The sequence below is a fragment of the Oppia nitens genome, unplaced genomic scaffold, assembly GCF_028296485.1.
Source record: "Oppia nitens isolate AA-2021 unplaced genomic scaffold, nextdenovo-longstitch-racon4-pilon3 scaffold22_pilon_pilon_pilon, whole genome shotgun sequence".
In the NCBI taxonomy this organism is placed as follows: Eukaryota; Metazoa; Arthropoda; class Arachnida; order Sarcoptiformes; family Oppiidae; genus Oppia; species Oppia nitens.
In genome coordinates, this window is record NW_026533202.1 from 1,315,001 (window position 1) to 1,578,558 (window position 263,558).

The 263,558-nt window shown below is 26.9% G+C and overlaps 27 protein-coding genes across 27 annotated transcripts; 14 read left to right on the forward strand and 13 right to left on the reverse strand.

The window, feature by feature from the left end:
* The first annotated feature begins 2,916 nt into the window (after positions 1–2,916).
* On the forward strand, positions 2,917–6,429 carry LOC128953490 (wings apart-like protein homolog). Its single transcript, XM_054298972.1, has 8 exons — positions 2,917–3,202; positions 3,238–4,429; positions 4,530–4,869; positions 4,969–5,157; positions 5,246–5,432; positions 5,569–5,895; positions 5,986–6,170; positions 6,246–6,429. The coding sequence occupies exons 1-8, from the start codon at positions 2,917–2,919 to the stop codon at positions 6,309–6,311; spliced, it is 2,772 nt and encodes a 923-aa protein (XP_054154947.1). The 3' UTR covers positions 6,312–6,429.
* A 3,422-nt stretch (positions 6,430–9,851) lies between these two features.
* On the forward strand, positions 9,852–13,206 carry LOC128953574 (formin-2-like). Its single transcript, XM_054299065.1, has 4 exons — positions 9,852–9,899; positions 10,084–12,340; positions 12,415–12,564; positions 12,699–13,206. Exons 2-4 carry the CDS (start codon positions 10,398–10,400, stop codon positions 12,841–12,843), a joined length of 2,238 nt encoding a protein of 745 aa, XP_054155040.1. The 5' UTR covers positions 9,852–9,899; positions 10,084–10,397; the 3' UTR covers positions 12,844–13,206.
* Positions 13,207–15,521: 2,315 nt separating this feature from the next.
* On the forward strand, positions 15,522–18,659 carry LOC128953491 (uncharacterized). The gene is made up of 6 exons (XM_054298973.1): positions 15,522–15,695; positions 15,916–16,027; positions 16,600–16,619; positions 16,901–17,012; positions 17,715–17,898; positions 18,075–18,659. The coding sequence occupies exons 1-6, from the start codon at positions 15,522–15,524 to the stop codon at positions 18,634–18,636; spliced, it is 1,164 nt and encodes a 387-aa protein (XP_054154948.1). The 3' UTR covers positions 18,637–18,659.
* Positions 18,660–19,142: 483 nt separating this feature from the next.
* Positions 19,143–20,366, reverse strand: LOC128953538 (probable protein phosphatase CG10417). Its single transcript, XM_054299026.1, has one exon. The coding sequence runs from the start codon at positions 20,357–20,359 to the stop codon at positions 19,292–19,294; it is 1,068 nt and encodes a 355-aa protein (XP_054155001.1). The 5' UTR covers positions 20,360–20,366; the 3' UTR covers positions 19,143–19,291.
* Positions 20,367–35,102: 14,736 nt separating this feature from the next.
* On the forward strand, positions 35,103–41,179 carry LOC128953492 (ATP-binding cassette sub-family C member 2-like). Its single transcript, XM_054298975.1, has 13 exons — positions 35,103–35,252; positions 35,887–36,020; positions 36,473–36,604; positions 36,702–36,943; positions 37,069–37,344; positions 37,532–38,153; positions 38,211–38,465; positions 38,526–38,668; positions 38,793–39,175; positions 39,489–39,603; positions 39,725–39,759; positions 39,828–40,365; positions 40,547–41,179. Exons 1-13 carry the CDS (start codon positions 35,170–35,172, stop codon positions 41,177–41,179), a joined length of 3,591 nt encoding a protein of 1,196 aa, XP_054154950.1. The 5' UTR covers positions 35,103–35,169.
* Positions 41,180–42,673: 1,494 nt separating this feature from the next.
* On the forward strand, positions 42,674–43,726 carry LOC128953493 (multidrug resistance-associated protein 1-like). Its single transcript, XM_054298976.1, has 3 exons — positions 42,674–42,729; positions 42,907–43,639; positions 43,707–43,726. Exons 1-3 carry the CDS (start codon positions 42,697–42,699, stop codon positions 43,724–43,726), a joined length of 786 nt encoding a protein of 261 aa, XP_054154951.1. The 5' UTR covers positions 42,674–42,696.
* Positions 43,727–43,794: 68 nt separating this feature from the next.
* On the forward strand, positions 43,795–50,401 carry LOC128953495 (ATP-binding cassette sub-family C member 2-like). The gene is made up of 13 exons (XM_054298977.1): positions 43,795–43,937; positions 44,249–44,382; positions 44,978–45,109; positions 45,196–45,437; positions 46,168–46,443; positions 46,520–47,153; positions 47,223–47,477; positions 47,538–47,680; positions 47,754–48,136; positions 48,791–48,872; positions 48,978–49,012; positions 49,071–49,608; positions 49,769–50,401. Exons 1-13 carry the CDS (start codon positions 43,840–43,842, stop codon positions 50,399–50,401), a joined length of 3,585 nt encoding a protein of 1,194 aa, XP_054154952.1. The 5' UTR covers positions 43,795–43,839.
* A 1,169-nt stretch (positions 50,402–51,570) lies between these two features.
* On the forward strand, positions 51,571–58,740 carry LOC128953569 (multidrug resistance-associated protein 1-like). Its single transcript, XM_054299058.1, has 12 exons — positions 51,571–52,547; positions 53,054–53,187; positions 53,737–53,868; positions 53,967–54,208; positions 54,282–54,557; positions 54,646–55,261; positions 55,319–55,755; positions 55,874–56,256; positions 57,011–57,125; positions 57,212–57,246; positions 57,311–57,848; positions 58,108–58,740. Exons 1-12 carry the CDS (start codon positions 51,592–51,594, stop codon positions 58,738–58,740), a joined length of 4,497 nt encoding a protein of 1,498 aa, XP_054155033.1. The 5' UTR covers positions 51,571–51,591.
* A 1,124-nt stretch (positions 58,741–59,864) lies between these two features.
* Positions 59,865–63,827, forward strand: LOC128953496 (multidrug resistance-associated protein 1-like). The gene is made up of 6 exons (XM_054298978.1): positions 59,865–60,546; positions 60,766–60,820; positions 61,168–61,301; positions 63,487–63,618; positions 63,714–63,769; positions 63,813–63,827. Exons 1-6 carry the CDS (start codon positions 59,865–59,867, stop codon positions 63,825–63,827), a joined length of 1,074 nt encoding a protein of 357 aa, XP_054154953.1.
* Positions 63,828–63,834: 7 nt separating this feature from the next.
* On the forward strand, positions 63,835–68,742 carry LOC128953497 (ATP-binding cassette sub-family C member 2-like). The gene is made up of 9 exons (XM_054298979.1): positions 63,835–63,955; positions 64,290–64,565; positions 64,680–65,307; positions 65,365–65,792; positions 66,189–66,574; positions 67,081–67,195; positions 67,275–67,309; positions 67,366–67,903; positions 68,110–68,742. The coding sequence occupies exons 1-9, from the start codon at positions 63,920–63,922 to the stop codon at positions 68,740–68,742; spliced, it is 3,075 nt and encodes a 1,024-aa protein (XP_054154954.1). The 5' UTR covers positions 63,835–63,919.
* Positions 68,743–69,142: 400 nt separating this feature from the next.
* Positions 69,143–71,157, reverse strand: LOC128953498 (cytochrome P450 3A31-like). The gene is made up of 2 exons (XM_054298981.1): positions 71,042–71,157; positions 69,143–70,499 (listed from the first exon to the last, which is right to left on the reverse strand). The coding sequence occupies exon 2, from the start codon at positions 70,436–70,438 to the stop codon at positions 69,143–69,145; it is 1,296 nt and encodes a 431-aa protein (XP_054154956.1). The 5' UTR covers positions 70,439–70,499; positions 71,042–71,157.
* Positions 71,158–72,910: 1,753 nt separating this feature from the next.
* On the reverse strand, positions 72,911–75,655 carry LOC128953499 (cytochrome P450 3A21-like). The gene is made up of 3 exons (XM_054298982.1): positions 75,618–75,655; positions 75,297–75,446; positions 72,911–74,336 (listed from the first exon to the last, which is right to left on the reverse strand). The coding sequence occupies exon 3, from the start codon at positions 74,216–74,218 to the stop codon at positions 72,911–72,913; it is 1,308 nt and encodes a 435-aa protein (XP_054154957.1). The 5' UTR covers positions 74,219–74,336; positions 75,297–75,446; positions 75,618–75,655.
* Positions 75,656–80,055: 4,400 nt separating this feature from the next.
* On the reverse strand, positions 80,056–83,393 carry LOC128953500 (3-oxoacyl-[acyl-carrier-protein] reductase FabG-like). Its single transcript, XM_054298983.1, has 4 exons — positions 83,063–83,393; positions 80,957–81,450; positions 80,430–80,536; positions 80,056–80,284 (listed from the first exon to the last, which is right to left on the reverse strand). Exons 1-4 carry the CDS (start codon positions 83,391–83,393, stop codon positions 80,056–80,058), a joined length of 1,161 nt encoding a protein of 386 aa, XP_054154958.1.
* Positions 83,394–85,485: 2,092 nt separating this feature from the next.
* On the reverse strand, positions 85,486–86,977 carry LOC128953551 (uncharacterized). Its single transcript, XM_054299040.1, has 4 exons — positions 86,911–86,977; positions 86,302–86,720; positions 85,810–85,916; positions 85,486–85,699 (listed from the first exon to the last, which is right to left on the reverse strand). Exons 1-4 carry the CDS (start codon positions 86,945–86,947, stop codon positions 85,489–85,491), a joined length of 774 nt encoding a protein of 257 aa, XP_054155015.1. The 5' UTR covers positions 86,948–86,977; the 3' UTR covers positions 85,486–85,488.
* A 714-nt stretch (positions 86,978–87,691) lies between these two features.
* LOC128953501 (uncharacterized) lies at positions 87,692–88,498 on the reverse strand. Its single transcript, XM_054298984.1, has 2 exons — positions 88,185–88,498; positions 87,692–88,057 (listed from the first exon to the last, which is right to left on the reverse strand). The coding sequence occupies exons 1-2, from the start codon at positions 88,473–88,475 to the stop codon at positions 87,692–87,694; spliced, it is 657 nt and encodes a 218-aa protein (XP_054154959.1). The 5' UTR covers positions 88,476–88,498.
* An 8,056-nt stretch (positions 88,499–96,554) lies between these two features.
* On the forward strand, positions 96,555–98,251 carry LOC128953502 (uncharacterized oxidoreductase SERP2049-like). The gene is made up of 4 exons (XM_054298985.1): positions 96,555–96,591; positions 96,717–97,192; positions 97,415–97,521; positions 98,029–98,251. Exons 1-4 carry the CDS (start codon positions 96,555–96,557, stop codon positions 98,249–98,251), a joined length of 843 nt encoding a protein of 280 aa, XP_054154960.1.
* A 699-nt stretch (positions 98,252–98,950) lies between these two features.
* Positions 98,951–100,485, forward strand: LOC128953503 (17-beta-hydroxysteroid dehydrogenase 14-like). Its single transcript, XM_054298986.1, has 3 exons — positions 98,951–99,376; positions 99,898–100,004; positions 100,263–100,485. The coding sequence occupies exons 1-3, from the start codon at positions 98,951–98,953 to the stop codon at positions 100,483–100,485; spliced, it is 756 nt and encodes a 251-aa protein (XP_054154961.1).
* A 1,807-nt stretch (positions 100,486–102,292) lies between these two features.
* LOC128953518 (protein NDNF-like) lies at positions 102,293–109,744 on the reverse strand. The gene is made up of 4 exons (XM_054299003.1): positions 109,225–109,744; positions 105,871–105,986; positions 105,237–105,398; positions 102,293–103,887 (listed from the first exon to the last, which is right to left on the reverse strand). The coding sequence occupies exons 1-4, from the start codon at positions 109,659–109,661 to the stop codon at positions 102,314–102,316; spliced, it is 2,289 nt and encodes a 762-aa protein (XP_054154978.1). The 5' UTR covers positions 109,662–109,744; the 3' UTR covers positions 102,293–102,313.
* A 14,258-nt stretch (positions 109,745–124,002) lies between these two features.
* LOC128953504 (oxygen-dependent choline dehydrogenase-like) lies at positions 124,003–125,914 on the reverse strand. Its single transcript, XM_054298987.1, has 2 exons — positions 124,996–125,914; positions 124,003–124,932 (listed from the first exon to the last, which is right to left on the reverse strand). The coding sequence occupies exons 1-2, from the start codon at positions 125,912–125,914 to the stop codon at positions 124,007–124,009; spliced, it is 1,845 nt and encodes a 614-aa protein (XP_054154962.1). The 3' UTR covers positions 124,003–124,006.
* Positions 125,915–128,726: 2,812 nt separating this feature from the next.
* LOC128953535 (glucose dehydrogenase [FAD, quinone]-like) lies at positions 128,727–130,671 on the forward strand. The gene is made up of 2 exons (XM_054299021.1): positions 128,727–129,627; positions 129,726–130,671. Exons 1-2 carry the CDS (start codon positions 128,736–128,738, stop codon positions 130,658–130,660), a joined length of 1,827 nt encoding a protein of 608 aa, XP_054154996.1. The 5' UTR covers positions 128,727–128,735; the 3' UTR covers positions 130,661–130,671.
* A 2,725-nt stretch (positions 130,672–133,396) lies between these two features.
* Positions 133,397–135,886, forward strand: LOC128953506 (oxygen-dependent choline dehydrogenase 1-like). Its single transcript, XM_054298988.1, has 2 exons — positions 133,397–134,300; positions 134,949–135,886. Exons 1-2 carry the CDS (start codon positions 133,397–133,399, stop codon positions 135,884–135,886), a joined length of 1,842 nt encoding a protein of 613 aa, XP_054154963.1.
* A 21,732-nt stretch (positions 135,887–157,618) lies between these two features.
* On the reverse strand, positions 157,619–161,463 carry LOC128953541 (uncharacterized). The gene has a single exon (XM_054299029.1). It carries the CDS (start codon positions 161,283–161,285, stop codon positions 157,698–157,700), a length of 3,588 nt encoding a protein of 1,195 aa, XP_054155004.1. The 5' UTR covers positions 161,286–161,463; the 3' UTR covers positions 157,619–157,697.
* Positions 161,464–161,643: 180 nt separating this feature from the next.
* On the reverse strand, positions 161,644–162,138 carry LOC128953507 (uncharacterized). Its single transcript, XM_054298990.1, has one exon. The coding sequence runs from the start codon at positions 162,136–162,138 to the stop codon at positions 161,644–161,646; it is 495 nt and encodes a 164-aa protein (XP_054154965.1).
* Positions 162,139–173,040: 10,902 nt separating this feature from the next.
* LOC128953508 (serine-aspartate repeat-containing protein F-like) lies at positions 173,041–184,021 on the reverse strand. Its single transcript, XM_054298991.1, has 4 exons — positions 183,990–184,021; positions 180,278–181,317; positions 173,569–173,782; positions 173,041–173,233 (listed from the first exon to the last, which is right to left on the reverse strand). The coding sequence occupies exons 2-4, from the start codon at positions 181,257–181,259 to the stop codon at positions 173,041–173,043; spliced, it is 1,389 nt and encodes a 462-aa protein (XP_054154966.1). The 5' UTR covers positions 181,260–181,317; positions 183,990–184,021.
* A 27-nt stretch (positions 184,022–184,048) lies between these two features.
* On the reverse strand, positions 184,049–219,722 carry LOC128953542 (probable serine/threonine-protein kinase DDB_G0282963; the record flags this gene model as incomplete). Its single annotated transcript, XM_054299030.1, has 4 exons — positions 219,603–219,722; positions 192,461–192,702; positions 190,824–191,356; positions 184,049–184,419 (listed from the first exon to the last, which is right to left on the reverse strand). Coding segments are annotated over exons 1-4 (1,266 nt in total), but the record flags the coding sequence as incomplete, so codon positions are not given.
* A 14,132-nt stretch (positions 219,723–233,854) lies between these two features.
* On the reverse strand, positions 233,855–234,253 carry LOC128953509 (uncharacterized). Its single transcript, XM_054298992.1, has one exon. It carries the CDS (start codon positions 234,251–234,253, stop codon positions 233,855–233,857), a length of 399 nt encoding a protein of 132 aa, XP_054154967.1.
* A 9,765-nt stretch (positions 234,254–244,018) lies between these two features.
* LOC128953510 (probable maltase-glucoamylase 2) lies at positions 244,019–247,355 on the forward strand. The gene is made up of 3 exons (XM_054298993.1): positions 244,019–244,027; positions 245,684–246,049; positions 246,756–247,355. Exons 1-3 carry the CDS (start codon positions 244,019–244,021, stop codon positions 247,353–247,355), a joined length of 975 nt encoding a protein of 324 aa, XP_054154968.1.
* Positions 247,356–263,558: the final 16,203 nt, after the last annotated feature.

The window sequence follows — 263,558 nt, forward strand, 5'->3', positions numbered from 1 at the left end:
CGACGACGAGGAAAAAGTGTATATATATTATATATATATAAGTGTTTAGTGTCAAAGCAATTGACATTTTTATTTGAGAACTAGACTTAAGTTTATGTTATATAATGTTGTTTATACTGTATGTCTATTGTCGAGATATATACAGTATTGTATATATACTGTAAGTTATATAAATGTATGTATGATATAATATATTGACATCCCGTTCCTCTATATGTCAACCTCCCCCTAATCAACCTCCATATCCTCTCTCTCTCTCTCTCTCTCTCTCTCTCTCTCTCTCTCTCTCTCTCTCTCTCTCACTCTGTTAGCTACTGTGGTCTACAATTTTTTATGCAGAGAGAGAGAGAGAGAGAGAGACTCTGATATAAATGACATACCATCTCAACACACACTCAACACAATGAACACGACATTTGCATTGATTTGTGTATGACATAAGAATACTATTATATATATATAGGAAGGACAGGGAGATTGAGAGTACAGTACAGTATAGTGAAAGCACTTAAAAACCAAAAGGAAAAACCAGTTTTTTTCCGGTGATGAATATAATCAGACAATGAGTACCGTATTTGTCAACCAAAAGATATATATGATATATATAAAAAAAATTCAAATCAAATGCACGGTTCGGTAAAATACTATATATATACTGACAATAGTTGACAACACAATACCCGGGCCTTTAGTGTCACAAATTATATAGTCTTCATATAATATCATATATATATATTTTACGCTATATTTTTATGCTTAGCTCATGTAGTTTTTTTTGTACAGTATCTTGAAATTATTATTAGTATCAATATGCTTGTCCTTATTATCATCACATATGGCCAATGGTATTGTATTGTATAACTAAAAAAATTGATTGACAGCTATATATACAGCTATCTATATATATATATAGCTGTCAATCATTTTTTAGTTATAATATATATATAATGTGTATATATGTATATACAATATGTTTAAAGTGTTACCAAAACAGTCACACAATTATTATGGCAATTGTTAAACAATTTTTTTATATAAAAAATTATTTTTAATTATTTAATAGATACAATTTTTTAAGTTTTTTATTATTTTTAAATTTTAGATAATTATTGGAAATGATATTAAATTAATACATATAAAAATATTTAAATTATAAACTGTAATAATTTTATTTTAATTAACAATATTTACCAAGTTTATATTTGACATTTTATTTTTTTATATATATAAAAACAATTATAACTATTAATAGTAATAATAATTATTAGTTATTAAAAATTGTGTATATAATTTTAATTAATTAATTATAATAATAATCGTTAAAATTAAAACACACAATCAATAATCAATCGATTTAAAAAATAAAATAAAAATTATATAAATTTAAATCATCTAATATTAAGTTTTATAAATTTAACAAAAATAAATTCTACAATAAAATAGCAAAAAAAATAAATAAAAATATATTTATTGAATCTAAGGTTGCCATCTATCAATTTATATAGATACAGACAAAATTATACTAAACGGATAACATTTAGAAAATTAAATTTTAAAAAATTTAAAAATAAGTTAAATTAGCAAACAATAAATAAATTAATAACAAAAAAACATAAATTAAAAAAATTGTTATTATATTAAATCAATTTATTATTTAAAAAAAAAAATCATTATCATTAAAATAATTTTATTTTTATTATTTATCTTAATTTTTTTAAAAAAATATAATGATCAAGCTACTTTTAAAATAGATTAAATAGGGTGGGTTAAATTTAATTAAAATGGGGGGGGGGCTGGCTGACTAAAAATTAATTAATTATTAATTATTTTTTACTAAATGTAAACCGTCAATTTTTTTTTAAAAAAAAAACTTTATTTTTTGTTTATAGAATCTAGTTTGCCATCTATCGATTGAGCTAGACACTTTTAAAATATACAAACACACATTGTACATTTTTAAAAAAATAAATAAATAAATGTATCTAGTTTAATTTATTAATACAAATTTACCATATAAAAATGCTAACATTTTTTTTTTAAAAAATAGAATAACTAAATAATTCTAATTATAACATTTTTAAAAAATAATAAAGTTAAAATTTCTAAATAATTTCTAAAAAACTAAACCGTGTCGACTACTATATGTACTAATAAAATGTGCAACTGTCAATGTAAATTTTTATCAATGATAACAATAATAAAACAGAGTAGTGTAGAGGTGTTTACTACATTTTTATAAATATCTCATTTTCAAACATCACCACTTTATCAAGTCCATAAATGACATCCAAATGAAAACGTTTGCCCCCCAAAAATACACACACACACACTTACGCACACACACACACACACACATACAATCATACATACACACACACACATATACACACACATACACACACATACACACACATACACACACATACACACACATACACATACATACACACACATACACACACATACACACACATACACACACATACACACACATACACACACATACACACACATACACACACATACACACACATACACATACATACACACACTTACACAAACAAATATATATATATATACACTCATACACACACACTCACATACATACACACACATTGACTATATGTTCCACTAAACCAAACTCGTGCCCATAATTTATGTATACAATWATTGTGATACAGTATACTAAACATACAATTACTACTCTATTATAAAATTATTATATATTTTTGTTGACTTTATTAATACATTTATATATCAGATATAATAATAACATAACGTATCTATCATTTAAACTCTTCATCCGTTGAAATGGTAGACAAACTCTGACTCGACTGAAGAAGAAGAAGACGAAGACAACGAAGACTCCGCTCATTCATTCACAAACACAGTCAGTGATTATCAATCGGCGCTTCGATGGCGGCCAACGAGTCATCGGCAGTACCGCCGCCTCCACCGCAACAACAGAAGAAACGTTTCTTCAGTTCGCAGACCAAACAACAGCGACAGGTGTTCAATATGAAGAACTTCTGGTCGGACGCACCGTCTAATCGACGATCGATGACAACAGCTGCGACTGCATCGGTAAAGACAAAAACAATGTCAAACAAATCGTCGTCATCATCGACGGCGGCCAATATATTTGATGTACAGTATCGGTGGCGACCGAAAACCACTATCGATACTAACGATAATAATAACGGCGATACCGATAATTGCCGTCAACARCAACAACAGCCACCGTTGCTGCCCAACGAGTGGTAACGGTATCCGCTGTTACCGCTGCAACCGCTGCTGTCAATAATACTCGACGACAACGACGACAACCAAAACAACAACAGTTGTCGCCAACAATACCCGACTCGACTGGATATACTGTTCACTCATCCGTGTCGTCGTCCTCTTCCGCGGCCTCATTGTCGCCCAACAACGGCAATACCAACAACAACAACAACTCGCATGAGATCTATTTGGCCAGTACTCCGTCGGCCACCAATGCCTCACAGTTGACTACACGTACTAAAACATACAATAGACAAACACGATTGGCTACGGCAGCCGGACATACGGTACAGGAGAAAACTGTTACGACAAAGACTATTAGTGTGGTTACCAATGATATTGTGGTGTCGTCGGAGGCTATGGATGCCGCCGCAGCCGCCGACCACAACAGTAATGTGTCGTCCGATGATTGTTTGGACACCGGAAGAAACAGTGTTGACATTGATTCGATGGACATCACAGCGTTGACCACAACAGAAACGACAGCATCGACAACAACAACAACAACGGCCAGTAGTGTCCAAGCAATCACAACACCCGATGATATTGTCGACGACGACGACATGATGTTACCTACGACAGAGTTGTTGTCTTCAAACACCACCGACACCGTCACCACCACAACAACTACAACATCAGACACAACGATAGCCGCATCTCCTCCGTCATCCATGTCATCAATGATCACAACCACAACAACAATAGCTGATACCTCAACCGCCGCCAGCGATCAAGTGATAGCCGCCGCCGCCAAACCAAAGCGTAAAATCTTTTCGTCGTTACACAAGAAGAACCGGACGGCTGTATTCAATACGAAAAACTTTTGGACATCCGGTACGATGGACTTTACCGACGACGACGGCAATCCGATTGGCTCGGAATCGATGACAGCCACCAGTGCTTCCAGTGGTGGCAGTACGGGTGCCGCCAGTGCCTCAGGCGCGACCACAACGACTGCGGCCGGCGCGGCCAACAAAAACAAGTTGTCCGACGAGTTTGACAAAGAGGACGACTATGTGGTACTGCATCGGGTGAAGAAGGCTCACCAATGCCACGATTTGGGCGAAACGGAACAGTTTGACGACGATATTAAATATCATTTAAGTGGTATCGATGTGTCCAACTCGTCGGCCATGAGATGTCTCAGGTATATACCATAGACCGTCATATTATTCTTCAACATTAGTTACCGATAGTCTAATGTCTTATCTATCACTCTCTTTCAATCTGTCGCTCAACGGGAACAGTATCTTAGGTCTCACCCAACAGGCGATGCGACCCGAGTTTCGTATGCATTTGCGGGCACACGACGACATGCCGCGCATTATCAGTGCCTTAATGGACGCTCCGACCGACGCCAATCTGGCTTTATGTACGGCTTGTCTGATGTTTGTCTACAGTCAGGATCGGCTGACAATGGACATCGATCCCAATGCACTGGCGCTGATGCTTCAGTTGCTTGAAACTCGGAGCGATGAGTGCAACGGTGTGGACAGTCGTCATCGGGACAAAGTAAAAGAAATGTGCGAACAGATGAAGAATAAGGGCATACATGTGGCCAAGTATCTGAAACTGACGGAAATTACTGTATGTTTTAACAACTGATCAATTGATTCTAGTTATCGGTAACCTATTATTTTTGTTTGTTTGTTTGTGTCCACCACTACCGCCCCCCCCCCCCGATAGGCCGGTAATCTAGCAATGGAAACACTATTGGGACTGACATCGAAACGAGCTGGCGATTGGTTTAAGGAAGAGTTGCGTCGAATCAAAGGCATCGACTTTATATTGGATACTGTCCTCCGGTGTGCCGAACAACACGAAGATGAAGGACTGATGATCAAAATCGACCGGTGTATGCATGTCCTCGAAAATGTATGTCCCATTGCTAACGATAACGATTGATTGATAACTAATTTATATGGATCTGCTGTCTGTCTCCCCCTCCCTTTACTAATAAAAGGTTACCTTAAATAACACCGAAAATCAAGTCTATCTACTCGAATACAAGAACGGCCTACTTATCAGCACCTGTATCCGATTACTTCATTCATGCAAATATCGGATACTGGCGTCCAATGACTCGAAAGTGTTTTTATCGGCCTTTTTCTCGATTCTTCGAGTCTTAACTCATCTAACATCGGAAAGTGGTATGTAATCTATGAATGAATGAATGAATGAAGTGGTCATAACCATCGATGATGATGATGATCACTATTACCACTGTTGATAATTGTTTAATCATTTGCTTCTATCCCTCTCCCCCACCCAACCCAACCCAACCAGTTGACGGCTGTTCGACAATCGGTTCGTACGACGGTATCATTGATTTGCTACTCGAATCGATCATCGAATTGCCATCGTTTATCATGTCTGACCAGCGATTCGATCTAATGGTCATACTATTGTGCCTATGCATCAATTTGGTTGAATTTTGTCCACAAATGCGCGACTTGGTTATCAATAATCGTTTGAAGCTCCGGGATATCATCGATCTATTGTTTCGTCGTATACAAGAAGCACAACGAACCGAACAGCAAACCGATGAACTGTTGGAATCGCATGAAAAAGTCCAGATGACCGAAGCCATGCGCGATTCACTGTTGCACACAAGTATGCAATTAACTAACTAACTAACTGTCCACTCAATTTAAATCATTTAATAATCTGTTTTTATTGTTTTGTATTGTTATATATAACCAGTGCTGTCCCAATCGGGTAACCATATGGAGCACAGCATAATCGCTGCCTGTATATCCCTACTGCTAGGCTGTACCATACAGGACAACATGAGATATACCAATGCAGTCCGGGATACTCTACCTAACGGTTCGTTTGATCCGTTAGTCGAAGTATTGCAAAAGCTCCGGGATTTTGCATATCTAGCTGTTAGTAGAAAATAAATAAATAAATTGTTTGTTTGTTTGGTTTTATAATATGTTTTTTTTTTGTATTTTTTTAAGGATATAATGACCAAAAAAGGCAAAGAAAGAGTCGACCGAATCATTCAAGTTTTCAAAGCGTCCTAACAATGAATTATTAGTGATTAGTAATTGGTTTTCAAAAAAAAAATAATTATATCATTAATTATACACTAATAATAACACACACACACACACATAAAAATCATATGACAATACTATTTGACCCAAATATATATATATATATATATATACAGTATATATGTTTATATTAATTTATACCTTTTTTTTATTAAAAGAAAAAAATTAATTGTAATTATTTTAGACTCACTAATTGAAACAAAACAAAAATAATTTTTACCGGTAATGATAATAATTTTATTTATATATATACAGTATATTTATTATATAAATAGTAATTGTGTTATAAAAATCACACATATATTTTTTTTTATAGACAAACAAATCAATTGTTTTCAGATTACAAATTCAAAAATTATTGCACATATTGTATATTTTATCTTAATTATAATTATTATTATTATTTTTTTTAGATTTTAGTTTAATCATCCCTTATCTAATTAATTAATTAATTAATTAATAATTTTAAATTTGTGCACAATTTTTATTTTAACAAAAATAACAACCAAACAACAACAAAATCAATTTATTTTTAGTTTTAATTTATAAATTATAATCAATAATATACTCATAACTGGTTACCGTATGTGTGAAACAAAAATGATGATATATTTTTTTGCTAATTTTTTTTAGTATCATAATTATTATTATTATTATTAGATTGACTGTTTATTCAATTTTATTATTGTTAATTAATTAGTTTTAATTTTTTTCAAAAAAAATTTATAGATAGTGTGTGTGTGTGTGTGTTTATGGAGATTTATTTTATATCTATTTGACATTATTATTATTATTACCAACAAAACAATTATTAACATTATTATTTCCTCTCTCTCTCTCTCTCTCTCTCTCTCTCTCATTAAAATGAAATATTAATTTTATCGGTTATTTTTATATACAATATATATATATATATATTTATCTATAAATAATAATTTTAATTATTGTAATTATTACCACTATTCATTAATTCATAAAAAATAATACTATTATAATAAAAATAATAATTATTATTATTGTTTCTTAATTATAATTATTATTATTGAACTCAAACCTCAAAATAAATGATAAAATTTATTAGAGATTTTTTTTTAAAGAAAAATAAAAAACAAACCGCAACTAAAAAAACAAAATTTGTTTAATGATTTCATATTTATTATTATTATTATAATTATAGTTTTATTTTTTATTAAAAATTTTATGGTCTATCAAAAATATAATAAGCTATTATAATAATGATTTAAAATAAAAATATATTATATAATAACAAACAAAAAGTTTAGTTTCCGGTTATATATAATTTCTATTCAAACAAACAAACAAACAAAAAATGGCATAAAATTTTAATAATTTGTATAAAAATTTTGTTATAAACATAGAAACTACAAAAAACAAAATGTTTTTTTAAAAAAAAAGTTTTATTTGCAAACATTTTTTTTAAAAAAAAAACATAATATAACATATTTTTAAAATAATAATAATAAAACAAATTATTTTTTGTTATTAATAATATAATTATTGAATAATAAAATAACTAAATAATGAAAAAAACATATATTAATAATTATATACATATTATTGAATAATAATAATAACTAAATAATTTTCAATACCGTATGCATCACACAATGCATCGCTGCATTCAATGTCATTAAACTTTTTTGTTTTTTACCCCTAAAAAAATATTTTTGAAGTAAAAACTTCATAATAATTATAACAATTATATTATTTTTGTATTACATTTGTATATTTAAAAAAACTAAAATTATTATACATATTTAAAATACTATTGTATTTTAGTAAAAAAAAACTATAGACTAAAAAACAAGTTATTATTTTATTTTTACTTTTTTTTTGGGAAAAAAATTCATCAATGCTATTGTACTGTATAGTAGTAATAATAATAATAATAATTTATATTTCAAACATATATGGGTATGTTATTCAATGTTGTGTAGTGTTATCAGTGTTGGCAAAGACAAAATCTTTGTATAATACAAAGCGTATATTATACAATGTATAATACAATTTATAATACTATGTAAAATACATGACCAATTTGGTTTACAAAAAAAAAATTTTTTTTAGAGCCACCTATTGCTAAAAGCATTGATATAAGCAAAATAAATTAATGTTTTATAATAAATATATAGATTTAATATTATTATATTTTTATTATTATTGAATTTATTTTATTTTTTATTTTAAATTATTTGATTTTTTAGATAACTTATTATATTAATAATAATGCATTGATTTTCTAGAAATTATATATTTTTACTAAATATTTTAAAGTAATTTGTTTTTTTAAACATACAGTAATATACAGTATATTAGTTTTTAAAAATTTGTATAATACATTGTATTAGTATATTGTATTTTACTGTATGATACAAAATCAAAATTTTAAAAACCTTGTATTTTTCCAACCCTGCTGTATATACAGTACACATATATAATATACAGTATAATTATTATTGACAGTACCGTATGACTCATTTTTTAGTTAAATATTTTTTAATATGAGTCACTATACAGTATATATATGTGTGTTTGTTTGATGGGGAGGGGGCTATACATTGGATGTATGGCTATATACAGTGTATACATACGGTATATACTAGTGTTTAGGTTTAAAACTACATATAATATACAGTATATATGTTTTGTTATGTTTTTTTTGCGTAATTGTAATTTTGTTTGCACTTAATTGACTGTACTGTATGTGTAATACATTGTGTGTAACACACTGTGTATGTTATGTAGACATTCATTCAATTAATATTTTATATAATACAATGTTATCGTAAAAAATATAATGTTATTTAGTGTATAACAACTACAACAACATTGCTGTTAAATATATTATACAAGCAATTGGTTAATAAATTTTCATTAAAATTTATTAATAAATTTAATTATTTTTTTGTTGTGTGTAATATTATCACCAAATAATAATAATAATAATAATATCATAATATTTTTTGTTTGTTAAATAAGTCTCACTAAATAAAAACAATACTCAAAAAAAATAAATAAAATGTTTTATGAAATTAATTATTATATTTAATTGTCTAATTGAATATTGAAATCAAAATTTTTTTTGTTATAATTATTTAAATATTTAATTTAAATAAAAACATGTTATCATATAATTTATATACCAATGACTGATAATAGTAAGTAATAATAATAATAATAACTATTAAAAAATAAATAAAATATAATCTCATATTAAATATCTATTAACTGATTGATTGATTAATAATATAAACTATAATATATATCATATATATTACTATTACATAATAATTAATACACTAAAAAAAATTTGTGTCAATTAATTATTATTAAAGGAAAAAACAAAAAATTTAATTTAATTTAATATTTTGTTTTTTTAAATGTCAATATTGTATAAATTATGTGATTATATATCAATAATATATAAGTGATAATTAGTTTTATTATTTTTTTGTGATTTAATTGTGAAATATATTATAAATAAAATTAAATTTTTATTGAAGACACCCATAAAACTAAACTAAGTTATCAAAAGTAATTACAATTTTTTTATTAAAAAAAATTAAATATGATTTATAATATTTTTGTGTTAAAAATATATATTTTAATTATCATATCATTTAATCGCTTAATTTATAATTATTATTATTATTATTTTAAATAATTATTTTTATTTGAATATTTTATTTAATTTTTTGTTTAAATTTTGTTTTTTTAGTTTTTTTGTTATCAAAAAATAAAAATCCATTGAATGAATGCATGTATTATCCGATTCAATCAATAGTGTAAAAGTGTCGGTCAATCACTACCTCCCCTACCTATCAGTTACCCGATTCTGTGACCTCCGATACCCGATACCATACCCGATACCCATACCATACCTTTCCACACACTTATGAATGGGTTTACTGATGATAATCACCAACTGTTTGTTGTTGTCATCCATCACCAGTTGGTCTAATACTCGACAAACTATTTACTTATATATCGGTACCGATTGTCGTCTACGCTGTCCTTCGTATCTACCAATCGATGACACCGACGACGACGTCCACCAATACTACCGACGGAGGACAAGAACAACAAAAACTAATGGCAGCTCCCGATAAACTTGACGACACGGGCGACGGCGGTGGTGGTTGTGATGGCGGTTCACTTACAGAAGCGACGGCACAGTTAGAACAGTCAGATGCTAAAGATTGTTCTTCTTCGGTCACATTACAGTCACCTCCTCGACCACCACCGCCGCCACCCTTACCAGGGATGACAGTTGCACCGCATCCTACATCGCTAAGTCAAACATCAATACCTCCACCACCACCACTTCCAGGCGCTGGTAATATTCCTCCGCCGCCACCGCTTCCCGGAGCGGGAATACCGCCTCCACCGCCACTTCCTGGTCAAGCAGCAGGCATTCCGCCACCACCTCCAATGCCAGGTATGATGTCTGGTATTCCGCCGCCGCCACCACTTCCCGGATCGGGTATACCGCCTCCACCACCACTTCCCGGAGCGGGAATACCGCCTCCACCACCACTTCCCGGTCTGATGTCGGGACCGCCACCTCCTCCACCATTACCAGGTAGCGGACCACCACCGCCGCCACCATTGCCCGGTGCTAAAGGTTTTGGTCCACCGCCACCGCCTCCACCATTCGGTGGTCCACTACCGCCGCCACCTTTTCCTTCGTCACACTCATCTGGTCCGATGGCAATGCCGGCGCCGCCTGTTGGCGGCTGGAGTCAAATCTACTCACAGGCTCGCAAAGATCCGGTAAACCCGGCGGCACCGATGCGACCGCTATTCTGGAGTCGCATACAAATTCCGGTCACAAATCCAGTCACTACTACTACTACTACTATCGTAACTCCAGTCAACAACAATACACCAATTGCTTCGCCGATTACCAGTCCCGATGATTCAGCCGACAGTAATGTCGATTCGGATGATTCGCAAAGTCATAGTCGGCCGCCGAAACCGAAATACTTGTGGGACAACATCGACGAATCCAAGCATTTCATTGACGACGAATTTGTCGACCTATTCTCCCGTCAAGTAATCGAAAAGAAGTCAAAATCAAAGGACGGATCGGCTAAAGAAGGCGATTCGGCGGCAAAAAAACCGAAAGCCAAAGTTGCCGCCAATATTATCGACTCGAAACGGGCCCACAATGTCGGCATTCTGGTCCGATCGTTGCACTTGAATATCGAAGACATCGAAAATTCGGTCTACAATTTCGACAATTCGGTAATCGATTCGGAAACGTTGGAACAGATTTTCGAAGTTATGGCCACCAAAGAGGAACTGGAATTGATTGACAAACATTTGAAAACAAAACCCGACATTCAGTTGGCCAAAGCCGAAGAATTTCTCTATAGTTTGTCACAAATACACGCTTTTGCCGACAGAGTCCAGGCTATTGTCTACGAGATTAAGTTCGCCGATCATTTGTCGACCATCGAGAGCCGTTTGAACACATTTAAGATACTCTGCGAATCGTTGACTACGATGGCGTCCATCAAAGAGATTTTCGCTATAATACTGACTTTAGGCAACTATATGAACGGCGGTAACCGTGATCGGGGACAAGCGGACGGGTTCGGGCTGGAAATATTGCCCAAATTACGGGACGTTAAGGGCAAAAACAATGCCGTCAGTCTATTGGAGTTTGTTGTACGCAAATATATTGGCCAAACCTATCCGGACATACTGTCCATCGACGAGATCCGATTTCCGTTACCCGAACCATCCGATCTGGAACGAGCTTCGCTGATTGTCTTCGAAGATATCGCTGCCGACATCAAGTCGCTGGAGTCGGAGATGATTGGCTGCGAACGACGAGTGGATAAAGTATTGAAATCGTCGGCCGATAGTCAACACTTGGAACCGTTTCAGTCGCGTATGCGATCGTTCCTCGAGTCGGCCAACAGTCATATCAAAGAGCTTCGCGACAATTGCGACGAATGCAACAAAATGTATGTTTCAATGTTGTTGTCGTAGTTGTTGTTGTTGAAGATAATTATCGGTTATTATTGTTTTGTTTTATTAGTTTCCCGGACACTATGGACTTCTTCCTATACAAACCAAAGAGTAAATCACAGAACGAGTGGCCGAAAGAGTTTTTCGCCCATTGGATGCCATTTTGTCGCGATTTTAAGGATATATTCAAACGTGAGATTCAGCGAACAATTAAACAAAAGTTTGTTTTAGTTTTTTAATTAGTTTTTCAAAACTAATTTTATTAAATCTGTGAATTGATTGATAATTTGTTTGTTTGTTTGTTATTGTCTTCATATCCATCGATGACAACGACGACAATGACTACAACAACAGCATTGAAAAGTCAAAGCAAAAGATCAAAGAGATTACTGAAAACAAACGACTGGAACAACAGAAGACTAAGAGAAGGATAACTACCGGTGGACTCAAAGAGAGATTATTGAAGAAAAACGAGACAACGTCTACAACAAAGACATGAGTTTTTTTTAAAATTTTTAAAACAAAAAATAGTGATTAAATTAAAACAAAACAAAACATAAAGTCATTAGAAATTGTTATTAATTATTATAATTAATACCAAAAAAAATCAATTAGTTTTTTTTGAGTCCCCTCTCACACACACTCATACATAAACTAATCATTTTTTGTACAGTAACTAATAATAATAGGGTGGGGGCACCCCATCCCCCTTACTGCTTAATGGGGCACAGCTAATGATTGGGTGGAGGGGGGTATGAGTGGTTAACCAAGTTTACACTAATCAACTATTTTGTTTGTTTTGTATAAATTAACACTTTATTTAATTTTTTATTAATTTAATTAATTACCTAATTAATAATCATAAATTTTGTTATTTATTTAATATTAACATTATTATTATTTTTTTTTACTTTTAATTTACCCATTGAAATATATTCAAAAAATTTATATTATCTAATAATAATAATATTATTATTATTATTATTAGTAAATATTATCAATATATATACCAATAATTTTTTGATTTCACTAATTTATATCTTATTTATTTATACTTAATATATCTAATTTATCTATCTATCTATAATATTATTTATTACATATTTATGTTTATTAAATAATTATTTATATATATATATAAGTTATGTTAATTTTGTTATTAATTGATTAATTGATTGATGATTATTATATATGTTATTTAATATTGTAATATGAAATTCAAAAAATTGTGATTTAATTATTTAAATATTTTTGTTGTTTTTTTTTGTTATGAAATTACATACCAATTAATTTTTGTGATATTAATTTTTTTTTATATTTTAATAATTTTTACTATAAATTTACATATATTATTGAGAAAATTTTTTTCTGTTATATAAGTCCAATAATTATAATTATACAATATAATTTACCAAGATAATCTAATCATAATGTTTTTTTTTAAAAATTAATTTAAAAATTCTTATAAATTGTTAATTTTAATAACTATATATTAATAATATTAATTTTTTTCGTTTTGTATATTATATTAAATAATAAATTGATTTAATCAAAGTATCTCGGTAATATTTTTTTATTTTATTTTGTAATTTATATTTTTTAATTAAAAGTATTTATCATTATAAAAATTATAATTTTTTATCAGATTTTAGCAAAATTTAAACAATTTGTTAATTTTATACAATTTAAAATATTTGTCATATTATGTAATTAAAAATTAAATATTAGCTAGATGATAATTATTATTTTAATCATGTTCATATTCAAGTTGTAATAATATTATATATATAAATAATTTTTGTTTAGATTTTTTAAAATTTAAGTACTATATTGTAAATAAATTAAATAAAATTTATTGATGATATTAAAAAAAATTGTAGTTAAATATTTTTATGTTAATAAATACAGTTGATATGACATATTTATTAAATTATTATTATTATTTATGAAAATTAGCATTAATTTTATTGTTTAGATATTTTAAAATAAAAATTATTTTCAATAATATTTACTTAAGCTTAACACTTGTTATTATAAATATATTAAATAAATAATAAAAATAATAACAGGTAATATAAAATTATTATTTTTGAAAAATATGTGACAATACAAACACATACACAAACAATATGAATAAATTAAATTTTTAAAAAATTGTTTTTACAAAATATATACAGTATAATATTTAATATATAATTTTATTATAATTTTTTTTATCACATTTAGTACAGTAAAATATTAATAAAATAAAAAAAAATTGAATACTAATTTATAATAACTAAATATTTAGTACTGTATAATACATATACAGTGACTTAATATAATATAATTTTATTATTAGTTACTATAAATAGATAGTAAATAAGGAAATAAATTTAATTTAATCTATTGCTAGTTGTGGTCAATCAAATAAATTTAGAGAGAGAGAGAGAGAGAGAGAGAGAGTAAAAATAAATGTTTTATCAGAAACATACAGATATTCAACAAAATTATATTTATAAAAATAAAAATAAAAGTTTATTATTATTTGTGTGGAAAATTTTGGTTGTTTATTTTTACTATAAATATTTTATATATACTTAAATAATAAACATTAATAACATTAATAGTATTACTAATAAAAATGTTATTTTAAATTAAATATATGTGTTTATCTGGCAATTATTTAATACATTACTGTATAGTATTATGTATACCGATCTACATTATAAATGTGTGTCTCTGTCTATAACTTTAATTAATAGACCATTTATTAAAAAATATATATAAATAATATTATTACTAAATGAAATTTTATTTTTATTTTTTATTTTTTTTGTATAAATATTAAAATAAACAACATTTTAATAAAAAATGTCTAGACTTTAGAATATTCCTGAAAAACAAGTTTTTTATATATATATATATATATTTGACAAAAATATTTATCAAATAATGAAATTTAATATAAAACTTTGACTTTTAATGCATAAATTAATAATTTAAATAAAAAACAAAAGTTGTTATATTGTAAATAATATTGATATAACTGACTAAATAATAAACTATATATATAGATATGATATATTTATAATAAAGTTAAAGTGCATTAATATTTTTTTTTAATTAAAAATTTATAGTCATAATGTTATTGGGTATTATGTATTAATTAATTAATTAATTAATTTTCATATAAAAATGAGTAAATCTAATGGCATTAATAATTGTTGTAATAATGATAATAATAACATCAATAACAGCTGTATTAATGGTATCGCTAACGGGTTGGCCACCAAAAAATCGGTGGACACGACTATTAGACTGAGAGCGGCCACCTATTTGGCGCCCACTATACCGGTCGGCTATTTTGAGGTAAAAACACTTATTTAATAATAATATTAAAACTAATACACTAACCCCCCCAACCAAAAAAACATAATAAACTAATAAAACAAAAAATTTTATTTCTAATTAATACAAAATAATTTTACATATTTTATTATTATTATAACATATTATATTAAATTATTTTTTATTACATAATATTTAATAAAATTAAAATTATTATTATTATTACTAAAAAAATTTTCAGATAATATTGGAGTATTTGAAGCTAAAGATTGGTTATATTGATACCAGTTTGCGGTACGAATCAAATGTCGATAATTTAAATAAGATATTTGCCAACAACGAGATCGATATGGGTTTGAAATTTAATTGATTAATATATTAATTACATAATACATGTGTCAGAAAACACATACATACGGTATATACACATACATACATATATACACATATATACACATACATACACATACATACATATATACACATATATACACATACATACACATACATACATATATACACATACATACATATATACACATATATACACATACATACACATACATACATATATACACATATATACACATACATACACATACATACATATATACACATACATACATATATACACATATATACACATATATACACATATATACACATATATACACATATATACACATATATACACATATATACACATATATACACATATATACACATATATACACATATATACACATATATACACATATATACACATATATACACATACATACATATATACACATACATATATATATATATATATATATATATATATATATATATATATATATATATATACACTGTACAGTAACTGTAGTTTCTTAGAGAGGGGAAGGGCGGAGGAATGTTAGATATTAAAAAAAACAACTACAAGTGCAGGGATTATATCTGACTGTTTCGCAAAAATTATTATTATTGAATACTGGCGCCCACTATACCGGTCGGCTATTTTGAGGTAAAAACACTTATTTAATAATAATATTAAAACTAATACACTAACCCCCCCAACCAAAAAAACATAATAAACTAATAAAACAAAAAATTTTATTTCTAATTAATACAAAATAATTTTACATATTTTATTATTATTATAACATATTATATTAAATTATTTTTTATTACATAATATTTAATAAAATTAAAATTATTATTATTATTACTAAAAAAATTTTCAGATAATATTGGAGTATTTGAAGCTAAAGATTGGTTATATTGATACCAGTTTGCGGTACGAATCAAATGTCGATAATTTAAATAAGATATTTGCCAACAACGAGATCGATATGGGTTTGAAATTTAATTGATTAATATATTAATTACATAATACATGTGTCAGAAAACACATACATACGGTATATACACATACATACATATATACACATATATACACATACATACACATACATACATATATACACATATATACACATACATACACATACATACATATATACACATACATACATATATACACATATATACACATACATACACATACATACATATATACACATATATACACATACATACACATACATACATATATACACATATATACACATATATACACATATATACACATATATACACATATATACACATATATACACATATATACACATATATACACATATATACACATATATACACATATATACACATATATACACATATATACACATATATACACATATATACACATATATACACATATATACACATACATACATATATACACATACATATATATATATATATATATATATATATATATATATATATATATATATATATATATACACTGTACAGTAACTGTAGTTTCTTAGAGAGGGGAAGGGCGGAGGAATGTTAGATATTAAAAAAAACAACTACAAGTGCAGGGATTATATCTGACTGTTTCGCAAAAATTATTATTATTGAATAATAACTACAGTATATAACTATACATACTAAATACACAGTAAATAAGTTGTTTAATACATTAAATAGCCTGGATTAGTGACGCAAATCATCTGAATCTGTTACGTACGGGACAGGTAGCACTGTTGCCGGTAGCCACAGTGCACAGTCATCCAAAATTGCAGCGCAGTCCCGATGACGGCAATGGTAACGATGATGGCAACATTAATACACCCGGATACTATTATGACGTGGTTATACATAAATCGCTCAGGTATGTTAAAAAAAACTATCGATAGAGAGAGAGAGAGAGAGAGAGAGAGAGAGAGAGAGATAACGGTGCAAAATAACTGTAGATATAATATTAATAACTGTATTAAAATTTTTAAGTTAAGCCTATTTTATTGAAATGGACTAATAATAGGATTAATATGTGTTGTTGTTGTTTAGGCCGCGCGTCAGCTGTTTCGGTGACCTCCGCGGCTGCCGCTGGACCTACAATGTTAACCAACCGACCGCTGCCCATCTGCTAACAGTTAATGAACTGAAAAAATTGGGCGTAAATGGCCACTTTTTCGGACACCAACAACAGTCCGGGTCGGATCTACAATCAATACATATGATATTGAATGGCCAGTCGGACGCTACGGCCGTCGATAGTAATTGTTTGCAAATATTTCTCGACCGAAACCCGCAACTTAAGCCCGAACTGTTGGTATTGGTATCAGTTGGTCCATTGGCACCCTATCCGATAGTTGTCAACAATTTGATGCCCCAGAAGCTCCGGGATGAAATTTGCGATGCACTGATTGGTATGCATCGGGACCCGTATTTTGGCAAACGATTGGCCAAATATATGGTCAAACGGTTTGTCCGGATCAGCAAACAAGATATTATTGGCGACGATAATAGCATTACTACTACTAATACTAGTAATAATAATGTTAGTGATTATAATGAACAGTCGTCTAAAGCTAACGGCGCCGAGTTTTATAATGTTAGATATTATTAGTGAGATAATGGGGGTATGGGATGGGGGGCACGGCCTCTATGATAGACTAATTAACTAACCGATTGATAGCTATCAAGTAGTTTAATGGCTAATTAATTACACAAAAAATAATAAATTTCATTACTTATATTATCATTTTTTTTGTAACTTTTTATTACTATAAAATTTATCAAAATATTTAATTTATATAAAAAACAACAAAAATATTTATTATTTCAATTTGATTGCATATGATAAATACAGTACAATAATTTTTGTTTGATAAAATGATAATTATTATTATTATCATAAAAAATATATATACACAAATTAATAAATTATTTTACAATTTCAATGATAAGTTAAAAAATAAAATTAAATGTGATATCATATGGACAACACATGGCTTATACTACAGTACAATATGTATATATAATTTACAATATTATTATTATCATAAATAAAATGATAAAATGAAATTTAGTTTTAATCAGTTTTAAGGACACTTTTTAAAAAAGTTAAAAAATAAATTAGTTTTTTTTACGAGTTTTGTGTGTTAGCTATAAAAAATAAATATACAGTACAGTTAGGTTACAAATATACAGTTGGGTATCAGTTATGGGTAGCCATAAAAAAAACTAACTGCCACACCTCCAATCTACTACTGAGACTACATCTACCTGTCCATTGATGACAATGATAACGATACTGATGGTGACGGTGATGATGATGGCTGTCCATCAAATCTGACAATAATACAGGTCATATTATCGCCGCCAATACCGTGAATCGGTAGCACTGGTGACATACATCGGTAGGTTAATTGTTGGCATATATCGGTTAATTGGTGGCGACCCGATTTCAGACGTTTGTCGACAAATTTGGCCACCTTATTGGTCGATAGTGTATTCCAGATACCGTCGCAGGCAATGACCAGAAAGTCGCCCGATTTTGGTTTGAATTGTTTGACTTTGATCTCTGGCCACGATGTGACCATTTGTTCTTCGGCCAGCAGCAGGCGATTACGTTTGTATTGATGATCGCCGAAAGCACGGGATAGGTTGAGACCGCCATTGATACGGCCGTCGATAATGTGTCCGCCGGCCCGCTCTATACGCTTGCGTTCCGGTCGATCCTCGGGTTTATGATCGGTCGACATTGGCGTAACTTTACCGCTACGCGACAGTACACATCTGGAATCGCCAATGTTGGCCACGTATACGGTATCGGTTTCCCGATTGATCAGCACTACCAGTGCTGTACAGCCGCTACTTACGCCCGGTTTGTCGTTGGGCGACATATTTTCGTTGCCCAGCGCCGACCGTCTCAGTTCAAACAGCTGGTTATGGGCGGTACGGGTCAACAGTAGGGCATCGAAGGCCATGAATACCTGTTCGAGTGACCGATCGATTTCGCCGGCGATAAAACATTTGTTGTCTCTAAGCATTTGGGGCAACCGTTGTCGGGCCAGTAGAGCCACTTCGGGACCATTGTGACCGTCAAATACGGCAAACAGTGACCATTGATCGTCAAAGTCCAGGGCGGCCACATGGGCGTCCTCTTGATAGCGGCGCCAGCCCTGTACCGAACATAGCCCATAGGTTAGACAATTGCCGGCACCGGTAGCCAATTCCGGCTGAGTTATCGCCGATTTTAGATAGATTTTTGATAGCATTTCTTCAATGCGATTATTATTGTAAGCATTTTGCAGGGATTGACTGAATATACGGTTTGAATGAAACATAACTTTTTTTTTTAAATAAAATAAAATATTTTTTCTTCAATGATAAGTATTATTATTATTATTATTAGTAATATTGACTTTTATGTGTAAATTATTAATAATTATTAATGTAGTCGTAGTATATATTATAGTATTTATAAATCACACCATAAAAATTTATGTCAAAATTTTTTTTTTTTTTAAAAGTATTATTTAATTAATCAATCAATATATGGAGTTATTTATGACACAAAAAAATTTATAATAATAATAATTATTATTATTATATTTTTATAGATTGAATGATAATATAAATATTTTTTAAAAAAATATCTATATATATATATGGTTATTAAAATAGTTTTCGATTTTAATTAGGATATTATTATTATTATTATTATTATTAATAAATAATTATTATTATTATAACGACAACAAAATAATTAGGATATTTAATATCAAATATATGTCTATATTGTAGTACAATAGTACACTAAATTGTACTATAAATTGAACTAAATTTTATATTAAATAAAAAAAATATATAGTTATAGTTATAAATATATATATATGATTATTAATGTGACATTTATTTTATTTTTTTTCAATAAAATAATGCCAACAATGCAATTGTGAATAATATGATAATAACTGATAATAACTTATTAATATATAAATATATATTTTTTTTTATTCAGACAAGTGTTTCATTGCTAATATACTGTACTAAATAAATAAAATTAAAACAAAATACAGTATACAAACAGTATATCACTTTTAGAAATCAATGTTAAGATTTTTAGTGCAAACAATAAAACATAAAATATGTTGAGTTTGTTTTACACTATATATATATATCATATATATATCATATATTTGATGTCAAAATTGAGATATAAAAAACTTTTTAACACTTGAATTATATCAAATAATATTATTGAATATTACAATTGAATTGTGAAAACGTTGTGTTATTACTGTATTTATATACCCTTTAATTTTTGTTGTTGTTGTACAGTACAGTTTAATATATTAATGAGTATTAAAATATTTTTTATCGCAACAATAAAATTTATATACTGTATATATATATATAGTTGATATATACAGTAAATTATATGTTAATAATATACTGTATGTAACTTTAGTATGTGATGTTTTTAGCATTTAAAATATTTATGATTGTTTTTTTAAGCAGTGATAGTAATCATTGACAATAGTTATAGAGTTAGAGAGAGAGAGAGAGAGAGAGAGAGAGAGAGAGAGAGAGAGAGAGAGAGAGAGAGAGAGAGAGAGAGAGAGAGAGAGATATGATATAATATAATAAAAAATATTATTATCATATATTACTTCATAGATATGTAGACTTTTTTTTATATATAAATTTATATATTTAACTATTAATTTGTTATCTCACATTGATATGCATTATAATTAATTAATTAAATTTTTTTTATTAAAAAATGTTAACTGCAAAATATGTACCTATTATAAGTTAAAAAGTTAATAACTTTTTTTTATATAAATATTTAATTATTATTATTATTATCAATTATTAATAAATGTTTGATTACAACATTTACAACAATAAAATATAATACAAATGTTTATTTTTATCAAATAATGTTTATTTAAATGGGATGGAAAATAACTCATAAAATGCAATATAAATTTTATATTATATATAAATATATATATACAGTATAGTATAAAATTCATACCCCATTTGATATCCAATAAGAGAGAAAGAGAGTAATAAATTTTAGTGGGTTTGTACTCATAGTGGGTATGGTATGTACGGTATAGATAGACATTTGATAGACCTAATTGAAAGCACAGGTAGTATTTTACTGTATATTTAAAAAACTGTACTTAAATTATTATACATTATATACAGTATAATATTTTTTTTTTGAAATTATTGCGATAGTTATAAAATTTATATATTTATATGTATTTTTTTGGCAAATAAATATTATTTGGCAATGCTAGCTTGAGTACAAATGATAATAATTATTACAATATTTTTTTAATAATTACATACAGAGTTAGGCATATATGCCGCAAAATAGAATAACGCTATATCTCTGTCATTTTCATATTTATTTTTATCAATTATGTATATATTTTTATAAAAATAATTTAAAATTTTTATGATAGTGTTTTTATTTTAATATACCCTCTGTGGAAAAACTGACTACAATATTAGTAAAACTAAGATTATCATGTAAATCTTTAACAAAAATCAACTTAAGTTTATGTTGAATTACAGCAAGCACAAGTCAAATTTTACTAATTAAGTTAATTTTAATTAATTATAATTTTTTAAAAAAATATGAAGATTTATAACGGATAAAAAAATTTAAAATTTTAAAAACTACTCTATTTTTATTTTTACGATTATAAATATTTAATTTTCGATTGAATATTATTCAATACAATTAAAAGAACATAAATTAAAACTTTGGACTAATTAAAAATATTTTAAAGTTATAGAAAATAGGAATTAAATTTAAAATAAATATTAGTTTAAATCAAATATTTGACTAGCAAATTAAATGAAAATTTCAAAAAAAATTCTTTTTAGTATTCTAAATAATATTTTAAATAATAATTATTAAAAAAATAATATAAAGATAAAATAAATTTAAATAATAAAAAAACCATTTTCACAAATAACACAAGTTTATTAATTTGTGTTTTAAAATTTGAAAAATAATCTATTTAAATTATATTTAATGTCATATGTTTATAAAAGTGATTTTTAATAAAATAAATAAAAATTAGATTTTTATGAAACTTAAAAACATATAAAACCATGAATAATGTAAAATGTAAGTTTACAATAATTTAATGAATTTTTTAAAATTTTAAAAATTTATATTATTAAATTAGGTCTGAGAAATTAAGATTTTATTGAAAAAATATTGAAAATTTGATATTTTCATTATTTAATATATAGATGAAAATATGCATATCTTTAAAAATATAAATTTGTACTTTATATTATTTTATTAATTTTTAAAATTATTTTTAACCAAAACTTTAGTCTTTTTCTCACATTATAAAATTTATTTCAGATTTTTAATTCATGTAGTTTTTTTATAATGAATTTTTATATTTTTGCGCCTTATATGCCTAACCCTGTATATATATATCAATATATATAAACTGTATATTTGTTATCTGTTCACGTGTTGAGCACACAATATTTAATATATATATATAATATTACATAAAAAATTATAAATGTTTTTTTTTGCAAACATTACATTTTTTTAATATAAAAAAACATGTAATTGTATTGTAATAGTAATTATGTTAACATAATGTTAGTTAGTTTTTTATTTTTATCAAACATGTAGTACACAAATGTCAAACAACAATTTAATGCCAACTATTTATCACTGATTTATTATTCAATGTATGATAAAATAAAAATAAAATAAAAATTGCAACAAAATATTTAAAATACTATATAATAAATTGTTTTTAATAAAATTCAGTACTAATAATAAGTTTAAAAGTAATTTATGATAATAATAATAATAATAATAATTCTACTATTTTTTAATTTTAATTATTATTTTTAAAAAAAAAAGATTTATATTTAATATGAATTTATAATTTATTAGTTATTTACTGATATTTTCATTAAATGTTTCTGTAAACAGTATTATTAATACTATTATTATTATTATTACTATTACTAATAATATTATTCATGTATTATAAAAATATAATAAATGTTAATAAATTATTTTCACACAAGTTTGCAAATATAATGTTATAATATTTAAATTATACAATATATAAATTTTTATAAATAAAATAATTTTATATGAGTTATAAATTTTATTTTTTTTTCAAATAATATACAAAATTAAATCACAATAATATGTTTGTCTGAATGTAATTGCAATGATAATTACAGTACAGTATATTTATTTTATTTAAAAAAAATTAATTATATTAAATATATAAATTTAATTTACTGAATAGTATTATTGTACAGTAATTATTAATTTACCTAGAACAATTTTGCAATTGTATTTATTTCTACAATTATATTCAATACAAATTATAGGTGGTATACCTGGGATATCTAATAATTATTTTAATCCAAAGTAATTAACAAACAAATAAAATATATAATAATAATAATAATAATAAAATCTAAATTTAGCTGCACTGTTGTTGGGGGGGAAAGGGAGTGAGGGAGGGTAGCTTAAATAAAATATAAATAAATATACATTATATATATACAGTATATATGAATTATTAATATCTGGGAAACAATTTTTCAATAACCGGGAGGTGTTAAATATTTTAATAAAATATTATTAGATTAAGACAATGTTAGATAATGTAATTTTGTATAATAATAATAATAGTAATAATAATAATATTTAATATATATTATATAATAAGTATATATAATTGCAATGTGATGTATATATTATATAATAAGTACAGTATATATATATATATATAGTATAATAGCATAGATTATTAAACTTGTAATAAACTTATAATTTAATTGCACTAACTGTTATTAACATTAATAATTATTTACACAAAAAAATGTTAGACATAATATTAAATAAACATGATTATAAAAACAAAAAAATTATTAAAAAAAAATTGCTAATTTTGTTAATAACCTAAAAATAAATAGATTACAAAAAATGAAATGTTTTAAGTAAATACTGATAACAACAACAAAAAATATTAATAAAAAAAATTTATAAAAATAATTTATGATAATTTTTTTTAATAGAAATTTTTTTTTTTGAATAGTAAACAAAATATAATTTATACACAAAATTATATATAATTAAAAGTAACCAGTTTATTGATTAATTATAGTTAGACTAATAATTAATTAATTAATTAGTAGTAGTAATAATAATAATAATAATAATAATAATAATAAAAAATTAAATTATTTTCACATGTTTGCAATAAAACATTTTGATAGCAGTGATTGAGATAAATAATTTATAGTATTTTTTTCTATACATTGAATTAAATACATTGAGAAAAAAAATACTGTAAATGTCACTACAATGACAGTTATTTTATTCATAAATATTAATAAATATTTTTTTTAGGGTAATTAATATTATAATTATATTATTATTATTATTATTATTATTATATTACTTACTGTATGCTACATTGATATTGTACTATTGATTGAATAAAATTTAATAAATATATGAGGTAGTAGTATTATGGTAATAATTATAAGCTAGCTAAATTAAAAAAAAATTTAAATAAATAACAATAATTAATTGAAATATGTTAATTTTTATTTATTAAAAATTTTAACTAATAATTGTTTTTAATATTATCGAAAAATTAATTTCTAATTTTTAAATATAATTAATAGTCTATTTATTTTATTAATTAATAACTATGACTATAAAACTTTTTGAAATTTAAATTATGTGAAAAATGTCATATAATAAAAATATTTTTTTTCTCTAAATAATAAAATTGCAAATATTTATGTTATTTATTACTGTGTGTATATAATTAAGTAGAAAAATGAATTTTTAAAATTATAATTAATTAATTAATTTTGTTTGTAAATAATTTTGCAGTATATACTGCAATACTCTAATAATAATAATAATATTTAAAAATTATATTAAGTATATATATATATATATATATTACTAATACTGTATAAACAAAAACTAATAATTTAATTCAAGGTGCCATTGTCTGGGCTCAGGTAGTAGTCTAAAAAAAAAGGTTATAAATATTTATTATTAAACAACTAAATACATGTATAATACAGATATAATAAATAAAATTTAAATACAATATTACCGCTAAATTAGTTATACTTGTAGTAGTGGTATAACAAATAATAATCATTATATACCTGTATTATATACAGGTATATTAATTGACAATAATGTATAGGTATAATAATAAAATGAGTTTTAATTTTTTTTTTAAAAATGGTACCGTAAAATCTATTGTATAAGTCGCGACTTATACAACAAAAAAAGTGATCTAGGTTAAAAATATAGACCTGCGACTTATACATGAGGTGCGACTTATATATAAAAAAATCAAAATTAATTTCTATTTATTTAATCAATTTTTTATGACTAAAATCCTTCAAAATCAGAATCAGAGTCAGTATTGAATGCATTCAAAAAATCCAATTCATTTGAAACTCTTTCATTAGTATTGTCATCAGATTCGATGTCTGTCACCTCTTGAGTAACGTCTTGATTGTAATCACAAATACCGGCCTTTTTGAAACCATTTTTGATACAATCAACAGACACTTCGTCCCAACACTTCTTAATCCAACGACAGATCTCACAATAAGAAGCTCTTCTCATTGAACCACTTTTAGTGAATGTATGATAGCCTTCAATCATCCACTTCTCACACTCTTTTCTCAATTTTGATTTGAATGACCGGTTGATAGTTAAGTCTAATGGCTGTAACATTTTAGTTAATCCTTTCGGTATGACCGCCAAAGTCGACAACATATTAGCCTCCGATTTCGAATTTTCGGTGATATGAGCTGTCATTGAGTCAAAAATAAGAATCGATTTTTTATTAAAAAATGAGTTTTTTCTTCGTTTCCAAACTAATGACAACCACTCAATGAATACTTCTTCAGTCATCCAACCGCTTGGGTTTGCTTTCACTATTATTCCTTTAGGAAAATCTTCTTTGGGTATCGTTTTACGTTTAAATATTACCATAGGATCACATTTTCCGCCATCGGCAGTGACACACAACACAACTGTGAAAAAGCTTTTCTCGTTTCCGGTTGATTTTATTTTAACTTCTTTTGCACCAACTGAATCAACTGTGAAATTGCCAATAATATCGAAACTAACCGGTACTTCATCCATATTACCGATGTGTTGGTATTGAACACCATCTCTATTGTTATTCATATAAGCCATAAACTCAGCCATTTTTAGCTCCCAATTTTGTGGTAATTTCTGACCAATACTGGACACAGCTCTGACCGATAACTTGTTTCTCCGCATAAAACTGTTACACCAGCAGTCACTGGCTTTGAAACCCGTAATCGACTTATTGATAGCAATCTCTTTGGCCTTTAACTTAATGTTGACTAATGTTACACGAAATCCTTGTTTTCTTTGATCTAAGACCCAGGTCTTGATTTCTCTCTCGATTTCGGGCCAAAAACACTGCTTTCCTCTTCGGTTTCTTTTGTTTGGATTCATTGCCATAAGTATTGGTTTAATTTTACGCCAATCTCTGATTAATTTCTCATTTATACCGAAATGTCTTTCAGCCCCTCTATTCCCGTCATCGTTCGTCTCCGCAAAAGCAATCACTTCCAACTTCTTCGCTGTTGTGTAAGAATGTCTTACCATTTTGTTTAATGATATCAAACAATAGCTACAATTCAACACACTTTTGATGCATACAAACAATTGACTACATATGACATGAGTTACAGTTTATTAAAAATTTGTGCGACTTATACATGAGGTGCGACTTATACAACAAAATTATTATTTTTTTATCAATAAATTACCTGCGACCTATACACCAGATCGACTTATAATTAAGATTTTACGGTAATAGAAATGGTATTTAATTTTTTTATAAAATGTAATTATTTTGTATCTAAAAATAATAACTATTATTATTATTAAATTATCAATATATAATTTATAAAAAACCAGTTAAGAATGCTAGAAAGCATTTTTAGAAAAAAAACTTGAATAGCACTGAAACCATTAGTTTGTATAATTATAGCGGCTATATAGTAACATATAAAAATTTAAAAGCTGGTCAAATATACATAATTTAAATATTGTTTTATAGTGTATCAAATGACTCGGTATGACAAAATAAATTCAACTTTAGTCATGTAGGGTATAAAATGATTCAGTATGACAAAATAAACAACTACTCATGTGTGGTATCAAATGATTTACTATAACAAACTAAACAACTATAATCATTTTTTGCCGCCATTTTTTGAAAAAATAAAATTATAATTTTGATCTATTATATCTTATTTTTTATGCTCTATACAATTTTAAACGTTAAAAATTTTTACCTAAATTTTTTTACTTTGGCCGCCATTTTCTCTGTTCCCGAAGAGATATTAAAATTTTAATACATATTTTTTATGCCTGTTTTTGATACTTTATTCAAATCTATACTTAAAAAATTTTACCTAAAATTTTTTTATCTTTGGCCGCCATTTTCTCTATGTTCCAGAAGAGATATTAAAATTTTAATACATATTTTTTATGCCTGTTTTTGATACTTTATTCAAATCTATACTTAAAAAATTTTACCTAAAATTTTTTTATCTTTGGCCGCCATTTTCTCTATGTTCCAGAAGAGATATTAAAATTTTAATACATATTTTTTATGCCTGTTTTTGATACTTTATTCAAATCTATACTTAAAAAATTTTACCTAAAATTTTTTTATCTTTGGCCGCCATTTTCTCTATGTTCCAGAAGAGATATTAAAATTTTAATGAAACTTTTCAATACATTATTAGTAGTCCTCTAACTGAATCTGAAGTCAGAATTTCAAAATTCGCAAAAAAATATGCGACACACACACACACAGACTCAAAAAGCCATTATAGATTTCAGTAAATAAAACTTTTCAAGTTTTTTTTGAAAATTGTTTGAATGCATGCTTAGTATGTTTTACAGTTAAAAATTAATTATAATTGAAAATATCATATAAATATCAGTTTTAAAAACATTTTATTTGATATATAATAAATAGTTTTCATATGTTTTCAATAAAAGGCTATTTAAACTTAAAAATAAAACTAAATTTATATTCATATATATATATATATATAATAATAATAATAATAATATATATATACCTATTATATTGTTAGATTAGGGTAAGTTAACTATAAATATTATATGAATATTATATTGTGGGAGTTAATTGATTTTTATTTTTTAAAAAAATGTTTCAATTAGACAAATAACTTATATTTATTATTTAATCAAATAGTATATCAATTATAACATAAATGATAATTATTATACAAAAAAACAATTAATTATCATATAATAAATTGTAATAAATGTGTGCCCGAATATGTAGATTAAATATAGTAGTATAATTAAAAACATGATTATTAAAAAATTATATATTTTTTTAATAACTAAATAAATAGATTATAAAATAAAATTTTTTAGTAAATACTGATTAAAAATATATATATATAATAAAAATAATAAAGTTTATGATAATTTTTTTTAAAAGAAAAAATATACACAAAATTATAATGAAAGTAAAAGTTTATTGATTAATTAAAGTTACACTAATAATTAATTAGTAATAGTAATAATAATAATAATAATAAAAACTAAATTATTTCCACATGTTTGCAATAAAACATTATAACATATCAGTGTAATGTCATAAATAATTTATAGTATTTTTTTCTATACATTGAATTAAATACATTGAATTAAATACATTGAATAAAAATATAAATGTCACTACAATGACAGCTTATTTTATTCATAAATATTAATAAATATTTTTAGTGTACTTAATATTATATTATTATTTTACTTACTGTATACTACATTGATATTACTATTGTTAATAAAATTTAATTAATATCTGAGTAGTAGTAGTAGTAGTAGTAGTAGTAGTAGTAGTAGTATTGTAGTAATAATTATAAGCTAGTTAAATTTAACAATTAGAATAAATAATAGTAATTAATTGAAATATGTTAAGTTTTATTTATTTATTTTTTTTGAAAATATTTATAATTATTTTTATATATTAAAAATTATCTAAAAAATTGTTTATAATATTATCAAACATTTAATTTCTAAATACATTATGTTTTAAAATAATTTCAATTGAAAAAAATAAATAATTTTTAATATAATTATAGTCTATTTATTTTATTAATTCAAAAAATATAAACTATAAAACTTTTTGAAATTTTAATTATGTAGAAAATGCCATATAATAAAAATATATTTTTTTGTTTTTTAAATCATAAAATTGCAAATATTTATGTTATTTATTACTGTGTATATATATAATTAAGTAGAAAAACTAATTTGTAAAATACTAATAATTAATTACATAATTTCCACCTATGTTTACAATAAAACAGTGATAATATCAGTGATTATGATAAATAATTTATAGTATTTCTAAAATATATATATATTTTTATTATCTAATAAAATCTTATAAATATGAGATAATTTGTTTAATCTATATTATTTTTTATTATAATTATTATTTATAGTTTAATTTTATTATTATAAATAGATATCTGAATAAATAGGTAAGATTTTTATTAAATATATAGATTTATATCTAAAAATTTTTAATAAATATTGTTTATAATAATAATAATAATATCATTTGATTACATTACAGTTAATTTTAATTATATTTAAGTGCATATAATTTTTTTTTAATGTTTACAAAATTTTCAAACAGTTTAATTATTTTATTAATAAATAAATAGGACTATAAAATAAAATAATAATAATTAAATTATGTAGAAAATATAGCTAATAAAATAATAACTTTAATAATAATATAATAAAATTTCAAATATTTTAAGAATTTATCATATTTATAATTAAGTAGAAAATTAAAAATTATAGCAATAATTTTTTATGTTTATWAGTTATTAATAATATATTGTAATAATATTATTAATAATAATAATGACATAAATTTATGGTTAGATATATAAACAACACTATAATAGTTGGTTAGTAGCCATTGTATGGGCTCAGGTAGTAGTCAAGGTAAGGGTCAACTAAACAATTAATATAATCACTAAATATGTTAATTAATTAATTTGTTAATTAATTAATTAATCAAATTAGATATTCATTGATATTAATTTATCAACAAAAAAAAATTATTATAAAATAATAATAATTAACATAACTATTTCTCTGATTGCATTGTTATTAATAGTTAACATTTTGTCACAACATTATACATATATATATATATATATATTAATATATAAATAATATACAGTATATACTAAAATTATTTTTGAATATTATTTGGTTTTTTTTAATAAACAATTTGTTTTTAAAATAATTAATTTTAATATTTTTTTTATCAATAATTTATTGGAATTTTACATTATGTGTACAATTTGTAAAATATTTTTGAAATAACAAATAATTAAATTATAGTATTTATATGATATAAAAAATTGTTTTTAATATATTAATAGTTTTAAAAAAACATTTGTTTTGTTATTATTGTTGTTGTTTGGTTGTCATGATTGTTAGATTTATTATAATGTATTATACATGTATTACATATACATTAAATTAATATAATATTTTAAATTTTTAAAAAATACATATACTCAATAAATATTTTTTATAATTTTAAATTTTTTTATGTATATGTGTATAATATATGATAAAATATGTTTAGACTAAAATAATTTATAACTAAAAAAAATAACATCATATAAACATTTAGTTTAAGTAAAATACAATGTGATTTGAAATAATTCAAATAATTCAAAAATAATAATAATAATAAAACATTTTATAAATTAATTTTTGTTTGTTTGTTTGTTTGATTACCTTTTTTTAAAAAAAAAATAATTGTTATTATTATCTATGATTAATAATTAATATTAGTGTGCTTTTACATTGAAAATTTAAACATTTTATAAATTTTATAAAAAATAATAAATATGTGAAAAATAAAACAATAATTAATTAATTAATTATTCATTGGGTGTACAATATGTGCGTTTATGTTAGATTATATATGTATGATGTTATAAACATAATATTATAATTAATTAATTAATATAAATAAAATAATTAAATAAACATAAAAATATTGATAAAATAATAATTACAATTAAAAATTGTTAACTTAAAACATCATCAAAAATGATATAAATATAAATATGAAAAATACGTATAACATTATGTGAACTTCATTTATCATTTTGTATAAATAGTAATCATAACTGAAACCAGCGATAAATATAGAGGTGGCCAACAATAAAATGCTTAAAACTGTATATAAATATATTAATTAATTAATTAATTAATTAGTTGAATATTAAACACAAACAAACAAACAAAAATAAATTAATTTTAATACATACTTATTGCTGTTTTCATTATATTTGATAATTAATTATTATTAGTAATTGTTGTGAATGTATAGATATATCAACAAATTAGTTTTGAACTAAATTAGAGTTAAATAATATTTTTTTTATATAAAAATTATTTAGTATTTATAGATATAAATAGTATATGTATTTAGTATTCAGAGTATATATATATATATTCATTAAATGTATTATTATTAGAGAGAATATTCTTGAACTAAAATAGAAAATTCTAACCTAAAAAAATGATTAAATGAAATCTAACTATATATCTATATAATATATATATATATATATATATATATATATATATATATATATATATATATATATATTAATATATCATAAAAATGTTTTGTATATAAACTATATGTTTTGTTAGAAATGTTATTTTTTCCCCTATTTATCAATAAATATGTTTGGTTGTTATGATTATGATTATTATTATTATTAATGTATTGTATTATTATTTTGAATAGTATACAGGTGTACTGTTTATACACAGTAAAAAATATATACACAAATAAATTGTTGCATAGTGCTTAATATTTTGTTGTTTATAAATATATCATTATATATATATATATATATATATATATATATATATATATATATATAAATATTAATATGCACTATTAAAATTGTTATTGATTTTTTTTGTAGTTATTTTATTCAATCTACTTTATTATCTATTTGATATAAAAAACATAATAAAATTGATTAATATGAAAATACTATTTGAAATATATATATAATTTATTATAATATTAAATAATACTTGCTATGTGTGTGTATATATACTGTATATGTGTGTGTATGTGTGTATGTGTGTGTGTGTATGTGTGTGTATGTGTGTGTGTATGTGTGTGTATGTGTGTGTATGTGTGTGTATGTGTGTGTATGTATGTGTGTGTGTGTGTGTGTGTGTGTGTGTGTGTGTGTGTGTGTGTGTGTGTGTGTGTGTGATTATGTGATTGTGTATTTTTAAAAAAATTTAGTAACTATCATATATTATTGAATTTAATTAATCTTTAATAATTTTTTTTATAAATTAAGTATTTTAATAATTTATTGAATTTTATTATTTAGATATTGAATATATTTTCTTAATAAAAAATATTTTATTATTATATTAATTTTAATAAATAATTTATAAAAATTTCTGTATTTTATTTGTAATTGTTATTTTGCAATAAATATTTTGTTGATTATAAATTATTTACTTGTCATTAAACTTTGTTGATTTATTTATTTATTTTATGTAAACTATTTGAAAAATCATTATACAAAATAATATATGTAAAAAATAAATAAACTAAAATTATGATTAGTTTTTTTTGCAGTTTTCATTTAAAGATATGTCAAGATTGTAATTATTTTATTAAGTTTTTTAATTATAATAATTTTTATATATATATATTGAATTTATATATATATATTTAAATATTGAATATTATATGTTTAATAATAATAATAATAATATTTTTTAATTCAATTGTATTAAGTGTTTAAGTAATAGTTTTTATTGTTTTTTTTAATTAATAAATTAAATTTCTAGCTATGCTTGAAAATATTTGTACAACAAAATTATGGGTAAATACTAATATATTTTTAAAAAATACTTTATATATTAGTATAATGATATATTACTAAATATATCAATAAATAATATACTAAATTATCATATCGTTATTGACTACAGGATAGTCACCAAACATGGTATACACCCGATCCTCATCTGAGCTCATGTATGATCGAGACGTGGTTTGCATGGATTCCCTGTATATTCCTATGGCTTACTATTCCATACATTATATATAATTGTTTTAAATCATCGGACAAACCATCAATTGATTGGAATTTATATAACACAAGTCGTTTAGGTCTGACTATTGTCGGCACAATTGTCCTATTTTTTGAACTAATATTCAGTTTGGTTCGCAAATATCAATGGTTGGACAGTCCGAGTACGGCCTATATTATTATGACAGCCTTACAAACAGCTACCAGACTAGCCCTGTGTATCATTTTTTATGCCCAACACCGCTGTGGTATTCATCGAAGCGGTTGTGTTTGGCTATACCTATTGATTGATACATTTTCGAGTACACTATCCATTGTTACATACACTACAGCACCGGATGATAAGCTCAGATACTATGAATTTGTATTGAGATGTCTGTCCTATTCATTGACTGGACTTTTGTTAATCGTAACAACATTTGGCGATAAACTGCCGATAATAGAAATGGATGGCCAGTTAGCACACACTTACAGTCATCATCAACACCAACAACAACCTAAAGTGTGTCCAAGAGAGAGGGCATCATTTATATCAAAGATAACCTACCATTGGATAGATATGCTGTTTATAAACGGTTGGCGAAAATCTCTAGAATTACAAGATCTATGGCCATTGCGTTCAGTGGATAGTAGTCTAAAAAATTACAAAATGTTTGAAAAATATTGGTTTATAAATAATAACTATAATAATAATATTATTAGTAGTAGTAGTAATTCAACAACAAATTACATTGATGGAAATAAATTCAATTTACTAGAAAAATCTAGAGGCAATAGTATTTTACATATAAATCCAACCACCAAGCACAAATATAATCCTAATAATCATCATCAGCATCATCATACTAGCTTGTTCAGGGTCATATTCAAAATGTATGGCCTGGATATTGTCGGTCCAATAATATTGCTAATGTCTGCCTATGTTTTACAAACCCTACAGCCACTTATTGTCAAGTAGGTACAGGTATAGGGTTATGGAGGGGTGTGGGTGTGTGGGAGAGGAGGGGGTGTATGTATGTAGTAGACTACTAACACCAAACAAACATACATGAGCTGCACATTGCGCTAAGTGTTTTGTTAGTTATAGCATTTAATATTGTTTGTTTATATATACTATTGAAACTAAATAATTTTATTTTATTTAATATAAATTAATTATAGTATCTATAGATAATATAGTTAGTGTTGTTAAAAATTAAGTGTTTAGTATATTATTGAAAAATTGTCAACAACAAAAAATTTTTGTCATAAAATTTTTTTACTATAACTTAAAAACTAGTTGTTTATATTGTTATTAGTAATGTTATATTTAATAGCTATTTATTTCAAACATATTTTCGTGAATTTTAAAAAAAATAACTATTTGTGTTAATATCTATAATCATAATATTATAACTTATATAAAGTCTATTAAATTTAATTAATAATTATTTTATTTTAGTATTATTATTTACTATAGTAGACAAACTGTAATAAATTTTACCTAATAAATTAAAACTTATACTGTAAATAATTATGATAATTATAGTAAACAAATATATATGCTACTTAAAAAATCTAATTTTAATAATTTTTATTTATTTTTTAGATTATTAATTGATTTTGTTGGTGACAATTATGAATATAAATGGCACGGATATATCTATACAGTACTGTTAGTTTTAACTAATGTTATCTACTCTTTTTGTAATGCATATTCATATGAAATATTCAATACAATGGGTATGTATTGATTGTGTGTGTGTGTGTATGTATGTATGTATGTGTAAGTGTGTGTATATGTGTGTATGTGTGTGCATGTGTATGCATGTGTATGTATGTGTGTGCACGTGTATTTATGTGTGCGTAAGTGTGTATGTGTGTATGTGTGTATGTGTGTGTATGTGTGTGTATGTGTGTGTATGTGTGTGTATGTGTGTGTATGTGTGTGCACGTATATTTATGTGTGCGTAAGTGTGTGTGTGTGTGTGTGTGTGTGTGTATGTGTATGTGTGTGTATGTGTATGTGTATGTATGTGTGTGCACGTGTATTTATGTGTGCGTAAGTGTGTGTATGTGTTTGCATGTGTATGTGTGTGCATTACATTAGTATTAAAAATCTAATTTATAAATTAGACTAAAAAATGTTATTATTATTATTATTTAATTTTTGGTTATTAATTATAATTATAAAGGAATAAGAGTTAAATCGTGTCTAACATCAGCCATATATCGCAAAGCACTGGTATTAAGCAATGATAGCAAACGGCTCACACCTAATGGAGAAATTGTTAATATGATGACAGTTGACTGTCAACGTATTATAGGTACAGTACTTACTATACATACCAATAATAATAATAATAATATATTTAATATAATTGATTTATTTATTTTTAATTAACTAAATAAAAACGAAACTAGACTATCTTCTATACCCGCCATTGCTATTTACAATACCCATACAAATTGGTTTGGCTGTATTTTTTATCTGGCAGCAGCTTGGTGTGGCCGCTTTTGTAGGCCTGGGTATGATGATTGCCATTATACCGATCAGTTTCGTACTAACCGTATTCAATGGTCTGTCCAAACAAAAACAATATGAATTGAAAGACAATCGGATTAACTTAATTAGCGAAATACTAAATGGTATGAAAATATTGAAAGTAAGTTAATTAGTAGTTTTAACAATATTTATATAATTATTTTATATTGATTATAATTTCATTAAAAAAAATTAACTAAATTAATAATTAATTAATTAATTAATTAATTAATTAATTAATTCAAGCTATACGCCTGGGAAGTACCCTATATGGCAATGGTTAACAATATACGTAACCGTGAACTAAGACATATGCTGTGCGCCGGCATCTGGTTTACGATTACACTGGCGCTGACCAATGCGTTGCCAATGTTGGCACAGTTGGCCACTTTCGGTACGTTTACCGCTTTGCAAGGGGGCGACAAAATCAATGCCCAACGTATATTTGTATCCGTATCGTTGTTTAACTTACTTAACATAAGTATTGTTATATTGCCGTTTGCATTAAATTCATTTAGTTTGGTAATTATTATTATTATTATTTATTATATATACAATATATATATATATATATATATATATATATATATATTGATAAAATATTTTTCCATAAATATAACAGATTTATTAAATTTTATTATTATTATTTTCATATATAATATTTTATATGAAAATTTTATAATTATTTTTTTTTTTGGTTAAATTATAGATTTATGTATCACTGAAACGTATCGACGATTTTCTTAAATTACCCGAACATTACAATTATGTTACAAACAATTATAACAAACAATATGCTGTTAGCGTTAATATGGCAACACTTTCATGGATTGGTAGCCAAAATGATTTACAAACAACAACAACAACAACAAACATCAACACAACTACAACCAACAACACCAACGATAATGCATTGACTGACATAAATCTTGATATCGGTAAGGGTATGTTTGTGGCAGTGGTCGGCGGTGTCGGCTCTGGCAAGAGTTCACTGATGTCAGCACTGATCGGTGATATGGAACTGATTGGCGGTTCAATCAATATAGCACAGGGCCATAGTCTGGCATATGTTCCCCAACAGGCATGGATACAGAATGCAACCCTCAAAGACAATATACTGTTTGGCAAACCATACGATCCGATTAAATACAGACAAGTACTGAGAGCCTGTGCTCTCGAACCAGATCTCCATCAACTGGTTGGCGGCGATGAAACAGAAATCGGCGAAAAGGGTATCAATTTGAGCGGCGGTCAGAAACAGAGAGTCAGCTTATGTCGGGCCGTCTATTCCGATGCCGACATCTATTTGTTTGACGACCCGTTATCCGCAGGTTTTTAAACAAACTTTATTTTAGACAAATATTTATTTATGAATTTATTACTTTCAGTGGACAGTCATGTGGGCAAACATATTATGACCGAAGTATTTGATTCGCGAACCGGTCTATTGAAAAACAAGACCCGTATTTTGTCTACCAATCAGCTGTTTGTATTGCCCGATGTCGACCGTATTGTCGTATTGAAAGACGGCTCAGTGTCCGCTATCGGTACCTATGAACAGCTGTTGTCAGATAATCGAGAGTTTGCCGATTTGGTCGCACAATACTCGGCCATCAGTAGTCAAGAACAACAACAACAAGATTGTAATGATTTAAAAAAAAACGATGACATATCTGATATTATTATTATTATTATTATTATAGATAACCACAATAAAGACAACAACAACAGCCCATCAACAGCACCTACCGATGGTAATGACCAACAATTGGTGACCACAACAAACATTACGGAAACACAGCTTATCGATGAAGAGAGCGTAGAGTCCGGACATATTAAGCTTAGTGTAAGTTATTATTAATTAATTTTAATTAATTGATAATTTATTTATTACAAGTGTTTTATTACAATTATTTTTTGTGTGTTAATTATTTTATATAATTTAATTCAATTCAACAACAAAAAAACAGGTATACCTTAAATATATACGTTCATCAACCGTACCATTGTTTTTGACATTTATAATTGGCTTAATGGGAACCATTGGCTGCTTAATGGGTACATTCAATTGGCTATCGAAATGGACATCGGATATCGGCAACGGCTCCAAAACATCATACTATATGGGTATATACGGCGCACTGATTGCCGCCTATATGCTATTGACAATGGTAGCACTGACCGGTTTGATTAGCGGCGCCCGACGGGCTGCCCATCAATTGCACGGTCAGATACTTACAAGTGTAATGCATGCGCCCATGTCGTTTTTCGATACAACACCATTGGGTCGTTTAATGAACCGATTCAGTAGAGATCTCGATGTTTTGGACGGACAGATATATGAATATCTTTAGTATGTATTGCTCTCTTTCTTTCTCTCTTTCTTTCACTCTTTCTCTCTCTTTCTTTCTCTCTTTCTCTCTCTCTCTCTCTCTCTCTCTCTCTCTCTCTCTCTCTCTCTCTCTCTTTCTTTCTCTCTTTGTTTCTCTCTCTTTGTTTCTCTTTGTTTCTCTCTCTTTGTTTCTCTTTGTTTCTCTCTCTTTCTCTCTTTGTTTCTCTCTTTCTCTCTCTATTTCTTTCTCTCTTTCTTTCACTCTTTCTCTCTATAAATAATAATAATGTTTGATTTTCTAATATATATAAATTATTATTATTATTATTATTAGTCTATATTTCTATGAGTTATTGACACTAATTGCCGGACTAATCAACATATCTGTATTGACGCCACTATTTTTGATCCCACTCGCTGTTGCTATCGTTATATTTTTGTTATTTCAGGTAAGTTTTTATTTTATAGCTAACACCCACCCACCCAAACACACACACACACATACAAACACACCAAATAACAATTATTGTAGTATTGTTTGATAAATTAATTTTTTTTTTTAAATATTAGGTTTTTTACATTAACACATCGCGTCAATTAAAAAGGTATTTTCAATTTTCAACTTATTTTTTAGTTTTAAAAATATTAAAAATTATTTGTTATGTAAATACAGATTAGAGTCGACTACTCGATCGAAAATCATATCGCATTTTGAAGAGTCGGTCAACGGTCTGTCCAGTGTACGGGCCTATCAATGTTCCGAAAGGTTTATACGGGAAATTGAGTACCGATTGGACGCCAACCAGAAGTGTCTGTTTCCCAATGTTTTGGCCACCAGTTGGCTACAGATACGGATGGCAATCATTAGTAATCTATTGATATTTTTTGCCGCACTGTTTGCCGTACTGTCAAAGGGTGGCCTAACTGGCGGTTCGATAGGTGTTAGTCTATCGTTGGCCATAACACTGATGCCGTCGTTCGAGAATCTGATCAAATCGTATATATTGATTGAAAACTGTATCGTTTCAGTGGAACGGGTGGATGAATATACAAAAATAAAACCCGAAGCCGACTGGCAATCGACAGTTGAACTGCCAGCTAATTGGCCGCCAAACGGTTCGGTTAGGTTTGATGGCTACGGTACCCGATATCGTCCCGGTTTGGATCTGGTTCTACGCGGTATTGATGTATCTATTAAACCCCGTGAAAAGGTATAGTAAATAAAATAAAATAATTAATTAATTAATTAATTATTATTAACTTTATTGTTATACAGCTTTACTTTTTTAAGTTTAAATTAAATAGTTTGTAATAACGATATTAAAATATAGTAAAAAAATTTATCTAATAGTAGATTATAAATACAATTATTTTGCTATTGTATTTATACAGATAGGTATTGTTGGCCGTACAGGTGCTGGAAAGTCATCGTTAACATTGGCACTGTTTCGTATCATTGAGCCGGCAATGGGTAACATTGTTATCGACGACATCGACATCAGCCGATTGGGTCTCCAGGAGTTAAGGTCACGGTTGACAATCATACCACAGGAACCGGTACTATATTCGGGTACTATTCGTTCAAATTTGGATCCGTTTGACAGTTATACCGATAGTGACTTGTGGTCAGTATTAGAACAGTCACATCTCAAACAGTATGTCCAGTCGTTGGACTCTAAGCTGGACTCACCGGTTAGCGAATCGGGTAATAATTTTAGTGTTGGTCAACGACAACTTGTATGTCTGGCTCGGGCTCTACTAAGACATACATCAGTACTGATCCTCGACGAGGCCACGGCTGCCGTCGATGTGGAAACCGATGCACTTATTCAGCGAACCATTCGCCAGGAGTTCAGTTCGTGTACTGTACTGACAATTGCCCACCGAATCAATACGATTATGGACTCGGATCGGGTCCTAGTGTTCAACGATGGACGGGTAGCCGAGTTTGCCGAACCCGATGTTTTGTTGGCCAACAAGTCGTCTATATTTTATTCACTGGCCAGAGATGCCGGAATTATTTAAATAAATAGATTTAAATAAAAATATTATTTTTATATAAATTTATCTATATCCATTTAAAAAAATTTTTATAATATATTTACTTTTATTTAATATTATTTATTATTATTATATAGATAACATTACTTAATTTATTTAAAAAAAAAATTAAAAATCTATGAATTTATAATTTTATTATTTAACTATAATTATACTGTATATGATTATTGACAAAAAATATTTATAGTTATTTAGTAAAGTTTTTTGAAAACAAAATATTGATTATTATTTTATAATAAATTTATATGTATTTTGTTAATCATTATTATTAAATGTTATTATTTTTTTATTAATTAAATATTGTTTTTAAACCTGAAATATAAATATTTATTTGTTTTTCACTAACTCTTATTTTTATTAATAAAATTTATGATTAAATTTTAGTTTTAATTTTAATTGCTTTTAATATTTATTAGTAGTTTATTTTTTATTAATTAATCCAATGTTAGATTTGTTATCTCAGATATGTTTATTATATGAAAATATTTATGCAACAAAATTATGGGTAAATATTAATATATTTTAATAATATAAATAATAACCTAAATATATAATTAAAACAAATATATACAGTATATTATATTATTATTATTATTATTTATTTAACAAATAAATAGATATGTCTATTGAGTTGACATATAAATTTATATATATATATATTAATATTAATATGATTATAAATATTTAATTTATCATAAATTTTGTTATTTTTTTTTAATTAGAAATTTTCAAAATCTAATTAATCGTTTACTGATTATAAAACAAAACAAACAAAAAATGACTGAAATTTGAAATGTGATTAAACTGATCGCAAGTTGACTGAAATTTTCAAGATATACTTATCGATGACAAACAGATTTTAATTTATATTTTATTTTTATGATAAAAAAAATATTTAAAATAACTTATAGTCAAGACATATATAAAAAAAATTCAATGAACCTGATTGTATGCTTAATGTATGAAAATAGTTTAGTATAGAATGGTGGGGTAGGGGTAGGGATGGGGATGGGGGGGTATACTAATATTAGTGATATTAGTTATAATTTATCATGATCATTGTGACATTATATTTAATTATTAATATATATTATAATATAATAATAAGTAAGTTATTTATTTCACAATATTAATTAACAGCAGCTATAGGTCATTAACTATTATTATTATTATTATTATTAATATTTTTTATAGTTTATGTAATTAAAACTTAATAAATATTATTATTATTATTATTTTATAGTTTTTTTTTAAATAAATACCTAGACTAATTACATTAGAAATGTTTATTTTTATGACTATATACTATTTTTTTTGCTATTTGTCAAATCATTGAATAAAAATTAATTAATTAATTTAAAAAACAATTTTCGATTAGATTTTAGTTTTATACAATAATATTAAAATTGAAATATTGTTTTAACACATTTATGTTTATACAATACATTTAAAATATTAATTAGTTATAATATAAGCAAAATATGTTTGAAAATATTTGTACAACAAAATTATGGGTAAATATTATTATTATTATATATTAAATAATAATAAAAGTATAACTTTTTAATATTTAATATATCATAATATTATTTATTAAATAAATATATCCAGTAGTTATATATTAATATTATATATTAATATAAAATTTATAATTAATTTATAATAAATTAATTTAACATAACATAATACAGGATAGTCATCAAACATGGTATACACCCGATCCTCATCTGAGCTCATGTATGATCGAGACGTGGTTTGCATGGATTCCCTGTATATTCCTATGGCTTACTATTCCATACATTATCTATAATTGTTTTAAATCATCGGACAAACCATCAATTGATTGGAATTTATATAACACAAGTCGTTTAGGTCTGACTATTGTCGGCACAATTGTCCTATTTTTTGAACTAATATTCAGTTTGGTTCGCAAATATCAATGGTTGGACAGTCCGAGTACGGCCTATATTATTATGACAGCCTTACAAACAGCTACCAGACTAGCCCTGTGTATCATTTTTTATGCCCAACGCCGCTGTGGTGTCCATCGAAGCGGTTGTGTTTGGCTATACCTATTGATTGATACATTTTCGAGTACACTATCCATTGTTACATACACTACAGCACCGGATGATAAGCTCAGATACTATGAATTTGTATTGAGATGTCTGTCATATTCATTGACTGGACTGTTGCTTATTTTAACAACATTTGCCGATAAACTGCCGATAATAAAAATGGATGGCCAGTTAGCACACACTTATAGTCATAACCATCAGCAACAACAACAACGTAAAGTGTGTCCAAAAGAGAGGGCATCCTTTATATCAAAGATAACCTACCATTGGATAGATATGCTGTTTATAAACGGTTGGCGAAAATCTCTAGAATTACAAGATCTATGGCCATTGCGTTCAGTGGACAGTAGTCTAACTAATTATAAAATATTTGCAAAACATTGGTTTCTAAATAATAATAACAATAATAATAGTAAAACATTCAATGCCATAGAAAAAATTAGGGGTAAAACTATTTTACATATAAATCCAACCAACACCACCACCACTACCAACATCACCAATCAACATTATGATTCAAATAATCAACATCATACTAGTGTGTTCATGGTCATATTCAAAATGTTTGGCCTGGATATTATCGGTCCAATTATATTGGTTATGGCCGCCTATACTATACAAACTGTAGAGCCACTTATTATCAAGTAGGTATATAAATATTATAGAATGGGGTTGGATTAGGAGGTTAGTAGTGGACAGGGAGAAAGGGTATGTCGACATATACTCTACATTTTCACATACATGAGCCGAATATTATTAATTTTAATATATGATAGTATGTTGTTATAGTCTAAATAAGTAGTAACTATATTATGATTATATAAACTACTACTACTACTAATAATAATAATAATACCTGTAATAATAATAATTTTAATAATACACTGTTTAATAATTACATATATAATCTATTATTAAAATAATTAATTGTTTTTTTTCTGTGTGTGTGGTTTAGATTATTAATTGATTTTGTTGGTGACAATTATGAATATAAATGGCACGGATATATCTATACAGTACTGTTAGTTGTAACCAATGTTGTCTACTCTTTTTTTAACGCATATTCATTTGAAATAATCAATACAGTGGGTATGTACTGTATGTATTTGGTGTGTGTGTGTGTGTGTGTGTGTGTGTGTGTGTGTGTGTGTGTGTGTGTATGTAAATGTGTGCATGTGTATGTATATATATGTGTGTGTAAGTGTGTGCATTTGTGTGTATGTGTGTGTAAATGTGTGAATGTGTATGTATATATGTGTGTGTGCATTTGTGTGTATGTGTGTGTAAATGTGTGAATGTGTATGTATATATGTGTGTGTGTAAGTGTGTGCATTTGTGTGTATGTTTGTGTGAATGTGTATGTATATATATGTGTGTGTGTAAGTGTGTGCATTTGTGTGTATGTGTGTGTAAATGTGTGAATGTGTATGTATATATGTGTGTGTGTAAGTGTGTGCATTTGTGTGTATGTTTGTGTGAATGTGTATGTATATATGTGTGTGTGTAAGTGTGGGCATTTGTATGTATGTGTGTGTAAATGTGTGTATGTATGTGTGTATGTGTTTATGTATGTGTGTGTGTGCATTACATTAGTAATAAAAACTAAAGTAGTCTAAAATCAAATTTTGTTATTTATTATATATTTAAAAAAAATTATTGTCATTAATAAACATTAATTATAAAGGAATAAGAGTTAAATCGTGTCTAACATCAGCCATATATCGCAAAGCACTGGTATTAAGCAATGATAGCAAACGGCTCACACCTAATGGAGAAATTGTTAATTTAATGACAGTTGACTGTCAACGTATTGTCGGTACGGTATCTACTTATCTATCTATTTACAGTATATAATACATAATAATAAAAATTTTTATTTTATTTACTAAAAAATAAATCTAGACTATCTTCAATATCCGCAATTGCTATTTACAATACCCATACAAATTGGTTTGGCCATCTATCTGATCTACAATCAAGTAGGTGTGGCCGCTTTTGTAGGACTGGGCATATTGATTGGCATTATACCAATCAGTCTATTGCTAACCATATTCAATGGTTCGGCTAAACAAAAACAGTTTGAATTCAAGGATCGTCGGCTAAATTTGATGAACGAAATACTAAATGGTATGAAAATATTGAAAGTAAGTTAATTATAATAAATAAATAAATTTTATTAATAAACAAAATATATATTAAACAACATTTTTTGTATATACAGTATATAATTTATTTAATACATGAATAAATTTTTGTTTTGTTTTTTCAATTAAATTGTTTTACAATTACTATGATTAAGTTATTTTTTAAAATTACTATTAATATGATTGATTATTTTAATATCAAAAATAAATAAATAAATAATTTAATTCTCATTAAACTTTTTAAACATTTAATTAATATTAAACAACATTTAATTAATATTAAACAACATTTAATTAATATTAAACAACATTTAATTAATATTAAACAACATTTAATTAATATTAAACAACATTTAATTAATATTAAACAACATTTAATTAATATTAAACAACATTTAATTAATATTAAACAACATTTAATTAATATTAAAAAACATTTAATTAATATTAAACAACATTTAATTAATATTAAACAACAATTAATTATTAAATGCTGGTTATTATTAATTAAATGTTTAAAAAGTTTAATCAGAATTAAATTATTTATTTTTGATATTAAAATAATCAATCATATTAATAGTAATTTAAAAAATAAATTAATCATAGTAATTGAAAAAACATTTTAATTGAAAAAAACAAAACAAAAATTTATTTATATTTAAAATAATTAAAAATCTATACTTATTTAAATTATTAAGTTTATATTTTTATAATTATTATACGCCAACAGTTATACGCCTGGGAAGTACCCTATATGTCAATGGTTAACAAAATACGTAACCGTGAACTAAGGCATATGCTGTGCGCCGGCTTATGGCTTGCATTGACACTCGCACTGACCTATTCGGCGCCAATGTTGGCACAGTTGGCCACTTTCGGTACGTTTACCGTTTTGCAAGGGGGCGACAAAATTAATGCCCAACGTATATTTGTATCCGTATCGCTATTTAACATACTTAATTTAAGCATTATACTATTGCCCTATGCATTTAATTCGATCAGCATGGTAAATTTTATTATTATTATTTTAATTATTATTACTATTTTATAATATTTTATATTTTTTTCGATTTAAATTATAGATATATGTATCACTGAAACGTATCGACGATTTTCTTAAATTACCCGAACATTACAATTATGTTACAAACAATGATTGCAAACAATATGCTGTTAGCGTTAATATGGCAACACTTTCATGGTTTGGTAGTCAAAATGATTTACAAACAACAACAACAACAACGACTAACATCAAGTCAACTACAGCTACAACCACCACCACCACCAACGATAATGCATTGACTGACATAAATCTTGATATCGGTAACGGTATGTTTGTGGCAGTGGTCGGCGGTGTCGGCTCTGGCAAGAGTTCGCTGATGTCGGCACTGATCGGTGATATGGAACTGATTGGCGGTTCAGTCAACATAGCACAGGACCATAGTCTGGCATATGTTCCCCAACAGGCATGGATACAGAATGCAACCCTCAAAGACAATATACTGTTTGGCAAACCATACGATCCGATTAAATACAGACAAGTACTGAGAGCCTGTGCTCTCGAACCAGATCTTCGGCAACTGTCCGGCGGAGATGAGACCGAAATCGGCGAAAAGGGTATCAATTTGAGCGGCGGTCAGAAACAGAGAGTCAGCTTATGTCGGGCCGTCTATTCCGATGCCGACATCTATTTGTTTGACGACCCGTTATCAGCAGGTTTTTAAAAAAATATTTTTGACAAATAGTTTTTTTAAATATTTATTTATGAATCTATTTATCATTCAGTGGACAGTCATGTGGGCAAACATATTATGACCGAAGTATTTGATTCGCGAACCGGTTTATTGAAGAACAAGACCCGTATTTTGTCAACCAATCAGCTGTTTGTATTGCCCGATGTCGACCGTATTGTCGTATTGAAAGACGGCTCAGTGGCCGCTATCGGTACTTATGATCAACTGTTGGCAGATAATCAAGAGTTTGCCGATTTGGTCGCACAATACTCGGCCAACAGTAGCCAAGAACAACAACAAGAAGATTGTATTGATTTTAAAAAAACAATAACATAACTGATTATTATTATTATTATTATTATTATAGATAACCACAATAAAGACAACAACAACAGCACATCAATAGCACCTACCGATGGTAATGACCAACAATTGATGACAACACCAACCATTACGGAGACACAGCTTATCGATGAAGAGCGGGTAGAGTCCGGACATATTAAGTTCAATGTATTATTATTTAATTGATTTTAATTTAATTGATAATTAATTAATTTTGTAATTTATTAATTAAATTAATAAGGTATACATTAAATATATACGTTCAACAACCGTACTAATGTTTTGTACATTTATAATCGGCCTAATGGGAAACGTTGGCTGTCTAATGGGTATATTTAATTGGCTATCGAAATGGGCATCGGATATCCATAACGGTGCCAATACACGTTACTATATGTCGGTATACGGCGGACTGATTGGCGCCTATATGCTATTGGCAATGCTGTCACTGTCCGCATTGATTATCGGCAGCCGACGGGCTGCCCATCAATTGCACGGTCAGATACTATCAAGTGTAATGCATGCGCCCATGTCGTTTTTCGATACAACACCATTGGGTCGTATAATGAACCGATTCAGTAGAGATCTCGATGTTTTGGACGGACAGATATATGAATATCTTTTGTACGTTCTCTCTCTCACTCTCTTTCTCTCTTTCTCTCTTTCTCTCTTTCTCTCTTTCTCTCTTTCTCTCTTTCTCTCTTTCTCTCTTTCTCTCTTTCTCTCTCTCTCTCTCTCTCTCTCTCTCTCTCTCTCTCTCTCTTGTTTGTATCTATTGTGTGTGTGTGTTAGTATGTTTTTGTATATGTGTGTGTATGTGGATTTGTGGGTGTGTATGTGGGTGTGATTGTGGGTGTATATGTTTGTGTATGTGTGTGTGATTGTGGGTGTATATGTTTGTGTATGTGTGTGTGATTGTGGGTGTGTATGTGTGTGCATGTGTGTGTCTGTGTGTGGATGTATGTGGGTGTCTATATCTCTATGCGTGAAATACAAAAACTATTTTTTCAAAAAAAAAAATCTATTAAATAGTGTTATCATATATTATACGGAATATATAATGCATTATATTATATTGTAGATACAGTATTAATACAATATAAATAGTCAGTCAATTAATCTTGCGTCTCCCGTAATTATAAGATTAATTGACCGACTATTTTATAATTAATTTATAGAAATTTATTAATTTAAAATAATTATTTTATCTATATTTTATCTAATTTAATATTTATTTGTTTATTTATTTATTTATTTTTTGTATAACAAAAATTATAGTTTGTTTTTCTACGAATTTTTATTACTAATCGGCGGACTAATCAATATTTCAATAGTGACGCCACTATTTTTGGCCCCACTTGTTGTTGTTATCATATTATATATATTATTTCAGGTAATTATTTTCATACCAAACAACAAATGTATTATAAGTTTATTTTTATTTTTTTTAAATAAATATTTTTAGATATTTTACATCAACACATCGCGTCAATTAAAAAGGTATACAAAAAAAATATTTTTATATTAAAATTATAATAAAATATTAAATGTAATACAGATTAGAGTCGACTACTCGATCGCGAATCATATCGCACTTTGAAGAGTCGGTCAACGGTCTGTCCAGTGTACGGGCCTATCAATGTTCCGAAAGGTTTATACGGGAAATAGAGTCCCGATTGGACGCCAATCAGAAGTGTTTGTTTCCCAATGTTTTGGCCACCAGTTGGCTACAGATACGGATGGCAGTCCTAAGCAATCTATTGATATTTTTTGCCGCACTGTTTGCCGTACTGGCCAAAGATCGGCTAACTGGCGGTTCAATTGGCGTAAGCCTATCGCTGGCCATAGCTTTGATGCCGTCGTTTGAGAGTCTAATTCGTGGATTTATTTTGATTGAAAACTGTATCGTTTCAGTGGAACGGGTGGATGAATATACTAAACTAAAACCCGAAGCCGACTGGCAGTCGACAGTTGAATTGCCAACTGATTGGCCGTCTAGCGGTTCGGTTAGGTTTGATGGTTACGGTACCCGATATCGTCCCGGTTTGGATCTGGTGTTACGCGGTATTGATGTTTGCATTAAACCCCGTGAAAAGGTATGGTTGACTAACAAACAAACAAAATTATTTTTATTCATTATTATACTGTATTTAATTACTAGTATAGTAAAGTATATTATAATTATTATATAATTATTATAATTATAATAATACAGTATTTGATTTGCTTTGTGTGTGTGTGTGTGTATGCAAACAGATAGGCATAGTTGGTCGCACAGGTGCTGGAAAGTCATCGCTAACATTGGCACTGTTTCGTATAATTGAGCCGGCAATGGGTAACATTGTTATCGACGACATCGACATCAGCCAATTAGGTCTCCAGGAGTTAAGATCGCGGTTGACAATCATACCACAGGAACCGGTACTCTATTCGGGTACTATTCGTTCAAATTTGGATCCGTTTGACAGTTATACCGATAGTGACTTGTGGTCGGTATTAGAACAGTCACATCTCAAACTGTTTGTCCAGTCGTTGGACTCTAAGCTGGACTCACCGGTTAGCGAATCGGGCGATAATCTTAGTGTTGGTCAACGACAACTTGTATGTCTGGCTCGGGCTCTACTACGACATACATCAGTACTGATCCTCGACGAGGCCACGGCTGCCGTCGATGTGGAAACCGATGCACTTATTCAGCGAACCATTCGCCAGGAATTCAGTACGTGTACTGTACTGACAATTGCCCACCGAATCAATACTATTATGGACTCGGATCGGGTCCTAGTGTTCAACGATGGACGGGTAGCTGAGTTTGCCGAACCCGACGTTTTGTTGGCTAACAAATCGACAATTTTCTATACACTGGCCAAAGATGCCGGAATTATTTAATTGCAGATTTAAATATAATAATATAATAATATTATATATTATTAATAATAATTATTTAACAAACAAATAGATAACTCTATTGAGTAGTTGAATATATATAATATTAATAATAAAATGACTATAAATATTTAATTTAATATAAATTAAAAAAAAATAAAACTAATTAATTCACATATTACGTTCGCACTTGAGGGGGGGGGTCGGCCAAAGCGAACTTTTGCGAACGAGGGGGAGGGGGGGTAAAGTCTATAAGAACGTTCGCATTTAAATAATGAATGAATTTAAGGGATTAATTTTGATTAAACTTAATCCTTTGATAAACGGTTTAATAACTAATTTTGAATAAATATATGACTTTTGAATAATATTAATTTATTTGATTATTTGATTATTTTAAAGGTGAAAATAATTTTATAAAATATTTATTTAAATGGTGGGGGGGGGGTTAAGGACATGCGAACGTAATTTTTAAATATCATTACATGCGAACAATTGCGAACATAGGGGGGGGGTCTAGATTTTTTAAAAACTGCGAACGTAATATGTGAACAACGCCTTATGACAAACGTCTTTCAATAGGATTTATATATTTTTGTTTATAAAAAGAATAATTAAAATAATTAAAGTAATTAATAGAAATATTTAAAATTCAAATTATCTGAATATATACTAAATGTATGAAAATATAAATAGTTAAACTAATAAATAACTGTTTTTTTTATATAAATAATAACTTTATTATACTGTTTAACATATAAATATTAATTTTTATGACTAAACTATTTTTTTTTGTTATTTGTCAAATCATTGCTTTTTTGTTGTTTGATTAGATTTTAGTTTTATATGATACTAGAGTATAAAAATTTAATACAATACAATAAATATTAATATTACTTATTAATTTTAAGTGTATTAATTATTTACAATATATGAAAATATGTTTGAATATATTTGTACAACAAAATTATGGGTAAATATTATTATTATTATTATTATATATTAATTCAATAAAATAATATTACTATATAATTAAAATATAACTTTTTTATAACATTGTTTATTAAAAAAAAATCTATCTACTAGTTAAATATATTAATAAAAAAATTTATACTTAATTTAAAATTAACATACACATAATACAGGATAGTCACCAAACATGGTATACACCCGATCCTCATCTGAGCTCATGTATGATCCAGACGTGGTTTGCATGGATTCCCTGTATATTCCTATGGCTTAGCATTCCATACATTATCTATAATTGTTTTAAATCATCGGACAAACCATCAATTGATTGGAATTTATATAACACAAGTCGTTTAGGTCTGACAATTGTCGGCACAATTGTCCTATTTTTTGAACTAATATTCAGTTTGGTTCGCAAATATCAATGGTTGGACAGTCCGAGTACGGCCTATATTATTATGACAGCCATACAAACAGCTACCAGACTAGCCCTGTGTATCATTTTTTATGCCCAACGCCGCTGTGGTGTCCATCGAAGCGGTTGTGTTTGGCTATACCTATTGATTGATACACTTTTGAGTATACTATCCATTGTTACATACAGTACAGCACCGGACGATAGGCTCAGATACTATGAGTTTATATTGAGATGTATATCATTTTCATTGACTGGACTGTTGTTAATCTTAACAACATTTGCCGATAAACTACCGATAATAGATATGGATGGCCAGTTAGCAGACACTTATAGCAATCGCCATCACCAACAACAACGTAAAGTGTGTCCAAGAGAGAGGGTATCCTTTATATCAAAGATAACCTACCATTGGATAGATATGCTGTTTATAAACGGTTGGCGAAAATCTCTAGAATTACAAGATCTATGGCCATTGCGTTCAGTGGACAGTAGTCTAACTAATTATAAAATGTTTGCAAAACATTGGTTTCTAAATAATAATAAAAAATTCAATGTAGAAAAAATTAGTGACAAAACTATTTTACAAATAAATCCAACCAACACCACCACCAACATAACCAATCAACATTATGATACAAATAATCAACATCATACTAGTGTGTTCATGGTCATATTCAAAATGTTTGGCCTGGATATTATCGGTCCAATTATATTGGTTATGGCCGCCTATACTATACAAACTGTACAGCCACTTATTATCAAGTAGGTAAAAATAATGGTTGCCAAAGGGGTGGGGTAGGGTATGGTAAAACATCTCACCCCCCCCCCCCCACCATGAGATCGTATCTTACCGCCTGGTCTAAATTGAAAAAGTTAGGTAGGCTCCTACCAATTTTCGGCGCCAAAATATATTTTGACTATTGATAAATTAATTTGGAAATATTTTTATTACTTAATTTATTGAGAATTTAACGAAGATTTATAGGGAATTTAATTGGAATTAAGTTGGAATTTAGAGGGAAGCTGTTGGGAATTTAATGGGAATTTATTGGGAATTTGGCAAAAAAATGCAATAAAAAAATGTATGAAAAATACTATACATTCCCATAGAATTTTACATATTGATAGTACCAATAATGTTGTCTATAAATAATTATAATAAGATTAAAACACTTGATTTAATTGTTTTGTTTTAAATAACTAAAATCATTCAACTGTTATATATATATATAATCTATTATTAATTTTATTTTTTGTGTGTGGTTTAGATTATTAATTGATTTTGTTGGTGACAATTATGAATATAAATGGCACGGATATATCTATACAGTACTGTTAGTTGTAACCAATGTTGTCTACTCTTTTTTTAACGCATATTCATTTGAAATAATCAATACAATGGGTATGTATTGATTGTGTGTGTGTGTGTGTGTATGTATGTATGTGTAAGTGTGTGTATATGTGTGTATGTGTTTGCATGTGTATGCATGTGTATGCATGTGTATGTAAGTGTGTGCACGTGTATTTATGTGTGTGTGTATGTGTATGTGTATGTGTGTGTATGTGTATGTGTATGTGTATGTGTATGTGTATGTGTATGTGTGTGTATGTGTGTGTATGTGTGTGTATGTGTGTGTATATGTGTGTGCACGTGTATTTATGTGTGCGTAAGTGTGTGTGTGTATGTGTGTATGTGTCTTTGTGTACATATGTTTGTTTGTATGTGTGTGTATGTTTGGTAGTGTGTGTGTGTGTTTTTGTGTGAATATATATGTGTGTGTGTGTGCATATGTTTGTTTGTATGTGTGTATGTGTGTGTGTGTGTGTGTGTGTGTTGGCATATCACTAATAGTAAAAAATAAAGTAGTTTAAAATCTAATTTTATTATTTATTATATATATATATATTCTTTTTGTTATTTAATTTTCATTAATTAACACATTATATAAAGGATTAAGAGTTAAATCGTGTCTAACATCAGCCATATATCGCAAAGCACTGGTATTAAGCAATGATAGCAAACGGCTCACACCTAATGGAGAAATTGTTAATTTGATGACAGTTGACTGTCAACGTATTTTAGGTACGGTATCGATTGTACTTATCTATCTATTTACAGTATTAGCACAATACTAATACTAATAAAAATATTAAATTTTATTTATTAAAAAATAAATCTAGACTATCTTCAATATCCGCAATTGATATTTACAATACCCATACAGATCGGTTTGGCCGTCTATCTGATCTATCGTCAAGTAGGTGTGGCCGCTTTTGTAGGACTGGGCTTATTGATTGCCGTTATACCAATCAGTCTATTTCTAACCGTATTCAATGGTTCGGCTAAACAAAAACAGTTTGAATTCAAGGATCGTCGGCTAAATTTGATGAACGAAATACTGAATGGTATGAAAATATTGAAAGTAAGTTAATTAAAATAAATAAATTAATTAACAAATTATAACAATATTTTTAATATGTCTTTTATACGTGCAGTTATATGCCTGGGAAGTACCCTATATGTCAATGGTTAACAAAATACGTAACCGTGAACTAAGACATATGCTATCCGCCGGCTTATGGCTTGCATTGACACTCGCACTGACCTATTCGGCGCCAATGTTGGCACAGTTGGCCACTTTCGGTACGTTTACCGCATTGCAAGGGGGCGACCAAATCAATGCCCAACGTATATTTGTATCCGTATCGCTATTTAACATACTTAATTTAAGCATTATACTATTGCCCTATGCATTTAATTCGATCAGCATGGTAAATTTTATTATTATTATTTTAATATATAATATTTTATATGAAATTTTTTTTAATATTTTATTTTATTTTTTTGGTTAAATTATAGATTTATGTATCACTGAAACGTATCGACGATTTTCTTAAATTACCCGAACATTACAATTATGTTACAAACAATTATAACAAACAATTTGTTGTAACCATAGATAAGGCATCACTTTCATGGATTGGTAGCCAAAATGATTTGCAAACAACAACAACAATAAAAAGCATAACAACGACCACAACTGACAATAACATTACATTGAATAACATAAATCTTGACATCAGTAACGGTATGTTTGTGGCAGTGGTCGGCGGTGTCGGCTCTGGCAAGAGTTCACTGATGTCGGCACTGATCGGTGATATGGAACTGATTGGCGGTTCAGTCAATATAGCACAGGGCCATAGTATGGCATATGTTCCCCAACAGGCATGGATACAGAATGCAACCCTCAAAGACAACATACTGTTTGGCAAACCATACGATCCGATTAGATACAGGCAAGTACTGAGTGCCTGTGCTCTCGAACAGGATCTTCGTCAACTGTCCGGCGGAGATGAGACCGAAATCGGCGAAAAGGGTATCAATTTGAGTGGCGGTCAGAAACAGAGAGTCAGCTTATGTCGGGCCGTCTATTCCGATGCCGACATCTATTTGTTTGACGACCCGTTATCCGCAGGTTTTTAAACAAACTTTATTTTAGACAAATATTTATTTATGAATTTATTACTTTCAGTGGACAGTCATGTGGGCAAACATATTATGACCGAAGTATTTGATTCACGAACCGGTTTATTGAAAAACAAGACCCGTATTTTGGCCACCAATCAGCTGTTTGTATTGCCCGATGTCGACCGTATTGTCGTATTGAAAGACGGCTCAGTAGCCGCTATCGGTACCTATGAACAACTGTTGGCCGATAATCGTGAGTTTGCCGATTTGGTCGCACAATACTCGACAAATAATAACGAAAAACAACAACAACAAGATTTTGATGATAATGTTAGAGATGTTAGCGATTATATGACGGATAATATTATAATAGATAACAACAACAGCATATCAATAGCACCTACCGTTTGCAATGACCAACAATTGATGACTACACCAACCATTACGGAGACACAGCTTATCGATGAAGAACGGGTAGAGTCCGGACGTATTAAGTTTAGTGTAAGTTATTATTGGGATTATTATTATTATTTAATTTTTTTTTTTAACAAATTTAATATATAATTAATTAATTTGTTTTATATTTATTATTGATTAATTTAATTCAATTCAAAAAAAGGTATACATAAAATATATACGTTCAACAACTATACTATTATTTTGTACATTTATGATAAGCCTAATGGGAACCATTGGCTGCTTAATGGGAACGTTTAATTGGCTATCGAAATGGACATCGGATATCCATAGCGGAGCCAATGCCGGTTACTATCTATCGATATACGGCGGACTGATTGCCGGCTTTATGGTATTGTCAATGATGTCATTGACTGGTTTGATTGCCGGCGCCCGACGGGCTGCCCATCAATTGCACGGTCAGATACTATCAAGTGTAATGCATGCGCCCATGTCGTTTTTCGATACAACACCATTGGGTCGTATAATGAACCGATTTGGTAGAGATCTCGATGTTTTGGACGGACAGATATTTGAATATCTTTTGTACGTTTCGCTCTCTCTCTCTCTCTCTCTCTCTCTCTCTCTCTCTCTCTCTCTCTCTCTCTCTGTATGTGTGTTGTGTGTGTGTGTGTGTGTGTGTGTGTGTGTGAGTAAGTATGTATGTGTGTGTGTTTGCGTGTGTTTGTAGTTGTGTGAATGTGTGTGTGTGTGTGTGTGTGTGTGTGTGTGTGTGTGTGTGAGTAAGTATGTATGTGTGTGTGTTTGCGTGTGTTTGTAGTTGTGTGACTGTGTGTGTGTGTGTGTGTGTGTTTGCGTGTGTTTGTAGTTGTGTGACTGTGTGTGACTGTGTGTGTGTGTGTGTGTGTGTGTGTGTGTGTGAGTAAGTATGTATGTGTGTGTGTTTGCGTGTGTTTGTAGTTGTGTGACTGTGTGTGTGTGTGTGTGTGTTTGCGTGTGTTTGTAGTTGTGTGACTGTGTGTGTGTGTGTGTGTGTGTGTGTGTGAGAGAGTAAGTATGTATGTGTGTGTGTTTGCGTGTGTTTGTAGTTGTGTGACTGTGTGTGTGTGTGTGTGTGTGTGTGTGTGTGTGTGTGTGTGTGTGTGTGTGTGTGTGTGTGTGTGTGTGTGTGTGTGTGTGTGTGTGTGTGTGTATGATGTATGTATGTATGTATGTTATTTGGTGCAAATAAAACTACTAAATAGATAATTTATTAAATAGTCTTATCATATAATATCTTATAAACTTATTTTACATTTTTATATTTTTGTTTTATATTTTTTGTATAAAAAATTTATAGTTTTTTCTTCTACCAATTTCTATTACTAATTGCCGGACTAATAAACATTTGTGTAGTGACGCCACTATTTTTGGCCCCACTTGTCGTTGTTATCATAATTTATGTGTTATTTCAGGTAATTATTTTCATAACAATCACAACACACATATCAAACACATACTAAATAACAAATGTATTATAAATTTAATCAAAATTTTTTAGATATTTTACATCAACACATCGCGTCAATTAAAAAGGTATACGAAAAAAAACTTAATAATAAAATTATAAAATATTAAATTATTTTTGTATGTTTTACAGATTAGAGTCGACTACTCGATCGCGAATCATATCGCACTTTGAAGAGTCGGTCAACGGTCTGTCCAGTGTACGGGCCTATCAATGTTCCGAAAGGTTTATACGGGAAATAGAGTACCGATTGGACGCCAATCAGAAGTGTCTGTTTCCCAATATTTTGTCCACCAGTTGGCTACAGATACGGATGGCTGTTCTAAGCAATCTATTGATATTTTTTGCCGCATTGTTTGCCGTACTGGCCAAAGATCGGCTAACTGGCGGTTCGATTGGCGTAAGCCTATCGCTGGCCATAGCTTTGATGCCGTCGTTTGAGAGTCTAATTCGTGGATTTATTCAGATTGAAAACTGTATCGTTTCAGTGGAACGGGTGGATGAATATACTAAACTAAAACCCGAAGCCGACTGGCATTCGACAGTTGAATTGCCAACTGATTGGCCGTCTAGCGGTTCGGTTAGGTTTGATGGCTACGGTACCCGATATCGTCCCGGTTTGGATCTGGTGTTACGCGGTATTGATGTATGCATTAAACCCAGTGAAAAGGTATGGTTGACTAACAAACAAACAAAAATACTATTAAAAAAATAAAATTATTTTTATACATTATTATACTGTATTTAATTACTAGTATAGTAAAGTATATTATAATTATGTATAATAATAATAGTAATACCGTATTTGGTTTGCTTTTTGTGTGTGTGTGTGTGTGTAATATTAAATATATAATAATATTAAAATATAGTAAAAAACTTATCTAATAGTAGATTATAAATACAATTATTTTGCTATTGTATTTATACAGATAGGTATTGTTGGCCGTACAGGTGCTGGAAAGTCATCGTTAACATTGGCACTGTTTCGTATCATTGAGCCGGCAATGGGTAACATTGTTATCGACGACATCGACATCAGCCGATTAGGTCTCCAGGAGTTAAGATCACGGTTGACAATCATACCACAGGAACCGGTACTATATTCGGGTACTATTCGTTCAAATTTGGATCCGTTTGACAGTTATACCGATAGTGACTTGTGGTCAGTATTAGAACAGTCACATCTCAAACTATTTGTCCAATCGTTGGACTCTAAGCTGGACTCACCGGTTAGCGAATCGGGCGATAATCTTAGTGTTGGTCAACGACAACTTGTATGTCTGGCTCGGGCTCTACTACGACATACATCAGTACTGATCCTCGACGAGGCCACGGCTGCCGTCGATGTGGAAACCGATGCACTTATTCAGCGAACCATTCGCCAGGAATTCAGTACGTGTACTGTACTGACAATTGCCCACCGAATCAATACTATTATGGACTCGGATCGGGTCCTAGTGTTCAACGATGGACGGGTAGCTGAGTTTGCCGAACCCGACGTTTTGTTGGCTAACAAATCGACAATTTTCTATACACTGGCCAGAGATGCCGGAATTATTTAATTGTAGATTTAAATAAAAAAAATAACTTTTATATTAATTAATTTATATCATTCTAAATAATAGCTTAATATTTTTTAATTGTTTTTTATAATTTATATTTTATTAGAGATAGAGATATTTTAAAAATTATTATTAACGTTATTATATAAATTTAGATTTAAATTTAGAAAAATTTAATATCGTATAAAAAATATTTTAACTATTTATACAAAAATTAATATTTAAAACCATAAAATCTATGATTTTAGTATTATTATTTAATAAATAATATATTAATATATATACAGTTGTTTGAAATTTAAATAAATATTGTATTTATATTTATTTAGAATACAATACATTAAAACTTAAATTATAATAATATTAATTCCTATATATACAGTATATATATATTTATATTATTATTTTTGTATATATAAATTAGTTATAATATTTTTGTGGACAACAAAATTATGGGTAATTAGTTATGAGGATAATTTATTGGATAATGGTGACATTATATATTTATGTATATACGTACGTATATACGTAAAATATATTATACATAAAAACATTTTGTTTAAAAAATTTTTAGTATAGTTAACAGTAGCTAGGTTATATTAATATTATTTTAATTATTTTTTTCAATGACTATTTTCTATTATACTATTTAATTTTTTTGTAATTAAACTATTTGTCAAATCATTATATTATAATTTAAAAAAAAATACTTTTAAAACAAAAACTTATTCTTAGATTATATATATAATTTAAATAATTGTTTTCTAATACAATACATTAGAAAAAAAATATATTTGAATATTAATTCCTATATATATTTTTTATATTGTTATTTTTAAAATGTATTAATTAGTTATAATATACGAAAATACAAGATAATATGTTTGAAAATATTTGTACAACAAAATTATGGGTAAATATTATTATAATATTAAATCTATAAAAATAATAATAACAAATTAATTAAAATATAACCTTAATATATCATAACATTATTTATTAAATAAATCTATCTAATAGTTATATATTAATATAAAATTTATACTTTAATTTATAATAACCATAACATACCACAGGATAGTCACCAGACATGGTATACACCCGATCCTCATCTGAGCTCATGTATGATCGAGACTTGGTTTGCATGGATTCCCTGTATATTCCTATGGCTTACCATTCCATACATTATCTATAATTGTTTTAAATCATCGGACAAACCATCAATTGATTGGAATTTATATAACACAAGTCGTTTAGGTCTGACTATTGTCGGCACAATTGTCCTATTTTTTGAACTAATATTCAGTTTGGTTCGCAAATATCAATGGTTGGACAGTCCGAGTACGGCCTATATTATTATGACAGCCTTACAAACAGCTACCAGACTAGCCCTGTGTATCATTTTTTATGCCCAACGCCGCTGTGGTATTCATCGAAGCGGTTGTGTTTGGCTATACCTATTGATTGATACATTTTCGAGTACACTATCCATTGTTACATACAGTACAGCACCGGATGATAAACTCAGATACTATGAGTTTATATTGAGATGTCTATCATATTCATTGACTGGACTGTTGTTTATTTTAACAACATTTGCCGATAAACTGCCGATAATAGATGGCCAGTTAGCACACACTTACAGTCATCATCAACACCACCAACAACAACAACCTAAAGTGTGTCCAAAAGAGAGGGCATCCTTTATATCAAAGATAACCTACCATTGGATAGATATGCTGTTTATAAACGGTTGGCGAAAATCTCTAGAATTACAAGATCTATGGCCATTGCGTTCAGTGGATAGTAGTCTAAAAAATTACAAAATGTTTTCAAAACATTGGTTTCTAAATAATAATAATAATAAAAAATTCAATGTCATAGAAAAAATTAGGGGCAAAACTATTTTACATATAAATCCAACCAACACCATCACCAAGCAACATTATAATTCAAATAATAAGGATCATACTAGTGTGTTCATGGTCATATTCAAAATGTTTGGCCTGGATATTATTGGTCCAGTTATATTGCTTATGACTGCTAGTACTATACAAACTGTACAGCCATTGATTATCAAGTAGGTATAGGGACTAGTAGGTGACGGGAGGGGTGGGTATGTCATAAAAACAGGATTTTGATTTCAGGGTGGTATAGGAGGGGTGGGGGTAAACAATTTTTACTAAATTTAAGTAAACATGTTTATATACATGAGCATAAAAAATAATTATAATAAAAACAAACATTAATTTATTTAAAAATTTTATTTTTTATGTTTATTATACATACATGTATATTTGTCAACAACAAAAATTATCCCATTTTTTTACTAAAATAACTAAAATATTTTTATATAATCTATTATTAAATATAATTATTTATATATATATTTCTAAATAAAATAATTGTTTTTTGTGTGTGGTTTAGATTATTAATTGATTTTGTTGGTGACAATTATGAATATCAATGGCACGGATATATCTATACAGTACTGTTTGTTATAACCAATGTTGTCTACTCTTTTTTTAACGCATATTCATATGAAATAATTAATACAATGGGTATGTATTGATTGTGTATGTGTATGTGTATGTGTATGTGTATGTGTATGTGTATGTGTATGTGTATGTGTATGTGTATGTGTATGTGTATGTGTATGTGTATGTGTATGTGTATGTGTATGTGTATGTGTATGTGTATGTGTATGTGTATGTGTATGTGTATGTGTATGTGTATGTGTATGTGTATGTGTATGTGTATGTGTATGTGTATGTGTATGTGTATGTGTATGTGTATGTGTATGTGTATGTGTATGTGTATGTGTATGTGTATGTGTATGTGTATGTGTATGTGTATGTGTATGTGTATGTGTATGTGTATGTGTATGTGTATGTGTATGTGTATGTGTATGTGTATGTGTATGTGTATGTGTATGTGTATGTGTATGTGTATGTGTATGTGTATGTGTATGTGTATGTGTATGTGTATGTGTATGTGTATGTGTATGTGTATGTGTATGTGTATGTGTATGTGTATGTGTATGTGTATGTGTATGTGTATGTGTATGTGTATGTGTATGTGTATGTGTATGTGTATGTGTATGTGTATGTGTATGTGTATGTGTATGTGTATGTGTATGTGTATGTGTATGTGTATGTGTATGTGTATGTGTATGTGTATGTGTATGTGTATGTGTATGTGTATGTGTATGTGTATGTGTATGTGTATGTGTATGTGTATGTGTATGTGTATGTGTATGTGTATGTGTATGTGTATGTGTATGTGTATGTGTATGTGTATGTGTATGTGTATGTGTATGTGTATGTGTATGTGTATGTGTATGTGTATGTGTATGTGTATGTGTATGTGTATGTGTATGTGTATGTGTATGTGTATGTGTATGTGTATGTGTATGTGTATGTGTATGTGTATGTGTATGTGTATGTGTATGTGTATGTGTATGTGTATGTGTATGTGTATGTGTATGTGTATGTGTATGTGTATGTGTATGTGTATGTGTATGTGTATGTGTATGTGTATGTGTATGTGTATGTGTATGTGTATGTGTATGTGTATGTGTATGTGTGTATGTGTATGTGTATGTGTATGTGTATGTGTATGTGTATGTGTATGTGTATGTGTATGTGTATGTGTATGTGTATGTGTATGTGTATGTGTATGTGTATGTGTATGTGTATGTGTATGTGTATGTGTATGTGTATGTGTATGTGTATGTGTATGTGTATGTGTGTGTATGTGTATGTGTATGTGTATGTGTATGTGTATGTGTATGTGTATGTGTATGTGTATGTGTATGTGTATGTGTATGTGTATGTGTATGTGTATGTGTATGTGTATGTGTATGTGTATGTGTATGTGTATGTGTATGTGTATGTGTATGTGTATGTGTATGTGTATGTGTATGTGTATGTGTATGTGTATGTGTATGTGTATGTGTATGTGTATGTGTATGTGTATGTGTATGTGTATGTGTATGTGTATGTGTATGTGTATGTGTATGTGTATGTGTATGTGTATGTGTATGTGTATGTGTATGTGTATGTGTATGTGTATGTGTATGTGTATGTGTATGTGTATGTGTATGTGTATGTGTATGTGTATGTGTATGTGTATGTGTATGTGTATGTGTATGTGTATGTGTATGTGTATGTGTATGTGTATGTGTATGTGTATGTGTATGTGTATGTGTATGTGTATGTGTATGTGTATGTGTATGTGTATGTGTATGTGTATGTGTATGTGTATGTGTATGTGTATGTGTATGTGTATGTGTATGTGTATGTGTATGTGTATGTGTATGTGTATGTGTATGTGTATGTGTATGTGTATGTGTATGTGTATGTGTATGTGTATGTGTATGTGTATGTGTATGTGTATGTGTATGTGTATGTGTATGTGTATGTGTATGTGTATGTGTATGTGTATGTGTATGTGTATGTGTATGTGTATGTGTATGTGTATGTGTATGTGTATGTGTATGTGTATGTGTATGTGTATGTGTATGTGTATGTGTATGTGTATGTGTATGTGTATGTGTATGTGTATGTGTATGTGTATGTGTATGTGTATGTGTATGTGTATGTATTTGTTTGTGTGTGTGAGTGTATGTTTACTGCATGTATGTGTGTGTGTGCATTGCACTAGTAGTAAAAAAACTAATTTATAAATTTGACTAAAATATGATATTATTTTTGTTGGTTATTATTAATAATTATAATTATAAAGGAATAAGAGTTAAATCGTGTCTAACATCAGCCATATATCGCAAAGCACTGGTATTAAGCAATGATAGCAAACGGCTCACACCTAATGGAGAAATAGTCAATTTGATGACAGTTGACTGTCAACGTATTATAGGTATGTCTATATTATATATATATATATCTAACTAACCATCTATTCAATTATAATTTATTTAATTAACTCAAAAACAACAACAACAAAAAAACTAGACTATCTTCAATGGCCGCCATACTTAATTACAATGCCCATACAGATCGGTTTGGCCGTCTATCTGATCTATTGTCAAGTAGGTGTGGCCGCTTTTGTAGGTCTGGGCATATTGATAGCTATGATACCAATCAGTCTATTGCTAACCGTATTCATTGGTTCGGCTAAACAAAAACAGTATGAATTGAAAGACAATCGGATAAACTTAATGAACGAAATACTAAATGGTATGAAAATATTGAAAGTAAGTTAATTAATATAAATTAATTAATTAATTAATTATAAAATATATCTTACATACATCATATATATATAATCATATTAATAGTAAACTTTTTTTTATATAATTTATTTAATTATAGTATTTACTATTTTTAACTTATATCTTATATTTATATATTGAAAGTAAGTTAATTAATAATATTAACATTATTGTATTTATTGTATTTATATAATATTCATATATAGTGCAACAATTATTATTATTATTAAGTATTATTATTATTATTATTATTATTATTATTATTATTATTATTATTATTATTATTATTATTATTATTATTATTATACGCCAACAGTTATACGCCTGGGAACTACCCTATATGGCAATGGTTAACAAAATACGTAACCGCGAGCTAAAACATATGCTATGCGGTGGGCTATGGCTTGCCGTTACACTGGTAGTGACATTTGCATCGCCAATATTGGCACAGTTGGCCACATTTGGTACGTTTATATCATTGAATGGCAGCAACAATATCAATGCACAGCTTATATTTGTATCCGTATCCTTGTTTAACATACTAAGCACTAGTATTGTTGTATTGCCCTATGCTTTCAATTCAGTTTGTTTGGTAAGTTATTAGTAATTAATTAATTATTTAATTAATTAATATTATTGTTTGAATATATATATATATATATATATATTTAATTAAAATAATAATATTATTATTACTGTATAATAGATTTATGTATCATTGAAACGTATCGACCATTTTCTTAAATTATCCGAACATTACAATTATGTTACAAACAATGATTGCAAACAATTTGCTGTTAGAGTTAAAAAGGCAACACTTTCATGGATTGGTAGTCAAAATGATTTACAAACAACAACAACAACGACAAACAGCACCACAACCACTACCACCACCAGCGACGACAACAACAATATGTTGAAAGACATAGATCTTGCTATCAGTGACGGTATGTTTGTGGCAGTGGTCGGCGGTGTCGGCTCTGGTAAGAGTTCACTGATGTCGGCACTGATCGGTGATATGGAACTGATTGGCGGTTCAATCAATATAGCACAGGGACATAGTATGGCATATGTTCCCCAACAGGCATGGATACAGAATGCAACCCTCAAAGACAACATACTGTTTGGCAAACCATACGATCAGATTAGATACAGTCAAGTACTGAGTGCCTGTGCTCTCGAACCAGATCTTCGGCAACTGTCCGGCGGAGATGAGACCGAAATCGGCGAAAAGGGTATCAATTTGAGCGGCGGTCAGAAACAGAGAGTCAGCTTATGTCGGGCCGTCTATTCCGATGCCGACATCTATTTGTTTGACGACCCGTTATCCGCAGGTTTTTAAACAAACTTTATTTTAGACAAATATTTATTTATGAATTTATTACTTTCAGTGGACAGTCATGTGGGCAAACATATTATGACCGAAGTGTTTGATTCGCGAACCGGTTTATTGAAGAACAAGACCCGTATTTTGGCTACCAATCAGCTGTTTGTATTGCCCGATGTCGACCGTATTGTCGTATTGAAAGACGGCTCAGTGACCGCTGTCGGTACCTATGAACAGCTGTTGGCAAACAATCGCGAGTTTGCCGATTTGGTCGCACAATACTCGGCTAACAGTAAACAACAACAAGAAGAAGATAATGAAGATTATACTGATGGTCACCAAATCACGGATAGTATTAACAAAAACAATACATCAACAGCAATACCTGTACCTACCGATGATAATGACCAACAATTGATGACAACACCAAACATTACGGAGACACAGCTTATCGATGAAGAGAGCGTAGAGTCCGGACATATTAAGCTTAGTGTAAGTTATTATGTGATTATTATTATTAATTAATTAATTAATATATTAGTCAATTAATTAATTAATATATTAGTCAATTAATTAATTAATATATTAGTCAATTAATTAATTAATATATTAGTCAATTAATTAATTAATATATTAGTCAATTAATTAATTAATATATTAGTCAATTAATTAATTAATATATTAGTCAATTAATTAATTAATATATTAGTCAATTAATTAATTAATATATTAGTCAATTAATTAATTAATATATTAGTCAATTAATTAATTAATATATTAGTCAATTAATTAATTAATATATTAGTCAATTAATTAATTAATATATTAGTCAATTAATTAATTAATATATTAGTTAATTAATTAATTTGTTTGTATTTTATAATTTAGGTATATATTAAATACGTCCGTTCACTGACCATACTATCATTTTGCATATTTGCTATCAGTATAATCGGAGGCGCCGCCTGCCTAATGGCTGTATTTAATTGGCTGTCCAAATGGACAACGGATATCGGCAACGGTGGTAACAATACGGCTTACTATATGGGTGTATACGGCGCACTGATTGCCGCTTATTTGCTATTGACAATGCTATCGCTGACCGCTTTTATTATCGGCAGCCGACGGGCTGCCCATCAATTGCACGGTCAGATACTTACAAGTGTAATGCATGCGCCCATGTCGTTTTTCGATACAACACCATTGGGTCGTATAATGAACCGATTCAGTAGAGATCTCGATGTTTTGGACGGACAGATATTTGAAACTGTTTTGTACGTAACTTTTCTCTCTCTCTCTCTCTCTCTCTCTCTCTCTCTCTCTCTCTCTATCTCTCTATCTATCTATCTATCTATCTATCTATCTATCTATCTATCTATCTATCTATCTATCTATCTATCTATCTATCTATCTATCTATCTATCTATCTATCTATCTATCTATCTATCTATCTATCTATCTATCTATCTATCTATCTATCTATCTATCTATCTATCTTTCTATCTATCTATCTATCTATCTATCTCTTTCTCTCTCTCTCTCTTTATTGTTATTTTTGTATATGTATATACTATATAGCTAATAGATGAATAGATAGTTAAATTAAGAGAGAGAGAGAGAGAGAGAGAGAGAGAGAGATTAATCCTTATCTAATACATAATATTTTCTAAGATAGAGTATATAATTATCATATATTTTCTAATTTTTAAATTTATTTTAATAAATATTTTATATAAATGTTTATATTTAATATATATATATATATTGATTTATATTATAGTATTTTTATCTATGAGTTTCTATTACTATTTGGTGGACTAATAAACATTTCAGTAGTGACGCCACTATTTTTGGCCCCACTTGTTGTTGTTATTGTTTTATATGTGTTTTTTCAGGTAATTATTTTTTATAACACACACATACAGTATATAAAAAAAATAACAATAATTTTTTAATAAAATTCAAAATATTTAGATATTTTACATCAACACATCGCGTCAATTAAAAAGGTATACAATTTTTTTTATATTAAATAAAAATTATAATAATATTAAATGTAATACAGATTAGAGTCGACTACACGATCGCGAATCATATCGCACTTTGAAGAGTCGGTTAACGGTCTGTCCAGTGTACGGGCCTATCAATGTTCCGAAAGGTTTATACGGGAAATTGAGTACCGATTGGACACCAATCAGAAGTGTTTGTTTCCCAATGTTTTGGCCACCAGTTGGCTACAGATACGGATGGCATTGCTAAGCAATCTATTGATATTTTTTGCCGCACTATTTGCCGTACTGTCCAAGAATCGGCAAACGGGCGGTTCGGTAGGTGTTAGCCTATCGTTGGCCATTAGTCTGATGACATCGTTTGAGAATCTGATCAAATCGTTTATTTTGGTTGAAAACTGTATCGTTTCAGTGGAACGGGTGGATGAATATACTAAACTAAAACCCGAAGCCGACTGGCAGTCGACAGTTGAATTGCCCACTGATTGGCCGTCTAGCGGTTCGGTTAGGTTTGATGGCTACGGTACCCGATATCGACCCGGTTTGGATCTGGTGTTACGCGGTATTGATGTCAGCATTAAACCCCGCGAAAAGGTATTTAGAAATTAATTAATTAAACAAATAATTATTGTTATTATCATTAATATTATTATGATTACTACCAATTATACTACAATATATTGAAATTATTTAATTGAGTATAAATTTTTTTTAGGAAAAAAATTGTGATATTATTTAATTAATATAAGTATTATACTATAAATAGCATTATATATATATATTATCTTGTATTATAACAGATAGGTATTGTTGGCCGAACCGGTGCTGGAAAGTCATCCCTAACATTGGCACTGTTTCGGATCATTGAGCCGGCAATGGGTAACATTGTTATCGACGACATCGACATCAGCCGATTAGGTCTCCAGGAGTTAAGATCGCGGTTGACAATCATACCACAGGAACCGGTACTCTATTCGGGTACTATTCGATCAAATTTGGATCCGTTTGGAAATCATACCGATAGCGATTTGTGGTCAGTATTAGAACAGTCACATCTCAAACTGTTTGTCCAATCGCTGGACTCTAAGCTGGACTCACCGGTTAGCGAATCGGGTGATAATCTAAGTGTTGGTCAACGACAACTTGTATGTCTGGCTCGGGCTCTACTACGACATACATCAGTACTGATCCTCGACGAGGCCACGGCTGCCGTCGATGTGGAAACCGATGCACTTATTCAGCGAACCATTCGCCAGGAGTTCAGTTCTTGTACTGTACTGACAATTGCCCACCGAATCAATACGATTATGGACTCGGATCGGGTGCTAGTGTTCAACGATGGACGGGTAGCTGAGTTTGCCGAACCCGATGTTTTGTTGGCCAATAAGTCGACCATTTTTTATACACTTGCAAAAGATGCCGGAATTATTTAGATATACTTTAATTATATCTATCAAATTGCTTATTATTAAGTATTAAATTAATAATTTATAATACAATACATTAAACAAATTGTTATATTAAACTAATTGATTGATAAAATCATTATTGTAGTCTTAATAGTAAATAATATTATGAAAAATATTTTATAATTAATTTATTTAAAAAAAATAATTATAATTTTATTTTTATATAATATTTTGTTCATATAATAAAGCATTTAAATATAACTTTTTTAAAACTGATTTTTATTTAAATAATTTTTTTAATTAATTATAATTAATTATAATAACATTAAAAATATGATACTTGTATTTACTATATAATTAATTAATTAATTAATAATTAATAACTTTTAAACACAATAACAACAACAACAACAAAATTGATAATTTATTTTCTCAATACAAACTTCAGATCATATGATTTCGGTAACAATATATCGGGAAATCGGTTGAATTTGAACGGTATTTCTGTAGTCGCCGTCGGCTCAAACATGAACCGTTCGACCAGTTTGGCCAGACCCAATTTGAGTACCAATTTGGCAAATCGTTGGCCAATACAATAGGTATACTTACCGCTGCCGAACGGCAGGAACGTATTGGCCGTTTGTTGATCGACCAATGGCCGCATAAATCGATCGGGATTGAAACGATAGGGATCCGGGAAATACTGGGGGTTATAGTACATGGATATGAACGACATTTCTACGTCAGTACCTTTCGGTACGGTTACCCCGATATCGGCCAAATAGACATCTTCCTGAGCGCGCCGATTGGCCACAAATGACGGATACATACGTATTGTTTCCAATAGTACAGCATTCAGATAGGGTAGCTCTTGAATGTCGGCACCATTACTACCGCTACCACAGCCACGACTACCGGTGCGCAGTGTACTGAGTTCGTCGTACAGACGTTGCTGTACGGATGGCTGGCGGGCCAACTCGTATACGGCCATCGACAACATCAGACACATCGGCTCATAGCTGGCCAGATAGCAGGCATAGTATAGGCTGACAATTTCGTTGTCGGTCAGACCGTCGCCCGATTTGTGCCGATAGTCGACAAATAGTTGCAAAAAATCGTTAGGCTTTTCCAGAGCACCGGTAGTACTACTTCTACTAGTAGTAGTAGTAGTAGTAGTAGTGGTGGACAGTTGTCTACGGTGTTCAATAAGTTTGTGTGTACTGTCAATGAAATAGCGTTGAGTTTCGCCAAACAGTTTACCATAAAAACGTATGACGGGGTCGACCAGCGACGGCACTAACATTGTGGTCAACAATAGTCGCCTATTTTTATCAAATCTGGGCATACTTTGGGTAAACTTATCGGCCGATAGGTTCAGATCGGTAAAACTCTGGCCAAATGATATGTCAATATGAAATTGCATAACCATTTCCTGGATGACTAGCCGTGCGTCCAGTCTGTCCAATGACCAGCCGTTTCGCTGGAGAAAACTATTACCGAACTTATTATTACTATTATTTTCGGCCAAATCGGTGGCAAACTTTCGGAATACCGTTTCGGTTAACGATTCAATGTTTTTCATATTTTCCGGTCGAAACAAATGCGATAATACACTCATACTGTGCTTACTGTTTACGTACAGATATTTCTGATAGTCGGTCAAATTGATGACCAGTGGCCACTCGCGTTGTCGTTGAAATTTTTGTCCATCAGTGGCCATTATTTGATGGATGGCCTGCGGATCGGCTATAATTAGTTCCGGACGTGAAAAACGGTAGGTCCTGTTATAATAATAATAATAATAATAAGTAATAATTAAATAACAGGTATTATACTGTATTACAATTAGTTATGTATATATACTGTACATTTAGTAGTAGTAGTAGTGGTAGTAGTGGTAGTAGTGGTAGTAGTGGTAGTAGTGGTAGTAGTGGTAGTAGTGGTAGTAGTGGTAGTAGTGGTAGTAGTGGTAGTAGTGGTAGTAGTGGTAGTAGTGGTAGTAGTGGTAGTAGTGGTAGTAGTGGTAGTAGTGGTAGTAGTGGTAGTAGTGGTAGTAGTGGTAGTAGTGGTAGTAGTGGTAGTAGTGGTAGTAGTGGTAGTAGTGGTAGTAGTGGTAGTAATAATAATAAGTTATTTAAATATATTTTTTTGTTTTGTAAAAATTATTTTTTTGTATAATTAGATAAATTTTATTTAATGTTTTTTAAAAATATATATTTAATTAATATTATTAGAAATAATATAAGTAATAATAATAATTATTATTTAAATATAGTTTATTTTATTTTTATTTAATTTTTTTAAATAATAATATCTAACTAACCCAATTACATTGCCAAACTTAGTTGTCCAGGCTATTAATTGTTCATGATGATGACCTAGTATAGTTTGCAAATAGTTGCCATATATTGGTAAAGGTATTGGACCAGATATACCACGCGATTTCCAATAATTAAAATGTACAACATATTGACTGATAATAATAATAATAATATTTATTGAAAAAAACAAATTTTTATCCAGTACAATTTAGTATTATTATTAATAATAATATATTATAATAAATACATATATATTTTAACATTCAAAGTAAATATTGTTAATTTTTTATTAATAAATTAATATATTTATACATACATTACTAAATAAATAATTATAGCGCCAACAATTGATAGTGAAATTGTTTGATAATTAACATGGATAATATTAATTATATTTTCTATAATTGCCATTATTTTTTTAATTAAAAAACTAAAATATAAGCAAATTAAATTTAAACTATAAGTTAGGTATAAATTATAAGATAAACTATATATATATGTTAGAAATAGATTCACATTTATTACTAATAAAATTGTTTAAATTATTTTTTTTTAATATATATAAAGTATTATACTATAGTTACTATAGTACTATAACTTAACTAATATTAATAAAAGAAAAAACAAAATGTTACAAGGTTAAATTTTGTTAATTTATTATTTTTTAAAAAATAAATTCCAAAATAAATAACTAATAGTAAAAAATATTTTGATATTATTTTTTTGTTGTATCACTCAATTATTTTTTTTGTGTTTAAAGTCTAGAATCATAAATACATATTTTATTTAATATTAATTACTATATATTATTTAATAATTAATCAAAAAAAAAAATTATTTTAAACTAAAAGTTTTAAAAAAAATATATATTTAATTTTATATTTTCTATTGATAATAATTATCCTATTTTTGCTAAATTTAACTTTATTATTGTGAAATTAATTATTAATACTTTTATTTTAATAATTTTTTTAATAATAAAAACTTATATAATATATCAAAAAAATTTTTATATATTAATACAGTATATAATAAATAAATTTCTAAATACTATAATGGGAATCTACTCCCGGTATAATACTAATAATAATAATAATAATAATAATAATATATTACAATACTATTATACACAAAAAATACTGTATTTGTATATCAATATTTACAATTATATGAAAAAATGTTAATTATTTAGACACAAAAAAATTATTTGCTATTTCATTGTCAAATATTTTAATTTGAAAAATGTGATGATAATTAAAACTTGACTTAAAAAAGATATATATTAATATATTTTAGAAAATTTTTTTTTTAAAAATCGATTAACTAATATATAGTCGAAATTTTTATCAATATATATAATATTTTTATAATTACTACAATTAAAATTATACAAAAAACTAATTTAAATAACTTTAAAAAACAGTTAAACAAATAAACTATTTGTTTGATTATTAATATTATTATTATTAATAATTATTACAATTGTTATTAAAACTTATTATTATAATTATTTAATTTTAAAACTTATATTTATATACAATAGTAGTATTAGTAATGAAAATTAAAATAATATAAAATAATTAATAAATTCACACATATTAGATATTAATAAAAAACAAAAACAAAATTTTATTTTTATTTTAAATATACTATATTGTACTCTAAGTTATACTTTATTAGTATATACAGTATTAGATAATAATATTTAAAAAATCAATATTTTCAATAATTTTATATATATTATATATAAAACTTTTTAGATTTTAACAGTTTTACAGTTAAATTGCAATTGAAATAAACATTCAGAAAAAAATATATCAATAAATTAATTTATTTATTCAATTTAAAACAAAATAATAATAATAATAAGTTTAGTTTACGATTAGTTTATCTCTCATTTCAAACTTCAATTCAATAGACTTGGGTAACAACATATCGGGACACCTGTTGAACGTGAGCGGGATTTCTGTGGCCGTAGTCGGCGAAAATCTGAACCGATTGACCAGTTTGGCCAAACCTTGTTTGAGTATAACTTTGGCAAACCGTTTGCCAATACAGGTAGCCCTACCGATACCGAACGGTACGAATACATTGGCCGGTATAGTATCGGTGGCGGTCGGCATAAACCGATCGGGATTGAATTGGTACGGATCGGTAAAATATTGTGGATTCAAAAACATCGATATGAATGATAGTTCAACATCAGTACCTTTCGGTACTGTTAGGCCAACTTCGGTCAGATAGACATCGTTGATGGCCCGTCGGTTGGCCACAAACGATGGATACAGGCGTATAGTTTCCAATAGTACAGCATTCAGATAGGGTAGCTCATGTAGTTTAGCGGTAGCGGCGGCTGCGGCCTCGGCTGTACTACCAGTGCCACTCTCAGTACCGGTGTTTGTCAGCACTGGTAGCTGCTGTAGTTCATCGTACAGACGCTGCTGTACGGTTGGATTTAGGGCCAACTGGTATATAAGCATCGATAGCATCATTGTCATCGACTCATAGCTGGATAGATAGCATACATAATATAGGCTAACAATTTCATTGTCGTCCAGTATGTCACCCGATCGGCTCCGATAGTCTAGAAATTGTTGCAAAAAATCGTTATTAGGTTTTTCATCGGCAGTATCGTTGTTGTTGTTGTTGTTGTTGATATTGTTGCCGACATCATCACCATCATCATCGGTAGTACTACTACTACTACTACTGGCCATAGTCAGCCATCTATGTCTAATCAGTTTATGTATACTATCGATAAAATATCGTTGTCTTTGGCCAAACAGTTTACCATAGAAACCCATTACCAGATCGGTCAGCGACGGTACTAGCATTGTGGCCAACAGTAGCCAACGATTTTTATCAAACTGTGGCGCACTTTGCATAAACCTGTCGGCCGATAGATTTAGTTCGGCAAAACTCTGGCCAAACGAGCATTCAATCAATAAATTCATTATCATTTTCTGGACGACTGGCCTGATGTCTAGTCTGTCAAACGACATGCCGTATAGTTTGCTAAATTGGTTTTCGTTACCCAAATCGTCGGTAACTATAAACTTATTGAATACCCGATCGGTTATCGATTCAATGTTTTTCATGTTTTCCGGTAAAAACAATTTCGTCAATACTATAAACATTTGTTTGTTATGAACGGTTAAATATTTTTGATAGTCAGTCATATGTTTCAATAGATACCATTCCCGTTGACGGGAAAACTTTGCCGAATCGGTGTTTAGTATTTGATGGATAACTTGAGGATCGGCAACAATAAGCTCCGGTCGTGTAAAACGGTATGTCCTGTTATTTATTTTTTTTTAGGTAAATGTATGATTAAATTATTATTTTTTAAAAAATTCTATATTATTATAATTTAAGTTTTAGTATAAAAAATCTATAACAACCACTACAATCATAACCATCACTACAACCATAACCACCACTACAACAATCACCACTACAACCATAACCATAACCATCACCACAACCACAACCACAACCACAACCACAACCACAACCACAACCACAACCACAACCACAACCACAACCACAACCACAACCACAAACACCACCACAACCACCACAACCATCACAAACACCACAACCACCACAACCACAACCACAACCACAACCACAAACACCACCACAACCACCATAACCACCACAAACACCACAACCACCACAAACACCACCACAACCACAACCACAACCACCACCACAACCACAACCACACCACCACAACCACCACAACCACCACCACAACCACCACAACCACCACAACCACCACAACCACCACAACCACCACAAACCACCACAACCACACCACAACCACCACAACCACCACACCACCACCACAACCACCACACAACCACAACCACAACCACAAACCACCACAACCACAACCACAACCACAACCACAAACACCACCACAAACACCACAACCACCACAACCACACCACCACAACCACAACCACAACCACCACCACAACCACAACCACAACCACAACCACAAACACCACCACAACCACCACAACCACCACAACCACCACAACCACCACAACCACCACAACCACCACAAACACCACCACAACCACAACCACAACCACAACCACAACCACAACCACAACCACAACCACAAACACAAACACAACCACAACCACATCCACAACCACCACAAACACCACAACCATCACCACCCTCTTCACCCATTAGTGTTTAGACTATTATAAATTAATCCTAAAAAAATTATATCAATCATACCCGATAATCTTGCCAAACTTGTTTGTCCATGAAACAATTTGTTTATAATGATGACCCAGAATAGTTTGCAAATAGTGGCCATAAATTGGTAGAGGTAATGGACCCGATATGCCACGTGATTTCCAATAGTTATATTTAACAATATATTGACTGATAATAATTATAGTAATTATAAATAAGTAATAGTATTTATATAGATATATTATTAAACAAAAATGTTTTATTAGATTTTTTTTTTAAATAAAATAAAATAATAATTATTAATTATATATATATATATATATATATATATTTATTTATTTATATATAAATATTACATACATATTTAAATAGATAATGATAGCGCCAATAATTATTAGAGAAATAGTATTAAAATTAGTGTAAACACTATTAATTATACTATTGATAATTGCCATTATATAAATTTATATATATATATATATATATATATTTAAAATATAAACTGATATATTAATATATATTAATTGAAACTTATATTTATTAGTATTATTTTTTTAAACAACATATAATAAGCTTATAAACTATAATACTAAAATTAATTAAAAAATATTATTTATTACGAAATTTTATTTATTACTTAATTATTCAATTTTTTATTTATTAGTAATAATAACGTCAATAAATTATTATATATAATAATAATAATATTAAAAGTCATTATCATAAGGTACGGTAAATGGTTTTTTGATAAAAACTAAAATAATTATAATTTAAATAAACTAGATACAAATTTTATAATAAACACCGTATTATTTTTTTTGGATTTAAATAATAAAAATTGTGCAGTTTTAAAAACAAACAAATTTTTATTAAATTACAAATATCTTCCCATTATTTTTATACAATAATCAAGATAACACTTTAAGATAATAGTTCTGTATTTATGTATGCGTGCACATTTCATCAACAACCATATTTTAATTCAAATCTAAAAAAGTATTGTTAAAATTTAAAAATTTTTATTTAAAGATTTGCTATTTCTATGGGAAATTTTAAACGTTTATTGAGCACTGGTAGGTTTTAGGGACAGGTAGGCAGGTGTTGTGTAATTACACTTTGCTATATTGTGTGAGTCTTAGAGCACCGGGAGGTAAGCCACCTATGCTAAATTTTTGTAAATTTTTCTCAAATGCAAAAATTTTCAATTTTTATTTAAAGCAATGTTATTTCAATGGGAAATTTTAAACGTTTATTGAGCACTGGTAGGTTTTAGGGACAGGTAGGCTGGTGTCGTGTAATTACACTTTGCTATAATTTGTGAGTTTATGGCACCGGGAGGTTAGCTACATGTGTTAAATTTTTGTAAATTTTTTTTCAAATGCAAATTTTTTCGCTAAAATGATTAAATTTTCAATTTTTATTAAAATTATTTAAATATATATAAAAACTAAAATTTTTCAAAAGTTTAGTCGAATTAATGTGTATTGGTTCAGTAGTTTTGTTACATTAGGTTATGTAGTAGTTGTATAAACAAATTAAGTCTCATTAAAATTACTTATGATGAATATTATAAAATTAGTAAAAGAATTTCACGGCTATACATGTTGCGCGGGACAAACTAGTATATAATAATAAAGTATTTTTAATTTTTTTTAATTTTAAAAATACACAATTTTTAAAAGAAAAATCCTAAATTAAGTTTTTAAGTTAAAGTTAGTATATTTTTAGTTTTTTTAGATAATTTTGTTTTAAATACTGTACTGAACATTTGTTAATGTTGTTAATAATTATTTATTTTAATGAAAATAAAATTTATTAAATTTTTAAGCTTAAATAAAATAGAAATAAGTTTTAATTGAATCATACAAATAATAATAATAGCAATATTTTATTTTATATAATAATTTTTATTGTTAAATATATATATATATTGTTTTTTACAAAAAAAATTTAATAATATTTTGGCACATTTTTTGTCTACAAAAATATTTCTACAATAACAACAACAAAAACCATTTACCACCAGTTTGTCAATAAAAAAAAATTTAATAAATATATTTATTAACTATAAAATATTTTTTTTTAAATATTTAATTAAATGCTAATCATTGTTATTATAATGAGTAAAATATTAATCCATAATAAAATTGATTATTAATTAGAAATAATTCAATGAAAAACAATAAATTGCAAAATAAATTAAATGTCAGCAAAAAATATCCAGATATTAGTATTTAAAAATTTATTTTATTTTTTGTTAAAACAAATTCCCTTAAATAGTAATAAGTTATTTAAATTCTATATTTAAAAAAAAATTCAACTTGGTCAAAAATTATTGACAAAATTTTAAAAATAATTAATTTTATTAGATATGAAAATTTTTGATTTAGATTTTAAATATTATAATTTTTTTAATATGGAAAATGTTTTCTATAAAAAACAAAATGGGGATCATAATAATTTTTTTTAAATAAAATTAACTTAATAGACTATAATTAATTTTGACTAAGTAAAATTAATTTCATTTATTGTTTTTTTTAAAAAAAATTATACTAAATATTATTATTATTTTAAAAAAAATTATTTATATACTGAATGTTTGAAAATTAAATATTTGCTATGACACGATCAGGGATCTAATGATAATCCTGCTGACTGTGCCTATTGTTGTAGTGTACCGGCAATTAACTATCGGTATATCAATGCACGGTACTGATTAACCGGTCAGGTATGCAGCGTGGGTCGGTATGAGACCAATACTAGACTGTTAATTACTAATACACGGAGTGATATCACCCAATAGGTCTTTAGAGGACCTCTCAGATGATAGGTGTGATCACTGTGCAGCTGTGGTAACCAAGTGGTGGCCAATTGATAATCCAAATCCTTGCACACGACAATCAGGTAGTGATAATACTATCGGTAAGTAGTTATCAATCGGTAAGCGTTGGCGATACTAATCGATATAAGAATCGGTATAATAATCGGTAGAACTCTTGAGGTTTGACAACAATGATAATGAAGTTAAACAAAGTTATAAGTGAAACACTTTTATTGTAATTTAATGTATATTAAAACAATGGTTAAAATATCGGTAAAATATATGATAATTGAGAGCACGTGTAGTGCGAGTACAGTAGTAATGGCTGAGACTGGGCTCAGATGTAGAGATACAGTGGCACTGACTGTGTATGCGATGAGATGTGTACTGACTGACTGACTTGTGTACTGACTGATGAATACAGTAGTTCTACTGTATTTATAGTCAAATAGATATACAGGTAATGAATAGGAGGGAAAGGTAGTCATTGGACTGTTTGAATATAAAACGGTTGTATAGATGATGTATTGGACATTGAGGTGCCAGTGATTGGTGTCACTGACCAGGAATTACAGGTAATTGTATATTAAACGGTAAAGTAATACAAAGTGTAAATATAAGGATAAGTGAATTACACAGAAATAGGTATTAAAAATAGGATATGAATACAAAATATAAATCTAAAATTATGGGTAATTGAAGGACAGTTGGGTTCCTTCAACATATTATATGAAACTATATATTTTAAGCTATATTGATATAAATTAGTCTTGTTGAAATTTATTTATAAAATTATTGTAAATAATATAAAATATAATTTCTTTTATTTCTAACATTAAAGGAAGTTAAATTTTTTTAAAAAAAAATTTGAGAGAATATTTTTTAGGGAACTTTCTTGAAATAAAATGTTGATCTAACTCTAACTAAATCATTAGATACTTTAAATGTTTTAGTTTGTATTTTTCCATTAGATATTAATTGACTGTTTTTTATGACATTTTTTTTAACATTTTTTTCAAAAATATTTCATGAAAATAATTTATATTATTTATACGTAATATTATAAATCGTTTTTATATTTTGTATCGGTATTTACAATGATATGAAATTTTTTATTATTTAGAAAAATAAATTAGAAAATAATGTAAATATTTTAATTTTTGACATTTTGTAATATATATATACAGTCTATTTCAATAATATTGACAAATAAATAGAAGTAACTTTAAAAGTAATTAAAAATAATGTTTATTAAAAAAATAAATAAATAACAATATAAATAATTCTAATATTAAATATTAATTATATATTAATTAAATATTAATTGAATTATTTATATTATTATTATTATTAATTTTATAATAAACATTATTTTTTATTATAATTATTTAAATATGTTTAAATATAATTTTATTTATTTATCAATAAATTTGAACTAGATGTTTAGTTATCATGTTTTCAGTGCATTATTTTATAAAAAAAATTTTTATTTACATATTTGACACTTGATAGAAAATATGTTAAATTAAAATATTTACATTTTTTTCTAATTTATTTTTCTAAATAATAAAAATTTCATATTATTGTTAATAAGTAAATATATATATATATATATATTATTTTTTTTAATTATTAAAATAGTTTCTAATTTTTATTAACTAATATAAAATACTTATTAAAAAAATTTTTTAAATAAAAATTAGTTTGCATTGAACTTACTTAACAAAATATTTAATATAATAAATACATTAAAAAAACAAAACAAAAATTATAATAAAAAAATAAAAATACTTAAACCAAAAAAAATAAACATATTTATTTAATATAAATATTATTAACTTTTAATATTATAATAATTATTTAATAATAGACAATAATTTTTATAAAAATTATTATAATTATTACAATAATTATTAAATATTATATAAAACTATTTTTTCTAACTATTTATATACTTTATATATATAGTTATATAATCTATTGGCCGCCCGTAATGTTCAACTTTATACCAGTAATAAAACTACCGGCGCCTCTACTGACTGTCGGTGCCTCTGATGGTGTGACCACTAAAAATGCTACCGCATTGGCCACTTCGTCCGGCAAACCTAGACGTCCTAATGGTATTGTTTGCATAAATTCAGGCATTAATACTATCTGTTTGAGCACTGGATGATCGAGTAGTGACGGTGTCGCTATAACACCGGGACTGGGAGGTGGGGGCGGGGGGCGGGGGTTAAGTGTGTGTGTTTTTTTTGAAAGACAATTAAAAAATTTAATTAATTAATTAGTTTTAAAAAACGATAATTATTTTTATCTATATATATAACAATTATTTTTAAAACCCAACTAACCCGACACTATTAACCCGTACACCATTGGGTGCCAACTCCAGGGCCAGACATTTAGTAAACATATCTAAACTGATTTTGCCCAACATATTAGGTAATGATTGTGATTGCTATTTACGATAAAATTAATTTAATTAATTAATTACTAAAAAACTAATTTAATTAATTAGTAAAAAACTAATTTAATTAAATATTAAAAAACTAATTTAATTAATTAGTAAAAAACTAATTTAATTAATTATTTAAAAACTAATTTAATTAATTATTTAAAAACTAATTTAATTAATTATTAAAAAACTAATTTAATTAATTATTTAAAAACCAATTTAATTAATTATTTAAAAACTAATTTAATTAATTACTAAAATATTACTAATAAAGTAATTAATAGTTTTATTATTTTCAACAAAAACAACAAAAAAAAATAGTAATAAAAAAACACATTATTTGTTATTTTTCAATATCCAATACAATACACCCATTTTATCCATCCCTCCCTCCCTTTCCCCCCCCCTCACCCACACACTTACGGCTTTTTCAGTGATGGCCGATACGTTAACAATACTACTGAAGCTGCTGCAGATGGTGGCGCTTGACGTTAGCATAGGTATTAACAATCGGGTCAGTCGTTGTTGGGCACGCATAAAATTGAGCTCCTGGTCGATTAACATCACACAATTGTCATCAACAAAATTGGCTAACCCTTCCATACCGGCATTGTTGACCAGTATATCCAATTGGCCGCCAAACTCGGCCGACACTCGTGCGACTAGTAAATCGATATCTGTGTCCACTAATAGATCGGCTCTAATACCGATAGCTTTTTGATGGTGGCGTCGGCGATGGTGGTCACCATCATGTTGTTTGATACCAATACCGGTTGCTGGTTGACTGCTGTTGCTGTTGTTGAGGCACCGGGAGATTACAGCGTCTATACGCTTAGTATCTCTACCAGTAATCACAACCGACGCACCCATTGACCACAGTTTCAAGGCTACGGCCTCACCGATACCCGATGACGACCCTATTTAGGTTAGATAGTATAGTATAGTAATATTTATTATAATTATTACTACTATTAATATAATAAAAAAAATTAAGTTTTTATTTTAAATACAAAAAAAATATGATATATTTTACCAGTAATTAATGCAACTTTATTTTCCAATACTAACATTATATATATTTATACAGTTTATACTGTATATAAAATTATATAAATATTGTATTAATTTATTAACTAACTTAATAAGTAACTGATAATAAATAAATAGTAATACACTAATTAAAATAAATAATAATATTATATTTGTAAAAAATATGTTACAATAATGATTGTGTTAAAATTATTTACATAAAGTACAGTAAATGCTATAATAATAAATTAATAATAATACTGTATTAAATTGTTATATATATATACCGTATATATATATTATAATTGTATTAACAAATTTTATATGAATAAATATATACAGTATATATACACAGTAATGTATAAAATTAATATCTGATAAAAGTTATATTATTAATAAGTTTATATAAAACATATTAAATTTATAAATTATTTAAAAAAAATAATAATAATTTGTGTTAACAGCTGGCGCTCAACACAACATCATTGCGTTATATCAACGACTCTACCGTTTCCGCAACAGTAGTAGTCGTTTAGCTTTCGCAACGTTTAGTCGAATATTTTATAATTAATAAAATCGTTTGCTTTCATATAAAAAAAACGTGTACTTATTTCGTATACTTTACCGTATAGCGGTTGGAGTCGCTATTATGCTTTGCGTGAGTCGGCCGATGATAGCGATTACAGTGATGACAATCAATGGACACAAGAGTTAATTAAATAAACAATTTATTGATTGGTCATAAAAACAGTGTACAGTATTATTGAGTTAAGTAAAAGAATGAAAGTGTTGGGCGGATAGGGATATCAATACAATAATAGATAGTCAGGTGAGAGAGAGAGAGAGAGAGACAGAGAGAGACAGATAATAATTACGTTCCCTAAAACCGAACCCGAGTTGTTGGCCGCCTGATCAACGGCCACTCAACTCAAATTACTAAAATAAAAGTATTATATTTTAGGCAGTATTATCAGTTATATCATATAATCCTATGATAACATTTTTTTTGATAAAAATTTTTAACGACGTTTAAAATTATAATAAATATAGTAATTATTCGTATATATATATAACATAATAATTATTAATTGGTTCAGAAATATTATAAAACTACTCGGCGATAAAGTAAGGAATAAAAAAACTAGTTTTTTTAATCTAAACTAACGATTATTTTTTAATTCAAAATAGCGACCGCTTTGCTCAACGCCTAGTCGTTAACTGTTACGACTACCAGTGCTCAAACAACGCAGCGATAGGCTCCCTGAACTACGTATGGTGTCGACTGGCGGCATAGTCGCCACCGACTGGATCCAGCCGTACGGCCGATTCGCCAGCGAACTCCTCACTTGACTGCTGACTCGATATCTCCGTCGATCGGCAGCGGTATCGATGTCCAGTCGATGGCGTGGAGTATGTCCTCCAGGAAAAATAAAAGGATTTCTGGTCGATGCGATAGTACCGGTGCTGGCTATCAATCGCTAGCGCGCTGTCCACTCATACGTCGACCGCTTCCGCGTGGGAACTCACTCCACGTGTATGCCATACGACGACATACGGGAGTTCTCTGTCGTCCGGCAACGCAATCACCGGCCGCTGTCAAGAACACAGCCCGATGGCGCTCATCACGTGATAAATCGTCGGCCGATAATCTTATATGTCGTCCGACGTCTTGCGAAACGTGTCCCTCATATACACGTTTGTTTCGTAGTTGACCAGTGCGGCTAACAAACACGGCCTCCAAATCCTCGGCCGACATATCGTCCGACCAATCGATGGTCAACTTCGCCCAATCGTCGTCTTTCTTGAGTTCCATAGTCGTCGTTATCTTCATTTTTTCTTCTTTGTCATTATTATTTTTATTATTAATATCACTGTTGTTGTCGTCTGACTAGCTGTTCAAATGATTCACAAAAACGTGTTTTTGTGTTTTACTCGACTGTCGTTTTCGTTAATGCAAAACATGTTTATCAATTTGTTCTCTATTTTCATATACCAGTAATCAAAGTTACAAATACTAAAAAATATTTTTATTATAATTTATGTAAAGATCCTGAATAAAATTTAAACACACATAAACTAGTACAAAATAATATTACTCATAGTTTAATATAAAGTTATGAAAGTTTAAAATAAGTTTTTCATCATATTTATAATTATAATTTATAATTAAATGTTATATTAGATTTTATATAAATATATAATTACAAAAATAAGTCTTAACATTAGTTAAATACAATTTTTTATACAATTATTTTTAGGTAATTTCAATGTCATTAGTATTTGTGCACTCAATCTGTTAACAACTTTTTAATACAAATAATATTCATGTAATTCAAAACCTATTTGCCGTCGATTCAAACCAATGTCAAAATTATTAATTAATTAATATTATTTGCCTACAATTTCTATGTTTATTAATTAATATATGTTTTAATTGAATAAATTAGTTTTATTTAGTTATTGATAAAAATAACTGTTTTAAATCATACAATTATTACACACACCAATTACCGATTACCCGATATCCGGAAATCACTCGGACACCGGACACACAGCAAGACATACCAGTTCAGCTGTTGATAACCAGTTGGTACATCACATAACATTGCAACGGATCTACTCTAAGGGCCGGTACCGGTGTAATAGTGGTGATTCGGGAATCATACACCCCATAACCCACACATCTCGGTCCACAACCGCAATAATTGGCGCAGTCGGCAGGATTCCCGACTCCACGTCAAATCAATAGCAGTAACACATGCCGTATAGGCATACATATGTAGCAACGCGCACCTATCCACTCCGAAACAGAAGTCGATCAACACCCCAACTTCCATCAGAGAGTGAAGTCACCCGAGACTCACCTCTATATACACCTTTCAACTCATCTAATAGTAACAATACAGTAATAAATACAATGTCACTAGACGGCAATAACGACAATACACAGAACAGACCACAAAATACTAATCGTCAACTCAAATTACCGCGATTCAGTGGCAGTGCCGATAAAATTGAAATCAGCGGACACTTGAGACTATTCGAGAGAGCATACAGTCACCTTAGCGATGCCGAAAAAGTAATCAAAATTGCAGAATTCTTGAGTGATGACGCATACAACTACTACACCAATGACATCATATCAAACCCCGACACTGATTGGGATGATGTCAGCACAATGCTCATCATAGCGTTTGGTAACGCACACCGCACCGCGCATTTATAATTGCATCTATATACAATTGAGCGATCATGTATTTTACATTGTATTATACTGTTTAATACGTTTTGTATTATACATACACTTTGTCTTTGTCAAACACTGACTCAATATGACTGGTAATGAACTAATGGTTATTAGGAATAAATATTTTGTTTATAACAATTAACAATAATCAAGTAATTAGATCTATAAAAATTTGTTTTTGGATAATGCTTTCTAGCATTCTCAACTGGTTTTTATCTTTATTATGATTCATAATTTATGAATGACAATGAAATGAAAAACTTGATTTTGTTTTGTTTATATAATTAAGTTTAGATTTCTATTTTAATTAAAAATTTATTTCTAGATAATAAATTATTATAAAAAAATTATAATAATAATAAATTAAAACAGTGTAACATTTTGTTTTATTCACTTAATATGAAATAAAATTATTTAATGAAAATTTAATTTAATTTATTAAAATTATTATTTTATAAAACAAAAAAAATATTTTTTGATTTCAATTACTTACTAATAAACTAAAATCTAAAAAAAATATTTAATAATAATAATAATAATATAATTAATTTAATGATATATATTTGATATATATATAAATAATTGTTATACAAACTAATTATTACAATTGTAATAAATTTATTAATATAAGTATTATTAATATTAAAACTATATATATATATATCAATATTGGCTAAATCTATTGGCCGCCCGTAATGTTCAACTTTATACCAGTCATAAAACTACCGGCGCCGCCACCCGTGCCTACGGCCAAAAATGCTACCGCATTGGCCACTTCATCGGCCGATGCCAGACGTCCTAATGGTATTGTTTGCAAAAATTCAGGTAAATAGACGACATGTTTGAGGACCGGGTGATTGAGTAGCGATGGTGTTGCTATTACACCGGGACTTTATTTTTTAAGTGTAGAAGCAATTGATAAAAATTAATTTATATATATATTATTATTATAATAAATTAATTATAAATAAAACAATATAATAAAAAAATGCTAACTAACCCGACACAGTTAACCCGTACACCACTGGGTGCCAACTCCTGGGCCAAACATTTGGTAAACATATCTAAACTGGTTTTAGTCAACATATTAGACAATGCCTGGTATTGCTATTAAAAATCCAATACAAGAAAATTAATTTTTTATTTATTATATAATAATTATTAGTTGTATTATTAGTATCTTAAAAGTTAAAAACTTAAAATTTTTTTCAATATTCAATACAATGCACCTCTACTTTACCCCCTCCTCCATTCCTACTCTCCCTATTCCATACACTCCCTATTCCCTACCCTCCCTATTCCATACCCTCCCTATTGCATACCCTCCCTATTCCCTACACTCCCTATTCCATACCCTCCCTATTCCCTACACTACACTCCCTATTCCCTACACTCCCTATTCCCTACACTCCCTATTCCCTACACTCCCTATTCCCTACACTATACTCCCTATTCCCTACACTCCCTATTCCCTACCCCCGACCAAACTTACGGCTTTCTCAGTGGTAGCCGACACGTTGATAATAGTACTGCCGCTGCTGCTGGCAATCAACAACGGTATCACCAATCGGGTCAGCCGTTGATGGGCTCGCATAAACTTGAACTCCAGATCGTATAGATCCAGATAATGAGACTCAACAAAACTGGCCAACGATGCTACGCCTGCATTGTTGACCAGTATATCCAATTGGCCGCCAAACTCGTCGGTCAATCGAGCGACTAGTCTATCCAAATCGGAGTCCAGTAAAATATCTGCTGTAACACCGATAGCTTTTTGTTTGACGAGACCGGTTGGTTGGCACCGGGCGATCACATCGTCTATACGTTTTGTATCTCTACCAGTAATGACAACCGACGCTCCCAGTGACCACAATTGTACGGCTACGGCCTCACCGATACCCTGTGATGAGCCTATTTAATAGGATAGTAGTATTAGTAGTAGTGGTAGTAGTGGTGGTAGTAGTGGTGGTAGTAGTGGTTGTAGTAGTAGTGGTAGTAGTAGTGGTAGTAGTGGTGGTAGTAGTGGTGGTAATAATAATAATGTTTATTATAATTACTACTATATTGAAATTTAATTAAATTTTAAATAAAAATACTTTACCAGTAATTAATGCAACTTTATTTTCCAACACTAACATTATGTATATACTATTTGTAGTAATTTAGTTACTAATGAACTAAATAAATGAAATAATTAACGAAAAAAATATATCAATAGTTGTTGAAATTCAATCAATCAACAAAAAATTTAATATACAATTAAATAGTTAATAAGCAAAAAAAATAATACTAATAAAAAATTTATAATAATTTGAAAATACGGCAAAAATGTTTGTCTACAAAAAAATCTCTACAATGATGATAGTGTAGATTATTTAGTTAAAAATAATAATAAATTACCTGTATTTAATATTTAGTTATTAAATTGTATGTTTTTAATATTATTAATATTATAAAAAATGTGTGTTTTATTATACATTAAACATTATAATGCATTTTATTAGTAGTAGTAATGTACAGATACACAGATAAAGTATCATTTAGTTTAATATTAAAAATTTTATGTTATTAAATAAATTTACAATACAATACAGGTATATATTTATACATAGATTTATATATTAATAGAATTTTTAATTAAAAAAACTAAAATTTAAAAACAAAATATTTAAATATATAGTTTAAATATTAGTAAAAACAAATGATAATATCAATTTAATTTTAATTAGTAGTACAGTATATGACACACATACACACATACACACATACACACATACACACATACACACATACACACATATACACATATACACACATACACACACATAAATAACTTTTGATAAATAGCAAAAAAATATATCATATATATATATATATTTATTTTATAAAACATGACGATCATCGATGAGTAGGAGGCGTCGGTGGCGGCGCCCACCACTTGACGGTAGTCCACACAAATCAATGCCAATTGTCAGTATAAATAGTATACTAAATATTAGTATAAATGTTATAAACTGCGAGTATATGTCAGTAGTTGTCGCACATTTGCCGACGGCTTTTGTTGTCATTGTTTGCTGACGTCGAGGTCGATGTCGAGGACTAGGAGGACGACGACGACGACTAACTGCCGATTTCGTGGAGGACTCGGATGGCGTTGTTATTGTTGATGTTGACCTGCGATAGTTACCGGAAGTGTCGGGACGTTGACGGCGGTCAACAGTGTCGGCCGACAGTGTGGAGACCGATAACTACCGATAAAATATTTTTTAAATAAAAAAAAATAATAAGTGTTTTATTCCTATCAATAGTTTTTTCAACAATAAAAAAAAAGTTTTGTTTGTTTGTTAGCTAATCAAATGGTGAGATATATGATACCTGTTTCCGTGTGACATAACAGTCCATCGATTGCCGTCTATAGATTAGCGGCAAACAAGTTGTGGCCAGATTGTGATGGCCATCAATAATCCATTGCCAACTACGAGGATATCGCTTAGGGCTATCATTATCGGTCGATTTAGCGGTAATCACGGGACACGACGAGTGGATGTAGTTATGTGACAATTGGTGACCAAAATCGTTGTCATTGTTAAGATCATTACTGTCCACCAATTGATGACTAATGAAACATATGGTCACCGATAGTAGTATAACAATAATTGACTGCATTTTTTTGCGGGTCTCTCTCTCTCTCTCTCTCTCTCTCTCTTTCAGACAATTTTTACAGTCAATAGTTGATAAAAATTCAACGAAAAAAATATCATTAATTTTTTTTAAAAATATATATATATTTCACTACTAGTTATAGTCGTACACAAACAAAAAAAATCTACAGTTATTGAAATACCTAATAATAATAATATTAAAAATAAAGTAATTTATTGAATAAGTTTATTACAGTTTATCCATAAGATATTTACAGTATTATCTTATTTTTAAAAAAAAACTTTATATACACTATAGATATTTTGTAGTATTAAATCAAAATAACAATAAAATTATATTTTATTTATTTATTTATCTACAGGTATAGAGATATACAGTATATATTAGGCCTAGGCAAATGAGGCAAGTTATAACTAAAAATATTTATTTGATATATACAACATAGAAAAATTTTAAGTATACAAAATTTGAATTTTAAAAAATACTATACAATTTATTTTAAATAATAATTATAATAAAAGTTAACACAACAATGTTGTTGAATGTGTTCTTCGGTGAAACTAGATCTTTTTGGAGTTACAATGTTTTTAAGCATTGAAAATGATCTCTCCACATCTACACTTGTTAATGGTGAATATTTATAATTTGGAGGTAATGTTTTTGCTAGTAAACGCTTTACAAATTCATTATAATCAGGATTTTTTGCCAAAGAAGTTTGCAATTTTTTATAATAAATTTCATTGTCTTTGAGTTTTACTAAAACATCATTGATAACTTTAATTTGTTCTTCGACTGTTAATCCACTTTTTTCTAAGTATGTTATTTTATCAGTTAAATAATAATACTTTTTGCACTCTTTTAATTGAGTTAATAAGTTATCATTTAGTATATATTTTTTAAGATCAGAAATTAGTCTTTTTGAAGATTTCAATGATAAAACATATGATTTAATTTTATCAAAATTGTCTGCATAATAAACACCACATTTTATCCAAGTTCCCCATCTCGTGATCACTGGTTTTTGAGGTAATTTATTAACACAGTTTGATAAAAAGTGCTGTCTATTTTTATTTGAATTTTTCAAATAACTGTTCATTTTATTCATAAAATTTTCAGCCACATTATTAGTTTCACGGATTTTATCGCACACTCTGTTTAATGCATGAGCTAAACAGCTAATATGTTTAAGATTTGTAAACGTATTCTTAGCGTCTTTCATAGCTTTAAGCATAGGACTTGCCTGATCCGTGACAACCAATACAATTTTGTCATGATAATTATTATCATTGTACAAATTTTTTAATGCAATATTCATAGCATTTAAAATACCATCACTTGATTTATCATTTAAAATCTGTGTTGATATTAATATTGGCTTTTGTGGTTTGCCGTCAATGCACCCAACTAAGACATTTATTATGGTTCTCTTAAGACAATCAACTGTCTCATCAAGCATTACATAGATTTTACTATTAATTAAACTATCTTTAATGTTTTTTAATGTACTTGCGTAAACATTATCCACACATCGAACTAATGTTCTTTGAGATGGGATGTCGTATCCGGTGTAATCAAATAGAAATTGTTTTAATTCATTGTTTTCGAGTTTGTATAATGGTATATTTGCAGCCATAAACGCAAGAACTAGTTTTAACAGAAAAGTTGGTTTGTCTTTGATATCAATTTTGTTTAAATTTTCAGTTGATTTGCGTTTGTTTTGATTCAATTCACAATTTTTTTTGTGTTTCTGTGAATTTATGTGACGATTGATATTATATTCGCCTTGTTTTGCATCAAAATTATCAAAACTTTCACAACACATCTCACATCTGAGTTTTCCTTTATGTATCGAAAAATTGTGATCATTTGTAACTATTTTTAACATTAATTCACTTGTTTTATCTAATAAATGATCTGATAATTTACTACTGTTATTAGCATTGTTTATAAAATTTAAAAACTGATTATTATTAAATGCACTCATTATTATAACAATTATTATTATTTTTATAATCACAATTACAAAAAAATAGTAGCACAATTATTATTATTATTATTATTATTATTATTATTATTATTATTATTATTATTATTATTATTACTACTACAACACTTATTATTTGTATTATTATTACTACTATTACTACTATTACTACTATTACTACTATTACTACTATTACTACTATTACAACACTTATTATTATTATTATTATAATTATAATTATTATTACTATTACTACTATTACCACACTTGTTGTTATTTGTATTGTTATTATTATTATCACAATATTATAATTATTAGTATTATTATTATAACAGTTAACATTTATTATAATTATTATTACAATTATTTTTTTTAGTTTTAATAAATAATTTTTAATGAATTTCAAACATTTGTTGTAATATTCAACTAAACAATACTAAAGCACAGCAATATTTATATGAATATTATTTATAATAAAGCAAAATTTATATTTAATTTTTAATGTAAATTTTAATACATTTTATATTTTATACTTTAAGTTCAAATATAATATCATATGATATTAATATTTACTTTAAATATACTAATACTAAATATTATATTTTGATTAACTTTATTTTGTATGTTATTTTATGGAAAATTTTTATATGTAAATATTAATTCCTTTATCTGTATTTATTTACTTAAGTATTTATGTGTTAATCCCCTCAATATGCGTAGCTCTAGTATATATATATTGATTGATAGATACATTATTTTTAATTTTATTTATACAATTGTGTCGATAGCAGGCGCTCGACACTACAATTCAGTCGCAAGCGTGGATATAACAACTACTCTACCGGTTCCGCACCAGTAGTAGTAGTCGTTTAGCTCTCACACCGACATGTCGTATATATTTTAATAACTAAATAAAACCGTTTTTTACTTAACGCGTGTATTTACGTTAATTACTTTTACCGCCGATTCCCCGATATTTGAGTTGACTTTCCGCTCGCTATGCGATAGTCATCTCAATTGGCGCAGTCGCCGAGATCGAATTTACGCTAAAAATCACCGATTTTTATACCCCATTTTTAACCGTTTTTACGACTAGCCGTTTGAATGCTAAACTCAACGGTTTTTAGACGCCTTTTATTTTAACGAATTTTATTAACCGACTTTTGCGACGACTTAGAGCTTATAAAGAAGCGTAAAGACCGAAGAAGGTATCGATGGCTCTCCGATCTGGTAATACCTATAGGGCAACCCTGCCGCCCACCGACGCCGAAGATATTATCGAAGATATTCCCGAAGATAATGCAGAAGCCATAACGACATTAGCCGATGATATCGAAGCGATTACTCAAGGAATCACCGCCGATATGGATATCAATGAGTTGGCCGAACGAATGGCCACATTGACTACCGCTGCCCGCGCCGCTGCGGCAGCCCGCGAACAAGCCATTCAAGATGGAAGCGACGCCAGACGGTTGGTGAATGCGAATACAACTGCGAAGAATCGTTTAGAAATTACCGAAAAACGTGTCGATAAGCAACAATATGCGCCTCATTTCGCTAAGACATCTTCGAAAATGTGTAAATCGTTTAGTGGCGACAAATCGATAGTACCGATTGACGAATGGATCGACGGATTCAATTCGTTAGTTTACGATTATACCGATAGCGAAAAACTTACGTCACTGGCCAAACACGTTACCGGCGAGGCATACAGTTGGTACTGCCGCGAGGTCGCTCGCAAACGACCAGACATCACGTGGGAAACGTGTCGAAAGAAAATGATCGCCCGTTTCGGCCGTATGGTAGGCCACGGGATAGTCGAAGCATCTGACCGTCGACTTCGAGGAAACGAATCCGTTTTATCCTATTATAACGACATGCGCCGGCTTTTGGATGAAGCCGAGGCCACGGATAAGCAGGCGGTCGGGCTACTCACGAAGGGTATGCCCGACTGGTACAAACCACATCTGGCCGCCCAGAAGCCGAAATCACCCGAAGATTGGTTTAGTATCGCCGTAGCGATAGAAGAGACACGAAAGCGACAGCGATACCCGAATAGCGATTCTATTAACGATTACGACGACAATGACAGGCCTTACGATTCGAGAAAACAACGTAACAACGACTTACCTACAAAACCCTGTCCTCGATGTCTCCGATCCGGATATACTGAATATCATTGGATGCGTCTTTGCCACCGCCCAGACGCTAGACAACCACCAGCACCACGCCCAGCCGATGAAAATGATTCTACAGCTGCCGTCAACGCTATAGTTATCAATGACAACCGCCATTACGATGTGAAGATTAACGACAAACCGGTTAAAGCATTCATTGATCATGGATCCGAATTGACAGTCCTATCGAAAGAAATAGCCGATTATTTGCAATTACGACCCGACGGACATGGAATTAATGTAAAAACCGTCGCCGGATTCAAGACCACTCTCGGCGAAGTCCGAGTCGATATTAAACTTGATCGACAAACCGCAAGAGTGTCGATGCAAGTAATGGACGACATCTCTTACGATGCTATCGTTGGCATCGACATAGCCGACATGGAAACGAAAGTACGTTTGAAAAATCAACGAAACGTCGAAAGCTATTCGATTAAAGTCGCAAATATACCGACAATGGGCTTAATCAAAGTAGTTGGTCTCGCGTTGCCAACCGAACCAATTCTTATTAAAACCGACGTTAACCCGATAGCTCAACAGCCGAAACCTCTGCCTATCGAAAAGCTGACGATTAATGAGACCGACGACCAGATAGTAAATAAACTCATCCGACCGTCGTTTACTCAATTGACATCAGCTGCCGACGAACACCGAAAACTCAACGCTAATAACAGCCTTTACGACAATCAACACGAAATCAAAGCGTATAAAATCCGAAAACCAAAGATAATCAACGGACTCATACACGTAGCATATCGTGGTGTCACTAAATTAGTTGTACCGCCATCGATGATCGCCAACGTAATAAAAGAGTTCCATAACGACACCAATCATCACAATATTGAACATACTTTTCGATTGGTTTCATCGAAACATTGGTGGCCAACGCTGAGAACCGATGTCTCTAACTATATAAAGAGATGCCACCGATGCCGACAAAACGTTACTAAACGATATCGTAAACCGCCGATAATATGTAATGTCAGACACGACGATAAGTATCGCTCATCTGATTTACGTATCGGTGATGTCGTTGAGTATCGCATACCAGACAGCCACTCTACGCGAAACAATCAGTACATACACGGACCGTACCGTATAGTTGGTCAGATCGGTCACGAAACCTTTCGTCTAAAACAATTCAACGTAAGAGATGGTAATATCACGAAAACGTTTGTTTCTCATTCATCGCATCTCTTACGCTATCATCGCTATCATAACTCGCCGTTCACCGAAAACATACCACGTCAGCGCTCAAGACATCGATTACTACCCGCCGAATCACAAGCATCTCATTGGTCATCCGTTCCGACCTATGGCCGGAATCTCGCGGCCGGGGAGTGTGTCGATAGCAGGCGCTCGACACTACAATTCAGTCGCAAGCGTGGATATAACAACTACTCTACCGGTTCCGCACCAGTAGTAGTAGTCGTTTAGCTCTCACACCGACATGTCGTATATATTTTAATAACTAAATAAAACCGTTTTTTACTTAACGCGTGTATTTACGTTAATTACTTTTACTGCCGATTCCCCGATTATTGAGTTGGTCACCGCTCACTATGCGATAGCCGACTCACAATATTATACATTAGTTTTAATTTTTAAAAGTTATTTATACTGTTTTTTTTGTTGTTGTTGTTGAATAAATTATTAATTAAAAATAAAACTGATTTATCCATCAATTATATCAATTTAAATCTTTTTATATCACTTTTTAATCAGTAGTATTGATAGGTTCAACATTAAGTGGTCGACTACTCTCTAAACTATTATTATCATTATTATCATTGATATCGAGTTTTGACGATAATTCTGATGATTATATAATATAGATATTTAAAAAAAAAGTTTTTTTAATAAAACCAAAACAATAATAAATTAACAAAAAAAAATTGATTTTAACAAAAACAAATACCTCTTTGAATTGAACAGATAAGACAAACAACTGATACGGTTATTAAAAACGAGACAACAATTATAGCAATCAATATATAAATCAATTGGTTTTCATTATCCGATTTCATTGATTTTGCCATTGAATTCATTATTGATTTATTGTTGTTTATCATTGTTTATATATACTGTATATATATATATAGTTGAAAATTAGTTATGTATGTTATGTTTGTATTGATTACAGTAAGTTAACAAATAAATATATATATATATATATGAATTAATTAATGAAAATTCAAGTTATTTAACTGATTATAAGCATTAGTAACAAACATATATTGTATTGTATATAAAAAAAACAATTTAAAGTAATAGAAATAATTTTGTTTTGAAAATTATATATTAAATGATTGATTACAACAACAATAATAATAATAATATATAGTATTTTTTAAAAAAAAATTAACAATAGATTTATTATTAATTAGTATCAGTAGTATATATATATATATATAAATAGTAAATTATAAATTATATAATCACAATAGTTAAAGCATTTAAGCTAATTGTTAGACAACAATATACACGTATAATAATACAACAAATTTATTGGTGATTTTTAAAATAATTATTTAAATTTATTTATTTTTTTTTTGAATTTTATATGACAATAAAACAATTATTTTCTATTATTGTTTTTTTTTTAAATATCGTGATTATTATTATCATTCAACTTCATAAACAACAAATAATATCTACAATCATATCTATATATTTTAATTAGTAAATTAAATTAATTTTAATAATGACCTTTAAGTTAAGCTAAAACACACAATAGATAATTAATAGATATTTAATTAATTAATTAATAGTTATAATCTCTCTCTCTCTCTCTCTCTCTCTCTCTCTCTCTCTCTCTCTCTCTCTCTCTCGATATCCTCAAAATCCTAAAATTATACCTTAAAAATAAAAAAAATATTTATTATAATATAGTTACAGTCATATAACTTTTTGATAAAAATATTTATTAATATTAAATTAGTTAAGTATTAATTTTTTTAAATAAAATTAATTATATTAATTACATTTATTTTTAATAATACAAACGTTTTTTTTTAAATAAGTTTCTAAATAATAGTTAATAATTAATTAATAGTAATAATACTAATAATAATAATTAATAGTAAATAATAAATAATAAAAGTAATCAAATAATTTCATAGATTTTAGGTATTTTTTATAATAAAAAATTAATAATAATTATTTAGAAATTAAATTTTTAATAATTTGCTATTTCACTATCAAAAACTATTAATCATAGTATTATAATTTATTTTGTTTATATACAGTATAAATTATTAACAAATATTTATATATATAATATAAAATATTTTAATAAAATTATTATTATTTTTTATACAACAAAAACAAATTGATACAACTATAATATGACATATATAATATTTTCATATATAAATAAGTAAATAATTAAATTGATATTAACTTTTATTATTCAAAAAAAACTATTTATTTTAAATATTTTGTATTGAAATAAATTTCAGATTATTATTATTATTATTTTCTATTTAAAATTTTATTCAATATTAGTATACTATATATATATATATATATATATATATCTATTATCTATTTAACCATATATATTAACTATTAATTAAATAATTATTTTAATAATACATGCTTTTAAAACAAAAATTTAGTATAGCTAATATACTGTGCAAAATAAAAAATAAAATAACTAAAAACAATTTAATATTAATATTATTATTTATTGATAATAATCTACACTATCATCATTGCAAAATAATTATTTATTTTTTTAGTTAACACATATTTTAAGCTATTTAACAAAAATTATAGTAAAAATATTTTTTAAAAATATAATATAATAAACAGTTTATCTTAAATAGAGAGTAAATTAATAAAATTTATAAAATAGTTTTTTATTATTACCTGTATTATTATATACAGTATTTTATACATATTATACTAAAAAAAATAATGTTAGTGTTGGAAAATAAAGTTGCATTAATTACGGGTAAATTATTTCCTATTTATTATTTTTTTTAAAAACTTTTAATAAATTTATACATTTATATAAAGTAGTTATTATAATAATAAACATCATTATTATTATTATTATTACCAAACTATTAATATAAGGTTCGTCATCGGGTATCGGTGAGGCCGTAGCCGTACAATTGTGGTCAATGGGTGCGTCGGTTGTGATTACTGGTAGAGATACTAAGCGTATAGACGCTGTAATCGCCCGGTGCCTCAACAGCAGTCAACCAGCAACCGGTATCACCAAACAAGATGATGGTGACCATCGACGCCGCCATCAAAAAGCTATCGGTGTCAAAGCCGACATTCTAGTGGACACAGATATGGATTTGCTGGTCGATCGGGTAACCGACGAGTTTGGCGGCCAATTGGACATACTGGTCAACAATGCTGGTGTGGCAACAGTGGCCAGTTTTTTGGATACCGATAATCTCGAATTATTCGACGTGGAGGTCAAGTTTATCAGAGCTCATCAACGGCTGACCCGATTGTTGATACCGTTGTTGACTATCGCCAGCACCAGCAGCGGTAGTAGTAGTAGTATTGTCAACGTATCGGCTTTTACTGATAGAGCTGTAAGTTGGGGGTGGGGTGTGTGGTGTGGGTGTGGGTATTGGTGTGGGTGTGGGTAGTGGTGTTGTAGGTACAACAAAAATAGGGGGTTTATTTGAAAAACAGATATTTTTTTTAATAATATTTTTTTATTTATAATTATAGAGATGATTATTAATCTATATATAAATTAATGAATTTTTTTAAAAATTTTGTTTTAACCGTATGTTTACAATCAAATCAAGAGCTATGAAGTATTAGCCAATATGTTGTGTAAATCCAGTTTAGATATGTTTACCAAATGTCTGGCCCTGGAGTTGGCACCCAAAGGCGTACGGGTTAATAGTGTCGGGTTAGTAGTACAGTAGTAGTAGTAGTAGTAGTAGTAGTTACTGTACACTAGATAATGCCAATTAAAAATGTTTAAATTTAATCAATCAATATTGATTAAACAGTAATAACAACTTTACGCTTTAAGCAAGGTTAAATTAGTTAAATACAGTTACCTAATAATTAGATAAGTTATAGTTATAGTACCTTGCTAAAAGCTAATTACATAATTTATAATAAACTCAAATTTAAACTTTTTAAATGGCATAATATATCTAAGATAGCTAATATAACTATTATACTAAATTAAACTATTATTTAATTATTTTTTTTAATTATTATTTAAACTATTATTTAAATAGTTAATAAGTAAACTAAAGTGTATTTTATGTTATATACTGTATATATACATAGTATATATATATTGAATAATAATATATTTTAATTTATTTATTTTATATAATATAAACCGGGTTATATTAGTAGGAATTTTTATTTTTTTGTTTTTTTTAAATAATTAAACTACAAGTCCCGGCACAATCATTACACCGATGGTAACCAATAATCCGGCCTTCAATGATGTTATATATTTACCAGATTTTTTGCAAACAATACCATTAGGACGTCCGGCTACGGCCGATGAAGTGGCCAATGCGGTAGTATTTTTGGCGGTCACACCCAAGTGTGCAGTCAGTGGCGACAGTTTTACTAACGGTATTAAGTTAAACGTAACGGGCGGTCAATTTTTATAATTATAATAATAATTATTATTATTATTATAAATATTTTTATAATACTGTATTAATTAATTAAATATATATTTATATATTTGTTTGTTTTGAAAACTTTTTTTGTAGTTATTTTTAAAAGTTTTATGTTTTTGTTTTGTTTTTTTTTATAAATCTATTATTAATGTATTATATATTAATTATTTTTTCAGTATTTATTGTAACAAAAAAAAATAAATATATAAAATTTTTATTTAATTATAAAACATTTATAAAGTATATATACATATGTATCTAATATTTTAAAAATCAATTAAAAACAATTATAAAATATATATATTGTATATATGTATATATATAAAATGTATATATTGTTTGTATTGTTTGCAAATAAATTTATTACATTTGATGATAATGAAATAGCAAAATAATTGAGATTTTTTTATAAATATAAAATTTCAATAAATAATTTTATAAAATACCTTGACACTTTTATTTAATTAATTTTATTTAGTAAATGATATATACTTAAAATTTAGTGTGTTCAATATACTAGTATAATAAAAATAATTGAAAAACAATTTACAACATTATTATTATTATTATTATTATTATCTATTGATAATAATTTACAATATCATGATTGCAGAATTTAATTTTTTTTAAATTAATATTTATTTATTTTCGGGTATCGGTGAGGCCGTAGCCGTACAATTGTGGTCAATGGGTGCGTCGGTTGTGATTACTGGTAGAGATACCAAGCGTATAGACGCTGTAATCGCCCGGTGCCTCAACAACAGCAGCAGTCAACCAGCAACCGATATCACCAAACAACATGATGGTGACCACCACCGTCGGCGCCATCAAAAAGCTATCGGTGTTAAAGCCGATCTTTCGCTGGACACGGATATCAATTTACTAATCGAACGAGTGTCGGCCGAGTTTGGCGGCCAATTGGATATACTGGTCAACAATGCTGGCGGTTCAACGGTGGCCAGTTTTGTTGATGCCAATTGTATCAATCTATTAGACCAGGAGCTCAAGATTTTAAGAGGCCATCAACTGTTAACCAAATTGTTAATACCATTGTTGACGGCCAGCACCCGAGGTAGTAGTATTGTCAACGTCTCGGCTACCACTGAAAGACCCGTAAGTTGGGAGGTGGGGGTGGAGTGGGAGGGAATCAGTTATAAAACAACACTAAAAAACAAACAAAGAGAGAGAGAGAGAGAGAGAGAGACAGACAGACAGAGAGAGAGAGAGAGAGAKWGAGTGAGTGAGTGAGTGAGTGAGTGAGTGAGTGAGTGAGTGAGTGAGTGAGTGAGTGAGTGAGTGAGTGAGTGAGTGAGTGAGTGAGTGAGTGAGTGAGTGAGTGAGTGAGTGAGTGAGTGAGTGAGTGAGTGAGTGAGTGAGTGAGTGAGTGAGTGAGTGAGTGAGTGAGTGAGTGAGTGAGTGAGTGAGTGAGTGAGTGAGTGAGTGAGTGAGTGAGTGAGTGAGTGAGTGAGTGAGTGAGTGAGTGAGTGAGTGAGTGAGTGAGTGAGTGAGTGAGTGAGTGAGTGAGTGAGTGAGTGACAGAGATATTTATATGTATATATACTGTATATTATATTATTAGTTATAGAAATTTATTTATATTTTAATTAATATTTTAATCTATCTATCAATTCAAGAGCTATGAAGTATTAGCCAATATGTTGTGTAAATCCAGTTTAGATATGTTTACCAAATGTCTGGCCCTGGAGTTGGCACCCAAAGGCGTACGGGTTAATTGTGTCGGGTTAGTAGTACTGTAGTAGTAGTAGTAGTAGTAGTAGTAGTAGTAGTAGTTACTGTATAATTAAATACTTGTATATAACTAATAATAACTAATATAAACTAAATTGATTTTTTTTATTATATATAAATATATTGTAAACTAAAAATATATATATTAATAGCAATTTTGTTTTATATATATAATATAATATAACTATTAAAATTTATTTTATATAATATAATTATAATTTTGTTTTTTTTATTTATTGAAACAATTAAGTGCCGGTACAATACTTACACCGATGGTACTCAATAATCCAGTTTACAATCGGTTAGTATTTTCGGCCGAATTTTTGCAAACAATACCATTAGGACGTCCGGCTACGGCCGATGAAGTGGTCAATGCGATAGTATTTTTGGCGGTCACACCTACGTGTGCGGTCAGTGGCGGCAGTTTTGTTAACGGTATTAAGTTAAACGTAACGGGCGGTCAGTTTTTATAATAATAATAATAATAATTATTATTATTATAAATATTATTATAATACTGTATTAATTAATTAAATATATATTTATATATTTGTTTGTTTTGAAAACTTTTTTTGTAGTTATTTTTAAAAGTTTTATGTTTTTGTTTTGTTTTATTTTTTTATATAAATCTATTATTAATGTATTATATATTAATTATTTTTTCAGTATTTATTGTAACAAAAAAAAATAAAATTTATAATAATAATAATAATAATAATAAAGTTAATTGAAATAATTAATTTCGAAACAATTGTCCTAAAAAAATAATAATAATAAAACTTTCATTAATATTTTCTTATATTGTATTAATATTGAAAATGTTTGTTATTATTTTTAAATCTTTTAATTTCTATTGTTTTTGTTTAATTTTATTATTTTCTGAATATATTATATATATATATTTAAAAATCAATATATAATATACTATAATAAAATATTTTGTTTTTTTTTATTGATATTCTTAAGTTTCCAATAATTTATTTTCCATATTATTTACAAATTAATTTATATTACATTGACATTGTATATGAATCGTGATAATAATGATAATGAAATAGCTAAATAATTTACATTTTTTAATAAATAAATAACTATACAAAATACCCTGATACTATTGTTTTTTATATCTACTTTTATACATTTATATTAAAAATTTCAAAATTTTTTCTTATTGTAGTATCATGTTTTTTTTGCATTAATAAAATAATAATGAACTAGCTCTAATTGGTTATTGAAATATTTTTAAGCAAAAAAAATAAAAAAAGACCTATCACCTATTTTTTGTTGTTGTTGTTGAAAAACCAGATTTTATATCCCACTTACAAACACTTATTGTAACATATATTGTAAATGAGATTTTTGATTTAACTGGAACCTATTAATTATTGGATTAAATTAATTATTTAACTATTCAACTATAAATATATTCAATAAATATCTAAAATTACTATATATTTTTTTTAACTATATATACAGTATATATAATTTAATTAATTTCAAACAATTTTTAAAACTTTTTTTTCAAAAAAAAAAACTTAATTATTTTACTAATGTTACTAATATTTGTTTGTTTATTAGATTTAAACTTTTTTGTTATTTTTATATAATATTTATTGTTTTAAATGTATTTTTCTGGTAAAATCTAATTTACTATAATAATTAAAAAATAAATTTATTTTTATAAAAATTTATCAAATATTAATCAATTTTGTTAATAACAGATTAATAATAATAATATTTATTTATTATTGTAATTATATATTTATTAAATTTTATTTAAAATAATATAATGATACATAAAGTTAATAATAATGATAATAATAACATAATAATAGTAATGATAATTATAATAATACAGATAATAATAATACTATTGTTTGGCACTAAATTAATTATTTATATATATATATAATATTTATGACTTGAGTATTACTATTTAATAATAATATTTATTTTTTTATACAGAAAATTTATAAATTAATTATAAATTAATATATATATTTATTTTAACAAAATCAAAATGTGTATCAAATAATATGTATTTTTTAAGAAAAAATGTTTCAATACTATGATATCAATAATCTACATAAAAATACAGTATATAAGTTATAATGAGATTTTACTGTATATTTTTTTACATTGATATATATATATAATTATAATATAATTAACATTTAAATGTATAAATTAATAATTATATTTTAAATAAAATAAATTATATATAATTTTTAGTATATATATCATGTATTATATATATATATATGGTATATAAATAGTTGATGTGTTTGTTTGCTTGCTTTTCTAGCACTGGTATCTCTGTTTAGTAGTCGCCCAGACCTGTTCGTAGGCCAGCGTACGGCCCCTGTGTTTGGTAACCAACACCTGAAACACGTAGGTCTGACCAGCAGTTAATCGCTTAACTGATTGTATGATTTTATTGCCAAATCGTCTCCGAGACGACCATTTTTGGTAGCGTTTGCACTGGACTTTCCTGAATCCCTGATTGTTGTTGTCGATCGTATCCCTGTCCTCCACCATATCTACCATAACACCAGCAGCAGTGGTGGTGGTGATTGACGGACAAACACTGTCCAAACGGTTGACTGACTGATAGTGATTGTCGACTTTGCGCGAGTATATACAGTACTGGACCCGATCGTCGGGACTGGCATTCCAAGCCAACGTCACACTTTGACAGTCGGTCAATGTGGACATGAGTTTGATTTGTGTGTCCGTAGGCATCAGCGGAAACGGGAACCGATTGTATCGATTGGTGGCCATAAACACTACAGTCCTGTCGCCGCCGCCGTCGACGGCAATACCAGTTGCCGACCGTAACTCAAACACCAGAAACAACGATCCGTTAGTTTCGGCCGCCGAAGTAGTTGTTGTGGTCACTGAAAACTCTTCGCTTTTCAATAGATGTACGTTTTTGGTGAATAATAATAAGTCTTGCGATGTTTGATTTGCAGCTACCAGTGCTGAATCACCACTACTACTACCAGTGCTGTTGCCGTTGTTGTTGTTAACTACAATATCCGGACCGACTAGTCGGGCACTGATAGTCATCGGTCCAGAACCCGAACACGAGTTGACCAGAAACCATAATTTCTCAGATCTAACTACTGCTGCTGCTGTCCGGTCATTACTACTACTGGACGTATTATTTACATCCCAGTGCGCTGTCGTTGTCGTTGTCTTATAATGCAATAGTTGTGTATAGTTATTGGTAGCGTTGAGTTTGATAAGCACCGGATTATCATCGCTTATATCCAATGGACGACTGTTAACAATCGTATAGCTAACCGATTGGTATTTTGTGGTAGCATTTGTTAGGCTGTTCCTGGCGTATACATCTATACGGTAATCGTTGGCCAGTTGTTGTTGTCCTTGTTGTGGTGTACTGTCGTAGACTGGGATCAGATGCCAACGTTGTTTGCCAACGCAAGCTATTCGTACGTTATTGGCTGCCAGTGCCCGCAACTGGGACTGGCGTAACATATTTTTGACAGTCCTTCCCCACCAATAGGCAAACGAATTGGACCGGTCTTCAGGTATCAGATCCAGTTCGTACTGTTCATCTGTGGCGGTATCTCCTCCTCTGAGATAGGCATCCATCAGACAGCTGTCCGACCGGTGCTGATGACGTTGTCCACCACCACCACCACCACCACTACTGACAGCTACACAATAGTCGATAGGCTGTACGGACTCCGACGGACTCATTGGCCAATTGATAAGTAGTTCACCGGCTTTTACTTGACGGACATCGATGTGCTGGTCGTTTGGGGCCAACGGATAGGGATAGTGTTGTGAGACATAGACTTTGACGGCCACATCGTTGCCCAATGAGTTGAAATCAATTATGTAAAGACCTGTATATATGTATTTATCGGTGAAAAAATAAAAAAAAATATTTAACTTTTTAAAAATATATCAATATTTTTATACAAAATTTTTTTTTGAATAAATACATTTAAAAAAAGTTATTATTAATTAATATTTAAAATTATTTTTTTTGTATTGAAAATTATGTTAACTATTAGTAACATTATTATTATTGATTAAATTATTTTTTTTAAAATTAAATAATCTAAAATTTTTTGGATATAATTATTAAAAATAAATATATATAAACATAATTATTATACATTATGTAATTATATTAAAATTTTTTTAAAAATATTAATTGATAAATAATATTAAATAATAAACAATTAATTTTGTAAAATGTTTTTTTTTAAATCTCACCGGAAAAAAATATCTACAATTTATAGCTAAAAATAACTACTTATTTATATTTATATAATTTTGTTGTAAAACATATGAATTATGTAAAAAAATTGTCTTTTAATAAAAACAAATTAATTTTCATATAATTTAAATTACTTATATTTTTTTCATTTGAAAAAAATGATAAATTTAATTTAATTGCTGTATATAAATCATTGTGTATGCTATTATAAATAGATAGCATAATTTACTAATTATTAATTATAGTTGATATTATGCTAGTTTTTTTTCAACAACAATTAATTTAATATACAGTATATACTATGATATATATATATATATATATATATATATTACTAATTATATCTACATTTCCTTAATGTAATCAATCATAAAACATTGGGTTGTTGTCATCTTAAATGTAAAATATAATTAATATTCATAATAAACAAATATATCTTAAACTTATAAGTGCTTTAATTAACCTAGTTTATATTAGAAGTTATATATTTATAAATTTATTTATATAATTAGTAACTTATCAGTATGTGTATGTGTATGTGTATGTGTATGTGTATGTGTATGTGTATGTGTATGTGTATGTGTATGTGTATGTGTATGTGTATGTGTGTGTGTGTGTATGTGTATGTGTATGTGTATGTGTATGTGTATGTGTATGTGTATGTGTATGTGTATGTGTATGTGTATGTGTGTGTGTGTGTATGTGTATGTGTATGTATGTATGTATGTATGTATGTATGTATGTATGTATGTATGTATGTATGTATGTATGTATGTATGTATGTATGTATGTATGTATGTATGTATGTATGTATGTATGTATGTATGTATGTATGTATGTATGTATGTATGTKTATGTGTGTGTGTGTGTGTGTGTGTGTGTTAGCACAAAATTATCATATAATAAATTGCATTTATATTTAAATAATAATAATAATAACTGTTAATAAAAATAAACAATAGGACAAACCGGCTGACGATGACATATCTGAAAAGGTTGTCCTCTCAGTGCCGGCCGAATAGTTGGCCAATAGGACAGTCTTAGCCTTATTTAGTATACCATTCCTTCCCATCAGTAACTTATTGTGTCGTCTCTTATATCTTCGTCTATTATTATTTTTAGACCGACGATCTGTTTGTTTGTTTTTTTGGGGGCATAAAAATCATCAAAAAAAATATATATAAATAAAAATAAAGTCAAATAAAAACAGTTAAACGACAAATGCAAACATATGTTGCCGACACACATATATATATTTTTTTCTAAAATAATTTATTTGATATATAAAAAAATAAATAATTTAAAAAAATGTTTTTGAAAATCTTTTCTCAATTATATAACAAACAAAAAAAACTTATTATTTTATATGTATTTAATTTTATCAAAAAATATATATAAAACAAATAACTATTTTAGTACTGTATTATATTTATTTAACATCAAACACACACATACACATACACATACACATACACATACACATACACATACACATACACATACACATACACATACACATACACATACACATACACATACACATACATACATACACATTATTATTATTAGGTTATTATATTTATTATAATAAATTTTAACAAACCTTTATTTGTAGGCCGTTTTCGGGCCAAAAACGACAGTTTCCAGACAATAGGCGACTCACACGGTGTTACCGTAACTGTCATCTCGTGGCCCGACTCGTGAATCTGATAATATAATCTGCAAATTTTTTGTTGTTAAATATAATATGTTAAATAATAATTAAAATAAATATATGAATAAATAATAAAATATTTTTCATAAGTAGTATTTATTATTATTCTTATTATTAAATTGATTAAAATATTTATTGTAATTTTTTTTGTTGATTATCTTATTTTTTTAAAAATAAAGTTGAATTAAAAACTAACAATAACTATAATATAATTACTATAAAATGTATGAATTTTATTAAATAAATTTATAACTATAATTAATTAATTATATCAGATATAAACTTGTGGTGAAAACATACATTTGTTGGCACTATATATATATATATATATACACTGCCATATATATATTTTGGTATTATGTTGTATTAAATTATATGATATAAATTTTTTGGCAAAAAAAATGAAAAAAATATCAAAATGACAAATTGTATCTAGTTAAAATAGTGTAATATAATTATGATATTTATCAAAAAAAAAATTATATATTTATAAATTGCTAATTGAAAACAGTCATATAAGATATATATATAATACTAAATTTTTTTACTGTATTATTAATGTACATAATTTATAATCATTTTGATGTTATGTAATAATGTATAATAACTGTTATACTAATAATAATAATAATAATAATAAAAAGATGAATTACTATATTAATAAAATAATTTCAAAAAAAAATAAATAATTTTATTTAAAAACTATTTATCTAATTAACATAATTAACATTAAGTATCAAAAATGTTATTTTGAATAATAATTTTTTTTCTTAATAATTAATTCATTTCAATATTACTATAATAATAATCTTATTATATCTATCTAATGGTTAGATTAAAATTTTTATTAAACAAACAAAATCAATGTATATTTATAGTTCACAAAATAGATTTATTGATAATATGGATAATAATAATAATAATAAAAACTTTAAAAATAAATTCAATTAACAACATATAAACAATAACCAAACAACAAACTAAAACAAAATCAAACAAAAAAAAACATAAAGTTTTACTAATTATTAATGGTTAGTAATTGTATGCTAATAAATACATATAGATTTTTACTGGAAATTATAAGCTAATTATAAACACAACAAAACTATCTATAATTATATTTATTTTTAATTATAATATAAGTACTGTATTTATAAGTGTCTGGGTTAATAATATAATAAATACATCCAATATATATATATATATATATATCAATAGTATTATATATACTGTATAATGGATTATAAACTATATAATAACAACTGTTATTATATAGTTTATGGACTCCTACTCACTAATATAAAGCAAATAATAAACATGTTATTTGATTTATGTAATAACAAAACTAAAAACAAAACTAAAAAAATTAAGTAATTTATGAGTAATTTTTTTATTATTTTTTTGGTTGATTAGTATTTCTATTGAAAAAACTAGATGCTATAAATATATTGTTTTCAATTTATTTTTGTATTTTTTAAATTAAAACTAAAAAATGTTTGTTTCCCAGAATCTAATGGGTTTTATTTGGAATAACAATATATATATATAAATAAATAAAAAATAATTTAAAATAATTGTCTGAAATTGATTTAATTAATTAGTTTTTTTTCTAGTAGTAGTAGTAGTAGTAGTAGTAGTAGTAGTAGTATTAACTTGAAGTGTCAATAAAAACTATTAATTGTATTTAATTGTTTCTGGGAAAACATGTTATTAAGTAATTTATTTTATTTTTTTTTAAATAAATATATTTAAAATGTATATAATTTTTTTTTATATATATAGATAATTTGAGTAAAACATTTAAGTAAATTATAATATAAATTATAAATTAATTAAGTAATTTAGATATTTTTTTCCGATTAAAGTAAGATTAGTATAACTTAATACTAATTATAAAACAAAAGTTTTTAAAAAATTTTAAACTAATAAATACAAAAAATTGATGTAAACTAAAAAATCTCTTTCCCATAAATTTACATATATATATATATATAATAGTTATTTATTATTTATTTATATATTTATTTGATATATTGGCGAAAACTAATCAAACATAAACAAAATGTCACACAAATGTCTATATAAACAAATTAGGTTTAAAAATACAGTATAAATATATATATAATATATATATATACTGTATATACTGTATATACAGTATATACATATATCAATAAATATAAAAAATAAATAACTAATGGCATTAACATCTAATTTATTGTCTATAATAATAAATCTAAACATAGTTTTATTTTCTTCAACAACAAAAAAAATTAACAAAAAAAACTATTATCAATAAAGTGTATATAAATATATATATATATATATATATAATTTTTATCCTAAAATATTATATTAAATAAATAATTATAGTTACTATTTTAAACTAGTATATATCAACATCAATATAATAAAAAATAATATATTATGTATCAAAAAATAAATTAAATATTATTGCAAACTATTTTTTTATAAAAATATTTTTTATAAACAACATAAAATTTAATATGCTTAATTTAAAATGAAATTTAAACAAATTAAATAAATAATTTTTATAAGTAATTTTAAATATCTAATGTATTAATTTTCAATATTTTTAAAAAAGATAAAATTTTAGTTAAATAAAAAAAATTACACAATATTGTAATATATTTTGAATGATATTTTTAAATTTAAAATAATTAAATTAATATTCTGTGTATTTTATGATTTAATAATATTTATTTAATATATATATATATATATACATTAGTAGTATTGTACAGTACAGTATAGTAACTGTATATTTATTATTATTATTATTATTTTTTGTTGAAAAAAACGTCAATATTATTTATACTGATGAAAATTGTAGACACAAAAAAAATAAATAAATAATATCTAAAACTAAACAAAACATATCAAAAAAAAATATTGAAACTCAAGTTCATTGACTTTTTGTGTGTATATATATATAAAAAAAACTAAAACTAAAACAATACTAAATAATAATAATTATTTTTTTAAATAAAAAAATCAGCATGATAAAAATAGATATATCTAAATTTTTAGTAGTAGTAGTGACACACACACACATACATAGAAAGCACTGGTATGTTTTATTTAAAAAACAAAATAATATATGATATTAATTAATTAATTAACACAAATATTAAGCATTTAAATTAAAATTAAAAAAAATATCCAAAATTATTATTATAAATATTTTTTATAACAAAACAACAATAAAAAAACCTAACAAACCTTTTAGCTTCTCCACTGAGCACATAGATATTGATCTCCCTGTCCATGGGTAGTTGGCCATTGACTATATTAAACACACTGTTTTCCGCCTCCTGTTGGGCTGTCCTCCACTTTGATCCCAGTGTCTGGTATGAAGTTGTTGTGTGATTATCAGTGTTGTTGTTGTTGTTGTTTAGGATGTCATCGACAGCAGCAGCACCTGACGATAACTTGTCGTTTCGATGATAATTATGATGTATATCATTGTTGTTGTTGTTGGCATTACCGGTAACAACAATACTGCCGGTGCTGATGCTGATAGACGACATCATCATCAGCACCAGTAGTATGTTTTGTGTTGTTAACAATTGTTTAGACATGGATGATAATAATATGACTGTCCTCCTCCTCATCCTATGATTGCTTCCATTGCACGGTTGGCTGGAAAGGGATGACATTTTTTTTCTATTGATAGACACACTGATGTTTTTTAACAGTTTAAGAGTTTTTTTGTTGCTTTTTATAATTTTCAAATGTCTTATTCACTATGTGTGTGATATTTATATGTTATCTATAGTTAAATAATTAAAAAACAACAATGAAAAAAGTTAAAAAACAATTTTTATGATCAAAACATTTTTAGATTTTTTCATTCATTGATTCAGTAATTTATTTCATATACTCTATGTATGTATTGTTGTATTGATTGATGAAACTGTTGTTTTCTACTGTATGTATGATATGTATGTATGTATTGAATAGTTAGTTGAAAAATACGATTACAGTTGTGTTTTATATATTTGATATTTATATGTATATCAATAGAGTATGTGTTGATATCTAAAAATAGTTTACTAAATATATGGTACAGTACTGTAGTTTTACAGTCTATTGGAAAGAGAGAGAGAAAGAGAGAGAGAGAGAGAGAGAGAGAGAGAGAGAGAGAGAGAGAGAGAGAGAGAGCAAAAAATATAAAACAAAATATAATGAATAATTTTTTTCTACCAAATTGTACTTAAAAAAACTAATAATATTATATATATATATATAATATTCAATAGTAATGTAAATCAAATAAAAAAATAAATTATATATTATATAATATTTCAAACAAATTATTATTAATAATATTATTATTAATGTAATATTATATACTATATATTACATATATTAGATACACATTGATTATTATAATAGTATTTTTACGTGTAGTAGTAGTAGTAATAATAATAATAAAGTAAGTACCGTATTGTCTAACATTTTTTACCGTATATAACATATAGACAATAGAGTGGATAATCTTTATTATTATTATTTTAGTTTTTATCTTAAATCCTGTTCTATTTTTTTTAGAAAATTTTAATCCAAAAAAATGAGATTAAAAAAATGAGTACTAAATATATATATATTAGTTTAATAGATTAGTTTTACAACAAATAAAATCAGGTAAATATAATTTATATATATTTATATGTATAGTATTATACATATATATATATATATATATATATATATATATATATATATATATATATATATATATATACTATATTATATAGCCTGCAAACCAGGAAATTAATTATTAAATATTTAATCTCAAACTAGAAAATTTTTAACTCTTAATATATTAAATTTTTAGATTTAAAAAAATAAATCTTATATATATATTATATATATATATATATATATATATAGATATTTCACATATCTATGCAATATTTGATTTTTTAATGCCTAAAATTTTTGTTAAAGCTTTTGAAAAAAATTGTTATAAAATTATTTATTTTATTTTTATTTAATTGAAATATACAGTAAAATAAAATTTATTATTATAAGAAAAATAATCAGATACTAATTAATACTGATTTAATTAATTTTTTTAAAAATACTAATACTATAGTTGTATAAATATTAAATAACTATTTAAATAATATAATTTTATAAAACAGTCCAACAATATGTAGACAAAACGGTAGTAATAATAATAATAAAAACATTTTTACGATTTTATTATCGGAAAAAAACTATTAATGAATCAATAATATAAATAAAAAATAATATAAAATAATAATAGATATTAAATGAAATTTTTTTGTTGTTTAAATAGTTAGAAATTTTCTATTCTAGTATTTTTCCTAATAATTTTTACTATTATTTTCAACAACAAAAAAATAAATTAAATTATTTTCTATAAATTAATTTATTATATTAATAATAATGATAATTATTATTATTTCAATATAATCAATTAATTTTGCAAAATAACAAAATTTATTAAATACTAAAAATAGAAATTTATTGTGTTTTAATAATATTATTATTATATAAATATATATATTTTTAAAAATTAATATCAAATGTTTAATATTATATTAACAGTGATTAATATTTCTAAATTGATAGTATAGTACAATAACATATTAAAATAATAATAATATCATATATATATATATATATATATATATATATATATATATATCATAATAATAAAAATGTTTAACATTTACACAAACATAAAATAAAAAATTAAAATAAAATTAAAAAATATATAATTTTATAAAATCTCATCAATAATAATTACATTTAGATATTTAAATATAATGATAATAATTGAAAATTTTATTTAAAGTTTTATTTATTTAATTTATTTATTTATTTTTGTAACTCATCCGACAAACACACACACACACACACACACACATACACACACACACACATACATACATACATACATACATACACACACATACAGTACATATACATAGTTTTGGTGAATATATAAAATAACCAAAAATATAAAACTTATTATTAAGTTTGAAAATATATGAAATAATTTTATATAATAAATAGATATTGATATCCATAATATACTAAATATAATAATTATGTGTATATTTGTGTATATTTTTTAAAAATAGATTTTAAAAACTAGATAAAAATGTAATATTTATTTTAAATACATATAAAGAAAATTTGAATAAAAAAAATTAATTGACTTTAAATTATTTATGTTTTTTTAAAAAAAAGTAAATAAATTTATTTGGAAAAATAACTTAACAGTAGATTTTATTATTTTATTGATACTTATCATTATTATGTGTTAAACACTTTTTTATTATTATTAAAAAACATACTTCAGGGACATCTATAAAATACAAGTAGACTATTATTATAATTACTATTACTATTGAAGTATAATTATTGTAATTTGTTTTTATTTTGAATAAATAACATTAGAGATGTCTATTGCTATATCAGATTAAACTATTTCTGGATATATATATATATATATATATATCACAAATACATACATACAGTACATACAATACAGAGACTAACAGTGTATATATATAGTATAATATATTTTTGATGTATTAGTTTAGTTTAGTCAATGATGTAAATTGTGGGAAAAGACATATTATGATGAGCTAAACAAACTTTAAGTTAGAGAGAGAGGGAGAGAGAGAGAGAGAGAGAGAGAGAGAGAGAGAGAGAGAGATAAAGAGTGAGTGAGAGAGAGAGAGAGAGAGAAAGAGAGAGAAAGAGAGAGAGAAAGAGAGAGAAAGAGAGAGAAAGAGAGAGAGAGAGAGAGATAGATTAAATGAGTTCATTATATGCCAGAACTTGTAGATTATATTATATATATATATATATATATATGTAACACATATTATATGTATATTGAAGTCAATTGATGATTGTTATCTCATCATCACTACAACTACCAGTACTAATAAAATGTATACAAAAATAAAAATAATGTTTAAAAACATTTTTTGAAAGTAAGTGAAACTTTTTACAAACAAACAAACAACAAATTAAATGATAATATTTGTTCAAAACAACAAAAAAAAAGATAAAAATTTTCAAATAATTTAAATAATTATTTCAACAAATATTTTTTATAAAAACACAATATTAACCATTGAAACACAAATAGTTAAAAAATAAAATTCACTAAATTTTCAAAAAAAATTGTGTTAATAGCTAATGATTTTTTTGTGTGTTTAAAAATATATATATAATTAGAGATATATAGAAAAAATTGATTATAAGATATATTTATATATATATATTTTATAAATATTACAAATAAAAATTGCAATTTATTATCCACAGTTAAACTATATATTATTATAATAACTATCATAAAATATTAATTATTGATACATATAATGTTTATACAATAATAATAATAATAATAATCAACTACTATAAACAAAAATGTATAAATCATTTAGAAAACAAAAATGTTTAAACAAAATTTGTATAAATAAATAAAAATTATTATTTTAAATGTTTAGCAAAAAAAAGAGGAGGCCCCGCTTTTAGGGGCTATTTGTTGAGAGAGAGAGAGAGAGAGAGAAATGTAATAAATTATAACTACTAATGGAAACTATCTTTAAACCCATTGATATATCCCATTCCCTTTTGTGAGATGCCGTTCCCATATTTAAATCACAGAAACCCGGAGACAGGAGAGGCTTATCAATTGATTTAATGATTTTTTTGGTGTGTGTGTCAAAAGTGTTATATACTTTATATTTAATATATATATATACTGTATATATATAACTATTTGAGAGTTCAGGGATTATCAAACACTCACTCACTCACACTCACACACACACACACAGACACACACACACACACACACACACACACACACACACACACACACACACACAAACACACACACACATACACACACATACGCACACATACACACATATACAGTATATATTGTAATGTTTTCTAATAAATTATTATTATTATTACCAGAAAATATCATTTAATTGCCTAATATATATATATAAATATATTATTTACATAAATAAATCATAAAAAAATTCATGAAATCTATCTGTATGTGTGTGTGTGTGTGTGTGTGTCGACAAAGTTATGGGAAAATATTTTATTGTATTTTAATATATCATATTTAATAATATCTCTATCTCTTTCTCTCAGGATAATTATATGAGATATTAATTTACAGTATTTATAATAATAATAATAAAAAAGATAATTTAATTTTTTAAAATTTAAGTTAACTGTATTTTTAAATTTTTACTTATAAGACAAAAATTTCTAATAATAAACATATATTTTTAAAAAATGCTTGAAACTAAATGTATTAGTCAGCAAAAATTTTTGTTTTCAAAATATATATATACTGTATATACAAATGTTAAATATTTTTAAGAAAAAATTAATAATTAAAACTCCAACTAAAGTTGTAATTAAATAAACTATAATATTATAAACTTTTTTTTAATTAATTGTTATTTTTTTCAAAAAATTAAAACTATAACTTTGTTTGATGACAACAACAAAAATTAATGTTAAACTAACAATCAATCAGTAATTAAAAATTAATTATTATATTGAATTTGTGATATTATAAAACATTTTTTTTTGTTATTTGAAAAAAATTGTTATTTTTAATAACATAACTTAAATTTACTTAATTTTTGTTTTTTGTTTTTTTGATGAATGCTATTTAAGATACAATTTATAATATATTATATATAATAATTTATATATAATTTTTAAATACTATTAAATTAATTACTAAATTATTAGTATTATTATTATTTTGTCTAAAAAATCATTGATAATCAAGTGTTATTGTTGGGACCTGATTTAAAATATATAACACAGTAGTAGTAGTAAACTGTACCCAAAATAATAATAATAATAATATAATTTTTGTCAACTAATGCTAAAATCATATTATGATTATAGATTATAATTATAATAATAATTATTACTATTTGCATAATCATGAGATTATTATTTTTTATAGTCATGTCATATAATCATATTGTTATTATTTTAAGAAATTATTATTATTATTATTGGGTGACAATTATACTGTAGTTGACAAACAAAATTGATTTTTTAATACTTTATGCAAACATATATTAGTTTTTGAAAAAATGTTTGATTTGTTTTTACTGTATATATATTTATAATCTTCAAATCAGCAAATAATTATAATACTTTAAATATACTAAAATTTAATTTTTTTTAATAATAGTAATAAATATTTTGTAGTTAATAAATTATTATTAATAATAAAGTAATTTTTAATATAATAAACAAAATTAATTACCCTTAATCAATTTATTTATCTATATATATATATATATATATATATATATATATATAAATATTAATATTTATCTATCAATATATCTATCTATTTATTTTGATAATACTAACTGTTATAATATAAATAAATTATTTGGCAATTTGGTGTATAAATTAATTAAATTTCTTATTCAAATTACATAATAATTACAAAACTATTTATAATAATAATTATTACGGGTATTAAACCAGTAATATATAGTTAAATATAAATATATCATCAAAGAGAGAGAGAGAGAGAGAGAGAGAGAGAGAGAGAGAGAGAGATAGAGCACATGGAGTTTCAATAGCAATAATAATATATTTATAAATATATATTAATATAAATAAAATACAGTATAAATGTTACTATAAATAAAACAAAACAAAAATATTTAGCATTAACTATGTAATCATCAGCAAAACTATTATAATTTATAATTAGTTTTATTTGTAAAAACAAATACTTTTATTATTTAATGAATAAAAACAATATAATATATATATATATATTTCTCAGAAAATTGCATATTATATCTAAGTTTTGAATACTATTACTACTAATACTACTACTTTTAATGTTTAAGTAATCGGTATTTTTCTATAATAAGGTTTTTATCAATAATAATAATAATATTTAGACCCGTTTTTTCTTATTTCATTGAAAATAAAAGGTTTCACAATCCTATAGGCTATAAATACATTAAGTTTTTTCTGGGAAAATGTCTAAATAGTAACCCAATAATACGCGTATACTATACACAGTGTATGTGTATGTGTATGTGTATGTGTATGTGTATGTGTATGTGTATGTGTATGTGTATGTGTATGTGTATGTGTATGTGTATGTGTATGTGTATGTGTATGTGTATGTGTATGTGTATGTGTATGTGTATGTGTATGTGTATGTGTATGTGTATGTGTATGTGTATGTGTATGTGTATGTGTTTGTGTATGTGTATGTGTATGTGTATGTGTATGTGTATGTGTATGTGTATGTGTATGTGTATGTGTATGTGTATGTGTATGTGTATGTGTATGTGTATGTGTATGTGTATGTGTATGTGTATGTGTATGTGTATGTGTATGTGTATGTGTATGTGTATGTGTATGTGTATGTGTATGTGTATGTGTATGTGTATGTGTATGTGTATGTGTATGTGTATGTGTATGTGTATGTGTATGTGTATGTGTATGTGTATGTGTATGTGTATGTGTATGTGTATGTGTATGTGTATGTGTATGTGTATGTGTATGTGTATGTGTATGTGTATGTGTATGTGTATGTGTATGTGTATGTGTATGTGTATGTGTATGTGTATGTGTATGTGTATGTGTATGTGTATGTGTATGTGTATGTGTATGTGTATGTGTATGTGTATGTGTATGTGTATGTGTATGTGTATGTGTATGTGTATGTGTATGTGTATGTGTATGTGTATGTGTATGTGTATGTGTATGTGTATGTGTATGTGTATGTGTATGTGTATGTGTATGTGTATGTGTATGTGTATGTGTATGTGTATGTGTATGTGTATGTGTATGTGTATGTGTATGTGTATGTGTATGTGTATGTGTATGTGTATGTGTATGTGTATGTGTATGTGTATGTGTATGTGTATGTGTATGTGTATGTGTATGTGTATGTGTATGTGTATGTGTATGTGTATGTGTATGTGTATGTGTATGTGTATGTGTATGTGTATGTGTATGTGTATGTGTATGTGTATGTGTATGAGAGAGAGAGAGAGAGAGAGAGAGAGAGAGAGAGGAAAATATTATATTATATATTATTTTAAATAGCAGATTATTTTCATATTATATATATTATATATAGTCATATGCATAGTATTAAGTAATATTATTTTATTTTATTTTTTGTTGAAAATACATTTACACACGTGTTATTCAAAAAAATAAATAAAACTAAATAATAACATAAATATGTGTTTTATTTTAAAAATAGCATTTAATAATAAATCTATTTTTTGAATAATTAAATATAATCAACAACAACAACAAAAAATTGTTTTCCATTGAATTGAAAAATAAATAAATTTATATGTAATTTTTATTTTTGTTTTTTAAATTTCTAATGTAAAATAATCTATTTTATTATCAAATATTTTTTTGTGTATATAATTAGATATTTTTTCCTAATTTATGTTTATTTAAATTATTTGATAATAATAATTTACTGTATTAATATATAATATATTATATATGGTATACAATAGATATTATTGTATTAAATATGTACTGAAATGTTTCAAATCATTTACTACAGTAGTATAGTATTTATTGGTTTTATTTTCTAACTGTATTTCTAATATATAATTATCGATTAATTGTGAAATATATTATTACTAAAAATATATTATATATATATTAATATAAATTAACTGTACCTGTATGTACAATAATTAAAATAAAAAAATTATTTTTCTATACATTATTACTAACATAATAAAATAAAATAGATTACATTTTCATTTATTAAAATATAATTATTATATATCTGTTTATTGTATGTAAATATTTTGTTATATAATAATAATAATAATACTTACATATAATTTTATAAATAAAATAAAAAGTTGAGTATTTATATATATATATATATATATAATATACTGATATATAAACACTAATTAAACAATACTAACATAATTGAACACTAAATAAATTCAAAATAAAATATATTATTAATTTTAAAAAATAAAATAAATATAACTGTTTTATATAAATATGATATAATTAATAAATATTTTATTTATAAATGAAACAATTTTTTACACATAAAATAAAATTTAAAAAAAATCATTTAATATTATTATCGATGCATATAATGATTACAAATTATATATATATATATATATATATATATATATATATATATATATATATATATATATATATATATATATATAACTTGTTGTTGTTGTTATTGCCGTATAATTAGACAAACATATTATTATTATAACACGACTGTCCCGACAAACACACACTTTACATATGGGACACAAATGCACGGTCTATACAATCAAACACATATGTATAATATACCGTATAGTTAGCACAGTTAGCATTTACTCTAGTTTTAGGTTTTTATATATACTGTACATACAGTATATAAATATATCACTGATAATACTTTTTTTTGCATACATGCATCTACCAGTTCCTCAGAAACTAAACTACAGTTCCTCCTCTCACTAATACTTTAGATATAACTTTTTTGTGATGGTTGGTGTGTGTGTGAGAGAGAGAGAGAGAGAGAGAGAGAGAGGGAGAGAGGAACGGTATGTATAATATAAAAGATAAAAATTTAAAAGTTTAAAACTTTTTTTTTAGTTTGAGGACAGACATCACACATATGCATACAAATAAACATTAAGATTTTTTTAAGACAGAGAGAGAGAGAGAGAGAGAGAGAGAGAGAGAGCATAGTATATGTATGTACTGTTATATGACTGATCCCATCAAAGACATAGACACGACAGTATGCACTCGTACACACACACACACACACACACACACACACACACACACACACACACACACACACACACACACACACACACACACACACACACAGACACACACACACACACACATACATACATACAGTACATATACATACAGTAACATCCCATTAAGCACAACACACAAGTGAGTAAATGCACTGATTATTACAATTTTTGACTTTTTTCCGACAGAGAGAGAGAGAGAGTTAGAAAGTATAGATAGATGTGCACCCTATCAGAGCTTATATTAAACTTAATTTAGTTTAAGATCATCAGCATCTCCTCTACCAGTGCTATATTACATACTCCTCTCTCTCTCTCTCTCTCTCTCTCTCTCTCTCTCTCTCTCTCTCTCTAATGATAACTATTATATGATTTTTACATTTAAAAAATATTTTTTGAATATTTTATATGTTTTGCTTATAACTTTTTATTGTTGTAAAAAATATATAATAATAATAATTAAAATATTATTATTCAAATAAATATTTACAAATAATAATAATATTTTGTTTAATTTATAAAAATTAAATTTATATAATAAAATACAATTATATAATTTGAAATAATATTATAAATACATTAAATATTATATATATATGGAGCAAATAGCAAATATTTTTTGCTAAATAAATAATAGTAACTAACTATAACTAATTTAACAAAAATAATAATAATAAACTTTATTATTTAATCAATATTATTTATTTAAATTATTTTATTATATATTACAATATATATATTTATTTATAAAACTAAAACTAATTATTTGATCATTAATATATAACGAAAATAAATATTATATAGTTTTAATAGATTGTTGACATTATATTAAATTTTATGTATTAATATTAAGTATTTTATAAAATAAAAATGTTATTATAATATAATAATTACTTAAACTTATTGCGTAAACAGTAATATCTATTTTTTTAAAAAAAAGTAAGTAAAACTTATTGTAAATTTTAGTAAATATCAAAACAACTAAAAGTAAATTAAAAAAAATAATTCATTAAAACTATTAAATAAAAATAAACTATTATATAACTTATTAATTTCATAACATAATATTTATATAAAAAAACTAAATCGATATAATTTTGTTTAACAAATTGTAATAATGCTTATAATACTAATAATACAACTAATAAAAAATAATAATAATTATATTATTATAATTTATAATTAAACAATAATACAGTATTATATATTTAAATAAATAAATTATAAGTGTGTTTGTAATAAATATTTAAAATAACATTTTGTTTTTTTTTAAAAAAAATATATAGAAATATTAGACATTTAAAAAATGTCTAGTTTTTCTGCCCGACAATTATTACCTCCAGATATTGCCTACAAATGGTCGGCCTATCATTTATATCGTATTGGTCTAAGTGGTCATCAAATATTAGCCGCCGCCGATAATTGGCCAGCAAATAGACAATGGTTTTATCGACCATTAGTTGTTTATGTCGTTAGTTTCATATATTTAGTGGAAAGGATTGTCTGTATAGTAATCAATGCAAACAATTGGCAAATGGTTGTCCTGTTTGGCGACTGGGCCTACCTATTGGGTACAAAAAACATGATTAACCTAATGATGGCCTTGTTATCCGTATTACACATACTATCGTTACTAACCTATCGCTATAACTATCGGTCGGCTATTGAACCGAAATTTTTAGCAATTTTCCAAATGATTGGCGGTTTTCGGTCGCCGGCAAGTGTTGGCCTCCATGATTACCATCAGATACATAAGCTTATCAATATGACTCGTAGACTATGCCAGGGTTGTCAGCTAGTTTGCGAATTACTATCGCCTACCGGTGCCGGACTATTGCTAATGATAGCCATGAAACACAAACAGCCAGCTAACTATTTAGCCATAATCTTATTGCTACCCAATTGTCTACTACTGGCTCTATGGGCATGTCATTTTTGGAGTTGCCTACTCTATCAGGTTATCTATTTCTATATACTGGTCAGGTATTTGGCAATTAAATTGAAATTGATTTATAAAAATATGGAAAATTATGAAAAATTTTCAACATTATTATCATTATTGAAATCATTGAATCAATTATGTTCACAAATTGATGACTACAATCAAACCTATTGGTCTAAATTTTTATTATACGTTTGGCTGACATTTGGTTTGGCTATTGTTTTGCTAATACATACCGTATTGTTTGTATCGATTAGTCCGAAATTATTAATAATTTTATGGTATTTTCTATTAATATGTTTGACTGGATTTTTGTTTATCATATTTACTGCAGCATCCATAACACATTTAGTTAATAAGTCATATAAATTATTAAATAAACATATTTTTTATTATCATAAAATTTGATTTTTTTTTGTAAAAAATAAACAAATAATATTAATATTTTTAAGTATAAATTAAAAATATATTATTATCATGCTTTCCCATCTATTATAATTATATTTAAAAAAATGTTTTACACAACAAAAATAAATCTGTATATAAATAAATTATATTTTAATTAATAAATGTATTTTTCTTATGTTGTATTGTATTAGTTAATTAATCTATTAGTTATAATTTTTTTTTAAATTTTATTTATATTGTGTATAACTATTGATAATTATATATAAAATTATATATTTTTTTGTTAAAAATTATTAACTCAAATCTGTAAAATATAATTTTTACTATACATTAATGTTTTTTTTATAGATTTATATATAATATTTATATTGTTTAGAAAAAAGTAAACTAGATAAAAGTATTATTATTATTATTGTTTTTATAACAAGATATAAATTTTTTATTAAACATTATTTACTTAAATAATTTACAAAAATTAATAGCTACTAAAAATAACTTTTTTTTAAAAATTATTTATTTGAAAAAAATATAAATTTCCAAAAAAAAATCGATAAACAAAAAAAATGCTATTTTTAAGTAAATAAGTTTACAGTTGTATTTATTTGGTAATATTATATTGATTTTATAATATTATAAAATTAGTTGACCAAAAAATATATATATAAAACTTTTAAATAAATAAATAAATAAATTTATTTTTTAAAAAAATAAATGTGTATTTATTTCCAATAGTAGTAAAACATTATTATGTTTATATACCGTACAGTACAGTACCTGTACATCAATTATTTTAAATAATCATTTAATTTACTGTAATTAAGATTAAAGATAATAAAAATAAATAAAAATAACCTCATAATCGATAAAATGAAAAAATATAAAACCATTTATTTAAGTAGTTTTTTATTTGACATTTGACTAAACGGTAGAAAACAGTTTTTTTTAATTATTATTATTATTATTATTATTATAGAAAAAAATGGATAATTATTCCGCAAAATACTTATTGCCGGCAATTGTATGCTACAAATGGTCGGCCTATCATTTATATCGTATTGGCTTAACTATGGATAGACTGGCCACTGATTGGTATCCAAAAAGACAATGGTTTTATCAACCGTTGATAACATTTCCGATAACTCTAGTATTTCTATGCGAACGGGTTGTCTGTATTTTCATGGACGACACTAATACTGATAATTGGCAACTGTTTGCACTGTTAGGCGAATGGACATACATTTTGGGTAACAAACTGTTGATCAATGCAATGATCATATTGTTGGCTGTATTGATAGTACTGTCGCAGCTAACCTATTACTATAACTACTGTCGGGGTATTGAACCAACATTTATGCATTGTTTTCAAATGATGTCCGGTTTGCGTACACCCATGAGTGTCGGTCTAACCAACCAACCCCAGGATATCGTCAAACTAATCAAATGGATGACCCGTTTGTGTCAGTTTCTCCAACTAAACAACAATACACTGGTACCTATGTGTGCGGTAATTATCTTAGTTGCCTACTCTGTCCGATTGCCGGCCAGTTATGTCATGGGCTATGGTATACCCAATGCCATACTATATGCCTATTTGGGTACCTATTACTGGAATGTTTGCAGCTATCAGTTAGTCTACTTTTACATACTGTGCCGTTATTTGAAATTAAAACTATGGATAGTCTACGATCAGTTAGCCCGTAGACACCAGTATCGGCTACGGCCGCCGCCGCCTATCCATAGTCGACGACTACCTAAACCTACGTATTTATTACCGGTTAGATTATTGGACAAACTATGCGCACAAATTGCCGACTATAACCAGACTTATTGGTCAAAACTTTTATTATACTATTGGCTAACGTTTGGTTTGGCAGCTGTAATGATATTATATTTTTTTATGTTCAACTCGTTTGACTTATGGTCTAATCTGATACTAATGTACGGCTGTTTGCTATTTGTTAGTATATTTTTATTTCTCATATTTACCGCCGCATCCATCAACTATTGTATGGGTAAAACATATCGACTAATGAATTCATGTTTATTTTATATTTAATCAATATATATATATATATTAAAGTATATATTATATATATATATTGAAATTTAATTTTGTGTGTGTGTGTGTGTGTGTAAATTAGGTTTTAATTGTTAATTATAATAAATACTAATATATATATATATATACTATATTGTACTAATTATATTTAGTTAAATTGAATTAAAAAAAATAATATTTTAAAAATAAGTTATGTGTTAATAGCTTTAGGATACTATTATATTTATTTAATGTGTATTTAAATTAAAAAAAAAAATTATTTTGAATGCCAAAATAATTTACACAATTTTTTATTTAGTTATTTGAATATAATTTAATATTATTATTATAATAATTATAATTTACTGTATATTGAAACTTATTATTATTATTTTTTATTTAAAAATAATTATCATTTTAATATTTAGAAATCTAAATCTTATCTAACTATTAAATTTTTATTGACTTATATTGATAATATAATATATTTAATTATTGTATATAAATTATATAATATAATGTATAATAATAATTATTATTGCTATTATATTATAATTATATTCTGATATAATTTTTAAAAAAAATATTAATAAATAAATTACTAAATAAAACAAATTTATATAAAAAAAATAAAACTATTGTTTTATTTGAGATTATTAACTGCATATATAACATGTAATTATAATTTACTGTATATATAATACAACTAAAAATTGTATTTTTTTTATTATAAAAAACAAAAATACCCGTTTCTCAGACATAGTTGTCCTCTTTGACCATTTGAGCACATTTTTCGCCAATCATTAGCGTAGCGGCATTGATGTTGGCGTTAACTATTAGGGGCATAACCGAGGCATCGCATACACGCAGACCGTCCATACCTTTTAGCCGCAATCGCGGATCGACTACAGYCTCGGGACTATCGACTGGACCCATACGACAGGTACCGGCCGAATGAAAGCCGACATCGGTTTGCTGTTCAATAACACATCGGATATATTGGTCACATTCGTGTACGAAACCGGGACACAGTCGACAACCGGGTATCGGACGTATAGGTGCCAAGTATTTGGCAATAGAGCTGATCTCGAAAAATCTGAACATATATTTCAGAGCATCGACTAAATCTTCATAATCTTTCGGATGCGACACAAATCGTGGATTAATACGCGGATAGACATACGGATTGGCCGACTGTARCCGTACATAACCGCGACTGCGGACACGTTGTAGTAGTGTGTGTACAAAAAAATAGTATTTACCGACAAATTGCCGATTAAACTGATCCCATTCGCGTTGCCGGTCGTAGCGTACTGTCCATTCGGTTAGGTTTTCGGGAAACAGATAGAGACCGGTTTCGAAATCGACATTCGGATAGTCGTGTCCCTCATCTGAAACGGTTGGCGTATACATATAGGTTATGGCCCGATAGTGTTTGGTCAGTGGACCCCGATGATGGGCGTAAAACTCGTACAAGTTTTCCATGGTTACCTGAGCACCGGTACCGTACATTGGCCGGTAGGTATCGTTCAGGAGAAAGTTCAGCGAAACGCCGGCATGATTTTGATAGTACTCGCCCACTGCCGGCAGGTCGGCCACCACTGGTATACCGAACTTGTCTAACTGTTTACGCGGTCCGACTCCCGACACCATCAGTATATGTGGCGATTCAATGGCACCTGTAGTTAGATTCGGATAATAACTATATATATATATAAAAAAATAAAGTTGTTTTTGCATACCGGCGCTCAAAATAATCTCACGTCTAGCATAAACCGTATGTTTCCTACCGTATCTCTCGTATTGGACACCGACCGCATGTTTGCCCGAAAATAAAATACGTGTCACGTAGGCATTGGCCAATATATGGAGATTATTGGGATAGGGATTCGGATCGATATAGCCGTTCGATGCACTCGACCGGACACCGTCGGTACCTATGAATGCCTGGCCTAATGTAGTACCAAATTGTTGCGGACCGTTGATATCCGTGCTATCGAAACCAAACTCATTGGCCGCCCGCTGATGTCTGATCATAATCTCCGGCGGATTGGGCCACGAGGACACCTGTATACGGCCACGCGAGCTATGATAAGTGCCGCCATTGCTGACCAACAATTTCGGGTCGGTCTGGTTTTCCCAGCGCTTGAAAAACGGCAACACCTCTGCATAGGTCCAGCCTTTGCAGCCGTAAATGTTGGCCCAGTCGTCGAAACAGCGGCGATTACCGCGATTGTAGATCAATGTATTAACCGATGAACTGCCGCCAATCACTCGACCACGACTTTCGGGTATCCGGCGATTCGGAAATCCAATACCAACCGGCTGTTCGTCCAGAGTATAGTTCCAGTCGATAGGACTACCGAAAAACTCCCAGTAGCCGCCACCAGGTATGTCGGTATTGCCGCCGGCCGTTTGGCCGGCCTCCAGAAGCAGTACACTCACCCGTGAACCGCCGCCGCCGTCGACACCAATTTCGGCCAAACGTCTGGCCACTATCGAACCGGCCGAACCCGAACCGATTACAATAAAATCGTAATTCTGGCCAATCTGGTCGCGGTCTGTTTGGATAGATCGGTGTCGTTCATAGTTTTGCAGTATAAACAATGCTACTGATAGGTACAGTGGTACTACTAATGCAGCGGCACCGGTAGGTATCATATCTATATTTTATTATTATTATTATTAACTAACTATTATTACTAACTGATTCCCAACACAGTTACATGTATAGCACATCTATTTTGTTTTAAATAGAAATTTATTTATGAAAATTATTTTATTTTATGAAAATTATTTATTAACACTTTAATACTTATACAGTATATATAAATTATAAATAAAATAATTATTTATTAACACTTATATTAATATAAAAATAATTTATTAGTTATGCAAAATTTGCTAACCAATAATTAAATTTCTTATTAAAAATTACAAACTATTACATAATTATTTTTTTAGATGTAATTTTTTAAAAACAAAAACAAAAAATATTTTACTTATAAATATATCCAAAACTTTTTACTTAAAACATAGTATTGATTATATATATATCAGTATATAATTTATAAATATTTCTCAGAAAAATTGCATATTAAATTTGAAAAATTTTGCAATTAATACAATTAATATAAATTATAGGTATTTTTAAAAATTTCATTTTAAATAATACTAATAATAATAATAAAACTCGTTTTTCATTGAAAAACACAATAGATTTCAAAGTAAAATATCTAAATAGTAACTTTCATACAAACAGTTTGTATGTGTGTGTATGTATGTATGTGTGTGTGTGTGTGTGTGTGTGTGTGTATGTATGTRTGTGTGTGTGTGTGTGTGTGTGTGTGTGTGTGTGTGTGTGTGTGTGTGTGTGTGTGTGTGTGTGTGTGTGTGTGTGTGTGTGTGTGTGTGTGTGTGTGTGTGTGTGTGTGTGTGTGTGTGTATGTATGTGTGTGTGTGTGTGTGTGTGTGTGTGTGTGTGTGTGTGTGTGTGTGTGTGTGTGTGTGTGTGTGTGTGTGTGTGTATTTATATATGTGTGTGTACGTGTGTGTGTGTGTGTGTATGTGTGTGTGTGTATGTGTGCTTTTAATTAACTAATTTTTTAAAAACAAATTTAGTTTTTTATTTTATTATATATTTAATATACAGTATTTTTATGTGTTAATAGTTTAAGATCACTATAAGTTTGTTTGAGTGTGTATTTATTTTTTATTTATTTATTTTAAATGTCAAAATAATTAACACAATTTTTCTTACAATTAGTTATTTGAATATAATTTAATTTGTATTACATGTTGAAATGTAATTTTATACAAAAAATAAATAATTAAGTATAATAAAAATATTAGTATTTTTAATTATACAGTACTATTATTTAGATTTTTTTTATATATAGGTATTTACAAAATAAAATTATTTAACAATTTATTTAATTAATTAAATGTTGTATTATATACTTATTATTTTTTTCAAAAAACAACATTTATAATATTGTTTATTGATTGATTGACAACAAAAAAATTAAAGATTATTAAGTAATGTTAAAATGTCTATTGAATTATTTTTTTTATTTATAAAAGCAATTATATTATCTATTTAACTATTTTTTTGTTGAAAAAAATGTCCTATATTTTTAAATTAAAAATAGTGTATTTAATTCAAAATGTTTTTTTAATTAAAAATATTTTTTAAATAAATTAATTACGATTATATACCGTATATATAGTTATTATTTTAAAATAAAAATTATATTAAAATCATTAACTATTTTACTTTTAAACTATTTAAAGTTATTTTATACTATATATATATATATATATATATATATGCATTACTAACTGATTTACATTAAATTTATCTTAATAAATTATTAATATTTAATATGCATTCAATATAAAATTTTTTTTAAAAATATTGTATATTTAATATACTGCATATATAAATCTAATTTAATCTTATTTTAACTGTATAATAACTAATTGCAATTATTACATTTATTTATTTATTTTATGTCAATAAGCATTTCCTAGATAATTACTATTATTTTTTTCAATAACAATGTACCTGTAATTTAATATTACAATATTAATAAATTATTTTTTTATTAGTTATAATCAAAATTACATACAATTATGTTTTATAATATTTAACTTATATATCATAATATAATATAAATATAGTTATAATTGTTAATTGAATGATAATATATATATATATTAAGTAAATAAATAATACGTGCATATGATTAATAACAAAACAATATATTGCATAAATAAATAATACTATCTGGGTACAAGCAATAAAAAAATAATAAAAATTATTATGATTTTTTTAATCAATATTTCAATGTTTATTTAATAGATTGTTTTATATTATATGATTATTTATAGCTTCAATTTTTTCAACAACAAAAAATAATTGATTAAAAATTATTATACAATAAAATGTGCCAATAATCCACTACAACTACTTTTACTACTACTACTAATATTACTACTACTACTACACACATACATGTACACACAAACATTTGTATTGTTATACAAACAATAAAAACAAAAATTATTTATCAAAATTGAAATGTTTTTAATCATTATAGAATGTAATATAAATTTATGAATATATAACTATTAATAACTTTAATTTTGCAATTATTATATGGAAATAAATTATATATAAATATATTATAACTGATTAATAATATTATTTAATAAAAATACTGTACTGTAATATAATTGTGTCAATAATAATAAAATACTAAATTAGAAATAATTTTTCAATTTTTTTTATATATATACAGTATATAATATACAGTATAAATCTTTACAAACAAACAATAATGACAATCAGTTAAACTAAAATTTTAGATTTTAACTTTTAAAATTCAATTATTTAAAAAAAAAATTAAACTACATAATAATAATAATAATAATTAATAGATTGCCTAATAATACTAAATATAACTACAAACCCATAATAATGATTACTACCGGTGCCGTAGTAATACCATTGTTCCTATCGGTGGCACTGTATATACTGGACAACTATCATCGACACCGATCTGTCCAGACAGACACTAAGCTAATTGGCCAGACAGCCGTCTACGATTTTATTGTAATCGGTTCGGGTTCGGCCGGTTCGATAGTGGCCCGACGTTTGGCCGAAACTAAACAACGACCAAACGTACTGCTTCTGGAAGCGGGTGACACTGCCGGCGGCAATACCGACATTCCCGGTGGCAGTTATTGGGAGTTTTTCGGTACGGCCATCGACTGGAACTATACAAATGAGGAACAGGCGGTCGGAATCGGTTTTCGTGACCAACGGATACCCGAGAGCAGGGGTCGGCTGATTGGCGGCAGTTCATCAATAAACACGTTGATCTATAATCGCGGCAATCGCCGGTGTTTCGATGACTGGGCCAACATATACGGTGCCCAGGGATGGAACTATACAGAGGTTTTGCCGTTTTTCAAACGATGGGAGAATCAAACGGATCCGATGTTGTCGAACAGCAGCTATCATAGTACTACCGGACCGATACAGGTGTCCTCGTGGTCGGAACCGCCCGAAATAATGGCCAAACATCAGCGGGCGGCCAATGAGTTTGGTTTCAAATCGATTGACATTAACGGTGCGGAACAATCAGGGACTACAATAGCCCAGGCGTTTATCGGTACCGACGGTATCCGGTCGAGTGCGTCAAACGCTTATATCGATCCCAATCCGTATCCAAATAATTTGCATATATTGGCCAACGCTTACGTAACACGTATTATATTTTCGGGCAAACGTGCGGTCGGTGTTGAATATGAAAAAAATAATAGGAAGACAACAGTTAATGCTAGCCGTGAAGTCATTTTGAGCGCCGGTATGTAAATATTAATATTAAGAATATAATTATTATACATTAATTAACATAAAGTATACATTTTGTATATACAAAAAAAATCTACTATTCATCTATAGGTGCCATTGAATCACCACACATACTGATGGTGTCGGGTATCGGACCGCGTAAACAGTTAGAAAAGTTTGGTATACCAGTGTTGGCCGATTTGCCGGCAGTGGGCGAATACTATCAAAATCATCCGGGTGTTTCATTGAATTTCCTGCTAAACGATAATAACCGATCCATGTACGGTACCGGTGCTCAAGTAACTATGGAAAATTTGCACGAATATTATGCCAATCATCGGGGTCCATTGACCAAACACTACCGATCGATTACCTACTTGTCCACAACACCTAACAATACAGATAATGATGGTTCAGACTATCCGAACACTGACTTTGAAACCGGTCTCTATCTGTTCCCTGAAAACCTATCCGATTGGATCATACGTTATGATCGCCAACAAGAGTGGGATGAGTTTAACCGACAATTTCTCGGTAAATACTACTTCTTTGTTCATACAATACTACAGCGGGTCCGTAGTCGCGGTTATGTACGGCTACAGTCAGCCGATCCACATGTCTATCCCCTAATTAATCCAAACTTTCTTAACGATACCCAAGACTATCAGGCATTAGTCGATTCACTTAAGTTTATGTTTCGGTTTTTCGAGACCTCCTCTATTGCCCAATACTTGGAACCCATACGTCCGATACCGGGCTGTCAACTGTGTACACACGGCCTGATACATGACTGCACCGAATATATCCGATGTCTTATTGAACAGCAAACAGATACCGGCTTTCATTCAGTCGGCACCTGTCGTATGGGTCCAGTCGATAGCCCTGATGTTGTTGTTGATCCACGTCTACGGGTTAAGGGTATCAGTGGTCTACGTGTATGCGATGCCTCTGTTATGCCGCTCATTACCAACGGTAATGTCAATGCACCGGTACTTATGATCGGCGAAAAGTGCGCCCAAATGGTCAAAGAGGACAACCATTTGTAAGAGGGGGATGGAAAAGGGGGGGGTTGCAAGTTGTGTAATTTATTTGTAACTATTGGTACAATAAATATACATTAAATTTATAAATTTTTATAAATAAAAAATTTATAAACTATTTAAATAAATAAAAAAATTGAACACTAATTATATAAATGATTAAAATAAAATACAGTAAATATATTTTTTTATTCATTCAACAAGTTTTATGTGCTAATAGTTAGAAAAGATATTTTTAATTTTAATAAATAGCAAAATTTATTTGATTTTTAAAAAAATATAATATTAATAAATAATCACAAAACTGTATTTATTAGTATTAAATTTATTTATTTTGTTTTTTTGGGGGTGGAGGAGATGGTATCTAATCAGTGATTGATATACTGGGTATGGATGGACCCCTGTTTGGACCACTAGTTTTAATTGATGGTCCGGTTTGCAGATACCCCCCCACAAGCAATAGTGTTTTTTGGCATATATAAAAAATGGCACCACCAGGTTATACTGCTATAGTGCTAAAATAACAATTTTATTTTATATAACCCCCCCCCCCACTCTATCTCTCACCATTTAATATCTATACTTAATATTAATAAGTTTTTTTTATAAATAAGCAAAAAAATCATTTTCAATAACAAAGTCATTAATATTACATTATTTGTATTTTTGTTTATACAAACAATAAAAACACAAAAATAATTTATCAATATTGAAATGTTTAATCATTAATAGTATGTAATATTAATTACATTAGTTCTAATCAGCTTTAATTTTTGCAATTATTAGAGGATAATAAATAATATATATATATATATTATAACTGATTACTAAATATTAATTAATTAAATACTGTAATATAATTGTGTCAATACTGATAAAAAAAATAATGTAAAGAAATTCAATTTTTCATAAATTTTTTTTGTATATATATATATATCTCAACAAACAAACAATACTAACAGTTAGTTAAACTATAAATTTTAGACAAAACTCTAATAATAAATCAATCAACTCTATTATTAAATACACTAAAAACATAATCTAATTTCGTATCGTAAAAATATTGATATCATTAACTTTAAACTTTAATAACTTTTTTATTTTTTAACTTAAATAAACAAATTTGATATCAAATAATAGAGTAATAAATCACAATTAAATTGATATACTAGATGGTCAAAACAATGGTTTAAATAACAAAATATATCAAGGTAAAGTTATAGGTGTTAATAATTTAGGTACAAAAATTATTTTCGTGTTTTTAAAACGCGCGTGATTTCAGACACATTGTTGGGACCAATTGATTCCAATGCATTGTTATTAATTTGAATACACGTAAATAAACAGTAAATGCAGTGATTATCATAAAAATGGTTAAAATACAAGAATTTTCAGATGCAATTCGCCAACAAATGTATGATATGAGAGTCAGCACCGGAAAGTCATACGCAAAAATAGCGGAACTGTTTACAACAACTGATAATACTGTCCGATCAATTGTAAAGAAAGTCGAAAAGTACGGGACAGTTAGAAATCTCGCAAGAAGTGGTCGAAAAAGATGTACCAGTGCTAAACAGGACAGGATATTGAGTCGAATTGTGGCAAAAAATAAGAAGTTGACCACCGATGAGATTAAGGAAGAGTTGGCCGCCAGAAACATTTTGTGTCACAGAAACACTATTAGACACCGGATTCAAGAAATGGGTTATTACAGTGGTATTGCGCGAAGACGTCCAATGATAAGCCTAACAAATCAGAGAAAACGATTAGACTTTGCACGAAAGTACATCCGGATGCCTATGTCATACTGGAGGAAGGTCTTGTGGTCAGATGAGTCAAAATTTGAGATTATTAGTACTAAACGTCGCCAACGAGTGTTTAAAAAGAGAGGCGAAAGCATTAATCCTGATAATATATGTCCAACTGTGAAGCACTCGAAATCAGTTATGGTATGGGGGTGTATGACAGGCCAGGGAGTTGGCCATTTGGTCGAAATTCCATCAACTATGGACCGCTACATTTACGTTAACAATATTTTGACCCCACATTTGCTTCAGAGTGCCAGAGATCTACAAATAAGCGATGATTTTTTATTTCAAGCGGACAACGACCCAAAGCACACATCAAAATTGGCAAAGAAATGGTTGTCTGACAATCAAATTGAGACACTTGAGTGGCCGCCACAGAGCCCTGACCTCAATATTATTGAACATCTATGGGATGAATTGGACAGACGTGTGCCAAAGAGCGAAAGAAAAAGTTTTTCTGCGTTTAAAGAGTCGTTATTTAATGTCTGGAAAAATATACCTGAAGAAGTCACAGAAAAGCTGATCCAAAGTGTTCCAAGAAGATTGCAGGCTGTGATTGATGCCAACGGAGGCAATACTCGATATTAATATTGTTTTTACTAAATTAATAGCTTTATTTTGTTAATAATATTTAAAGTTTTGATTTCACGAAAATACTTTTTGTACATAACTTTTTTTACCATTTCTTACTTCTTATGCTTTTTTATAGATAATATGATAATTAATGCAATTTTATTTATTGACTTATAAACTTTGAAAAGTGTTCTTTCATTTGATATCAAATTTGTTTATTTAAGTTAAAAAATAAAAAAGTTATTAAAGTTCAAAGTTAATGATATCAATATTTTTGCGATACGATATTAAATTATGTTTGTAGTGTATATAATTAAGATATAAACTGTATATTAAAATCATTATAACTACAAACATAACTATGATTACTACCAGTGCCGCAGTAGTAGTACCACTGTTCCTATCGGTAGCACTGTATATACTGGACAACTATCATCGACACCGATCTGTCCAGACAGACACTAAACTAGTTGGCCAGACAGCCGTCTACGATTTTATTGTAATCGGTTCGGGTTCGGCCGGTTCGATAGTGGCCAGACGTTTGGCCGAAATCGGTGGCGGCGGCTCACGAGTTAATGTCCTGCTTCTGGAGGCGGGTGACACTGCCGGCGGCAATACCGACATTCCCGGTGGCAGTTATTGGGAGTTTTTCGGTACGGCCATCGACTGGAACTATACGATGGAGGAACAGCCGGTCGGTATTGGGTTTCGCAATCGCCGGATACCCGACAGTAGAGGTCGTGTGATTGGCGGCAGTTCGACAGTCAACAGATTGATCTACAATCGCGGCAATCGCCGATGTTTCGATGACTGGGCCAACATATACGGTGCCCAGGGATGGAACTATACGGAGGTTTTGCCGTTTTTCAAACGATGGGAGAATCAGACGGATCCGATGTTGTCGAACAGCAGCTATCATAGTACTACCGGACCGATACAGGTGTCCTCGTGGTCGGAACCGCCCGATATAATGGCCGAACATCAGCGGGCTGCCAATGAGTTTGGTTTCAAATCGATTGACATTAACGGTGCGGAACAGTTGGGCACTACAATAGCCCAGGCATTCATCGGTACCGACGGTATCCGGTCGAGTGCGTCAAACGCTTATATCGATCCCAATCCGTATCCAAATAATTTGCATATATTGGCCAACGCTTACGTAACACGTATTATATTTTCGGGAAAACGTGCGGTCGGTGTTGAATACGAACGTAACGGTGCAAACTATACGGTCAATGCTAGTCGTGAAGTCATTTTGAGCGCCGGTATGTAAATATTATTATTATTATTATTATTTAATTTTTTAAAGTAATTAGTAGTGCATCAAAATATATTTAATTAAATAAAAAAATATTTAATTAAATAATTTGTGTTTTTTTTAGTAAATATATTTAAAATATTATATTATAACTTAAAACTGTAAAAAATAGATTATAAAGTACTAAATACTGCAGAGATTTTGCTTAAAGTTATAGTAAATATTAATATATAAATTACTCTATGATATAAAAATTAGCAAAAAAAAATTTTAGTCAAAACAGCATTAGTTGTGTGCATACAAACATGCAATCAATTAGTAAAAAATTTAATTATTTCAGTTGTATTAATTAGTTATTAAGTTTGAAAATAATTTTTTTTTAAAAGTTTATTTTTTACCTTTTCGTAATAAAAAAAAATAATATCAATTTCTAATACTGTTATGCATTATTATTAATTGTAATTTAAATAGAGAATTAAAATCAATTATAAAATTGATTAAATATATATATATATTAAAAATAATAAATGACTATTAAAAAAAATAAATAAATATTTAAATAAATATTTCTTAATGCACTAGTAATTAGCCAAAAAAAAGTATAGAAATTTTCGTAATTAATAATATTATTAATAAATATACTATTGATCTATAGGTGCAATTGAATCGCCACATATACTGATGGTGTCGGGAGTCGGACCGCGTAAACAGTTAGAAAAGTTTGGTATACCAGTGTTGGCCGATTTGCCGGCAGTGGGCGAATACTATCAAAATCATCCGGGTGTTTCTATGAATTTCTTGCTAAACAATGAAAACCGATCCATGTACGGTACCGGTGCTCAAGTAACCATGGAAAATTTGCACGAATATTATGCCCATCACCGGGGTCCACTAACTAAACAATACCAGACTATTATCTATATGTCTACACCAAACAATACAGATAATGGTGGTACCGATTACCCCAACACTGACTTTGAAACCGGTATCTATCTGTTCCCTGAAAACCAGGACCAATGGACAGTACACTACGATCGCCAACAACAATGGGACGACTACTATAAGCAACAATTTCCAGGAAATTACTACTTTTTTGTACACACTTTACTACAGCGGGTCCGTAGTCGCGGCTATGTACGCCTACAGTCAGCCGATCCCTATGTCTATCCCATAATTAATCCAAACTTTCTCAACGATACCCAAGACTATGAAGATTTTGTCGATTCACTTAAGTTTATGTTTCGGTTTTTCGAGACCTCCTCTATTGCCCAATACTTGGCACCCATACGTCCGATACCGGGCTGTAAACTGTGTCCCGACGGCGGTTACATACATGACTGCACCGAATATATCCGATGTCTTATTGAACAGCAAACAGATACCGGCTATCATTCAGTCGGCAGCTGTCGTATGGGTTCAGTCGATAGTCCTGATGTTGTTGTTGATCCACGTCTACGGGTTAAGGGTATCAGTGGTCTGCGTGTATGCGATGCATCTGTTATGCCACTCATTACCAACGGTAATGTCAATGCACCGGTACTTATGATCGGCGAAAAGTGCGCCCAAATGATCAAAGAGGACAGCCATTTGTAAGAAAGGAGGTGCGCCTGGGTTTCGGACTGTTGTGTATTTTATTTGCAATTATTATTAAATATAAATCATTTTTGATGTAATTTTAAAAAAAACTTTATATTTAATATTAAAATTTTTTCTTGATTTACAATGTCTTTGAATAAAAATATTACAAAAAATATATACTTTTTTTCCCCAAATCATTAATTTTTATTTACTAGTTATTCAAAAAAACAAAAAATAAATTGATTTTGTATACAATTTTGTAATTAACATTTGAAATGTTTTTGACATTACAAAAAAACACAATACAAAAAATTATCAATGACAATTAAAATAAAAAATAATATATAATAATATTATGTAATAATAATAAATTATATAAGTTTTTTTTGTTTTAATAGTAAGTAATAAAATATAACTTAAATAAACATAATAATTTATGAATTTAAAAATAATTAATTATCAAAAAAAACTAGTTATAAAAATAATAGTATTAATAAACTATAAAAAAAATATTTCTATTACTAATATTATATTTATAACAATAAATATAATTATTCTTAAATTATAAAAAAAAAATTTAATTTATAATTATTTTTTTATTTTATATAAACTATTAATATTAATGTATTACTATTATTATTATTATACTAAAAAACTAAAATATTAAATGTCAAATAATAAAATTAATCAACAAAAAATAAAGCTAATAAATTATAATAACTACAAACGTAATTAATAATACTAATATATTTAATTTTTTACTTAAATTTTAGACAATACAAAACATAGTTTATATATATACTGTATATAAAAATTAATAAAATAAATTACACAAATAAAAACTAATAAATTATAATAAATTTCAACATTTTATTATTAAATGTAATTAAATAAAAAAAAACATATATAATGTCTAAAAAATAACTTAACAATTAATAACAAAAAAACATAATTAATAACATAATAATGTAATAAATTAAATATTATGCAAAAAATATGTGAAATAAATTATTATTATTATTATTATTATTATACTGTATATACTGTAATAAAGTAAATATATATATAACGTAAGTTTAGTACAACAAAAATTATTACATTTATTTGTAATAATTTTTTTAAATCTTTAGTTTATATTAATATATTGAGTAAATTATCATAAAAACAAATTTTTAAAAAATGTCTAAATTTTCGGCCACAAAGTTATTGCCGCCAAATGTTTGCTACAAGTGGTCGGCCTATCATTTATACCGTATAGGCTTAAGTGCTGATAGACTAACAAAACACTATCCAATAAGACAGTGGTTATATCGACCCTATCTATTGATAACTGTTTGTCTGGTATATACATTGAGAACATGTCTATCATTAACTATCAGTGCCAACGATTGGCTAATGTTTGCACTGTTAGGTGATTTTCAATATTTTTTGGGTATCAAATCACTAATCGATACACTGTTAGCATGTTTGACACTACTGTGGCTATCATCGCAGCTAACCTATTACTATAACTACATAAGCGATATACAGCCGACATTTATGTAAGTATTTCTAGTGCTATCTGGTTTGCAGACACCGGCCAGTGTCGGACTCAGAGATCCACTGGAAATACATAATCTCATCAAATGGATGCGACAACTATGCTATTATCTACAGCTGAACAACAATCTAGTGGTACCTGTGCTGGTAATGCTTATATTTATGGCCGGTTATCTAATAAAATTACCGCTTAGCTATTATCTAGTTTATGGTTTACCACATTCACTAGTGTTTACACTATGGGCTCATTATTTCTGGAATGTTGTTCCCTATCAGATGGTCTACTTTTACATACTGTGCCGCTATTTAAAGGTTAAAATTAGACAATTTTATTGTACTATTGAGTCGGTATCGGTGGCCGGCAGACAACAATACCGTCATCGGGACTATAGTTTAGTAAAACTATTGAAATCAATGGACACATTGATGGCCGAAATCAATGACTATAATCTGAGTTATTGGTCAAAATTTTTACTATATTTTTGGCTAACATTTGGTTTATCGACTGTTATGCTATTATATACCGTATTATTTACACCAATAGATTTCATATCACGGCTAATATTTACATATGTTTTGATTGTATTTTCCATTGCATTCCTGTTTATCATATTTACCGCCTCATCGGTAACCAATTGTTATGGAAAATCGTATAAATTATTTATGAAATTTTTCATAATAAACATCAATACAATTAGTATACAAAATAAACATAAGGTATCTAAATTAAAAACAATGTTTTTTTTCTATTAATTATTATTATTATGTAGAATAATAATAGTAATAAATATTTTCTTTATTAAATAGTTACTACAAGTACTCGAGAGGACAGGTAGCACAAGATCAGTTGGCTTTAGGTGTTGGAAATTATTTACTATTAATTATGCTAGATCATATGAGGTGATTTTGAAAAAAAATTATTGCCTAAAAAAATCTAGATTATAAGGGAGCCAGTTAAAATATATTGATTTAATTACACAATTTAATTTAACACACATACACACACATACACACACACATTCACACACATACACACACATACACACACATACACACACATACACACACATACATACACACATACATACACACATACATACACACACACATACACACACACATACACACACATACACACACATACACACACACATACACACACACATACACACACACACACACATACAAACATATAGTATATATAATATAGTATATAGCAATGAAAAACATTTAATATTTTAGTAAACAATTGTCTGTAATTTTGACGCCCCTGGATGTCGCCACTGCTGAAGACAGCGCTTCCACCCCTATATAAGGGACAGTCAATGTGTTGACTCCCTCTCTCAGTCTTTGACTCCCTCTCCCTATCAATCAAATGAAAATTATTATTATTATTATTATTAAATAAATATATTTTGATTACCACTTCTTCCGTTGTCTTCTTCTTCTTCTTCTTCATCGTCTTCACCGTCACCGTCGTTGTTGTTGATCACCATTTTTTGTTTCACTGGCGCAGTCGCTGCAGGATTGAACAAAATCACGACTGATTTTCAATTCAACTCAACAAAAAAAAACACATTTTCAACTGAATCACATCTTCAACAATGGCTGGAAAAAAGACTGGTCGCAACAAGAAAGCCCCCGCAAAGGACACCAATCAAGAGCCCACACATCAACACTCCGATACTGAACAGGATGTTGAACTCAGTGCTCAAGAAATGGCGTCACAAAGGGCTCGCACTTCCGCTTCCGGTTCACGTGGAGCACAGTCTGGTGGGTACCAAATGGCTGTCAACACCAGATCTGCTTCACAACGAAATCTGGCCAAAATTGTTGAACATCTCGTGATCGACAATGACAGCGATGAAGACATTCAACCAAACAAAAGACGCGGAGTTTCCACTGGAAGGTTTACTGATGTGTTCTCCGGAAGTGATCCGTTGGTGAAGGCGGACACATGGCTCGGCATCTTCTCATTGATCACACGTGGCTACACAGACAGCGACAGAATCACTGCACTGGCCAAACATGTCACTGGAGAAGCCATGCAGTTCATGGTCATGGAAATCGCACCATTTGCCGATGAGATCACATGGAATGAAGTGAAAGAAAAAATGTTGGGACGTTTTGGTCGTCTCATCAAAAACCCACTTTCAGAAGCTATGGACAGAGAATTGAAACAAAATGAGACAGTCGAGGCCTACTACAATGATAAGCGTCGACTGCTCAATTTGGCCAAACTGTCCGATGAAAACCAAGTGGCTATTCTCAACAAAGGAGTGCCCAACACGCTCACCCGTACGCAAATCGCCGCCCAGAGACCGGGTTCACCCGCGGAATGGTTGGCCATTGCAATGGTGATCGAAGAAAGTTTGAGATCATCAAAAGAAATGACTCGAAGCAATCGGTTCAAACCGCCGACCGCAACGGTCCAGACAATTGAACCGACAGACAAAGGTCAAAAAGGACCGCCAAAAATTGACAAAAAGCCTCGCTTTGACAAATCCAAAGCACCACCTGCTCCGTGTCCGGTATGCAAACTCTTTGGCAGGACACAAACTGGAAGCAAGACTGTCCCGACTGGGCTGCCGTCTCAAATCTCAAGACCACCCAAGCATCGACTTCAAGCTCTTCCAGTTCCGGCCAAATGTCAGGCATCCATTGCATGCGCTCACTCTCTTCTTCAGATGTGGCGCAAACACTTCCAACAAAATTGGAGAACCAAAAGACTTCACAAACTGATGTCCCGGTGTCAACGGCCAAAACAGTAGGGCTCCACCACATCAATGATGAAGAAAATCCCTTGGATTTCATTTGGTTCCCAACGCAAGTCGACGGTCATCATCTGCTCGCCTTCCTTGACTCAGGCTCAACGATTAGCGCGATATCAAAATCGGCAGCTGATAGGTTGGGGCTGCAGTGGGATGAGAGGCAGTCGATAGCCATACGGCATGTGGACGGCATTGGGAGAACACTTGGCGCCGTTACGGCTCCAGTGACACTTGAAGGAAAAAGACTTCAATTCAAAATCCAAATCCTGGAAAACCTGGAGCATGAGATGCTGATTGGTCTGGATTTGGCAAAAAGCGCAAGACTTCAAGTGGATTTCGGATCAATGGTTCAGCACAAAAGCTTTGCTTTGCAACCTTTGAATGAATCGCCAGCCCTGGAAACACTTGTCAACCGCACAGATGTCTTCGCTCAAGACACCACAGATGTTGGCCGAATCAAAGGGTTTGAACATGAGATCCGTTTGATTCCAAATGCACAACCATTTCATGTGCGCCCGTTCCGGCTATCGCCACCTCGCGAAGCCGAGCTCAAGAAACATGTGGACAACTTGTTGAATGTAGGACTCATCCGCAAAAGCAGATCCCCTTATGTTTCAGCAGCTTTTCTTGATGGCGGCTATCGTCCCGTCATCGACTTCCGAAAACTGAACGCCATCACCATTCCTGAAAGGCATCCTTTGCCACTGATCCGGGATCTCATTGACAAAATGGTTGGTTCAAAAGTTTTCTCCACTCTGGATGTTGCGTGGGGGTACTGGCATGTACCGCTTCACCCACAGAGCATTGAACTCACGGCATTCGTGACGCCATTTGGTCAGTTTGAACACCTGACACTCCCAATGGGATTGAAAAACGCGACATCAGTCTTTCAACGCGTCATCCGAGGCGTGTTGGATGAATTTCTCGGTCAAGGAGTTGAACAGTTCCTCGACGATCTCATTGTGCACACCACGACTCTTCAAGAACATCTGCAGTTGTTGTCCAGGCTTTTCAACCGATTGGCCGCAGAGGGCATCAAATTGAGAAAAGAGAAGTGCGTGTTTGCCACCGATGAAGTCGCCTTTCTGGGACACCGACTCTCTGCTGGAAAGGTCAGACCATCCGATGACAAGATCCGGGCCATTCAAGACTTTCCCCGACCAAACTCACTCCGTCAAACGCGATCCTTCCTTGGTTTGGCCAACTTTTACCGAAGCTTCATTCCAGACTTCAGCACTATTGCCAAACCATTGACTGACAAAACAAAAGGAAAAGAAAAGTTTCAGTGGGACATCAATGGACCCGAAGAAATTGCATTCAACCAATTGAGAGAAAAACTCACTTCAGCACCTGTCTTGTCCGTGTTTGATCCCACTTTGCCAATCACACTCACCACCGACGCTAGCCTCATAGGCTTAGGAGACGTCCTCTCACAGTTGTCTCATGACGGTCAAGAAAAGCCAGTGGCCTACTGGTCCGCAAAACTCAATGAAACCGAACAAAGGTATGCGGCCAGCGAAAGAGAGTGCTTTGCAGTGGTGAAGGCCATTGAGCACTTTCGGGTTTACCTCGACGGCACCAAATTTCAAGTGATAACAGACTGTTCCTGTCTGAAATGGCTGTTCACTCTTCAAAATCCCAACAGTCGATTGTTTAGATGGTCGATCCGGTTGAGCACTTTTGATTTCACAGTCAAGCACAGACCAGGTTCAACGAATCACGTCGCCGACGCGCTCAGTCGAAGCCCAATGGTCTGTCACATCAACACCGATGAGTTCCTGAACAGACAAAATGAAATTCAAGAGTACGGACTCCGCAAGACACATCTCATCAATGGACTCACCACTGTTCACTATCGTGGTTTGGACAGAACCGTTGTGCCGCCAAGTCTTGTGCCTGAAATCTTGAAGTCATTTCATGACAACCTCAGTCATATTGGTGCTGAAAAGATGACCAAAATGATAGCCCATCGCTATTGGTGGCCAAAGAGAGATTCAATGATCCGCGATTTTGTCAAATCTTGTCATTCATGTCAGCTGTCAAAGCCACCCAATTCCTCCTCTCTTCGGCCAACACATCCAATCCCTACACCGGAAAAACCAAATGTCATTTGGGCTACAGATGCCATAGTCATGGGAACATCAGCTCAGAACACGTCAGCAAAAAACATTTTGGTTGTCATTGACTTGCACTCGCGTTTTGTTTGGGCCAAAGCTGTTCGACAAATCACCGGCGAGGCCACTGTCTCGTTTTTGAGTCAACTGTTTGATGATGTTGGACCTCCTCAATCGCTACTCAATGACAATGGAGTTAACTTTGTGTCCAATCGTGTGAAAAATTTCCTCGACAACCGAAAGGTCAAACAACTCCTGACACCGAAGTCAGGCCAACGGTGTTTGCGAACGTGTGAACGGATCCATTGTCACTGCACTCCGCACTGAATTGATCAACAGTCCGAAAACCCGATGGTCATCGCTGTTGAGAAACGTTGTTCAAAACTTGAACGACACCATCAGCGACAGCACCGGATTCCCTCCAAGATTGCTTCAGTTCGGCCACTGTTCAACATTTGTGATCAACAAATCGATTGAAGAGATGCGTCGACTGGCAGTTGAACGTTCCAGAGATCAACAACTGAAAAGACAAGAAAAAACCAATGAAAAAGCTGTGAAACAAAATTTCAAAATCGGTGACACCGTAAGGTACCGATTACCTGATACTCACCCGGCTCGCGTTGGAAAGTTGTCCCCGAGATTTCTGGCTCCGTGTGAAATCATCGAAAAATTCGGTTCAGAAAGTTTCCGAATCAAGCAATTGGATCCCAAAACAAATCAAGAGATTCGCACCTTTGATGTTCATTCTTCACGATTGTGGCCATACTTGACCCGCGAACCGAGTGTTGGATCCGATGAAGTGATCAATCAAATAGCGGTCAATTTGGGGGAAAAACAAGAGGTTTCTCGAAATGCCTGTCATTCAATTCATTTCTGCAAAAAAAATCATCAAAAATTTCCATTGAAAAGTCTATTCAATGTTGAAGAAAAATTTCCAGAAACTTCCAGAAAAAGTGATGGAAAATTCCATCAAAAAAGTGTTGACTTGAGTTGCGATTCATCTCATTTTTCATTCATTGATTTCATCTCTCAGACGAAGGTTTTTTTGTTCAACAACAGCAACAACAGCAACAACAACAAAGTCATGGAAAACAACGCCAGAGTTGCGAACATTGATCGCGAAGGACCTCCTGTTTGGAACCCAGTGTTTCAAAATGTTGGAGAAGAGCTCGACTTCCGTCAAGAGATGGACGACGACGCCGACGATGACCGCTACCAACAAGAGTTCGGGCCGTTTGACGCTCCGGAGGAAGCCGTCGGTGCAACCAATGAGCCCCTGGAGGTCATCGACGCCATGGAACTGCCGGCCGACTTCTGGGGTACGGCAAGTGGCGAACAGCAACCCCGCGAAGACAACTGCCCTCCTGTGATCTCCAGATCCAGCAGCCGATCCACTGGCAGCTCTCAAGGGACGGCTGATCCTCAGGAGGTGCGGGTGACGCCCCTGGATGTCGCCACTGCTGAAGACAGCGCTTCCACCCCTATATAAGGGACAGTCAATGTGTTGACTCCCTCTCTCAGTCTTTGACTCCCTCTCCCTATCAATCAAATGAAAATTATTATTATTATTATTATTAAATAAATATATTTTGATTACCACTTCTTCCGTTGTCTTCTTCTTCTTCTTCTTCATCGTCTTCACCGTCACCGTCGTTGTTGTTGATCACCATTTTTTGTTTCAATTTAATGCCAATTGATTGCAAATAATAATATATTTTTTAGTGACTCTTTATAATCTAGACTTAAGCTAAAATTATTATTATATGATATATAAATTATATTAATATTTTTTTATTTTTTTAAAAACAACAAAAATATCATTTCAATTTGTTTATATTAAATTGTTTAATTATTTTTTTTTATTTCAAATTTTTAGATATTAATGCTACTATCATGTTTATTTCTTAAAATTATCAATGAAAAGTAGAAAAATTATTTATTTTTAAAAAAATCTATTAAATTAGATTAAATCAAAACAAATAAAAGTTTAAGTTATAAGTTTGTTGTTTAAGTATGAAATTGTTTTCTATGTTTTAATTAACACAAAAAATTTTTTTACTTAAAATAGAAAACTTTAAAACAAATTTTTTATTTTATTTAGTTTTCATAAAAAAAAATTCAACAATTATTTAAATGTTTTAATTGTTAATACAAATTAGAAAATCAATTCAATTAGTTTTTACAATTCAATGATAGATCAGCTAAATTGCTAAACAATACACCTATAACTTTATACACACAATACAATTCAATTATCAATTGACAATTAATAGACTACTATAACTACCCGCACCCGCACCCGCGCACCTGCACACACACACACACACAAACTACCGGTGCTGTTCATCATCATCATCACCAACAATGAGCACCACCAGCAAAGAGGAAGGAGAGATCAGTAGCAGTAGTAGTATGGATGAGATCAGCAGCAGTGAGGATGAGTTTCAACAGATGATTGCTGTCGACGACGAGGAACTGTATGTTAGTTCAATGGAAGTCTATTTTAACAAAACTAGTCAATCGCTTTTGTATTATATAATTGTTTTATATCCAGTGATACCATCATCATCATCAGCATCATCGACATCATTACAACAACAACGATACCAACCATCCGGAAGAAGTACTACTACTACTACTAGACGACAACAGCTATCGTTCTGGTCGTTCAATGGCTATCATCGGGTTTACGGACTCTATATTCAGTTGCGCCACTATTCGGGTGAAATGGCCAGATCCGGGTTGATTGCCTATCAGTACGAAACCATTAGGAAACCGATTGCCAATCATATATCCAATAGCTATGGCATCTATTGGCCACAGAGACCGTACGGCCATTAGCTGTGACGGCAATATATATAAAACCAATTTGTTTGTCCGATTGACCGATAAGTCCGACCGGTCGGTTAAGAAATCGTCGTCCGACGGTAAGCCATTGAAGTCTAAGTCCAAGTCAGATGACGACAGTGACAGTAACATTGATGACATTACCATCGAGTATGACATGTATCCGTCAAAATAATATAAATAAGAGTTTTATATTTCTACAACAATACTTTTTTCATTATTTTTTTCTAAATTTAAAATTAGGAAAAAAATATAAATTTTTTCATTTAGTTTTCACAACAATTATTTGAATGTTTTTTAAATGAAAACAACAATAAACTAAAAAAAAAATAATAAAAAATCAATGAAAATCAGTTCAATAATTTCACAATCAATGATAGTCTAAACTTTTAGCACAACTTCTTCAGACAAACAGATAATTCAATCAATCAATCAACTGATAGACTACACACCCATACATACCTACCACTCACACACACACACAGACACACAGACACACATACCACTGACACAAACTACCTGAGCTGTTCATCATCACCAACAATGAGCACCAGTAGCAAAGAGGAAGGAGAGATCAGTAGCGGTAGTAGTATGGATGCGATCAGTAGCGGTGAGGAAGAGTTAGAACAGATGATTGCTGTCAATGAGGAACTGGATGTTAGTTCAATGGAAATCTATTTTAACAAAACCAGTCAATCGCTTTTGTATTTAAGAGACGCCTACTATCCAGTGATACCATCATCACCACCACCACGACTACCACAGATTACATCGACAGCGCCATCAACTTCACAACAACAACAACAACAACACCAACCATCGGGAACTACTACTACTACTACTACTGGACATCAGCTATCGTTTTGGTCGTTCAATGGCTATCATCGGGTTTATGGACTCTATGTGAGGCGGCGCCGCACTACTTATGGACAACCAAACAGTTCATTGGCTGCCTATCAATTTGCAGCCAGTCGGGCGATTCAAGGTAGGCCTGTCATAGCTGCCAACTTTGCCATATATTGGCCACAGAGACCGTACATAAGTTTATTCTACACAGAATGCTACGACCAAACCAATCGGACCTTTAAATTGATCGCCGATAAAGACAAACAACAGTTCTGGTGGTACCAGTCGTTGACGTCGACGCTGTTAATTGGCAGCAATGTTAACCAATTAATGATGGATATGGCGGCGGATGGACAGAATTTACCGACGGCGCCGTCCAGCTATAAGCGTCTGTACGATGAGGAACAGGAGACCAACAAATACTTTTGGACGCTAGCCCGACGTCAGTTGGGCAGACACCTGGCCATACAATCGGACGGTATTATTATGACTGTCCGATTATTTGTCCTATTGGTTATCATACCCAGACAGACATGGACAGCCATGAAGGCCAAGAAATCTAAGTCCAAAGACAGTAGAAGTAGTAGTAGTGATAGTAGTAGTAGTAATAGTGATAATAGTAGTACTACTAGTAGTAGTAGTAGTGATGATGAACAGAAAATTATCGGCAAATTTGATATGAATCCCGGATCCAAAGTCAGTGCCCAATATCCGACTATACGTAATGAAAAGGATTTGCGGCGAACCGATGGCCGAAAGATAATGATTCGTCAAGTATTTACAATGGGTCTGACCTATAGGCGATTCGGTGCCAATCAGCTATCGGAGGTTTGTCTGGAAAAAATAAAACCGAATACTAAATCCAAATTTCCGAGATTCGAGTTTCGAAAAGTACCGATCGATATCTGGAATCCTGACGGCCAGTATCGTAAACATTTGCAAACCGATGACCGAATCTATAGTCGATTCCATTTGGAAACCGATCCGATCAGCTGTGGCGGTGTCTGCGAACTGACTGAACAACTATTCAAAACTGCTTACTTTGATGCGGATAAGCCGCCAAATCAGATGTTGGCACCACTGCCGACTGGTGGTGGTGGTGGTGGTGGCCAATGTTTTGCACTGTATGTATGTGCCGGAGCCAAACTGATTATCAGAGACACCTATCACTATGAACCGGAGGATGAACGCCACAATCAGTCGCTGGTCGAACAGGGAGGTGTGGTTGTAGTGGAAGACCGGTTGTATATGTCGGTGCCCGTAGAGACTATGAATAAAACTAATGATGGCGCTCATATCTTACGGTGGGAATGGAAATGGTTTTTCAAGCAATTTATCGACAATAACGAAATGGCCGATAAATTCCGGGATTATTCAAATCCGGTAATATTTTTGGGCGCAAATGAATCCGATTATAATACCATTGCCTGGGAATTGACGGTCGATAAGAGAGGCGATGAACACCAAGACAAGGGGATAGTTGGTTACCGATATGAACGTAGCTGTCATCTAACGATACCCGAAGGCGGCCATATTGTGGCCGTAGAAAATTGGAAGTCAGGACTGGAAGAGATCTGGTCGCGGCATCGGTACGAACAGTTGCATCTGGCAATTGTCCGGCACAGTCAGCCAATGGGCAGCTATATGTATGTACATCCCAGTAGGTTTCAGTTGCCGGCCGATGACCAGTTGCTCAGAAAGATTATATGCAATCAACTTGTAGTCAATACTACAGCTGATCAGTCACCGCCACCGCCGCCAATGGATCGACATCTGGACATTGATATTGTCAGAAAATTCAAAGATATCAGACGAGCTTACGGCGATAAAAGCAAACAACAATTAGACAAAGATAAGATCTATCCGAAAGAATTCAATTTCTATAGTTTTACACCCGAAGCCAGTCTATCGACTATTAAATCGTATTGTCCGCCGCCAGCCTATCCACCGGTAAAGGTAACCATAAATGCCCAAAACTATCGGCTATACTATTTGCCACAAATATTATCTACAGGAGCCGACGGCTCCGACAAAAAGTATGATCTCCGGACAGTCTTTACAAAATACAATATTAGCCAACAGACCTACAAGACAGAGCCGGGCGATACAACTGTCTATCCATTAGGCAAACAACAGGAGTCAACAATATTACTTGAGCTGAGAAAAGAGTCGGGCGTTTTCAATGAATACAAATGGCAGTCAATCGACAATCCATTTGATTTCAAACATTTGCTGGAAAATCGCGAAGACTATCGATTGGGTGTCGACGGCAGATACTATCAGAAGATGGACAACACTGTTATCGGTAAAGTCCAGTGTCTTTACTACGAGTTTGTCGAAAGCGAAAACAAAAAGACAATACCGGTAACCATTAAGTCGAAAGTTGATAAAATTGTTGCCAACGGACACAACGGTTTGGTCAGAAAGTGGATAACCGATAGCCAAATGCTGACATTGATTGCTAATAATGATATCGTTTTTCCCCAGTCATCGTCGGATAATAGTAGTAGTAGTCAGTCATCATCACAGATGACAACAACGTCGCCATCAAAGTCAAGGTCGACATCATCGACGACGACGACGTCGAAAGAAAAGACCAAAGAAGAAGAAGAAAAGAAGAAGAAGTCCACCGATTATGAGCCATCTTATGATGACTACTACCGTCCAAGCGGTTCGGGCGCCACTACTAGTAGTAGTAGTAGAGGACAAAAGCGTAGACATTCTACTTCTTCTTCTTCTTCAGCGGACAAACAAGAAAAAGAAGAAGAAGAAGAGGAAGACTCGAGAAGTAAGAAGAAGAAGAAATCGAAGAATAAAAAGAAGAAGAAAAGTGAAAGAAGACGTTGAATGATAACAATGACAACAACAACGACAACTGGATTATCATATTATTAGTAGTAATAGTCGTTAGTATTTGTTATCAGAAATTGAATAAAAAAACAAAAAAAAATAATAATATTTTATTTTTGTTTAATTATTATTATTATTATTCATTATTTACAGTATTATTTATACTTAGTGTTTGTTTTATTTTTTGTTTTCTTAGTTTTATTTATTTTAACTTTCATTAAAAAAAATTATTTTATTTAATAATAATTAAAGTTAATATATTTAAATTTAAATACATAAAATATTTTTAAATTATAATAACATTTATATTTATCAATATAAATATATTAAATTAGTTTTTAAAAATATAAAAATCTATATAAAATACTTATTTATAATAGACTTATTTAATGTTCAGTCTATTAACTTATTTTTTATTAGATAATTTGTTTAACGATATATATATTATTGATCTAATAATTAGATAATAATAATAAAATAAAATTTTATAATTAGATAGTAATATATAAGTTATATATATATATATATATATATTGATATTGATCAAAAAAATAGTTTTTAGTAAAATTTGAATTTATAAAGTAATAAATAAATGTATATTTAATTTGTTTTATATTAAATTTATAGTATATTAATAGATAGACACAGAAAAAAATGTCTAGTTTTTCGGCCACAAAATTATTACCAGAAAATGTTTGCTACAAATGGTCGGCCTATCATTTATATCGTATCGGCTTATGTAGCCATCGATTACCGATACCAGCCAACAGTACTGATGATAATTGGTGTCCAGTTAAGAGACTATGGTTTAATCGTCCGTCACTTATAATAACCGTATGTTTGCTAATATTGTTTAACAATATAGTTGTCATGTTTATCGATGTCGACAACAATTGTCAACAATTGTTGGCACTGTTCGGTGATTTTGAATATCATTATAATATTGTTATCGCTATTGACTTTGATGTCATCGTTAACCTACTGTTATTACTATAACTACAACCCAATGACTGCTGGCATTGAACCGACATTTTTACGGGTTTTCCATATGATGTCCGGTTTGCGGACACCGGCCAGCGTTGGTCTCAGTGATCCCCGTGAGATACATAAGCTAATTATGATAATGCGCTGGTTATGCCGTTACTTTCAGCTAAACAATAACATCCTGTGTCCACCGTTTACTTGTTTTATATGTTTGTTTGGTTATCTATTGAAACTACCAGTCAGCTATGTCCTAGTTTATGGTATACCCAATGCACTGCTACTGTCCCTATGGATACATTATTGGTATTGAACACATAATTGAAAAAGAGAAAGATGTTTACCGATACGAGCGTTGCTGTTATCTACAGGTACCCGAAGGCGGCCATATTGTGGCCATCGAAAATTGGGAGTCAGGACTTGAAGAGATCTGGTCGCGGCATCGGTACGAACAGTTGCATCTGGCAATTGTTCGCCACAGTCAGCCAGGGGGCAGCTATCTGTATGAACATCCCAGCGGGTTTCAGGTGCCGGCCGATGACCAGTTGTTCAGAAAGATTATATGCAATCAACTTGTTTTCAATACTACAGCTACGACAGATCAGAGATCGCCTTCACCACCGCCACCATCGGACCGGCAACTGGACATTGATATTGTCAATAAGTGTACAGAAATCAGACTGGTTTACGGCGACAAAGTTGGCGTTCAATTAGCCAAAGATAAGGTCTATCCAAAAGAATTCAATTTCTATAGTTTTACACCCGAAGCCAGTCTATCGACTATTAAATCGTATTGTCCGCCGCCAGCCTATCCACCGGTAAAGGTAACCCTAAATGACCAAAACTATCGGCTATACTATTTGCCACAAAAATTATCTCTAGTGGCCGACGGCTCCGACAAAAAGTATCATCTGCGGACAGTCTTTACTAAATACAACATTTGTCAAAAGACCTACAAAACAGAACTGGGCGATACAACTGTCTATCCATTAGGAAAACAACAGGAGTCATCAGTACTGCTTGAACTGAGAAAAGAGTCGGCCGTTTTCAATGAATACAAATGGCAGTCAATCGACAATCCATTTGATTTCAAACATTTGCTGGAAAATTGCGAAGACTGTCGATTGGGTGTCGACGGCAGATACTATCAGAAGATGGACAACAATGTTATCGGTAAAGTCCAGTGTCTTTACTACGAGTTTGTCGAAAGCGAAAACAAAAAGACAATACCGGTAACCATTAAGTCGAAAGTTGATGACTTTATTGCCAGCGGACGCAAAGGTTTGATCAAAATGTTAACCGATAGCCAAATGAAGTCATTGACTGATAATAATGATTTCGCTTCACCCCAGTATTCGCCGGGCAGTTGTAGTCAATCATCAGTGCAGAGGACAACAACAACAACATCAGCCAAAACAACAACAACATCGCCATCAAAGACAAGGTCCACATCATCGACGACGACGACGTCGAAAGAAAAGACAAAAGAAGAAGAAACAGAAGAAAAGAAGAAGAAGAGATCCACCGATTATGAGCCATCCAGGGATGACTACTACCATCCAAGCGGTTCGGCCGACACTAGTAGTAGTAGTAGTAGAGGACAAAAGCGTGGTCTTCCTTCTTCTACTTCTTCAGCGGCTAATCGACAACAACAACAACAACAAGAAAGAAGCAGAAGAAGGACGAAGAGGAGAGGTATAGACGGGGAAGACGTTGATTGATAACACAATCACAGCCATCATAGACAACAACAACGACAACTGGATTATCATATTATTAGTACTATTAGTAATAGTAATAGTCGTTAGTATTTGTTGTTAGAAATTAAACCGAAAATCAAAAACCAAATAATATATTATTTTTATTTAATTATAATATTATTTATTCATTCATTTATTTAGTATTTTAATTATTTCATACGAATTCATGGATTAATTTTTAATATATTAGTTTAAACTCTAACCGATTGATAAAAAAAATCAATTCAAAAAACATTTATCTAATAAAAATTAGCGCTGTTTATAATTTATTTTTTGTTTTTATAAATTGTTTTGAAACCTTTTTTTTAATTATTTTTACAACAATAAAAAAAATTATAATTGAAAATTATTTTTCTAAATTCAAAAGTTTTGAAAAAAACAAATTTTTTAATTTAGTTTCACAACAATTATTTGAATGTTTTTAAATGAAAGCAATAATTCAACAACAAAAAAAATCAATGAAAATCAGTTCAATAATTTCAATCAATCAATGATCGTCTAAACTTTCAAACAGATAATTCAATCAATCAACTGATAGACTAAACCTGTATATACAGACCTACCACACACACACGTACTACATTGACACAAACTACCGGTGCTGTTCATCATCATCATCATCATCATCATCATCATCACCAACAGCAACAATAACAATGAGCACCACCAGCAAAGAGGAAGGAGAGATCAGTAGCGATGAGGAAAAGTCTGAACAGATCATTGCTGCCAATGAGGAACTGGATGTTAGTTCAATGGAAGTCTATTTTAACAAAACTAGTGAATCGTTTTTCTATTTAAGAGACGCCTACTATCAAGTGAATCCTACATCGTCATCATCATCATCAGCATCAGCATCACAACCACCAATACCACCGGTGGTGACATCGACAGCACCATCAACTTCACATCAACAACAACAACAACAACACCAACCATCGGGAACTACTACTACTACTGCTAGACAACAGCTATCGTTCTGGTCGTTCAATGGCTATCATCGGGTTTATGGACTCTATGTCCATCGGGACCACTATTATAAGAAACATGTCATAACTTCATTGAATGCCTTTCAATTTGCAACCAATAAGCCGATTGAAGGTAAATCGCATCGCTTTGCCCTATATTGGCCACTGAAACCGTACGTATGTCAATACTACGACCAATGTTACGACCAAATCGGTCGGATCTGTAAGTTGACCGCTAAGTTCAAACAACAGTTCTGGTGGTACCAGTCGATGACCTCAATGTTGGTCATTGGTAGCAATGCTAGCCAACTGATGATGGATATGGCTGGTGGACGTGAGGATCAGCTACCGCCGGAACCGGCAAGCGTTAAACTACTCTATTATGGCGATCAGGATTCAAACAAATACTTTTGGACACTAGCCAGACGTCAGTTGGGCACACATCTGGCCATTCAACGGGACGGAAAAATTTCGTCTACCAGATTATTTGTCCGATTGGCTAACAAACCCGAAAAGTCCAAGAAGTCCAAGGAGTCTAAGAAGTCCAAGAAGTCCAAGAAGTCCAAGAAGTCCAAGAAGTCCAAGAAGTCCAAGAAGTCCAAGAAATCCAAGAAGTCTAAGTCCAATGACAGTAGTAGTAGTAGTAGTAGTAGAGATCAAATTGACATCCAATTTGATATGAATCCATCAGCGAAACTCAATGCCCAATATCCGACTATACGTAATGAAAAGGATCTGCAGCTAACCGGTGGTCGAAAGGTAATGAATCGACAAGTGTTTACAATGGGTCTAACCTATAGGCGATTCGGTAACGACAACGAATCACTGGTTTATTTGAAGAAAAATACTGACATCCGTGGCCCGAAACTAGAGTTTAAAAAAGTACCGATAGATATCTGGAATCCTAATGGCCAGTACCGTATAGAGCGGCACTTGCAAACCGATGACCGAATCTATAGTCGATTACAGTTGGAAACCGATCCGATCAGCTGTGGCGGTGTCTGCGAACTGACTGAACAACTATTCAAAACTGCTTACTTTGATGCGGATAAGCCGTCAAATCAATTGTTGGCGACTGGTGGACAATGTTTTGCATTGTATGTATGTGCCGGAGCCAAACTGATAGTCAGAGATAGTTATCACAACGAACCGGACAATGAGTCGCACAATCAGTCGCTTGTCGAACAGGGAGGTGTGGTTGTAGTCGAAGACCTCCTATTCATATCAGTGCCCGTCGAAGATCACACTGTCGCTGGTGGCGGTCGTATCAAACGGTGGCCATGGAAGCAGTTTTTCGAAAAATTTACCGATAATAAAGAAATGGCCGATAGATTCGTGTATAAATCAAATCCGGTAATATTTTTGGGCGCAAATGAATCCGATTATAATACCATTGCCTGGCAATTGACTATCGATAAGAGAGGCAGTGAACGGCCAGTTAAAAATGAGACCGATGTTTACCGATACGAACGTCACTGTTATCTACAGGTACCCGAAGGCGGCCATATTGTGGCCGTCGAAGATTGGAATTCAGGATTGGAAGAGATCTGGTCCAGGCATCGGTACGAACAGTTACATCTGGCAATTGTTCGGCACAGTCAGCCAATGGCCTATTTGTATGAACAGACAAAACCCAGTGGGTTTCGGGTGCCGGCCGATGACCAGTTGCTCAGAAAGATTATATGCAATAAATTTGTTTTCAGTACTACAGCAGATCAGACATCGCCTCCACCACCGCCACCAACGGACAGGCATCTGGACATTGATATCGTCACAAATTGCGAATATATCAGTCGGGTTTACGGCGACAAAGACGGGGATCAATTAGCCAGAGATAAGATCTATCCGAAAGAATTCAATTTCTATAGTTTTATACCCGAAACCAGTCGATCGACTATTAAATCGTATTGTCCGCCGCCAGCCTATCCACCGGTAAAGGTAAGCTTAGATGCTGAGATCAAAGGCCATCGGCTATACTATTTGCCACAAATATTATCTATAGTGTCCGACGGCTCCGACAAAAAGTATGATCTGCGGACAGTCTTTACTAAATACAACATTTGTAAAAAGACCTACAAGACAGAACCGGGCGATACAACTATCTATCCATTAGGCAAACAACAGGAGTCAACAGTACTACTTGAGCTGAGAAAAGAGTCGGCCGTTTTCAATGAATACAAATGGCAGTCAATCGACAATCCATTTGATTTCAAACATTTGCTGGAAAATCGCGAAGACTATCGTTTGGGTGTCGACGGCAGATACTATCAGAAGATGGACAACACTGTTATCGGTAAAGTCCAGTGTCTTTACTACGAGTTTGTCGAAAGCGAAAACAAAAAGTCAATACCGATAACCATTGATTCAAAAGTTAATGAGATTATTGGCGACAAAAAACAAGGTTTGGTCAGAAACATGATAACCGATAACGAAATGCAGTTATTAAGTGATAATAATGATTTCGTTTTTCCCGATTATTCGCCGGATAGTAGTAGTCAGTCATCATCACAGATGACAACAACGTCGACAGCAGTCAAAACAACAACAACTACATCGCCATCAAAGACAAGATCGACATCATCGACGTCGTCGTCGAAAGAAAAGACTAAAGAAAAAGAAGAAAAAAAGAAGAAGGATTCCACCGATTATAAGCCATCTTATGATGACTACTACCGTCCAAGCGGTTCGGGCGCCACTACTAGCAGTAGTAGTAGTAGTAGTAGAGGACAAAAGCGTAGTCATTCTACTTCTTCTTCAGCGGACAAACAAGAAAAAGAAGAAGAAGAAGACTCGAGTAGTAAGAAGAAGAAGAAAGAAGACGAAGAAAAGCAGAAGAAAAGTGAAAGAAGACGTTGAATGATAACAATGACAACAACAACGACAACTGGATTATCATATTATTAGTAGTAATAGTCGTTAGTATTTGTTATCAGAAATTGAATAAAAAAACAAAAAAAAAATAATAATATTTTATTTTTGTTTAATTATTATTATTATTATTCATTATTTACAGTATTATTTATACTTAGTGTTTGTTTTATTTTTTGTTTTCTTAGTTTTATTTATTTTAACTTTCATTAAAAAAAATTATTTTATTTAATAATAATTAAAGTTAATATATTTAAATTTAAATACATAAAATATTTTTAAATTATAATAGCATTTATATTTATCAATATAAATATATTAAATTAGTTTTTAAAAATATAAAAATCTATATAAAATACTTATTTATAATAGACTTATTTAATGTTCAGTCTATTAACTTATTTTTTATTAGATAATTTGTTTAACGATATATATATATTATTGATCTAATAATTAGATAATAATAATAAAATTAAATTTTATAATTAGATAGTAATATATAAGTTATATATATATATATATATATTGATATTGATCAAAAAAATAGTTTTTAGTAAAATTTGAATTTATAAAGTAATAAATAAATGTATATTTAATTTGTTTTATATTAAATTTATAGTATATTAATAGATAGACACAGAAAAAAATGTCTAGTTTTTCGGCCACAAAATTATTACCAGAAAATGTTTGCTACAAATGGTCGGCCTATCATTTATATCGTATCGGCTTATGTAGCCATCGATTACCGATACCAGCCAACAGTACTGATGATAATTGGTGTCCAGTTAAGAGACTATGGTTTAATCGTCCGTCACTTATAATAACCGTATGTTTGCTAATATTGCTTAACAATATAGTTGTCATGTTTATCGATGTCGACAATAATTGTCAACAATTGTTGGCACTGTTCGGTGATTTTGGTTATACTTTTTGGGTATTAAACTACTAATGAATATCATTATAATATTTTTATCGCTATTGACTTTGATGTCATCGTTAACCTACTGTTATTACTATAACTACAACCCAATGACTGCTGGCATTGAACCGACATTTTTACGGGTTTTCCATATGATGTCCGGTTTGCGGACACCGGCCAGCGTTGGTCTCAGTGATCCCCGTGAGATACATAAGCTAATTATGATAATGCGCTGGTTATTCCGTTACTTTCAGCTAAACAATAACATCCTGTGTCCACCGTTTACTTGTTTTATATGTTTGTTTGGTTATCTATTGAAACTACCAGTCAGCTATGTCCTAGTTTATGGTATACCCAATGCACTGCTACTGTCCCTATGGATACATTATTTTTGGAACATACTGTCCTATCAGGTCATCTATTTTTACATACTTTCCCGTTATTTGAAACTAAAATTATTAGTTATTAAACAACAGTTACTGAAACAATTATCGCAACGTTATTGTCAGCAAAATCTATACAAATTAAATATTAAACTAAAATTATTGGACAAATTGTTTAACGAAATCATTGACTATAATCTGAGTTATTGGTCAAAATTTTTACTATATATTTGGCTAACCTATGGTTTAGCGACAATTGTTTTATTATATATGTGGCTATTTATGACACTAACTATTATTATAAAATCTATATTATTTTATACATTCATATTATATTTGACTGTATTTTTATTTATTTTATTTATAGCTGCATCAGTTAATAATCAATTAAACAATTTATATAAATTATTGAATTTAATTTATCATGCTAAATAACTATTGTTTTATGTTTATAATTGTTTTATTTATTTTTTTGTTGTTGAAATATCTTTTAGATTAATAATTAAATTATTTATTAACATTTTTTTTAAATAATAACTTATAATTATTTAATTAAGTTTGGTATTATTATTATTATGTTTAACAATATTGATAAATGTGTAAATACAAACAATTTTAAATTTATTTATAGAAAAAAATTATAATAAAATTATTATCAATTTAATATTACAAAACTAGCATTATTTAATTGATATAATTGGATCAATTAATAATTTATAATTATATTATATTATTGTACATAATTGTAATTACAAAAAAAAACTAAAATATAAGTTAATTATTATTAAATTAAAATAAATAAAACTAAACAAAAAAAATAAAACAAAAACTAATTATGAATACATTGTAATTGAATAATAATAATAATAATTAAACAAAAATAAATTATTTTTTTTAATGCAATTTCTGATAACAAATACAAACGACTATTACTACTAATAATATGATAATCCAGTTGTCGTTGTTGTTGTCATTGTTATCATTCAATGTCTTCTTTCACTTTTCTTCTTCTTTTTCTTCGTCGATTTCTTCGATTTCTTCGATTTCTTCGATTTCTTCGATTTCTTCGATTTCTTGGATTTCTTGGATTTTTTAGATTTCTTAGATTTCTTATGTTTCTTACTTTTTGAGTCTTCATCTTCATCTTCATCTTCATCTTCATCTTCATCTTCATCTTCATCTTCATCTTCATCTTCATCTTCATCTTCATCTTCATCTTCATCTTCATCTTCATCTTCATCTTCATCTTCATCTTCATCTACTTCTTCTTCTTCTTCATCATCATCTTCTTCCTCTTGTTTGTGCGCTGAAGAAGTAGAATGACTACGCTTTTGTCCTCTACTACTACTACTACTAGTAGTGGCGCCCGAACCGCTTGGACGGTAGTAGTCATCATAAGATGGCTCATAATCCGTGGACTTCTTCTTCTTTTCTTCTTCTTCTTCTTCATCTTCATGTTTAGTCTTTTCTTTCGACGACGACGTCGATGATGTCGACCTTGACTTTGATGGCGAGGTTGTTGTTGTCGTTGTTTTGACTGCTGTTGACGACGTTGTTGTCATCTGTGATGATGACTGACTACTACTACTACCCGACGATAACTGGCGAAAAACGAAATCATTATTAGTAGCCAATGACAGCATTTCGTTATCGGTTATTATGTTTCCGACCAAACCTCGTTGTCTGCCACCAATAATGTCCTTAACTTTCGACTTAATGGTTACCGGTATTGACTTTTTGTTTTCGCTTTCGACAAACTCGTAGTAAAGACACTGGACTTTACCGATAACATTGTTGTCCATCTTCTGATAGTATCTGCCGTCGACACCCAATCGATAGTCTTCGCGATTTTCCAGCAAATGTTTGAAATCAAATGGATTGTCGATTGACTGCCATTTGTATTCATTGAAAACGGCCGACTCTTTTCTCAGCTCAAGCAGTACTGATGACTCCTGTTGTTTGCCTAATGGATAGACAGTTGTGTCGCCCGGCTCTGTCTTGTAGGTCTGTTGGCTAATATTGTATTTAGTAAAGACTGTCCGCAGATCATACTTTTTGTTGTCTGGGTGGGAGCCTGTAGATAATATTTGTGGCAAATAGTATAGCCGATGTTTTTGGGCATTTATGGTTACCTTTACCGGTGGATAGGCTGGCGGCGGACAATACGATTTAATAGTCAATAGACTGGCTTCGGGTGTAAACCTATAGAAATTGAATTCTTTCGGATAGACCTTATCTATGGCTAATTGTTGTGGATCTTTGTCTCCGTAAAGCCGTCGAATATATTTGCAATTTCTGACGATATCAATGTCCAGATGTCGATCCATTGGCGGCGGTGGTGGCGATGACTGATCAGTGGAAGTATTCAATACAATTTGATTGCATATAATCTTTCTGAGCAACTGGTCATTGGCCGGTATCTGAAACCTACTGGGACGTACATACAGATAACTGCCCATTGGCTGACTGTGCCGGACAATTGCCAGATGTAGCTGTTCGTACCGATGCCGAGACCAGATCTCCTGAAGTCCTGTCTCCCAATTTTCTATGGCCACAATATGGCCGCCTTCGGGTACTGATAGATAACAGCGACGTTCGTATCGGTAATGATCGTTGTCCTTGTGTTCATAACCTATCTTATCGATAGTCAATTGCCAGGTAATGGTATTATAATCGGATTCATTTGGACCCAAAAATATTACCGGATTTGAATAATCGTGGAATTTATCCGCTATTTCTTTATTATCGATAAATTTCTTGAAAAACTGCTTCCATGGCCACCGTATGATATGACCACCACCACTACTAGTCTTTGTATGATCTTCGACGGGCACCGACATGTACAGCAGGTCTTCGACTACAACCACACCTCCCTGTTCGACCAATGACTGATTGTGGTGTTCATTTTCCGGTTCATTGTGATAACTGTCTCTGACAATCAGTTTGGCGCCGGCACATACATACAATGCAAAACATTGGCTACCCGTAGACGGTGGTGTCGACATCGGATTTGACGGTTTGTCCGCATCAAAGTAATTGGTTTTGTATAGTTGTTCAGTCAGTTCGCAGACACCGCCACAGCTGATCGGATCGGTTTCAAACTGGAATCGACTATAGATTCGGTCATCGGTTTGCAAATCATTACGGTACTGGCCGTCAGGATTCCAGATATCGATCGGTACTTCTTGAAATCTGATCCGAGTATCAATTTTTTCTTTCTTTAGATAGACCTCCGATTTCTGATTAGCACCGAATCGCCTATAGGTTAGACCCATTGTAAACATTTGTCTAATCATTACCTTTCGACCATCCGTTAGCTTCAAATCCTTTTCATTACGTATAGTCGGATATTGGGCAATGACTTTCGCTGAGGTATTCATATCAAACTGGATGTCAACGTCATCACTACTACTCTCACTACTACTTCGACTTCGACTACGACTACGACTTCTACTTCTACTTCTACTTCTACTTCTACTTCTACTTCTACTGTCACTGGATTTAGACTTCTTGGACTTACTGGACATCTCGGGTTTTTTATCCAATCGGACAAACAATCTGATAGTCAACAAACTTCCGTCCGGTTGAAGGGCCAGATGAGTGCCCAACTGACGTCGGGATAGCGTCCAAAAGTATTTGCTTGCGTCGTGATGTTGATCATAAACATCCATACAGCTGGCCGGCGCCGGCGGTAACTGCACCCCACGTCTAGCCGCCATATCCATCATCAATTGGTTAACATTGCAACCAATGAGCATCGTTGAGGTGATCGACTGATACCACCAAAACTGTTTCCTTTGTTTCTGTTGATCGATCTGACCGTTTCGATCGTAGCATTCGCCGTATAGTAAAACAACGTACGGTCTCTGTGGCCAATATATGGCAAAGTGGGCAGTTATGGGTTTACCTTGAAACTGTTTACTAGTTGCATATTGATAGGCAATCAATGCAGTGCTCATTTGTTCAGTTATATAGCGGCGCCGTTGAATATAGAGTCCATAAACCCGATGATAGCCGTTGAACGACCAGAATGATAGATGTTGTCGAGTAGTAGTAGTTCCCAATGGTAGGTGTTGTTGTTGTGAAGTTGATGGTGCTGTCGATGTAACCTGCGGTAGTGGTGGTGGTGGTAGTCGTAGTGGTAACTGTGATGGTGGTGGTGGTGGTGGTGGTGGTAGTCGTATTGGTAATTGTGATGGTGCTGGTGGTGGTAGTCTTATTGGTAATTGTGATGGTTGTCGTGGTCGTAGTAGTAGTGCTAGTGGTGGTGGCTTTAGTCCTAGTGCTAATGGTGGTGGTGGTGGTAGTATAGGTAATGGTGGTAGTGGTGGTGGTATCACTGGATAGTAGGCGTCTCTTAAATACAAAATCGATTCATTGGTTTTGTTAAAATAGACTTCCATTGAACTAACATCCAGTTCCTCATTGACAATCATTTGTTCAGACTGTTCATCACTGCTACTGATTTCTCCTTCTTCATCACTACTGATCTTTCCTTCCTCTTTGCCGGCGATTTCATCCATACTACTACTGCTACTGATCTCTCCTTCCTCTTTGCTGGTGGTGCTCATTGTTGATAAGCACCGGTAGTTTGTGTCAGTGTGTGTGTATGTGCGGTAGGTATGTATGTGTTTAGTCTATCAGTTGATTGATTGATTGAATTATCTGTTTGTTGTCTGAAGAAGTTGTGCTAAAAGTTTAGACTATCATTGATTGTGAAACTATTGAACTGATTTTCATTTATTATTTTTCCTTAAATTTAAAAATTAGGAAAAAAAATTATTTATTTTTTTTATTGTTGTAAAACAATTTAAACAAAATTTTTTTTTTTTTTTAAATTAAATTGTTTGAAATACATTCAGTAAAAATATAAACAATATTTAAACGTCTTATTTCTCTTTTCTTCTTCTTTTGTTTGTCTTCTTTCTTCTATTTCTTATTTCTCGAGTCTTCTTCTTCTTCTTGTTTGTCCGCTGAAGATGTAGAACGACTACGCTTTTGTCCTTTACTACTACTACTACTAGAAGTGTCGGCCGACTTCTTCTTTTCTTCCTTTTCTTCTTCTTCTTTGGTCTTTTCTTTCGACGACGACGTCGATGATGTCGACCTTGACTTTGATGGCGAGGTTGTTGTTGTTGTCCTTGTTTTTACTGCTGTTGACGACGTTGTTGTCATCTGTGATGATGACTGACCACTACTACTACTTAAACTACCCGACAAATACTGGGGAAAAACGAAATCATTATTTGTAGCCAATGTATGCATTTGGCTATCGGTTAAGCCGTTACCGAACAAACCTTTGCGTCCGCTGGCAATAAAGTCAACAACTTTCCACTTAATGGTTATCGGTATTGAGTTTTTGTTTTCGCTTTCGACAAACTCGTAGTAAAGACACTGGACTTTACCGATAACAGTGTTGTCCATCTTCTGATAGTATCTGCCGTCGACACCCAATCGATAGTCTTTGCGATTTTCCAGCAAATGTTTGAAATCAAATGGATTGTCGATTGACTGTCATTTGTATTCATTGAAAACGGCCGACTCTTTTCTCAGCTCAAGTAGTACTGTAGACTCCTGTTGTTTACCTAATGGATAGATAGTTGTGTCGCCCGGCTCTGTCTTGTAGGTCCATTGGATAATATTGTATTTAGTAAAGACTGTCCGCAAAATCATACTTTTTTATTGTCGGCGTGGGAGCCGGCGGCCCCTGTAGATAATATTTGTGGCAAATAGTATAGCCGATAGTCTTGGGTCTGGGCATTTAGGGTTACCTTTACCGGTGGATAGGCTGGCGGCGGACAATACGATTGAATAGTCGATAGACTGGCTTCGGGTGTAAAACTATTAGAAATTGAATTCTTTCGGATAGACCTTATCTATGGCTAATTGTTGTGGATCTTTGTCTTCGTAAAGCCGTCTGATATATTTGCAATTTCTGACGATATCAATGTCCAGTTGTCGATCCATTGGCGGCGGTGACTGTTTTGAAATTAATAATTGATTGATTTGTATGAATAACATTATAATTTTTTTGAGTGTAAATTTTTTTTTTAACCGAAATTTGATACAAAACTTACTGTTTAATACATATAGTTATAATAATTAATTATTATAACAAAAAATTAATATTAATAAAAAACCTTTAAAAACTTTATTATTATATTTAGTAATAAAAATATAATTTGATTAATTAGAAAAAATATTATTAATTTATTGCAATATTGATTAAAAAACAACTCTGTCGGTCTGGCTGTCCCACGAGGACCGAGGTTCGAATCCACGCTCTGCTACACATTTTTTTTTGTTGATTTTTTTTGTTGTTGAATTTTTACAGTCACTTTTTTTTAAAAAAATTTATTAAAAAATGATAAACGACTGCAATTATCTGTCCAATCATTCAATTAATTAATTAATTTAAAAAATAATTGTAAAAATCCAGAATTTTATTCAGATTAAAAATTATCTAGAACATTGCCACACCTTGGTCACTTTTTAATTTCAATGTATTGTTGACCAGATTATTGTAATTTAATAGCATCGCCGCTATCATAGCCGCCGCCGCCGCCGCTTTTTAAGACTCTATCCATTTATAACGCTATTTAATAGTCAATAATAATAAACAGTATTTCTATTGTTTTTATTGTTATTTTCCAAACAAAACAAAACAAAACAAATCAATCAATCAATGAGTCGGTCATCAAAAACAATGGATCAGACAATCAATAGTGATATCAATGACAACAACAACAACAACAATGAAAATGACATCGATATCAGTGACCAGACATTAGTGACCAGTAGTTTATCGGCGGCGGCGGCAATGGTCACGGATTATTCGGGCCTATCGATGACCGAAATGATTGCCGCGGCGGCGGCCAAGACGTCCGACATTCAGCGAAATCTATTGGATCTGATTTCGACGCTTCTAAACGATTGGTCGCCAAACTATCGGTCGGCTTCAGTGGCCACCGGTAGCGGTAGTAGTAGTAGTAGTAGTGGTGTACACGTGTCGATCAAAGCATCGATTTTTGAGTCCATCCAACAGTACGTACCGCGCGTTCAGCAAAATGTCCAGCAATTGCAACGACTGGTCGACAAACAAGTCGGCGACAGTCGGCAATTGGCGGATGATTTGGCCAAAAGTTTACGACGCGAACAAAACATGAAACGCCAATTGGAAACCGTTAGGCAATTGTATGGCAATCTTAGAGAAGAGTACGAATGGTTACAGATATCGATATCGGATGAAGTGGACAACATTGGTGGCCAACAACAACAACAACAACAATCGGAATTTAGCGATAAACCCAATGACTATTTACGGTCAATGTTGGCACTGGTCTGGAGTGCCACCCGATCCGAGGCTACTGTCCGGGCGATGATTGCCGAAGAGGACAACTTTAGACAGTTTATGTCGACAATGTTGCAAATGTTGAAAACGTTTGTTTTGTCGGCGGCTACCAATTCGGCCGGCATCGGTATTGTGTCCGTGTCGGACAACACTGGCCAGGATTGGCCATACGATAGCGAAACAATCGAATCGATTTGCGGCGTCTGTATCAACGTATTTGCCAACCGATGCGTTCGCGAAGACGAAGTCTTGTTCGACGATTGGCATCAATGGATCAATTGTTTTCTGGCCGTCCAACGAGTCGACCAGCGATTCATTCGCAACTCATTGATGGCTTTGTTCAATGCCAGCTTCAATCGTCAGGGACAGCAAGTAATGTCACAGTCCCAGGAACTGGTCGGCCAATTGGCCGGTATTGTTGTGGCCGATGAACTCCGTTTTGACTATACAAGCAAAACACTGGCCCTGAAGATTGTCCATAAGCTTATACTGGATGTTCCCGAGTCGACCACTCGGCTACGACTGGTTGGCGATCTCTGTCGAGTGTTGCCAATCAAACGTATTCAGGAGTTGGTCTGCAGTGAACCCGAACCACAAATTCGCGATGAATTGGCCCAAATGTTGGCCTCAATCGGCCATTTGTTGGTCAAATAGTTATTGGTAATCGGCGGCTAAATAGTTATCTTTTTTGTGTGTGTTATTATTATTATTATTATTATTATTATTACATAACATAGATATTAATACTTTATTTAATTATCAATTTTTTTTAAGTTTTTGTTGTTTAAAAAAATAGATTTCATATAAATTATTGACTTAAGTCACACTCTGTTATTTAATTTAATTTTTATTTAATTAATTAGTTATTTTTGTTTAAATAATTTCATAGTTTTATTTATTTATCAGTTTTTTTTAATTATTATCTTCTAATTAATTAATAGATTTAATAATTTTAATGACAACACAATTATTTCATAGTTATTTCACATTATTAATAATTTTGTTGTTGTTGTAAACATTAAACTTAATTGTAAATATAAAATAAAAATTTTAAAAATAAAATATTGTTTATTGTTTCTTTCAATCTATTACAAACAATTTAATTAAAAAATAATTGTCAAATTTTTTTGTATAATTAATTACCATTATATAAGTATTAATAGTACTATTTTGTTGTTTAAATTTAATACTAATAAACAATAATAATAATAATAATAATTATTATTATTTTTATTATTATTTAAATAATATAATATATATGTCTATTATATTTATCAAATCAATTATCATTACACATTGCACCCACACATAGTCACATATCACACATAGTATTTTAATTTAAGCAATTTTAGCAAATAGTTTAAATTTTTTTGTTTTTGATTATTATATTACTTTGAGTGTTAGTGTGTGTGTGTGTGTGTCAGTGATTGTGTGTAAATAAATTAAATACTGTATATATTAGTAATAATAGTAGTAAATATCTGATTGATGATAACATCCGGATTCATTTCATGCTAAATAATAATACTACTACTAATAATAATGTAATTTTGAAATTTATTTTAAATTTACAGTACATTTAATTATCTATGATTTTATAATTATTTTTTTTTATTTTTGTTTTTTTCTCTCTCTATTTTCTAATATAAATGTAGAATATATTCTGTTATATATATAATATTCTGTATGTATTTTACAGTAGTATAACATCATTATTATAAAATAAATATGAATTAATATTATTTTATATATATATATATATATATCTATAGATACTTTCTATTTATTTATTGTAACTTTTTTTTTAGTAAAGTTTCATTCATTAAAATTTGAATAGATTTTATAAAAAAATGAATGAGTGAATGAATCAATGAATAAATTAAATTTATTAAAAAAAATATTTTATTTGAATAAAACAACAACAAAAAAATATCAATTTTCAATGTTGTATATATATATATTATATGTAATATGATATGTTTTGTATTATATTATATCAAAATGTCAATATTATTATAATAATAATAAAAAATAATAATAATTTATTTCTTTAAAATATAAATTATATGTATATTATATTCATTTACTTATTTATGTAAATTAGATTTTATGTATGTTTGTTAGTAACAATAAATTGTTTAATAAATTCAATATAAAAAACAGTATAATTTTTTTTGTTGATAAGATATAAACTTTCTAAAAATTTTTTTTGGATCAATATATTTAGTTTTAGTTTAAAGTTATCTATTATATAATATATTGGTTTATTTATTTGTTTCATAAATATATCATATATTCAATACTATAAAGTGTTATAAATATATATATATATATATAACTTTATATTAATAGTACAAACAATTTATTATAAAATATTTAAAACACCAAAAAAATTTAGAAAATTGATATATTGTTTAGTATTTTTGTGCTACCATTATTTAATTTACATGAATAATATCAATATATATATATATATATTGTGTTGTGTTGCCGTTTTTTCTGTCCACTATATGCGCTGTTAGTCCCGGACCATAGTAGACACACACAACCCGAGATCCGTCCGCTGATAGATCTCGCCAATGATCGCTTGTTGAAAGTCTTAGTAATCCTTAATATCACAGTTAACACAATGAAGTAATCCGAATAATGGTACTCACATTATAATAAGTAAAAGTATTGTTTATTAATAATTGATTAAAATAAAAGTATACATCAGTACATTACAATATAACAACCCTGCACTGCCCGGAACTGCTGACCAATGCTATGCAAGTTTATGCATAGCAAAGGCCTGCCAGTCCAGGCAGAGCTTTAGCTACTGTTAGAGTTAACTGTTTAAAGTCTAAACTCTATAGCTCTTGAGCTGACCAGTTTAAGTCTTAGCTCAACACTTGAGTGACTCTTCAATGAGAAGTACCTCAGTATTTATATGCTTTTGAATCAATAGGTCTTATTGTTTGCAGACGACACCAATGAGTGTCGTGTGCACACAAGCCTTACTCTACAATATATAAGTTCCCCTCACTTAGACATTACTATATAAATTCCCATTAATAACAAAGACATTACATTTAACTACTTAATATTCCCACTAATATTCCCTAATATTCCCGTTTGACTACAACCCTACTTATAATAGTGTAACAATTTTAGACGGGATAATTCCCGGGTTTACTCGGGTAATTATCCCTTAATAATATAAGTTTAACTTTTTAATCACGTGACTCCTGGTTTGTCCCGTTGGGACTAAAACAGTAATCCCGTTTACAACTCTATTGTATGTGGTGTCGATACCCATCGATAGATGGCAGTACCGGCGCCACAATACATATACATCATTGCCTGACAGTAATTATACAACAACATAACAATAATAATAACAATAATAATAATAATAACTATAATAGATAATAATTATAATTATAAACAGTATTACAAAATAGTATTTACCTTTTAGTATTGTTTACAATGTATTAACAATCAGTATTAATAGTATCATTTAATTGATATACAGTATTACAATTAAAGTCAGTTTTTGCACTACACTAGTCACTACTACTTAACAATATTATTATTAAAACAGTATTACACTTAAAACAATAGTATTAAAAACAATTAGTATTTTAAAAATATGTAACAAAAAATAGTATTAATAATATGTATTTCTATGTAAAAGTATTAGTAAATAAAAAGCCGTAAACCTATAGTATTAGTTAACAGTATTTTTTTAAGTGCAAAATTACATTATCAGTATTTAATATATTTTTAAAGCCTAATCAGTATTAATAAAAAATATTAAATATTTGCATAGTATGCAAAACATATATCAGTGTACTGATATAATGCATTTCCCCTCACTTTAAAACGTTTCTGTCCTCAGAAACAACCATCTCCTCGCGACTTCAGCTGATGTTACCGTTGATTGTCATAACCGTAAAGTTCGCGATGACTAATCCTTATTGTTGATTTTCCTGCTGTTGACGTTTCCTACGATTTCCATTAACTATATCTTTCATTATCTTATACTTTTCTTATGACTCTCGTTAATCCAATCCTGTTATTGAATGTTAAGACGTCCCCCAGTATACCAATAGCGTCCATTTAGATGGTCTTTTCTTGTCCTTATCATTATCGTTAATAGTTATATCATTTCATTATTCTTTTTTACTTTTACATTTAGTCAACGACATCTTTCTTTTTATTTACATTTTCATTAACATCAAGAATGTCGACTATTCTCTCTTTTTAACCTTTCAATGTCTATCCTGACATCCCTGTACGGCTCAATACAGTAACTTCTCTTTTAGTTTTCAATTGTATTCTCTATGCAAGCTTTTATTTAATATTTTCATTTTAATTTTTGTAAATTTTTCTATTTGTAAATATGGTTTCAATAACAAGAGTGATCAGTTCTGTCTATTGAAACTACGAGCCCTTTTCAACCGTTTGCGCAAACACATGCCCATACATGAGCATAACCTGTATAACGTGATTCGTTAACACGATAACGAAACATACAGAAGGCCTTATCCCAGACGGAAGTCAATCAAACCGTCTATATCTTAAGTGTAATGGAGTCTATTTAGTTTTTGTTGAGCTCAAAGCAATTTAAAGTCCATGACTTTTTCTTCCAAATCCCAAGTCCATTCATCCGATATGATTTAAACTTTTCTTATTTAAACTGTCGTTTCCATAATTTAGTATTTGAATTGCTTACTGTGTTTAAATTGTCTATTTGGTTATAATTTTGTTTTCATTTGGGTCCCAATTTAATAAATTTGAATAAGTTTTAAGTGTGATTATTTTATAATTGCTTTCAACGACATTCAAATAACAATGAACTTGCTTCAGTAAAATCTATCCCTGATTTTACTCAATGTCCCCGACATTACCAGTGGCCACTAAAATAAGTTTATCGTGCTATTCAATTTTAATTAACTTAAAAGACACAATATAAACTTGACGTACAATGACGTAATTTGCTTTGACTCCATTCACAACATTTCCTTGAGATTAATCCATAATCTCCATTGGTACCAATTACTCAGCTGATGCCATCAACCATATACATACATCACTCTTTATTATGTAGTTCAAAGTATCTGAACATTTTTCAGTGAAATTTAATTAATCGTTTTTAGAAATCCATCCTTTATTTTAATTTATTTCTTCAAGTGGTCCAATCAGCTATCTTTATATTGCAATATTTATCCCTCCAGATGCGGAGTATCTTATTTAATTTTCCTTTTAATCGATTATTTTCTTGAAAATTATCAACATGTGTTTTTATCTTCTATCACTTATCTACTGACTGCTGTCGACTATACTTGTGTACATCTGTGATGTCTGTGAATTTACAAACTGTAAATTATTTATCTCTCTATTGTCCAATTTTAATACTAATGATTGTGTATATTCTAGTATTTTGTAACTATTTTGTAATTTATTAATTTATTTACTACATTATTATTTTAGTTTATTGAATTTTTCGTTGACTATTTTCTATCATCCGTTGTGTCTGATAATTATTTTAGTTTTTCCACAGTTAATTTTATTTGATTTCTTTGTCTATTTTTTTATTCATTGATTCTAGAACATCACTATACATAATGACTGCTACATTTCCCTCAGTCTTTTTTTTAATTGTTTATTGTTGACTATTTTACAACACCTTTCGACAGTAGTTCCCATTGACGTCATTGGTTCTAATCTTTCTGTTGATATTTCATATCAGTTAATCATTACTGAAAACCTCTATATTCTGTATCCAGTTTTGTCCATTTCTTTTTGACTTTTTCGTCACTTTTTAATTTTAATGAATTAATTTTTTCCAATTTTCTATTGATCAGTCCAGTAATTACTTTTTCCGATGATCTCTTGACATATTTTTAATTGTCGACGACTTTAGTAAATTATATTTATCCATTGACTTTCTGATTTCTTTTACTTTCATTTACTTCCATTCACTTCAGTAATATTACATTTTTCAATATTATTTCAATAATTGTAAGTCTCTATTTAATTTTGAACATAGATTACATATGTCAATTTTCAATCTATTGTCAGTCGATCAGACGTGTTTTTTATCTTCTGTTTTATCTTTTGACCACTAGTGTATCTTTTCTATATGTCGACCGGTTGTTTACTTTTTTTAATCACTTTTTTCCAGTTAATATCACTTGATTAACACCTTATTAATAACGCCTTTCGACCATAGTTTTCAATTAAATTGTCTTTATTAACATTACATTTCCATTGGCCATTAATTTTCTTGTTTCTTGTCATTTGTCAATTTATCATTTAATATGTCCATTTATTGTCTATTTGATTACTTTTAGCTGTTTTTGTTATAACAGTAATTATGATTGATTTCTTTTTTTAATGGAATAAATTAATTATTGTATTTTAACCATTATAAATCGACGACCTTAACCTTATATCGACGACATTATAAATTTCTCTTCAAAATCTTTTCAATTGTCTCTCTTTAATCAAATGTTATCATTAACGCCTTATGTTTTAATATTTGTTTATTAAATTGACTATATATTTTTTTCTTGTCTATTATTATTTTGTCAAATTTTATCTTTTATCTCTTTTACCACTATTGTCACTAATTTTGATCGTATACTTATGAACTCTTTATCAATAAAGATCTGTCATTGATTATCATCTATTATTTCCTTTTATTTCTATTTCCATAAATTTTATCGATAATAATTCATTTGTTGATTTTCATTTTCCCAGTTTAATAATCAGTTTCTTTAATTTTCATCACCAACTACTTTTGATTTCAATCTCATGATGTACCGAACTATCACTATTAACGTTTTTAGATATTGCATATTATTATTAGTTTTAAATAAGAAATTTCAACCAGTATTTAATTAGTGAACGATATGTTGATAGATATTAGTAAATTTAATAGTTTGCATAAAACATTTATTGTTATTGCTTTTTTTCTAAGTTGAAAATTAAAAAAAATATCTTCACCAATCAAATAATTATTGATAATTTATTAATTTTTATTGATGTTCTTTATAACAATGATTAGCCGCTATTGTGTGCGTGCTACAGTGTAAGTCCAATACATTTAAGGAGTTATTTCGATAGATTCGAATATTACTTCAAGTAGTTGGAGAACTTTTATAATAGATACAGTTCTCATATAATCCGTTGTAACATTTTGTGTTCTGTGTTTATGTTATATCATACATATACAATATATGCAGACAAATACATATGCTTTTTCTGTTTGTTTGAAGACATCACCAGTAATTTCTATATCGTACACTTTAATACGTAACACTTTCTTATATTCTGCTTTTAATAATAATATTGGTCTCAATTGGTCAAATATTGATTTTCCATTACTTGCTGTGTTGTTTTGACAATACATCAAATGCGATTCTTTCGGAATCTCATCCGATACCTGTACATTCATTAAATTGTTGTCATAAATATTAGTTCGTAAAATTATGTGAAATTTTATTTTCTATAGCATTCATAAAAAAATTGTAATAATTTTTTCAGCTGTGTATGTGTGAGTGTAGATTTGCTGTCTATTTAATTTCTTGTAATAAACAATTGTGTTAACAGTAGCTTCTTATAATTCGATAAATTTTAAACAGTTTTTAGTGAGTTATTTTCTGTTGCAATTTGTAGTTTATAGGTCTTTGTGATTTGTTAGCAAATGCTGCTATTTGTCCATAGCTGAGTCCAATAAAAAGCTTTCGCTATCTAGTATTGAATGCACTAACTGATCATCTGAATCTGTTATATGGGTTAAATGTAGAACCAAATGGTCCACTGAAATTAAATTCACTCTTTTGTCCAATAAATATATCGTCGGTTAATTGTCCATAATGTTTGATTTATTACGTGCCATTCATTTGGCACTTCCATTACATCCGGGTTATTTACGAATCCAATGTTCTCTGATTTGGTTTTATCTGCAACTCCTGTTTCCATTACTTCCGTATTCTCTTCGAATTCTATTACATCATCTGCATTTGTAGTATCATTTTCGTCATCCGCATTTGAAGTATAGTCGTCTTTTTACTTTGTAATCATTTTCATTACTATAGCTTATTTTATTTATCTCAATATTATTTGAAACAGCAGTGTTTCCGCTATCAGTGATGATATACGGAACGATTTGAATTTTATTTCGAGAAGTTGACGGTTCACAATAAGGTAGGTTTACTGAATTATTAGTTGAATTATTATTAAGCCGCCACTATTTTTGGCATTATTTGTACGTTGATTGTTACCGTATGAGTCCATATAAGAGTTAATGTTTTATTATAGTTATGTTATTTGTTGATAAATGTTTGTGGTCACAAAACATTTCCGTTTAAAAAAAATAACCGAACAAGTAGTGTCCGTCTCAATCATTTTTTTTATTTCAAATTCATATTCTTATTCATCCAGTTTAACAGGTTAGAAGATATTCAAGTGTTTCTACCGACGGTTAAATCGACACACCGTCACAAAAATTTTTGTTATTAAGCGTCATAATTTTATTGCTTAAGCGCGTCTCTAAATAATATAGCCATAGTTCATATGCTAGTTCCAGAAAATGATGTAAACACACATCCATTTCCTCTGATGTATTCATCCGTTATCATCTGTTGTGTTCATTTGTTGTCTTCTTCTGTTGTCTTCATCTGTTGTCTTCATCTGTTGTCTTCATCTGTTGTCTTCATCTGTTGTCTTCATCTGTTGTCTTCATCTGATGTCTTCATCTGTTGTCTTCATCTGTTGTCTTCATCTGTTGTCTTCATCTGTTGTCTTCATCTGTTGTCTTCATCTGTTGTCTTCATCTGTTGTCTTCATCTGTTGTCTTCATCTGTTGTCTTCATCTGTTGTCTTCATCTGTTGTCTTCATCTGTTGTCTTCATCTGTTGTCTTCATCTGTCTCAGTTGTTTTGATCGTCGTCGTCTATTTTAATTCATGTCTTAATCAAAATCTATTATCCATTGTCACCATCATTGTCACTATCATTGTCACTATCATTGTCACTATCATTGTCACTATCATTGACACTATCATTGTCACTATCATTGTCACTATCATTGTCACTATCATTGTCACTATCATTGTCACTATCATTGTCACTATCATTGTCACTATCATTGTCACTATCATTGTCACTATCATTGTCACTATCAGTCACTAAGGTTTTGAGTTCCAGTTTAAGAACTCAGTTAGGTGTTGACTTGTTTAAGTCAATCACAGCGATCATTACATGTCATTCGCACCCCTCAGTTAATTTAAGCTAAGGCTCTCATTCCTTCCATGTAAGGTGAGAAGAGCAGAGGATTAATGTCAGCTTTTAAACCGACATCCTCTGTTGACAAAAGCACTGTACAACCATTCCCTTGGTGTGTACAGGCCTATGATCATTTTTGGACCTTTAAGTCCTATTTATGAAGAGTGACTTTGGTTTAAAAGTCTACTCATCAATGTTGTTGTAAAGTTTACAGACTAATAAATTTACCACTCTTTCAGGTGAGCACCGACTCGTTTAAGTCGATTGCTACCGATTTTAGATGAGTCCTTAATCCTCGACGCTGCCACCAAATGTGTTGTGTTGCCGTTTTTTCTGTCCACTATATGCGCTGTTAGTCCCGGACCATAGTAGACACACACAACCCGAGATCCGTCCGCTGATAGATCTCGCCAATGATCGCTTGTTGAAAGTCTTAGTAATCCTTAATATCACAGTTAACACAATGAAGTAATCCGAATAATGGTACTCACATTATAATAAGTAAAAGTATTGTTTATTAATAATTGATTAAAATAAAAGTATACATCAGTACATTACAATATAACAACCCTGCACTGCCCGGAACTGCTGACCAATGCTATGCAAGTTTATGCATAGCAAAGGCCTGCCAGTCCAGGCAGAGCTTTAGCTACTGTTAGAGTTAACTGTTTAAAGTCTAAACTCTATAGCTCTTGAGCTGACCAGTTTAAGTCTTAGCTCAACACTTGAGTGACTCTTCAATGAGAAGTACCTCAGTATTTATATGCTTTTGAATCAATAGGTCTTATTGTTTGCAGACGACACCAATGAGTGTCGTGTGCACACAAGCCTTACTCTACAATATATAAGTTCCCCTCACTTAGACATTACTATATAAATTCCCATTAATAACAAAGACATTACATTTAACTACTTAATATTCCCACTAATATTCCCTAATATTCCCGTTTGACTACAACCCTACTTATAATAGTGTAACAATTTTAGACGGGATAATTCCCGGGTTTACTCGGGTAATTATCCCTTAATAATATAAGTTTAACTTTTTAATCACGTGACTCCTGGTTTGTCCCGTTGGGACTAAAACAGTAATCCCGTTTACAACTCTATTGTATGTGGTGTCGATACCCATCGATAGATGGCAGTACCGGCGCCACAATACATATACATCATTGCCTGACAGTAATTATACAACAACATAACAATAATAATAACAATAATAATAATAATAACTATAATAGATAATAATTATAATTATAAACAGTATTACAAAATAGTATTTACCTTTTAGTATTGTTTACAATGTATTAACAATCAGTATTAATAGTATCATTTAATTGATATACAGTATTACAATTAAAGTCAGTTTTTGCACTACACTAGTCACTACTACTTAACAATATTATTATTAAAACAGTATTACACTTAAAACAATAGTATTAAAAACAATTAGTATTTTAAAAATATGTAACAAAAAATAGTATTAATAATATGTATTTCTATGTAAAAGTATTAGTAAATAAAAAGCCGTAAACCTATAGTATTAGTTAACAGTATTTTTTTAAGTGCAAAATTACATTATCAGTATTTAATATATTTTTAAAGCCTAATCAGTATTAATAAAAAATATTAAATATTTGCATAGTATGCAAAACATATATCAGTGTACTGATATAATGCAATATATTGAATATTATATAGATATATATATATATATATATATATATATATATATATGAGATAAATATACATACATAAGGTTTATAAATAAAAATTTATTTGTTATAACACATAATAATACTACTATTTTTGAACATAAAATTTATTGAAACACACATAAATCAATTGTTTTTATGTAATTTCAACAACAAAAAAATACATGTATTTTTTAAATAAATAAATAAAATTTATTATTCATGTCAATTTTTAAAACATTATATATATATAGATATTTAGTATAAGCTTAGATATCAATTTATTTAAACATAATTTTACATTAAACATAATCAAAAAAAAAATCCATAGTTTATTGAAAGAAAAAATAAATAAATTTTTATTTAACAATTTTATTGATTTTTTTTTTATTATCAAATAAGTAAGATTAATGATACTGTTAGTGTAGATTTTAATGTATTTGTCAATTTGATATATATCATATAATAAAAAGTTATATATTTGATTGCAAAAAAATCACATTTTATTTTAAATTTCAAAAAAATAACAAGTTTTTTTGTTTTAAATAATCCAAATTATTAATAAGCACTTATTGATTATTAATGATAATAATAATAATTTTGTAATAAAAAAAATTAGACACTCAAAAAAACTACCAGTCCTCTAACCCTCCCCAACATTCCTCAAACACATATATACCATATGTTTTACTAACACATAATTTTTTTCCTAATATAACCAACTATTATATAATATATTGTAGAGTCGGTGGTTACCCATCTATACGCTTGAAGAATATATAATTTTTTAAAACTTTTATTTTTATTATTGATTTTGTTTTATATGAGAGACAATAGTCTTTTAGCGTTTATTGTCTTTTAACAAAAAATAAATAAATAATTATATTTTATTTACTACAAACAGTACATTTAGTTTACATAAGTGTGTGTGTGTGTGTGTGATAAATAAATAAAAATCAATTTAATTGAGACAAACAATTATTTTGTCAGCAATCAAAAAAAAATAAAAAAATAATAAATAAAATCTGAATATAAATCTGTTTTCATATTAATATATATTTTTCATTATAACTCTCTCTCTCTCTCTCTCTGTCTCTCTCTGTCTCTCTCTGTCTCTCTCTGTCTCTCTCTATCTCTCTCTGTCTCTCTCTGTCTCTCTCTTAGTGTTGGCAAAAAAGAGAAATTTATAAAATAATAGAGAAATTTCTAGAAAGTTTCTAAAAGAAATTTCTATCTATGGGATCCCCATGGTTAATTTTGTTATTTCAATATTTTTTATCTTGTAACATTCTTATTACAAGTAATAATTAAATATTATTATTAGTATTTAAATTATTAATTAAAGTAAAAATTAATTTATTTAATTATATTTAACTATAAATTATAGTTTTGTAAAATTTTATTCATCATTTTATTATATTATAGTCTATAATATAATACAGTAAAATGATGAATAAAATTTTACAAAACTGATTATTATTAGATAATTATACTTATTTATATAGGTATCCCATTTGTACAATATTATGTCTCATTAATATATTTATAGTATTTCCAATAACTATAGATATGGGGATCCCATAGTACAACAATAAAGTTAAATTTCTATAGAAATTTATTCATGAGAAATTTTCTAGAAACTTTCTCACGGAAATTTATTAGAAACTTTCTATTTGCCCATCTCTACTCTCTCTATACATATATATATATATATAGTATATATATATCACTCACTCACTCACTCACTCACTCACTCACTCACTCACTCACTCACTCACTCACTCACTCACTCACTCACTCACTCACTCACTCACTCACTCACTCACTCACTCACTCACTCACTCACTCACTCACTCACTCACTCACTCACTCACTCACTCACTCACTCACTCACTCACTCACTCACTCACTCACTCACTCACTCACTCACTCACTCACTCACTCACTCACTCACTCACTCACTCACTCACTCACTCACTCACTCACTCACTCACTCACTCACTCACTCACTCACTCACTCACTCACTCACTCAACTAACTCGATTTACTCCCACAACATTTTTACAGTTAGACACACACACACACACACACACACACACTCACACACATAATATTTGCCGATTTATATTAATAAATTTATATCTGTATGATATATTTAATACACTAGTGTTTTGTAAAGTAAGTCTACAATATATATATATATATATAAATGTATTGAGAATCTCAAGGTTATCGGCAAATTTTTTTCATCTCATATGAATTTAGGTTATTTTTTCTAGTTTGTTATTAACATAAATGTTTTATTAGTAATAGTATTGCATCTCTCTCTCTCTCTCTCTCTCTCTCTCTCTCTCTCTCTCTCTCTCTCTCTCTCTTATTTTCTCTCTCTCTCTCTCTCTCTCTCTCTCTCTATATTTCTCTCTCTCTCTCTCTCTCTCTCTCTCTCTCTWTATATATATATATMTATATATACTGGTCAACAATATAAGATAAAAATGATATATATTTTTCGGTGATCAATAACTTCAATATTTATTAATATTAAATGAAAAAAAAATTTTAAATCTATAATCTTTATATAAAACTATTTTCTAATAATAATAAAGTATCAATAAATGAAAAATATTTTCATTATGAACATCAAATTTTTATTATTATTTGACATTTATTTATTTTATGTAATATTATTTATTTATTATTGAAAATATGCTTTTAAAAATTATTTATTTATTTTAGTTATATTTAATACATCTATTCATGTATAATAATAATACTAATAATAAAATATTTATACATTATTTTTAAAAAATATTATAAACTATGAAAACATGATGTAATCTGAGTGACTGTATTTATAACACATTTTTGTTTGTTTGTTTAATATTAAAAAAATATTTATAATAAACATTATATTATTAGCTAACAGATAATTATTAAGGTATTAAATTAGTAATACATTAGAGTATAATAATAATAATAATAAAATGTAATTTAATATTATATATATATTGACAATAAATTATTAATGTACTAACAAATCACATGTTATCTTAATTGTAATATACAGAAAAAAACAAAATAATAATAAATATTATAGACCTTGAACCTAATTCATAAATTATAATATATATATATCAAATTTTATTTATTTATTTATTTAAGTTATACCCACGTTTAGGACTCAATTAAGAGTAGACCCTAACAAACCAATTATTAGACCAGATATTAGTAGTAAAGTACTTGACATTTATTATTATTATGATTATTATTATTAATTATATCGATATATACAGTACTATATATATATATATATATATATATATATATATATATATAATATATATATATATGTCATATTTAATCCCTTCCCCTCCATAAAATAATCCATAAAATTTGTCATCAATTTATTACGATTACTATTAATATTAGTACAGTATTTATTAAAAATAATATTGATTTATTTAACACTAAACATAAGTTTATCTCAATAAAAATAATAATAATAATAATAAAATTTTTATATTATTATTATTATTATTTTACTAGTGATATCACAGTTTTAGTAGTATTATTTTTTTTAAAAAAATTATTATAAATTATTGCATATTTTTCTTATTATTATTTATGGCTTTAATTAGTAATTATGAATTTATTAGATTTAAAATAAAATATTTTTTTTTTATTAATTATAAATTAATTAAACGAAAAAATTTTCATATGAAATATTCAAAAAAATAAGTTATTTATAAAAAGAAAATATTTAATAAATTAAATGTTAACTGAATTTTTATTAATTGTTTTTAATTAATTACGTATATATTTTATATACTTATTATTATTTTATTTAATATATTATTATATTTTATACTAATTAGTTAATTAAGTTGTCAAACATAATTGCGACATAAAAAAAATAAAATAATTAAATAAATAATTAGATAATGAATGACATTTTATTAATATATCAAAAAAATTAATATTTTATTTAAATTAAAGAAATATCAATAATAATATGAGTTTAATATAATATTTATTTTTGTTTTTAAACAAAATAAATGTTAATAAAGTTAATCTACATTTTTTTGAGTTTATTAATATTAATATTTTTTTTTATTTAAAATAGTAAACTTAAAAATATATTTGTATGTATTTTTATGTATTTGTTAATTAATAAAAATTTTACTTTTATAGTATATATAAATATATATGTATTTGTATTAATTTGTAAAAATATTATGTTTTAAAATATATTTGTTCACAATTATTATAATGATATTGTTTTTAATTTTTTGTTTAAAATTTGTTTCAATTTTGTTTCAATGTTCAAAATAAATATTCATTAATTTTTAATTTAGTATAAATATTACAGTATTATAATACAAAAATTATTACAAACTTATTGTTACTTAAAAAAAATTTATAATTAAAAAATATATTAATTTATCAATTTTTCTTTGATATAATAACTTAATTAAAATTTATGTTTGATTATTTTTAATTTTATCGTTATCAATACATATACTGTATTTAAAACTAAAAGCATATATTTTAAAAATTTTAATATAAATTAAATACAAACACACACATATATATATATATACAATATGTATATAAATATATAGATTTTTTTGAAAATATTTAAAATAAAAATGTTTTTGTTATGTTAACTATTTATTAATAATAATAATATTTTTTGTTATTTGTATTTATACTGTATATTATTATTTTTCAAAAACTATTGATATATTTTTTAGAGAATATTTTTTTTGTAACATTTGTTTTTCATATAATATGTATTTGTTTGTACAATAATTGGCAAAAAAAAATATTAAAAATATTTTACATATATTTGTATTTTTTATTTTCTCTTATACATTGTTTAGAGAAATTCACACATAATATTAGAAAAAAACTATATTTAATTTTTTTTAGATAAAAAATTATTAATATAATAATAAAACAATTAAAACAATATACAAAAATTATATAATTATTAGTTAAAAAAAATAATACTGATAAAAAAAATTTGTATCTATAAATTTAGATAATAAATAACAAATAAAATTAACAATTATTTAAAAAAAAATATTTACAAATGTTTAAGGAAACACTTAAAACAAATTAATTAAAATAAATTAATAAATATTTAATAACAATAATAAAAAAAATAATATATAAATAATATATGAAACAAACATTTTTTTATTTAATTCAAGCGGCAATCAACTCTAGATAGGGATTACCATCACTTGGATCACCGCCACCGCCACTGCCGCCGCCAGCACTGGTCAAACCACTACCCGTGCAATGTATGCCACTGTCATCGGCGGCGCCATTGCTAATAATACTGCTGCCGACACTCATAGCACTGTTACCACTATCCGTACGACTGGCGACACTCCTATGACAACCTCCTACTCCTCCTCCTCCACCACCACTACCACCAACTTTATTGTTAAAAACTTTTTGCTTATTATTATTATTATTATTATTATTACTATGTATTGAATCGTCGGCCGACGACTTGCGTCGACTACCGGTGCTCTGGCGTTGTAGATGTTGTTGTTGTTGGTTTCGGCAGTCATAACCGGTTTTTGACGATTTATTACTACTACTAGTATTACCACTAATAGAGCCATAGATACCATTAATATAGTTACCGCCACCGCCGCCGCCGCCATCACTGGACTTTGTGGTCAGTGGACAGACAATACCGTAGTCGCCGTCATCATTATCATCGCCGCCATCGTTGTTGTCATCATTACTACTATCATTGTCTTCATCATTGTCATCGAAAATAGGTATCACATAATTGACATCATCGCCGATCGATATGGACTTGTTTTTTGACATTTTGGCCGCCGGTGGAGCCGATGCACCCGACATACCTGCGCCCGAATGGTTTGGTTCGGTATCGCCGCGACGGACTTTGTAGGTCTTGCGCGGCGACGGTGTCGACGCCCGTAGACAAGCACTGGTATTGTTGTTGGTGTTTATTGTGGATGTGCTGGCGGTAAACAAGTTGCCAACGCCGCCGCCACCAATGGTCAGCATCTCGGGTGTACACGAAGCCGAACTACGCGATCTACTGTACCGATGCTGCTGTTGGCGATTGCCACCACCACCACTGGCTGCCGATGTCGATAGTTGGCCAGTGCCGATATTAGTACGACAATTGGCCTTATATTGTGCCCAATTGGTTATCGCCCGTTTCAATTGGCGCATAATTTCGTGACCATTGGCCGTACGAAACGAAAATACTCCCTCACCAGTAGAGCACCGCCTGAGACACCCACCCCCGCAAAAAAATAGGTCAGTCCATGAAATAAAATATATAATAATATATAATATTCAATTTTTTAATTAATATAATAAAAATTATTTATTTATTTAATTTTTAAAAAATTAATTATTTAATAAAATTATTAATTGATTTGTTTGTTTGTTTTGTTTTGTTTGCTAACATATATTTATGAAATAATATAATACTATTTAGATATATAACTTTATATTAAATATGCAAATTTCAATTTGTTTATTTGCTAATAAAACAACAAAAATAAAATTTTAATATAAAAATCTATAGCCCCTGGAGGTGTAAAACTTTCACTTCCTAGTTATTTATTTATTTTATTGTTATTTTATTGTTGATATATGTATTTTATTATACTTTATATTAAGCAAATACCACAAAAAAATAAATAAATATATTCAAAAATAAAAATTAATAATTACTTTACTAATATAATATAATAAGTTTAATAAAATAAAACTATATAAAATTTAGAAAATAAATATTTATTTAAAAAAATAATATATTATTATATAAAATATTATATTTGTCTTTAAATATTTAATGTTTTAATTAAATATAATTTAGTAATAAATGTCAAAATTGTTTATAACAATAAATTATCATTTTGCTAAACTATCTTAAATTATAAATAAATAAATTATAAAAAATAAATTAAAAAATTTTATGAACCATTAAATAAAAATTTATGTTTAATATTGAAGTTAACAGTTAACAATAGTTAAGATTATTTTTTTATTATTAAATCTTTAAATTATTAAATAATTAAAATCTTAAGTATAAAACACATTATGATTACACACTTAAAGAAACACTAAACTATTATTATCACAAATTTATACAATTTTTTTTTAAGTAATTTAATTAATTAATTAATTTTTGTCTTATAAATTACAAATGAATTTTTATTTCTATGAAAATATTTACATTTAAATTTGCACTTTCTTTTAATTAGCATATTTATTGTGTATACAAAAAAAACTTAAAAAATGATTTTTATTGTCAAAAAAAATTATGTGTGTGTGTCTAACTTATAAATTATGATAATAAAAATCTAACTATAATATATTATTGTTTACTATATATATAATTAGATTAGAGTAATCATGATAAATTATTATTATAATACAATATTCAATAATAATAGACAATTTGTCATTTATTTATTTAAAGTTAAATAAGTGCAGTATATGTGCAGTTACTATGCAATGTTTTTTTTATAAATATTTAAATATATTTATTTAGTGATTAGCATTGACATAATAATATACTATATTTATAATTTTAACGGGTATTTATCATTTTTCTATGGGGCTATAATGATTTTAATTCAATTTTTAATGGCATGTATATATTCATATACATGTATGTAATGTGTGTTTATGTACTCTATGTGTATGTACTTTATGTGTATGTACTCTATGTGTATGTACTCTATGTGTATGTACTCTATGTGTATGTACTCTATGTGTATGTACTCTATGTGTATGTACTCTATATGTATATACTCTATGTGTAAGTACTCTATGTGTATGTACTCCATGTGTATGTACACTATATATATGTACTCTATGTGTATGTACTCTATGTGTATGTACTCTATGTGTATGTACTCTATGTGTATGTACTATATGTGTATGTATTGTATGTGTATTTACTGTATGTGTATTTGTTTAGTGCGCTCCTAGTTTTATTTAGACTATTTAAATATAATTGTTGTTGCTTGATTATATATATTACAGTATAACTTATATATATATAAAAAAGACCTTGGACTTTATATACTAGACTATACTAGTATCTGGACCCGTTTTAAGTGTAATTTCCTTTTAACAATTTTTTTTAAATTTTATTTTATATATTTATTTTATATTCAAGGCTATTATTATTCTCTAAAATCATATAAAATACTAGAATATTCTGATTTAAATTAAAAAAAATATAAATATTTTTCACTAGAATTTGCAATTATATAAAATAATAATTTTTTATAATTTCATGTTAAACGTCATTAATAATATTAATAACATTAATAATGATCTTGTATTCATAGATTTTTAAAAATATAATAAAAAAAGTAAAAAATAAAATTCAATGATAAAGAAAAGATAATTATCACTTTATAAAAATGTAATAATAATAATAAAAATCATACATTATATGCAATAAATTATTTATATAAAAAAAATATTTCAATTATGTGTTTAGATTTTTAATATAATAGTATTAATAAATCTAACAAAAGAAATATAATTATAATATTATTTATAATAAAATAATATAAATTATTCACTTTTTTTGATTGTTTGAATAGTTTTTCAATTAAATTATTTTTAATAATTTTATTTCAATTGTTATTTTGCAATATTCTTGTGAAAAATATGCATTTAATAGCAAAAGTGAAAAAAATAAAATAAAATAAAATTGTATTACAAAATCGTATTGCAATCTATTTACTAATTTTTAAAAAAAAAAATTATATATATGCTTATTATATTACAACAACAATAAAACAAATCAATTAACACATTACACAATAACCCACATAACATGGTAATTGCACTGGTATGTACAGGTTATATACCAGTGCTATCATATTATTATTATTATTAAAATAAATTAAAACAATTATAATGACATACCTGCCCACTTCCAATGTGACCACTGTTTGTCTTTTATTATTTTTATTATTATTATTATTATTATTGTTAGTAAAATTATTATTAATTATTGATTTATTAATGGCACAAAATTTTTGATTATTATTATTATTATTATTAGCAGCACCGGTAGCTGCTGATTGGACAGTAGTAGTAGTAGTACTAGTAGTACTGGTGGTAGTGTTAATACTTTTTAAATAAGCATTATTAGCCTGGCAATTTTTCACCGATTCGTGCCTATACTGGCGTATAAAGGCTATCGGCCACAGCATAAAGCACTCGTAGTCGCCGACACGGGCCACACCTACACCGCGGGTATAGATGACCAGCTGTAGCTGACCTCTAAGGCACGCCCGTTCGCTGGCTTCGGTAGCTAATACATGAACCTGGAAGCGCTCGAGTACTAAGCCAGCTGTATTAGGGTGTGGTGTATAGGTTTAGGTAGGTATTTGGTTAGGTAATGGGGAGGGGGGTTATGTATGGTATAGATTTAAAGGATAGGGATGTGAGTTAGAGAGAGAGAGAGAGAGAGAGAGAGAGAGAGAGAGAGAGAGAGAGAGAGAGAGAGAGAGAGAGATGAGATTAAAAAAATACATTAAATTTAAACACACAATAAAATACATTAATAGTATTTAAAAATTATTGCTTTTTTACAGTATTATATACTATAGATGATTACAAAATTAAATCATTATAAAGTTATTTTTTAAAATACACCACTTATTTCAAAAACTACTAATTATATTTTTATTTTAACAAAAAATATTATAAAGTATGATAAATGGGATTACATATTTTTATAAAAAAATAGTTTAGTATATGGTTTCAATAATAATAATAATAATAATAATAATGTACACATGTATTGCAATATAAACTGTACCATTAGATGTACCCTGGTATTGCTATTTTTAGTTTTTTTTTGTTCAGGGAAACTGTATGTATGTATGTATGTATGTATGTATTTATTTATAATAGTTATACAGTATAACAGTCATATAACAGTATACAGTATATATATTGTATAATTTAATTATATACATGCATATAATAAACAGATCATTTAATTTAATTATATATATAGACAAAATAATTATTATGTAATATCTTATTAGATATATATATATAATAAATATATTAATTAAATATAATGATAAATACTGTATAAATTTGTAAAAAAATAAATATAATTTATTTATATTTCAGATATCTTTCTGTAATAAAAATTTATTATTAAAAAATATTTCAATAAATATATTGTCTTTGAATAATAATATCTTTAATAATTTAATATAATGTAAAATATTAAATATTGTAAAATATAAACATTTTTAAAAAATTAATATTTTATAAAATTAATAAATACAACAAAAAATTGTTTCTCTTTATCTCAATTTATTTATTTATTTATCTTTTACTTTTGCTTTAATACTTAATAACTTACTCACTCACTCACTCACTCACCCACTCACTCACTAATAATATATTGACTAAAGATAAGGACAAAATAAATAATAAATAATTTTATTTTCATAACTATAACTTGTCCTTGAATTTAGATCATTAGATTTTTTTAAAATAAAATAAATAATCTATTTATTGCACATTAAAAATAAAATCTAATATTATATTTTAATTATATAAATATTTAATATAAACTATAAAATACTGCATTTTTTTCTTAATATGTTATATTAATATAATTTTTAAATTTTTTTTTTAAATTAAATAATATAAAATGATATGAAATTTGATTAAATACTATAAAAAATATAATATTAGTAGTGCTATACAATATATTTTATTTATAATTATATATAGTATATAAAGGAAATTATATTATATATATAAATATATATTTTTTATAGAAAATTAAGTTAACTTTTTTTTAATATCATATACACAGTATTATTACCAGTAAATTATATACAGTATTATGAAACTATATGAAAAATAATGATATTAAATACTGTAGTGTATTATATATACTGTATATATATATATAATATTATTTGAATTGCACAACAAATAACTTATATGGAGGAGACATATGTTATGACAAAAATTAAAAAAACAAACAAAAAAATAGTTTAGCATAAAAACTAAATAAAATATAATATAATACAGAATATTCTGTGTGAATGTTGAAAATAATACATTAAATATTTGGTAAAAGTTTTCAGAAACTAGAAAAAAAAATTATTTTATAAATCAAAATAATGTAAATTTATACTATTATTATAACTAAATAAAAAATAAAATTATTAATTCATATTTATGTAACAATAATAATAAAATATTAAATAATTCTTATTATTAAAGAAACATAATTTTAATACTATTATTATTATTATTATAAATATTAAAAACATATTTAAAAATAAAACTAAATGAAGTTATTATTAAATAATATTTATGTACACATATATTCCTAGTATTTTATTAATAATAATAATAATAAGTTTTTATTTTTATTTTGTTAAAAAAGTTTCTCTTATTATTATGATTATTATTATTATTATGTAGATATTAAATATTCACTAATCTTATATTGTATATAATATTTTATGCCACAAATTAATGCAAAATAATAATAATAATAATAATAATATCACTAAAATTATAGAAAATTACGTAAAAACATAACACCAATAATAAAAAAACAATATGTTTTTAGACATAATAAGACTACTAATTCAGTATTATATTTACCATATAATAAAAACACTTGAACATAACAAATTTTAGCTAGATAATAATAATTATTATTTTCTAAAAATAATAGTTACTTTAAAAATGTTTTAACAAAAACACTTTTTTATATACAAAATAATAATAATAAAACTAAAATAGATTTCAACATAAGATTATTCAAATAATAACTATTAGTTATTTTGTTGTTTCAATTTTTTTTTTGCAAACAACTTAAACAGATTATATTTTCCTAATAATAATAATAATAACAATTTAAAAAACAATTGCTATACTAATACTAATAATAATGTTTTAAAATTTATCTAAAAATGTTTGAAAATACAATATTTTGTTGTTTGCAAACATTTTTTATATAAAAATTGTTTTTTCTTAAATAATACTGTATTATACATTGAAATACATCATAAATATATATATATTTATTTAATACATTTTAGTAAATAGAAAATAATATGTCAATAAAATGTTTATTTTATTCAATAAATATGAAAAAAATGTTTTTATACAAAAAATATTTTCGTATAATATACTTATAACTTATCAAAAAAAACACACATCAGATAAACAACAATACATTATTTTATATATATATATATATATATATATAGTATTATATATTATGAGACATATATTATATATATATAATAGCAGTAATAAATAAAAATGTAATAAACGTTTGCATTTTTTTTTTTGAGGAAACAAATAGTGAAAATGTTGAAAATAAAATTAAGTTAATAATAAAAATTTAATTTCTATTATTAATATTAATATTTTTTATAACTTAGAATAAATAAATATATATATATATATATATAATATACGAAAATATGTATTAAACAAAAACAAAATGTTTATTGATTTTATTTTTATATATCAAACATTTTATATAAATATATATATATAACATATTTACCCAAACAAACAAAAAAAAACTTATAAAAAAATATAACACATTTTTTCTGGTATGCAATTATAATATTGATATTACTGTAACTATAGATTTGTATATATTTTTTTGTATGCATTTATTGTGAAATTGATTTTGTTTAGTAAGTGCATTAAATGATGCTTAAAAAATACATTAGTAATAATAATAATAATAATAACGAAAAAATAAGGATAAAACTTATAAAAAGTATTTAATTTCTAGGTATTAATACATACACTAAATGTATGCGTTATTATTGATTGATAATTGATAGACAAATAACAAACTGTTAAATCAAATAAAAAAATAGATAAAAATAACTATTACTTTATATATACAGTATATATTATATATAAATTTATTTATATAAAAAACAATGTTATAAAAAAATTTATTTTGTCCCTTAATGATAAATGTTAGCCAAAAAAACTACATGCCATTATTTATTTATTTATTTATTAATAATACTAACAATAATATCGCAAAATACTTAAAAAAAATTATGAGTCAACACATTAAACGAGTGATTTATAGACATATTTATATTTGTTTTTTATTTATACCAAATATATATATATTTATATATAAAAGTCATCACAAAATAAATAAATAGTTTGGATGAGAGAGAGAGAGAGAGAGATAAACATCCATTAATACAGTATATATATATATACAATATATATATATATAATATTTATATCTATCTAATATAATGTCCATTAAGTGAGGACAGTTAGATTTTTTTACATGTTGTCTAAATAGTAGTAAATATAATAAAAAATAGTAGATTTTATTTTATATAAAAAAATTGTTTATCAAAACAAAACAAAACAACAACAAATTTTATTATTATTATTATTTTATTTTTTTTTAAATAAAAACCATTAAAACCATTAGATTTTTGTTGTTGCTATTAGTTGTGTTATATAAACATTTTTTAGCCACTATTTTATTAGTTGAAAATAAAATTGAATTTTTTGTTTGTTATTTATAAAACACTCACAAAAAACACCAACAATTACATCAATCAATCAATCATAATGGTTATCATCTTAATATATATATATATATATATATATATATATATATATATATATATAAAATATTTTACGGTTAAAACAAATTTAATAGGAAATAAAATTAACAAAAACAAACAAAAAATAAGATTCAAAAAAAAAACAATATTATCTAAAAATATTAACAACAGATAAAATACGTTAAAATGTAAAAATAAAACATATATTTATTGTCTAATATTTAGTTAGTTTTTGTTTAGACACAATCATCAAAAAAAAAATATTTAATATTTTTTGTAAATTAAAAAAAACAGTTTCTAATTGACTGAAAAATACTAAATAATAAACTAATTTTTTTTATAAAAAAATATACTTATATTTGACTAACAAGAAAATATATTAAGTTATAAGTATAGAAATAAAGTTATTGAAAATATTTATTTTTTTCCAAATCCTATAACCTTAATATATATATATATATATTGGGATTTTCGGTATAGACAGTTGACTTATATACTTATATATATATATGTAGTTATTTACAGAATATTCTTTAGTAAAAATAATACTAAAAATATCAAAACAGGAATTAAATTGGGAATTACAACCAATTGAAAACAAAAAATACGGTAAATATTGAACAATAGATCTCTCTYTCTCTCTCTCTCTCTCTCTSTCTGTCTGTCTGTCTCTCTCTCTCTCTCTCTCTCTCTCTCTCTCTCTCTCTCTCTCTSTCTCTCTCTCTCTCTCTTATTAGTAGAGATTGACATACAAACAAAAAAAATATCTTAAACATGTCTATTGTAGCTTACAATTGAAATACGGATATAAAGGGAAATACTTATAATATATATATATATATATATATATATATATATAATATATATATATATACCTAGTATATATGGTATTATATACAGTATAAAAAACAATAAAAAAAACATATATATATACTTGTGTAAACACAATATATATATATATATTTGGGATTTAAGGTTTATATATATATAAAGTAAAGGCATATATATATATATATATATAAGCATAATATATGATAAAATAGTTTGTATTTGTATGTATATATATATATATGTGTATGTATGTGTATATATATATATATATGTGTATGTATGTGTATATATATATATGTGTATGTATGTGTATGTGTGTGTATGTATGTGTATGTATATATATATATATGTGTATGTGTATGTATATATATGTGTATGTGTATGTGTATGTGTATGTGTATGTGTATGTGTATGTGTATGTGTATGTGTATGTGTATGTGTATGTGTATGTGTATGTGTATGTGTATGTGTATGTATGAGTGTGTGTGTGTGTGAAAGAGACAGACAGACAGAGAGAGAGAGAGAGAGAGAGAGAGAGAGAGAGAGAGAGAGAGAGAGAGAGAGAGAGAGAGAGAGAGAGAGAGAGAGAGAGAGAGAGAGAGAGAGAGAGAGAGAGAGAGAGAGAGAGAGAGAGAGAGATTCTTAATAAGACAAGTGATAGCATTCACAAAAAAAAGAAAGATTATTTGCACACAAATATCGTATTAATACATATAAAATCAGTAAACATAATAATAACATACAGTATATTATAGTAAATTAATACATTGTATTTATATTGAATCTTAATTAGTAAAAATAAATAAATAAATAAAATAGATTATCGATTTTGTTGTTATTGTATTAATCCTCTAATCATTAGTGATTTAAAAACTACTATACTATCTATAGATTATTTCAAGATATAGATACGACCTTGTATATTTTATGTCAACAAAAATTATTATTTTAAAAAAAACTTAAACTACAAACTATTATTAATACTATAATAATTAAAATCACTAAAAGTCTAATAAAATAATTACTAATAAAAATAATAACTATTAAAATTACTAATAATATAATTACTAATAAAAATAACTACTTATAAAAATAATTATTAATAAAAATAATTTATATTTAAATAATTTCTAATAAAAATAATTTTTAATAAAAATAATTTATATTTAAATAATTTCTAATAAAAATAATTTTTAATAAAAATAATTTATATTTAAATAATTTATAATATAAATTATTACTAATAAAAATTATTATTAATAGATATATATATATATTAATATTAGTAATCAATTATATGACTTACGATCGAGTGAACCGGTTTCCTGCCAACCGCTGGCTGTCCACAAAAGTTCGTCGGGCAGTAATAGTCGGTCGGCAGCCGCGGCGGCGACGGCCGCAGCCGACAAAACTGAGCCGTTTGTGGCGACGGCGGCGGCGGCACTGGACGACTGCGGTCGGCACATACCGTGTGTCGGATCGGAAAAACCGGAACTTTCGCGTACAAAAGCCGGCGCACAACTACATGCCGAACCATTGTTACTGCTGTCCTCCGATTCGGAGTTGGTTTGATGGTGATTATGATGATGATGACCACTATTATGATGGCTATGGCCATTGTGATGGTGACCACCACCACCACCGGTACCATTGGTCTGTATAGCCGAGTGTGTACTACAGACACTATTTTGACAGCAATTGTTTGTGTTGTTGTTGCTATTATTGTTTGACCAGTTATACCGATTACTATTACTACTGCCGATTGGCGGCAGTCCGGCCATTAGACCGTCATCATTGTTGCGACTCTGGGCAGTCAAGTCAAGGGCCAGTAGCCATGATCTATGTATTGACCCGAATATATCGTATTATTAAAAATAAATAAAATTTGTTATAAATATAATATATATATATATAGTATTTATATAAAAGTTTATTATTATTATTATTATTGAAAAAGCAAACTATAACTGAAAATAACTGTCAAAACTAATTGTGTGTAAATATTTATACAGTGTGTGTGTGTGTTTATGACTGTGTGTGTCTATGACTATATATATATATATATGTGTGTGTGTGTGTGTGTGTGTGTGTGTGTGTGTGTGAATCTGTGTATGTTATTTTAATAAAATTCTCTCTCTCTCTCTCTCTCTCTCTCTTTTATAACACACACACACACACATCACTGGTTATGTTGTTTAAACTACCGGTGCATTTAAAACGCTTATTTGTGTGTTTACTTAATGTTGAAATTGTTTGCAATTATTACTTTATTAAAAATTTAAGATTATTATTTTTTGATATAAAATTAAAACTAAAATTTTATCATAAATGCCCACTTATAGTATATTCTGTATATTATTATTACTATTATTATATATATAATTATTGTATATAAACTGATTTTTTTGTTAATCTAATAAGTTATATATACAGTATATTTAAAAAATTAAAATAATAGATATTATTTGATAGATAGGTAGTCATACCATTTAGTATAGATAGATAGATAGTTAGTTAGTTAGTTAGTTAGTTAGTTAGTTGATAGATAGATAGATAGATAGATAGATAGATAGATAGATAGATAGATAGATAGATAGATAGATAGATAGATAGATAGATAGATAGATAGATAGATAGATAGATAGATAGATAGATAGATAGATAGATAGATAGATAGATAGATAGATAGATAGATAGATAGATAGATAGATAGATAGATAGATAGATAGATAGATAGATAGATAGATAGATAGATAGATAGATAGATTGAYAGATAGATWGAYAGATAGATAGATAGATAGATAGATAGATAGATAGATAGATAGATAGATAGATAGATAGATAGATAGATAGATAGATAGATAGATAGATAGATAGATAGATAGACATAGAGAAAGGACAGTTAGTTTATTTTTTCTCTCTCTATTTCTAATCATTACATACCGGGCTGATAGTTCGTCATCGGCGGCCAACAGTAGCGGTGCCCTACCGTTACAGACCAATACCAATACATTGGAAAATCGATGGGATTCCGATGCTATACCAATGTGTACCGTTTCATTCAGTTCAAGTGTCATCAATGGTGAACAGTTAGCTTTCAGATCATGTTGTGTATTATGCATCTCCAATATGGATGTATTATCCAGAAAACTGTCTCTCAAAACAAAGTAGCGTTTATGCCATGCCTTGAAATTAATTATAAAAATAAATAAAATAGTATTTAAAATCATTTTATTAAATAAATTATTTTATTCATTATAATTAAGACTATATAAATAATAAATTTATGTTTTTTTATAAAATAAAAAAATGTATACATTTATAATTTATAACAATTATTGTTAAATAAAATAAAAATATATATTATAAAATTATTTAATATGTTTTTTAATAAAATAAAATAGTATACAAATTTATTTTAATTAAATATCATTTAATTAAATTATTATTATTATAATTAATATATTATAATTATTATTAAATTAAAGTAATTTTTTTATTTTGTTTTAATAAAAATATTTGTTGATTAAAATTAACTGTTGTTTTGATAAAATAGTTAATTTTATACAATAATAATAATAATTAAATTATTTATAATCATAGATTAAATATTTAAATAGCAATTAAAACAATAACATATAATTTAAATAAAAAATAAATAGAAATTTTTGCTAAAACTATCTATTATTCAAATTATTTTTAATTAAATTAAAATTGTTATTTTTAAATTTATGTTTACTATGATTTTTACGTTTAAAGATTAATATATATATTTGAATTTATAATTAATTTTAATTGCTTTTATATTGCATAGCAATAACTACAGTACTATTTCAATAGTATTATTATTTATTGTCCAAACTAAACAAATAAACAATTTAATCGTTAAATACTATTTTAATTTTATTGATATTTTTAAACCAAACTAAATAACTTTTATAAAATTAAGTGCTTTTAGAGTATTATAATAATAATAATAATAATAATAATAATAATAATAATAATAATAATAATAATAATAATAATAATAATAATAATAATAATAATATAATTGATATTTTTATAATTCAAATAACAATTTTAGAAATTTTTAATTAAAATTTTACTAATCACTAAATAATCTCATATTTTTATGGTTAAGTAAAATACTATCATTTAATACATGTATACTGTATTTACTGTATATTTAAACTATAAATAAATTAATATTCATATAATTAAATAAAGTTTTTTTTGTGTAAAACTTATTATTTTATTTTTATTATAATTATGTATTTTGTTGTCTAAACTGTTGTAATTTAATTAATTATATATTATTTAGAAAATAAAAATTCTCAATAACAGTAGTCATATGATAATATTAAGTTTAATTCAATATTATAAATTAATAAATTTAAATTCACTTATTTTATGCATAAATGTGTGTCTAATAGTCTAATACTTAATGTATAATTTAATAATTAATTTGTTACAACAATTTTATGAAAACTATATATTTTTGAAGTGTATGTATGTATATAATATACACTGTAATAGCAATTATGTATTACTGTTTAACATAATTTTATAATAATAATAATAATGATAAAAATAATTGAAATTCAAAAATGAATTAAGTGTATAAAATATAATAGATTAATATATAAAGTGATATTAATATGAAAAATGCAAATTTTATGGAAAATTATAATTTATAATAAAATTAATTGAGAAAAATTATTATTATTTTTTTTAAATCCACATTAAAGTGGAAAACATTTAGATTTTAAAATTTTTTAATAATAATTAGTACTAATATATATATAGAGTAGACTATATGTAAATAAGTTTTTAAATATATATTTTTATTATTACATTAGACATTAACTGTCAATATTAATAATAATTTTAATAATTAAAAACAATAAAAACGTGTCAGTTAATAATATATATTAATAATTGAATTTTTTTTTGTTTTTGTCAAAATTATAGATATTATTATTATTGTTATATTTATTTTTCAATTGAATTATTATAAATACACTTGTATTGATTTATTAACAACAACAACAAAAAGTTTAATAATTGTTTTTTTGTTGTTAAAAAATCTAAATTTAATGTTTAATTTATTATCAAAACTTTTTTATTTTATTTGTAACAACATTATTATTAGTATATTTTTATCCTAATTAAACTTGGTAGAAAAAAGTTATAAATATTAACTACTAGTACTATAGATAAAGAAAACATATATATATATATATATATATAATTACATATTAATATTAATATATAATTAATAAAATACAAATATTGCACACAAATCTTTAACTATATATATATATTTAATATATATTAATTAGATTATTTTTTGATTTTATTTACAATACAATTTTATTTTATTGATATTTGTGTCTAGACATTGAATTAATTTTTAAAAAAATATTTATTTTAGTATTAAGTTCAAGGAATTGTCTAACAATATATATATATATATATTTATTGATATAAATTGTCCATTTAATTGAAAATATTTAGCAAAATCACAAAAAATAAATAAATAAATATCAAATGATTTTTTACTGTTTAAACTATTTACAATATTTATATTAAAAAACTATTTTACTTTTTAATATCTATTGTATATTTATCTCAATATATTATTTTAAATATAAATTTGAATGACCAGTATAATTGTCAGTACAATATAATATATATATATATAAATATATAATATACTGTGTATATACAGTAAATAAATATTTTATTTATTTTTATATAAAATATTTTTTTAAAATAATTATTTTATTTATAGACACACAAACACATAACAACAAAAATATTTCACAATTTTATTTCCAAGATTTTATTTGAAATATATTTTTCAAATATTTTTCTGAAAAAAATATGTGATAATAATAATAATAATAATATATTTACTACTTTTTTATTGGAAAATAAATATCAATACAATAATACACACAAACATAATAACTGACTGATTGACTGACTATCACACAAACATTTTTTTACTTTAATATATTTATATTTATTTTTTATTATTTGATTAAATTTGCCGGAAATATCAATAAATTGACAAATATTTACAGTATTTATACAGAATATGTGAAACTAATATTATTATAATTAAAAAAGTATTAGAAAAATAAAATCAAATAAATAAAATAAAAACAAAATTATTTTTTTTTTGTCAATTTCTCAGAATATTCTGTAATACTATATATATATTAAGTATTGAATTAGTTATTATTATTATTATTATTATTTATTGCAAATATTAATATAAATAGTAAATACTTTTATATTTAACTTTTCAAATACACACATACATACAGACTATGATTATACAAAATTTACTGGAAAACTGTTATATAATTTATTTAGCTAACTGTCCTTAAACTGTCAACACCATAGACATGACTGGCCTTCCGGTAAAGTAATAACACGAGAGAGAGAGAGAGAGAGAGAGAGAAAAAAAAATCAGTTGTATTTTGACATTGAATTGTCAATTGATAGCTAAGTCTACACATAAAATATTTAAATTAAATTTTCTCAGTATATATATATTAATAATATTAATATTAATAGTAATTAAATCTATAAAATATTAATATAGTATTACGTTATAAATCAAATATACTGTATATACAACATTAGTAATATAACAAATCAATTTTTTTATTACATATATTTAATATCATATTATTAAAATATTAAAATAATATTACTTTTAGTTACTTATTTATACATAATTTTTGTTATTTATTTTTCCGCTTTATATTAAGTAATAATAATACTACACATAATAAAAATAATAATATTTTTTGTGCTTATTATGCAATAACTTATATATTATTAATAATAATATGTAAATCTGTGAATATGTTTTCAATTAACAGATTATGTTTTATATGTATACATAAATAATTTGATAACTAAATATAAATATATTTATTGTAATAAATTATATATTGCTATATATTTATATATTAAAGTTTAATAAAGTTTAATTTTTTATCTTTTTATATATATATATATATATATAAATTTAATCTGTATTTCATACAACATGTAAAAATCTATATTAAAAAATTTTTATAATAATAATTTTGACATAATTATTATTGTAATTTTAATAATAATATGATTTTTCAATATATAAATAATATATAGTTTTTTATATTTAGAAAAAAATTACTATCAAATAAATTTTTATGAATAAAAAAAAATTTATGCACATTTTATTTTTAGTATTTTCGATTAAATTTATTGCAAATAAAATCTATTTATTAATAATTTGTTATAAAACATATGTAAATTTAATTTTATGTAATAAATTGCATAAAAAAATAAAATAAAATCTATTTATCTATAAGTGTTGCAAAAATTATTATTATATTAATTGAAATCTATTTTAGTTTAAAGTGTTTGTCTAAAGAAAAAATAAATTAATAATAACATAGTTATTATTATAATTATTATTATTAAAATTTGCATAAAATATTAATTTATGTAAAAATTTGAAAACAATTGTTAATATAAATAATCTAAATATAAATTGATCAATGACATTTAACATTTTTAAAAATGTAATAACAATAATAATAATAATGTTATAATAAATATATATTATACACAAATATTTATCAAAAATTTTTATATAAAATAAAAAATTAATAAATATCATTTTATTAAAATTAAAATTATTATTGTAAATACACACATAAAAAAAACTATTTACATAGAAATATATAAAAATCCAAAAAATTATATAATATTTTTTTATATATATTAAAGCATTTTTTATTTAAATAATATTACTAATGTTTTTTTAATATTAAATAAATATATATATATTATTACTTTTTTAAATTTAATAATGTAGGTGGATTTGCGCATTAAAATTGTATTTTTTTTATTAAAATAATAATTTATATATAATAATGTAAAAACAAATAATATTTAGAAAAATGCAATTTTTCAATAATATTTGTTATTAAAATTTTTTTATATAAAAAATTGAAATATCAATATTTAATTTATAAATAATTTGTTATTTATATTAAAACAATTTGTTTTTCAAAAAATATTATTATTAGTATTTTTATTTTAATATATTAATAATAATAAACATATTGACTGTTTTAAAATGTCAAATAATTGTCAAACAAAAAACAACAACAAAATTTAATAATATAAATATTAGCAAATTTATTTATTTCATTTATAGAAATAAAATATTTAATAAATCAAAATTTATATTATTATTATTATTATTATTATCAGTTTGCAATAATATTACACGCAATAATAGACAAATAATATATTTGTTTAAATATATATATATCTATTTAGCTTTAGATAAAACTAAAAATAAATTTGTATTTATATGTATATTATTTTTTTTGGAAAAAACCTTAATATATATATTAATAATATATATATAACAAAACAAAACAAAACAAAAAAATTGACAAATAATATGCTAAAATGACATAATATATTATTGGCTTGTTTTGTAACCCAGAAAAAAACTAAAAATAATATCAGTCCCAGATATTTTGTTTTTTATTTGTTTAGATATTATTATTATTATTATTATGATAAATATTATGTTTATTAGCTAGATAACTTTTTGTATTTTGATTGATAAATAGTTATATATATTTAAATTAATTTATAAATAGACACTTTTGTAAACATATTTTGTAAACAATTAATACTGTAATTACTTATCACAGAATATTCCTATAATTTTTTATTAGATTTTTATTTATTATTTTTATTATTCAATTAAATTGTTTATGAGATTTGTTTTTTGTTGTATTACTATAAATATTAATTTATTATTTATAAGATAATAACAGCAAAAAATATGTTTATTTTCAAATTTAAAAAAAATAAAATTTTATTTAATGCATTTTTTGTAAAAAAAATTAATAAATTATCAGAAAAATCGTTAAAAACTTTATTTAAAAAAACTTTTTTAAAACTTTTATTTTATGTCACAATATTTGAATCAATATTTGTTTTGTGTGTTACATATTGTAGTATTTTCTACATATTTAACATATATTTTACATATAAATTAAATTACCAAAAAAATAAATAATAATAAAATAAATTTGAATTAAAATAATTTTATAGTACTGTACAGTAATTTATCTAATGTTTAATGTATTGTATTAATAAATGTTTTAAAAATTTACATTTTAATAAATTAGTTTTATTTTCTGGGATAACTATTATAATGTTTATGTATTGTATAACTGATAATATTATTAATACAGTATTATAATAATATATGATATTATTATTATTATTATTCATAATTTATGAATCAAAAACATAGATTCAACAAAAATTTCTGTGAATTTAAATAAAAATTTTATAATATATAACAAAATAATATAGTTTTAAAATACAATGTATTTTATTTAAACATTGTGTCAATACAATATGTTAATGTTATAACTTATATATATATATTAGAGAGCGAAAAGTTTCGGACCCGTACCTGACCCGTACCTGATCTGATACCTAAAATCTCGGACTCGGACCTGACCTAACATAGGGTACAAATTTACCTGACCTGACCTGACCTGACTATGTAGGTCCGAAAATAATTTTATCAAAAAACAATTTTATTTATTCTATACCCGCAACAAATTTCTCTAAATTAACTTTAATTACTCGGGATTAACGATAACTGATAGTAGATCTAACTTAGATTCTAATAAAGTTAATATGTTATTATTTATTAGATCAAAACCATCATCTTTTGTAATATTTTATGTTTAATTTATACAAATATTTTATAAATAATAATTTAATAAATTTTGTGTTTGATTGTCATATTTTGTAATAATTGTCGTTTAAATAATGAATAAAAAATTTTCGGACCTGACCTGACCTGACCAAAAAATTTTGGTGTTCGGACCCGTACCTGACCTGACCTGAGCCCTAACTTTTACCTGACCTGACCTGACCTGAAAAATCAGGTCAGTTTTCAGTCTCTAATATATATATAGAAATAAGTAAATATCAAAATGTAATGTAAAGTATATAAAAAAATAAAATTCATTTAGTAATAAAATATTTATAATTTAATGTATTAATAATAAAAATTAATACATTAGAATAGTTAGCAATTACTAATTAATATAAATAATTAAATTAATGTTAATATAAATATAAAAATATTTAATTTATTTATAATGATCTCATCAACAACAAAAATAACAATATTATCTATTATTTATTTTATGTACAGTACAATAATTAATACATTAATTTAGACAAAAAAAATAAAATTAACAAATTGATTGATTAATTAATTATTAAACAATTAAAAACATTTTGTATGCATTAGCTATACAATTATTGTTAAGTATTTAAAATTGATTTTTTTTGTATTGTTTGTTTGTTATGATAGATAAAATATATATAATGATAAATATTATTATTTATTATTATTAAAAATATGTTATTATTATATTAAAATATAGTTAAATAAAATATATTTATTTGACAATATCTATGTAATAATCATTATTTATTTATGATAATAATAATATACTTATATATTATTTATGCCAAAAAATATTATATATATTATAATATAATTTATAATAAAATAAAATAATCTGGATGACTGCACAAATCAAATTGGTTATTTATTATTATAATTATTTTATATTAATAATTTGTATGATTTTTGTTCTAGATAAATTTCTTAATCTAATATAAAACAAAATAAATAAATTATAATTTGAAATAAACTTAATAAAATATTAAAATCATAAAATAGAAAATCCAAAAATATATATTTATATTAATAAATAATTAAATAAATAAAAAAAAAATTTGATATATAATTGATATACAGAATCAATAGACAGTAAGCTAATAAAAAATTTTAAAAATGTATTATTTACTAAAAATAAATTTAATAATCTAATAATAATAAATTTATCATCATCAAGGTTAAAATAGTCAAAAAAGTAGTATTTTTATGATTAAAAAAAATATATATAAACGTAAATAATATTTCGTAAAAATAAAATAAATTGTTAAAACAATACACAACACATACTAACCAAAAAAATAATACAATTTATAAATATTGTATATTAAACATACTGTAGAAATAAATAGATAAAAAATTTTTTTTTATATAATCCAGAATTTTTTTTCATCGATTGATTTATTTCACATAAGTTTCACAAAAAAAATATTTCTTAAAATTTTTAAATTTTTTTTGTCTTTTATATCATTTGTACTATTAATTTCAAACATTAGGGTTAACAACACAATTAATAATAAAAATTTACTAGAAATTTACTTAAGAAATTTTCTCTCTTACAAAAAATAATATAATTACAAATAATAATTAAATCTATAATACAAAAAACTCGTATAATATTTTTTTATCCCAAAAAAATACTATAATATTAGATCAATCATATCATATGACATATTATATGTATCTAAAAAAAATTAAGTTTATAATTGATATAATAATTTTTAATTTCACTATTTTTGTTGTTGTTGATCTATTAATGTTATTATTTTTTTTTGTTTTAATACTGTATACAATATTTATGTATATATTACTTATTATGCTATTTTTGTTTAATACTTGTAATTAACATAAATACTATAATGATATATATTATAAAATATTTTATTTAAAATAGTAAATTAAATTATTATTAATATACTGTACTTATTAATGTAATTATTATTATATATTGCAAGGGAAGTGGGGTTATCACGGGTCTATTTTATATGTGAACACTATGAGTGTCCACTAACCCGTGATGTAAACCCTACTATTACTTAAAGATTAAGCCCTTACTTTGCCCTGCACGTACCAGCATTATTAACTGTAACGGTATGTGGCTTAAGGAGCGAGCGGATCTCCTATCACTGGTTGTGTACAAAGCTATATGTGTTGATTTGTGTATTTAGTCGACCGACTGTTTTAGTTTATGCTGTTTCTTGCATAAACTATCCGTATAATACTACCGTACGGATATCCAACTGATTGGTACAAAGTCTAGTTTTAAGGTCTGTTTAGTAAACATGTTTTCCTTGATATCTCCATAACTACTTGTCATACTGGTCTCCAACAAGTACCATTGGTATCAGTACATAAAACCCGATTTCCAGATCTCGATGACCTTGACCTTGTATAGGTGACCTTGACCTTGGACATGTGACCTTGACCTTGGACGTGTGACCTTGACCTTGGACGAGTGACCTTGACCTTGGACATGTGACCTTGACCTCTGACCTCTGACCTCTGACCTCTGACCTCTGACCTCTGACCTCTGACCTCTGACCTCTGACCTCTGACCTTCGACCTTCGACCTTGGTCAGTGGACCAGGTGGTCAGTATAACAGTTGACCAGTTTGTCTTGTGACTTATTACTATATCTGAGTTAACCTATCATAGCGCTTACTTTTGCATAGCTTATAATAGGTTACTCAATGATAAGGTTTACTCAACGTCATCACGTGTCAACACTTGTCTTTGGTCGGACCAGTCAGATCCTACCGTGTAGCGGACACAGTACCGGAGTTCCCTTCTATATAGTATTCGCTTACGTAATAAGTGGACGACTCCCATCGACGCGGCGTTCGATTGCTATCCTTTATGTTAACTGTATCCTATAGGACTGTTGAGCCTGTAGGACCAATGGGCCTGTAGTGAAGCCATATGTGATCCATAATACCATCCATGACGTAATCCATGGTGTACTTCCATGACTCAATCGATAATGTTATCCATGATGTAATCTTTCTTGCGGTCAGCTTTCATCAGTATAACATCGATAGTGTAATCCATGACGCAATCCAAGACCACCAGCCGCGACGAGTAAGTAATACACACAAAGTAATATGCAAATACTTTTATTTCATCTTATAAACAGTTATACATTGTAGTACTCCCAGAGAAACTCCGAAGAGATCTCCGAAGAGAACTGAGAACTGATCTCAGAAGAGAACCCACTTTGGTGTCTGAAAGACACCTCTATTTATACTAAAGTGTACGTGAGAAATAATCAGGTCGTATTGAGTCAGCTTTAATCCCTGGGCGTAAACTATTCATTTTTCTGTATAACATTTCAATACATTATTTTAACTGTGAAATACAGAGTAAAAATAAAATAAAACTTTGCTTAAAAGTAGGAGTTTACTACTCACTGTTCTGTATAACATTTCAATGCATTATTTTAACAGTGAAATACTAAATAAAAATAAAACAAAACTTTGCTTAAAAGTAGGTGTTTACTATTCACTTTTCTGTAAAACACTTAAATACATTTTTAAAAGTGAATTCTAGATTTTAGTATTAAGCAAACATTGGTTTGCAAATATAATTAATTAAATAAAAATAAAACTAAGCGTTGTGTTAAATTCACTTTAGTAAATTTAAACACAAACAAAAATCACTTTTGTATTGAAATAATTATAGCTTTAAAACATTAATCAGTATATCATTGCAATGGCACTGACTACTTATAACACTTCCGCCCCTTCAAGTCTGCATCTGTCCTCAGATGCGTAATTAAGAAATTACGTCTGGTTCATAACTACCCCTCATGTACACAATAGTTTACAATTAATTTTTATAAACTAATTACAAATTTCAAAATTTCAAGCATTACATAAATAAATTTAAGCTATTTTAATTAATGACGTACAATCTGTCCGTTTGTTTGTTATCGTCTTTTTCATTATTCATTTTATTTGTAATTTCTAGTCAACATCTTCATACCCATTATCAACCAATATAATATTCGATTTCTTACTCAGCTTCGTATCGGTTTATTCATTTTATAATAAACCAACTATATTTGAAAAATTCACCAATGTCATCTTGTTTTTTCTTATTTATAATAAACTTGTTTTTCATAGGATTCCTTAAATTATGCTTCAATCAGTTTATAAAAGTGGACTATGTTGATAAATTATTTTGTAGTGGTCTTCGTATCGTTATCCATAATAACTCGACTCTATATTCGGTATTTAATACCAATTTCTTTCGATTGCGAATGTCTTGAAACAATATTGCAGTCATCTTCAAGTCATCGATTATTACATATTCACCAGTTTATTTTTCAGAATTTATTATAATTATAAAATCTTTATCCACTTATTTTACGAAATTAATTAATTTTTAAGTTTCAATTAACATGTATACTTGGATTATCCAACTTTTCATTTCATTTGCTTTAAATGGTTTAGCCAAATAACAGAAATCATCTGTAATACGATTTTTAATTAACCGTTGGCTTCTTGTGCTTGATTCTTGACCCATATCTGCCAAGGTTGTCGTTTGGTTGACCATTATTATTTATTATTTCTTTATAACATTTATTAATTAACAACTAATGTTAACAATTATCTCTTTCTCTATCTTTAAATTTAATTATTAAAAATCTAAATATAAATTTTACTAATGACGTTATAGTTTTAACAAATCAAATGGTTTAAATTGCGTACGATTATACATTTTAATAGGCCTATAAATGTTCTAATGTACGAATTCTTTAACTTATGATTCCTATAACAAATTCATTTATTAAAATCTTTTTTACTCATCTTATATAACTTAGAATTCTAAATAGTGATCACTTGTTTATTCCCATTATATCTCATTGAATTGCCTCTATCGGCGTTCTATTCATCTTAATGTACTGTAATTTCATTGCAAAGCACGTCGAGTGACATAATTAATTAATTTTCTTATTTATCATCATCATGGTTTCTAAGTCATGTGAAATCTATATCTCATTGAATTGCCTCTATCGGCGATCTTTTCTTCTTAATGTTTTGCTATTCCATTTTAAGTCTCGTCGATCGACACAATTATATTCATAATTGTCATCTTCAAGTTGTCAATGTCAAATTAAATTTAAGTCTCATTGAATTGCCTCTATCGGCGATCTATTCTTCTCAATTATTTGTAATTGCATTGTAAAACTCGTCGATCGACACAATTAAATTTTTTCTTAATTGTCATCTCAGTCGTGTACAAATTTGCCGCTTCTTAATCATGTATGGGCCTATCAATTGGTTCCATAAATAGGTACTAAGACCTTACTCCGAAGGATTGTGTAGAGACACCAAATCTACTCCTTGTGTGTAACATCGCGATGTCAGCGCTATAACGGGATTTATCATCGTTAAACGCATTCATTATTTTTCTTTGAACCAAATCTCTTCCATCCTCCAAATAATAATACCAAAAGCAAATACACGCGGACTTTATAAAAATACGTTTATTGGTACTAGTCTTCACATCCATATATCGATAAAATTGCGATGTACAGTTTCAAATTTTCTCCGCAAATTTATTTTACTGTTGATTATATGGTGTATGCAAATGGAGGATCTAAGATTTCTTATGAAATCTTCAATGAAGTATCTGACCAACTGTATTATCGTTATGGCGCCATATCACGTCAGAACTTCATCAACAAACCATTTTCTATAATAGGTTTGTACGCTTTCTCACTGTCTTCATTTTTATAAATTAGGTCAATCAATTTTCATTTTTGAAATTCCATTTCGAAGCGACGGCCCAAATTATCTACTTCGATTATTTCAAATAAATTAATGGTATCAATCAGCTGCAGCATTTCTTCATTTAACTGACATGACTCAGTTATTTAATAACTTATGATTGACTACACAGTGAGTTCAAAAATTCTTTAATTTTATCTCTTTCTAAATCCTAATTGAGTTCCGGATTACTCATTGTCATGTTAGTCTTCTAGGATTTGTCTTTTAAAATCTCCTAATAATCATGATTATCTTCTTCTATTAAATCTCGTCTGATGAAACTTCTTTTATTTCTCTTTTGAATCCCATTCATTGTATTTTGAATGTTTTTTCGTGTTTTGATCCCCAAAGAAATGTAATACCTTTCTTTGTTAATGCTGTATAATGTTTAGCTTTTTTCTTTAATGTTAGTTTTTCTTCACGTATCTTAGTATCTAATATGTCAGCAGATATTCATTATGGTTTTCATGTGTGCCAAAATCTGTTGTCTGAACCATTTCGATATGCCAGTAACCCCAAGTCACATCAAGTGTTTTAAAATAACGAGCGCCTTAAGGCGGTCTAACACTTCAGTGATTCGTCATCCGCAATTTGTCATCTATAGCAATATCGTTGTCTTCTATAATTTATGCTTAATTGTTCTCCACCGTCTTTCTATGATACCATAATAACCAGGAAAGCATATTGGCTATTCTTAATTTTACGTCCTTTGCCTTCTCTCGAATCATTTTTACAATGACGTCGTATTCATTTTAATGTCGGCGGTAAGGACTGAGTCAAATTGCGAAACCGTAATAATCTTGTGCTTAACAACTAGAATTCTTCAAATGTCTGTGTCGTGCTGTGTGAAAACACGTCTATGTTTACATAATGCGAGCGGTAACGTTACGACTGCTGAAGTTTACAGTTAAACCAAGTCGTATACCAACATCAAGTCCAAATAAGAGCAGGTCCAAATTAACTAGTACGTGAAATGTAGTTTGCTTTGATGTACCAGTAGATGGCTTCGTAGCATTCGTGTTTACATTTACTATTCTCATGACAAGTTGTATGGTATCGTTATTGTCAGCCATTATTAAAATAATTACTTATGTTTTAACGTAGTGTGGTTGTTAGGTGTTGGCTTCATCTTGATGCTCATGCGTTTAAATGAGCGTTGAGTACATAAAATGGTTTATCAGTTCAGTATAATGTATTGAATATAAGCAGTGATACATGTATACACAGCGCTATCGGCCACTACAATAGAGTTCTATAGTTTATGATTACTTTGCTTTGTATTTTGGGAGTGCAATAGAACTATGCCTCACGTCCCATAGACTAGCGTTTTGTCATAAACTATGTGTCCGATAACATACGTGAATGTATAACCGATATACCAAATGTATAGCTATACTGATTTAACCAAATTATGTAAACGGTTTAAAAATTACCAATGTGCTTTAATCAGTATATTCGATCCACGACGAAAGGTTGAAGTTCAATGTATGTATATACCAGCTACGCCCAAAGCCATATGGCTCGGACTCAGCGCCAGTCTGGTTATGTTAATCTCTTTTATTCAAATTCTTTAGTACTGTCACCAAATGCGAGTGACTTTTGGTTTATACGTCTCTAGTAATTACGTATTATTCGGATATTTGGTTAGTTCATTTCAGTAGTTTGTATAACATATCGGTGAATCCATAAATTTGTATTTTGTGGAAATTTGCATCCTCCACTGCTTCCACCAAATGTAAGCAACATTAGGTTAAAACGTATTTTGTTTCTTTTAGGATTTCGTATCCTCCAACGATGTAACCAAGTGTAAGGAACATGTGGTTAAGCGTGTTGTGTTTTTTTTGTGGAATATCGCATCCCACCATCGCTGAAACCAAATGTAAGGGACATTTGGTATATACGTATTGTTTCTTTTGGGTATTCGAAATCCTCCAACGCTGCCACCAAATGCAAGGGAAGTGGGGTTATCACGGGTCTATTTTATATGTGAACACTATGAGTGTCCACTAACCCGTGATGTAAACCCTACTATTACTTAAAGATTAAGCCCTTACTTTGCCCTGCACGTACCAGCATTATTAACTGTAACGGTATGTGGCTTAAGGAGCGAGCGGATCTCCTATCACTGGTTGTGTACAAAGCTATATGTGTTGATTTGTGTATTTAGTCGACCGACTGTTTTAGTTTATGCTGTTTCTTGCATAAACTATCCGTATAATACTACCGTACGGATATCCAACTGATTGGTACAAAGTCTAGTTTTAAGGTCTGTTTAGTAAACATGTTTTCCTTGATATCTCCATAACTACTTGTCATACTGGTCTCCAACAAGTACCATTGGTATCAGTACATAAAACCCGATTTCCAGATCTCGATGACCTTGACCTTGTATAGGTGACCTTGACCTTGGACATGTGACCTTGACCTTGGACGTGTGACCTTGACCTTGGACGAGTGACCTTGACCTTGGACATGTGACCTTGACCTCTGACCTCTGACCTCTGACCTCTGACCTCTGACCTCTGACCTCTGACCTCTGACCTCTGACCTCTGACCTCTGACCTCTGACCTTCGACCTTCGACCTTGGTCAGTGGACCAGGTGGTCAGTATAACAGTTGACCAGTTTGTCTTGTGACTTATTACTATATCTGAGTTAACCTATCATAGCGCTTACTTTTGCATAGCTTATAATAGGTTACTCAATGATAAGGTTTACTCAACGTCATCACGTGTCAACACTTGTCTTTGGTCGGACCAGTCAGATCCTACCGTGTAGCGGACACAGTACCGGAGTTCCCTTCTATATAGTATTCGCTTACGTAATAAGTGGACGACTCCCATCGACGCGGCGTTCGATTGCTATCCTTTATGTTAACTGTATCCTATAGGACTGTTGAGCCTGTAGGACCAATGGGCCTGTAGTGAAGCCATATGTGATCCATAATACCATCCATGACGTAATCCATGGTGTACTTCCATGACTCAATCGATAATGTTATCCATGATGTAATCTTTCTTGCGGTCAGCTTTCATCAGTATAACATCGATAGTGTAATCCATGACGCAATCCAAGACCACCAGCCGCGACGAGTAAGTAATACACACAAAGTAATATGCAAATACTTTTATTTCATCTTATAAACAGTTATACATTGTAGTACTCCCAGAGAAACTCCGAAGAGATCTCCGAAGAGAACTGAGAACTGATCTCAGAAGAGAACCCACTTTGGTGTCTGAAAGACACCTCTATTTATACTAAAGTGTACGTGAGAAATAATCAGGTCGTATTGAGTCAGCTTTAATCCCTGGGCGTAAACTATTCATTTTTCTGTATAACATTTCAATACATTATTTTAACTGTGAAATACAGAGTAAAAATAAAATAAAACTTTGCTTAAAAGTAGGAGTTTACTACTCACTGTTCTGTATAACATTTCAATGCATTATTTTAACAGTGAAATACTAAATAAAAATAAAACAAAACTTTGCTTAAAAGTAGGTGTTTACTATTCACTTTTCTGTAAAACACTTAAATACATTTTTAAAAGTGAATTCTAGATTTTAGTATTAAGCAAACATTGGTTTGCAAATATAATTAATTAAATAAAAATAAAACTAAGCGTTGTGTTAAATTCACTTTAGTAAATTTAAACACAAACAAAAATCACTTTTGTATTGAAATAATTATAGCTTTAAAACATTAATCAGTATATCATTGCAATGGCACTGACTACTTATAACACTATATATTTTTAATAGATTATATCATTATTGCTGATAAATTTTTGTTGTTATATTATCTATATATTTATATATCCAATTGTGTGACCAATCAATTCAAATTTAATTGATAATGTTGTTGATGTGTAATGTTTTTTTGTTTTTATTTGATATCATATATAATATATTTCAATATACTATATAATGTATAACAAGGTTAGAAACATACTAATAGACTATTGTCAATAATTTATTATATAAACATAATAGAGTAACATTGTATATACAGTATATACATAATAAATGTAATTTATTGTATTATCTATATATATATATCATAATCTATAATATTTATTCATTACAACATATAGAGTATAAATATTAATAGACAGATATAAAACTCATTGAATAAAATTGACAAGACTTAGAAAGCTTTAATAATATAATACATTATTTTATTTTATTTTGATTAATTAAATGCATTTATTTTTGCTTTAATGAAATATATTTATGTTAAGACACACACACACACTCACTCACACATACATAAATACATACAAACACACACACACACACATACACACACATTCACATACATACACTTACAAACACACACACACACACACACACACAAACAAACACACACACACACACACAAACAAACACACACACACACACACACATATATACATACATACACACACATACGCACACAAACATACATACAAACACACACATACACACACACACACATACACAYACACAYACACAYACACACACACACACACACACAYACATACATACATACTAAGTTAGTATTACTAACAATCAATACCAAAAAAAATATTAACAAAATTTTTATATCAAACAATTACAAATATCGGATATATATATAGAAAAAATAGTTATAATATATTATATAAAAGCACTGGTAGTCTAAGTTAAAATAAAGTTATTGATTGTTTAGTTTGTTGTTTGTTTTGAAATGATAAAAAAAATTATGACAAATGTTGATAGATTTTTATGGTCAAAATATATATAGGGTTTAGTATTAATATCTCTAATGATATATCGATAAAAAAATAATATACTTATTGTTTGTTGACAACATAAAAGCATTAAATAATAAAATCAAATAATAATTATGATAGATATTTATTTTTGTTTATTAATCATTGATTGATTGCATATCACAATAATCAATCAAATATTTATAATATATATATATATATATATTAAAAATTTAATAATACTAAAAAATAATTAAATTATTTGCTAACTATTATTACAGTACAGTAATACAGTAATATCTATTAATTTAAAATAATAATAAATTTATATTTTTTTAAAAAAAATTTATTGCATATGATTTATTGAAATTTATTTTAATTATATTAAATATCTGATAAACAAATATATTGAAAAAAAAATTTAAATGACCAAGGGCATAATAATAGATATTATTAAACTCAACATTATTGTAATTAATCATTTTTTAAAAATTAAATAGTAAAATTAACCAGTTAAACTATTATCTATAGTTAATTTTATTTATTAATTAACAAAAAAATGATCAATTACAATAATGTTGAATTTAATTATTATCTATAGTATACTGTATACATTGTATATTATTTTTATTAATAAAATAATAATGATGATTATTTTATTACAATATATTGATTATAAATATAATAATAATAATTATTGACTATTATTAATAGCATTTTGATGGCTTTAAAAAACAAACAAAAAATAATTATTTATTTATTTGTGTGTCATTAGCCCTATTGAGAAACCATAAAATTATTATTATCTTTTTATTCAAAACAAATCTATTGCTGGACATAATTAAACATTTTTTAAATAATTAAAAATATTATTTTATAAAATGATTTATTATAATCATTATTATATAAACTGTCTTTTTTAGTTTTATATTAATTAATTAAAAAGTTTATTGTTTTTGTTTAGAGTATAAAAATACTAAATATTTTAAGTCTCTTTTTTTAAAAAAATATACATAAATCATAAATATTTTTTAAAAATTAATGATTTGTTTAACTTTAATTAAAATAATTGCAATAATATATATTTACACTTGAAGTACATTTATTATTATTTTAGTATTATATTTATTTACTGTAAACAAATAAATTATACATTAATTTAATAAATTTAAAAATATTTATTTTTGTTATTTAAAAAAATTAAATTACATTATTTATAAAGTCGTTTGGAAATTACTTTATATAGTAATATATATAAACAACTAAGTTATTAAAAAAATAAATTAGTTTAAACTTAAAACTTTGAAAATATTACTTTAAAAATAATGTTATTATAAAACTAAAACAAATTTATTTGTATTATAAATATATTTTTAGAAAAATACATTAATTTTAATCAAAATATGAAAAATTATATATTTATAAATAAATAATTTTGTAATTTATATAATGATATTTATAAAAATAAGTATAAATTATATATTTATTTTTAGTAAATTTCCCAATAATTTTTATTATCATTTTGTTAACTATTATTTTCAAAATAATATATTTATATATATATATATAATCATATAATAATTTATATAATAAATAACTATTAGTAATATAATATTTAATACCTAATATTCTAAGTTTGTAAATATTTTTTATTATTTTTATTATTATTATTATAAAAAAATTTGCTAAAATAGAAAATTCAATAATAAATAATAGTTAAGCAATTTGTACAAAAATAAATTATACTATAAATTATAATATATATATATATATAAATAAAATTGATTTGTGTTGAAAGCTTCTAGGAAATATTATTGTATAAATATATATATATATATATATATAATAATAATAGTTATTTATCAATAATAGTTAACTAGAATAAATAATCTGGTACATTCAAGTTAATAGATTAAATATAAGGATATAAATAAATTTATAGTAAATAATAATAATAATAATATCATAAGTTTGCGATTAAATGTTAGGCAATTTTTTTTCCTCTCTATTAATAACAATAAAATAATAATAAATCTTTATTTTTAAATGATTGAGTAATTCATGTATTTATATATAAATTTATTTGATTTCTGCAGATTATAATCATTAATCTAAAATAATTGTTTTCTACTGTACTGTAAATATTTATAAGGACTTATAATATCCTTTAAAAATTGGACAGAATTTAATAAATAAATAAAATTTCCTAAAAAAATTAAATATTTATTATTAAAAATTGTTATCAATTTTAAAAATATTATTAATAATATTAACATCATAGTATTTTATTACTAATTAAATTAATATACTAAATTAATATATTAATAATTATTTAAATTATTTAAATATTTTACTTAAAAAATTATATTAAAAAACACTTTAAATTTAAATTTAATAAATTAATTAAATCAAATTACTAGTTCATTAAACTTATTAATTTAGTATTACAACTGTATATTTAATAATAATATGCTATTATATTATTATCTTTAAATACAATACAAAAAAACTAAATACAAACAATAATAAAGACCTAAAAATGTTTTATCTATTATTAGTATTACTGTACTTATAAACTAATACAGTATTACTACTAATAAAGTTTTATATATATATATATAATAGTATAACTGTATAATAATTGTAATGTCTATTATCATTCATTATGATTAGTGGGTTTTTATATTATTATTATTATTATATAATACATAATATACATGAATATTATAATACTGTTAAACAAAAGCCCGTGTGTTTAACCGTTAAGCTAATGAACTTAAAAGACAAATACAAAAAAAATTATATACAGAATATTCTGATAATAAATTGATCCAAAAATTGTATGGTATTTACTAGTATTATACTAACTAACTAAATAATAATAATAATAATAATAGAAAATATATATGTTGTATATTATATGATACAATTGAAACGTTAGACTTATTTTTTAGGTGTTTTGTAATACATGTATGTACTGTATGTAAGTGCGCGGGTTGTATGTGTATATATACTGTATGTATGTCTATATCTATGTCTATGTTATACATGATTGTGTAGGTATAAAGTGTTTTATTCACAATACATAATAATAATGTATTCAAATAAACAAAATACTTGTAAAGTCAATGACATTATTTTATTTTATTTTTATGATAAAATTTAACAAATACTGGGTATGAATGATATATATATAGTATTTGATTATTTATTACCATTTTATACATATATAAATAATACACACATATCAGAATATTCTGTATACTAATATATATATATACTGTTTATATATATAATGTATATATATATATATGTAAAAATATTTTTAACTTAAATATATTCAACGATTCAAATTGTCTTTTTTGTGTGATTTATTTTCACTAACAGTACAGTAGTTTTTATTATTTATTTATTTATATTTATGTGTTATTTTTAATGTACCATAAAATTGATGTTTATATATATATATATATATATAGTTGTCTTATATATATATAAATATTATATGTAAGATATGATAATATTTTTCATACATTTAACTTATACAATGTATCTATTATTTATCAGTTTTATATATTTGTGTCTGGACTTTAATGTTATGTTAATGAACCAAAAAAATATATTATATTTTATATATATATTAGTCAATTGTAGAAAGTTTTTTTATATTGTTATTTAATGAAAAAATTAATCTAATATTATTTGACTGTAATAAACAATTTTTTTTCATTAATATAATTATATAAATACAGTATATATATATATAAAATACTATCCAAATTGCAATGATTAAATATTAATTTTGTTAATAAAATATTATTTATTTATTTATATAAATTTATGTATATATATAGTAATTAATAATAATAAATACAACTAAACTTACTTTAAATAATATTAACTATTATATTTACTAAAAATATTTTCAATTTAAATAAATATATGATATTTAATAAAAATAAATATTACATTTTTCTATACTGTTTTTTAATATAAATATTTTAATAATTTGATTGTATAAATAAATTAAAAATTTACTGAAACAAAATAAATATACATTATATAACTACTCTAATAGAAAATTTTGAATTTTTAAAATAAATAAATTCAAATATAATTTTTTTATTTAGTTATAAAATTATTAATGGCTATATTGGTATATAAATATTACCAATACTGTAAATACAATTAAATTTTGTTTTATAAATTAAATATGAAAACAATTTTTTAAAATTTTATTTAGTTATTTTTTTTATTTAAATAAACTTTGTTATTAAAAAATTTTCCTATTATTATTACTATTACTATTATTATATTAATACTATATTACATTTATATTTAAATCATTATTTATAACCATAATAAATATTAATTTTACTATAACTATCAATAAACAAGTAATAATAATTATTAGTATTAGTATTATTGTCACAATAAAATAAATAATAATAATACACTTTAATGTCATAGTCATAGCCATAATAGTTATAATGATAATATATATACTGTATATGTATATATATATATATATATATATATATATTATTAACACATTTATTATACTTTATACCAGAGTAATGTCAGTAATCTAACCATTTAGCTATATATATAAGTGTAATCGTCCAAAAATAAAATAAAAAATAACCTAGCTAAATATTGTATACTGGTACATTAAGCAATATATAAAAAATACATATACTGTACTATATATACAACACACACACACACACACACACATTAAATGTCAATATCATTCAATTTTTGTGTGATAATAAAAATTCATCTAAATATATAATATAAATACTATATATACATAAAAAACAGTATTAATATTAATATAAAATATGTGTATTATTTAGGATATCCGTTATTGGTATGCCGGTACTAAATAATAATAATAATACTGTATTTACAGCTACATGAGTGCATTATAATATATATATATATAACGTATATATTTATATATGTAGATGTAATATATGTCGAGGAAAAATAAATATTTTTATTATTATTTTTTTAAAGAAAAGTTAACCATAAAACTAATGCTAACTAATGTTTAGTGAAAAATATTCTAGTAATGTATAGAATTATTATTTTTTTTATATATATATATACACTATATCTCCATAGAAAATTTAGTATATATATTAATATATATATTTAATTATATATAAATTAATTGCAGTAAAAAATAAATAAATATAATTTAATAAAATTCTAACATTAATAAAAATATTTTACTACTTCCATATAACTGTAATATATATATATATATATATATATATATATATATATATATATATATATACTGTATATAAAATTATTACTACTACATATTGGTATTCAAACTATAAAAATAAAATATTATTATAAAATAAATAAAATATTTTATTATTATCTACTTTTACTACTGTATTTGTATTGTAATAATTTTTGCCCAAAAAAATGCTAAATGTATTTGACTGTACTGTTTAGTAATTTTTATTTTTTGGTTTTATTGGGTTCATATATATATATATATCATAGATATATTTAGTATATATATATATATATATATATATCTAAAATTGGTCTCAATTTATTTTATTGAACATTTCCATAGGGATATAGAATTTATATACAGTATATATAAATATTGGATATAAGAAGCTTAGTTACCTAATAATTTTATGCCCACACACACACACACATACTCACTCACTCACTCACTCACTCACTCACACACACATAAACACATACACATAAACACATACAATCACACACATACACTCAAGCACATACACATATATATATACACACATACATATATACATAAACACATATACATACATACACACACACACACATATATATACATACATACACATACATAGACACACACACATACATACACACACACATATATACATACATACACACACATACATAGACACACACACACATACATACACACACACATACACACACACACACACACACACATATATATATATATATATATATATATATATATATATACATACACATACATAGACACACATACATACACACACACATTACTTACTAATTCATTAAGCTATTCATTAATTTACTAAATCAAGTAATTTATGATAAATTATGGAAAAAATAACTGATTGTGAATTTTTTATATATATAAAAAAAGCTTAATTCTAATTAACAAATTAAAGTAGATTTAATCTAAATATAATAATATAAATATTATTTTTATAATAAATTTACAGTATATATTGTAGTATAAAAATTAATATATATTATCTTTATTTAATTTTTTTATAATAAAAATTATTATCCCATGAATTTCACAATTTATATAAATAAAATCCAATAATAATTATAATAAATATAAAGTATTATATTTTGCAAACAAACATTTCCGTTACCTAAAGTAAACCTAAAGTTTTAACACTTAATTAGTACTGCAATATACTATGTTTATTGTCTACTATATATACTGTATATATATATTTAATCAATAAAATTCAATATTATTTATTATACACTACAGTTTAGTAATAATAAATGTTATTTTATCAGTTAATTAACTAAATATAAATTAATGACTTTCAAGTTTCTTTTAAATGTTTATTTTTAATTAGATTTTTTTAAAAAGTAAATCAATTTCAATTGTGTAATAGATTCAGTATATTATTTAATAAAATATATTTATTTTAATATACTAGTTAAATTTAAGATAATAAATAATTATTTATTAAAATATATTTAATACTAGTATTGAAAAATTATACCGATATAAAACAAATTTGTAATTAATAATAAAATAAAATATTTTAACTATAATATTCAATTACTCAACTAATGTAAAATATTAGTAATTAAACTTTTTTTAAATAAATAAATAAAATTAATCTTAAAATAATCTTTAGCAAATCAAATTTATTAAATATTTTACATAAATTATCAATTAATTATAATTACCTAGTTATGTTTAAAATTAATAGTACAAATATGATTGCTAAATTATTTTAATATTAAATTATTTTTTAAAAAAATATATAATATCTAACTGGTACATTAATTAAAATATCAATATTTTTTTTTAATGTAAACATTTATATGGATTATAACATTTACAAATACATACTAAATGCATTAACTTTACACTAAATTTTAATAAATTAAAACTAATGTAAAAACAATCATCAATTAAAAACAATAATAAACAAAATTTTATCTATATATATTTATAATTAATTAATATATTATAATTAGTATAATACTATCATTTTTTTTGTTCAATTATTTCTAAATTAAGTTAATTTATTAATAGAAAATGTCTAAAAAAAATTTGGTTATATATTTAATATATATTTAATTTCAATTTATTATCTAATATAATATTATTGGTATTATATTTTATGTTTGATAAGATATAAAGTGGTGGTACTTAATGTCTAATGCAATTAATGCTATTATTAGTATTATTATTATTATTATTTGTAATATTAGCAGCAATTCAAATAAAATTATATCACAAATTTATTGCCATTATATTAAATATAAAATAATATTGTATAATATTGATTATATATATATATAGTATATAAATAGAGAAATAGATTTGAAAATCTTGACATTAATTTAGTAAAAAATATACATTTATTTTTCACATTTTATAGCTCTAATTAAATATTTTTTTTAAATAATTATAATTAATATTCTAAATTAAAAATTATTTTTTAAAAAATTTTTATCTATAAATATAATCACTTAGTGATAGTGAATCGATATTTATATTTTATAAAATAAGTTATTAAATTCTTATTGATATAGTTATTGATACTTTAATATGTAATAATAATAATAATAATAATAATAATATTACAAAAATATAATAAACGGAATAAACTTTATACAGACATTATATAATACATATCAATAAAAATAAATAATATTTAAGTAATTGGATATATATTTCAAGCATATTTATACAGTACTTGTTAGTAGATCATTGATGTTATATAATCTAGATTATGCCATATATATATATACAGTTTATTTAATATATTAAAAAATATATATGCAAACATTTGCAGAAAAAATTGTAAAATATATTTTTATTATAATATATTCAAGTTGTTAAAAAAAGATTTATTTATTTATTACTAAAAAATTGTAAAAGTTTATAAAAATTACTTTTTATAACTAAATGTGCGAGATAAATTTTTTTTATTGAATATATAGTATTTATTTTAAATTTTTAGTTGCAATAGTCAATCAATTGTTTTATATATATATAATAGAAACAACAAAAATCAATAAAAACCCATTATTTTAAATTAATTTTTTTATATCAATCATATATATGATATATATATAAATATATAACTAAAGTAAAAAAATAAATAATATTTTCTAATAAATTTGATATACTTTTCTAACGATGTCTACTAATACTGTTTTATTTATTAATACTATAGTATATTAAATTAAAAATAAAATATGATTTATTTAATACATACAGAATTTTAATACATTGAACCCTTTTTGCAAGTTTTGCAATTTTATTATGTATTATAAGTATTATTATTATTATTATTTAAATATTCAAATATTCAAATACTTTACATTGATTTTTTTTAATGCTAGACATGTCTTGAATTTTTTTCTTAATGCAAATAATAAGATTAGAAATACAATAAAAAAAAGTTAAAAATCCTTTCAATACTTTTATTTGTAGAAAAAAATATCTTATGTATCGTTATATCGTATATATATTAATACTCAAAAAAAATAATAATACTGTATTTGTATGTATGTATTGTCACAGTATTTTAAAACTTATAAAAGATTAAAAAATTAATACTTTTGTGAAATTTGATTTAATTTAACTAAATATTTAAAAAAAATTATTTATTAAATCTATTGTATACAATACATGTATAGTATACTGATGTTATTTCATACAAAATATAAGTAGTAATAATAATAGTATTATTATTACTGTATAATAATAATAATACTAATTTATGAAAATTTGTAAAAATTTGTGAATTTAGCTAATTAAATTAAATTATATTAATGTACATAATATTAAATTATATTTATATTCATATAATCGTATTAAACAATATTTCTAGCATTTTTTTATAGTCAAAATATAGTTAATAATAAAATTTATTATTATTACAATATAAAACTATAAATTATGTGTTAAACATTAATTTTGTGTAATAAATTATTTTTCAATATAATGAAAATTACATTTTAATTATTATTAATTACTTTATATATATAGAAAAATCTAAAAACTAGAATATGTTGTTCACTAATACAATAAATAATATAATTTCTAAAGTATTATAACTTTACATAACAACACATTTTTGTTAAAAATTTTTGTTGTTGTAAATTTTTGTTGTTTCTATTATATGATATAATAATTTTAATAAATATTAAATACAAAAAAATAATAATAATTAATGGCTATAATTATAATCTCATCAATAATAACTCAATTCATTATACCTAGCAATTAGTATTATATTTATTATTATTAATTTTCCAATAAATAATAATTATTATAATAATTTATGAAAATAAAACAATATGCAATAATAATAATAATAATACTAAATAGTAATAATGTATTTATATTTAATTATAATTATATCTAAGTTATATAGAGATTTAAATTTTAATTTTTAAAAAATAATATTTTATAAAATCTTATAAACACTGATAATTAACAATAATTAATATAAAAAATAAATTAAAACTAATAATTTAGCTAGCTCACCTTTATCCTATTCCAATAGCTCCGGGGTGGACGTTTGACCCATAGGAAACCCTGTTTGACAATATCGACACCACCAGCACCACCACCATCAATATGTGCACCGGTAGTATTTGAAGCCATTTATGTAAAATTTATTAATGAGTCAATTATTATTATTATGCACTGACTAAACAAACAAAAAATCAATCAATATTAATTATGGTTATTTGTATTATTATTATTATTAATATTATTAATATAAGTAAAAGTTGGGAAATAATATTACAGTATTAATAAAAATAGTTGTTTTGAATATTATGCAAACAGTAAAACATTTAAAAATGCAATGTTAAACAAACAAACAAATGTTAATATAAACATTGCATTCAAAAAAATAAAGGTTTTTATATATCATTATTATATTCAAGTACATACTGATACCGGGGATATAGATTTATCTATAGTTAGTGTATATAAATGTAAATATATATTATCGTTCAATCATATAATATATATATATATATATATATTATAAAAGTGTTTTCAATATATAATAWATATATCGTTTATCGTACAGAATATTCTTGACATTAAAATTGAGAGATTCATTGAATTGGATGAAAACAAAACTATTAAAATAAAGTTTATTTTTTGATATTTTTACTATTAGTCTAAAATTTTTCCGTATTTACATTTATTTCACTCAAATAAAAAATTTAATATAAAGTAAATTTATTATATATCATCATCATATATTATAATAGTAAATTAGTATAATAGGCAAAAATTTATTATTATTAGTTATTATATGTACAGTATGTATGTATGCAATCAATAGCAAATCAATTTAGAAAATAACAAATAACAAAAAACAAACAAAAAAAAACAAACAATAATTTTTCAATGAATGATTTTATGTGATGAGCTAAAAAAAACTAACTATATATATACCTTATATATATATATATATATATATATATATATATATATATATATATATATATATATATATATATATATATATATATATATGTATGGGCGGGAAGACCTACCAGTGTCTACCAGCCCATTGAAATCAAATCATAAATTGATGTACTGTTGTTGTTGTTATTGTTATTATTATTATTAATATTGTTGTTGATGTTGTTGGCGATCATAGTATGGTTTTACTTAATAAATATACTGTATATTGTATTTTTCAATATAATTGTTTAGTTAGTTCAAAAAAACACACAAAATATTATTATTATTATTATTATAGTTTATATTATATTTTACAGTATAGATATTATTCAAATATGTTTTTTATTCACCAATAAATAATTAATTACTTAAATTTTTGTTGTTGATAATGTTATATAACTTATATTATATATAACAAAACGAAAAATTATTAGTTTATTATTTTATTGTTGAAAAAAATAGTTATAATACTTTAGTTTTTTGTTGGCAATATATTATAYATATATTGCATATTATTGAACAAATATATATATATACAGTAATACAGAATATATATATAATATATATATTTCTACTGTTAATCTAGACTATAGTGATAGCACTGGGAGTATAAAAAAATATATATATATATACAGTATATACTGTATGACACCGTCTATACTGTCTATAACACCGTTAGTGAAAAACTAAAATTGTCGGTAAATATGTTGTCAAAGAATATATACGATATATATATATATATATATAATTACCCGAAAAAAAATTCTGTATATAATTCACTGGTTTAATGGCAAATAACAAGAGATAATACAATGAGAGAGAGAGAGAGAGAAAAAAAAAAGTTTTTTTTTATATTTTTTCCCTTAACTTTCAATACATTACAAGTCATTTACTGACTAAATATTTTTTTCCCAGTATTTATACAGTATATATCGCATAAAAGTCTTTCTATGTTTAAAAGCACTGGTAGTTTAGTTAAGTTATATATATATATATATATAACGATACAGTTTTTAGAGCTCAGTTAGTCGTCCAGTCTCTCTGTATGTCTGGTATATCTAGACTCTGACACTCACTCTCTTTAACTGCAAATCTAGAGATTTTTGCTAAAAGAGAAAATTGCTTTCAAAGCAAACTGTATTATCGATCGGCAAATATATATAAAAGTTATATAAAAATCTATGACATCTAGTAGTAGTAGTAGTGACTATGGGATGAATAGTAAACTACATGTCTTGTAGAGTATAGAGTATAGAAAGAAAGAAAGAAAGAAAGAGAGAGAGAGAGAGAGAGAGAGAGAGCACTGGTATGACTGTATATACCCTGTGAGGTATTGTTTGTAATGTATTAGCACTTGCGTTGTGTGTATGTGTTTGTATGTATGTGTGTGTATGTGTGTGTGTGTATGTGTGTATGTGTATGTGTGTGTGTATGTAAAAGTTTATATAGAAAACTACTAGAAGTACACTCTAACTGTCATTTATGTCATATACGGTAATATCGTATCTATAAATTGCTTGCAAAATTAAAAATTGAAAAAATAAAATTTATGAAATATATATATATATATTATGTGAAGTTTAATTTTTAAAAAAGTTTAATTTAAAATTTTTGAATATTTTTGAATAGATAATAAATCAGTTGATAATGCCAAAATAGCATTGCCAGAAAATAAGCAGTTTACTGGCATTAATTTAACCTAACATTATAAAGTTTGTTTTGTTTATAAAAGTTATTTTTAATTTGAATAATTTAGTTAGTATTTAGTTATATAAAATTTATTATCTTATACTTTATATAATTATTTTTAATATCAAAATTTGTACCAAAAAAAAAACATACGACAGACAGACAGACATAAATAGACATATAAATTCCAGAAAACAAACTACTCTACAGTTTGTTTGATAAATTTATTTTAAAAATATTATATACATGTACTGTATTAATATATATGGAAAACAATATTTTAAATAAATAAATATTGCTTTTTAGTGTCTATTGAATATTTTCGTGCAAAATAATAAAAATTTTATTTTCAATAAAAATATTTTTTAAATTATTAGACTTATTATATATGCTATTATTAGAAATTTACTACAATAACAACATTTAAATGTGAAAAGTATATATATATATAAAATAATAATCAAATATTTTTATTAATACTAAATTATACATTCATACTAAACAAATAATATTACATAATAAATTTTTTTAAATAAAAAAATTAGTTATAAAAATAAACATATCTTTTAGAAAAATTTTATTAAAATATTTTAATATTATATTTAAAAAAATTTAATATATATATAATTGAATTTTAAATTATATATATATATATTAATAAATATATAATTTTTTTATTGTTTTTTATTAGAATATAAAATTTATTTATTTTTTACAAATATAAGATGTTTTTCATCAACAAAAAAAAATCATATGATTTTTTGTTGGATGAAAAACATTTTAGGAGATCACAAGTCCTAATGTTTGTTTACCTGACTTTTATTATTATCTTATTTTTTGTGTATATACTGTATATATTTTTTTTATCTCATGTTGTTTATCACTATAGGTATATATATTGTATATCACATGTACATTAATATTTAATTTTATAATAACAACTAGAAAATACTTTAGACAACTCAATATCAAGTACTGTATAATGTTATATAAATAGATAGAGTGACCAAATAATAATTAAATTTTAGTTTTTTAAAGCCAAAAGAATTTCAATACATACTGCTATTATATCAAAAATTTTTATTTGTAAAATTATATATGTATATATATACTGTACTGTATATTTTGTAATAGCTAAATAAAAAAAATAATATATGTTTTTTAAACTATCAAGCTAAATTGGTAACACTAGTTTATTTTATAAAACAATTATTTGGGTACAACAAGTGAGCAATTTTTTTTTAAAAAACTACATTTTAATATTTATGTTTTGTTTTTTCAATACTTATAACATACACACGCATATAAATTATTTTATTTTTACTTAACATAAAATTTTTTAAAAATATTTTTGTCATATTGTTGTGTGTGTGTGTGTGATATATGTTAGATAAACAACACATAGTTTTTTATATAAATAAAACGTGCCGACAAAACTAAAAAAAACTAAAAAAATATATAAATAAATAAATAACGAAATCTATGTTTTCAATGGAATATTACAGAATATTCTATAATCTCATGATTTTGGTTTGTTTGTGATTATTATTATTATTACTACTATTTTGTTGTTGTTTTTTGTTGTTGTTAGACTACTATACTATAATTTTAGTGTTGTTTAGTAGTACTGTAGTAGTAGTAGTAGTAGTAATAGTAGTAGTAGTCTCCATATATATATATATAACACTAGAGATTTTAATCATAACATTTTGTAATATATTGTATATAGACACACACACACGCACATACACATATATACACACATATATACTGTACACACATACATACACATATATTCACACACACATACACAAACAATATAATATACAGTATATATATAATTGATACCCAATTTCATACATTTAGAAACACTCAGCAAATAAGTTAATGAGATTTACTGTTAATATTTATCATGATTTAAGATATTATTATTATTATTATATATATATATATAAAATATTTCCTATTACTAAATATTACGGTATATTGAGTTTTTATATGTATTATGACTTATAATTTATAAGTTAGTACAGTATGATTGTGTGTTTGTGTGTGTGTGTGTGTGTGTGTTAAGTGTCAATTATGTTTGATTATTATTATTAATAATATTATTATGAAAATATTCCGTAATATTAATTATTAACAAAAATCATAATATTTAATAATTACAATAATAAAATATTTTTATTAATCATATTAAATCAATATTAACAATAAATGTCAATAGTAGTAGGAGTAGTATTAATAATATAAAATATTTATTTAAAAAAAAAATTCAATCTTTATTATTATTATTTATATATTATTAAACATTTATAATATCAAAGTGAAACATAGTATCAAACAAATAAATGATAAATATTTTATTAGTATTACTGTAATATTAATTTGAATATATATATATATATATATATATATATATATATATATACTGTATGTTGTATACTTTTACAAGCTCTACGAAAATAGACATTTATGTCTACTTAGCTCTACGAAAAAATTAAACAATTGAATGGTATAAGCTCTACGAAAAATTTATACAATTATTATATTAATAATAATTACATTACATTGCATTAAACACTATACTATATTATAATAATGTATAACAGTAAAAGTTGTTAGCCTTGACTTTATTATAAACATGTTTACCTTAAATAAACAACCAATAAAAATCAATTAAATAATTTTATTTTTTAGATTATTAAATAGTATTTAAGAAGGCGAAATTGCATTATTCTAACAGTTAAAAATGAATTCACTAGATATTAATTATAATTTATTTGAAAATAGACTTTCTTCATTTGAAAATTGTGTTTTAGATGAATTAATATCAAACAACTTCAATCGGTTTGCAGATGCTGGTTTATATTATGTTGGCCATGAAGATATTATGAAATGCTTTGAATGTAATGGTGGACTTTATTGTTGGGAACCAGGTGATGATCCATGGATAGAACATGCAAAATATTACCCGACATGCAAGTATCTCAACGAAAAGAAAAGTCAAACATTTATCAAAACATGTGTTGAAATACATGAAAGTGAAAAGCGAAACAAAGTACTTTTACCCAAGTTCGAAGAATTGATTTCAAAAATTAATAATTTAAAAATAACTAATGAAAATATAAATCATCAAATAATATGTGAAACAAATAATAAATGTATAAATGACCAATTACTATGTAAAATATGTTACGTAAATGAAATAAATAGTGTATTGTTGCCATGTTGTCATCAATTAACTTGTACAGACTGTAATTTAAAAATATCAAATTGTCCTATTTGTAATTGTTTAATAGAAATAAAACAAAAAGTTTATATTTGTTAAAATTTGATTTTTATTTTTATATTTAAGTTATTTTATTAAAACGTTCATTAAATATTTTATCTCTAAACTCTTTTTCCAAAACGTACGATATATTTTCTCCGATAAGTTTGCATTTAAATTCATGAAGACGTCTGTCCCATACAATCCAATGCCAGTTAGATATTCTAGCTTGTTTAGAGGCATATGGTCAAACATACATAATTTTTACTTGAATATTATCATTAAATTTAACAGTTTTCATGATTTTATTTTTAAAATATTTATTTATTTTTAAAAATATAGAAAATAATAAATTCGTTATATTTAGTATTTTTAAAGAAAAAATTTATAATATTTTTTAATTTAACTTTTTTTGAACGTAAGATTATATAAAATAAACAATATTTTCCACAAGTTAAACTATTTATATTTTGTATATGAAATTTATTATATATATAATTGTCTCCATTATTTTTAATAAAATTAATTATTTCTTTATTTTTGGAGGAAATCCAAATGAATCAAAGTATTCTATTGGTCCCGTCTTAGGTAAATATATTGCAACCCAATGTTCTCCTGGAAACGTTGATTTTTGCGTATTAACAATAAATCCACAAGGCTTTTTAATTTTATATTTTGGTAGCATGTCTAATGATTTAACACCGCAAAATTCTTTTGAAACATATTTATCTTTTTTAATATAACTCATTATTTCATTTGTATACATGATTATGAGTAATCTACAGTAACGTTTCTATTTTCATCAATTTCAATTGTGTTATCGAAAACAGCATAAACTATAAGTTTTAATGCGTTTTCTAAATTTTGTTTAAATTTAATATCGATATTTATATAACCACTTTTTGGTACATTTATGTAATTTTCTGGAAAACTATAATCACTATTTAAATTAAATGCATATAAACATCGACCAGTTTTATAATTTGTATAATCAATAGGTGGAGGAAAATTTACGGCATTTGCACCAATATTTAATAAAAAATCGTGATACTCTCGAGTATAATAGTGTATATCATAATTTGGTTGAAAAGGTAGCTTAGGTAACATTTCTCCGTTAACATTTAATGCTAAATAAGTAAGATTATTATGTGAAAATTTTAGAGGGTCATAACGATTGTTGCCATTATATGCAATTTCTGTAACTAATCCTAAAATTAATTTATGTGGCAGTTGTCCAATTATTACGTTATCAATATTAAATGATGATTGTCCAGCACTTAAATTTACAACTTTAGTAAATGGTCTTTTAATAGGATAAATTGCTCGTGATAAACGCAATGCTTGCGCGTGAGCATTTAAAATGTTTGGTGCAATTTTTACTTTTCTTACAAACAAACTCATGTCCATTATTTTCAAATGAGGAAATGTATCATTTGTCCACCATCCATCTTTTCCAATAACAGGCCAACAAGGCGGTGCTTTTGTAAAAATCAATTTTATTGGTACACCACTAATTAACAATCGATTAGTTGTAAAAATAGGACCATGTAATTTACCATATAAAGACACTGGTGTACTTTTACGTACCATTTTTAACAAAATAGGGTCAGGTTTGTCATACTCATAATCACTATTCCAATATGATGTAACAAATCCACTTGGACTAATTGATTGATTTGATATATTAGTAATATTAGTTACAGCTTCAATAAATGATAGGTAATTGTAGTTTTTAGATGCTTGAGACACTAAAGTATTTCCTAAATATATTGCTAATTGATCGAATGCAGTGTTAAGTACATAATTTACAGGACTATAATTATCTTCAGTTCCTAAAGTATCTGCAAAATCATTGCCATTTTGATTTATTACTTTGTATTTTAACCATAAAAAAATATCAGGCATATAAATGTATTCATCTGTAGATGCCTGGATTTCAAACTCTATAGTATTTGTATCAGCAATAGGCGCTTTTGGACGATATTGTATTATTTGAGAACCTTCAATGGCACCTTGATATGGCATTCGTTGAAATAAATCAAGTTCGTTTTTTAATATTTCATTCATTTTACATAAATATATCCAATTTTTTTGATTTGATTTTACGACGACAAGATTTTTTAGACTTGCGTTTAATTATTTTTTTAGTAGTTTTTTTTCTAGAACGACGACGTGGCTGTTTATTTCTTGGTTTACGTTTTAAACCAGATTGTTTATTAGCACTTTTATTAGTAGAAATTGGTTTTGTTTTAAACGGTAAAAAGTCAAAATTATTAGGTTCTAATTGATTTATGCCTTGTATTGGCTGTCCAGCACCAGTTTGATTAGTTTGTTTTGCTTGATTACAATAGTATTTTGTGTAATCATGCATTTTTATTTAATGTGAACATGTCAAAGACAAAAACTTAACTAAATATATAGTCGCTTAGGTCTAAATATAAGTAATACTAATATATTACCTTCATTTATTAACAAATTATTATCATTATCATCAGTTATTTTTAATTGTATAGAATGAATTTCATTATATTTTATTGGTAGAAAACTTTTTTGTTTAAAACTAAATTTCATAAAATTATCATTTTCATTTATGTAAGTTGGTATAACTCTTAATAAACTAACTTTTTTATAATTAAAAAATGATTGTTTAACAATATCGCAATATATTTGTAAATAATGAATTGTATTGTTAATATCTACTGGTTTAGTATTGGATATAATTGGCTGCACAATCTCCATATTTTTTCTAAATATTTCTTCACTAATATATGATGGGTTTCCTTCGTAATACCCACCCCCTAATCTAATTGTTTGTGGTAGATTAAGTGTATTGTAATCTTTCATTCCTAATAATTTTTGTAATGTATCGTTTAATTCTAAATAAACTATACCACGTAATTTATAAAAAGCAATAAATTCAGTTGGGGTGATATTTGGATCAGGTAATTGTATTTTTAAATCGTGATCATAATCATTACCTTTTATATTTTTACAATAAATAGCAAAATTACCATTTGACAATGAAAATTGATTATTAGATTCATTAAAATTAAATGATAATTTGTTTATTAACCATTGATTTGCACGTTTTCCTAAATTATCTAATTTTTTAGATAAAAATGTAGGATGGTAATTAGGTAAAAAATAAACTTGCGGAAAGCGTTCAAGTATTAAATCTTCGATTTTTTCATTAATTTCTGTTACTGTTTTTTTAAAACTATCTATCCAATTAATTTTATCTAAATTGTAATCAATTGTAATATGATCACCTTTAGTATAATTAGTGTTTGTTGGTATATACATAAAATTTATTTCTGAATGATCACCAATATGTCTAATATCTTGATCCATAACCCATTTCATATGAAATTGGATATTTAAATTATCAACAATTTGCTTTTCACTTAATTTTTTTGGAATTATTAGTTCCTCTAATGCACATTCCATATTATTTTCAAATTTTATTGGAGGATTAAAATAATAATTTATTTCACAGTCATTATTTTTATTTGTTAAATATAAATAACATTTATTATTATATGATGATAACATTTTTAAAACAATTTTTGTGGTCTTATTATTAAAATAGCTATCATTTTACCATATCTAAGTAGTAAATCTTTATTACTATCGTCTTTTATATAAAGCTTTATTGAATTAAATTCATTAAATTTTAATGGTACAAAATGTTTAATATCAAAATCAAATTTCATAAAGTCATCTTTTTCGTTAATTGCTGTTGGTATGACACGTAATAAATTTAATTTACTATTATTATAATAAGATTCTTCTATTATATCACAGTATATGTGAAAATAATTAATAGTTTGAGAGACTTTAATTGGCTGCACGTCAGTTACAAAATGTTTAATGTCATCAATGTTAATACGTAATATATTCAATACTGATTCAGGTTCTGAAGAAGAAATTGACTCTTTCAATATATTTAAACTATTTTTTAAATTTGCAATATTGTAGTTATTAAATCCTAGTAATTTTTTTAATTTATCATTAAATTCTAAATAAAATAAACCTCTTAAACTATAATATTTATATGTTTTATATTTGTCTGTTGGAGCATTTATTTCACTGGTTTTGGGTATAAATGGATCTTTTAAATCAATAGCAAAATTTCCATTTTTTAATTTATATATATGTTTCTCATATGAAAATTCAAATGGATTTATAATCCATTTTTTATTTAAATCACTAGGTTCGCAGTCTTTCATATATAATACTTCTTTATATTTTTCGTTTATTAAGTTATTAGCTTTTAAGTTTAAATCACTAATCAGCTGTTTCAAATTTTCACGCCAATGTTTAGTTGTTGAATGATTTAATTTTATCTTTTCAATGTAATGGTTACCATATTTATAATTTTCATTTTCTAGTACATTAATTGAATTTACTGTTTTATCTGTTGTTTCAAGTAAATCTGTTACTGCATTTACTACATCAATTTCATCTTCTGATATATCCATTATCCATTTTAAATTAAAAGTTATTTCCAAATCACTTAATAAATCCTTTTGATCTAGTTTTTTAGGAATTATTAATTCTGCCAAAGCACATTCCATGGGCACATTGTATTTTATTGTTTCATTAAAATTTACATTAAGCTCACATTTATCACTATCGTTTGTTAAATGAAAAATTTGATTTTCGTTTTCTCTGAAATAATCCATTTTTAATTAATTTTTATTAATTCTTTAGCATAATATGATCCACGTATAATTGAACCAGATTTGTCACGCACTTTGTATTTATAATATGGTGAAGTATATAAAATTTTAGCTATATTAAATATTTCTGTACTATAATTTTCTAGATAACCTTTATCAAAGATATTTCTTAGTAACTTAATTTTTACTTTATCTCCTAGTTTATATACTTGCTTTTCTCTAACAATAGTTATATGATATAAATTATTATAAACATTTTTTTCATTTTCTTTAGTGACATCAACTGGTTTGTATTTTGTACGACTATGCACTGTATTATTATATGTTAAAATAATACTATTCAAAACATCAATAAAATTATCAGTTTTATTATAAAACAAATATTTTTGAATTTTTTCTTTTATTGTTCTATTCCAGCGTTCAACTGTTCTAGCTTTAGATGTGTCACGTAATATTAAATGTTTAATTTTTCTCCATCGCAAATATTTTTTTAATTTTTTATTTGTAAATTCTCTTCCTGCATCTGTAGACAATATTATTGGTTTACGTTTAGATGACTGTATAATGTAAATTATTGCTTTTTTAACCACATCAGCATTTTTATATTTCAATGGTATAGCCCAGCCATATTTTGATAAGTTATCAATAATCATTAAGATATAACGAAAATTATTATTTGATTTTGGTTTTGTTATTTCAATAAGATCTGCCTGCCAATTATCATCAATATGTTTAGACACTATTGGATTACGTTTAAAATTAAATTTTGGATATCGATGAACTGTATGAGTCGATTGATTTAGAAGCCATTGTTTAACTTGATTCAATGTTATATTGGAATAAATGTTTTTGACATATTTATAAAGTTTAAGAGGTGTACTAAAACTTGAATGATATTTTGTATTATAATAAAATTTATTTAATATACGATTAATATTTTTCCCAATTAATTGCTTGTCTAACATTTTTAGGGTACTGGACTCGTTTATATTTAGATCTAAGACTTGATGGTGTTTTTATTTGTTCTTGATATTTTGCTTTTTTAACTGAAACTGTACTTTTAGGTGATATTTCGATTTCTTGTGAAGGAGTATTTTTTAAAAATGATTTTATTTTTAAAATTTTTTTTAAACCTTTATCATTTTTAGTATAATTTCTTTTAAATAATCCTTTAGGTGTTATGTTTAAATATTCTTCCCGTTCTTTTAATTTTTTACTAGGTGCTTTAAAATTGTAAGTATATTTTCTTTTATTTTTATTTATATCTGGGGTTATGTCACAATCTGCTTCAATCTCTTTAAATTTTGGAGTTTTAATTTTTGGAGTTTTTACGTTTATAATTTCTTTTTGATTATCATCATCTGATTTTGAAGCTATTACAGCACTTGTTATATCAAGGCATGCTTTTTCTTCTGTTTGATCGATATTATTTTTAAATATCAAAAATTTTCTTAGAGCTTCTGCATATAACTTAGCTTTAATTCTTTCATCAATATTGCTAGATAATATAGATTCTATTTCTTTATCCAAGTCATTCATTACTAAAAAATTTTTTGGTGTTTGATATTTAACTAAGTTACTTATATCATTTTGATGTTTATTCTCATTTTGAACAATTTGCATTTTTTTGAAACTCATTATATATAGATTTGTAAAGAAACTTTAAAGCAGAAGCAATCAATATATTCAGCAAAATATTTCCTCCTTGTTGTTTAAGATATTTTTTACGTTTTATAACTGAAGTCTTTGTTGCAAGTTTTCTTAATAATTTTTTATTATTATTTAATTTTTTAAAATCACAATTTTTTATTGGTAAGTTACCATGCAGACAGTTTTTAGCTATTTCAGATATTGAATTTATGACACAGTTTTTAGCTAATTTTATTAACTTTTGTCTTTGTTTTGTAGATTTAGTATTAACAATTTGTTTTAGAGAATTTTCACAATTTTTAATATTTTTTAATTTATTTTGATTTAATGTAAATATATTTTGGTGTTTCATTTGGAAAAATATTTGTACGTACTCTTACATCATTTGATGTGTGTTGATTAAAATCTAAAAATAAATAACTGTATGGTTTGTTTATAGTAGCATCTATATAGCTATCATATATAAATTTAGAATTATTTGCATCTATTTGCGAGCTAAGGATTTTAATTTGTAATGTTTCACGTGGATTACTCATAAGCACAATATATGTACTATTAGTTGAAATATCTCTCATATATTTACTTTTTGGAAACAAATTTTGTAACAACAAAATTACGGTAATATTTTTATGATGACTTAATTTTGTAAATAAATCACTAACAAGTAAATCATTAGAAACTGTGTGCATACAGTCATCTAAAACAATTAAATTATTGTGGCTTGAATCAAGGTCATTTATTACATCATTATTAATAGTATTTATTTTATTTATATGAATTCCATGTATTGAATCATAATCTGAGAATCCTTGAGATGAACAATATATTATTTTGTCAAAATATAATCCAAATAACTCATACATGTTTTCAATTAAATTTGATACGAAAGTTGTTTTACCACTACTTGATGGTCCACATACTAAAATACGTGAAGGGTGTGTCAAGGTTAAATCATAATTATTCATGGTTACTGTTAATATGAAAGTATTATAAATAATATGATTGGTTATTTACATTTATATATACTTTTATAGTTTTTATTTGAAATATAACCTTGAAATTATATTATAAAAACTAAAATTATTTTTAAATTTAGGCAGTTAATAAAACATGGCTTTCATAAACCCAGATTTTGAAAATATTAAAATTATTATGTGCACTAATGGTTATAAAATCGATGGTGGCTTTTATTTGCGAGAACTTGGATTTTGTTATAATAATTTATCATCATCAATACCATTCAACTATAGAATTAATAAATCTAAAATCGATGTAACTAATCAATTTGTCATTGATTATATGGAAGATAATATTCATGGGATTAAATTTGACAAAAAATTTGAATTTGGATTATCACCAAGTGAAATTGTACCTGTTATCAAAACTTTATATCACTTAAATACCAATACAACTGCAAAATATATAGCAGTTTGTAAAAACGATGATGGAATTAAAAGTCTATTATATAAAGCTGGATTTGGACAATATATCATAAATATAGAGAACTTAAATATATTTTCCTCTACAATGATTCCAACAGATAATGATATAATGACCGAAATTACAAAAGATACTAATTCTAATCCATGTTATTTGCACGAAAAACTAAAAGTTACTTTAAAACCTTTGTGTGCAAAAGAAAAAGCTGAGTTTATGTATAATTTTTGTAAAAATACTTATAATAAATATTTTAACCCACAATTTATTAAAATAAATAATGATAATCAAATAAATACTGCAAAAACAACTATATGGTAAGTAAATTGTATTATTCTAAAAACTTACAATATATAATAATACAATTTATTTACAGATGCTGAAATTTTTACAAAAATGGTTCATCTAGAAAATAAATATGTTATTTCTTGTAATTAAATAATAAATACATTTAAAATTTAAAAATTTTTATTATAAAAATAAAATTATTAAAACAAATAATTTGTGTAAATTATTAAACTATATATAAAAATAATTATAAAATTAAACCCTCCACCAAATAAGTCTAAAAATAATATAAATTATATAGCATTAGTTGACCCAAATCCACCATTTCCTCGTTCAGTCTGTGGAATATAACCAATATATGGAGTAACCTTTTTGTATGGTAACACTATGAGTTGGGCAATACGATCTCCAGGTGCAATGTTGAAAGCCAATTTACTGTTGTTAATAACCAACACTTTTACAATTCCAGTATAATCAAAATCTACAATTCCGGCTCCAATATCTATCCCTTTAACTGCTAATGAACTTCTTGGAGCAATAAAACCAAATGAATTATTTGGCATGTAAATGCTTAATCCAGTTGAAACAAGTTTTCGTTGAGATGGCAATATCATTTTATCCTCATTTGAGTATAAATCTAATCCAGCACTTTTTGATGTACCTCTGGTAGGAAGACACGATCCAAAATCCATATTTATTTTTAATTGTTCATCTAAAAAAAATAATTAATCTTATTTTATAAAATATTTAGTTTTAGTTAAGCATACCTTTTGAAATAATATCATAACTTAAATTAAGTTTATAATCTGTGATACGACGTTCATCCAAATAATTAAGACACTCAATATAACATTTTCCAAGAGATTCGTTTGGTTTAATGTACAATGTGTTTGTTTTAGATATATTCCACAAAACAATTTGCATAATGTCTGAATTTTTGTTTTCAACATAAAACAACTTGCAGACAATATCTTTCATATCTAAATCTTCATTTTTATTAAACGATCCCATATAATTTGCTGGTATTTCGTTTAAGTTGTTTACATATAAAACAACTTTAGTCATCGGTTTCACTGCATGAAAATTTAGTGGTGTTATTGATACAAGTGGATTCATCTTTTTTCCGTTAACGATTATATCATTATATACAATATTTACATTGTCTGTAACTAAAAATAAATTTATTAATGATTTAATGATTTATGCCCAAATGGAAGACATGAAACTCCATCTGATAATATGTAGGTCTTATCGTCCATAGGATGAAACACAAATTTATTAATAGATAATGTTTTAAGCATATGTTGTTTTGATTGAATTGTTGTCATAGTTGTATTATAATATTTTTCATTTAACAGAACATTTTTATAAATATCATGTGTTAAATTGTTTTTAATTACAATTTTCTGTACTCCTTTAGCTACTTTTTTATTTTCTATATTATCATATAAAATTGAATATAATTTCGGCTTTAATCCAACAAATTCATTCATAATTTTATCACCATATTCTGATTTTAAATATCCAATTGCTTTTTTATTTTTTTCATTATATAAAAAATGATTTATATCAAAGTTACTAAAATCCATTAAAGGATTTAAATAATTTTTTAAATCATTATACAAATTGTTTGTTTTAATTTCATAAATTAAGCTATCAGTATCAGTATATAGCAATTGAATATTTTTATTATAATAATTTTTAAATGCTTTGTAATGTAAAGTATACATATAATGTTTAGATAATTCTAAAACAGTAAAACCAATAAAAATAGGTTTATCTAAGACTACACTTGTTTTTTTCATTTTAATTAATGTAATATCTTCATTTAATATTTGAAATGTATCAAAATTTAATTTCTGAATACATTTATTTGCTTGATTTCTATTTAAGGCAACTTTAACATTTACATGCTTTCTTTTATCTTCAATACTTTTACCAAATACTGAATTATTCATTAATTTGTATAAGTCTTTTTCAAAATCATTATTAGCTTTTTTTCTTAATTCTGTATTTATAGAGATATATTGTTTTAAAAAATTGCTTTGTTTAAATTTGATGCCTCTATGTATTGCTTTTATTTTTAATCCTAGTTCTAAATATAATTTTAATGTTTTAAAATGAATAATATAATTGTTTTTATCATTTAAAGTTAATAATAATTTTTCTGTAGGATATCTACGATAACCAAATTGTTTTAGTTTTGTCAACAAATTAGTTTGATATAAACTTAGCTGATTATTTGTAATTTTATTTTTTTCTGGAGCAAGTGGAAAATCTTTGTGTAAATCATGTAATTCATAAGGGTATTCAAGATCACATTCTAATATATAACCAAATTCATTTTCTGTATTTATATTTGTCCAATCAATATTTTGTAAAATTTCTATATTAATCCATTGAAAATTACTTAATGGAAGTTTTTCACTTAAACTTTTTCCATATAAATTATTTACATCAAAATGGGCTAAAAATGATTTCTCTTTTGAACTATCATAGTTATTACAATATTTATTGTTTGCAATTGCATATCTTTTCATTATATTACAAATTCCTCCTCTGATACCTTTTTCTATTAGCATATACATATCAATATCTTTTAATAATTCAATTTCTATTTTTGTCATTTTTAAAGCAGCACACCATGATAAACCAGGAATACTGTAAAAATGACAAGGGTCTAATTGATAGGTATTATAAATCATATTTCGAAAAGTTTGAAAAACATCAGCTAATAGACATGTATCTAACAAACAATAAAAGTTTTGAAATTCTTTGATATTTTTAAAATTAAATTTTTCCCATACTTTTAAAACATAATTATAATCATCTGAACTTATAGTAGATGCAGATAAATGTGAATAAAATTTATCAATTGATGGTAATTTGGTTTCTTTAAAACGAGACCAATCATCAAGATATTCATAAGGGTAAGGACATTTTCTAAATAATAATTCTATATCGTTAATGGATATTTTTTCTTCAAAAACAGATTTTGTTATTGAAAAATTTCCATTTGAAGCTTTTAAATTTTTTACAAGTCTATCTAGACTATCATTTAAAAATTGGCAAGAATCTAAAATTTTCAAATTATCTAATTCAAGTGCAAGAAATTTTTCCATTGAATTGGGAATTATAGTACATTTACTAAAATAATTATTACTTAAACTATTAACAATAAAATGTGAATCGTAATTTTTTAAATTATGAAAAAATAAAGGAATTTTTTTTGGGATCTGATACAACAAGTTGCACAATTTATGGGCAGCACCTCTATATTTTCCAGTCATATGATCATGATCATAAACTTTTTCATTAAAAGTATCATTAAATGATAATTTACATAAATGACAAATATTATCTAATTGATGTTTAATTTTTTCATTTTCAGTTATTATCATTGATTTTGGGTTACTTATTTCACCATATATTAAATAAGATACTGTAGCGAGTATACTTAGAAATTTATTTAGACAATTTTTACCAGTATAAACATTTTTGTAATAAATTTCACTTTCATTTTTTACAACAACTAATGAAAATCCTGAAGCAACATGTTTATGTATTTGTTTTGATTTTTTATTAATCATCTGACTATCTTTAACTAAAAGTGATTCAAAATCAGCATAAATAACAAATGGAAATTTATACATAAAATTAATTTGTGTAAATTTCATTATATCATTTTTAGGCATTACTGCTGCAGAAGGATTAAAATGTTGACATAAATTTTTGTGATTATCAAGCATCAATTTAGTTTGAAACCCACATAAACAGTTTTTGCAAAAATAATGATTATGTGATGCATAACTACCACATAATCTATTAAAATTTTTAATATAGTAAAAATGATTATTATAATATAATAATTTTATAGTGTGAATAGCTTTCTTTTTAGATATGTAAATAGGAATTAAAGTATGGTTATTTTGTAAAAATTTATCTATTCCATATATATTTATTCTAATATCTAAATGCTTATTTAATGTTTCAAATTTTTTTATATCTTTAATTGTCACTGGAAATGAGATATTATTTAAATATATAAATTTTTTAAAAGTTAATAAAGATGATATACTTCTATTATCTAAACGCTTATTTATATTTGAATTTTTGTAATACATCAAAGCAATTTTTATTAATATTGACCACATAAAGCATTTTTGATCTGTATTTTTCATTACAAATAAAGCTTTTTTATTTTTTATAAAGTCAGGTAATTTGTTGTTAAAGCAACCACCTCGTAAAGGATAATAGATTGCAATTCGCAAATCTAATCTGTCTATTGATTCTATTATCCAACCGCTACCGATTGCTTCAAAAGTTTGTATTTTATTTTCAAAATTACTAATTAATTTGTTATTAATATTAAAATTAAATGATGATAATACGTAATTATCACTTGTAAAATAAGATATTGTATAAATTTTCACATTAGCAACTATTTTGTAAAACGTTACTTGAAGACAAAATTGAACTTTAAGTGATTTAATTTTATCTAATAATAAGTTTAATAATGTTTGAATATCTTCAAAATATACATAAAAGAAATCGTGTGGATCTCTATAATCTTCATTTGGATAAAGTTCATATTGTTGTAAAAAATTTTTAAATGCACTTTTAGATAACATAAAATTATGTTTTTTGTTTGAAATATTAGGCAATTGATGATTTCCTTTACCAATTTGATTGATTTCACGTAATTTATGTAAAATAAATGAAGATTTAATTTTAAATTTTTTTCCACAAATGTTACATAAAATTTTGTTTATATTATTATTAAACTTGTCACAATGTAAATAATGTGCACGTAATTTATTAGATGTATTAACTGTTTTCTCACATGATTCACACTTATAAACAAATACTTTATCGCTATGAATAAGACGAATATGATTATTATATAAACGAATCTTAGTAAATATTTGATCACAATATTCACATGTGATTGGAAGAATAAAGACGTTGTTTTGTTCCATATCTATAAGAAAATGAATAATAAAAATTTAATAACAACTAATATTATATCAATATTATTAAATATAAGTTTAATAATTTTTATTTTTAACGAAAAACAATGTCAGTATCCAATAGATTATGAAATTAAAAATGATTTAGACAATTGTTATTTATCTATCCATAATATTATTTCTATAAATTCAAGTTTTGATAAAGTAATTAATAATAAAAACATCAATTATTTTCATACATATATTTCATCTTTTACAAAACCTTATTTATTGGAATTAGTACATAATTCGTCTAAAGACTGTTTATGTTGTAATTAAAAACTCATTTTTAAAATGCAAAAATAATTTATTGTAAAAAATATATTTTCAATGATACATCAAGTAAAGTTATTATTTAATAATATAAATTTATAATATTATAAATGTTCTCAGTTTTTGTAATAATACATTTATGATGGAGTAAATGCAACGTGATTTTGTTCAGTATGGATTAGCAAATTAATGTCATATTCATCAAGAACATAACTCCAATCTCTTTCACCAAATGCATGATCAAAATCTTTAATAGTCATTCCAGGTATTATTCTTATTTTGCATGTATCCATATTTAAACAATTTTTCATAATATATTCAAAGTATTTATCAATGAATAAATAATCATTTATATCAACAGGAATGTTATTGCGTATTTTATATAAGATTTCATAAACAGCCCAAATTTGTCTTATAACATATGGTTCAAATATATTAAACAATTTTATTTTATTGTTAAGTTTACGACTTATACCAAGTATATAAAGTAAAGAGTTGAATAATACAAACGTTGAACACAATTGTTCAGAAATTATTTTTTTAGCAATAGTTGATTGTTTTTCATTACATATTTTAATATGAGAAAGAGCTTGCGATCCTGGAATTTCATATTGCCAACAATTAGGACAATCGAGACGAACAAGACGTCTTTTAATATATGGAAGTAATCTTAGTTCTGATCTTCTTTTAGCAATTAAATCTAAAATAATAAAAGTAAAAATAATTAAAAATTTTATATATATTAATTTATAATATATGTTAAAATAACATATGCAATAATAATTAATTTAGATATTTTGTTGTTATTTAAAATAATTGATATAAATTTTAATGCAAAAATCAGTTTTATTATAATAATTTTAAGTTATTATTACAAATAAATTATTTTGAAATTTAGAAAATACATTTGTGAACTCAGTTTTATTATTTTAACATTTATATTGGGGTATAAAAACCGTTTGGTTGTCTTTCATTTATAAGAACATCAATATCATAATCTTCAATTACAAAACTCCAGTCTCTTTTACCAAATGCTTGGTTGAAATCATACATTGTCATTCCAGGTATTATTTTTAATGGACAAGTTTCAAGATTTAGACAATTTTTAAGCAAATATTCAATAGCTCGATTAACATGTAAATACTCATTTTTATCCAAAGTAATGTTATTACGAGTTTTGTAGATGATTTCATAAACAGCCCAGATTTGTTTAATAGTATTTGGAAAAAATATTCTTTTAACGTCAATATATTTGTCAATTTTACGAGTTAATCCAAGTATAAAAAGGATAACATTTATCGCAACAAAATTACATGGATATAATACAGATTCACTAAACTTTCTATATTTAAGACTTTGTAATTTATTGCAATAGATTAAATGTCTTAACATTTGATCTCCAAGTATGCTTGCTTCATTGCAAAGTGGACAATTGAGAAAAACTCTTCGTCTTTTAATAAATGGTAACTTTTTATAAGCAATTATTACTGTAAAAGTAAAAAAATATAATTAATAATAGATTAATGAAATTTAAAATTATTTATAAATATAACATATGCATTATTATTTTCAATATATAAATAATTAATTTTATCTCAAGTAATTTGTAAATTAAAAAACATTTACTTTTTCAGTCATTTATTTAAATTATTTAAAACATTTTTTAAATGTTATGTTTATGCTAACATTCCAGCTATTGTTATCGAAACAAATCTTTGTTAATAATAAATGTTTTAAACTATTATAGTCACATCGGAACTATGCCATTAGTAGACTAAGTTTAAATAACTATATTATTAACATTTGTCTGGAGTAGAAAACAATGTTTTTACAGCAAAATTGTATATAAATTATAAACAATTTATTTAAAACATAACATTATAAAAATTTTAAATTCATATTTTTTAATAATTTTAATAAATACAAAAGATATATAATTTGCATGAAAAGTTTATTGAATAAAATATATTGTAAAAATACAAAATATAAATTKAACATTAAAATAAYAAAAAGTTTTTTGATTATATATTATATCATTATAAAATTTTATATAAAAATTTTGAATTAATTTGATTAAGTAGCTCAATAGCTAAGTGAGTTTAATATTCACTTAACCGATACTACTTTTTTTTAGTTTTTGGTTGAAGTTTTTTAAATGTTGTAAACACATCATCAATTGGTAATTTATTGGTAATTGCAATTGTAATAAGTGATCTCAGGATATAGGACATGTGATTCATCTCTATCCGGTAGCGATAATTTGATGGAACGTCCTCTTTGTTAAATTTAAAAAAAATTAACTCTTTACCTTTTGTTGATATACCATCATAATCTGTATGTAAAAATTATACATAATTAATATAAATTTTTAAAAATATGTTATAATTTTTACATACCTCGTCTGAAGACTTTTTCAGTTATTTCAGATTTATCGCTGCCGGATGGAGTACTTTTTTCATACATTGCATATGTTATACCATTTACTTTTTTAGCCCGTTTTGCTGACGGACCTGCTTTGCCTTTTCCTTTGCGCTTTTTCGAGTCATCGTCAGTGTCTCCAATCGGTTCCAATTCGTTTAGTCCACTTTTTGATGGCAACACCTCCTCAATATCCGAGTCCGACGATGATTCATCCATACCAATAGATGCCAATAATTCAGATCTCTTTTCAGCGGCCATTGCAACAAAATTTTATTTTAAAAGTAATAGAACTGTTAAAACTTTTACAATAATTTTAGCTTTAAAAACTGAATGATTATTGAATGTAAAATATATCTCTTTATATACTCAACTTTCAAATTAAAATTTGTTTTATTAATAATGTTATTAATATACATATATAATAACAACACCCATAAATTTAAATTTATTTTTATTTATAAACTTGAAATATAGTTACTATTATAATAAACTGTAGTACGCCTTAAAGTTTAAATTTATTTTTATTTATATACTTGAAGTATAGTTACTATTATAATAAATTGTAGAAACGCCTAAACATTTAAATTTATTTTTATTTATATACTTGAAGTATAGTTAAATTATAATATACTGTAGAAACGCCTAAACATTTAAATTTATTTTTATTTATATACTTGAAGTATAGTTATTATTATAATAAAGTGTAGAAACGCCTAAACATTTAAATTTATTTTTATTTATTCACTTGAAGTATAGTTACTATTATAATAAAGTGTAGAAACGCCTAAACATTTTTTTTATTTATAAACTTGAAAATATAAGTATTATTAAAACAAAAAATAAACTACGCCTAAGAATTACTTAAATTTATTTTTGTTTATAAACTTATAATATATGTATTATTTAAACTAATATTAAACTACGCATGAGAATTAATTAATTTTATTTTTATTATAATCCTAAACTACAAAAGAACTATTAAGATGGATTAATTAATATGATAAAAAATATTAAATATTATGTTTAAAAAATTAAAAAAAAACTTGTATTGTATTAAAAATAATTTTATTTTAAAAATATAAAAAATACATAAAATTTTATATATAGAAATATATAATTTAGAAAAAATAAAAAATAAAAAACAATTTTTAGTTAAAAAGGCTGGCCATTACAATATTGAGTGGTGATATCCGCAATCGCAGTTGATCCAAATATTGCCCATCAACATATCCAATTGCAAAAGTGGGTCGGCGCAAGGAATTAAGGTGTGATAGTCCAATAAAACGCATATTTTATGGACTATTTGATGTATTGAAAGGGGTGTTTGAAAACGAACCCCACAATTGCATGAAATGAATCCACCATCAATTGCCTTAAGATGGTCCATCCTACATCCTGGACAAAGTAGTAGATGATGGCTGAGGGCGTGTTTAAAAGCAGCGCTTTTTGTGTACTCAGACTGAGTACGAAGACCATCCCATCCGCGCTGTTCTTCATAAGCCTTTTCACGTGCCAAGGCTTCCTCTCGTAAACGAAGCTGCTCATCGACGTTATTTGTGGATTTGTTGTTGTTGTTGATACGAAGGTAAGCAACAATGTTGGCCAATGCGTCAGCTTCCATTTTGTCCGATAGGTGTCGCTTTTGTAACACAAACTTTTAAGTATTACTATTAAAGCGTTTAAACTTGTGTGAATGATATTCCTAAGTTTAATTCAATATATATATACTCTGAAGTATTTTTATGACCTTAATTTAAACAACTAATATTGGTTGCAATTTATATATGTATAACGCCTTATGTATTATTGAGTACTTACTTTATATTATATTACACTTTTAACTTTGAAATTTTGTTACACCCAAGTTTTAATGTTATTATACTAATAATCATTTTTATTATTATTTACATATTATGGTTTCTCATTAATAATTTTACATTACTTAAAGTTACACCCAAGTTTTACAACTAATATTGGTTACAATATATATATGTATAACGCCTAATGAAATATTGAATATTTATTATATTTTATATTATACTTTTAACTTTGAAATTTTGTTACACCCAAGTTTTAATATACTAATGTTGATTTCAATATATATATGTATAACGCCTAATGTATTATTGTATATTTACCATATTTTATATTACACTTTTAACTTTGAAATTTTGTTACACCCAAGTTTTAATATTATAATTGCTAACATATTATCTTTTATCTATAATTAAATTTACTTAAAATATAATTACCGTAAAATTTTAATAAGTTTAATAGTATAGTAATAACTATCTAATCAAATAATATTTAAATTGAATTTTATGTTATTTTATAGTGATTTTATTATTTCATATATAACCTTATTTTCATTAATATTATATATATATTTTTACTTTATATTAAGTGTTTTATTTAAATTAGTATATTATATGTTTATTATACTAATTAAATTGTTAGTCTAACAGTTAGTTTACATAATTTTAATTTAATAATGTTTGTATTTTAATTAGATCAAATTAAACAAATAATTTTTAACTAAATTTAAACTTTAATTTAAACTAAATTTAAGATTTAATTTATACTAATTTTAAGCTTTAATTTAAACTAAAAACATTTGCACTTAATTGCTATTTAAATATAAACTAATTTAGATTAAAATTATACTAAAATAGTGCAAAAGCTTTAGCTTAGCTAATGCTTTTGTCACTTCAATCAGTTCAGCCTACTCATACTATTAAACTACTGTTTAACTAAATGTATTGGGTGAGGTATATAACAGACTCGTACATGTACTACCATTTATTATCCGCGTTCAACTGACTCTGATTGCTTTAACACTAAAGTGTCTCTAGGACGGAATCGATCTCCGGGCTTAAGGCCCGAAAACCCACACCTTAACAGTATACGTATAAAGTTAATACTAAAAGTATAGCTTAAATAAGTATTTAACATTAGTTTCAATGGCTAACTTTTTAATGGTTGACTTTTTTTAGGTTTTGATGACACTTTTAGACATTCAATATTTTTGATTTTTTTTTTTTTTTTTTTTTTTTGAAAATTTTTTGAAATTTTTTTGACTAAAAATTTTGAATGTTTTGTATTTTTATACATTGTTATACATTGTATTACATTGTATTGTATACATAAGCATTGTTTGAAGGCTAACAACTTTTCAACTTTTTAGTGCTATACAATATTATAATGTAAAATATTATTTAATGTATAATATATAAAGTAATGTAATATATAATATAAATTATAATATAAAATAATGTTTATTTATATTTCTATATTTTATTAAATATAAATTTTTATTGTCATCTAGAGCTCATCCTATTGTATTTTTTAGTTATCCCTCTAGAGCTCGTATTTTAATACAATACTACTACTACTACTACTACTACTACTACTACTACTACTACTACTAMTAATAATAATAATAATAATAATAATAATAATAATAATAATAATACTATTACTAATATATTACTACTACTACTAATAATACTAATACTACTACTATTACTACTAATACTACTACTATTACTACTAATACTACTACTATTACTACTAATACTACCACTATTACTACTACTACTACTACTACTAATAGTAATAATACTAATATATTATTATTATTACTACTACTACTACTATTACTAATACTACTACTACTACAACTACTACTAACATTAATAATAATACTAATATATTACTACTACTACTACTGCTGCTGCTACTACTGCTACTACTACTACTGCTACTACTACTACTGCTGCTACTACTGCTGCTACTGCTGCTACTACTGCTGCTACTACTGCTGCTACTACTACTACTACTACTACTACTACTACTGCTGCTGCTGCTGCCACTACCACCACTGCTGCTGCTGCTGCCACCACCACTGCCACCACCACTGCTGCTGCACTGCTACTGCACTACCACTACTGCTACTACTGCCACTACTACTACTACCACTGCTGCTGCTGCACTGCTGCTACTGCACCACTACTACTGCTGCTGCTGCTAACTACTGCTAACTGCTGCTGCTGCTGCTGCTACTACTACTGCTACTACTGCTACTAATAATAACACACACACACACACACACACACACACACACTAATATATTACTACTACTACTAATAATACTAATACTACTATTACTACTAATACTACTACTATTACTACTAATACTACTACTATTACTACTAATACTACTACTATTACTACTAATACTACTACTATTACTACTAATACTACTACTATTACTACTAATACTACTACTATTACTACTACTACTACTACTACTACTAATAGTAATAATACTAATATATTATTATTATTACTACTACTACTACTATTACAAATACTACTACTACTACAATAATTTTTCTTATGTTATTAATGCACCGGTAGGTCGGAGCCGATATATGCGGTTTTCAGGGCCAGACCACACCCGACCTGTGCCGCCGATGGCATCAATTGGGCGCTTTCTATCCGTTCAGTCGCAACCATAACGATCTATCCGTCCAGTCCGATCAGGATCCGGCCGTTTGGAAAGAGATGGGCCATCCGGAGGTTACCGATACTGCTCGGGCAGCCCTACAGCTCAGGTACCAGTTGTTACCGCATTTGTATACACTGTTCTACGAATCGCATACGACTGGGTCGACAGTTGCCCGACCCATGCATCACGTTTGGCCATTGGATGCAACCACTCATACGATTGATCAACAGTTTATGTGGGGTTCAAGTGTACTGATATCGCCGTTTGTGTTTGAGGTACGGGTGCTCTTATGTATATATATAGAGAGAGAGAGAGAGAGAGAGAGAGAGAGAGAGAGAGAGAGAGACAATATCCAGGATTTATATCCCCCGTTTTTACAATGATTGCATGCACGGGGTTTTGAGAACCCTTAAACTAAGTTTCTTAGTTAATGTTTCTTAGTTAGCTAATACAACAACGATAGGACAGCATTATATATGCGGACAGTTCTTCGTACACATATTATCTGTTTCCTCGCGTTAAAAATCCCAACAAACTTAGGAGTGGCCCAAACGGGTATCGATCTCGGGTTGTCGTACTCGAAAGCCGACAACTTAGCCTTTCGGCCACCGAGGCCMCATAGATAGAGAGAGAGAKAGAGAGAGAGAGAGACAGATAGAGAGAGAGAGACAGAGAYAGAGAGAGASAKAGAGAGACAGAGAGAGACAGAGAGAGACAGAGAGAGACAGAGAGAGAGACAGAGAGAGACAGAGAGAGACAGAGAGAGACAGAGAGAGAGACAGAGAGAGACAGAGAGAGACAGAGAGAGAGACAGAGAGAGACAGAGAGAGACAGAGAGAGACAGAGAGAGACAGAGAGAGACAGAGAGAGACAGAGAGAGACAGAGAGAGAGACAGAAAGAGACAGACAGAGACAGACAGAGACAGAGAGTTAAATAAAAAATTAATTAAAATTGTTTTTAAACTATATATCAAACTACAGAACCAGAAGGAAGTTAAGGCATACCTACCGGCGGCTGATGTCTGGTATGAAGTGCGACCCGAAATCAAACGCGTACCGAATGTCGGCTACATTACAATCCCCGATACACCGGCCAGTCCGCCACCCGTTCATCTGCGCGGTGGTCACGTAATATCGATGGTCAGTACCGACAAACTAGTGACCACTCAATCTGATTCGTTCAAACATTTGCAACTGGTTGTACTACCCGACGGTAAAACTGGTCAATCATATGGACAGTTGTTTTGGGACGACGGTGATAGTATAGATACTATTGAACGAAATGCCTATAATCTGTATTCAATTAGACTGACCGGTGCTAACTGTACGGTAAGTATTGTTGCCGATAAACATGGTTTAGACAAATCAGTGGTCAAACCAACCATCGATCGGCTAGTAGTTGCCGGTACTAGACAAATGCCCGGCCAATTGGTAGCCACTGTTGACGGTAAACAAGTTCAGGCCAAACATGTTAACGGTAGGACAGAAATCGATGTCAACCAACTGTTGGATACGACATCCACTAATCAATGGACAGTCCAGTGGAAAGATAGTCAGTCAGGAAAATGTGATTTATTGTGATTTTTGTTTTTGGAATAATAATAATAATTAAAAATATTTTTTATTAAAAAAATAAATAAAAAATTAATTAAAAATGTTTGCGTTTTTTTTAATTATCCTTAAATACGTTATCAATAGTAATGTGTTTTTCTATTTAATAAATTTTTTTATAACTAATTTGTAATAATTATTATTTTGAAAAAAATAAAATAAATTTATTAATATCATTAAATCTAATTATATAAATGTTGCAGACAATATTTTTTTCATTATTAATATTTATTTAATTATATTAGTTTTTAAAATTAAGTTATATTTTTTAAAAATTTATATAAAAATCTAACTATTATTATTTATTATAAACTGTAAAATTATAAATTGTGGTTTTTTTTTATAATATTAGTTTCATAAAATAAAACTATTTAGTATACTAGTATATATACAATATATTATATATTAATTTTTAAAAAAAGTATATTAACTTTTACTTTGAAGTTTAAAAAATAAATTTTCAATAATTTTTTATTTTAAATATACAGTTTATTTACTTTTTACATTAAATGTTAATTATTTTAATACTATATATGTTTGTTTCAAATAAACTGTAAATAATATTCAATATTTATTTTGAATAAAATTTTTAACTAATAATTTTAGTTTATTCAATACTTAATAATAATATACTGTTTAATTGATTTTATCAATTCTAATGTTAACACAAAAAATACAGTATTATTATTATTATAAAAGTTAATTTTTAATCCTTAAAAATAAATAATAAATACAGATTAATATTAATCTACTGATTATTTATAAATATATATATATATTTATAAATAAAGTAAATTAATTTTATTTTTGTAAGTGTATATACAGTATAAATATATTTATCAATATTAATAATTTGTATAAAACAAATAAATTTTTAATCAATACTTAATATATATACAGTATATATATATAAACTATTTATTAATATTTATTATACTCTTTATTGTTTACATTAAATATTATACATACATATATATATATATATATATATATAATGTGTATATATATATATATATATATATATTAATTTTAAATTAATATATTAATATACAATTATATTACCTGTATATTAACTGAAAGGTATAATCATTTAAATAAATAAAAATTGTTTTTATAGAATATATTAAAATAGGAAACAAATAAAATAATTCAAAAAGATTAAACAAACTTTGTATACAATAGTTTATAAATAAAATTTTAACATAAAATAATTTTATTTATTTTTTTGATTTATTTTACTTAAATAAGAAAATTAAATTATTTATTATTATTATATCATTCAATGAATAATAATAATAATAATAATAGTCGTATGTTAGCGGGTCTGCTATCGGCCAGCGATTTGGCCATTGACTTGACATGCGGTATATGTCTCGGTATAGTTTGCCGACCAATGGTCACACCGTGTTGTCGGCAAATGTATTGTTCAGATTGTATTAGCCGATGGCTGGGAAGCCATGTTGGTGTCGATAATGGCCAACAACAACGGGAACGGCAAACCTGTCCACTGGACCGAAAGCCGCTAAAAGTTTCACAACTATCGAAAGCACCGCTATTTTTGGCAAATCTATTGGAAAAGTTTGATAATTTAGGTAATTATATAAATATATATAACTTATAATTAAATTTTAGTTTTTAAAAATTATTATTATTGATACATATTATAGTTATTAATATTACTGTATGAATGAAAATAAACTTTTTAGAAGATTATATAAAATTTTTATAATTAAATTATAATAAACTTTTTAATTTATTTATTATTATTAGTAATTATTGTAGTTTAAAATGCAAAACTTTTATATCTTATAAGTTATAAATATTAGATTTGGGTTTATTTATTTTAAACTTATAATTTTTGTTCAATAGTTTATATATAATTTATTAATATTTAGTTATATTATTATACAAAAAAAAATAATTTTTCCATAATTTTTTATTAAAAAAAACTGCTATAAAAGCAATGATTTTTTGTTGATGTTGTTGTTAGTATTAAAATTATATTTTTTTAGTTAGTTGTTGTGCCACACATTTAGTGTAAAAATATATAAACATTTTTTTTGCATTATAGTTATAATTATAATAGTTTTTTTTCGGTAGTTATTAAAAATATATTTTTTTATAAAGTAATTAAATTATAATTTGATTTTTTAAATATAATTTTCAAAATACCAGTGCATTCAATGGATTCAGTTGTATCCAATCGCTGTACAAACACTGGCCGTTTGCCGCCATTTTATTTAAGGGATATCCTATGCAAGGACTGCAATAGGATACCTATTCGTCCCGTAGGTCTAAGCTGTTGTCGATCGGGTATCTGGTGTGACACGTGTGCCCAAACCGGGACCACCACCGCTGAACCCATACCGTGTCTATGCGCTGATGAAACTGTCCCGAAATTGCCGCCCACTGCTGACTATGTTGATCCAAAAATCCAGCGTATATTGGATTCACTTCTGTTTGAATGTGTATACTCACAGTACGGTTGCACCGTTGAGTCCAAACTGGCCGATCTCGAGGGTCATCAGCAACAGTGCTCGAAATCGGGTGATGTGTGAAACCTGTGAAACGTGCGGTCAACCAATTGGTGTCCACTATAAGCCCACTGCCGGCGCCGCCGCCGCCGCTAGTGGTGTGCATAAAGTCACTGCCGATCCTGTCCTCTGTTTGAGCCTATTGTCCGCATCGGTCAAATCACACGCGGCTACTCTTGAAAGCTATCAGTCGGCTATTGAAAACATCTATAAAGAGATTAGCCGTTTGAACGAAATAATGGCTAAATTTGATCAATAATTATAATTTTTAAAAAAAATGGCAAAAAATCAGTCACTTTTAATGGCAATTAACTTATTATTTTTATTTTATTAATATCTAAAAATTTATAACATCTATAATTAATTAAGTAATTTTATTATTGAATTATAATTATTATTATTTTTTCAGTAAGTTTTGTGGATAAAAATAATTGTTACATAATTTATTATTTTTATTTTTAAAAAAATTTAAATCAATTAATTTGATTGTTTTGCTTAATAGTTATTATTTTAATTTAATATCATTTATTATATTATATTTATGATTAATTATAATTATTTTAGTTTTTTATGTTAAATCAATAAATTAATAAATGAGTTAAAAATATATATACAAAAATAACTGGCAGTCAATAATCGTATGGACAGTTGTTTTTTGTGACGACGGCGATAGTATAGATACTATTGAACGAAATGCCTATAATTTGTATTCAATTAGACTAACACCGGAGCTAACTGTACGGTAAGTATTGTTGCCGATAAACATCGGTTTAGACAAATCAGTGGTCAAACCAACCATCGATCGGCTAGTAGTTGCCGGTACTAGACAAATGCCCGGCCAATTGGTAGCCACTGTTGACGGTAAACAAGTTCAGGCCAAACATGTTAACGGTAGGACAGAAATCGATGTCAACCTACTATTGGATACGACATCCACTAATCAATGGATAGTCCAGTGGAAAGATAGTCAGTCAGGAAAATGTGATTTATTGTGATTTTTGTTTTTGGAATAATAATAATAATTAAAAATATTTTTTATTAAAAAAATAAATAAAAAATTAATTAAAAATGTTTGCGTTTTTTTTAATTATCCTTAAATACGTTATCAATAGTAATGCGTTTTTCTATTTAATAAATTTTTTTATAACTAATTTGTAATAATTATTATTTTGAAAAAATAAAATAAATTTATTAATATCATTAAATCTAATTATATAAATGTTGCAGACAATATTTTTTTCATTATTAATATTTATTTAATTATATTAGTTTTTAAAATTAAGTTATATTTTTTAAAAATTTATATAAAAATCTAACTATTATTATTTATTATAAACTGTAAAATTATAAATTGTGGTTTTTTTTTTATAATATTAGTTTCATAAAATAAAACTATTTAGTATACTAGTATATATACAATATATTATATATTAATTTTTAAAAAAAGTATATTAACTTTTACTTTGAAGTTTAAAAAAATAAATTTTCAATAATTTTTTATTTTAAATATACAGTTTATTTACTTTTTACATTAAATGTTAATTATTTTAATACTATATATGTTTGTTTCAAATAAACTGTAAATAATATTCAATATTTATTTTGAATAAAATTTTTAACTAATAATTTTAGTTTATTCAATACTTAATAATAATATACTGTTTAATTGATTTTATCAATTCTAATGTTAACACAAAAAATACAGTATTATTATTATTATAAAAGTTAATTTTTAATCCTTAAAAATAAATAATAAATACAGATTAATATTAATCTACTGATTATTTATAAATATATATATATATTTATAAATAAAGTAAATTAATTTTATTTTTGTAAGTGTATATACAGTATAAATATATTTATCAATATTAATAATTTGTATAAAACAAATAAATTTTTAATCAATACTTAATATATATACAGTATATATATATAAACTATTTATTAATATTTATTATACTCTTTATTGTTTACATTAAATATTATACATACATATATATATATATATATATATAATGTGTATATATATATATATATATATATATTAATTTTAAATTAATATATTAATATACAATTATATTACCTGTATATTAACTGAAAGGTATAATCATTTAAATAAATAAAAATTGTTTTTATAGAATATATTAAAATAGGAAACAAATAAAATAATTCAAAAAGATTAAACAAACTTTGTATACAATAGTTTATAAATAAAATTTTAACATAAAATAATTTTATTTATTTTTTTGATTTATTTTACTTAAATAAGAAAATTAAATTATTTATTATTATTATATCATTCAATGAATAATAATAATAATAATAATAGTCGTATGTTAGCGGGTCTGCTATCGGCCAGCGATTTGGCCATTGACTTGACATGCGGTATATGTCTCGGTATAGTTTGCCGACCAATGGTCACACCGTGTTGTCGGCAAATGTATTGTTCAGATTGTATTAGCCGATGGCTGGGAAGCCATGTTGGTGTCGATAATGGCCAACAACAACGGGAACGGCAAACCTGTCCACTGGACCGAAAGCCGCTAAAAGTTTCACAACTATCGAAAGCACCGCTATTTTTGGCAAATCTATTGGAAAAGTTTGATAATTTAGGTAATTATATAAATATATATAACTTATAATTAAATTTTAGTTTTTAAAAATTATTATTATTGATACATATTATAGTTATTAATATTACTGTATGAATGAAAATAAACTTTTTAGAAGATTATATAAAATTTTTATAATTAAATTATAATAAACTTTTTAATTTATTTATTATTATTAGTAATTATTGTAGTTTAAAATGCAAAACTTTTATATCTTATAAGTTATAAATATTAGATTTGGGTTTATTTATTTTAAACTTATAATTTTTGTTCAATAGTTTATATATAATTTATTAATATTTAGTTATATTATTATACAAAAAAAAATAATTTTTCCATAATTTTTTATTAAAAAAAACTGCTATAAAAGCAATGATTTTTTGTTGATGTTGTTGTTAGTATTAAAATTATATTTTTTTAGTTAGTTGTTGTGCCACACATTTAGTGTAAAAATATATAAACATTTTTTTTGCATTATAGTTATAATTATAATAGTTTTTTTTCGGTAGTTATTAAAAATATATTTTTTTATAAAGTAATTAAATTATAATTTGATTTTTTTAAATATAATTTTCAAAATACCAGTGCATTCAATGGATTCAGTTGTATCCAATCGCTGTACAAACACTGGCCGTTTGCCGCCATTTTATTTAAGGGATATCCTATGCAAGGACTGCAATAGGATACCTATTCGTCCCGTAGGTCTAAGCTGTTGTCGATCGGGTATCTGGTGTGACACGTGTGCCCAAACCGGGACCACCACCGCTGAACCCATACCGTGTCTATGCGCTGATGAAACTGTCCCGAAATTGCCGCCCACTGCTGACTATGTTGATCCAAAAATCCAGCGTATATTGGATTCACTTCTGTTTGAATGTGTATACTCACAGTACGGTTGCACCGTTGAGTCCAAACTGGCCGATCTCGAGGGTCATCAGCAACAGTGCTCGAAATCGGGTGATATACCCTGTGAAACGTGCGGTCAACCAATTGGTGTCCACTATAAGCCCACTGCCGGCGCCGCCGCCGCCGCTAGTGGTGTGCATAAAGTCACTGCCGATCCTGTCCTCTGTTTGAGCCTATTGTCCGCATCGGTCAAATCACACGCGGCTACTCTTGAAAGCTATCAGTCGGCTATTGAAAACATCTATAAAGAGATTAGCCGTTTGAACGAAATAATGGCTAAATTTGATCAATAATTATAATTTTTAAAAAAAATGGCAAAAAATCAGTCACTTTTAATGGCAATTAACTTATTATTTTTATTTTATTAATATCTAAAAATTTATAACATCTATAATTAATTAAGTAATTTTATTATTGAATTATAATTATTATTATTTTTTCAGTAAGTTTTGTGGATAAAAATAATTGTTACATACATTTATTATTTTTATTTTTAAAAAATTTAAATCAATTAATTTGATTGTTTTGCTTAATAGTTATTATTTTAATTTAATATCATTTATTATATTATATTTATGATTAATTATAATTATTTTAGTTTTTTATGTTAAATCAATAAATTAATAAATGAGTTAAAAATATATATACAAAAATAACTGGCAGTCAATAATCGTATGGACAGTTGTTTTTTGTGACGACGGCGATAGTATAGATACTATTGAACGAAATGCCTATAATTTGTATTCAATTAGACTAACACCGGAGCTAACTGTACGGTAAGTATTGTTGCCGATAAACATCGGTTTAGACAAATCAGTGGTCAAACCAACCATCGATCGGCTAGTAGTTGCCGGTACTAGACAAATGCCCGGCCAATTGGTAGCCACTGTTGACGGTAAACAAGTTCAGGCCAAACATGTTAACGGTAGGACAGAAATCGATGTCAACCTACTATTGGATACGACATCCACTAATCAATGGATAGTCCAGTGGAAAGATAGTCAGTCAGGAAAATGTGATTTATTGTGATTTTTGTTTTTGGAATAATAATAATAATTAAAAATATTTTTTATTAAAAAAATAAATAAAAAATTAATTAAAAATGTTTGCGTTTTTTTTAATTATCCTTAAATACGTTATCAATAGTAATGCGTTTTTCTATTTAATAAATTTTTTTATAACTAATTTGTAATAATTATTATTTTGAAAAAAATAAAATAAATTTATTAATATCATTAAATCTAATTATATAAATGTTGCAGACAATATTTTTTTCATTATTAATATTTATTTAATTATATTAGTTTTTAAAATTAAGTTATATTTTTTAAAAATTTATATAAAAATCTAACTATTATTATTTATTATAAACTGTAAAATTATAAATTGTGGTTTTTTTTTTATAATATTAGTTTCATAAAATAAAACTATTTAGTATACTAGTATATATACAATATATTATATATTAATTTTTAAAAAAAGTATATTAACTTTTACTTTGAAGTTTAAAAAAAATAAATTTTCAATAATTTTTTATTTTAAATATACAGTTTATTTACTTTTTACATTAAATGTTAATTATTTTAATACTATATATGTTTGTTTCAAATAAACTGTAAATAATATTCAATATTTATTTTGAATAAAATTTTTAACTAATAATTTTAGTTTATTCAATACTTAATAATAATATACTGTTTAATTGATTTTATCAATTCTAATGTTAACACAAAAAATACAGTATTATTATTATTATAAAAGTTAATTTTTAATCCTTAAAAATAAATAATAAATACAGATTAATATTAATCTACTGATTATTTATAAATATATATATATATTTATAAATAAAGTAAATTAATTTTATTTTTGTAAGTGTATATACAGTATAAATATATTTATCAATATTAATAATTTGTATAAAACAAATAAATTTTTAATCAATACTTAATATATATACAGTATATATATATAAACTATTTATTAATATTTATTATACTCTTTATTGTTTACATTAAATATTATACATACATATATATATATATATATATATATAATGTGTATATATATATATATATATATATATTAATTTTAAATTAATATATTAATATACAATTATATTACCTGTATATTAACTGAAAGGTATAATCATTTAAATAAATAAAAATTGTTTTTATAGAATATATTAAAATAGGAAACAAATAAAATAATTCAAAAAGATTAAACAAACTTTGTATACAATAGTTTATAAATAAAATTTTAACATAAAATAATTTTATTTATTTTTTTGATTTATTTTACTTAAATAAGAAAATTAAATTATTTATTATTATTATATCATTCAATGAATAATAATAATAATAATAATAGTCGTATGTTAGCGGGTCTGCTATCGGCCAGCGATTTGGCCATTGACTTGACATGCGGTATATGTCTCGGTATAGTTTGCCGACCAATGGTCACACCGTGTTGTCGGCAAATGTATTGTTCAGATTGTATTAGCCGATGGCTGGGAAGCCATGTTGGTGTCGATAATGGCCAACAACAACGGGAACGGCAAACCTGTCCACTGGACCGAAAGCCGCTAAAAGTTTCACAACTATCGAAAGCACCGCTATTTTTGGCAAATCTATTGGAAAAGTTTGATAATTTAGGTAATTATATAAATATATATAACTTATAATTAAATTTTAGTTTTTAAAAATTATTATTATTGATACATATTATAGTTATTAATATTACTGTATGAATGAAAATAAACTTTTTAGAAGATTATATAAAATTTTTATAATTAAATTATAATAAACTTTTTAATTTATTTATTATTATTAGTAATTATTGTAGTTTAAAATGCAAAACTTTTATATCTTATAAGTTATAAATATTAGATTTGGGTTTATTTATTTTAAACTTATAATTTTTGTTCAATAGTTTATATATAATTTATTAATATTTAGTTATATTATTATACAAAAAAAAATAATTTTTCCATAATTTTTTATTAAAAAAAACTGCTATAAAAGCAATGATTTTTTGTTGATGTTGTTGTTAGTATTAAAATTATATTTTTTTAGTTAGTTGTTGTGCCACACATTTAGTGTAAAAATATATAAACATTTTTTTTGCATTATAGTTATAATTATAATAGTTTTTTTTCGGTAGTTATTAAAAATATATTTTTTTATAAAGTAATTAAATTATAATTTGATTTTTTAAATATAATTTTCAAAATACCAGTGCATTCAATGGATTCAGTTGTATCCAATCGCTGTACAAACACTGGACGTTTGCCGCCATTTTATTTAAGCAGAATCTTGTGTAACGACTGCAATCGGATACCGATTCGTGCGGTAGGCCTGAGCTGTTGCCGATCGGGTATCTGGTGTGAAAAGTGTGCCCAAACCGGGACCACCACCACCAGTGAACCCATACCGTGTCTATGCGCTGATGAAACTGTCCCGAAATTGCCGCCCACTGCTGACTATGTTGATCCAAAAATCCAGCGTATATTGGATTCACTTCTGTTTGAATGTGTATACTCACAGTACGGTTGCACCGTTGAGTCCAAACTGGCCGATCTCGAGGGTCATCAGCAACAGTGCTCGAAATCGGGTGACATACCCTGTGAAACGTGCGGTCAACCAATTGGTGTCCACTATAAGCCTACTGCCGGCGCCGCCACCGCCGCTGCTAGTGGTGTGCATAAAGTCACTGCCGATCCTGTCCTCTGTTTGAGCCTATTGTCCGCATCGGTCAAATCACACGCGGCTACTCTTGAAAGCTATCAGTCGGCTATTGAAAACATCTATAAAGAGATTAGCCGTTTGAACGAAATAATGGCTAAATTTGATCAATAATTATAATTTTTAAAAAAAATGGCAAAAAATCAGTCACTTTTAATGGCAATTAACTTATTATTTTTATTTTATTAATATCTAAAAATTTATAACATTTATAATTAATTAAGTAATTTTATTATTGAATTATAATTATTATTATTTTTTCAGTAAGTTTTGTGGATAAAAATAATTGTTACATACATTTATTATTTTTATTTTTAAAAAAATTTAAATCAATTAATTTGATTGTTTTGCTTAATAGTTATTATTTGAATTTAATATCATTTATTATATTATATTTATGATTAATTATAATTATTTTAGTTTTTTATGTTAAATCAATAAATTAATAAATGAGTTAAAAATATATATACAAAAATAACTGGCAGTCAATAATCGTATGGACAGTTGTTTTTTGTGACGACGGCGATAGTATAGATACTATTGAACGAAATGCCTATAATTTGTATTCAATTAGACTAACACCGGAGCTAACTGTACGGTAAGTATTGTTGCCGATAAACATGGTTTAGACAAATCAGTGGTCAAACCAACCATCGATCGGCTAGTAGTTGCCGGTACTAGACAAATGCCCGGCCAATTGGTAGCCACTGTTGACGGTAAACAAGTTCAGGCCAAACATGTTAACGGTAGGACAGAAATCGATGTCAACCTACTATTGGATACGACATCCACTAATCAATGGACAGTCCAATGGAAAGATAGTCAGTCAGGAAAATGTGATTTATTGTGATATTTTGTTTTTGGAATAATAATAATAATTATAATAATAAAACTTTAAAAATTAATTTTTTTTTAATTATCCTTAAATACCTAATAAATAGTAATGTATTTTTCTATTTAATAAATTTTTTTTATAACTAATTTGTAATAATTATTTTTTTTAGAAATTAAATAAATATATAATAATTATTTAATTATTGCATTCAATATATTATATTTTGTTTTTTAAATAATGTTTTTTTACTACTGTATAAACTTTGGTTATAAAAACTAAATAATAATTATTTATAATTAAGTTAAACTAGTAATAACTGACTAAGTTATTAAAAAATATATATAGATATTTTTAAAAATTTAATAAAAATCTTACTAATTATTATAAACTGTAAACAATTAATTGTGGTTTTTAATACTTGTATAAAATGTTCATACAAATTATTCTAAACAATTAATTTAAAATAGCAAATAATTTTATAATATTAATTTTAAAAATTTATCTTTATTCAATAATACAATAAATTTACAGTTAAAATGTATTTAAAAAATAATATTATCTGAAAAATATCTTTTTTTGTATTAAATTATTTATTATTTATTATAACTTATATTAACTTTTTATTATTTTACAATTCAATATACAGTTAGACTGACCACCCATACAGGTGCCACCTGTATTATACAGGAATCAAGGGTCTGATACAGGTGACAGGAAAGGGCTAACCTGTATAATAAAATATACAGTTTAAAAATATGTGAAACTAATTGATTAATAAAAGTATAAAATAACTATGAATTAAATTTTATTAGTAAAAAATTGCTTGTATTTTTAATATAGTTTTAAAAAATATTTATAAAATTTTTCATGTTCAAAATAAAATAATAAATTTCAACTTTTTATATAATTATATTATCTAAATTATATTTTTCTTTATTTATTTTATATATATATATATACAAATATATAGTTATTTAAGTACAGGTTAACATACAGGAAAATAATATTTAATATACAGGAAAATACAGGTGAAAATTATATATTTTATACTATTATACAGGTTTACTAATAAATTGGGTGGTCAGTCTATATACAGTATGTATATTAATTAGAGACTGTAAACATTTAAATAATTAATCTATTAATATGTTATATACTGTATAAGTCATACAATTTAATTAAAAAAAATTACTATATTTTCAATTATTTACTATAATATTTAGTTTATATATATATTATTTATTTTTAATATATTTATATTTAACTGCTAAATTGTTTTACACTATTAATGTTTAATCAAATAATAAAAACTTTAAACATTTAATTAATATATTTATTTAGTTACTTATAAAGTAATTTGCATTTTTAAAATAAAGCTTATTTTACTTTCGTATAATTTATATATTTTAAAAAATTTAAATTATTTTAAAACACTATATTAAAATATTAATTAATTAAATAATTTTTTAACTAATTAAAGTAATATGTATTTTAAATATATATATATATATTTATTTAATTATAATTAATCATTTCCACATTTTAAATATTATTTACTATTATTTAAGTATTTTTTTGTTAAATATATGTTTTTTTTAACATTTTAATTAGTAATTTAGTAGTTTTTTTATATAAACAATAATCTATTATTTAAGTATTTTTTTCGACATTTGTTTTTACTTTATTTTCTATTGTTTAATTTTTATTTTTATCAAATTTTTTATTAACAGTAATTTATTATAGTTACTATTATTATACATAAAACAAAAACATAAATTAAAAAAAAATAATAGCATAACAGATAATACATTTACTATTTAATACATAGTAAAATACTTGACACGGTTTTTTTATCTAATTAACATTAATAGTAGTAAAATTAAAATAATACCCAAATAATTGCAAACTTCTTGCAAAAATTTTATATAGCATTAGCACATTTAGTATATTACGGCTCCGGGATTATTAAAATTACTAAAATTATTATTATTATTTTATAATTATTTTTTTTCAATTAAAAATAAAATATAAAAGTTAATCTATATGTGTACTTTTTTCATACAATATTTTTTATTGAGTTTTTTTTGTTATTGTTATTATTAGTAAAATTATTTTTTCATTATAAAACTATAACAACCCTTTATTTTTTACCTTTTAATAAAAAAAATAGTAAACATAAAAACACATGTTAAAAATTTGTGACATTACTTAACAATAGATAATAACATATTTTTGTTTTATTTTATTATATTATGTGTTTAAATTAATTTTCAAAAAGAGTTAAAAATTTACTATTAAAAAACAAACTTATTAACTTAAATTAGGTTGTATATAAAAGTATTGAATTATTTATATTAAAAAAATACAATCAATAATTATATTTATAAAAAAAACCTTAAATATATCGATATTTAAAGACAATTATTTTATTTTATTGTTTTTTTTATATTTCATTTTCTATTTAAAATTATATATTTATTTATTTTTTATTAAAACTTCAAAAATCAACAAGTATGAATCTTTTAATAGCTATTACAATAACTACTATTGTTATTGTCTATATTGATGCAACAGGTTAATTTTTACATTATTAATTATTATAAATTATTAAAATATAATTAATTTTTTTAATCATAATTTAATTTTGTTTTGTAAATTATATATAATAATAATAATAATAATAATAATAAATCGTTAATGGCACCTCATTCAGTTATTAAAACTGGTATTCATTGAAGGCCCGATATATTACTATAGGCTAATGTATTAAAGAGAATTTAATGCAATCGACGCCTTAATCGAAGCAACCCTGGGCTCGAACCCACAACCCTTCGATTGTGAGTCCGATCCTCTGCTCCCTGAGCTACTGGGCTTCTCTGGGCTTGGTTTTGAGGCTGGGCTTGATATATATATATATTTTTCAATTCTAATTTTTAACAAATAATTTATTTAAATTTTTTTTTTTTAAAAAAAGTTTCTGACTGTCCTATCAACAATCTATGGCCAGAGGCGCCCGATTTTAACAAAATATTTGAAAAATATAAAACTGTAAAAAGTATAGCCAAACTAAATCAAACAATGAAACTGGATATAGATAGACAATGTCAACTGTTTAGTATGAGAGCTAAACAATTTCAAAAAGAGCAAATAGATTTGATGGCCACTGAATATATGAAAATTTGCAATTTTTTTCGTCAACTAAATAGACAAATAGTYGSCAATAGTTATCGGGAAACTAGGGATCTACTGGTTAGACACGATAGGATTGCCGAATGTGCTTGTTGGGAAACCTTGTTGGGACCAGATATTTTACCAATGGTATTTGCTAGACAAAGTCAATGTACAGTTGATGAGTTGGTTGGCCCGAGTTCGAATCCCGTGGAATTGCGATCGATTTTTTTTTTTGGATAAAATCAATTATTTATTGTAAAATATTGGACAAATTTTACGATATCGATAATGGTATAGATAAAGATACTTGGCTGACTACAATTAAGCAGGTTAGGTTTTTATTGTTGTTTGTTGATTTTTTTTTATAAAAAAATAATATAATGGGACAGGGGAAAAATAATCTAGAATTCCAAAATGAAAACTTTAATTTTTWGTATTAATAAAATATATGAAAAATATCTATTTTGTTAGTAAKCAAAAAAAATTAATTATATATTTGTWTTTATTATCATTAGTATTATTATTAGTAGAATAAATATATTTTAGTATTTAAATATATTTAGAGAGAGAGAGAGAGAGAGAGAGAGAGAGAGAGAGAGAGAGAGAGAGAGAGAGAGAGAGAGAGAGAGAGAGAGAGAGAGTAAAGATAGAGAGAGAACGAGAGAGAGAGACAGATAGAGAGAGTCAGAGAGAGAAAGAGGGGAGAGAGAGAGAGAGTCAGAGATAGAGAGAGAGAGTCAGAGAGAGAAAGAGGGAGAGAGAGAGAGAGATGTAAAGATTAACAAAACATTTTTTTTTAAATTAAAATTTTTTGTTTCTATTAATATATATATATATCTATTATTATTATTATTGTATTAGACTATTGAAAATTTGAAAACCGAAACAACAAATATTCTTAAAGATTTACAAAATATAAAACCAATATCAAAAAAAATTAAAACATTAAAATATTTAATTATCGATGTTGATATTTACAATCATGGTATGGATGGTATGAAATAATTTTTATGAAAAAAACATAATTATCTTTGTTGGTTTTAATAAGTTTTTTTTAATATTAGATTTTTAAAAATTATAATAATAGTTGCTTTTTAAAAAGATATATTTATATATATTTTTTTATAAATTTTAATGAATAGCATGTAATAAATTTTTTTAAGTTCTATATAATTTTAATTATTAAAAATTATTTATATAATTTATTTGTTTTTTTAATTTTAAAAAATAATATATATATATATATATATAACTGAGGAAATTGTAATATTTTAATTTTTTTAAATTTAATTAATCTTTTATTTGTTTATGATTTTTTATGTAGTAAAAAATTATTTAATTAAAATTATTTTATTTATTTAATCTAATATATTATTTAATTATTAATTTTTTGTTATTAATTTAATTTCTATATACAATAATAATTAATACTGTAGCAATTAATTTTTTTAAAAAAACAATATTTATATAATGATTATCAAATAAAACTTTTATTTTATTAATTAATAATGTTTAGTTTATTTAAGCTATTATATTTTAAAATATAAAAAATGTTTTCAATAAAATTAAATGATTTTTTAAAAAAATAGTACATGCATTATATTAATTTTATAGTCTCATCGAATATATGTATTTAAAAAAACTATAAAAACAGTAAAACTTAATTAATTAATTAAATCAATGTATAGAATATCAGTAATTATATTAAAATATTTATATATATTATAGATATATAGAAAATAATTTTTCTTAAAATATTTTTTAATTTCTATTTAATTTATAATTTACATGATTTTTAATTGAATCAATTTTTTTTACTTTGAATTATGAATCTTTTAATAGCTATTATTATTACTACTACTATTGTTATTGTCGTCAATATTGATGGTACTACAGGTGCTCAACAAAACGGCTGTCCGATCAAAAATCTATGGCCAAAAGCACCGAATTATACTAAACTACTCGTAGAATTCAAATCAAACAAAACTCGTTCCCAATTGACTAACAGTATTGACAAAGATATTGGTCGACAATGTCGACTGTTTGATGGGAAAAGTCGGTCATTCAAAAAACGAGGGACTCAAACTAATGGCCCACCGATATGCCGGTGCTTGTAATTATGTACGCAATTTAAATSGKMAGTTAGTTGCCAATAGTAATGGGGAACGGGATCCCAGTAAACGACTCGAAAGGCTGGGTGAGGCTGCCGTTTGGGAAAACTATTGGGCCAAATATTATAGCCAGGTATTAGACAGACAACGCAAATGTTCAATGGAAACAGTTGGTTAGTGGTGGTGATGGTGGTGGTGGTGGTGGCAATGGCCAGAGTTCGAATCCCATTGAGTTGAAGAAAATTTTTGTCAAACAAC

Bases quoted from the DNA above. Each gene is read 5' to 3' on its own strand.
- LOC128953500 (XM_054298983.1), bottom strand. From the start codon at position 83,393: ATGAAGATAACGACGACTATGGAACTCAAGAAAGACGACGATTGGGCG. The intron at 80,537-80,956 runs GTAAGTGTGTGG...TATCGTAAATAG, and splicing joins CGGCCATCACTGAAAAAGCC to CAATCACAATCATTACCTAA. The intron at 80,285-80,429 runs GTTAGTTGGGTT...CCCACCTCCCAG, and splicing joins GTACGGGTTAATAGTGTCGG to TCCCGGTGTTATAGCGACAC.
- LOC128953496 (XM_054298978.1), top strand. From the start codon at position 59,865: ATGATCGAGACTTGGTTTGCATGGATTCCCTGTATATTCCTATGGCTT. The intron at 60,821-61,167 runs GTAGGTATAGGG...TGTGTGGTTTAG, and splicing joins GTACAGCCATTGATTATCAA to ATTATTAATTGATTTTGTTG. The intron at 63,619-63,713 runs GTATGTCTATAT...CAAAAAAACTAG, and splicing joins TGACTGTCAACGTATTATAG to ACTATCTTCAATGGCCGCCA.
- LOC128953518 (XM_054299003.1), bottom strand. From the start codon at position 109,661: ATGTCATCCCTTTCCAGCCAACCGTGCAATGGAAGCAATCATAGGATG. The intron at 105,987-109,224 runs GTTTGTTAGGTT...AAAAATTTGCAG, and splicing joins CTCAGTGGAGAAGCTAAAAG to ATTATATTATCAGATTCACG. The intron at 103,888-105,236 runs GTTTGTCCTATT...ACATATATACAG, and splicing joins AGATATGTCATCGTCAGCCG to GTCTTTACATAATTGATTTC.
- LOC128953551 (XM_054299040.1), bottom strand. From the start codon at position 86,947: ATGTTAGTGTTGGAAAATAAAGTTGCATTAATTACTG. The intron at 85,917-86,301 runs GTAAGTTTGGTC...GATTTTTAATAG, and splicing joins CGGCTACCACTGAGAAAGCC to CAATACCAGGCATTGTCTAA. The intron at 85,700-85,809 runs GTTAGTTAGCAT...TAAAAAATAAAG, and splicing joins GTACGGGTTAACTGTGTCGG to TCCCGGTGTAATAGCAACAC.
- LOC128953538 (XM_054299026.1), bottom strand. From the start codon at position 20,359: ATGTTTCATTCAAACCGTATATTCAGTCAATCCCTGCAAAATGCTTAC.
- LOC128953508 (XM_054298991.1), bottom strand. From the start codon at position 181,259: ATGCGCCAATTGAAACGGGCGATAACCAATTGGGCACAATATAAGGCC. The intron at 173,783-180,277 runs GTAATCCCTATC...TGTGATATTAAG, and splicing joins TGGCGGTGATCCAAGTGATG to GATTACTAAGACTTTCAACA. The intron at 173,234-173,568 runs GTAAATTTATTA...AGTGACTGATAG, and splicing joins GGTGCTCACCTGAAAGAGTG to TGACAATGATAGTGACAATG.
- LOC128953509 (XM_054298992.1), bottom strand. From the start codon at position 234,253: ATGGATTTTGGATCGTGTCTTCCTACCAGAGGTACATCAAAAAGTGCT.
- LOC128953493 (XM_054298976.1), top strand. From the start codon at position 42,697: ATGTTTGAAAATATTTGTACAACAAAATTATGG. The intron at 42,730-42,906 runs GTAAATATTATT...AACATAATACAG, and splicing joins TTTGTACAACAAAATTATGG to GATAGTCATCAAACATGGTA. The intron at 43,640-43,706 runs GTAGTCTAACTA...CAATAATAATAG, and splicing joins GCCATTGCGTTCAGTGGACA to TAAAACATTCAATGCCATAG.
- LOC128953498 (XM_054298981.1), bottom strand. From the start codon at position 70,438: ATGGCCACTGATGGACAAAAATTTCAACGACAACGCGAGTGGCCACTG.
- LOC128953569 (XM_054299058.1), top strand. From the start codon at position 51,592: ATGATCCAGACGTGGTTTGCATGGATTCCCTGTATATTCCTATGGCTT. The intron at 52,548-53,053 runs GTAGGTAAAAAT...TGTGTGGTTTAG, and splicing joins GTACAGCCACTTATTATCAA to ATTATTAATTGATTTTGTTG. The intron at 57,247-57,310 runs GTATACGAAAAA...TATGTTTTACAG, and splicing joins ACATCGCGTCAATTAAAAAG to ATTAGAGTCGACTACTCGAT.
- LOC128953495 (XM_054298977.1), top strand. From the start codon at position 43,840: ATGGTCATATTCAAAATGTTTGGCCTGGATATTATCGGTCCAATTATA. The intron at 46,444-46,519 runs GTAAATTTTATT...TTTAAATTATAG, and splicing joins CATTTAATTCGATCAGCATG to ATATATGTATCACTGAAACG. The intron at 47,681-47,753 runs GTATTATTATTT...TAAATTAATAAG, and splicing joins CCGGACATATTAAGTTCAAT to GTATACATTAAATATATACG.
- LOC128953535 (XM_054299021.1), top strand. From the start codon at position 128,736: ATGATTACTACCGGTGCCGTAGTAATACCATTGTTCCTATCGGTGGCA. The intron at 129,628-129,725 runs GTATGTAAATAT...ATTCATCTATAG, and splicing joins TGAAGTCATTTTGAGCGCCG to GTGCCATTGAATCACCACAC.
- LOC128953510 (XM_054298993.1), top strand. The intron at 246,050-246,755 runs GTACGGGTGCTC...ATCAAACTACAG, and splicing joins TATCGCCGTTTGTGTTTGAG to AACCAGAAGGAAGTTAAGGC.
- LOC128953507 (XM_054298990.1), bottom strand. From the start codon at position 162,138: ATGGACAACACTGTTATCGGTAAAGTCCAGTGTCTTTACTACGAGTTT.
- LOC128953503 (XM_054298986.1), top strand. From the start codon at position 98,951: ATGGGTGCGTCGGTTGTGATTACTGGTAGAGATACCAAGCGTATAGAC. The intron at 99,377-99,897 runs GTAAGTTGGGAG...TATCAATTCAAG, and splicing joins CGGCTACCACTGAAAGACCC to AGCTATGAAGTATTAGCCAA. The intron at 100,005-100,262 runs GTTAGTAGTACT...GAAACAATTAAG, and splicing joins GTACGGGTTAATTGTGTCGG to TGCCGGTACAATACTTACAC.
- LOC128953501 (XM_054298984.1), bottom strand. From the start codon at position 88,475: ATGCAGTCAATTATTGTTATACTACTATCGGTGACCATATGTTTCATT. The intron at 88,058-88,184 runs GTATCATATATC...TTTTATCGGTAG, and splicing joins GTTATGTCACACGGAAACAG to TTATCGGTCTCCACACTGTC.
- LOC128953497 (XM_054298979.1), top strand. From the start codon at position 63,920: ATGAACGAAATACTAAATGGTATGAAAATATTGAAA. The intron at 63,956-64,289 runs GTAAGTTAATTA...ATACGCCAACAG, and splicing joins ATGGTATGAAAATATTGAAA to TTATACGCCTGGGAACTACC. The intron at 65,793-66,188 runs GTAAGTTATTAT...TTTATAATTTAG, and splicing joins CCGGACATATTAAGCTTAGT to GTATATATTAAATACGTCCG.
- LOC128953490 (XM_054298972.1), top strand. From the start codon at position 2,917: ATGGCGGCCAACGAGTCATCGGCAGTACCGCCGCCTCCACCGCAACAA. The intron at 5,158-5,245 runs GTATGTCCCATT...TACTAATAAAAG, and splicing joins GTATGCATGTCCTCGAAAAT to GTTACCTTAAATAACACCGA. The intron at 5,433-5,568 runs GTATGTAATCTA...CAACCCAACCAG, and splicing joins TCATCTAACATCGGAAAGTG to TTGACGGCTGTTCGACAATC.
- LOC128953574 (XM_054299065.1), top strand. From the start codon at position 10,398: ATGACACCGACGACGACGTCCACCAATACTACCGACGGAGGACAAGAA. The intron at 12,341-12,414 runs GTATGTTTCAAT...TTGTTTTATTAG, and splicing joins TGCGACGAATGCAACAAAAT to TTTCCCGGACACTATGGACT. The intron at 12,565-12,698 runs GTTTGTTTTAGT...CTACAACAACAG, and splicing joins CAGCGAACAATTAAACAAAA to CATTGAAAAGTCAAAGCAAA.
- LOC128953499 (XM_054298982.1), bottom strand. From the start codon at position 74,218: ATGACTGACTATCAAAAATATTTAACCGTTCATAACAAACAAATGTTT.
- LOC128953491 (XM_054298973.1), top strand. From the start codon at position 15,522: ATGAGTAAATCTAATGGCATTAATAATTGTTGTAATAATGATAATAAT. The intron at 16,028-16,599 runs GTTTGAAATTTA...AACAACTACAAG, and splicing joins CAACAACGAGATCGATATGG to TGCAGGGATTATATCTGACT. The intron at 16,620-16,900 runs GTTTCGCAAAAA...AAAAATTTTCAG, and splicing joins TGCAGGGATTATATCTGACT to ATAATATTGGAGTATTTGAA.
- LOC128953541 (XM_054299029.1), bottom strand. From the start codon at position 161,285: ATGAGCACCACCAGCAAAGAGGAAGGAGAGATCAGTAGCAGTAGTAGT.
- LOC128953492 (XM_054298975.1), top strand. From the start codon at position 35,170: ATGTATGGCCTGGATATTGTCGGTCCAATAATATTGCTAATGTCTGCC. The intron at 36,605-36,701 runs GTACAGTACTTA...AAACGAAACTAG, and splicing joins TGACTGTCAACGTATTATAG to ACTATCTTCTATACCCGCCA. The intron at 38,669-38,792 runs GTAAGTTATTAT...ACAAAAAAACAG, and splicing joins CCGGACATATTAAGCTTAGT to GTATACCTTAAATATATACG.
- LOC128953506 (XM_054298988.1), top strand. From the start codon at position 133,397: ATGATTACTACCAGTGCCGCAGTAGTAGTACCACTGTTCCTATCGGTA. The intron at 134,301-134,948 runs GTATGTAAATAT...ATTGATCTATAG, and splicing joins TGAAGTCATTTTGAGCGCCG to GTGCAATTGAATCGCCACAT.
- LOC128953502 (XM_054298985.1), top strand. From the start codon at position 96,555: ATGTTAGTGTTGGAAAATAAAGTTGCATTAATTACGG. The intron at 96,592-96,716 runs GTAAATTATTTC...TATTAATATAAG, and splicing joins TAAAGTTGCATTAATTACGG to GTTCGTCATCGGGTATCGGT. The intron at 97,193-97,414 runs GTAAGTTGGGGG...AATCAAATCAAG, and splicing joins CGGCTTTTACTGATAGAGCT to AGCTATGAAGTATTAGCCAA.